Raw genomic sequence first — 264,188 nt, 5'->3', positions numbered from 1 at the left:
ACCATTTAAGGGCAGCCTGCAATGCGTCAACCGATTGCAAGTTCGGATAATCTCGGATCTCGGATAATGTTAGCAGAGTAGCGTACGTCCTCCAGTGAGTCTGCTTCACTGTGCCGCCTTGTGTCTGTATGACTTGCAGCATAAAAAAACCTTGTACATCTCCCGTTGTCTGGCCTCTGCATGACCTTGAGCTGAATCACTCTGTAATAAAGCTTGGCTGCTGTTGCTCTCTCTTGTTCTCGGAGCGCATCCATGCACACAGCACCACACCACCGATTACAGTAACATGACCTCGCATGACCTCACTCCAACTGGCCGCAATGACCGCCCACTCAAGACAGCTCCCCTCCCTTTGGCAGCCCTACTGGTGAAAATGAGGGCCTGAGCAAACACACACGAAACGCACTCAGGGATGTACGGACACAGTGTAGCTAGGTTACACTGAGTACATTAAACAAACACGCCCAACTGCCACTGCTATTCACAAAGTTAAATTGAAATGAACGTATCATGCAGACAAATTACTCCAGGGCCAGTGCTTAAGGCCAGCAATTCTAAATCATTTGACTGCAAATATCAATCAAGGACGCGAGGTGGCTGTTCAATCAAGAGCAGTCTGTGGAGGACCTCACAGGGAGGGATACTATGGTTATGTCCCAGGGCATGAACCTCTGCGTCACGCTTACAAATGCATGTTTGTGACTGAAGTGGCGAAAAGAATGCAGGCAGTGGTTTGATGAGCAGTGGAAGAAAGTCATATGGTCAGAAGAGTCATCTTTCACCCTTTTCTCAACTAGCAGAGGAGTGCATGTGTGGCACACACCAAAAGACGCCTACAGGCCTAAGTGCTTGTTTCCCACAGTGAAGGGTTCTGGCCACAGTGTTATGGTGTGGGTATGGTGTGGGTCTGGTATGGTAAAAGATTTCTGTACTGATGGGAGCGGTCTCTTCCAGGATGACAATGCCTCCATCCACATGACACAAGCGGTCACTGAATGGTTTGATGACCATGAAAACGATGCAAACCATATGCCATGACTGTCTCAGCCCATTTGAACACTTATGGGAGATTCTGGAGAGGTGCCTGAGACAACATTTTCCAGCACTATCAACAAAACACCAAGTGATGGAACTTCTCATGGGAAAATGTTGCATCCGTCCAATAGAGTTCTATACACTTGTAGAATCTACTCCAAAGTGCATTAAAGATGTTCTGGCAGTTTGTGGCAGCCCAATGCCCTATTAAGATACTTTATGTTGGTGTTTCCTTTATTTTGCCAGTTACCTGTAACTCTTTGAGAAATGTCCTGAGTGGCATTTGAGTAAGGCTTTGTATTCAGTGATACTGGGAACACCTCTATAAGCACTGTCAGCCCAGGTTAGGTCTGCCATTTGGTTACTAGTGACTTGTTTTTATCAGTGATATTCTTCACCTTTAAAACCTTTACAATGGCCATGTGTCTGTTTGGAATGACTCAGCTGTGAATAGACCAGGCCTAAAACCAAGAACAAGAGGAAGACCAAGAAATTTTGGTAGTGGCTGACCTGTTTGAGGGGTTCAGGATTCAGTCTCAGCCATTGTGGAACAGATTCATGATAGACCCACCTCCCCAGGTAAGATTCACCCCACTCAATGACTCAATGACATGTCGTGTGATGCATGATCAGGTTGCGTACTCATGTCTTTTACAGAAGCAGTCTATTTCCATGAAGAAATTAAACTATTATGATCAAAGAAGTGTTAGTTTAATAATTACATCTGAGAAATTGTACCTGTGAGAATTTTAATTAACAATGTTAATGTCAATGTTAACAATGTTAATTTAATTAATTAATGTTTTTATGAACAACATTTTCTTTGCCATGCTATACTTCATAATTATCTGTGACACTGTAAAAGGTTTTAATTTTACCCACCCAGAAACATGTCACTGAAGATGGTGCTCCCTCTAGTGGCAACCACTGCAAATCATGGCACATTAACCTGTCTGAGGCAATTGATCTGTTTTTCACCTCTACCACAAGCACACTGATACCATTTTCCCAATTAATAAACATCTTCTGTTAATGTCATTGAAGGTGCTGCTCTTGCCCCCTTGGCAGCAGAAAAGGGTGATTGGATTCAGTGAGACAGAGAAGTGAAACGGTTACCAAAAAAGAATAAAGCCACCCAGGTCGCATTGAGTGCTTCCATAGGTAGTAGTGCTGCTACTTAGGGCAGTACTTGTGATTAGAATAACTTTTTTGCTTCTGTATGTAAAACAGGTAACATTTGAAAAAGTGGGTAACATGCCAAAATGCATCATTGTGATTTAATGCAGCCGCAACCTTAAACTTTTAGAATGCATAACTCGCAATGCGCAACCCCAATAACTCAGTAGCTCTCACACTGAAGACTTAATGTAAGGACAACACTCTATGTTAAGAGATGGACAGGAAGACTGGTTATATGCTTAAAACAAACTTATTTTCTCAGACAACTTCATACACTGCTGCTCATGGGCTATTGAGAAGCTTTCGAGATTGAAAATGAATATCTGTTGCCTTTCTTTGCCAGATTTCTATTGTATGAGGTCTGTACTGGGGTCTGGCTGAGCTCCTGCTTCAGCAGAACCTGCAGCTGAAGCAGATGGTCATGGAGCTAAAGGGCATGGCCAAAGATATTGCAGAAATCTGCTTCGATTATAAGAGGTGGCTAGAGGGGAAGAAGACTAACTGTTCCTTGAAAGAGGAGAATGTTGTTCTGGGGGAAGAGGTGAGCAGAGCCACCCTGTTTTCTCAGAAAACACACGCCCAACTACTGCACATATTGGATTATTAAGGAGAGGGTCAGAGAGATCGAAACTGAGTATTTCCTGCCTTTCTTGGCCAGTTATCCAATTTACGAGATCTGCGCTAGGCTCAGGATCATTTTGTGAAGTACATGATAAAGAAGCTAAAGAGATGGCTAGGAAAATGCAGACATCTGCATAAATTACAAGAGATTACAGAAGCGGCTAACAGCGGCTAACAAAAAACATTAAAGAGGTTGCCTGAGTGTATAGATCTGAAAGCGCGAAAACCCTCCAGTTTGTAATGTGATAAGTAACTGGATGAAAGCAAGCAGGCAACGTCAAAGTGAAAACAAGGCCATGGGAACTTGCTGAATCAAATATAACTGTACAGCAAATATGATTAGTGATGACAATTTCTTCCTTTTTAAGATAACATTTCATTAGTGTTCCTTTTATTGCATACTCAGGAGATGGTGCTCCAAGACTATTTATTCTGTTTCCTCCAGCCCCAATCAGCCATTTTTCAATTAGATATTTTTATTGCAGAGTAATTAATTTAAGTTCCAATTAGCACTGGATCAGATGTATGAATAAAAAGCAGATGGAGTATTTGTAAGGTTAAGGGGAAAATAGCATGAAGAGGGTAAGAAAACAAAATATTTTCGTAATCTAGAGAAAAAGAACAGTGAATTCTCCTCTTCACAAACCTGACATGAATTGTCAGAAAAATGAAAACCCTAAAGATATTTCCAAATATGTATCAGAATTCTGTGGAAAATTATATGGTAGTAACGAATGCTCCAGCAGATGTCTACTTTCTAGCGTCTATCAAAGGCTGTGCAGTGGGTATAAATGATTTTAAAACCATATGTGTGTGACAGACAAATCTCTATCACTGAACTTAAGAGGGGTGTTAGTTCAAACACAAAAGATCAAAAAAGAAAAAAGATCAAAAACAATAAATCACTGGGGAATTATGGCCTTACGACTCAGTAAAGGTTTTCAGGGTGACATGTGTGCCATTTGATGACATATGACAGATGTTTCAGCTGTGAGCAGGGCGATCTGGGATGTTTGAATGAGCTGGAACTTCAACATATACATGTTGCCATTACAGTCTCCTTGGAGACTGTACTCTACTTTTGGCTTTATCAGGCTATCATCACACAGTTTCAGAGTGGCTTTGTAGGTCTGAAGCTCTGCATTGCTGTCCTGTGTGAGTCACGTAAATTCACAGTGTCTTATTACATTTGCAGTTGATCCTGTGTCTAACTGGCATTTCGCTGTGTGTCTGAGGTCATAGCTGACCAGCCCATCAGTATCTAGTGACCATGTTAGGTCAACCATTTGTTTCAGTTATTATGTGATGAGTTCACGTCTGAGGTGTACCACATGACATCCAGTGTTTGGTCAGCTGACTCTAACAAAGTGGTCTCTTTCACCACATGACTTCCAAGCGACCGTATGCAGTGCATTTAGATTTTGCGTGTGAAGAACAGAACAGACTGAGAGGGTCTTTTATGTTTTTGTGTCTGTGCACAGCTCCTGCGTCGCCTGTGTGTGCAGATCGACTTCTTCGATTTCTGTACTCGGAATGCCTTTCACGTCCCGCACAAGTGACTGTCCTTTTGTTCCCCACTGTTTGTTTCTCGAGCTGAATTTGAGCTTGTTCGCTCGACTCATGCATGCTGATACTGTAGTTTTTGCGGGAGTAAAATTCAGCTCTCGCAGCACGCGTGCTCTTGAGCGCACATCCTTACCGCCTGTGACAAAATATTTCCTCTCTTAATGCTCAGAATTCATGCTTGTCCGCTAGTCAACTTATTCAGCATTTCAGCAATGTGCTGCTCGGCCATTTCACATTGACTCTGTTGACATGTACTGAGGATGTATCTCTCATGAATGATGCCTCAAGAGGGCTCAGAAATGTTTCTGTCACGCATCCAGAATCTTTGTCCAATCATTTATGTTCTTCATTGTCATGTGTAAATGCCACTGTAGCTTAGGGCATTCCTTGTCTTTCACAGTTGTGGATTTTTCGAGTCAAGGTAATGGTCTTAGCACTTCCCCACCCCTTCAGATACTCCATTGCATTGTAATATCCCCTAGAGGTATTAAGCAATACTCTGTGTCAAATTTAATGTATTATCACATTACAAAATATGCTTTCATTGTCAAAAACACCAATTTACTCACAAATACAAGCCTGTCATTAAGATGACTGATATCACAATAAAGCCATGTTATGACAGCAAATGTAAGTGTAGCGGAGCTGAAGTAGCTCGTGTGAGTCCTGCGTAAAGCCTTAGGTAGCGGGTAGCAGGTAGCCGAGTGGTTGCAGCGGCTACGTCACTCCCTCTGAGACCTGGTTAAGTAGCGTTGTCGCCGACAGGCTAACGGCAACTTGCCGTACACGTTGCATTATCACTCACGCAGCCCACAGAGATGGCCTTGTACCATGTTTGACTAATAAAAAGTGAATTTGTTATCGTGAGTCTGTGCATCATCACCTTTGTTATGGTCATTGCTAGTATCACTGCTGTCATTTCATGACCCTGAGGTCCATGTGGACACTGAGCTGAAGTTCAGATAAAAAGCAAGCAGAACAAAACAATATGTGCAAATGCACTGGTATTTTCATCACTAACTCAGTGAACTGAGTGGCCTGTTCTTCTTTGCGATGCTGTGCATGCTTGTTCTGTGTTCCAGTCCTGTCTGAGGTTCACTGCACATGTCCTCAGTTGGGAAAATTCATGACAAAAAAGCTGAATCACTCTGTAATTGAACGGACTCAAGTGCAGAACCAGCACTCCCAGCAGCCCCAGTTCTCCAGTGGAATGCCTTTTTCCACCCATAAAAACTGAAATAGCTCCAAGTTTTAATCACTAAAACCTGAAGTTGGCGTTTCGTGTATAACTGTGTCACATAATTTGTTATGCTTGCAGGGATATATATATATACTGTATAGAAATAGACTATATAGACAACACTGTAAAGAAAACAAGAGGCACAGAATATTTCTCACAGAACACATGGACTGCATCTTTTAGCAGGAAAAGAGGAAGGAAAATGAGTCAAACGGCAATTGCCCATAAGAATAGATTCACAATAAGTGGTACTGTAAGTGTCTATAAATAAGCACGCTGTGGTGGTTTCATGACAAAATATAGGAACACTGTCCACTTTCTTAAATACAAATTGCCCTCATCCTTTGTGAAAAGAGGCAACTGTCTGGTAAATGTCATTACAGCCACCTCATCCTTTCTTTTAATTTATTTTCTCCATTATTCTTTCACATTTCCAAGGCTTTACACAAGCTGACAGAGCAATCCTGTGTTTTCAATGTACTGAATATACTGTTTTGAGATTTAAGAGCAAAAGCATATAATGATGTAAAATGTACATGAAATGGCTCCCATACTGACCACAGTTCTAATCACCAGTTCTAAAACACAAAGAGAGACAAACTACTTAAAAACCTTGCACCTGTTTCCCTAAGCAGCATTGTGAAGAATCTAGGGGTGATTATATATGCAGATTTGACTTTTCAGAACCAACTGAAAGTATCTTTAAAAAGAATATTTTTACTGAAGATGCTTATCCAGTATTAGACCATGTTTCTGAGAGGCCAATGCAGAGATCTTAGGTCATACTTTTGTTGCAAGCAGGACAGCAATGCACTACTCTCTGGTCTGCCTAAATAAACCATTGAAAGTCTGCAACTGGTACAGAACCTTTGTCCACTGACTGTTAGTTTTAGAATTTATCTGAAGGTCTCTTATTGGTTTACAAACCACAGAATGATCTCAGATTGTGCCAAGTTAATTTGCTATGCATTCCCCAAGTAAATCTAAAGAGAAGTGGAGGAGATGTGTTCTATTTTTACACCCCTAGACTTGGGAACACCTTCCCCAAACGTATTAGACAGGACTTTTAAGAGCAAATTGAAAACACTTTTTAAGATGACTTTTAGGTTGCATATTCTTACTTTTGTTTTTACATGCTTTTATTATTTTACTTGCTCTTATTACTTGTACTTATACGTCTACATTATTATCTATCTTAATCTTGATCTTATTAATGGTTCATGTTAAAATGATTTGTATCTTGCTTGCATAATATATTTTTTCTACCTTGTTTTAATTCTTTGTTAATCACTTTGGAAATAAATGTTATTATTATTGTCATTGTCATATGCTTGTCATTTTGTTATTATTTTATTTATTTATTTATCTTTAAAACCATCATCATCATCATCATCATTTCTGTGGCAGAGGACATGACACGTTATAAATACATGAAAACCGGTCTTTTGTTCGTTTGTGTTAAAGTGTTTACAAGAGAATAGAGGCCATTGACAGCTCAGATGGATTCCTTAACGTTAAACGGTAGATTTGGACAATTATCGCGGCACTCGACGGTCACATGAGCATAACTGTCTCAAATTTTGGACAGCAGTACATCAATCAGGACAATTACACTTGATTCGATGGCGCTGAAAATTCTCGTGACCAACCCACCAAAGTGTAGGCTAATTGTGCGTGTAGGTTTTCCCTCATACTTTTCTTTTTTAGGATGCATTTTGGATGCATAGAGGTGGGTTTTTGTTAGCTTGGAATGTCCGTCAGCATCGCAAGTAAGTATTATTTTTTCTGCATCGCAAAACAAAAAAAGATAGCATGCTTTTCGTTTGTTTGTGTACATCACCCTTTATCTTCTGATGACTTTCTGACGGTTGTAGCTGTCGTAAAAAGGTGTGTGTTGACTTTGGATTAGAGGAAAGATTTGATTTTAAACGTTACTACATGTTATGACACGTCACAAATTACGACATGTCATGTACTTACTCAGTTTGTCTGTTTAACCATTAGTAATCGTACATGATGTTTAGAACTAAAAAGCGTGAAAACTGATAGTGTACTGTACTGTACTACTGAAAACTGGCATCTTGTTTTTTTTTTTTTTTTGGGGGGGGGGGGGGGGGGGGGGTTGAGAGGTTGACATAGCTACATTACTCAGTAATCATGGACAGATAGCAGAGATGGAACTTAGATAATATGGGTAATACATGTTAGATTTCATTGGTTTAAAATCTGGATGGGTGGGGACCAGTTGTATATTATTGTGGACTTTCCTATAAAAAAAGTCATTGCATTTCCTATTTTGCTTGAAGAGCTTTGTTGAAAGTCAAGTCAAACTGAAGCCCACGGATCTGACTTCTCACAATAAGGTAAATACATTTGTTATTCAACATGAATGTATTAATTTGTCTTGTGTAGTGTTGCATAAAGTTAATCAAACATATCCTTCACTTTTCCAGCAGCCTCCTCCTCTTCTATCATGGCAGACTGGACAGAATGTATGAACTATGGCATCCATATTGCTAAGCAAGCCAGAGAGGTACAAAGTTTATATTGTAATTTATGCCTTATTGTTGAATGAGGTTGCAAATGTTTGCAGGTCCTTGGGGTCTGCATAGAGTAAGCATAGTGTAGCAACAGAGCAGTGCTACATCTGTCTTTTGATGTGAATTCATAAAATTAGAGACTGTGAGCATTCAGTACTGTACTGGTTCTCCAGCACAGCTCTCTGCAAACATGTGTCCCTTGCCTTTTCCAGGTGATCCTTGATGCCTTTAGGATCAAGAAATCAGTGATGCTGAAGAGCTCCCCTGCGGACCTGGTGACAGAGACGGACCAGAGGGTGGAGAGAATGCTCATATCCGCCATCAGGGAGAAGTACCCGCTGCACAAGTACGTCTCCCCGCAATGCCTTTACTTACACAAAGATGCTGATTTTGATTGCGTTAGGTGAATAAGGGTGCGCTAAGCCATGAGATGCTTTGCGTCTGTTCACCCCACTGTCCTCAGGTTCATCGGGGAGGAATCAGTGGCTGCTGGTGAGCCTGTTGTTCTAACGGACAGCCCCACCTGGATTATTGACCCCATCGATGGCACCGCCAACTTTGTGCACAGGTCAGGGCCCCGCTACCCACAGAACTGTCTAAAAATATTTTTTTCGCTGACATTTTTGTTTTTTTAAATGTGTTCTATTCTGTCAACAATTTAAATCTGTAGACTATACACCGTGCTTGGTTCATGAGGGAGAAAAAAAGAAAAAAAAACAGGCAAATAATTTACATATACAGTGTGGGAAAGGAAATTAGTTTGTGTGTACCTTAAATAAGGTGAAGTTATATCAGGCAGTGTCGAACCCTGTCTGCAGCCCGTCAAAGTGAAACTCATCTCTGATTTTCAATGATGATTGAATCTGTTTCCAGGTTCCCCTTTGTGGCTATTTCTATTGCTTTTGCTGTGAATAAGCAGGTAAGGATATGGATATTATTGTTACTTCAGAAAAAGAAATACCATTGAGAGCAAACTGTGAATTCATGATGTTTCTTTCTCTAATTCCAAGACTGAGTTTGGCATCGTCTACAGTTGTGTAGAGGACAAGCTCTATCGTGCTCAGAGAGGGAGGGGGGCTTTCTGTAATGACATACCCCTCTACACCTCTGGCCAGGATGGTAGGTTTGATCCATAAGCTCTTAATGTATCTTGTTTAGAACTCGCCAACCAGTTCAACCAAGTTCAAAAGTTCATATGCCTGTGTCTGGCTCCTGACAGATATCACCAAATCCTTGGTGGTGACGGAGATTGGGGCGGAGCGGGATGAGCTGGCACTGTCCACGATGACGTCCAACATTCTGCGGCTCCTGCAGATCCCCATCCATGGGTGAGGAGATCCCATCCCTAATCAGAGGGGTCCTATAAGTCGAGAAAATGTCACTGTACGATTGCATAGGCAGAGGGCTTACAGTAGGCTGGTGTTCAGTAGAACACCTATACAAGGACTATCACTTAGCTGGTACCTGCAGTGGTTCTATGATAACATAAACCTGAAGGATAGTGTTTGAATGTGCATAATAAGCATTTAAAATTCCTCCTTGGAAGGACCAGTGATTTGGTATCTGCTTGGAATGTTCCAAATAAGGTTGTTACCTTGGGGTGGTTTGTTCAAAAGGTATGCTTTAAAAAATGTTAGTTCCAATTTACAAGGTAAACATGTCACCTGTAAGAGGAAATAAATAAGGACAGTACTAGTTTCCCTTTAGCAATGGTGCTAAATGAGACCTGCTGAGGATTAATCTTCCTCTCACCAAGTGGACAGGAGTGTTAAGCATATGCTGCATGAGAGCAGGGTTGAGTGTTGGGCTGAAACTATGCCTATGGGGCTGGAAAATGGGCCTGTATTCCACAAGAGACACAGTCGGGTTCTTGCACACATCTGTGCTGAGTGGATCTTTGTGTCCCCTCAGAATCCGGGCCGTGGGGACGGCAGCGGTGGACATGTGCCTGGTGGCCACCGCGGGGGCAGACGCCTACTACCACATCGGCATGCACTGCTGGGACATCGCCGCCTCCGCCCTCATTGTGACGGAGGCCGGGGGCGTGGTCATCGACACTGATGGTACGTAAGCATGTGCAGCCCCTTCCCCATGTAACACTCTGTTCACTCTCAGGGCCTCACACCTCCTGCTTGTCATTATTGGTTCCCCTGATAACTTGAGAGTATTAAAATTACAAACTATGTAGCACTATAATTTGAAAGTCAAAGGTCACCCAGGCTTTTTAAATACTTTAAAAGGGTAATAAGCAAACCTGGACTAGCCCGAACAACAGGGTGATTGCTAGATTTAGTCCTGCCCGCTTACATATTTGGATTGCTATTTCTCATTTCTCATTACCTGTGCATCTGCAGGCACTTAGTTTTGGTTAGATTTGGTCACATTTCGGTAGTAGTGGGTTCATGGTGTTTATCGTTACTGCTTGGCATGATATGCAGAGCTTTTTAGCTTTAGATTGGATCCTCTTTCAGGGGGCGAGTTTGACATGATGTCCCGGAGGGTGATTGCCGCCAGCAGCAGCACGGTAGCCCACAGGATCGCTCAAGTGGTCCGAGCCTTTCCCTGCGAGCGTGACGATGGCCGCCCTGCCCACAGTGGTGAGGGTCCGACAGAGCAAAGCAACAAGGAGCGCAACTGGAGCGCCAATGGAGCCCACAATGGCACTGCCAATGGGGATTTGGGCAGTTTTTTTAATTGACACTGGCTTTTTACGTGTGTCTGCAATGAAAATTTTACAGGTGGAATTATTAATGGGTTTAGTGGATTGAATCAGTTTTGGTGCTAAAGTTGTTTTGTTGCTGTTTTCCTTTCTTGATTGCTGACCCCTGTTAAAATCAATAATTCAGTGCATCACAGCCCTTTGGGTAATTTATTTATTCATTCTGGAATGGCTGATTTTCAGCTCGGTTCCAGCTTAGCTTTTTTGATTATTGCACTTGATCAGTTCTGTAAGAATTCAACACAAAAAAATATATTTGACTGTCATCACTCATCCGACTTGGTATGTTATTGCACTAAAACTACCAGCATGCACTGTGACAAAACTTAGGCATCCTGACTGATACACACCCACACACACGTGTGCACACACACACACACACACACACACACACGCACACATGCAGAGAAAGGTAGAGAGGAAGTCACGTAGAGGGAGGAAAAAGTAAGGTACACTTGTAGCCAATGTAACAATTGGTCAAAGGATTATACACTCAAGCATCAAGTACACATGCAAAACTGAGAATGGCATGAATTTGCAACAAAAATTCTGATTATTAGTGGTCACTAGAATATTAAAATTCACTAGCACTAAATTAGAGGGATAGTCTTGTGTGAACAGTAAAGTTTGCTGAATTAAACACTGAACAACCTGAAATATCTTATGTCCTGCTCACAAGGCTTTCGTGGTCATTGTTCGGTATTTTTAATTGCACCAGGAGTTAAATTCAAGTTAAAAAATAAAATCTCTACATGGAAGATAAGGGTTGGTTTTACTTTTTTATGAAAATGGTTGCAAAGAAATAGCCAAACACTGTTTAATGTATTTTGGATATCTTTATTAAATAGTTTCCTCTTTAAACAAACATTTTATGCAAATTACCACAAGAGTGCTGTGTGGAGACAATAAGAAAAGAAAAAGATTGAATGAATGTCAGTTCACACAGTAAATAAATTTAATCAATAAGTCAGTTTAATCATTTATAGTGCAACAATTTAAGACATAAGTTTATTAAATGCAGCTTTCAGGTAAGTGTACATATTTATTGAAGCTGTCCAAGAATTGTCCAAAAAACATAACTTACTTAATTACTAACAGTGGTCACTAATACTGCAGTGGTCCTAAAAGCCAAAACAACTAACAAAGTAGACATACAGTGAAACCGAGGGGTTAAATTGTGTGGGTGTATTACATTGTTCTGTGTTAAGAGGGGTATATTCGGTGGTATATTACACTGCTAAGTGTTGAGAGACGTTCAACAGGTGATATATTACACTGGCCGGTGTTGTTCAACACCAGGCACGCAGCCTCCCAGTCTTTGGTCTCCCTCACTTCCTGTGATGTCAGAGCTCTCGATGTCGCTCACTGCAGAACCAGTTTCGTATCCAGATGCTGCAGCAGATTTCCCAGAGTGCTTTTCAATCAGCCAATCAGAGACCTTGAAACATGTCCGTACAGCATCAATGCTATCATCTTCAGAGCACGCATCCCCACTCACTGGGAAAGGAAACAATGTGTTAGAGATCGATGGCCAATGTGAGTCAGTCTGAATAACATGCTATCACAGGCTATTGCAAACAGATTTAACACATGAGAGTTAACTGCATCTCTGAGTTACACTGGAGAATCTAGAACACTGCCTTTGTGACGGTATCTATATAACAAGCATTTCAGCACAAGCTCTGTTTTATTCGGTTTAACAATGTGACATGCATTTTTTACACAGCAACACAGCATAAATATAAGCATGTAAACGTGCATATATTTACAGCATGTGTTTACATTGAAGGTGCTTAAGTTCAGTTTTCACTGTACAAGTATTTTAAGTGGTTATATTGCAAGGTCAATATTTTAAACATATATACATATATCTTCATCAAAATAGCATTAACTGAACTCACTTGTAGGGGGTAGGTTCCTGCTGTCTTCCTTCTTGGCTGAAGGGATGTTCCTGTTCATCAACGACTTCACAGCACACATCACCTTCTCCATCATCACTGATTCTCTTCTGTTCCATTCCTTTTCAAACACATGCCTCTGTTGCCCAAAGTCGTCTCGTTCTGTCCACTGTGGGCTCTGTGTGCCCCTGTCTGTTTCCTGAGGACAACTCGTTTCTCCCTGTGTAGAGCCAATGGCTCCTTCCAGTCCAGATTCAATGGGAGTTTCTTCATACACTTCAGAGAATGAATCAAACTCACTGACTTGGGCGATGTTCTTGGTAGTAGAGGCCTGCTCCCTCTTCTGAAGGATAATCTCAGTTTCACCTCTGTTCCCTTCCTTTTGGAAAACTTTTCTCTTCTGTAGAGATTTTTTCTCACTGTCTATTATCTTTACAAAATTCCTGTTTATTTTATTCAATAGCTTTTCCTCTCTCCTGATCCATTCGTTCTCAAGAGTATGCATCATTTCTCTCATTTGGACTGGTTTTAGTTCAGGATCCTTTGGTGTGTCTGTGCTGAGATGATCCTCACTGCTATCTGTCTCCATCTCGTCTCTGTGAGTCTCAGCACTCAGGTGAAACACGCTGTTTATTGCCTCCATCTCCTCAATCTTTTCCAGCAGCTCTGTGACTTGCCTGCGATCCTCCATGTCCTCATTGTTGAAAACATGATACCTGTTCTCACATTTTTCTATAACCCACTGAAGGGCCTTCCCCTCACTCTCAATGTGATGCTCGATGCTTGTTCCTCTCAGACATTCTCCCCAGGTGAAGAGCACTATGGTGTGTCTCCAGACTCTCCTACCGAGACGCTTCATGTTGTCTCTAAGTATTATTCTCTCTTCTTCTTTAAACGCTGTGTCTACTCGAATGACCAGAAGGATTGCATGGGGTCCGGGGGGACACACATTTAAGCTGTTTACAATTTCCTGTTTTATCCTGTCTGGTGTAAAGTCTGCTGGAATGAATTTCCACCAGCCTGGTGTGTCGACCACAGTGACCTGCCTCCCAGCTACTTCACCCTGACTTTTCATACACTGCGTAGCACTTCTCCAAACTCGAAACACCTGTCTGCCCAGGATGGTGTTTCCTGAGGAGCTCTTTCCTCCACCCATCCACCCCAGCAGCACAATCCTCAGCTCTGAAAGATGGTCCTTCTTTCCTGTCAAAGGGAAACAACAGTGTTTTTTTTCAGTTTTAGCAGAATGTTAATACAGTAGATACACTTGACATTTCAAAAATGTTCATTTGCTTAACTCAGTTCATAGATTATATCACACCCTTGGTTAAACAGTTAGGTTTTAATCCCCTTACCGCTAAAATTGTGACTATACCATGACCAATAAAATCTTCTCACCCTTTAAAAGATCTCGGAGCTTCTCTCTTTGTTTCTGCACCTTTACATCTCTCTGTGTCACTCGTTCTTCAATCATCTTCCTCTTCTCTTCCAGCTCTTGTAAAACTTTAGTCTCTAAGTGAAATTCCCTGCCACCGTTTCCCACCACCATCTCCTCTATCTTCTCCAACAATTCTGTGACCTGAGTGACATCATCCCTGTTCTTATTACAGAGATCATGATACCTGTTCCCACATTTCTCTTTGACCCATTGGAGAGCCTTCCTTTCAGTCTCACTGTGCTGCTTCATAGGCTTTTCTCCTAAATGGTTCCCACTGATGAAGAGCAGTATAGAGTGTCTCCAGACTCCCTCACCGAGAAGCTGGTGAAGATGTTCCTCCATTGATTTCCTGTGTTTCTCTTCAAATGATGAGTCCGCATTAATGACAATGAGGAAAGCATGGGGTCCAGGGGGACATAGAGACACACTGCTCATAATCTCCTGTTTCAGCAAATCAGCTGAACCCTTAATGGAGAAATGGTCCCACCAGCCTGGTGTGTCGACCACAGTGAACTGCCTGCCAGCTACTTCACCCTGTCTCTTCACACACTGCACAGTTCTTTTTCCAGACTCAAACTCCTCTCTGCCCAGGATGGTGTCTCCCGCCGAACTCTTCCCTGTCCATCTCCCCCCCAGCAGCACAATCCTCAGATCTGAGAGACTTGTCTCCTCTGTCAGAGAGAAAGAAGGTAATTTATTCCTTTCCATAAAGTCACATTTTTACATAGACATTTTTCTGTTTCATGTTACTTGCTAGTGTGCAACAGCTGTAAGCACTTGTTCATTTCCCTCCCTCTCTGCCTACTGTGTTGGCTGAAAGTGAAATTGTGTATGACCATTATCTTTCCGCCTGACCTATCAGGCTGCCATTTTGTGTCACAGGACTAAAGATCTTAGAAATTCCTTTTAATCAGCAAGTGATCTGAATTATATGCTGTAAGCAGTTCCACTTCCTCATTTCACTCCCTTCCGCTGGACACTGTTCACTGGACCTGTCAGGCAGCTATTTTGTGTCTGTAGAATGTACTGGATATTACATTACATTGCATGTATGTAACAGACGCTCTTATCCAGAGTGATTTCCTGCACAGTAGAACATACTGTAAGTGTATCCATTCAAGGTAAATGAGCAACACTGTCAGACCAGGCTAACAACAGTCCCAGACCAGTAAGTGTGAGAATAACACCATTCATGCCCTATCATAAGTTAATTTGTCCAACCTGACTAGGCAATGGAAGCCAAGAACACTACATCAGTCACTAGAACATAAAATCCAAAATACGTCACAATACTACATGTAAAATAAACATCAAATCTTGCATAGACACAGTACCCAAAGACACACAGGACTCAACTAAGAACTAAAGACATATGAAAGATTCCAAATAATGAAAACATGATCTGAAATGTATTTTTGAAAGATTACAGTAGAAATATCGGCACTACCAACGGAGACTGTATAAGAAGGGTTTCTACATAATTCTGCTGAATTTCTAGTTGGATTGCTGCTGATGAGAAAGAAAATAGAGGACAACTCACCACCATGACCAGTTGATCGTCCAGTAGCCATTTCTTCTTTCTCTCCTCTTCCCTCTCTCTCCTTTAATCTCTGTCTCTGTATTCTATCCTCTTTCTTCTTGCTCTTTTTCTCCCCTCTTTAGATGGTGTTTTTTTGTAGCTTTGATTCCTGTTTTAAATCGATGAATGTTAACTAATGCAGCAGAAGAGTTCTTTCATTCAAAGAGTTCATGTCAAGCCTTCAGTTCAATCTGAAACACAAGCTGATAAACGAGCATGCAGGGTGGGTTTGACAACCATTCTGCTATCTTGTTCATGTGACTGTAAGTCAATCATTTTAAGCAGCTATAAATTCACTGCATTGCCTGTCAAGCAAGGAAGGCCTTACCTGTTGGGTAATAAATCATGTACAACGCCACAGTGGAAAATATTGATGTTCATACCTTTACTATTTGAAGTATTGTGGGTTTTCATGGTGACAATCCAGTTTAATATACTTGGTGGTGGTAACCCCATGACTGTATCATAGCTTTGTGGTTAAACGCGTGTAAGGAGAAGGAGGTAGTGGAACTTAGGGAAGTGGGTATTCAGCACAGTGCATGCTGTGTGTTTGTTTGTGCTTAATTTTTGAAACTTTGTAATTTCACATCGTAACTTCATCCTTCTGCTGTGTTTCTGTGTGTGTTACACTTTGATAATTTAACATTGCAAATTTAATCTTCTGCCATGTGTGCCTGCTTGTGCTCAAATTTGCTTTGCAATTTCAACGCTCTGCTGCATGTATATGTATGTGACTTCACATCATCACGAGTTACTGTGGTGAACCAACAGCTTCCATTTATGCTGACTCCTTCGACTGTCAGCAACAAAAATCTGATTATTAGCAGTCAGCAGATCTTTAAAATGTCACTAAAATGGCACAATACTTAAGAGATAGTTTTGTGATAACAGCAAACTTTTCTTAATTATACACTGAGCAACCTGAAATGTGTTATGCCCTGCTAGCAAGGCTTTTGTGGTTATTGTTCTGTGTTCTCAAAACTGTGTATTTATATATTGGCCACACACAGTTTTATATACTTTGGATATATTTATTACTTTTTTCTTTAAAGAAACTTTTTATTTCATTTGATTTCAGCTTGAGAGTCTCAGCAGGGTCATCAACATAAGAGTGGCACAGACTGGAGGTTGGGATTATAACAGGATGCACCATCTCAGTGACGCTGATTTCTCTGACAATGAACATGCTGGTGAAATCAGTGGAGCTACAGTGCAGGGCCCCGTAGTCCAGGACCAGGATTTGCCAGCCGCCATTCTGGGCCTTCATAGACGATCTAACAGAGACCACCAAGTCAGTGCCTGGAGCTAGATGTATCCTGAAGGGGCTGGAGAGGCTGATAGGATGGACCAGAATGACATTCAAGCCTGAGAAATCAAGATCCTTGGTGCTGAAAAAAGGCTGAGTTACGGACAGATTCCGGTTCTCCATCGCAGACCCACCGATCCCAACCATCTCTGAGAAGCCAGTGAAGAGTTTGGGGAAGATTTTCAACAGCAGCCTCAAGGATGCAACATCAGCCAGGAGCACATGCAAGGAGCTGGATGGGTGGCTGAAGGAGGTGGACAAGACAGGCCTCCCAGGAAGATTTAAGGCATGAATCTACTAGCACACGATTTTGCCAAGGATCCTGTGGCCACTGCTCATCTATGAGCTCCCGATCTCCACCATTGCCAACCTAAAGAGGAGGGTCAGCCGCTACCTGAGGAGATGGTTGGGTCTGCCGAGAAGCCTGAGCAGCGTTGTCCTATACGGAAACACCTGCAAACTTAGGCTCCCCCTGAAGTCCATTCAGGAGGAGTTCAAGGTTTTGCACACAAGGGAGGCGCTGCAATACCATGAGTATGTTGACCTGAAGGTCTCTGGTGCAGGGGTAACAGGACTGGCAGGAAGTGGAGAGCAGAGGCCGCAGTGGATGAGGCAGAGTTGCGACTGCTCCATGGACTCCTGGTGGGGGCAGTGGCCAGGGGAAGAGCGGGACTGGGAACTGCCCCAACCCCCTGTTATGACAAAAATCAGGGAAAGGAAAGACGGAAACTTATCCAGGAAGTGAGAGCAGTGGTCAAAGAGGAGAGGTCCAGCAGAGCAGCAGGGATGAGACAGCAATGCACCTGGATGAGATGGGGACAAGTTGTGGAGAGAAAGATCACGTGGTCTGACCTCTGGAGGACTGTACCACACCAGATCAAGTTCCTGGCCCAGGCAGTAATTCCTAGCCCATCTAACCTGCACTGTTGGAGCCTGGTGGATTACCCACAGTGTCCTCTTTGCCTGAGGAAGGGGACCCTTGAGCACATCCTGAGCTGCTGCCCAAAGGCACTGGGTGAAGGAAGGTACCAGTGGCGGCACAACCAGGTGCTCAAGACCATTGCAGAGGCCATCTGCAGTGCCATCACCAGTTGCCAGAGAGAAATCAGCTTCATTAAGGGCAGAGAGAACCCAATAGAAACATCTAAAGCAGCACCAGGGCTCTTCAACACAGCTCAGGACTGGCAGCTGCTGGTGGACTTGGGACGGCAACTCAAGTTCCCGCAGCATGTTGCCAAGACCGCTCTCAGGCCTGACATAGTGCTGGTGTCAGAGGCAACCAAGAACATTGTCATGCTGGAGCTCACTGTGCCTTGGGAGGAGCATATGAATGAGGCCTTTGAGCGGAAAAAGAGAGATACGATGGCCTAGTCAGCGACTGCCACAGACATGGATGGAGGGCAAGGTACTTACCTGTAGAGGTCGGGTGAAGGCATTTTGCAGGGCAATCCCTCTGCAGGGCCTATTCTGCACTTGGGATCACAGGAGAGAAAAAGAGGAGAACCATCAGGAACAGCACGGAGGTTGCAGAGAGAGCCTCGAGGTGGCTGTGGATCAAGAGGGCAGATCGCTGCTAGGGCAGTACCTGAGGTCTGATCAGCCTTAGCTGGGTCGTCTGGGCGAGGGTGTCTGATGATGAAAAGACCCGAAACACCCGATAACCCCTGGTAACATCACTGGTGATCTGTCCTAGCCTAGCATTTCACAATGTTTCACTATAACAAATTATGCAAAATACCACAAGAGTGCTGTGTGGAAACAATAAAAAAAGAAAAAGATAGCATGAATATCAGTAATTACAGTAATAGTAGTAAACACACAGTAAAAAAATGTAATCAATAATCCAGTTTAATCATTTATAATGCAACAATTTAAGACATAAAAGTATTAGACATGGCTTTCAGGTAAGTGCACATTTTCATTGAACCTGCCATATAAAAGTATCCCCAAGCATGGTTGACTTAATTAATCATGTGGTAAGACTGCAGTGAACCTGAAAGCGAAAACAAGAAAGAGGGTAGACATACAGGTAAATCAAGGAGTTAAATTATGTGGGTGTACACACAATGACAAAACTAAGAAATAAAGACACATGAGAAATTCCAAATAGTAAACATATGAAATGATATGTAGTTTTGAAAGATTTGAGGAATGATATCAGCACCAAGAGAGGTCATAGAAAGAAGGGTTTGGATGTAATTCTGCTAAATTTCTATTCGGGTTGCTACTGGTCAGAAAGAAAATAGAGCGCAGCTCACCACCATGATCAGATGACTTTCCTGTTTCCTGTTTTAAATTGATGAATGTTAGCTTATACAGCAAAATAATTTTAGTTCATGAGTTCATGTTCAAAGACCTCCATAAAAGGTAAATCCTGTTTTTTGACACACAAGCTAGCGAGCATGCTAGCATGTGCTGTCTGGTTTGTGTGGGGGTAAGTCAATCATATTAAGCGGCTATCATTACATGGCATTGCCTGTTAAGCAAGAAAGGTCTTACCTGTTGCGTTATGAACTGTATACAGTGCTGCACTGTGAAATATTGCTATTTCCTTTACTATTGGAAGTTTTGTGGTTTTTAATGGTGACAAACGAGCTGAATACACTTCATGCTCGGTATGTAAGTGTATCATATATATGTGGGTCAAAGTCCGTTTTGGGGGGGAGAGGTTAATTGTGGAACTTTAGGGAGTGGCTATCCAGTGCACTGTTTTCTGTGTGTGTGTGCGCTTAACTTTTAAACTTTGTAATTTCAGATTGAAAACTCACACCTCTGTTGTGTGTGTGTGTGTGTGTGGTCAGCTTTTATACCTTGACAATTTCACTTTTCAAACTGACCCTTCTGCTGTGTGTGTGTGCATGTTCTCAGATTTTTACACTGCGTAATTTCACTTTGCAAACTCACCCCTTCGTTGGGTGTGAACATTTGGGCCTTTGCGTCGTCATGAGTTACTGTAGTGAACCACCCACTTCCAGTTACTGTACATGAGAATCTGCTGTGAAGGTCAGCTTCTTACCCGCATGTATGAAGCAGTGCCCCTGGTAGTTGGGGTGACTTACCACTATTTTCATAATACAGTGGCATTTTCTTTTAATGAAAGCAATAATGTCCTGTTTTGTTGCTGTGTTTTTACTTAGTGTAATGAATTGAATGCCTCTGTTGTTGAATCTACATCTTTTTTTGTTTCACTTAGTTGTAGGTGCTTGTGTGCGTATAATAAAGGTTTACTGTAAAGGTATTAAAAACTGTCTTCTTGGGTGTGAATCCCAAGGTGTTGAGGTCAAAGTGATTCATCACAAGCACACTCATCTCATGCACGCACACACACACACACACACACACACACACACACACACACACACACACACACACACACACAGAAAGATAGAGAAGGAGACAAGTAGATGGAGAAAAAAGTAAGGTACGCTTGTAGCTAATGTAATAATTGGTCAGTGGATGATACACTCAAGTATCAAGTATAGACTCAAAACGTGGATTTGCAACAAAAATCTGATTATTATCAGTCACTAGATTATTAAAAGTCACCAGCACAAAATTAGAAATTGTCTTGTGTGAATAGCAAAGTTTGCTGAACCTGAAATATGTTGTGCCCTGGTAACAAGGCTTTTGTGGTTATTCCTTTGTCTTCTCACAACTGTGTATCAATATTTTTAATCCCACACAAGATTATTTTCAAAGGAAATGAATAAAAATAGTGGTTGGTGATCTCGACATGGGACATTTAGGTTAGTTTTACTTTTGGTGAAACTGATTTCTTTTGCAGAGAAATTGTGAAACAAAGCTTTATGTACTTTGGATATTTTTTATTTTTTTCTACAAACATACTTTTTAAGTAAAAAACTTCAAGACTGCTGCATGGAGACAATAAGAAAAGAAGGAAATGAAATGAATAACAGTAATCACGGTAAAAGTAGAAAACATACAGTAAATCAATTTAACCAATGAGTCAGTATAATCACTTCAAAATCAGGTTTATCTTCCTTATGTATTCATAATGCTAATTTGTAAATTATAATTATGTAAGACATAAGATGATCAGACATGGCTTACTTACTTAATAACTAATATGGTAATACTGCAGTGGACCTAAAAGCTAAAACAAGTATGAAGGTAGATGTAGAGTTAAAATGGGCTAAAGGGGTTAAATTGTGTGTGTGTATTACATTGTATTACATTTGTCCACCCAGTGCCAGCCAGAAGCAGATGGGCTCCCCTCTGACCCAGGTTCTGCTCAAGGTTTCTTCCTATTAGTCAGGGAGTTTTTCCTTGCCACTGTCGCCTTTGGCTAGCTCTGAGGAGGTATTAGGCCTGGACTACCAATGTAAAGCTGCTTTGTGACAACTCATGTTGTAAAAAGAGCTATATAAATAAACTGTGTTCTGTGTTAAGAGGGGTATACTTGGTGGTATATTACACTGCTGAGTGTTGAGAGAGGTGTAACAGGTGATATATTACACTGGCCAGTGTTGTTCGACACCAGGCACGCAGCCTCTCAGTCTTTGGTCTCCCTCACTTCCTGTGATGTCAGAGCTCTCGGTGTCACTCACTGCAGAACCAGTTTCATATCCAGATGCTGCAGCAGATTTCCCAGAGTGCTTTTCAATCAGCCAATCCGAGACCTTGAAGCATGTCTGTACAGGATCAATGCTGTCAGCTTCAGAGCACGTATCCCCACTCACTGGGAAAGGAAACAATGTGTTAGAGACCAATGGTCAATGTGAGTCAGTCTGAAGAACATGTTATCACAGGCTCTTACAAACAGGTTTAACAGGTGAGAGTTAAGAACTACATCTCTGAGATACACTGAAGAATCTAGAACACTGCTGTTATGACAGTATCTACACAATATGAGCATATGTTTACAATATGTATTTACATTGTAGTTGTTTCAGTTCAATTTTCACCGTGCAAGTATTTGCTTATATGTTGATTGCCAATATTTTAACAAATATACTTGTATCTTCATCAAAATAACATTAACCAAACACTGTTAGGGGGTTAAACATGCATCTATCATAAAAACAACACAAACTAAATATAAGCAAGTAAATATGAGCATATAGTTACAGTATGTATTTACATTGTAGGTGTTTCTTAAGTTCAGTTTTGACAGTACAAGTATTTAAAGTGCTTATACTTTGAGTGTCAGTATTATAAACATATAAACTTACATCTTCTTAAAAATACCACTACCCAAACTCACTGTTAGGGGGTTGTTTCATGCTGTCCTCCTTCTTGGCTGAGGGGATGCCAGTTTTCATCAGTGACTTCACAGTACATATCACCTTCTGCATCATTACCGATTCTCTTCTGTTCCATTCCTTTTCAAACTCATGTCTCTGTAGCACAAAGTCGTCTCGTTCTGTCCACTGTGGGCTCTGTATGTCACTGTCTGCTTCTTGTAGACCACTCTTTTCTCCCTGTGTAGAACTAACAACTCCTTCCAGGTCAGATTTAGAGGGAGTTTCTTCATCTACTTCAGAGAATGAATCAAACTCACTGACTTGGGCAATGTCCTGGGTAGTAGAGGCCTGCTTCCTCTTCTTATGCATGATCTCAGCCACATCCCCTTCTTTTTCAAACAATTTTCTCTTCTTTCTCTTCTCACTGTCTATTATCCTGTTTATTTTATTGAATAGCTCCTCTTCTCTCCTCATCCATTCTTTCTCAAGAGTATGCATCATTTCTCTCACTCGGACTGGTTTTAGTTCAGGATCCTTTGGTGTGTCTGTGCTGAGATGATCCTCACTGTTATCTGTCTCCATCTCGTCTCTGTGAATCTCAGCACTCAGGTGAAACACGCTGTTTATTGTCTCCATCTCCTCAATCTTTTCCAGCAGCTCTGTGACTTGTGTGCGATCCTCCATGTCCTCATTGTTGAAAACATGATACCTGTTCTCACATTTTTCTATAACCCACTGAAGGTCCTTCCCCTCACTCTCAATGTGATGCTCGATGGTTGTTTCTCTCAGACATTCTCCACAGGTGAAGAGCACTATGGTGTGTCTCCAGACTCTCCCACCGAGACGCTTCATGTTGTCTCGAAGTATTATTCTCTCTTCTTCTTTAAACGACGTGTCTACTGGAATGACCAGAAGGATCGCATGGGGTCCGGGGGGACACACATTTAAGCTGTTTACAATTTCCTGTTTTACCCTGTCTGGTGTAAAGTCCGCTGGAATGAATTTCCACCAGCTTGGTGTGTCGACCACAGTGACCTGCCTGCCAGCTACTTCACCCTGACTCTTCACACACTGCGTAGCACTTCTCCAGTCTCCAAACTCCTGTCTGCCCAGGATGGTGTTTCCTGAGGAGCTCTTTCCTCCAGCCACCCACCCCAGCAGCACAATCCTCAGCTCTGAAAGATGGTCCCTCTTTCCTGTCAAAGGGAATGCAGCTTTTTCAGTTTTAGTAGGAAGTTAATACAGTAGCCACACTTGACAATTCAAAAATATTGAGTTATAGATTATCTGACCCCTGGTTGAGCAGTTGCGTATTCAAATTCAAGCAGCACTCAGAGCTGTGACTACACCATGAAAAGTTGCCTATTGTTTCATAAAAACAATAAAATCGTCTCACCTTTTAAAAGAGCCTGCAGCTTCTCTCTCTGTTTCTGCATCTTTGTTACTCTCTGTGTCACTCGTTCTTCAATCATCTTCCTCCTCTCGTCCAGCTCTTGTAGAACTTTAGTCTCTAAGTGAAATTCACTGCCACCGTTTCCCACCACCATCTCCTCTATCTTCTCCAGCAATTCTGTGACCTGAGTGACGTCATCCTTATTCTTATTACAGAGATCATGATATCTGTTCCCACATTTCTCCATGACCCATTGGAGGGCCTTCCTTTCAGTCTCAGTGTGCTGCTTCATAGGCTTTTCTCCTAAATGGTTCCCACTGGTGAACAGCAGTATAGAGTGTCTCCAGACTCCCTCACTGAGAAGCTGGTGCAGATGTTCCTCCATTGATTTCCTGTGTTTCTCTTCAAATGATGAGTCTGCATTAATGACAATGAGGAAAGCGTGGGGTCCAGGGGGACACAGAGACATACTGCTCATAACCTCCTGTTTCAGCAAATCAGCCGAACCCTTAACTGAGAAATGGTCCCACCAGCCTGGTGTGTCGACGACAGTGACCTGCCTGCCAGCTACCTCACCCTGTCTCTTCACACACTGCACAGTTCTTTTTCCAGACTCAAACTCCTCTCTGCCCAGGATGGTGTCTCCTGCTGAACTCTTCCCTGTCCATCTCCCCCCCAGCAGCACAATCCTCAGATCTGAGAGATGTGTCTCCCCTGTCAGAGAGAAAGGAAGCAATTAATTCCTCTTCATAAATTCACATTCTAACATAGACATTTTTACTACTTGCTGCTATGCATCAGTTCTAAGCTCTTCCACTTCCTCATTTCCCTCCATCTCACTGGACACTGTTTACTGGACCTGTCAGGTGACCATTTTGTGTCTGTAGACAGAAAATAAGAGGAGAACTCACCACCATGACCAATTGATTGTCCTGTTGCCATTTCTCTCTCTTCTTCCCTCTCTTCTTTTCTTCTCTGCCTCTTCAACCACTCTCTCTGTATACTTTCTTCTTTCTCTTTTGCTGTCCTTACCTCTTGCCTTTAAGTGTTGTTCTTTTAGCACTGACTCTTGTATCAGATTATTAAAGGTCAGGTTTTACTGTCTACAGAAAGGATAATTAAAAGTAAAAAGCCTCTCTCTCCCTTTTCTTCCACTCATGGTGGGCTTGCTCACCAGGAGCCCAAATGGATGGCTTTTTGTCATAGAGATCCTCACAGTCTCAGCTGCTCTCCTGCTCTCTGTGGAACTGTGGATCTGAGGGAAAGCAGAGAAATAAGGTACAGAGAGGACAGATGGGACCAGCTGCATTTCTGGCAAACAGATCAGACTCTGCATCTTGTCAGGTGTTCCTCAGAAGCAGGTGTTTCGCATCGAAACATTCTGTCGTACAGAGAAGCTGGACCAACTGCAAAGGGCAATGATTCTCTTCTTCATTATTGAAGATGGTATTGATCTGTACGATGCGTACTATTCTGTAGTAAGGGAAAACCAATGAAACTTGTCCTGTGTCCACAGTCAGGAAATAGGTTGTTTCTCATAGATATGCATGTAGGAATCAGGGTGATAAGGCAGTAACCACCAAGACATTGCAAATGCTCCGAATCTTCCTATTTAAAGAAAAGGTTGGAAGTTAGGATAGAACTAAAACCATAACCTCCAGGTTATCCCAGTCCTAAACCCCTGCTGGATGGGTGGGACTCTAGTAAATCTGCTTGTGAGAGGGAAAATACTGAGAACTGTTTATTTCTGTTTTCCAGTCTAAACTGCCAGAAGAGAGAAACGTAACTCTCCCATGTTAAAGCGTGTGACTCTGCTGCTCTCTCCTGTTTGATTCCAGCCATGCTACCTGAATTTTGCAAAGTGCAGTGCTCACCTTCAGTTAAACGGCATTAGTACCTGTAAATGACATTTACTGAAACTACAGACAGAAGGTTTTTATGTGCTTTAAACATATTTCAGCTTTTCCAGCAACTAGCATTTATGTTTCTATTTCACTGTTTTTTTTCTGTCACTGTTTTCTACGAGCCTCTAATTTTCCATTTTCCCCCAACTGGACTGGGTTTTCTGGCCTTTCAGTTCCCTTTAGAAAATTCTCTCTACCAAAGCTTTGCGACTGTTCACTTATATGCTATAACAAGTTAATTTAGAATGATTTTTGTTACTTTTTACAATATACATTTTGAAAAAAGAGAAGAGTGGAGATGAAGAAAGGGACAGAAAGGTAAACAGATAAAAGCAGGAGAGCAGAGATGTGAGGTAATAAGAGTACTCTAAGACTGTATGACACGGGGTTACAGTGGAGGGGTCATATGCTGCCAGCAGATGGAGACAAAGCCCCAACCTGTTGAGTCCCCTCTATCCTTAGATAACCACACCTGTTGGCAATTAATTAATCAACTTACCTGCAGTCTCTCCCTTAATTACATCTCACCCTTAAAGGACAGCTACACAACACCCCTGCCCTAAGTATCTGTGGGTGAAAGCACTGAAGCAAGTGCAAAATATTGCAATGATTGCAGAACTTGAGTTCTTGGCTTTGTTTAATGACCTAGACAACTGCCAGGTCACTTTCTTTGTCATTGCCTCTGATTCTTGCTTTTGCAAAGTCTTTTTGTTTTTGCAAATGGTTTACCTCATTTGAGTCTAGTGTAGGTGCTGGGGTGACCCCGATCACCCAGCAGTGAAAGGGGCAACAGTCTCCTCTGCACGGATGGTCAGAGCCACAAGTCGAGGCAATGTGACAATGCTACAGTCTGCATTTCATTGCATGCCCTGTGGAAACACTGAAAAATGGAGGCTTATAATATACTGGACAGACTCTACCATGTTGCCCAGTCACTGCATACATTTGACAGCTATGGATTGCAGGCTCCTAGTGTCACTGCATGTCGTTTGTTTAATCGATCTCATTGCTTCGTATGCTGTCGTACTTGACGAACTGCACAGAGAAAATAGCAGGGGATTGTCAAAACAAACAGGAAAATGTTGGTAATATCGGCGGACTTCTACTCTGCCTTTGAAAACAGTTTAGGTAATTTTAAGATACTGTATGGTACTGGTACCAGCCATGGCGTCGTGGAAGTTAGGCTGGCTGACCAGCCAATTTCTATGACACGACTTTACGTGCAGCGACGGTGTATTCTTTCTTTGCAGTGACAGCAAAGTGTGCTCGCTGTACCGAATCTTCACTCACTCACACACACACAAAGGAAGACAAGTAGAGGGAGCGGAAGTAAGGTAAATCTGTAGCAATATAATTGTCACACTCCAAACCCATGGCGTGGATTTGAAACAAAAATCATAATGAGATTTTGTCATATTTTCAGTCATTGCAGAAAGTTACAAATAAAAACGCCCTCAAACGTTGTGGAGAACCTACGCGCTACTTGGTACTGCGCAACAGCTGTGAGCACTTTCACTTTCTCTTTCTTCCCACCCACCCACCTTAGTTTTTTGTAGCTTTGATTCCTGTTTTAAATTGATGAATGTTAACTAATGTGGCAGAAGAGTTCGTAGTCACACACGACCGTAAAAGGTAGAGCCTCAGTTTTCTTTCACATACTAACTAGCATAGTAAGTGGATTTTACAACTATTCTGCTATCTTGTTCATGCGGGTGTAAGTCAATCATTTTAAGCAGCTATAAATACACCGCAGTGCACGTACAGCAAGGAAAGCCTTACCTGCTGCTTTATGAACGATGTTCAGCGCTGCACTGTGAAACATTGATGTTCTTACGTTTACTGTTGAAAGTGGTTTTGTGGTTTTTAAATGGCGCCAGTGGCTGCTGCTGAATATACTTGGTGCCAGCTGCGTAACTGTATCATAGCTGCATGATTCAACGTCTGAATTTGCAAGGGGAAGTAGGTGGTGTTACTTAAGGAAGTGGCTATCCAATGCACTGCACGCTCTATTGTCTGTGTGTGTGTGCTTAACTTTTTAAACTCTAATTTCATATTGTAACCTCACCCCTCTGCTGTTTTTATGTGTGTGCTGAACTTTTATGCTTTGATTATTTCACTTTGCAAACTCATCCTTCTGCTGTGTGTCAGTGTTTGTGCCTTTACAACATCAGTAGTGGGAGAAAAAAGTAATGTACACTTGAAACTAATAATCTGTCACAGGATGAAACGCTCAAGTATCAAGTATACAATCAAAACGCAGGATGGCGTGGATTTTAAACAAAAATGTGATTGTTAGCAGTCACTAGATTATTAAAAGTCAGTAGCACAAAATTAGAGAGATAGTCTTGTGTGAACAGTAAAGTTTGCTGAATTGATGAGCAATGAGCAACCTGATATACATTATGTCCTGCTAGCAAGGCTGTCGTGATAATTGTTGATAATGGGGCAGCAGTGTAGCAAAGTGGGTAAGGAGCAGGACTTGTAACCGAATGGTTGCCCGTTTGACAGGGGCACTGCTGCTGTACTGTTGGGCAAAGTACTTAACCCCCAATTGCCTCAGTAAATATTCAGCTGTATAAATGGATAACATTGTAAAAACCTGATGTAAGTCATTCTGGATAAGAGTGTCTGCTAAATGTCAATAATGAAATGTAATGTTTTTATTAATAAATAAATTAAAATATTAGGTGGTGATTGTGACATTGGAGATACGTGATTTATTCATTTATATATTTTTTGAAACTGATTTCTTTTGCAAAGACATGGCCAAACACTGTTTCATGTACTTTGAATATTTGTATTCTGTTTTTCCTATAAACACACTTGTTAAGAAAAATACTGCAAGACTGCTGTGGCAAGACAACAAGAAAAGGAAAAGGTGAAATATCAGAATATCAGTGATCACAGTGAAAGTAGTAACCGCACAGTAAATGAATTTATAGTCAGTATAATCACTTCAAAAACTGGGAATTTTATCTTCGTAGTGCATACGTAAAACACAAGATTATTAGACATGGTTTTCAGGTAAGTGCACATATTCATAGAACCTGTTAGGGGGTATATTACACTGCTTAGTGTTAAGAGAGTTGTAATAGGTGGTATATTACACTGGCCGGTGTTGTTCTATACCAGCCCTGCAGGCTCCCAGCCTTTGGTCTTCCTCACTTCCTGTGATGTCAGAGCTCTCAGTGTCACTCACTGCAGAACCAGTTTCGTATCCAGATGCTGCAGCAGATTTCCCAGAGTGCTTTTCAATCAGCCAGTCAGAGACCTTGAAACATGTCCGTACAGCATCGATGCTATCATCTTCAGAGCACGTATCCCCACTCACTAGGAAAGGAAACAATGTGTTAGAGATCGATGGTCACAGTGAGCCAGTCTGAAGAACATGCTATCACAGACATGTTCAAACATCTTTACAGGTGAGAATTAAGAGCCACACTTCCGAGATACACTGGAGAAAGTTGTATGCTGCTGTATGACAGTATCTACATAACCAATATTTCAGTGCCATTTCTGTGTTTGATTTAGTTTCGCATTGCTTGTAACACACGCATCACTTATAAGACAACACATTATCACTGAACAAGTATTTAAAATGTTTGCATGTTGAGGGTCAATGTACATACAAACGCATATGCTTATGTCTTCATAAAAATAATATTAACCAAACTCACTCTTAGGGGGTTGTTCCATGCTGTCCGCTTTCCTTGCTGAAGGGATGCCACTCTTCAGCATTGCCGTCATAGTACATATCACCTTCTGCATCATCACTGATTCTCTTCTGTTCCATTCCTTTTCAAACACATGTCTCTGTAGCACAAAGTCTTTTCGTTCTGTCCATTGTGGTCTCTGTGTGTCCTTGTCTGCTTCTTGTGGACCACTCGTCTCTTCCTGTGTAGAAGTAACAACTCCTTCCAGGTCAGATTTAGAGGGAGTTTCTTCATACGCTGCAGAGAATGAATCAAACTCACTGACTTTGGCGATGTTCTGTGTAGTAGAGGCCTGCTCCCTCTTCTGAAGGATAATCTCAGTTTCTCTTCTGTTCTCTTCCTTTTCGAACACTTTTCTCTTTTGTGGAGATTTTTCCTCACTGTCTGGTATCTTTACAAAATTCCTGCTTATTTTATTCAACAGGTGCTCTTCTCTCCTCATCCATTCTTTCTCAAGAGTTTGCATCAGTTGTCTCACTCGGACTGGATTTTGCTCAGAATCCTTTGGTGTTTCTGTGCTGAGATGATCCTCATTTTTATCTGTCTCCATGTCGTCTCTGTGAGTCTCAGCACTGAGGTGTAGCACACTATTTCCTGCCTCCATCTCCTCAATCTTTTTCAGCAGCTCTGTGACCTGTGTGTGATCCTTCATGTCCTCATTGTTGAAAACATGATACCTGTTCTCACATTTTTCTATAACCCACTGAAGGTCCTTCCCCTCACTCTCAATGTGATGTTCGATGGTTGTTTCTCTCAGACATTCTCCCCAGGTGAAGAGCACTATGGTGTGTCTCCAGACTCTCGCACCGAGACGCTCCATGTTGTCTTGAAGTATTATTCTCTCTTCTTCTTTAAACGACGTGTCTACTGGAATGACCAGAAGGATTGCATGGGGTCCAGGGGGACACACAGTCAAGCTGTTTACAATTTCATGTTTTACCCAGACTGGTGTAAACTCTGCTGGAATGAATTTCCACCAGCCTGGTGTGTCGACCACAGTGACCTGCCTCTCAGCTACTTCACCCTGATTCTTCACACACTGCGTAGCACTTCTCCAATCTCCAAACACCTGTCTGCCCAGGATGGTGTTTCCTGAGGAGCTCTTTCCTCCAGCCACCCACCCCAGCAGCACAATCCTCAGCTCTGAAAGATGGCCCCTCTTTTCTGTCAAAGGGAAAGAACACTGCTTTTTCAGTTTTAGATGGAGGTTAATGCAACAGATAGACCTGAGAATTCAAAAACCAACAAGTTCAGTTAATAGATTAACCCACCCCTGGTTGAGCGGTTGAGTATTGACTTTCCAGCACCATAAAAAATTGTGACTACACCATGAAAAGCTGCCTATTGTCTCATTAAAAACAATAAAATCGTCTCACCATTTAAAAGAGCCTGAAGCTTCTCTCTCTCTTTTCGCACCTTTGTTACTCTCTGAGTCACTCGTTCTTCAATCATCTTTCTCTTCTCTTCCAGTTCGTATAGAGCTTTAGTCTCTAAGTGAAATTCACTCCCACCATTTCCCACCACCATCTCCTCTATCTTCTCCAGCAACTCTGTGACCTGAGTGACATCATCCCTGTTCTTATTACAGAGATCATGATATCTGTTCCCACATTTCTCCATGACCCATTGGAGGGCCTTCCTTTCAGTCTCAGTGTGCTGCTTCAGAGGCTTTTCTCCTAAATGGTTCCCACTGGTGAACAGCAGTATAGAGTGTCTCCAGACTCTCTCACTGAGAAGATGGTGAAGATGTTCCTCCATTGACTTCCTGTGTTTCTCTTCAAATGATGAGTCCGCATTAATGACAATGAGGAAAGCATGGGGTCCAGGGGAACACAGAGACACACTGCTCACAATCTCCTGTTTCAGTAAATCAGCCGAACCCTTAACTGAGAAATGGTCCCACCAGCCTGGTGTGTCGACAACAGTGACCTGCCTGCCAGCTACTTCAACCTGTCTCTTCACACACTGCACAGTTCTTTTTCCAGATCCAAACTCCTCTCTGCCCAGGATGGTGTCTCCTGCTGAACTTTTCCCTGTCCATCTTCCCCCCAGCAGCACAATCCTCAGATTTGAGAGACTTGTCTCCCCTGTCAGAGAGAAAGAAGGCAATTTCTTCCTCTCCATAAATTCACATTTTACTATCGACATTTACATCTACATTTCCTTTTACGACTTGATACTGTGCAACAGCTACAAGCACTTCCTCATTTTCCTCCCTCTCTGCATACCTGGTGGCTTAGAGTGAGATAGTGTATGAACAGTATCTTTCCACTTGACTTGTGTGGCAGCCATATTGTGTCTATAGAATGTCTGTAAAATGTCTGTGTGTCTGTAATGACACACAGGACTAAATGAAGAAAGAATACATGAGAAATTCTTTTTAGTCAACCAGTGATCCAAATTATATTTTAGAAAGGTTAGAGAAAAGGATATCAGCACTTCCAATGGAGGTTGTAAATAAACAAATGGTTTATATGTAAATCTGATAAATTCATAGTTTTATTGCTGCTAGCCAGACAACATTTAAGAACTCACCACCATGACCAATTGATTGTCCAGTAGCCATTTCTCTCTCCTCTTTCAGGTCTTCTTTTATCTCTCTTCTTTTATCTTTTCTTCTCTGCCTCTTCAACCACTCTCTGTCTGTATACCTTTTTCTTTCTCTTTGGCTTTTGTCTTTGGGTGGTGTTCTTTCTTCTTTTTTTTAGCTTTGATTCCTGTATGAAATTGTTCAAGATCAGGTTTTACTGTCTAAAGAAAGTATAATTAAAAGTAAAAAGCCCCTCTCTCCCTCTTCTCTCCCCTCATGGTGGGTTTTCTCCAAGAGCTTTTTGTCTCAGAGATTCCCGCAGTCCCATCTACTCTCCTGCTCTTGGTGGAACTTTGAATCTGACAGAGAGCATTGAAATGAGCTCCTTACATACAGAGAAGACAAACTGGACCAGCTGCATTTCTGCCTAACACATCAGACCCTGCATCTTGTCACGTGTTCCTCTGGAACAGGTATCAAAATATTCTTCTGTACAGAGAAGCTGGACCAACTTCATGTTTCTTATTCAGAGTTTAATTGGCTGCAATTCAACAATTTAGAAGAAAACCACAAAAGCAAGGAGTACTTACCAGCAATCTCATCTGAGAACCCAGATCTCTACCACCTATACCCAAGGGTCAAATGCATACTGGGGAAGGACCAGAGGGAATAAAGGTCAATGATGGTCTTCTTCATTATTGAAGATGGCATTGATCTGTACAATGCGTACTATTCTGTAATAAGTAAAAACCAATGAATCGTGTCCTGTGTCCTGTGTCGTGTTTCTGGCCTTTCAGTTCCCTCTAGAAAATTCTCTCTGCCAAAGCTTTGCGACTTTTCACTGATATGCTATAACGAATTAATATGGAATGATTTGTGTGACTTTTTACAATATACATTTTGGAAAAAGAGAAGAGTGGAGATGAAGAAAGGGAGAGAAAGGCAGACAGATTACAGGAGAGCAGAGATGTGAGGTAATAAGAGCACTCAAAGACTGTATGACATGGGGTTACAGTGGAGGGGTCATATGGTACATATGGAGACAAAGCCTCAACCTGCTGAGACCCCTTTACCCTCAGATCACCACACCTGTTGGCAATTAATTAATCAAATTACCTGCAGTGTGTCCATTAATCATGTCTCACCCTTAAAGGACAGCTACATCACACCCTTGCCCTAAGTACCTGTGGGTGAAAGCACTGAAGCAAGGCAACCAGATTTTTTGGCTTTGTCTAATGATGTATTGAACTGCCAGGCCTTTGTCACTGTTTCTGTTTCTTGTTATTGCCAGACCTTATAATGGTTTACCTCACTTGAGTCTACAGCTGGTGGTGTGAACCTGATCACCCAGCAGTGAAAGGGGCAGCAGTGTCCTCTGCAGTGGAGGGTCAGAGCCACATGTCGAGGCAATGTGACGATGCTAGAGTCCACATTTCATTGCACGCCCCGTGGAAACAATGAAAAATGGGGGCTTATAATTTACACTATGTGGACAAAAGTATTTGGCCACACCTGTTTTTCAGGGTTTGGGCTAGGCCCCTCATCTCCAGTGAAGGAAATCTTAATGCTTCAGCATGCCAAGACATTTTTTGCAATGCTATGCTTCCAACTTTGTGGCAAAACAGTTTGGGGAAGGCCCTTTTGTATTCCAACATGACTGTGCCCCAGTGCACAAAGCAAGGACTATAAAGACATGGTTTGATGAGTTCGACTGGTTTGACTGGCCCGCACAGAGCCCTGACCTCCACCCCATCAAGCACCTTTGGGATGAACTGGAATGGAGATTGTGAGCCAGGCCTTCTCGTCCAACATCAGTGCCTGACCTCATAAATACTCTACAGAATGAATGGGCACAAATTCCCACAGAAACACTCCAAAATCTTGTGGAAAGCCTTCCAAGAAGAGTGGAAGCTGTTATAGCTGCAAAAGGGAGACCAACTCCATATTAAGGTATATGTATTTGAATACTATGTCATTACAGTCCTTGTTGGTGTAATGGTCAGGCGTCCGAATACTTTTGTCCATATGGTGTATTTATCACACTTTGCCATGTTCTCCAGTCACTGCATACATTTGACAGCTATGGATTGCAGACTACTAGCAATGTCACACCCGCTCCCAGTCAGCCAGCTTAGCCATGCCCAGTTCAGCCCTGCTCAACCTCACCTGTTCATCAAGTACATCTATGACTCATGATACAATCAGTTCCTGGCTGCTTAAGGACTCAGTTTGTGTTGCCTCATTGTGAGGTATTGTTTGTTATGACTTTACCAGGCCTGCATTTTGCCATTCTGTGTTTTGACTGCCGTTTTTGACCCTTGCCTGTTCTTTGGACCTTGCTCGTGTTTGGATCTGTTTTTGTACTGCTGCTTCTCGTTACTGACCCGATTTCGTCACTGACTCCGCTTTGCCTTTTGTGATTGAAGATTGTTGACCGCTCTTGGATTCCAGTCTGTTTTCATTACAACCAAAAGCTGAGGAGCACCGTGGAAAGTCTCCTGTCCTTCACTCCTTGCATAACTACATATGAAATGTGACACCGGTCCAGCTAGCATAATAATAACAATAATGCTTTTATTATTATTATAGTTATTAAGCACATAATATGTGACACTAATGTGGGATGTACCCCGTTGAAGATTTAAACCACAGACTGCTCCACTAATAGCAAATCTGAGATTGAATTATCTGTCAAGTTCTCTTTTCTGGTTAAAATTGCAAAGCTCCAAGAAGCAGACGATCAAGTCAAATTTTTCTAAGTTGTTCTTTGTTTCTCTTTTCTCTTCTCCATCCATCAGTATATTTAAGGAGGGAAATTAGAGACTGACTCTGCTTTCTTTCCTGCCCACATTTCGTGCCTGTTACTGCGCATGTGTGCTCTCACTACTCAGACTGCCATAGTCGTATGTGGTAGTGCTATTAGTCGCTATTCCTAGCTGGCTATTGAGGTAGATTTCTAGGGCGTTTTTTTGACAGTTTTCCTTCTACCTGGTGTCACTGCATGTCGTTTGTTTAATTGACTTCATTGCTTCGTATGCTGTCGTATTTGAGGAGCTGCAGGAGAAAATAGCAGGCGATTGTCAAAACAAACCGGAAAATGTTGGCAATATCAGCGGGCTTCTACTCTCACTGAAAATAGTGAAGGTAACTTTAAGATACTGGTAATTACATCAGCCACAACATTGATGGACGTTAGGCTGGCTGACCAGCTATTTTCTATGACACAACTTTAGATGCAGCAACGGTGTATTCTTTCTTTGCAGTGACAGCAAAGTGTGCTGTACCTAATCTTCACACACACACACACAGTAAACTGTAATTTCACATCGTAACCTCACCCCTCTGCTGTGTTTATGTGTGTGCTGAACTTTTATACTTTGATAATTTCACTTTGCAAACTCATCCTTCTGCTGTGTGTGTGTGTGTGTGTGTGTGCGTGTCTATGTGTGCATGCGTGCGCGCGCAAAATTTTTTACACTGTAATTTCACTTTGCAAACTCACCCCTCTGCTGGGTGTCAATGTTTGTGCCTTTACAACATCAGTAGTGGGAGAAAAAAGTAATGTACACTTGAAGCTTATGTAATAATCTGTCATAGGATGAAACACTCAAGTATCAAGTAAATGCTCAAAACTCAGGATGGTGTGGATTTTAAACAAAAATCTGATTGTTAGCAGTCACTAGATTATTAAAAGTAAGTAGCACAAAATTAGAGAGATAGTCTTGTGTGAACAGTAAAGTTTGCTGAATTGATGAGCAATGAGCAACCATATACAGTATGTCCTGCTAGCAAGGCTTTCGTGATAATTGTTAATAATTGGGCAGCAGTGTAGCATAGTGGGTAAGGAGCAGGACTTGTAACCGAAAGGTGTTGCCATTTCGATTCCCCCCACAGGGGAACTGCTGCTGTACCCTTGGACAAGGTACTTAATCCACAATTGCCTCAGTAAGTATCCAGCTGTATAAATGAATAACATTGTAAAAGCCTCTAATTGATGTAAGTCATTCTGGATAAGAGTGTCTGCTAAATATCAATAATGAAATGTAATGTTTTTATTAATAAATAAATTAAAATAGTAGGTGGTGATCGTGACATTGGAGATACGTGATTTATTCATTTATGTATTTTTTGAAACTGATTTCTTTTGCAAAGACATGGCCAAACACTTTCATGTACTTTGAATATTTGAATATCAGTGATCACAGTGAAAGTAGTAAATGCACAGTAAACAAATTTAATCAATAAGTTATTGTAATCACTTCAAAAACAGGTCATTTTATCTTCCCAGTGCATTCATAAAACTACAATATAAAACATAACCTTATTAGACATGGCTTTCAGGTAAGTGCACATATTCATTGAACTTCCCGTATAAAAGTATCCAAAACATCATTGACTTAATTAATAACATGGTGATACTGCAGTTGACCTAAAAGCCAAAACAAGTAAGAAGGTAGACATACAGGTAAAGGGAGGGGTTAAACTGTGTGGGTATATTACATTGTTCTGCATTAAAGAAGGGTATGTTAGGGGGTATATTACACTGCTTAGTGTTAAGAGAGTTGTAATAGGTGGTGTATTACACTGGCCGGTGTTGTTCTATACCAGCCCTGCAGGCTCCCAGCCTTTGGTCTTCCTCACTTCCTGTGATGTCAGAGCTCTCGGTGTCGCTCACTGCAGAACCAGTTTCGTATCCAGATGCTGCAGCAGATTTCCCAGAGTGCTTTTCAATCAGCCAGTCAGACACCTTGAAACATGTCCATACAGCATCAATGCTATCATCTTCAGAGCACGCATCCCCACTCACTGGGAAAGGAAACAATGTGTTAGAGATCAATGGTCACAGTGAGTCAGTCTGAAGAACATGCTATCACAGGCTAATACAAACAGCTTTAACGGGTGAGAGTTAATAACTACATCCCTGAGAAGCACTGGAGAATCAGGAACACTGCTGTTATGACAGTATCTACATAACCAACATTTCAGCACCATTTCTGTGTTTGATTCAGTTTCACAATGTTTGTAACACCTGCATATATTATAAAACAACACAGCAGAAATATAAGCGAGCAAATATGAACACGTTTACAGTATGTATTTACATTCTAGGTGTTTCTTATGTTCAGTTTTGACTGCACAAGTATTTAAAGTGATTATATTTTGAGGGTCTGTATACATAATGTCCATCAAAACAACATTAGCCAAACTCACTATCAACCGGTTGTTCCATGCTGTCCTCCTTCTTGGCTGAAGGGATGCCACTCTTCAGCAATGACTTCACAGTGCATATCACCTTATCCACCATCACTGATTCTCTTCTGTTCCATTCCTTTTCAAACACATGTCTCTGTAGCACAAAGTCTCCTTGTTCTGTCCATTGTGGGCTCTGTATGTTCTTGTCTTTTTGCTGTAGACCACTCGTTTGTCCTTTTGTAGAGCCAACAAAATTTTCCAGTTCAGATTCAGTGGGAGTTTCCTCATATGCTTCAGAGAATGAATCAAACTCACTGACTTGAGCAATGTGCCGGGTAGTACAGGTCTGCTTCCTATTCTTATGCTCAATCTCAGTTTCCCCTTCCTTTTGGATCACTTTTGCTTTTTGTAGAGATTGTCTCTCACTGTCTGGTTTTTTTACAAACATCGTATTCATTTTATTCAACAGGTCTTCTTCTCTCCTGATCCATTCTTTATCCAGAGTTTGTGCCAGTTCTCTTACTCTGTCTGGATTTTGCTCAGAATCCTTTGGTGTGTCTGTGCTGAGATGATCCTCACTGTTATCTGTCTCCATCTCGTCTCTGTGAATCTCAGCACTCAGGTGAAACACGCTGTTTACTGTCTCCATCTCCTCAATCTTTTCCAGCAGCTCTGTGACTTGTGTGCGATCCTCCATGTCCTCATTGTTGAAAACATGATACCTGTTCTCACATTTTTCTATAACCCACTGAAGGGCCTTCCCCTCACTCTCAATGTGATGCTCGATGCTTGTTCCTCTCAGACATTCTCCACAAGTGAAGAGCACTATGGTGTGTCTCCAGACTCTCGCACCGAGACGCTTCATGTTGTCTCGAAGTATTATTCTCTCTTCTTCTTTAAATGACGTGTCTACTGGAATGACCAGAAGGATCGCATGGGGTCCAGGAGGACGCGCAGTCAAGCTGTTCACGATTTCCTGTTTTACCCTGTCCGGTGTAAACTCTGCTGGAATGAATTTCCACCAGCTTGGTGTGTCGACCACAGTGACCTGCCTTCCAGCTACTTCACCCTGACTCTTCACACACTGCGTAGTTCTGCTCCAAACTCCAAACACCTGTTTGCCCAAGATGGTGTTTCCTGAGGAGCTCTTTCCTCCAGCCACCCACCCCAGCAGCACAATCCTCAGCTCTGAAAAATGGTCCCTCTTTCCTGTCAAAGGGAAAGAACACTGCTCTTTCAGTTTTAGCAGGATTTTAATACAGTACATAACCTTGACAATTCAAAAATATTCATTTGATTAACTCTGTTACTAGATTATATCCCATCCTTGGTTAAGCACTTAGGTATTAAAATTCCAGCACCACACAGAGTTGTGACTATACCATGAGAAGTTGCCTATTGTTTCATAAAAAACAATAAAATCGTCTCACCTTTTAAAAGATCTCGGAGCTTCTCTCTGTGTTTCTGCACCTTTACATCTCTCTGAATCACTCGTTCTTCAATCATCTTCCTCTTCTCTTCCAGCTCTTGTAGAACTTTAGTCTCTAAGTGAAATTCACTGCCACCGTTTCCCACCACCATCTCCTCTATCTTCTCCAGCAACTCTGTGACCTGAGTGACGTCATCCTTATTCTTATTACGGAGAAAATGATGCCTGTTCCCACATTTCTCTTTGACCCATTGGAGGGCCTTCTTTTCAGTCTCAGTGTGCTTCTTCATAGGCTTTTTTCCTAAATGGTTCCCACTGGTGAACAGTAGTATAGAGTGTCTCCAGACTCTCTCACCAAGGAGCTGATGGAGATGTTCCTCCATTGATCTCCTGTGTTTCTCTTCAAATGATGAATCCACATTAATGACAATGAGGAAAGCATGGGGTCCAGGGGAACACAGAGACACACTGCTCACAATCTCCTGTTTCAGCAAATCAGCCGAACCTTCTATAGGAAGATAGCCCCACCAGCCTGGTGTGTCGACAACAGTGACCTGCCTGCCAGCTACTTCACCCTGTCTCTTCACACACTGCACAGTTCTTTTTCCAGACCCAAACTCCTCTCTGCCCAGGATGGTGTCTCCTGCTGAACTCTTCTCTGTCCATCTCCCTCCCAGCAGCACAATCCTCAGATCTGAGAGATGTGTCTCACCTGTCAGAGAGAAAGAAGGCAATTTATTCCTCTCAATAAAAACAAACTTTCTACTATAGACATTTATGTCTATGTTTCATTTTACAACTTGATACTGTGCAACAACTACAAGCACTTCCTCATTTCCCTCCCTCTCTGCATACCTGGTGGCTTAGAGTGAGATAACGTATGACCATTATCTTTCCACTTGTGTGTGGCGGCCATTTTGTTTCTATAGAATGTCTGTAAAATGTCTGTGTGTCTGTAATGACACACAGGACTAAACAAAGAATTTAACACATGAGAAATTCCATTTACTCAACAAGTGATCCAAATTATATTTTGGAAAGGTTAGAGAAAGGATATCAGCACTGCCAATGGGGGTTGTAAATGAACAAATGGTTTATATGTAATTCTGAAAAAAAAAATTAGTTTTATTGCTGCTGATCAGACAAAAATTCAAGGAGAACTCACCACCATGACCAGTTGATTTTCCAGTAGCCATTTCCGTTCTCCTCTTCCAGCTTTTTTTTTTTATCTTTACTTCTCTGCCTCTTCAACCACTCTGTCTGTGCACCTTTTTCTTTCTCTTTGGATTTTGTCTTTGGGTGGTGTTCTTTTAGCTTTGATTCATGTATGAAAGGTCAGGTTTAATTTAAAGAAAGTATAATTAAAAGTAAAAAGCCCTTCTCTCCCTCTTCTCTCCCCTCATGGTGGGTTTTCTCCAGAAGCTTTTTGTCTCAGAGATTCTCGCAGTCCCATCTGCTCTCCTGCTCTCGGTGGAACTTTGAATCTGAGAGAGGATTGAAATGAGCTCCTTACTTACAGAGAAGACAAACTGGACCAGCTGCATTTCTGCCTAACACATCAGACCCTGCATCTTGTCACGTGTTCTTCTGGAACAGGTATCAAAATATTCTTCTGTACAGAGAGCTGGACCAACTTCATGTTTCTCATTCAGAGTTTAATTGGCTGCAATTCAACAATTTAGAAGAAAACCACAAAAGCAAGGAGTACTTACCAGCAATCTCATCTGAGAACCCAGATCTCTACCACCTATACCCGAGGGTCAAACGCATGCTGGGGATGGACCAGAGGGAATAAAGGTCAATGATGGTCTTCTTCATTATTGAAGATGGTATTGATCTGTACACTGCGCACTATTCTGTAGTAAAGGGAAAACCAATGAATCGTGTCTGTGTCCACAGTCAGGAAATAGGTTGTTTCTCATAGATATACATGTAGGAATCAGGGTGATCAGACAGTAACCACCAAGACATTGCAAATGCTCAGAATCTTCCTATTTAAAGAAAAAGTTGGGAGTTAGGTGAGGACTAGACCATAACCTCCCAGTTAGCCCAGTCCTAAACCCCTGCTAAATGGGTGGGACTCTAGTAAAGCTTCTAGTGAAAGGGAAAGTGCTGAGAACTGTTTATTTCTGTTTTCCAGCCTAAACTGCCAAAAGAGAGAAACCTAACTCTCCCATGTTAAAGCGTGTGACTCTGCTGCTCTCTCCTGTTTGATTCAAGCCATGCTACCTGAATTTTACAAAGTTAAACTTCTCCAGTGCTCACCTTCAGGTAAACAGCATTAGTATCTATAAATGACATTTACTGAAACTAAAGACAGAAGGTTTTTATGTGCTTTAAATATATTTCAGCAATTCCAGTAACTAGCAGTTATGTGTTTCTATTCCACTGTTTTTTTCCTTCACTGTTTTCCACGAGCCTCTAATTTTCCATTTTCCCCCAACTGGACTGAACTTTCTGGCCTTTCAGTTCTCTTGAAAATTCTCTTTACCAAAACTTTGTGACTGTTCATGTATATACTGTAACAAATTAATTTGGATTGATTTATGTTACTTTTACCATATATGTTTTAGAGAAAGAGAAGCGGGGAGAGAGAGAAAGAGATGGAAAGATAGAAAGGTGAGAAGAGAGGAGCAGAGAAGCAAGGTAATAACCATGCTCAAGGAGTGTGTGACATGGGGGTGGGTTACCGTGGAGGGGCCATATGCTGAGTCCCCTCTTCCCTCAGATCACCACACCTGTTCGCAATTAATTAACCAACATACCTGCAGTCTGTCCCTTAATCACATCTCACCCTTAAAGGACAGCTACACAACACCCTTGCCCTAAGTATTAGTGATGGGAATAATGGCTCTTTGAAGGGAGCCGGAGCTTATGGCTCTGTTCCTTTCCCAGGGCCGGCTCATCGTTCTTTTAGGGGGCGGGGTTGACTAGGTTTATCTGCGAAATAATCATATTGTATAATGGTACTCGTATTGCTAGACCTGTCATTGTGTATTTGTGTTTTACAACGTAACCGCCATTAAACAATCAGAAGGCAAATCTCACTGTCTTTCAGTGGGGATTGAACCAGCAACCCTTTACTTACAATTCCTGCTCCATAACCACTGTCCTACACTAACTGAACTTAGAGCACACAGTAAAATTTGGGTGCAATGATGAAATGAATGGCTCTCAAGTACGACTTGGATCCCTTTGTTCATACCAAAGAGTGGTATCTGTGGGTGAAAGCACTGAAGCAAGGGCAAACTAATGCAATGGTTGCAGAACCTGATTTGTGAACGGGGCACTTTCTTTGTCATTGCCTGTGTCTTGTTTTTGCTTAAAATGGTTTACCTTATTTGAGCCTACAGCTGGTGGGGTGACCCAGATCACCCTGCAGTGAAAGGGGCAGCAGTTTCCTCTGCAGCGGAGGGGCAGAGCCACAAGTCGAGGCAATGTGACGACGTTAGAGTCCACATTTTGTTGCATGCCCTGTGGAAACACTGAAAAATGGGGGCTTATAATATACTGGACAGACTTTGCCATGTTGCCCAGTCACTGCATGTATTTGACAACTATGGACTGCAAGCCCCTCAGAAAAGCTAAAGAGCATTGTGGAAAGTCTTGTGTCCTCCACTGCTTGCATTACTACATATGAAATGCCACACTGGTCCAACTAGCGTAATAATAATAACAATAATAATAATAACAACAATAATAATAATAATATCTTTATTATTATAATCATTAAGACACATAATATGGGACCTGTCCTGTGGGAGATTTCAACCGGAGACAGATACATTAATATTAAATTTGTGATTGAACTATCCGCCGGGTTTGCTCTTTTCTGGTTAAAATTACATAAAATTACAAAGTTCGAAGAAGCAATCAAGTCAACTTTTTCCTCTGTTGTAAACCTTCCATCCAGCTTTATAGCTATGGAGGGAAATTACAATTTGACTCTTTGACGCTACCGACACTTGTCACTGAGCGCGTTTTTCTCCTTTGCTTCCTTTTCGGTTCACATTTCGTGCCTGTTACTGCGCATGTGCGCTCTCGCCACTTGGCCTGCCATAGCTGTACCCGGTAGTACTCGCAGTCGCGTCCCTATAGCTTGCTAGAGAGGTGAGTTTCTGGGGCGGTATTTTTGACAGCTTTCCTTCTACTTCGTGCGACGGCATGTCGTTTGTCTAATTGACTTCATTGCTCCGTATGCTGTCGTGGTTGAGGAGCTGCACAGAGAAAATAGCAGGTGATTGCCAAAACAAACCGGAAAGTCTCGATAACACCAGCGGACTTCTACTCTGGCTCTGAAAATAGCTCAGGTGACTTTAAGATACTGTATCATACTTGTACTAGTCACAACGTCGGTGGGCGTTGGGCTGGTTGACTAGTTATCTTTCTGTGATACAATTTTAAATGCAACAACGGTGTATTCTTTCTTTGCATTGACAGATCAATGTGCTCGCTGTACCTAATCCTCATTTTAGTACCTGATCTATGTTAGCTAGCTGTGGTACTGTCATTGTGCAGTCTGTCTGTAGACTCACTAGACAATCTTGCCAAAGTCATTTATTTGCACACAGAAAGTTAGCTAGCTAGTTTGGCTAGAGGCTACACCAACGTACATCTTACTTTTATAAGACTACCGTCATAGCTAGCGGGTCAAGATTGCCTGCACATACTGTAGCTAGCGTAATGGGCAATTAAGACTGGTTTACGGCTAGGTGGCTAGATAACAACACTCCGACCCTCGATTTGATACAGTTGTCACTACCCGTGGCTGATTTGGTAAAACCACTGCATGTAGAGCAGTGTAAAAACAAACTAGGTAAGCTAACGTTGAGTCTTGCAGAATAGTTTCAAGTCCGTCTGAAGATTTATTTGTGTATTCCCACAGAAATTGAATTAGATATTAACATGGCAGCATACATGAGCTATAGCTCATTTGTAAAAATGCATTCAAAATTATGTCAGATGTGTCAGATATGTCAGCTTATGTTTACTTAATGAGAAGATTACGAGAAACATGAGGACAGTGCCATCCCTTTACTGACGCTAATTGAATATTTTACTTATAATAATCAAGCAGTTATGTATACGAATATTGGCAGTTCACTGCAAAACCTGTGGTTGACCTGATAATACTTTTCACTGCTGGTCTGTTCTGTCTGGGTATCCTGTTTCTGATTCTGCTCATTGTAGCCTATGACAAAGCGTTATAGGTAATACCAGTTAAGCATGCAGCCAGATCGTAAATGTGGCATTCAGGCCACCACACTCTGATGCATGAACAGTAAACGATAAACTATTGTGCAGTAACCATGGTAATTACAGGACCATTTGAAAGACTAAAGGAAACATTGAATAGTAGTAATTTTTTTTGTGAGTGGAATAACCTGGGCAAATATTGAGAGGGAGGTGTGTGTATTTTTGCATGTGTATGTATTTGTATTACATGTGAGTCAGTTGGCCTTTTTAATGATGAAAGCACATTTGATGCAGATTTTTCAAAGATATTAAGCAGTGCTGTCAGACCTGACCTATGGTGAGATGCTGGCCTTGTCAGGTAGACAAACCAACAGCAATGGGTCTGCAGTGTGACATGTCAAAATGATAGGCCTGTGTAATAGATAACAGAAGGTTTTGTATGCAGTAATTGCTCATTCCTATTCATTTGGAGGTGGAAATGAATAGTGTGCTTGTTCCGGTGTCAGCCTCTGTAGAGTTCAAACTCTTAATCCTTCATGCTCTCTGGTCGGCTGTTATTTATATTTGACTGACATCTCAAGCTCGTTAAGAGGTCTGTTTTAGTCCTCACTTTAGAAAGTGAGAGCTGTAATTCCTCAGTGAGTTTCACCATTGCAGCGTATGACAGGAACATAGGGGTGAGGGATGGTGCAGCCAGGCAATAACTACCATCAGCGGTACACGGCGTGACGCTGAAGAGCTCTAATGGCCTCTGAATGTAACTAAACCGAGGGGCCTACTAGAGAATGGTGTGGTTTCCTGCAGGTGGGAGGTACTCTAAACCCTACCTTAGAGGTTCATATGCATACTGAAAACCTGTGGCACACTGTCACAAATGAAGCTTTAATGAAGGACACATATTTATAAATGTTTAAGACACTTTTTTTGTTTAAATTTCAGCTAATGGGGTAATGAATAGCATATGCTTAATTGTCTTGGACGTCTCTGTATAAGCTGTGTCTGAAAATCACAGACCCTTGTTATGAAATAATAATAAGAATAAATTGCATTGAGTTGATAATGAAGGTGAGCACTTCTTTAAGAGGGAAGAGAAGGAGATGCATTGACAGTCATAATGATAAACTGACTAACCATGCAAGTATATTGATATTTAGATGATTAGTATAGTTATTTTCAGTGTATTGTTATCAGTAATGGTTATGAATAAGGGAAATTTGATTATATGACATAACATCAGCTTTAGGAAGCCAAATAAAGCTAATGCATTGCTAGTTACAGTTTCTGAAAACCAGTTTCATTTCTGTGCTAGCCAGGTTGTGTCCAGGTGCCCTTGCATTGAGCCAAAATGGCTGACCCGTGGCAGGGGGCGATGGACCATGCTGTAGCAGTGGCCAGGAAGGCAGGGGAGGTGAGTCGAACGACTGTCTTTTTTTTTTTTCTGCTCATTTTGCACAATTAATTAATTAATTAATTTTCTCTGAAGAAGTTGTGTTTACTGGTCTACATTCTAGCCAAGAGCACAGTGCCCTCCACTCCATGTTGGTAATGACATGAGTGTAAGTGATATTGCAGGGCTTTCTTTTTGAGCCCCTAAGTACATTACTCTTGTGATGGTAATACCACTACAGCATTAAAGCTAGCTGCATGAATAAAGTAGTGGTTATTAGAGGTAACATTAGTATAATTGAGTAGGCTTATATCCAGAGCGTACAAAGTGAATTGTACATCATTTAGGCAATAAGTGAGGCTTGATTTCTCATGTCCATTTCCCTGATTTTTTTTCTCGATTTTGCCTTGGCTGCTCAGCTCTCATCCCAGAACGCTGTAGTTTCCACATGTTCTTGTTCCACAAAGGCACTTAACCATCAGACTCAACTAACAGTTGCCTCGACTGAACTAATATAGCTTCCTAGCTCTTGCTAGTTCTGGGAGCGTTAGTGGTTAAAATAGAGCTTGGCAAGCCTCCATAGTGACCTACAAGAACTGAGCAGCCATAGCATTAAAGTTCATCTTTAGGCATTTAATAATCGAGCTGTTTGTGTGCGTTACTGCAGATTATCAGGGACGCCCTGCAGAATGATATGAAGATCATGTGCAAGAGCTCATCGGTTGACCTTGTCACCAAGACTGACCAGCAGGTGGAGCAATTCATTTTCGACTCAGTAAGGGAGAAGTTTCCTACTCACAGGTGAGGCCGGAGATATTTAAACTGGCGGCGAGTTACTGGGCGCACACATTGCATATTTGCTTTGATTGGTGTATGTGTGTCACATGGGAAGTCTAAGTCTAAGCCAATCAGAGAGGGTGCTCAGTGTATCTGATGAGAAAATAGCTTGCATATGGGAGCAGGATGTGACATAGCAGTTAGGGAACCCTACTTGCAACCACAAGGTCACAGGGTCAAGTGCCCCTGTGAGTTACTGCTTCTGTACCCTTGAGCCAAGTACTTATTCTGGGATACTTTGGTAAATGGATATAAAATGGAAAAATGGGTGTAAAGGTCAGTCACATGGAACTAAAAATATGAGCCCGTGTCCACTAAGTGGGTAAATAATGTAACGGGGCATTCCATAGGACTTTTTCACCATAGTTGTTACAGAGCTAACTTCACAGTATCATCGGTGACCTGTTCCTCATTTCAGCTTTATTGGAGAGGAATCGGTAGCTGCTGGACAGCCCTGTACACTGACTGACAACCCAACCTGGATCATCGACCCTGTGGATGGGACTACCAACTTTGTGCACGGGTGCGAGCCCTGCTACCTCTTACTGCTGCTTTGATAATTACAGCACTTGGCTGTATGTGGCTGTGTTTACAGTCAGAAAGTGAAACTAATGGAGTCAAACGGTATATCTTGCTAACAGTCTAATTGCAGCTTGTTAACTGGTGTTGGAAACAATGCAATGCTTACACAAGGAAACAAATAATACACATTTGCTCATGGTGAACAAAGGAAAATGGTAACGTGCTTGATTCTGCTCTGATCAGCTGAATAAAAATCCCCTCAAACACATACTTGTTCAGACAAATTAAGAGTGATAGAGGAATAATACGGGTCTGCCGAGTGCTTAAGCCCACTGAGTCCTCTCTACTGGCCTGCAGATTCCCATTTGTCGCTGTGTCCATTGGCTTCGCTGTCAAGAAGGAGGTGAGAAATTTCAGAGTGTAAACGTGGTGTTGATTCCGATGCAGAGATTTCACAGTGAGATGGAATGACAGCAGGGGGAGGTTTACAGCAGAACCTTTTGCGTGAAGCTCTTTTCATTTCGGGGAAGCGGTAACTGGATTGATCGAGAGCACAGAGTAATAGCTTTCTTTGTAAATCAGCTGGAGTTTGGCGTGGTGTACAGCTCGTTAGAGGACAAAATGTACACGGGCCGAAGAGGCAAGGGGGCCTACTGCAACGGCCTGCCCCTACAGGTGTCAGACCAGACAGGTGAGCGGGCGTCGTGTCAGCTGTCACCAGTCGGTATGCATAATCACAAGTGGTCATGTTTTATTGAGGTACAGTATCTCTGATAACTAATAATAATAGCTGTTCAAGGCAATAATTCTGCCATATGAATATGTACTCATTTTTATGATGGCAAGTCTACACACACTGCTTTTCACATTCTTAACCTGGGCACCATTCAGCTTTGTTGAAAACAGATCTCTAAACTCCATCTAGGGATCATCTCTTTTCATCATTATGGCCATGCATCTGGTAAAGTTATTTACTTTGTTGTAAATCTCTTTATGGTTTAGGTTTTCTGTACCAATGAAATGGTGAGCAGTGGAAAACAAATGGCTTTGATTGGTCTGAGATCAGTCAATCATGTGTCACATGCAGTTAATTGAAGATGCACTTGTCCATCACTATTAGCAGTTGAGGACCAGTCTGGCCATTTAGAGTGAGGCCTGTTAGATGGTGGTTAGTAGTAACCATGCTTAATAACAATGATATGATCCGTCACTGTGTCCCTGTTACAGATATCAGCCAGTGCATCGTTAACAGCGAGATGGGCTCCAACAGAGACCCAGAAGTGGTTGACAGAATCTTCTCTACCATGCGGAAGATCCTGTGCATCCCAGTCCACGGGTGGGTGTGCATTTAAATAGCCTTCCCCTGTTACTGTTGTATTTAACTTTATAATTGTATAGTACTGTGTGCACATAAAATGTAAAATGAATGTGATTAGACTGATTACCTGTCTCTGAAGTTTAAAATTCACAGATGCAGGTTTTGAGCTTTAGTGTGTGCACGCAGGGTGAAATGAGCACGATTTATTACAAACTCAATGACATTTGAAGCCACTTTGAGTCGTCACACTACAGTGCTCCTTTTCATATTAATCGGTATCTGTTCTCCCATTGCCATTGTTTTATAGAGAGGTAATCAGCCGCCTGTTTTACAGAGCAGAGATGCTGGTGTCTGTTTGCACTAAGCAGGTCTGAGCAACAGACCGTGTAGAGCAGGGCGTAATGTCTGATTGTTCATTTTAGGAGGGGGGATGTTTCCCTCTGCCTCCCTCCTACACGCACCTTCCTCTTATATACTTCGCCCTCAGTGGGGTGTCCTCTGAACTTGCGAAACTCATATGCTGAGGTGACAGACTTGGCATCTTGAGCTTACCCCCCACTTCCCTACCTCTCTCTCTCTCAGGCTGAGGGGCGTTGGCACGGCAGCCGTCAACATGGGCCTGGTGGCCTCCGGCGCCGTGGAGGCCTACTTTGAAATCGGGATCCACTGCTGGGACATCGCGGCCGGCGCTGTCATTGTCACCGAGGCGGGGGGCGTCGTCATGGATGTAGACGGTAAGGACGCCATTCCGACCTCGACCGAGCAACAGGGTTGCGTTTATGTGCTGTGAACACCCCGTCAAGATGGGAGTGTTTGGGACTTGGGCACATTTTTCAGCCCTACGACAGGATCTCATTAGTACAAGTGACAATGATGGCAAACAGGCTGTTTTGCATTGTGAAACCAAGCATTTAGACAGGTGTGTCAAAGGTGTTTTCTACCTCTGACTGTTATCAGTGTTATCTGATACTGTTATCAGTACAGTCCTGCTCACAGTGCCGAAACACAATTCATACTTAACATAGCAGTGTTACAAGATGTAGCCTATACTGCCGAAATTCAAAGAAACAAAGTAAAGGAAACAATAAAGATGGCCATAACTACACAATGTACAATGCAGTGGGCATAACCACGTAAACCTTCCCTGAGTTGAATGGCAATCAGAATAGAGGTCTGAGATTGTAGTGATAGCAGTCATAATAACCATGACATTACATTGAATATGACTGTAATGTTGGCAAGGCTGTATTTGGGCAGTGAGTGCTGCTGTGATAATTGATATGAACTGTACTTGTTTTCAGGAGGACCATTTGACTTGATGTCGAGGAGAGTTTTGGCGGCAAACAACAAGACAATCGCAACAAGAATCGTTAAGGAGATAGATGCATTTCCAGCAGAAAGAGATGACGCTCCCAAACAGGAAAAACAATGATTTCTAAATAGAAATATCCTTATCAGGGCATTGTAATATATATACTATATATTTTTTGTCTTAGCATTTATGTACTTGAATAAAAGCCATTGTCAATGTAAACCAATGTAATCAAACATTCACGCACAACTTCCTCCAGTGGTAAAATGCAGCAATGCTAAAGTGAGAAATACCTCACTCTAGCATTATGTAATTTCCTTTAGCTGTTGTTTATAATACAAATGACCCTCCAAATATATACTGTGGCCATCTTTTTGGGTCATGTCACTTTGCCGCAGGAAGCTGTCAGTCTTTCAGATATGTATTTTTTATAAGATTCTGAAGCTGATTTATCTGCAATAAACGTATTAACATAACACATTTCCACAGTGTTGAAACTGAGTCAGAAATGTAAGCTCACATTGGTTTTTCAGTCACCAAAATAAAGTATGACTTTGTTTTGATTCAAGACGTGTATTTTGCTAGCAGACACACTTGTGTAATGTTTTGCTTTTCCATGAGGTTAAATGCTACTTAGTTAATGTGTAGGTTCATTTGATCTGAGTGCAAGAATTGCAGCAAGGAGTTTATAGTGCCTTATGTTGTGACTGGGTAACATGCTGTCTGAAGGTCTGTTTTATTGTGCAGCTGTCACAAATTCAGACAAAGACAAGTGTTTGTTAAAAATATAAATGTATCTTTCTGTCATTAATACAAAGTGCACCTCGAACGTAACAGCATTGGTTATCTAAGTTATTGGTTGCAGTAGACCATCACAGTATTCAACGCACTTGTTTAAAATGCATCTTGTACCATCAGACAGTCCTGCTGGTCAGTGTAGAACAAACTTAGCCCATCCTAATGATGAACTGCATGTGATGTTAATGGAATTGCATTTGCAGCTCATTACATTTGCACATTTCAACGTTTGAATCCTGGGGGATTATTAGCAATTAATATTTATGCAGAAGAAAATGCTACTCTCAGTACATTCTGTAAACATCCCTGCATGTGAATTAATAAGAATTAACGGAAAACATTTTTGTCAAACATTACGTCAAATGTTTTGTCAAACGCACCAAATGGTTACTGTTAGGATTGGGGGTGGACAAGCTGATCTGAGATCTGTTGTACACAGATCTTATTGTTAGGCCCTGACCAAAATACTGAACCAGAGCAGAGTATATACCAAGAATGCTGGAGTTGGGTGACATTGAGTGAGATGAATTTAGCCTTTGATTTCAGAGAAGTGAAGTACTTGTGACAGCATCTTTGATTTGGAACACTGTCTTAATGTTGAAGCTTTCCATAAATCTCCTTCAATTTCCTTCAATCTCAACAGAGGAGTGCTCTCAGCACAACTCATTGGTACTCAGTTGTGGCCTCTTGTGCTGCACAGTCTGTTTAAAGCTCCCTCTCTCAGAATGATCATAAGTAAAAGTAGCAAAAGTTTCACATTTAAGCTCAGAATGACTAATCCCGAGAGCTCTGCATTCTGGGTTTATGTCAATACAGTGCATTCTGTTTAGAAGAATCACATTTGTCCTGTATGATTTGATGCTTATGAGTGGTTGACTCATGAAAAGCAGAGATATTAACGATGGGGTAAAACTGACATTTACCTTCCTTTTAAAGAATCCTATTCTCTTTGCATAGAACTGTCTTGAGCTAGGTTCTTCAAACACATAAAACTTTGAAGCAGTTTTGAACAATCCTTTGTTAACAAACAAGTCCTCTTATTTGAACTGCACCATCTGAACTGCTGGTGCTGCCTGAGCATCCGTAACCAACTAACTTTGATTAAAACCAGTATTTTTGTGTATCCCAAAACAAGGGGATGTGGCACTGTGGTGCTCTGCCTGTTTGCGTTCTTTTTCATGTGACGCCTCCTTAGTTCTTCACAGAGTCATGACTCTACTGGGGCATGGTCTCAGCTGCATTTCATTCATTGGCTTTGAAGATTCAAAATCCTGTGTCTGAAAAACACAGTGTTTTTCATCTGTAGAAAGTTCCTTTCTTATTCCTGCCATTTCAGCTTGCATGCAGGTACTAGCTAACCTGCCCTACTGTTTTACTCAAAATACCTTACATGCTACTGTAGGTGTTTTGGTACTTATACAAGATGATACACTGTAACAACTTTCATTAATTATACACAATTGCGCTCCGCTGGGTACCGTAATGCATGTTGTAAGTCAACCTGACCTGATTCGTATGAGTGGCTTTGCTTATTTCTCAGGAGCTGAGTTTACAAACAGTTTTAGTGTTGGAATGATTGTGGTTGATTCTTATGTCTGCATATCCTATAAGCAGAGAGCACTGTACTTCTGACACCATTTCAGTATTCCTGAACTTAATTCCTGAAGTTTAACTGAACAAAAATCAAGTAATGCATTGAACAGAGAAAATAAATTCCACAATCAGCTCCAATGTTCTGTTGGAACTAACGAGTTTCTGCCATGCGTTGATCCAATTGGACAAAGACCACGGGGAAGTGTGAGAACTCTAGTCCCTTGTGCTGATCGGACGATGTCCCCCGTAAAGGTAACCTGGGAGCAGAGGGCCAGTTTCCCGCCGCTCACAGAGTGGTGGCGTGGTGACGGGGCCAGCTTTGGGGTGGGTGTGGCCGTCTAGGGGTCTCTCCTGGCTTTTAGTCGTTGAGGAGCAGCAGCAGTTGGGAGTCCTGGGGCAGCTCCCGAGCGGGGTTACCCTGTGCTCTGGACCAGGGGATCCCCACGGAAGGGAAAGACGCAGAGGGCGCAATTCCTGTCTTCTCCACCAGGGTGGGCTGTGTCGACAGCCTGATCTGTCTCACAGCCTGTGGGAGAAGAGCAGGAGGAGCAGGAATGGATCCTTGCGTCGACTGAATACATTGACCAGCTAGTGTTGAAAAATTCAACAGGCTGATGAGATTTACCATGCTGAGATAACTGCTAATTCATCCAGCTTCATTGTACCCCGTTTCCCACAGGTGAGCTGGAACCAGGCTGGCTCAGTACAGTTCCTGTGAGGGTGTAACTGGTATGCTGCGCTACAATGTTCCTTCCATAAATTCCTGGTAAAAATGGAAAGTAGGCAGCAAAAAAACTAGAGGTGGACAAGTTCTACGGAGTCAACATTTTTTTAGGAAAACCCCATATTGGACTGCAGACACAGTCCAGGTTGTTGCTCAGACTTGACAGGCGTCAGCATTTCGTCAGTGCCAGGGCTGGCTGACGTTACACACAATCAGATTTTCGGCACTATCTTGCACAAGCCTGGTTCCAGCTCTACGGGATGGTAAATAATGGTGTGGGCCCCCCTCGCTGTAGAATCTGCCGCGGAGCCTTACCTGTCTGAGGCGTTGCAGGCACAGAGCCTCGGGCTCTTGTGGCTGTGACTGTGGGACGGGGATCCTCCATCTCTGCAGCTCTGCCACCATCTCCGCCTTGCTGAACAGCACCACCGGGTCTAGGCGGTTCTGGTTTATAAGCTCCACCAGGCACTCCTTGTAGTGTTGCCTTGAAAAGGGTCCAGAAACATACGGACGCTATGGATATCGTACTTATGTTGCCGGTGATGGCAGTGCATGATGGTCCTTGTAGTGCCTGTAGTGGCAATGCATTATGGCACTTGTAGTTTTGATGGTACTTGCGTGCTGGTAGATTATGTTTGCTGGTACTTACTCGCAGTATCCACTGTACTCTGTGGGAGCTGGTCTACCACAGGGCTCCTCCTTCTGACTGCCCACTTCATGTTGCTCTAACACCCCACATAGACCTGAAATACAGGTAACCATGGGTCCTGGTAACTATCATTAAGTAACTACATGTGTACACAAACACACAGGCTTGTGCGTGCGTGACACACACACACGCACACACACACATAAATATTGTTCTCTTTGGTGGGACGGGAAGTAAAAATACACTTTTCCTTCCACCCACAGTAACAATTCATGGGATCCTGCTGACATCACTGCTGCTTGAAGGCAAAAATATGCACAGCATCAGTTGTTATGCATCACTGTTATATAACGGTTATGTCACCGTTTTGTTTTCGTCTCTGCTGCTGAAAGTGGAAAGCCGTGTTCAAGGCTGACTGCAGGCCTGTGCCCCTGCTGTGCTGTGAATTGCAGGCAGTGCTGAGTCACGGCGGCTGCTCTACCTCTCTCCTCTGTGCCGCCTCTGGCTGTGCCTCTGGGCTGGAGTGTGAAGGAGACTGTGTGGAGCTGGGGAAGAGGCAGAAGAATATCAAAATCATGGGTGGGAAGAAAGGGTTGCCAACGGTTTATATTAACACAAACATGCATGCAGCAAAACAGGCACACAAATGGCAGAGCGTGTACAAACACATGCACACACATACACACACACACACACACACAAACACACACACGTGTGCACACTCTGTAAACGCCACATAGTTAGGCTTGAATCAAACACAAGATCAGTGCAGGTGCGCCCCCAACGGTTACACCTCCCACGAGGAGTTTCTATAGAAAAGGCAGGTGAAAGTGGAAATACAGCATGGCTCTTCATATAGCACAGTGCTTACCCTATCACTGGGAGGGGAGAGCTACACTGCACACCCAAAGCATACCTGGAGCAGCTGCTGCAGTCTGGGTACACTCCAGTCCCTGAGGTGGTACAAACAGTCCCTGGGGTGGTGAGCATGCAGACCCTTCATCCCGCACTCCGCGGAGAAACCGCAGGCCTGTAGCAGGTCACATGATCAGGGATTATCCACTGGTCCAAGGACTGGACCATGAGGGATTATGAGCTGTGTACGGTGAAATGACACTGCTTTGCCTACAGTATCCTTCTCACTTTGAATTCCCCTAGAAAATGTGTATACTTACTTAAAAAGCACAGGCTGGTGAAGAAATGTTACTTACACAATTACACTTTATTTGGTATAGGTAACACATGCTGACACACATACATACACATACATTATATACACACACACACACGTATATACACACAAACATACACACATACACTCATTCAGCATCCAAACAGCCAAGAGTGTGTCACATGGCTTAACTTGGGTGTTGATTCTGTTCTTATAGACCATAACTTGTCTGTGGACTCTTTGTATTTACTTACTGTGACCTGTATGTGGACTGTCTCTTCACTTACAGACAATGATCTATATGTGGACTCTCTATGCAGTGAGGCATTGGCCTATGGCCTATGTGTGCTCTCTCTCTCTCTCTCTGTCTCTCTCTGTCTCTCTCTCTCTCTCAGAACAAGTACTCACAGATCCCATCCGGAAGGGCTTCTTGCAGCCTCCACAGAACTCATACTGACACTGTGTGCACCTGAAGTGCAGACAGCCCCCCTTGGAGAGGTAGAAGCGGAACTTGCACTTTGGACAGTCTGAAAGCACATGATATCAAAATCAGTGGGTCTGAGTGTGTATGTTTGTGTTTGTGTGTGAGTGTGTACATGTGTAAGTGAGTCACGCACTCAATGAGAGAGTGAGTTACTGTGTGGGTGACAGTCAGTCAGTGAGTCAGTAAGTGAGAGTGCATATATAGTCCTATGTATCTTTTTTTCTCCTGAGCAGGCTCTGTACACATGACCTGGTACTCTGGGTCACTAAGTCAAAGAATGAGTGAGAGAGTAAATCAGCAAGTTAGAGTGCGCATGTGAGGCATACCCATCTTATCCCTGCTGAGCAGGCTCTAGGCCGTGCAGCATGGTGCTCTGGGTTAGTGAGTGAGTGATTGAGTACTGTGAGTCAGTGGGTGAGTCAGCAATTGAGTGAATCAGTGAGTTAGTGTGTGCATGTGGCATACCTATCTTATTCCTGCTAAGCAGGTTCTCTAGGCGTGCAGCCTGGTACTCTGGGTTGTTCTGGGCCTGCCACATCCTGAACTTATCACAGGAGATGCCCTCATGCTGGGACAGCCACTGACAGACAGACACGCAGACAAAAACATAACATATAACACAATTCAGGGAGACATTGAAAGTGAATGGAGCACTGTGAAAATGTTTTCATCCCGATGAAAAGTACTTCAGCTACTCTTTCTAATTCCTCATGAGAGCATTTGCAAAGTATAAATATTAATGTCAATGTGAGTGTCTGTTTGCCTATTTGTGAAAATGTGTGAGAGTGCTTCACTTAATTGGGCAGGAATCTATACGTGTGTGTAAGTGAAAAGGATGTGCATGTATATGAGATCATTTGCAGTACCGTAAGAGTATGTGTTTATATGTGTGTGTGTGTGTATGTGCGTGTGTATGTCTGGGTGTGTGTGCGACTGCGAGTGTGTGTGTGTGTGTGTGTGTGTGTGTGTGTGTGTGTGTGTGTGTGTATATGTGTGTGAGAGTATTAGTCACTCACAGGACTCTTGCAGTTAGAGCAGGTGCTTTTTCCACAGGTAGGGCAGTCCATCCTCAGCCTGTCTGCTTCATGGAGGAGGCCAAATGAGCACTGAAAACAGACACACACACGCATACACACGCATGCACGCACGCACGCACGCACACACACACACAAACTCAATATTTCTTTGAAAAAATGAACCCTTCTCTCCATGGCCTTTCCTGCACCAACAGTTGAGGTATGTAGCTGATGAGGTCTGTGTGCTGATCAGAGGTGGGGGGTTTGTCCTTACATGAGCACACCAGCGGAAGTTTGGCATTTCCTGCAGGGCGCGGTCTCTCAGCTTCCTCTGGAAGAGCTCATGAGTCTGAGGGTCCAGGTAGTGCCTGATCTGTCATAGAGAGAGAGAGAAACCAGTGAATGCAAATAGGATGGAGAGAGAAAGTATGAATGAGACAGAGAATAGCAAGAGACAGAGGAAGTGAACGGGAAGAGAGGGGCTAACAAGTCTCTAAAATAAGTCCAGTGATTGCTGTACCACAATACAGCAGTGTGGCATGGTGGTAAGGAGCAGGTCTTGTAACTAAAGGTTGCTGGTTTGATTCCCTGCTGGTGCACTGCTGCTGCACCCTTGGGTAAAGTACTTAACCCACAACTGCCTCAGTAAATACCCAGCTGTATAAATGGATAAAATTTTAATGCTCTGGATAAGAGCATCTGCTAAATGACAATAATGTAATATAGTGTAACACTTTGTGCAGTAGTTGTTCCTGTTATCATGGAGCTCACGTCCCAGTTGAAATACTTCTGAGAGCAGCCCTACATGTGTACATTGTGCTGACCTATTCCTCACAGGATATCTGTGTTGAAAGGGCAGGTGTTGGTGTTGTGTCCGGCTGTGTGACCCCCCCTCACCTGTGTGTCGAGCAGGTTGAAGTAGTCCATGGCCTCCTCCATGCACCCGGGGCGGTGGATGTCCGGCCGGTTGCAGATGGGGCACACCACCCTCGTGATGCTCCTTTCTTTGATGACGGAGGAGAAGTAGGCCTTGAAGCAGCTCTCGCAGAAAGCGCAAGAGCAGTGGGTCATGGTGATGATCTACAGGGGGGGAGGAGCAAGAATGAGGGGGCCCAGAAAAACAAAAGACGGAGATGGCTTTATGTTGTGGTTATGGGTTATGGGCTGAGGGTAAGGTTTGTTTCGAGAGACTTTAATTCCTTTAAAAATTGTTTAGCTGATCGGGCACCGGATTCCCCTAAAGCCACCTCTCTGTGCTTTTGGAAGAAGCACCTGCTTACATATGGAAATTTCCCAAAGCCACATGGAACATTCTGGTGCAAAGCACAGGAAATACAAAATCAGAGGTGTAGCATGGGTTTGTGGGTATGAGACAAGGTGACCGCTGGCCTGGAGATTCCTGTTTAGTGGGGAGCCTGAGCTTAGGCAGGCAAGACAAACTGATATGAACATTCTAAATCCATTTACTCTGATGACCTCTGACCCCTAAACCCCTCTTACCAGCTGATGCACATTAGCTGACCCCTCCCGCTTTCCTCATTACCCTATCGCAGTGACACTACTGCTTTCTGACAGTCTTCTAGTGACTCCCTTCTTGTTTCACCTTGCTGAAGGACACCTGCTCCCGGCAGATGGGGCACTCATGAGAAAGGTATCGCAAGGCGGAGGGGAGGTCCCGGCAGGACTGCACCGCCTCCAGCACCTCCTCCGGGGCAAAGCTCCGCCCCTCCCAGGAGAGAAGGCTCCGGAACATGTCCGCCTTGTCCTGCGGGAAGCCATCTGGAACTGGAACCTGTGGATGTGGACCACGTGGGGAGAGAGCATTTGGTAAAACCTTACTTTAAGCCGTGGGCTACTGCACCTCTTCAAGGGCCACAAAAATTACATCTGTAAGGCTCCCACATGGCCTAGCTCTAGAGACCTCACACAGAATCTCCAGCTGGAGCCTCAAAGATAAACTGTGATAATCAGACGGATCCTTCTGGCAGATTCAAGCATTGGTGAGACCCATGTTAATCTGAAGGGTGTCTGTCCTCAGGAAGGACTCCAGGCACTCACCTGGACCCTCTCAATTCTCTTCACCCTGACTGGGAAGTGCTGCTTATTCACTGTAATAACACGCTCCTCTTGACTGAGGACACGCTTGGCATCTGGCAGAGTGAGGGGGGGGGAGAGAGAGAGAGAGAGAGAGGCAGAGAGAGAGAGAAGGAGGGAGAGAGGGATGGAGAGAGAGAAGGGGAGAGAAAGGGGGCAAGGGACAGAAGGTGAGAGAGAGGGAGAGAGAGGGAAAGGGAAAGAGAAAATGGGAGAGAACAAAATCATTAGTCTCTCACAGGAGGTGGATTACACACCCTACTGTACCCCTTACAAAAATATGTATTCTAAAACTGTAAAACCAGCCTCTACCCTAGGATTAGGCAAATACCCTACCAGGGCCAACAGTAGAAGCTGTGCTTAGAGTGGGTTGCAAGGTTAGCTGTGGTGTCTGAACAAGTAAATTACATTAATTCAAAAAATAATATTTAAAAGCTACGCTAACTAACTAAATTCATCCTGGATAAGGGTATCTGCTAAATATACAATAGTACTACTACTAACAACAATAGTAAAGAGAATAACAATAGATATATATCATTTTACATGTCAGTGGTCCTACATTTGTGGCAGGTGTTGCATAAAATATAAAAATGTTAAGAGTGGCACTGAGTCAATGAGTAAGAGAATAATCACATGCAGAGAAACGTGTCATTAAGTCAGAATTCAGATCAATATCATGCCAAGAGTGGAGGTGAACGTAGATCAAACTCAGTAAGTCACATTAACATTCATTTCAAATTCAGCTTCAGCTCTGTCTCATGAGCATTTCACAGTAATCAGGAGGGCGGTTTAGGACCCAATCTTCCTCATAATTAACGCTTTGAATAGAAAAATCCCCAAATCACACATTCAGTCATACAAGGGACATTTATGACAGTGCAATTTGAATTTGAACGATGTACAGATGTGAAAGGCAGGAAGTTCAGGGAGGAAGACCTTTCACTTGAAGTTGTGAATCCTAATGCTAACATGCATTCCAAGAACTGTGGACAAAAAAGCATTGAACGGAGACAGACAGTTACTGTTTACCCATACTCCTCTGTCTGTCACTTTCAACATGGGACCAGCTAGGAATCAGAATACAAAATGGCCTCTGTTCAACCCAACCGCAATGCGTCTAGTCCTTGTCTTTGAGAAATGGCATTACCTTTTTGCTCCTCACGCAGCAGAAGTTTAACGCTTAAAGTCAAAACAATAACACCTGCTAGTTTGTTACTCAGTGAATCAAGGATAAACCCGCACTGCGGTTAGATCAGGGGCCCTACGGCACAAAGGAGTGTTGTTTTCACCAGACAAAGTTTATGATGTAAATTAAAGGCAGAAATGAGATTCTGTAAAGCAAGAAAAAAGTATGAGTGAGGAGTGGAAAAACAGACTGAGGAAAAGTGAAACGAGGTAATCGTTAATCTCATTATACGTGGGATTTCATTTTTAAGCCTTCCTAAATAATAGAATTGAAAACAATCCCCAAGATGGGTGATGCTGGATTTACCCAGCGTGCACCAGACAGTAGTTCCGCATACTGCGCAGCAGCTTGGACAGCCCTATGCCCAGGTTTAATGCTCACAGTGTGAATTTTCCCAGGGAAATCTGAATTCCTTTAAAGCCCCACCACAGCATTGATCTAGGATTATGTGGATTTCAGGAATCAGACAAGGAGCGATTTAATAATGTCTGCCTTGGGTGCGTCAGAGCTCCACAGACAGTATTAGAACACGCTGAGGGCTGAGCCTGCGATGAGGTTTGAGCTCAGATTCCACACGCGGACTGTCTGCCACAGTGAGGGCCTCTCTCCTACCCTCTGATTGGTCCCATGCTGCGGTACCTTTGGGGTCAAGGAAGGTGACGTGGGCCTGGTCGGGCAGAGCCGCGGGGTACTGCACGTCCAGGACCTCCCCGCCCCCGTTCTGCCGGCGCTGGAAGTAAACGGTGAGTTTGTTCCTCATCCTCGCGGGGGGCAGCCCCGGAGGAAGCCGGTTCACCTCGATCGTCTGGCTGTTGTCCGCCAGGCCCCCCTCGCCAGAGAGAGGCGCCCCTCCCCCCGTACTGTCCCCCATGGGGCTGGGGATACCTTCAAAAGAAGGGGGGGGAAGGGCCGCTGTCACTCTATTCCTCTTCTGATTTCAGTCAGACTTTTAAAAACAAACCACTCACCTAAGGCTGTTTGCAGATCATGCACACATTCAGTGGGCGACTTCATTTTATGTAGTCGCCAGCCCTGGGTCAAGCCTAATTACCAATTTATCAGTCTCCTGATTTATAAAACACGGGTGGGTGCTCCCTCTAGTGGCAGCATTTCGCAACAGCAGCTTTTTGGAATTAAATCGAAAGCTGCTAATGACAAACTCTCACATATCCCACACAAACAACACCCAAAAACCACTAAACGCAATGTGTGAGGTTTTTGCTTTTCATGTTTTATGTTGTATGCTGTGTTATGAGTGAAGATTAAACACCCACCTTTAGCACTGGAGTTGGCAGTGGGTAGCTGGTAAATGTTGACAACCTTATCGAGCTGCAGGCTTTTGAAGAGGTCGTCTATGTCTGCCACATCGGAGGAAGTGGTTGTTGGCGCTGTAGTTAAATAACAATGAGGTCATCAAGAAGCAGTAAGTCAGTCTGAATATGCATACATGAACAGAGACAACTCTAGTGTACACTATGTGTGTGTATATAAACAGTACATTAACAGTACATTAACGTATGTGTATGAACATTCCTAAAAATTCATGACAACCCTTGGGATACTATTCCTTTAATTTTGATGAATACATACATTTTATATACCTAATATTTTCAGCATTAATATGTGTAAGTATATACAACTTTACACTGTAATATTACAAGCTTACATGATCTTATTGTGTTTTGTATAGTATACACAGTGTGTTTCTGGATATTATTAATCAGATCAAAACAGTTGTGTAACACCACTGGCTAGATCCTGTTTTTCCAGAACCTTCTCTCTGTGTAACAGACAGCTGGCAGCGGGCCTCACCAGGACTGCTCTGTGTGAAGGGGTTGGAGGAGGATGGGGTCTGGCTGCTGCTCTCCCCGAAGGTGATCCCCAAATCCAGGAGCTCCTCCGTGTAGGATTTCCTCACCCTGGTTTCGGTAGCTAGGTCCGAGTGAGTTTGCCTGGCGTTGGCAGGCGGGGCTGGAAGGAAGCAGGCATTTCAGAAAATCAAAAGTAAAAGCTCTCCTGCTTGGCTTGCTGGCTTGGCCAATAGCAGTAAAGGGGCGGGTGGGAGTATGTGTGTGGGGGAGGGGCTTGCTGTAATGCAACCCCCCCTGTTTCTCACTCAGTTTCTCAACGTCATGTAATCTGATAAGCACAACAGGTTAAACATCAATGAGTAAAATTCAATGCCTAGATATAACAGGCCCGAAAGAACCGGTTACTCTAAAATTAGAAAAAACTTATATTATAGAAAATGATACTTAAAATAACTCAAAATCAAAAGAGTTTGATTTGTGTTGGCCACATGACTACATATAATTAACATATTCATATTAATAATGCTTTTATACTATTAATAAACATAACACTATGTTATGTTAATGACATATTATAACATGTAATTACTTTGAAATATACAAAGTCCGAGAACATTCATTAAAAAACATTTTAAAATGTAGCAATGACTTCAAATTAAAAATTGGCTAAAAACTGGCTAACCACCAAAAACAGTCAGGGCAAACTGAGCCATGACTGAATTTCAATGAACACTGAGACAAGGAGGCGAAAGAACATTCCATTATTCAAACAGTGCACCTCACAGTGCATTACATCGATCAGTATTCAAATTCTTGTCAATCACAGAAAGGAAAGATCCCAGATTGTATTCTTTCTCATGAACATTCATGAAGGTAAGTCAAAGAGACCCGCATGAACATATAATTCATTCCTACAGCTCATTTACCAGTCCAAAAATTGTGTGACTGCAGATATTAGGACATCCATACAGATCTTTGGGCAAAGAAGTTGGGGCTCTGTTATTCCAATATTGATCTTGGGATCTGAGGAACCATAAAACATCAACCCATATAACCACAATACCATATAACATCAAATTAATTAAAGTGCACACCCCTACCAGGTACTGTATAAACATAAATCGTATTGCCATTTCCAGTCAATAAAAGGGACATAATGTTCCCTCAGAGCAGTGAAGCACTCACTCTTTATGCTGGGTGTTTGTACCGGTAAAACTGGGGATGTTCTGGAACTCAAGGCAGCCATGTGTGGAATAGAGGGACTTCTCGGGTATGGCAGGCTAGAAGGGACAAACAGCACACAGGCTAATTAAAGCCCAGCAGTTCAACAATCTCACATATCAAACACAGGCACATCTGGGATCAGCACGACTGTGAATAATAACCTGTGTGAAAGTTAAGGTTCTCCATTCGCTTAGCAAAAACAACGTTAACCTGAGTCCTCTCTGTGTTTTTGCCGCTTCAGTTTGACACTGTTATGCAGTAGGAAACAGGACACATGGAAGTTTAGTCTGTTTGAAATCACGTAATGTAAAGGATAAAAAGGCAATCTCAGGTATCCAAATCATCTACATCTAGCCAAAGAAATTATGAAACACATCCTCCTTCTCATCTATCAGAAATGGAATTTATCCTTAAGTATCAGCAATGGAATTTTAGAAAGTGTTACTACTTTCACCTCTTGCCCAACATTATCAGTTCAGTATCAGCGGCAAGGACGTAATTTTGCATATGGACGGTAGGGACATGTCCCTACCAATATTTGAGCGAACGCGTTATCTTTGGAGTGAAGTCATATTACATAATTCCAATGTCCCCTCGGTTGTTGTGTCCCTACCAATGTTGAGACAAAACTACGCCCTTGATCAGCAGTGATGAAATTTTGTAACATACAATGAAAAATGTGTGACCGTTACTTAAAATGTGTGAAAAAGAATGGAAAACTTTCACAGATCTTTTATTTTCCCAAGTTAAGATGAAAGGTCTTTGTGGCACGACTGCCTAGCGAGAGACTATTCTGATGCAGCCATCCACACTAATATCCTATTCAGAGGCAGAACCTGAAACCCAGCAGGACAGGAAACAGAGGTTGGTCTGCAAGGCTGACCGCAGCTGTCAGGTAGAGGTTCGCTGTGTGGTGGTACTCAAAAACTTGGTTTTCACACTCACCTGGCATCAGGGAAATACTGTCTGTAGGGGTCAGGAAACCTTGTGGGCATGCGGTTACCTACGGAGAACAGAGCCACACCTGACCACAAGCACTGCTGCACACATATCAAATGACAGGAAGCAAACACAAAAACAGCAATAGTCCAACGCTTGGCGTGCTTGTCAGCCATTTTGGAAAGAACTGAAACGGCTTTTGATTTGATTTCAAATGTAATTCTTTATCTATGAGAATCTGCTTGAAACTCAAGTAGCACACCTTTTAGGATGTTGCAACTGATTGGGTAGTTCTATGTAAATAAAAAATGCTTCAAATCAATCTATTAATTCTGTATCTATGCATTTCTGCCTAGTATTGACTATAAAGAAATAACTACTGGAACATTATGTACCATTTCCTTTGCCCAACCACCTCAACAACTTATTTCTTAGTTCAATTTAACATGTTTTAATAAGATGAACAGTGGCAATGATGTGGAAGCATGGGGTTAGCATTAAGACTGAGTCTGTTATTTGAAACATTGGGAGTGCATATCTGAGGGGTGAATAATTGGCAAACGCACATATGGGTGGCCAATTATCCACCAAGGGTGTGCCCCGCCGATCGAAACATCTGCCGTTTCTGCATGACTAACATATTTGACACTACCCTTCCCTTCTGTTTAAAAAAGAATGAAATGAGGATGGGAAAAATATCTAAATGAGGCAGAAACTGATTCACAGACACTCCTAACGGACAATGTGAAACAATGTTATCTGTGGAAACCGCCATGGCGGTGCTGTGACTGTTTTTGGAAGACCGCTGCCCCCACCTGGTAGGAGGGGGGACTGCGAGTGCTGTGCTGGAGGCGGGGTCTGCACTGTGTGTGGGTGCGTGGCATAGAGGGGCGTTTCCCGCTGGAACGCTGCCCTCATCTCCTCCACAACAATTGCCAGGTTCGACCATCCCTGCAAGTCAAGCCACAGAGGGGAAAAAAAACAAAACAGATATTTCCTCGGTACACAAAACCTGTCATTAGGTCACTGCAAAATATAACTAGTGTGTGTTTTTGGTGGATATTTTTTTGTATAAATTTAAATATATTTTCATGACCATGTGATTTAAGATGACTAGGAAACTGCAGTGTCATGAAATAGTTAGGGATCTAGACTTTTAGCCCACAGGTTTCAGGTCTGAGTCCTAAATGTGACGCTACTATTGAACACTTGAGCATTGTACCTATCCTGGATTGCTTCACTAAATAATATCTCCCTCTATAAATGGAAAATGCTCGGAGGTAAGCAATGCAACCACTCTGGATAACGGGTTCTCCTAATGTAATGAAATGTAATGTAATGCTCCATAGAGCATCCTTGATTAGCCTTAGATTGCTAAACAGTAAGACAGAGAGAAAAAGAGCTCGTCTTGATGTCAAACATTATCTATAAGCCAATTCAGAACCAAATTTAATTTGCATTCAAAATTCATATGAATTGCTTATTGTCTACCGCTGAAGGCAGAAAGCTCTACAAAATGCTATAAAGGAAACAGTTGATGAAAAGCAGTGTATAACCTTTCATGTGCGCATATTCCATTGCAATAAAAAGTGAGAGACATAATGGATGCAAAGATGCTTTTAAATTAAAAGGCACAAAAGCTCAGTAATATATTCAAATGGAGGCAATACAATCAAAAATATCCATCATGAATATGAAGCACTAAACATCAACATTGAACTCAAATAGCATTGCGCAAAAGTGCCTCAAAGCATACTCTTAGATTTTTCTCTTAAGCCTTTTTTCCAGTAATTCCCATTAGTGTCACACGGTTAATTACAGCAGCACTGGCGATGTGCTGAAATGCTTTCACGCTGTAAGACAGCACAGTGTAACGCACAGACCAATGGAGGGAGTGACTCACTTGTTGCCAGTTGCTCAAGCAGTGCAGGATCACATGACCACTGGCATCCACACAGCTGCATTTGGTGTTGATCACCATGGCGACCGAAGGGCGCACAAAGCACTTTGGGGGGCTCTGGGGGTGCGTGTCGTGGAGCCAAATGCACACTGGGATGTTGTATACATTACCTAGGTTCCGGGAAAACGCACACATACAGGTCCATCAGACTGATAAATGCCACGCATGGTACATTACCCAACACAGCACACGCAAACAAGTATAATACCCGGTCAGGATTGCAGATGCAAAATTACATCAGCGCATCACCACGAAACAGAACATCTAATGAAAAGGCCACAGGTTGAAATCTTGGGTGGAGTGCTGCTGTTTTACGCTTGAGCAAAACACTTAACCTGAATTACCTCTGTATAACAGAAGCTATTTAAATACCTTAGATTTAGGCACTTAAGGTACCTGTTAAGGAAATAAGGCAACACTCCGGTTGGTCATTTACCTTCATACAAGACAGGAATAGTGCCACTCAAATTCACCAACTTCTTTTTGTCCCCATTGGTAAAACCTAAAGAGTGAGAGATAAAGAGAAGGGCTATTTGCATTTACCTCAGTTAGCACGTGAATAAAGCCGTTACTTACTGATGCTCTTGATGACAGATACACACACACCTTTCCTTAAGAGCCTGACTGTTAATTTCATATACATAACAAAAAAGTCATAATGTATACTGTAATACTACCATCACTATTGCAACTGACATTATTTCTTGACTGTTTGAAGGGTACTTACAGAGTTTAAGACTAGAAAATCAAATAAATAAATTCATAAATTTAACGTTTTTGAACAGGAAGTAGAATTAAATATTGGAGGATGTGAAAGATGAACCACAGGCATCAAAACCACCACTCTTCACAACGTGGGTGACCTGGATTTTGGACCCCTCTGTGTGAAATGGTAACGCTGACGCTGTGGAAACTACATGTTTCCACAGGCGTGTTCTTGACAAAGCAGAATTCCTTGCAGGAGTACTCACAGTAAAAGTCCACGTAGAGGCGCAGGTCCTTATAGGCTGTCGTCACGCTTCTGACGTCGGTCACTACCTCTGCGGGGTAGCAGTACTTGCACTGCACACGGAGATGAGGACAGCGGCAGTTGTTAAACATATACGGCATTTGTTTATGCTTGCATTCGTCGATATAATCATACTTCATATGCGCACTTAAGGAACTACGGCTGCTACAATGTCGGGTGTGCAAGTCATTTTCAAAGCTTACACAACAGGACAAAACATTAAACACAAAACGTGGCGGACGCCAGATTAATACGCACAGGGTTTGCATATTTTATTTTAAAATATTTTGCATATTTTATTAAAAAAAACGTCTAAGGTTGACGATCATGCATGAGGCCTTCACTGACGTTTGACGTAATGCCACGGCCCTCTTACGTATGACTTCTGCTAACCAGGTAAAGTTAAGGATACTCATGTTTCATAAACAATAAAATATAAGTACAGTAAAATTTCATATAGCATAAATATATAATCATAAACACACAGATTTGCATAGATCATATGTGACAATAGTTATATTGAACTTTAAATATAACTAACCTACTTTAATTAAAAATTAAATGACTGTATTAGAGAGACATTCGTGACTCAGCTACACCAGCCACCGGATGTCTGCGCAGCAAAAAAAACGTGTTTTGCCTGATGATGTATTACTAAAACAGAAAGCTGCGGTTTTCTGGAGAAGTAACCTCCTTCGAAAACTACGATAACTAGGGAGGCAGAATAGTTACTCGACAGGTTATCTGGGGCAAAAGCAAGGTGACGTACGAAGATGCTCAACACTTCGCAAACAAAACAAGCGAAATAGTTTTGTGATGAATCAAAAATGGTTCCAGATGTTCCCGCGTAACTCTTGATGTAGTTACAACCATTCAGCCTATGTCCAAATCACATTACAGATTACTCGCCAGTCAGCGAGCTGTCAAATAAACGGAAGTGATAATCGAGATGTGCTAAATGAACAGCTAATGAGGGCACAGCTATTGACTGAATCAGTGCAGAAACATTTAAAAATGTGTATAGATTGGATATTCTAAACAGCAGGCTAGTATAGTCGGTGAAACGTTAAAGCTTAAACGCTGTTTTATAACGTTATGCGCTTTAAAATGTTTCACAAACGGTAAGCTAGAGCCTGACAGGTCGGCCCCTAGCAAAGTGGTTGAAAATGCTGTTAACTTGCAAACTGATGCGATACTTGTTTAAAGTTCATTTTGCAGCTAGACTATCTGGCTTAGTGCTGGCTGGCAAGTGCTGTCAAACACTAGCTGTCACGGCAATCATACTGCATGCGCAACGTATGTTAACTTTAGCTAACAAGCTAATGTTTATGTTTTCGGGCGTGATCAGAGTTTCGATGGGCGAAGAAACTGGCACCCTTCTCCCAGAGCGCTTGAAAGCCTGCTAGCTAGATAGTGGACTGTCAAATTCGTTGTATACAGAGGTAATTTCTGACAAAGCTACCTAACATTAGATCATTCAAATGATATTGTTTATTTGATTACAGAAGTAATAACGTGTGCCTAGCTAACAAGCAAGCTAGATAGTTTTCCCATTTCCAGTAATGATGCTAGCTAGCCAGTCATTTGACGTTAGCTTGCAGTAGGCTATACTGTAGGCTATATATGTCTTGCTAGCTAGTTAGCTGATCCCTGGCTAATTACCTCGGTCAGTGCTTCATATTCCAGATCAGCATTCACCAGCGACATTCTCTCACCGCTGCAAATCTCGGAGACATCATACGTTATGTGATACGTTATCTAAATAAATATCACATAGCCAGCCAAATAAGTGAATAATCGTACAACTGCAAAAAGATCGAAGGCGTGACGTTCCGCGTTTCGGACTACAAGTTTCTGGGTTGTATACCGGCCATCGCGTCAAGGAAGTACCAAGCTCTCTGAAGAATTATGGGTAGACCATTTCCCCATATTGTGTGTGGCAAATTGGGTAAACAAATAATCAGCGTCTGAGAGGTAAAACCAGGTTGCATTTCTGGGTGTCCATTGATACGAGTCAGGAACATACACACCGCAAAACAGATTATTTTTGATGTTACTTTCTGTGAAAATAAAAATACAAAAATGTATACTGCGGTTGTAATATGTCTTTGTAACACACTTTAATATCAGATAATTTATGATCAAGATCATAAATAAAGGGAGTGTTTCCCAACCCTTGTACTGAGGCACACTATTATTGTGGTATTTGTTTTAGTTGCTTCTAATAAATCTAATAAATCAGATTTGACAGACTTGTTGAATTAATACTGACCTGAGTTTTAAATAACCTTGCTGTTATCTGTATTAAGTCGCTGAAGATGATGCATGAGACGCATTTCCCATATTAAGCCTTTTGTTTATTTTAAAAAGTTTTTTTTTTTCTTGATAAAAATCTAATTTTAAGACAGTCTAAGCAGCCTTCTAAATTAAATGTAATTTGTTGTTCATTCGAGTGTTCTTGGCAGCGGATTTCTTTCACAAAAGAGCTAAAACTACATGCTCGCACTCCAAACCAGGATCGGTATTCAGTTAGAGAATTGTGACTAATTAAGAGGTCCTTGGGACTTGCATCGGAAAGTTAAAACATTATTTAAGCAAAAAAAAAAAAAAAAACATTTGTTATCAAATTGACAATGGCGAACGTTGCAGCTTTAGTAACAGAAGTGAACAGCAGAGTTACTCTTAGAATGCAATTACCCTAAAGCCTGGATGTTCAATAAAAAAACTTTTCCGTGCAAGCTCATTTTACTGCAAGAGAATGCTCTTAGAGGAAGAATGCTGCACAAGGCACCCATAGTTTGTTGGTGTCAATTAATGTTCTGTATTGATGTGTTTCAATTACATTGCCATTACTGATTGAATTAGAAGGTGCTATTGCAGGTGTTGTCTCAGTATAAAGAATGTAAGCAGCCAGATGAAATGTACATTTGGGAACGGTAAGGGGCTACTTTTCCTGAAGCTGTGTGATAAAGCCCACACTGAAATCCCTCGTGTTCTTAGGAGAAACTTTCCTCGCGAAGTGAGCTTTGTGACCTACCAGGTGAACATTTATGTTACCTAACTGACAAGTTCTGGCATGATCACAGCCATGGCACAGTATTCCTCCTGTGTAGACTCACTTGATTGTTTGAAGGATAAAGTTTTACTGGTGAAACTATTGTCTCAATGGCAGCAGAAAATATGACTAAAGGCGCTTGTGGCATTATTTCTGATGTGATTGGTAGAAGACTGTGTGTGAGTAGAGAATGTGTTGGTGTGGATGGTGGGGGAGGGTAGTGTACTTTGTAGGGACTGGGAGTGTGTCACACTATATCAGGAATTGGGATGTACTTGAAGCTGTGGGCCTTGTGACTTAACAAAATGAAAATGAAAATTTGTTAGGAAGCCAGAGAGTAGTTTGGCACACAGCTTTCCAGATATTCAGAGTGCAAACATCAGCAAAAAAAGGAACATCTGCCAAAAAATGAGATCTTTTATTTCAGCAATAATACTTTAAAATTACAGTTCATTAATGTTACCTTTAAAAGCATCTGTTCCTTATGTTGTTCACGGTGCTACGCAATCGCGCTTTATTGAATTAATGCGTGTTTACTGTGTGCAGATGCTTAAGCATGTGGGGAGTTTACCGCAAACACTTTCCTGGACTGAAAAAAGGTAGAAATCCATAAACAGCCAAATGTTTTACAAAATCTATTATCGTTTTCAAGAAAAGAATAAAAGAAAAAAACCCAGGATAAGTATGCCCCTGCCTTTCCACCAAATGTTTCATAGCATAACAGGCCTTTTTCTCACTTGTAATATCTCTGACTTTGGAACAATTGGTGATAAAGTGCAGGCAACAAAGACAGTATGGAAATGAGAGGGCAAAAGTTTATTATCACCAACCTTGGCAGACAATGCTGTTTCTCAGAGGCAAGATAACTGCTAAAGGATATTGTCTGTTGGCCCATTCAAGCTTTACAAGTGAGCCTACCTGATTACAATGGGGGGTTTAGCACAGCTGCCAGGAGGACACAATTGCAGAAAGCTCGCGGGGGATTTTTATGTTTGTGCTGAACATCGAGGGAGATAAACCTCGGTGCGTGACCCCTGTCACCCAGGTCCCGGTTCCATCTTCACCTGCTTCATCGTGTGCCCCCTCCCCCACACCCCACCCCCCCACCCTCCTGCTCCATGGCGTCCAGCTCCTCTCCTCCCACTGTTAGGGGGGGGGTGATGAATCCCCTCCTTAATTTCTCCTGAGTGTCCCATTCATCTCCTCAACTCCGCATGGTGCTCTCTCCATCCCTCATCCGCAGTCCGAGCTGAGCGCCGCCCCTGAGGTCTGGGGGAAGATGGAGGGGCAATTTTCCCTGCTGAAGAAGAGGTCACGTTCTAAATGCGGCAACATTTACGGCTTTGACGTACAGTACGTCTGCCTGTTTTGGTCCAGTTCCCAGCTTGTTGAAGCAGAGGACCATGGATTCTGGGTCGTGCATTTATATTTCTCAGATCCTTGTAAGGGTGAACAAATATGTACGTGATTGAACGAACAAAGAAACATGAAATATGAAAAACACTGACTGAATGGTGGTGAATGTTCAGCAACATAATTTAGGCTGGAGGGCATTGGGAGTAATTTTAAAACTCACAGCTGATTGGCTAATAATCTCTTACTCAACAAATTATACATGAGTAGGGTTCAGATCACTGCAACCCGAGTCCGCTTCCATTTGCACGTTCAGTGTCAGTGTGGACTGCCTGGGAAATAGCAGGCATATGTTATTGCCTTCATTAAAACCAGATCAATTGTCCCCTGGAACAAAGTTTATTTAATGTTCAATATAAAATCCAATACATTACTGCGCCGCACAGTAGATAATTTGTGTTTCCAGGAAGACTGTTGGATATGGCAATATTATACGATTTCTACTCAGCATTTTTGCTGAGCCGCAATCTATCTCATTTTCATTCGTCTTATTATCATTGACATGATCATTTATATTCCCAGTTTCATTATGACTCTACCACCACATTGCATGCCTCTGACTTGATTTTCACAGTCCTCAGTCTGATGCTTATGTAAAAACACATTCTGACCACTAGGGGTCAGTGTTACATTAAACTTGTGTTAGCTGTCTTTGTTAAGTTTAGATTTGTCCCCTGAATAGTCATGGGCAAGACAATGTAAATATGTGTAGGCATATATTATATTTATTACCCATGCGATCAATATTTTAAGATTTCTCCCAGAGTACTTACAGGAGGTATCATATTTTTTTAAGACCAAAAGTTTCAAACAGTGTGAGTGAGTGTGTGTGTGTGTGTGTGTGAGTGTGTGTGTGTGTGTGTGTGTGTGTGTGTGTGTGTGAAATGGAGACAGAGTGTTTGTATGAGAGAAAGTATCTGTGTGTGTTTGTGTATGATACAGTATGTGTGCATGTGTGGTAGAATGTGTGTGTGTGTATGTGTGGGTGTGTGTGTGTGTGAGAGAGAGAGAGTGCGCTGGTGTGCATGTCAGGGAAGGTGCCTTCGACAGAGACAGAAAGGAGACAGAGCGAGTGACTGGAGGTTGGGGTGGTGGTGGCATGGGGGGGGGGGGGGGTGCAGAGAGGGAGAGCAGTGAAACTAATGTTGTTTTCAGACTGTCATAAAAGGCGACTGGGGAGTGGAGTTGGGGGGGGGGGGGGGGTGGAACCACAGCCTGGGAGAGAAGCTTGTTTCTGCTGATGACAATATCTACAGTACCCGCTGAGTGCGATTATGCTGTGAAGGTGACACCAACGACCAGGTAGGGCTGGCAGCAGATCCTGCGCAACTCGTCCCAGGCAGGGACAAAGCCAGTGCTGAGTGTGCTGTAGCTCCTGGAGTATACAGCCAGGAGGCTACAGGTTTGAATCACAGCAGAGGCACCGCTGTTGTACCCCTCGACAAAGGACCTCAAACTGGCATTTTGGTCCTGTGGCGGGAAGATTGATGGCAACTAAACAACAGTGTTTGAAAGAATGTTTTTTAGGGGTACTGTGGAGGTAGACTGGGGTGTGGATGCTTCCGGCAGCCACGTCTATGTGCTAACGCTCCGGCAGACCAAGCTGTGCAGTGGTAAGAACAGGAACGTATGGGCATGTTTGGGTATGTTCGACAGGCAGGAGTTCTGTAGCCAGATCGTGCTGGGCTGAATCCCAGCTTGTAGCTTCAAAGCGCCTGATGGTGCACTTTGATATTTATTCATGACTTCTTGTTCTCGGTTTAGTCACGTATTTTGTAACAAATGTACGCGGCTGGGAGCTCTCCTCTCGCTGGCGCGGTCTGGGAGAAGCACGGAGACCCTGTGAGGGGTGTGCGTGTGTGGGTATGTGTGAGTGTGTGTGTGTGTGTGTGTGGTGGGGGGTGGGGGTTGCCACAGCGCTCTGTCCGGCGGGTCGACCCTCCCCCCGCTCCGGAGTCCGAAGGCCTCGCTGCGCTACTGACCTACTTCCAGACAATGGAGACACACTTCACTGCCTTGCTTTGCACTTGGGAGGAAAACACCCCCCCCCCCCCCCCCTCACACACACACACCACTCCTGCCTCAATAGCCCTGGAGTGGATTTACCCAGCTGCATATTCCCCACACCACAACCCTCCCGTGATGCACATGATTTAGTGCGGTTTGTTTGGCCCGGGCCCGCCCGACGCACAGCTGTACTGTAAGTGGGGCGCCAGGTTTGATCAAATGCCTGTTAGAGGGGGGAAGAAACCAGGATGTCAGGCACAGTGTGGTCCCCTGGAATGCTGTGGAGGGGTAGGGAGTGGGGGGATGATGCCGTCAGGGTGGGGTAGACATGGTTTCTCCACATGAAAGAAGCTGGGTTCATGCTGGGTGGATCAAACCTGATATCAGTGGTTCTGAGGGTTGCAGGTTTCAGGGGCGCCTTTCAATTTAGAATGCGAGTGAGACCCCGTGAGACACACAACTGATCAAAGTATTTACAGTCTGCTGTAGGGTGCGTACCTGACATGCATGTGGCCAAAGGGAGTGTGGATGGGATCCCCCTGTTCGACAGGCTTACGGTCAACCACAAGGGGCAACTGAGAAAAAAAAATTCTGTCCACAATAATATATATTTAAACATACAAACACAGACATGTTCGAGTATATGTTTCACAAGCACACACACAAAAACATTCAAAAAAACATGCTCAATCAAGACATACTACACATGTACATGCTGTAGCACACACACACGCTTGCACATGCGCACAAACATACACTATGTATATGCACACACACACACCCTCTAGATTGTGTTCCACTCCGTCTTGCTGGCTGGGTCCTCGGGGATATTGACCCGATAGCACTGAGTGAAGAGGAGCAGTCACCCGCCCTGATGAAATGCAATAGTGTGAGTGATGTACAGGCATGCCTCATGAGCTGAGCTCAGAGCTATGGAGCTGGAGTTCACCTGGGGACTGCCGGCCACATCCCAGAATGCCCCTGCACTCAGCAGCACAACATTAAGAAAACACACCGCCCAGCCGTCAAAGGGCCAGCGGCCCAGCTGAACCGGGGCAATACAGAGTGAATATCCCACAAAGGTCTTCACAAGGGTCTCAAACTTTGACCGGTCTGCTAATCACTAATGACAGATCGAGCTCAAAGAACAGGTTCAGCTTGGAAATGAACCAAGTGGAACTGGGCACATGCTCACTCTTTACAGGCTTTGCACTTTGACATTGGTGGATGGGTCGATAGCGCAATGTAGGCTCTCGGTACTTTCTGCTCCCAATGGCTGAGCCGCAAAAGTAATCCCGCGCATTATATGGAAAAGATCCTAAAACTGCTCTTGGGTTAGCGATTGGAGGCCAAATATTGCTGACGCACGTTTTAGCATGTGGACACACCCCACAGCCTGCAGATGTTTTTTTTTTTGGGACCTGAAAAAATAAGGGTCAGGGTGAAAGATTAAACAGCAACAGCGTTCCATCCATGTAAAATATCTGTCAGAGGGAAATGGATGCTGCTCTCTTCTCTGCATGCAGATGCAACACAGTGACCCCAGCCACAACAGCGCAAAAGAGAGAGAGACAGAAAGAGAGAGTCACAGAAAGGTCCCAGGCTGCGGGAGAGGTTTTTCCTTTCTCCTCAACCTCTTTATTTCTAGTCTTTCTTGTACACCTGCACGGTTCTTCTAAAGCCGAAAATAAACGTGTTCCTTTTTCGTTTGCTCCTGAAGAGAAATTGCTTTCCATTCGCATTTCGGGGGTCAAGTTCAAGGCGGGAACCGAGATCCTGGCTGAAGGTCAGAGCCTGGCAAGGCACTGCCGAAAAAGCACCAGTTTAACCCCTTTGAGGGCTGCTTGAGACGCGCCGAAAGCGCGGAGGTGCTTTGCTCTTCACAGTCATGAATCGTTCGTGTGTTGTTCAGTGTATATACGAAGACAGACTGTGCGGAAGCCTTCTGGGCTGCCCCTGCCAGTGATGTTACAGAGGGCCCTAATCGATGAGCTGCCTTCCTCTCCAGCTGTAAATGACGTGCTCCATTGTCTCGCCGGCATTTGAGACAGAGCGCACGCGGGGGGTTTGGAGAGATGGAGGGATAGGGGGAAGCGCCGGGCTATCGGATCCGGCTGCGGACAAAAAAGCGCCTGTCAGATCCATTCCGGGTCCTCCAAACCGCGGCCCTTAATTGGCTCTGTCATCTGCTAATGATCACCCCCAGTGAGTGTGCTCGGGGGGAGAGGGGCGGGGGGGGTTTCTCGGATGGGGACGGGGATCCATGATGATTTGGGGACACATTAATGAGAGCTGGGGGGTATCCCTGGCCGCGGCTCTCCTCCATTTTGCAGAGCGAGAGAGAGAAGGCCGGAGAAATCCCCCACCATGATAAGGTGGCCCTCCAGTAACCCTTGGAGACCTCCCTGTCTGTGTTTCCAGGGAGGGAGGGAGGGCTGCTCATTTTAATCTTTCGCTGCTCGGCTTACATTTTCCAAGGTGCCACCCAAGCCCTTTTCATCTTATTTGTTGTTTTTTTTTTCTGGAGTGTCATGACATGATTTACTTCTCCACTCGGAGACCTTTTCCACACTGGCTTGAATATAGATAGATAAAGCTTTGATAAATACATATTTTAGTCCCATCTGTTTGGTGTGGCTGGGCTGCTTTACCAGAGAGACTCCTCTTGCTATGGATGCTGTTTGCGGCGCTGGTCGGGACCTTTCTCTTTCTCACGATTAGGGACATCCTTCTTGTCACCCAGTCCCCAGGGGAGAGGGAAACAAAAAGTGTCCCTGGGAGGATGACAAAGGAAAAGAACTCTCACAAACCTAAAAGATCAGTAAAAACCTGGGCCCTTGTGACATATTACAGCTGCCATTCTGGTAGCCAGTAACCTGGCACTGATGACATAGTACAGATGCATTTCTGACAGTTGGTAACTTGGCCCGGTTGACATACTACACATGCCATTGTGATAGCCAGTAACTTGGCACTGGTTACACATTACACATGCCATGTTGGTCGCTAGTAACTTGGCACTGATGAAATATTACCGATGCCATTCTGATAAGCAATAATGTTTCATGTTGTTTCAGGGCTTGGCACAAACCGCTATATGCCAGATCTGTCAAACCATGCATGTTCTTGCAGTGTCAAAAATGGGTATTTCCTCTTGAGTAGTTTAACATCTCTGTCAATTCTGGGGGATGGGTTTAGACATGACTTTATAAGACATGTAAAAACCGCTCCCTTTCAAAATGTCAGCAGTGACACGCCTTTCTTTCTTCCCAGCCTGTTCCTTCTGTTCGTTGCCGTCCAGAGAGAACCTCTTTTCCATCCATCCTCCTCGTACAGTGAGGGGCGGGGGTGGCGGCGCCGGTTGGTATTGATTTCAAAATCAATTTTAATTAGAAATGATTTACATTCGCAGGCTTGCTTTGCTTACCTGCAAGCTATTCACAAGTTGTCTCCGGTATCCCCAAACTGTTAAAGCAGTCAGAGCATTTAAGATAATGCTATAGAAACATGGTAGACTGCAGTGTGGTGTTGTTATATGGGAACTGGAGTTACAGCCAGTAGGTTTTAAGTTCAAATCCCAGATGGGGAAATGTCCTTAGCTTACTTTCCTTTGATAAGTAAACATGAGTATTAATGGAAATTATGAGAATATACATAACGTTGATTATTACAATTTAGTTAATTGTTGCTGCTTATACTCCAGTGAGACACACAAGCTGCCTATGAAGACTCTCACCACAACAGCATTCCTACGTGATGGGTCTAACAATGGCCAGGATAATCATCTTAACCAGTGGGAAATCTGATCAGCGGACTTCTTCACCAGGTATTTCGAAACAACTTCATAACATCATCTTTACATTACATTATTACAGGCGCAGGACTTAACAGGCGCAAGACTTGCAACCTTGTGGTTACAAGTCCTGTGCCTTACAGCTGACATCATTATGTATCAGATGGGTATGTGCCGTCTGGAGTTGCCGGTTCATTGTCCACCACCAAATTTTTCTCTCATACCACATCCATGCACTTACCAAATGCTCTGTTTGTAAAAAAAAAAAAAATTCCTCTCCTGTCTCGCTCTTCCTGTGTCAGTGGATTGTCCTTAGACCTGCGGCATCTCAAGGTTGGTGCTGACCGTGGTTTCCTCACCTGCTGTTAGAACCCACTAAGACTGAACTCATTTGACAGTGTCCAAGAGCCTGGTAAACACGCAGCTGAAACGTGACTCCATCACTGCTGCCACCTTGTGGCAACAAGAAGACACTGTAGCAGCACTGCACATCAGGTTTGCTGGCAGAACACAGTTTAAAAGATCAACATGAAAGGCACTCAGGAGAGTTAGTCTTATTAAGCAGGGCAGTGAATGCTGAGAGGATCTCACAGAGGGATGAGCTATACTTAAGGATGGAAAGGAGATCTTAAGACTTGTAATGTGGAGTTGATATTCAGACATCAAACTCAGCTCAGACTTGCGGGTTTGGTATTTGCAGGTAAAGCACTTTGCATTCTGATTCATAAGCCTAATTACTCCTCTGTCTATGTAGGATATAACAAAAAACTATATGTTTAATACAATATATGACAAAACCTATTAGCATACTTTACAAAGTACACTTTCAGGTTCATGTATGCAATTGTTTGTACAAAATGATGTTGGATACATACAATGTGTGATTTCTACACAATATATTTATTACAAATATGAAAGTGCAATATTTGACATATTGTGTAATATTTGAGGTATATGTATAATTTGTACCTTAGATGAGGTGTAATATATACAAAAGTATATTTTCAGTATATTTTCTTAATGGCACTGTGATGGAGTGCTGTCACTATGGTTGAATATGCGCTCTGACTACCATACCAACGAGCCAGGCTCTTTGGCGTCGCGGTCAAAGTAGCATGGTGAGTACCCCATAGACCTGGGTTTGAGGCCGGGTGGAGTGACTGCTCTCGCCTTTCACTACAGGCACCTCCTGTTGCATCCATGCTGGTATTCTTCTTGTGGTCTGACGCCATGGCTTGAAGACCCCCACACCTTGATGTGGAGCTGAGCCCCCAAGAAGAGGATCATGGGAGTCAGTGAGTGCCCACTGGGGAAACCCAAAGGTGCGCATGTGCTGCACTGGAAATTGTGGGATCACACCCATGCACCCACGAAAATTGCAAAAATCAAAAACTTGAGGTGCGGCTTCGGGAACCTTAATTCTGGTGACTTAACAGCATCTTTGTAACAGATGGGCGAGGATGAGATCCAGGTAGCCCTTCAATAATTTCAAGAAACATCCTGGACTCCAGCCAACCAGCATGAGGCAATTTCCCTCCATTTTTTCCCTAATCCCCTCTTGGCAGCAACTTGCTTGAATATAATAACCATAGAGAACTAATTTGTGATATATATGTATTTCCTTTGCTTTTGTGTAAGCTCCCTCTTCCTCTCTCTCTCCTTCTCTCTCTCTCTCTCTCTTCTTCGCTTTCAGAGGTCCCTCTCTGTGTATAATCTGCTGAGCTCTTTGTTAATTTAATAAACCTGTCACTCTCTCTCACTCTCTCTCTGCTGACTCAGTGACCCTCCCTCCTGGCCTACTCACCGCTTGTGACCTGTCACTCAGGTAACTCGGCGCTGTGCTGGACTCGTTGTGACTTTGAACCCTCGCCAGCGCAATTCCAGTGAGCCATCTTAACCCAGCAGCCTTCATCCTCCCCGAGAACTCACTCGGCGGGATCGTATGTCTCCGCTCTGGTGTTTTCAGCTGTTTTCACTGCTGCTGGGCGGATGTTTCCAGGTTTGTTAGCAGCTTGAGGGAACCAACACCAATGATTAAAAAAAAGATAAATAAACCATTACTAGATACAAATTCTAGTATAAAGGTAAAAGACAGATGGCTCTAACCATCTGTGGGCTTCCAACCTGTAAAATCATTTAATAAAAATATGTTGACCTTCAGTATGGTTACAACAGAAGTCACTGCAGGAAAATGAATAAAATGAAGAACAATGGTAATGTGTTTGTCTTGTTTGTGGTGGAGGGGGGCCTCTTCTTGCATTTTCACAATGATATATTAGGCAATTAAAGCTGAGAAAAAATTGAATTACTCTGAGAAATATTTTATATGGTGAGGAGCAATGCCTTTTAAAAAAGTTTGGGTTCCGAGCATGGTTGACGACACTGTTTGTAACGAGGGCACTTTCTAACTGCTAATTAGCTGGCCAGCTACAGTGACACTGGCTTGCTAGCACAGTGTGTGTAATTATGTTTAACAGTGAAGGCTAATACAGCTAATCGTAAAGGACGTGTGAGGATATATATTTTTCTTTTCAATTTATGAAACAGTGGCAAAGTGTAGTCATTGTTAAAAACACACACATGGAAATTCAACACATTTGTAATTGCAGCTGGCATTGCATCTAGTTTTAAAGCCTTGTCTGTTATTTTGGATGGTAACAAGCTTTGACTGTTTTATTTGGTGTCTTTTCACAGGCTTCTTCTCATCTCTGATGCCTGACTGTCTCCAAATGTAAGGGGAGGAGTCTAGGTTGCATCATACTGAACACACAGCTTGTAGGAAATCCCACCTGCCCAGGACAATATGATTCTTAAAAGTAGGTGATTTTCAACAGCAGAGTATTTCTTTTTGTTTTATTGAGAAACGCCCATGGCAAAATGATTCAGACATGGAAGAACAATCATTTTAATGCACAGTGATTTATGAAATCTTTTAATACAATTAAAATAGCATGAATTCATATATTTCAAATGGCGCTCTGCAATTTGTTAGTGCTGCACTGTCCAAAGTACCATGACAGCCTCTGCTTTTACTAAATTCCAAAATAACATAATATTGTAATTTCTGAGTGTCTTCGTGATAATTTGCAATGTGTCAATGTGTAGGCTACAGAGGTGATTTTCTGGTTCACATTACTTTTCCATCATTGTTCAAGATGCTTGTGTGGTCTTATAGAATCTTAAACAATGTATACTATGGAATGCACAACTTCCCAGCTGCACTTCTCTGGTAGAAGTCCCATCTCTATCAAAAGACTAAAGAAGGCAGCTTTGTTGATCTGTAGAATGCTTCTTCTTTTTTCTTGCCTACTGGCATCCATGTACTTGACTAAAGACAATAGGCACTTAGCTATACACATCCAGGTACTTATCTTGGCTTTTAACTGACAATACTTAAAGTGCTACGTGCTTCAGTTATTATAGCAAGATGAAGTTTAAATCCCTGTATTCAAAATCCTTAATGGCTTCTTTTTTCTTGAAACTACTGTGCCAATGAACATAACTGGATATCATATTTCATGCGAGTGAGCCCGAATTATTCTTACAAGAGGACTGCTTGATTATTACAAGGGGAGTATTTAAACAGAGCGATTGCAAGAACGATTTTGTCTGAGTGCTTTTGATCAGGGTTGTTGATTCTTATGTCAGGGTTCCTTATATGCAGATTGTGGGGGGGAGGGAAATCACCTCACTTTTTCCATCTTCCAAGACTAAGCCACGCAGTGACAGCTGTCAGCCACCCTTCCAACCCCCCCCCAACCCAGATTGGCTGGCTGTCAACCAATAGTGGTGTTTGTGTGCAACCGAGAGTGCCTGTGCTAACGTCAAACAGAACAGGTTTTGCTAGCAGGCCTCTTGTTCCCTCATATCTGAGTCAAGCAGCTTGGTGACTTCACGTATTTCATATTGTTTCTATAATTGTTATGGTGCCACAAATGAACGAGTGTGATGCATCAGTACAATTGTGGCATTGTTTGGAGACAGCTCTGGTGCTTGATGACTTGAGCGTCTTTTCAATCAAACTGCAACACACTTTGCCCATAACTTTGAAACACAATTTTTGTCAAGTGTGTGTGTGCCTGTGTTGTATCTTGTCCACAGCAATATCATGCCAGTCACAGTTCACTGTCATGGATTTTGCAAAGCATTTATCAGCAAAAAAATAAAAGAAACTAAAATATAATGGTCATTGTTTTATGCACTAACTGCACTGCAGTTCAATTGAGCAAAGTCTTGGAATCATGTTGGGCCTAATAATCCAGTGTGACCACAATTTACTGACTACTGTTTCATCCCTCATCCCATCCTCATCACTCCATCTCTCCTTTGCTCTTTACCATTACAACATGGTGTGGTTCCTTTCAGGAAACACTGTGGCCTGTTGGTAGGGAGCAGGGCTTGTAACCAAAAGATTCAAGTCGGTGTGCCGCTGCTGTTGTACCCTACCACTGTAGCCCAAATTACCTCACAAAAAATCCAGTTGTATAAGTGCATACAGTAACATATAAAACTATAACTTGTGTAAGTGACTCTGGGTATGAGCATCTGCAAAGCAAATGTAGGAAACAATCGTAACTCAGGACAAGATGACCACCGTATGTCCTGTGTACTGATGTGGTTTCCACTGGCTGTACCTCCCCAGCCTCTATATTGCTGAGTTTCAAAGTTTCCAACTGTGAAGAGGCACCCGTTTACAGTTATGCATAAAGTTTTAATGACAAAGAAGAGTGGCACTGTAGACTGCATTTTGGACACACAAAACCACAAAGTAGCATGCAAGTGTCATAATATAGCCCAAAATATGTTGAAAATGCAAAGAGAACATTTATGCTCAGCCCTAATGGGGACAAAGGACATGATTAGAGGCATCTTCATCAGAAAAGCTGAATGAGGTTGATTGTAAATGCATTCACACTTACCTCCTTGAGACAAATACTTCTAAAATGATTCTAAAGTAAGCCAATGAATCAGACAGACAGAGCAAGGGCAGTCCTCTCCATGGACCCCTGAAAAGAAAATCTTCCATTAGGTTTATTCAGTTTTATATAATGGATTATGCTCCCAGGATCACAAATTGTCTGGTAAAGAAAAGACCAGAGTTCTACAAAAACCTGTGCAGGGTAATAGCCTCAGAGGTATGAATACCTTGTTTCAAGGGCTCCCAAGTGGCTCAGTATGTTTGGCACTTGTCTGAACTGCAGGCTGAGCCCTACAGCCCAAGTTCAAAACTGCCCATGTCAATGACTGGTATCCCACAGCAGTGGAGACAAATTAGCTTTCCTCCACCAGGGTCCCTTCATCTTTGGGTCATTGATTTGGTACGTCAAACCAAAAGCATTTTCCCTGTTTTTGTTTCAAAAAAGATTTTTTCTGAGGTATTTCTAATGTAAATTTTCAAGGACACATGCCAAATAATGAACATAACATTCACTAACAATCCACTAATCCTTTTTTTTGCAGAGAAAGGCTTCATTTAAAGAAAGTATTTCACTGTAATTATAAAAAATGGAATGGTGATCATATTTATGAACAGTATCAAGATATATCAATATCAGCAGTCTCGGGTCCCCTGTGATTCCTCAGATGCCTGCACATTGCTCACATGACAACCGTGGAGTAGCTCCTACCCTCCAATGAACATCCACTTTGCCGCGTTGCACTATCAGACTTTTAGTGTGAGCCACCGGATGTGTGCAATTTTATCGGAGGATTGCATTTGCCTCACTTCAGCACTCCTGTATGAGCATAGAGCCTGTCGCAGCCAGACAAGCCTAATGCACAATCGGCCACTCCAAAACGGGGGCTGAATAACAGTGGAAAAGCGTGAAAGAAAAATCTTGTTTTCTGCTAACAAGTGGGTGCATTGTAACGGAAAGACATTCATCCACGGTAATGTTTCTTTCCCCCTGCAAAGTGCAGGCCGGCACAATGCTAGAGTCCTGCGGTCTGAAAATGGAGTTTAAGTGAAACATAAAACCCTGGCTGAAAACAAAGAGAAATCCCCACTCTCTTCAATAATGGATGCTCCTGTTCTGATTTACAGTTCCCTGTGCCCCAGGAATGCTCAATCATGACTTATTCCTCACAAAGAGTCACCCATCAAGGTGCGAGCAGTGGGCTGCGCTTGGCGGCAAGCCACTAAAGGTCAGTCCCTTCTGATTAATTGCACAAGACCTGTTTCATTACTGGGTATTAATTAGTAATAAACACACTCACACACACACACACAAAGTGAGCTAACACGTGCACGCGCACACACCCACCCACACACACACACAGAAACACATGCACACACACATAATTAAGAAACAAGGAGAGGTCTTGGTAATCAACGTACAGAGTGAGGTTTTACGCACACACACACACACACACACACAGGCACATGTACATACACACAAAAACACACAAGCACACACACGTCCATGCACAGGCACATACACACAAACACACGCAAACACACAGACATACACACAAACATAATTAAGAGACAAGCAGAAGTCTTGGTAATAGATGTACAGAATGAGGTTTTACATGCGCGTGCACACACGTGCACGTGCACACACACACACACACACACACACACACACACACACACACACACGCATACATAATAAAGGGACAAGAAAGAGGGTTTCTTTTCCTTAGTGTATTTCATCAACCTTCCCTTTCCTCTTTCTTTTCCGAGACAGAAAAGAGCTATTCTTCCAAGACACAACAAGTCAGCTACAGGGAACAGTCTGCCTTCAGCAACGCTTCTGATCAGAGGGCCGCACAAAAATGCTACAGATGCCTCTTAGATATTCCACAACACTGTGCGCACGATGCCGCGCTGAATAAGAAACAAGAAATGACCCCTCATGGTCATCCCTTCTTGGGGCAGATTTCAAACACGCACTACAAAGGATTATTTTTTGGTAAAATGATTTATGCATGCAGCTGGGGCCTGCATGCGCTTATCTAATTGCAGTTGAAATCCAAACCCTCATTCCAAATTGGTGCTTCATTAAGCAAACTGACTGCTGTTGATTATCTTAAGACCATTATAGCATTTCAAACGGCCAGATTGCATTCTCTGTTTGCAGTATACACATATAAAGCACTTCCTCAGAACAAACAAACAAAAACCAGCAGCAGCTAATAAAACAACTCTTTTACTGTGGCTTCAGGCTTAAAGTTAATTTATGTCAAACATTTTTTTTTGTTTACTATAACCCATTGCAGTCAATTGTATTGTTTTGAAAGAGCAGATGAACTATAATGATCGGCTTTAAGAATAAATGTAGTTGCAGGCAGATGAAACAACATTTTCTCAGGAAAAAAAGCCATTAATTATTTAAAAATCAAACCAAGGAAAACTTTTTGACTGAGCCTGTCAGGTCTGTCCTCTCTACATGGTTGATAGATTATTTTCCAGATGATATCTAGATGTTATTTTCCTATGACTTTAATTCAAATGATTGATACTCTAATTGTTTTTAAGGGGTGATGTGCCTCACTGCGAGAGTGAGTAACTCAGACTGAAAGTACACAGTCCTTGAAGTGCAACGATCAGAACCTGTGCGGTGATTTACACAAATGATCGTGAAGCCGGCGGATTGATGGATTGCCAGGCCATTGCGTCATACCACGCGGTTTATCCGAGTTTCTCAGCACCTACGATTTGACAAACAGAACTTGCTTGCGCGGAGCCAAAATTGCAGGCGGCACAAAAAAAAAAAAAAATGGGCGCGGGAAAATATGCAAAACAGCTCAGTTCGTTTCACTCGTTTTAGTCCTATCAAAGTATCTCGCCCCGTACCTGCTTGACTTCGGGCGCACTGGGTCTGCCTCTTTGCTGAGACTGAGTTAATGAGAACCCCTGTCTCCCTGAGTCTATTGCTCTCTCTCGCGGTAGGCGAGTGGAGTCCGGCCGTATCTCCGGCTTGACACGGCATGCAGAGGCCTGATATGATGAGATATAATTCGCCGGCTGACACAGGTATATCAGAGGAGGGGAGAGGCGCAGAGGGGGTGAAAACAAGAGTGTTATGAATTTCTAATCCCTGATACATAATTCATGCTCATAACCGCCCCGAACACAAAGGGGGGGTGGGGGGGGTGGGCTGGTGAGAGCGCTCACTTCAAAAGCTCTCCTCATATCTTAGTGTGGTTAACCCTCACCTGCTTTGATTTGAGGAAATTCCGAAAGGCATACATTACCATCCGAAAATGCCACGCAGCCAAGCAGGCACAGAACGGCGTTTTCCATGAGCATAAAATTAAAAGGCCCATGTGGCATGATAACTCACACAGAAACCAGCAAGGAGGGACCAATACGTGGGGATTCAATTCAGTTCTTCCTTTTTTTTTTCTCTCTGCCTTGTAAATGGAACTATTTTTATTCTGCTTCACTCCTTGGGTGCTAGTTCATATTTGCAGGGCAGTATACAATAAAGGCCGCCCCCTTATTTACTCCACTGTGGTTTTGAAAAAAAAAAACTTTAAAGGAAAAAAAAACACATTTGCAGCACAGTAGGTGTTCAAACAAGCCATGAAATAGTGCATGCACACAGACAGAAAAGCCCGCTTTGTTGAGGGGAAAACTGGGCCATGCCAGGGAGTGGCAAACAACTGGGCTACGGTATGGGGGCAGAATGACACACCTCACACCTTTACACAAATTACGCAGCAACAAAATCAGAAAAGGGCACCTATGGATGCCCTGTGAGGAAAAAAAAGTACAACCCAGTGTTTGGATGGACATATTATATAAATCAATCCTGTGAGGGCAAATGATTTTGTATGTGTTTTGTATGTCAAACCAAATGCATTTTCCCTTTCAAACCACTTGACGTTTTCAAGATATTTCAAATGAATTTCAAATTTCCAAGGACATGTGCTAAATAACAAACATAACATAAATCAAGACTTCATTTCTTTTTCAGAGAAAAGCTGAAGTTTTAACAAAATAACTTTGATAATATTTATGACCACAATCAAGATTTATCCAAAGTCCAAAGATGAACTGTCTCTTGCAACTAATCCCACTCCGTGAATGTCGGTGGACCACTACAGTTTAACTATACATGTGATGCATGATCAGAAGTACCACAGTGGCATTGAGACTCGTCAGCTGCAAGTCAAAAAAAATCAACAGAGATGTGGAACTCAACAGGTGACTGAGAGCACGACTTTGTGTAAGGCTGTCTGTCTGTGTAATGCTACCGCATAACAAGCAAGTACTAGATAGTCACATTAGTGAAATCTGCATATAAACAACTTCATCATTAAGTGCAATTCAATCAATGCAAATGCAAATACAAAGTTCTTTCCAAATGCATAGAACAGGAAAACAATATTGTTGTATTGTTTTGAGAATGTGCAATGGAGGTATGAAACAAGAGGGTATGCACTGAAAACGGTAGACAGGCACATAACCATGCAGAAGAATGAAGGCAACAACAGTAAAAAAGTTCAAACACCCATTGAATCCAATTCTAATTTGGTTCCACAAGCTTCAATACCTTTAATGCTGAATATTCTCATAACTTCAACTGAATATGACAAATCTTTCTGGAAAGGTGTTACATCACCCGAGTGAGCGGAAGCAAGATTACAAACAACCTAGCAAGTTGCACCTGCGTTACAAGCACGCTGAATCGATGCTGGAAATGCTTGCGGTCTATTTCGGCTTGTATTTATTTTTGCACCTACTGTAGAGTCATTTATTTTTGTTACGGTTCTGTGTTGTATTTTCCAAGGTTGATTATATAGTGTTCCACTGTGGAATATTCAACACAATACTTTTTTTATTCTGCTGTCCCCAGACATGCACTGGGAAGCTAGTGCAATAGAATCCTTTTTCAGCTTTTCCCTGACTGTTTGTGGAGTGGTAAATAATATCCATTCATCAGTACTGTACTGCTGGATGAATAACGGTGGGTATCGAAAAATCTGACAGGTCCCGTACGTGTCTATATACTATAGACCTCCTCTGGGGGACTATGGGGGACAGAGAGCAATAAATCAGTATATTTTACTATCACATTAATTTATTCATGTGTTCAAGCAGTGCAGATGTTACTATGATAATGCTGCGTATGTATCATGTCATCTTGTCTTCTGTAACCATGTGTAACTGTGTTTGGTAGCAGGTCCCACTCCACAACATATTTTAGTCTCAGTGGGGTTTTTCCAATGGTCAAATAAAGTATAAATAAAATAAATGTCTAGCACAACCTAGACAAACTACTCTTTGTACTGTCTACAAGATCATGTTGGATATACCTTATCCCTTGTTTCAATATTCCACGTTAGCAATGTTAACAATGTTAGTCTCTGAGTATAAGGGTGTCTGCTATGCTAATGAATAATTTAGTCCATACAGATGCCTTTTTCTACTATTAGTAGCTAAAAATGTTTTTTTTTTTCATGTATTTCAGCTTGCCTCTTAAAATTCAGCATGCATTCCTCACATTTGTGCTAATGCATGGTGTGTTTTCTAAAGTGCTCCAGTTTTGACTTGATTGAGTGTTCTCCTTTCCCTTGTCAGTACCTCTCTATTGACCCACTCGACAAGTCTTGTGCTTTTTATACACGGGGTTTAATTACCTTTTCCAGCACTTAATACCGCGTGTGCGCATGCTTGGCACAGCTGGACCCTTAACCCTCTCATTAGCAACATCGCAGTCCCGCTCAGCCCCCCACCCACCCCCGGCGGCGGAAACCACCCACCTCTTCAAGCTGCGATGACAGTCGAGCTCAGGAAGTAGACCTGCCACTCACTAAGGCGAAGGTTGGAGGGGCTGGCGGTGGGGGGGGGTTGACTGTACGATACGATCGGTGAAAGTTCCCTCCTTTTCCTATCGATTTTCACGTTTCATCTCAGGTTGTTTGAAAAACAAAGGAGGAAAAAAAAAGACGGACCAAGGAGGGAGATCAATAGCAGCATCTCGCGGGAACGCTTACAAATTGGCTGTGAAAGCTGTCTCGTGTGTTTAGCGCAAGCTGCAAATTTCGGCCTCCCTCCTTCTCAGATCTTGCCCCTTTGATAACGGCAATAAAGACGACTTGATCAAACAAATGGTAAGAAAAGGCTGTGTCATTTTTTCTAAAGTTTTCAAATAACTAAATAACATATTTGATTGAAAAGGTTTTAATATTGTAAATGATGACCTCAGAGTCTCCGATTGGATGCTTCATGACGAGAGTCAAAAAGGCACTTCCGAAATAAAGTTGTTCAGTAAGAGGGCTCTCTGACAATCCCTCACTTCATCTGCCAAAATGCAGCTTGACCGTTTTTCTTGTGTGATCGTAGGTGTATCTTGTGTAGATTAACCTTCCTCTCTCAACTGTTTTAATGCATCTGTCCTACTCCCCAATTCTTGCTGTACATCCTTCAGGTATCTAGTCCATGATGGTGGGGCTGAAGGGGTCAACAACCTCATTTAGATGCCCCGGTAGGATTTCTCCCTCAGTCTCCAAGCCAAAGATATCGCTGTCCACATCCATGCTAAGCTCCATAACTCCTTTAAATCTAATTTTCAGTAATTATATTAAAGGCATTTTACTGTCTGCACTTTATCACAGCATCAACAAATAAAAGGTTTCTAGATACTAAGTAGGTACTATAATTATTCTTAAATGAACATCAAATAGTTTAATTAGGCCTGAGGCAAACCTCCAACCTAACCTCATGTCTTTAAGTCTAACACAACTAATTAACTCTCATGCTCGTCAGAACGAATGAACAAAGCCTTGTTTGTACTCAAATTAAGTTTTGGCCTCAGATCAGATTAGGATCTTATACTTCTGATTACAGTCATGCATAATAGTTACTTAAAATGTATGCTGCTTAATACCTTAAAATGTTCAGTTTCCCTGATGTTTTTCAACTGATGAAGGTCCATAAAAAACATTTAGAAAAGGATTGTAGGTTCATAGAACTGGATGAGCAACATTCAGAACTTCAGTTGAATTGTGTGAGCGAAAGCCCAGCTGTGAACATAATGGCAGTTGTTTGTGAGTGACTCTGCAGAAATGAGAAGATGAAAAAAGAATAAACACTCCGTATGTTATTCCACTGAGTCTTGATTTGTGAAGCTTTGAGCGTCTGAGCTTTGATACCCTTTATTGCTGAGAATGGCTCAGAACAGACAGAGGATTTGTTGCGGGCGGGAAATGGACCTTGCAATGCAAAGATGGCTGAATACTAACTGCACTTCTAAGGCTTTGTCCTTAACTACAAATGAGGAACTGCAGCAAGTGTTTCATTTATTTTTTTATTTATTTGTTTTGTAACTCTTTTTTTGGTCATTTCAGCAAACGCTGAACTCACACTGAACCGAACTTTACTTTGATTAAATTTGTTCTTCAAAGCAAAAGGCACTGCACATTGTGGTTCAATTGAATCTGACTTTACGAGCGTGAAAATACCATCATGGTTACAGGTAACAGCACTTGAAGAAACAAAGAATCTGCACAAAACTTCATGGTTTCTTATTCGCAATTCAGTTTAACAGTCAAATTCCACTCACGTGCAGCATAGTGGAGTTAAAGAACATGGCTTCTGAAATCTGCATTGTACATGCACCCTTTTGTCTGAATTGTTTCACTTCTACCTTTTTTGCAGAGGTTTTTTTAGCCTGTACCACACACATCGGGGCGTGTGCACACAACTTGGCAGCATCCACTCACAAAAAGGACTTCTTTTTCATCACTTTCAAAATGAGTGATGCATAAATATAATTCCCCAGACTTACCTCAAATGGTAGAGAAAAGATCTCGTTATTTCCTCCAATTGCGTATGTAAATACCATAATCGACTTTAAACGATATTGACTCCATTAACAATCTGTATGGCCATCCATTCTTAGGAGGCTGTGCGAATCTTTCTTTTTTATGGATGTGTCAGTGTAATGATCTCTTAATAATCTTGCTTTGTGCGTCACCACAGGGGCAATGGTAGTTATTACCTTAAAAGTGCAGAGAAACATGATGGTTATTGATTACTTTATTTTCCTTGCATTTCATGCGGTGTTATTTTGAACGACTAACTATCTTGAAAATCTGCAATCAGTAAGACGGGTCTTATTTATACTCGCCAGAAATGGAGTTTTTATTCGCTCTCCTGCGTTCGACCAGGTGCTCTGTTTTAATGGTAATATCAGTGGCGATGTCATTTTACATCATTGTAATGGCATGCAAATTGAGAACTGGGCCATCGGCATCTCTGACAGTGAATACCAACACGGTCATAAAATCCTTGTGGTACAGGCTTTGACACATTATTGCATTGCTGTCGCATTAGACTTTTATACATACTTCAGAGACTTTTTGAACAATACACTCTAACATCTTTAGGTTTGTGTTCTTCAGACGAGTTGTCCTCCATTTCTTGCGTGACGTGACATCTTTAAAACATACCTTTCTTCCTTAGATAAAGTACATTAATGATCAATTATGCATGTAAAGACCTCTCTGTTAGCAAACTGTTCTCCCTCTGTGTGTTTTTTTTTTCCTTTTCGCCTCAGAAGATGTTTACAGTTTCGTGGCTAATTGTGCACACGTCTGTGCTAATCTCCTCGGCCGTGGCTGAAGTCTAATAATCCCTGGAAGGCAGCCGGTGAGCCATGTTCAAACGCATCGCTCAGGACCTCCTAATGCACGCTGATGCCTACCTTGACAACATGTCTGCCGGGACCCATTCTTCTTCAGGAGGCGTTTTTAATTCCATTAGGAAACAACGGAAGAGGAGGAAAAAAAATCAATTACCCACAGTCCCACGCAGGGGGGAAGAGAGTTACACGCTGTCAAATGACTCGGAGCGAAATACCCTTTTACAAGCTGCCATTGTATGCTCCTGCGATCTTATTTGCCGGAATGAGACATTAACTCAGGTCAGCGGCTGCAGATGTACTGTGTAACAAAGTGTGAATTGTCTAAGAAGGGGAGCCTCGGAGGATGCACACACAGCCCAGCTGAACAAGTGTCCCTCCCCTCCGCAGCTGTTCCCGGTCCCTGTCAATCACGAGCCTTCTTCCTGTGAGGGATGGTGCCTCCACGGTGCGGTCTGTTCTGTTCAGAGAAGCCGGCACATTTCTGCAGCATGCGTCGTGTTAGGTCTCTGCAGGAGGATGTAGGCCAAAACGGCAAGACGGCGACCTTTACGGGATCATAACCCAAAAGCTATCTGGTTGCGATGCCCTATTACCTAGGCCACCCTGCTGGCCTAAAATCATCAGTTTTGCAGTGGGAGTGTGGCAGTGTGGCGCAAACCAGGCTGCTAACCAGAAGCTTGCCAGTTCAAGCCCTGGTTCACACAATGCTGTTATACCCTTGAGAAAGGTTCTGTCACAGTAGTACTTATAATTCTCCTTGCATAAGGCTCACTGCTAAGCAAATGCATACCATTGCATGTACCTAATCCCCAGAAGCACCCTGCCCTGTGTAAAGAATGGAACCCATGCAGCATGGGTCTGTCGTTAGCTACCTCTTTTGTGAGCCTTATTCATTTCAGAGGCTTCAGTAACACAGTGAAGCTTTGATGTACATGTTGGAGCTATGGATTTCAATGCCTTCAATTTCTCTGTGATCTTCACATCTCTCCTTCATTTCTCTCTGATCTCCACATCTCTGGCAGTCAGAAGGAGATTATATCTCTCTGTTCAAATGGTTAACATAATAAGAACCGGCAGGCACAGCAACCCCTTACCCTCCTGTTGGTATTTGGTGGTCTTCAACAGCAGCTGAGAGGGGCAGAGCTAATGCTGAAGGGGGGGTGGGGGAATGATGAAGCAAGGGGTGGAGAGGGCCACCCCCCCCCCCCCCCTTCCCGTTTGTTTGGAGGTAGTGCCGACAGCAGGGGACCGGGGTTTTGCGACCGGTCGGGCTTCCCGCCTCCTGGAGGAGCTGTGACTAACAGGCAAGATGCCCCAGAGGAAGAAATCATACAGCAGGGGGGGAACAGGAAATGACAGGAAGGAGCCCACCCGTAAATCTTGTGTTTTTTTTATTAATTAACCTCGGAGAGGGAAGGGGATGGGAGAGCACTGGAAGTCATGCATACAGTCCCTGTATCCCATGCCCTGTCTCTGGGTTCAGCTGAACTTGAACTGAGTGGACCCGACCGGACCGTGGATGGTGCCTTGCTCACCAGATGTTGCAGTGATGCAGCGTTAATGTGTACCCATATAATTGGCGAGAGTGGGCCCATGTGGAATTAGCTTGTTTCTGATCTGGAGGAAAGCAGAGAAACAAAGCTTCGCTCCTCTAAGTTAGTCATAAGTAGTTATATTCTGAACATAGTTATTTTAGTGTATGAATATTTATGCCCATATAATTTGCACCTGTGACCACCCATTTGTCAGGCAGTTGATGCATACATTCAAAGGAATGTTTTCATGTTCCCCATGGGTCAGTCCTTGACCCCTCCATTTTGAGAACTAAAGCCGCGGCTGGGTCGGGTGGCTGGGTTAGTCGGGTAAGAAGATTTGACTTTCCTAATCCTGCCTGCTAGCTTGAGCTGCTTAGCTGGTAAGTGGCTGAAGACTCCACTTGGGCCTCCAATCTGCTAGAGGAACAGGCTAGGGAGAGAGATTCGACACACGTTCCCTTCTGGTGCATGCTGTTGTAGACGATGCATTTAATCACAGAGCAAACATCTTGGTTCTCCAGTAAGCTGGTTGCCGACCAATACAGGGACAACATTTGTACTACAGACACCATTTCTCGAGGGATCAGTGCACTGTTTAAAAGACGACAGATACTCATACATATATAGTGTCTTATCAGAAAGGACTGGCAGAGCTGATCATATTGAGATTGACTGTGATTTTACTGTCAAAGTCAAAAGTGTTTCAATCTCAATCAAAATCTCTTTGGAGTGCTGGGCTTGATTTAAGATTGATTATTATTCACTGGCACCATTTTGTAAGGTCTCTATCAAGTGGGTTAGTGATCAGTTGTAACTATGTAATGGATTGGCATTTCAGTGCTAAAAATCTGAGTGCAGTTATTGATTTTGTTAGCCAGAAGGAAATTTCCCCAGAAATGGCCTGGGGTAATTTTTTGTTTGCAAGCCAGCATTGTTTCTGGCAAAAAAAAAAAAAAAAAAAAAAAATACTCAGTATGCCAGAAACCAAAACAAAACCATTTTCCATAAGGAATACACAAGAATAAACCAAACTTTGGAGAAAACCCAGACTTTTTCCCTTTTTTGTTAAGTCTAAAAAACATTTTCTTATTCTCAAATGTTCTCTTGTTCTTGTATTCTCAATAGGTATTGATTGAGTTATTTTTTGAGATGTTACTGATTATCATAAGAATATATTGCAACTCTTGCATATACACCCAGAGTTTACAAAATTACTATCCATGGAGAAGTATGATGCGTTGGCTGACTTCCTGTTTCCTGGCAGCGATATTGATTTCTTGCCTTTTTTCATATCAAGACTGTCAAGTGCATTTTTTTTCATTAATTCAATTCTAAATCCAGACCTAAAAGTGGATAAGTGGTGTTTTAAAAATCTTATAATGGTGTGTCCATGTCATTTTGGGTTTGTTGTTCCAGAGTTTAACATCAGCCACACTAAACTTTAGCTTTACATTTTACCCTCAAGCATGGAAAACATTAATTTTACACAAATCTATTCATATTTAATCTTTTTTTCAAATAAAAGCCACTTTGAACACCTCTCTAAAATGGTCGCAAACCCGCTTCTCACTTCTTGCATTCAATGTGTTCAAATTTTTATATTTGCAACAATTCTAGATTTATCCTAGATTGAACTTGGAACACAACCAAAATACAGCAGTTTTGTGACAAAAAGCCTCTCCCACCTCTTTTATGATCCATTTTGAAGTTTTCCTGCCTGAGTATGTGAAATACAATGTTGAACTGTCAATGAAAGAAACTATATTGTTTCTGTACACTTTACATCAGCTGGAATGTTTTCACTTTAGTACCATGCTCCTTAATGAGGAAATGCACTTGTAGAATGAGATTGTGCTTTTATTTCATTTGCTACTATGATTTCATTTCCACTAAAGTCTAAAACACATGCTGTTGTTCATTCAGGAGCAAAAATCACTTGGCGTATGTACGTTTCACAAACCTGCCAGCTAGAGTTACTAATACAAGCGAGCTGTGGGTGTAGTCTGCAAGCTGAAGAGCACCGTTGCTTATGTTGATGCCAGAAATGGTTTATTTAAAGACAAGACCTGAAGTGTGGTGTTTTCACTAGTAATTTCTGTCATGCTTGATTCTGTGTACACTGAGACTTGTGCACACATGCAGGTACACATTTACACAATGCTTCATTGGTCACCATTAAATACAACTGAAGAAAAGGGTTGAGGAATTTTTACAACAGGACTTAAGAGTTTACAATATTATTTTTTGTGAAGCTGGCTAATCAAGCTAACCTTGCAAGTCTAGGATATCAGGATATTGGGATAGATAGTTTATTAACTATCTGAGAAATATGGCTGACTACATAACATTATTTCTTTGTTTTAGCCATCAGTAGCAAGCTTGCCTGAAATTTGTGTCTAACTAGTTTTAGATACCTCATGTAGCCAGATAATTAGATAATATCACCGGCCAAGGTTATTTTCAGTTCATTTTTAGGATCTGTAACATAAGTTAGCTAGCTAGCAAGCATTTATACTAGGCTAGCTAGCCAGGTAATATTCCCAAATCACACCTTAGTTTGTCCATTTGTGTATGACTCTGCTGTGCAGTACTGATTTTTTACTGCCTAGCACAATTAGCTACCTTGAATGCAAGAAATGACTGCAAAAAAACTGTGATAGTGTTGATTTCATACATGACATACATGACATCAACATGTATATATCAATGTGAGTTAATAAATGTACAAAGGTCACACACATAAAAGACTCAGGCACACTTGTCTCCTACAGAATTGATCTGGATGGATGCCATGCATTCACATTGGCATCACATGCTGCAGCTTCAGCTGCAGGTAAAGCGTTGGACAATGTGCTGTATTGCACCAGCCAGCATTGGCTCTCTCCCATGCTTACCTGGTTTTCCTAATACAAAAAATTTGGAAAGAGACAGAATTGAGAGGTGTGGCTTCACAATGAGGAACTAGCAGAATTACGGTCTCTGTATAGGCCCCATCTTCACTGCCAGCAAAAGCGGACTTCATAATGTGAAACTTAACCACCAATTCCGTTTAATTTAAAATCATGTCATTGCAGTGTGCCACAAAGAAAGATTGTTTATGAATGATTAATAAAATTATATATATCTATTGTATTTATGTGTATATATGAATTGAATAAAATATATAATGTAAAATCCTGCATTAAATTATGCATTAACCTAATACCATGACATGTCAGTGTATTCTGTGCTCTGTAATCTGTGTTCACGGAGGTCAGTTTTGAGATTCTTTTGTTTGCATTTTGTTCACTCATTAAAATGAAAACCCAGGGTCATTTCTGGTCCTTGAAAACGTATTTCAAAGTTCTCCTTCTGTTCATAAATGAGGGCCACAGCACTGAAAGTTTCAGCATTAAGGGAGGTTAAAGGGAAGTTAAGAGATTAACACAAGCCTTCCTCAATGGGTGAAAATAGTAACATCACATTGTGCACAGTGGTACAAATTTCACTACAAAAAAGTCTTTTCTCCATGTGGCTGAATAAATACTACGAAGACAACGTAGACAACATTATGAAAGAATAATAATTGCTTTGATAGCACTGCCCACACATTCTTAAAACATCTAAGTTAATTGGCTATCGCTACAAAAAAAAAAACCCTCAGAGAAAAATGATTTCTCTAAAAGAAAAATCATGATCGCACCCCATCCTTTTCACTCTGCTCAGAAAAAATAACCAGTAAATTAAGTGCAAAGGATTTGTTTAATTGGTGTGAGTCCTAAGGAAAACCTGCACATCGACATTCTTAATGACAACAACAAATCAGTCAGGCTAATGCAGGGGCAGGGGAGAGGAAAGAAGCCCAAGCAGGAAGCGCATCGGCTTTTTCTCTGTGGTGTTGATAGGCTGCTGCTGAATCCATATCGCTATTGAGGCGGACTGCTTCTCAGATAACAGCCTTTTAAAAAGCAGTAGCGCGGCTCTGCTAGCTGACCACTCTGGGATGAGCTAGTGACACTTTAATTACGCTTGTCGAGATGCTTGAGAACCCACTCATTACCTCTCCTGCTCTTGCAGCCGAGAGAAAGATGCTGGAGGAAGAGCGTCAAAGGCCGGGCACTCAGTCTCGGTCAGCCTTGATGGCTTGGGACATTAGTTATTTAGTCGATTATAGTGTACCTCACCCCCAATACTTCCTTTGGGTTTAGGTGAACCCCCCCCCCCCCAAAAAAAAAAAAAAAAATTAAACCGTGTTAGTCCTCCAGCCAGGATGTTTTTACACAAATGTCATTAGTGAATAAAACAGGGAAACAACCACATTGGACCAGGATTAACTGGCTTTGCTTATATGGTCCTAACATTTACCAAGGCTTAAATTTAACATTATCATTTATGAACATTGAGTTATCTGTTCATAGACACTTTACATCTACTGGGGAAAGCCTGATTAACTAAATTACTCAAGAATACGAGTTAAGGATAGGAATTCTTTTGAATTCTTAGGAATGGCTTTAAAACAGACGCTGAAGGAGCTGTTCTAGTGTCTAGATAATTAAAGGTCAGGCTGGCGAAATGTTGGAGTGGTAGTGACTGCAAGCATTGTGATGCAGTCAATGCCTTGAACTGCAAAGATTCCGATATGCCTTTCACATACAGCGCAAACGATGTCTAATCAAGAGCACTGAGATGTCCTGCATGGCGTGTGGCACAGCAACAGCTTAATGCCAGAGAACATAATGGGCACTTGTGGGCCTGTGTTACTTGTGCTCAGCAAGGCTGCAAGCACAAGCATCCACATCAATGATGGCATTACATTTACATTACCATAAACTGGTGCGCGCATTTTCAAAAGAAACCCCTGATCACTTCAGAGCCCCTTTTCAAAGCCTTCAGATGCAAGTGGAGTGCCCGCTCTTCACTGAGATGCATAACACATATTTATTTTATGTTGGGAGGATGGATGAAAAACACTACAGGTGTGCTGTGTGGTGTGTCACTTTGTGTTGCCAGATGATAGGTTTTTAATTTGAAACATGAATCACGCAGGACCTTAATTTAAATTCATGTTTGATACATCATTCGTAGTATTTCATTGCAGGGGGTTTGCTTAGAATAATGGCATTGTGAATCAACTGGTATGTGTTTATTTCTAGGTTTCTCTGATGGTGGCTCAGTTGTTTGGATTTATTGCAGTCGATTGTCATTGGCATACCGGCCGTGTATAAATATAGAGGTCACAGCATCATTTCTTTGCGGGCTTGAATACGGTGTTGGTGTTATGAGTGTATTTTATGTTTTTTTTTTTTTTTTTAATGACCAAGCATTGAAAAAAGCCAACAAAAAAAGAAAGTGATACGGCAGCCATCTGTAAAGGTTCGGATTCTGTTTTTTGCGGAGATGTGAGTGATTCATTATGGAGGAGATCGAGGCTTTGGTAAGGTGTTCATGAGGTGTTCTGGGGGTGTGAAATGAGAGGCGGTGCTCAGGCTGGCGCTTTGTGCTCCGAGAGGGAGGGACTCCACGGGCGGTGCAGAGAAATCACCTCCAGCCCCTGTTAGCGTGTCCTCAGGGGACTCGCCAAGTCACACTCCCACCTGAACACATGTGGACACAAACATGCATGCACACGCACATGTCTGTACGTGCACAAACACACACACATACTCACACGCACGCGCAAGTACGCACACGCACAGGCAGGCACCACAGACATGAACACAGTCATAAAGCACACACACGCATGCTCCATGCACTGGTTCATAAACACTCAAAAACACACAAGTTCATGCACACGCAATTTCACACACACGTGTTTGCATGTGTTCATGCGACACAGCTTGGTGGCTGGGGGCAGGTCCAGAAATAGCTGCGGGAGTTTGCAGGTGTTGCACTGCGCAGGGGGTGCTGCCAACACCCCTGCCCTGATCCTACAGAGTCAGGAGGGGGGTTCACCAAAGCTCTAATCTTGCCGGGGCCCCCCGGTGCCGTTGCCTGGAAACTGAGCAAGCTCGGCTGCTTCTAATTAGCAGTTTGGATGAGTCCTGCATCAGAGGAGGAGAGGAGCACAGTGCCTCAGATCTGCTCTTCCTGTTCCCAACCATCTATAACGAAATACACAAAATGCCTGGCCATGCCTCAACCCTTTTGCAGCATTTTACTTCTCAGGTTGGTCTCTTTCTTTAATTGGGCAGCAGTATGTTGTAGTGGTGAGGAGCACAGCGTGTGTCCTAAAGGTTGCTGGTTTGATTCCAAGGTGAGCCACTGCAGTTGTACCCTTGGGTGAAGTAGTCCAAATTACTTCTATAAACATCACAATATACACTAAATGGCCAAAAGTATGTGGACACCTGACCATCACACCTATATGAGCTTATTGGACATTCCATTCCAAAACCATGGGCATTAATATGGAGTGGTGCCCGCCATTGTAGCTATAACAGCCTCCACTCTTCTGGGAAGGCTTTCCACAAGATCTTGGAGTCTGTCTGTGGAAATGTGTGCCCATTCAACCAAAAGAGCATTTGTGTAGTCAGGCACTGATGTTGGACGAGAAGGCCTGGCTCGCAATCACCATTCTAATTCATCCCAAAGGTGCTCAATGGGGTTGAGGTCAGGGCTCTGTGCAGGCCACTGGAGTTCCTCCACCCCAAATTCGTTAAACCATGTATTTATGGATGTTGCTTTGTGCACAGGGGCATAGTCATGCTGGAACAGGAAAGGGTCTTCCCCAAACTGTTGCCACAAAGTTGGAAACATACAATTGTCTAAAACACTGATTTTCAATCCTGCTCCTGGGGCCCCCCTGCTCTGCACGTTTTCCATCTTTCCCTGCTCTAGCTACCTGAGTGAATACATCAGTGGCACTTTTGATTAGCTGAGCACACCTGATTTAATCACTAATTTCAATCAGGTGTGTTTGGAGCAAGGATAGATAGAAGGTATGCAGGACAGGGGGGCTCCAGGAGTATTATTGAGAAACACTGGTCTAAAATGTCTTTGTATGTTGTGGCATTAATGTTACCTTTAACTGGAACTAAGGGGCCTAGCCCAAACCCTGAACAACAGCCCCAGTACTTTACAGTAGGCATTGTGTATTCTAGTAGATAGCGCTCTCCTGGCATCCGCCAAACCCAGATTTGTCCATCAAACTTCCAGATAGTGAAGTGTGATTCAACTCCAGAGAACATGTTTCCACTGCTCCAAAGTCCAGTGGTGGCGTGCTTTGCACCACTCCAGCCGTCGCTTGGCATTGATGTTGGGCTTGTGTTCAGCTGCTCGGCCATGGAAACCCATTTCATGAAGCTCCTGATGATGTTGCAGCCAGAGACAGTTTGGAAGGCGGTTTTTACATGCTACTCGCTCTGTAAGTTTGCATGGTCTACTGCTTCGTGGCTGACCTGTTGTCACTCCTAGATGCTTCCACTTGACAATAATAGCACTTACAGTTGACCAGGGCAGACCTAGCAGGGAAATGATTTGTGGCAAAGATGGGATCCTATGACAGTACCATGTTTAAAGTCAATGAGCTCTCCAGTATGACCCATTCTACTTCCAAGGTTTGTCTATGGAGATTGTATGGCTTTGTGCTTGATTTTATGCACCTGTTAACAATCGGTGTGGCTGAAGCACCTGAACTCAATAAATAGGAAGGGTGTCCACATGCTTTTGACCATACAGTGTATAATTGTATAATGAAAAACTGGTAAGATACATATGTCACTGGGTCTGCCACACAAATTTAATTTAAATGCTATGCTACTAGAAAGAACAGGAAATTCAGTAAAAGCCCTTCACATGCTTTTATGAGAAAGTAATTTGTGTCAGTATATGCTAGGTTAAATTACAGAATACAACAATTGTTGTAACTTTCATATTAGCAGCTTATAAATGTTTTTATTTTGTACTTATATTTTTGCTGTATGGGCTTTCACAATTTATTTTATGAATTTTGTATATGAATGGGGTTACAGGTGATCTATTTTTGAATATATGCATATGTGTTTAACTGATTATATACCAAAGTGACACAACAAAAAAGCATTCTTATGTTAACTGAATTCTGACAAAAACCTGATAAAATCCACCATACATTCCATTACTTCATAATGCAGACAGGAAAGAAGCCTGTGCATATTCACAATGCATTCGCATTCGCAGTATGGGGGCGGTGGATCCAAGAGGATTCAAATGGGTTATGGGTTCAAATCTCAAACAGAGCCCTTCTGCTGTAGCACTATACTATTCTAATATTATTTAGTACTCCAGCATTAAATTGCATTCAGTTGGCAATCATTTATTAAGACATTTTGGAAATCTACCTGCACAGTGAGAACAGGGGAATGCTTCTTCCCCTTGGATAAAGGAACAGGTGGGCTGAACAGGGAGGCTGATTGGATTCTGGGATAGGCACACCATATTTATGACCGAGCACCTAGAAGAGAATCGAGCTGGTCGAGAGACCGGGGGCTATTTCCTATCCTTCATTATTGCCTTCTTCTGAACACTCAAGACCTAATATTCCCTATCTAGAGATTAAACTTGCCTTTAAAGACACAAAGGGGGAAAATAAGCTCTGTGAAAGATGTTTTTGAATTGCGGGCCAGGGGGAAGTGAGCCGAGACAGTTAGCGATGGCATTTCTTTCAGTTACGAAATGAAGGACAGATGTGGAATTGGGGATATTGAAGTCTGGAAATGCTTCTCTCTCAATGGGAAGGAAACTGTGGGGTGGGGGGGCTCGGGGACTTACACAGCCCTAAATGGGATACGGAACGCCACAAAATTGGATACAGTGTCTGAAATTGGAGGAGAGAGAGAAAAAAATGTGGCGGAAAGAAAAATCCCTTGAAGCCTTACCAAACTAACTTGGTTGAAATGATGTGCCTGGAGGAACTCTCTGCATCCATCTCCAAAAAAGAGCTCCCACTGTAAGTCTGTGGGGTAAATAGTTATCACCAGCAAGGACCACTGCATTTACCAGTATGTGACAAACCCTGGGGTAACTGTGCTGTGTGCAGGCATCAAGGCGATTTTTAAACATTCTGGTACTTGACCCTGTATTAAGTCTGGGGCTGTTTTTTTCCAACACTGAGATAAATCACTGAGGTGGCTTTTTACTCCAAATGAATGAATTCTTCAGGATAACCATGTTATGCATCTTGATCACAGTTCTATAACTTTAAGTAATATCATTTGTTCACTTAGAAGTTGCCCATAGCTGGTGCAGTTTTCCTCTCCATCTACACAACTGGATGTATACTGAAATGGTGTCTTGTTAAGAGTTAAGAGTTTAGTAAGTTGTTTAAGGATACAAAAGCGATCAGGGCCAGCGCTATGGGGGTGCTTAGGGGTGCATTGCACCCCCAGAAGGACCTCAGTACACCCCCAGTTCTCCTTATATCCCGATGTCTACATAGTATTTATTACGTTTTATGCTTTGTGCCCCCTGTGGATTGCAATTGCACCCCTCTGTATTTTCTCCTGGTGCCGGGCCTCTAAGTGGTGTTCCCTCTAGGATTCAAACCTATACTGTTCTGGTTTCTCTGACCAGTACTCTGAAGAGAACCCACATGGTGCATTAGATACCGCTAACCACAGCCCAGCCACAACATCAATAACTGCACAGCCTAGATTAACTATGCACCTCAAGAGGTTTTCAATTATAATGAATGCGACCAGACTATTGACGAACAGATACTTGTGCAGCCCACTGTGTTTGTTTTTCTGTTGCACCTGGCAGCCAAGGATGATCCCTGCCAATTTTAGGGAGATGGTTATTGATCTTGACCGTTAATCTCCACGAGTGTCTAAGGAAGTCCTCATCCGCCAGGGAGGCTATAATGAGAAATCCAGCTATGGTCGGAGCGTGCCTCAGTCAAAACGCACTCGTTTTCATCCAGTGACATGTTGGGTGTGCGTGCGCTAATGAAAGCCGCTGACGAGCACGTCATCCTGACTGGAGTAATAACCTTTTTCATTAATATGGGCAAAACAATTTCAACAGCAGGAGAATGCTGTCGGGGTCTGTTTGAAGGAGCGTTCTCAGTTCTTGTGGTTCATTCAAAGGCGTTTGCCAGGAGAAAAGGGGAGCTTATGGACACCATGCACATCAATCATGTCGCTGATTTTGCTTTGCTAATGTTACAAGCAAAAGATAATGTTACATTATAAGTAGAAGAAAGTTAGTATCTGTTTGTTGTTATTTGGATGAGCTGGGATCAGTGCTCAAGCTAGCTAATGATGGCCTCCAAAGGCCTGGGGATCCATAATACGGGCTGGCCTTTAAACTGTGAGGTAAAGACACGAAGCTGGAAAGGTTTCCAGGGTGTCGGGGACCTCATAAGTCGAGGGCTCAGCTGAATCTGAAGTTCGCTAATGAGGGAGCAGTGGGACACGAGCAGAGAGACACAACCCTGGGCAACCCTGAAGGCCTTCCATCATAACAGCATTTAAAGACCCGGTGAGCGGTCTGAGGGTCGTGAGGCTCGCCTGGTCGAAGGCTCGGGGGGGTAGCTTACATCCGTGGCAGACGACCGTCCTGACAATTAACACCGGCGTCGGAAGGTGAACGGCAGTCACTGGTGAGGATGGGGGACGAGTGACGGCAGGAGCGGGGAGAAGGAGGCCTGACAGGGCCACCGCTCGCTTCAAAGGTACTCCTTGGTGACTGCTCTGACTTCAAAAAAAAAAAAAAGAAAAAAAATCCCTAGGACAACAGGAGGAAAAAAAAAAGTCCGCCAGCTAATGATTATCACAGGTTATTCTTCACGCCACTGGGGTCTGATTATGCGGACGGTAATTAGGACTGCATGCCACTAACGGCCACGAAGCAGCTTGATTGTGCTTAATTAGCTACTGACGGCAATTCAGACTTATTTATATATCTGCCAGCCTCTTTTCTCTCTCTTTCCTCCGCCGCACAGGACCGCAGGTCTTCGTGTGTGTCCCGCAGTTTTAAGAAGCTCTGGCTCATTTTATTTTTTTTCTTCAAAGAGGCTCATGGGAGCTTGTTCTCTCTGCCTACACTGATGGGAGCAGCAGAGGTCTAGTGATCGTCTTCGTGTGTTTGTGAGGGTACTGGAAATGTCACAGACAGAATTAGAAGGAACATTCGGGTGAAATGATCATCAGTGGTGCCAGGAACAAAATATTTGGGGTTGACGCATTGACTGTTAAGAGTGGCTTAGATATTCAGTGTGGTGAGAGTTGCTTCGGTTTTCAAAATTTATTTAATGCATGTAACTGTTCTTTTACCAGGAAAGTCAATTGAGGACCTGAGGTTCTGATTTGCAATGACATCCTGGCCAAGAAGTCATAAAGGCACAGTACAGTCATGCTGAGAATCCACAAAACACTGTGTGTGAAAGAACAGACATTTACAAACGTTCAGATCAAAATCAAAGACCAAAGCACTAACCCATTCACGCTTTACACACAATACTGTGCATTCTAAAGCAGCTCTACAGAAACAGGACTATGTCTGGATGTCATGTCATGATTGCTCACTTAAAAATGGGTACTGAAATAAGAATTTCAAACTGTTTTGTAGTTCAAGTCTCCAGCTCCAGCAAACTAGAAGGACATGTGATTCTGTGTGAATTTCACAAAAGCTGAATGCAAGTGGCTGGTGTAAAGTTGTAATTACTCACATATGTAACAGATTTTAGAGAGTTAGACGTATATTCATATATGGCTTGTACCTTGTCTGACCAACCTTTGAAACCTGGTCATGCGGCACTTCTAATATTGTTGACTCCTTATGGTTTTTTGCTTGTGTTGTACTCTGCCTCACTTGGAAGTCGCTTTGCATAAATGTAAATGTAAATATATAAACAAGGACAAAAGCGACTGTTGTTGCATTTGTAAAGATGGGCAGTGTAATGTGTGTAATGTACTGTGATGACTGTACTAGGGAACACCAGTGACAAATACGATTGCAGAGTGGCTGGTTTTATCCAGCCTCCTGAGAGCCCTTAGAGGTAAATCTTTACATTTCCATAGCCTTGATCAAATAGTCATCTACACTAAGGTGGATTGGGGATACAAGGAAAATGGAGTAAAAGAGAGGCCCTGGTCAGGAACAGAAAGCCAAGCCTATGTCTAATTGTGATTTGAAGGTTGTTATTGTGCACAGAAATTCATAAAGAATTGTTCAGCCAAAAAACTTGAAGGTCCTTGAAAGTTGTGATTTGCTTCAATAAAACCTGGTTAATTCTGTCCCCAAAACTGCAATCAGTGTTTCTATTTTATTAGTAAAGTGTAAACTGTTTGCATGCCGTTAAATGTTTATATGTTAGAGGGTCTTCGATTGTCTCGTCAGAACTGAATTCCATCAATTCCACTCTAAACCAGTTAATTATAATTGTATGCGATAATTGTCTGCCAGGAACAACCATTAATGAGTCTCACCTGTCTAATCATATGAACCATTAAAGACAATAAATAAAAAGGTGTGTGGCTGGAGTGAGGAGGCACTTTTCTGAGCAGCTTGTCTGCTGCGGTTGTGCTTGGAGCAGCTTCCTTTATTTTGTGCGGTACCTTTAAATAAATGATTTATTTTAGTTTTTTTTTTACTACTTCTGTGTGTTTTCTGTGAGGTGCATCGACCAGCATCATTAGAAGTGGGCATCCAGCGTTCTGTTTTGCCATACAGACTCAGTTTATTTTTGCTAGTGTTCAACACAAATTGAAGGTCAGACATGGTCTAACACACATTGAGGAAACTGTAAGTTATCCACTTCTGATATAAGAGAGGGGCCAACTCAGAAGACTGCCTTCAGTATATAGATCGTTAAAGTACATACCTGTGGTGTCACTTTAGTAATACAAATGGAAAAAAGTTTAGGGCCCAATGTGGAACCGTGAGAGGCTCTCTTTGGCAGTGATTGTGTTTTTTTTTTTTTTTAGTTTTTTTGTCTTTAGACATTAAACTGTTATTTGTTAATAGTCGCATTTGACAAGAGCTCCAATGTGTGCAATTATCAACAGTCAAAACTTTTACCCACCATCTGAAGGAGGTTAAGAGAGACTTGAAACGTAAAACTAAACATGTAGAAAAACTGCATTTCTGTTTTGTGTCTTAAACAAAAGCAGATGATATTTTTAGTGAGGGACAACACTTCAAGTGGGATTGAGGGTAAAATGATCTCATTGTCAAACATACCATAGAACAATTGGACCACAGAACTAATCTCTTTTAATGTGCAGTGCTGCTCTGGCCTTCTTCGCTTCCAAATCAAAGATTCCTCAAGTTCACAAACAGCCCGGGGGGACCAAAAGCAAACAACTCCCCCGTACGATTTGCATTTGCTGGGTTAAGTTTATGTAAAAGATATGCACTTGGGCAATTTCAGCCGGGAAACAAACACTTCCTGGTGACAAGGGAGTGACGGGTTTTTAAATGCACTGTGTCATTAACAAACGCCTCCCTCGGCGACACCTGCTTTAATCACCCTGACAAAAGGCGCAGCGAGTGTCCGTGTGCACGCCCGCTCCCTCTGATATTCAAATGATGGGGTGGCGCAACGCGAGGCAACAACAACATCAAAGCCCTGCCGCTCACTGAGAGGGACACCGCTCTCTTATGGGGATCTCAGTTGTCCCTCCCACTTCAAAATAGACGCAGCCTATCACGTGGCAGGGAACGTTTTACCTGGTCGGGAACGGTCCCTTAAGTGCTTAATTAAAAGGGAGCTTCTCCCTCCATTTAAATAAGAATTTATTATAACTTTTTTTTTTGGTGTTGCACACAGCACACAAATTAATCTATGCGTGCCAAACAAACAGGTGTGTGGAGTCTCAAACTGTTTTGCAACAAACTCAAACTGGCTACAAAAGACAGCGTGTTTACAACCCGGGACCTAAAGGGTTAAAATAAAAGTGCTTAAATATTGCATCGCTTTCTCTATTTGCAATTTTGAAACCCATAATGAGTCGGCCTCCGATTCAATTAGCCCTGAAATGATTAAACCGATAAAACTAATCAACGCAACCTTGAGACAAACCGTCGGGTTAGGTGAGCGATTCTGTGCGCGAGGGGAAGGTTTTGATCCTCCCAGGCACAGTGGAGTGGAACGGACAGACCGGGGGGGACGCTCAAGGAGGAACGGGGCTAATCCGGAGAGAGAAAAGAGGGAGGGAGAAGGCGAGAATGGGTGCGAGTAATCAACGGGGGGAGAGGACGTGGGGAAGAAAGAACATTCATGATACGAAGAGCAACTCGGCCAGGAGATGAAGGGACGGTGAACTGCCCATGAGGTGAAGGCAGAGGAGGACAGAGAAGACAGGAAATGAGGGGGGGGGGGGGAGTGAAGGAGAGGAAGAGGAAGCGAGAAGGAAGATGGAGAAAAGAGAGAGGAGGAGATGAGTGAACATCTGAGTGTATCAGGGACAAACGCTGATATGATGTTCCTCTCTGAGGCTCCACTAGCAGTTCGTCACAGTGGGTGGAGCAGATTTGTTCTCAGCCCTCCAGGGCATGTCACTGATGCAAGGTCAGGGACAGCAAGTCTGCAAAGGCCACTGACTCACAGTGGCTGAGATTCCTGTTCCGTCATTCAATTGCACGCTTATGTGAAAAAAGGAGAAAATATAAATCCACAAAGTTAAAGAACATATCTCCATCAAGGCCACAGGTGACATGTATTACCAGTATTTCAGTGATATTGTATTGACAATAAACATTAATATATGCACAAATTGATAGCAAATTGAAAACTGATAACAGCAATATTTACATTCATTAAGGCTATAGGCAGATTCAAGTCAATGCATGGTGTCATCGACTATTTTGGGGCAGTTACAGCACTGAGAGCGAAATTCAAATAGCCAAAGATGTCCACAAAACAACAAACGGGACACTAGAGAAGGCCTGAAGAGATTTCGAGACCAACAATCTCAACCCCTCTGCCTGCATTAGTCACAACATCTTTTCCAGATTTTCGCACCCCCCCCCCCCCCCCCATACCCCCACCTCCAGCATCCCTCTCTCTGGGTGCAGGAGACAGGCCCTAATCGAATCAGAGCTGCTGAGGAAGAAAGATGTGGTCATTGGGGATGAGGCAAACCAGGGAGACGGGGTGCTCCACGGCCGAGGTCTCTTGCCGGTTCGGAAGAAACGCGTGCTGCTTCGCTCCGCATTCGCGTCTGACAGTATGCCAACTCGCTCCTCCCCTCAGCAGCTAGGGCCTCGTGGCAGGAAGGACTGCGCAAATAGGAACGACTGCGCAGCCGTGCGATCCCAATTAGCAAAGAGCCACGCTGTAAGGAGCAGAGAGTTCTCTCACACTCCGTTTACCTCACGTTTTGTTTCACAGGCAATCGTGTGACAATTTGTCTTCCTTTTTTTAACTATTCCCCCACTTCCAAAACTAAATAAATAAATTAATATGGATTTTTACTACCCAAGCTGCAAATGTAACTTGTATTTTTTCCCTTTTCTCACATTCTTGGTTGTGTGACAGGACTGACTCATATGTGACTCATAAAACCTCGTAAACAAATACCGAAGTTGAAACACACCTCTCTTGGAACAGCAATGGTCGTATTTCAAAAGCAGAGGACTGATGAATATGTATAAAACCTAGAGTAATTCACTTTTGCTCACATTTTAATGCTGTATCTTTACTGCCTTTTGTAACATCCATGCTGACTTATTCTTTACTCCATACACCTTTCTATTCAAATATACTGTAAAATATGTTAATGTCAAGTTTGACGAATTGTCCCTCACTGATCCTAAATGCAGTCTACAGGAAATATGGATGTTTGGTGTCCTCTGATGTCTTGGAACAGGAAGCTGAGCTTTTCCAGTGTATTTGTGTATATGTGTGTCTGTCTGTCTGTGTATCTGTATGTGTGTGTGTATGTGTGTGTGTGCAAGGGTCTGCATGTGTCTGTGTGTGTGTGTCTGCGCAAGCGTCTGTATGTGCCTGTGTGTGCATGTGTGTGTGTGCCTGTGTGTGTTTCCATGCTGACTCAAACGGTTTCACAGTGAAGCCAATGAGCCGCTCAGCATGGGCATCTTCATCTCACAGAGCAGTAGAATTTATCTTTTTGATGCTTTTTTTAAATAGAGATGCATAGCAAGAGCTAATAACACATTCACCTCCCGCCTGGGCCATCATGAATACTTTTTCCCTTGGCAGGAAATGGGGGGAGGGGGGGGGGGGGGAGTTAGTAGGGGAGATAGAGGGGAGAGTGGGAGAGAGACTTGAAAGGTGTCTGCTGTCCTTACCATCTGAAAGCTATCTGATAGTCATTGTGACCTGAATCCCAGTATAACTCCAGCCTGAAGCAAGAGAAATACAAGCAAACAGTTTACAACCGCTGTTATGCATACACCTATGAATGTTTCATTACACGTAGACAGTTTATTAATAAAAAATGACATTTATCTTCTTAAACCTGTCATAAAATCACAATGGAATCTATCTGAACTTGCGTTGCTTGTTTCCCATATATTATCTCTTGCCCAGTACCTCCATTATCTCTGTGTGTGATTTGCTTGTAGTTTGCATCAGTGTACAACGTGCTGTGAGTGGTACTGTGGCTGCCAGGATGCATGAACACCTGCTTGCATTCCTATAAAAGGGAAGAAATACATAGGTCAGCCAGGGTGGCCATTATGGTGCTGGCACACCATATCGACTCTTAATGTTCTTATTCTTAATTGTGTTCCTAATTTTACCTATTCATCATAACTTTTGTTAAAGGAAAAAAAAAAAAACGGGATAAATTTATTTTTTAAGAGAAACGTAAAGTAAGCTGCTGGCATAGAGTCCTGGCATTAAAATTGTGCCCATCCATTGTAATAGGGATGGAATTTCACAGAAATTTGGTCTACTGCAAAAAAGAACTTGTGGTCACAGTTTGGTTCACATTCACAGGGTATAACACTAGTATTGTCTTATTCGATGCATTTCCAACAGTGGCTGCAAAAGACAGGCATTGAATTTTCACTTGCTGTATAATGCAAAGCATTTATTTTCCAATACAGTGTGGCGAGGGTGTCAAAGACCACAATTCACTATTTTCAATCAACCGCCCTCTGTTTTGAACAGCACGCGTGTGAAAAGTGGGTCAGTCAGGGTTAGTGCTGTTCATGTGATCGGTGAAATTGCCCTAACCAGCATCACAAATTTCCACCCACCCAACGGTCCTTGTACAGTTTATAATTAAAACTCTCCTGCAAAATCAAGAACTATGTAATCTTACTGCAGACTTAAGTGTATTAATTAATTTCCCAACAGGAGCTTTCTGGAGCCACATGCATATATTAAAGACCTCACCAAGACAAAGAAGCTGCCTGGAAATCAAAATTACCTGATACAAATTTCAAGGGTATTGCACATTTTTTCCCTCTGCTTTCTGATTGCTTTAAACTTTTGAGAAGTTTCCTCATTATTTTGTTGTTTTTTTTTCAGTTCTTATAAAGTACATTTCTCATCTCAGCTACTGAGGGCCTAAAAAGCATTCAATTAACTTTAATTCTCTGAGAACTTGCAGGTACTTACAGGGAATTTATGGTGTTTAAGTACAGAGCACAGTCCTATTGGGAGGCTGAGCTGAAATGTGCATCTCTTACTCACTTGGCGGACTGCCATGGAAGGCACTCCTGGTCTGACCGTGACACAGAGGTGCATTCTAAACAAACTCGGAAACAAACAACACCCGCAGATTAGAAACCATGGCACCATTTGGGAATAAGAGCGCGTGCGATTCCGGACATATGTGTGTGTACAGAGAGACGATAAAAAATGAATGAAGCCTTAAAAGCATTCACGGAGCTAAAAGCTCACGCCGGTGATGGTTTGAACCAAATGACAAAGGTGATTATGAACGCGAAGCTCGAGCCTGTGACCTCGTAAATTGACCAAATTGCATGGACATGAATCGAAGGCTATTTTCACAGAACAGTAAATGAGGCCTTTAGAATTGCTGTAGCGAGAGCTGTTAGCCTCGTCGCTAATCTAATATTAGACACAAGACCACAAAATGCATTTTCACAGGTCTACAGCACCCTTTGACCAAAATGTCACCCTGTGGCATGGAGCGTTCTGACCAGTTAATGGGATTAGGAGTATTTACCGGCCATATTTATTTAATTTGCTGAAGAAGGAATTCATTTGGTGTTTATTATCTACTACTATTTAATCTATTTTTATGGTTGTTGATTCTCACATTGAAAAGTGTGATTTTAATTGAAACACAAATGTAACCTTATTAGAACCATGTAACAGATGTTGTAGTAGCAAGAAGCACGAGGCATTGCAAGGAAAATTATGGACTGTAGTACTAAAAAATACTCTTATACTCTTGTGTGTATACACTGTGTAATACTATGAAGGATTTGTGAAGGACCACTTTTGCATAAAGTGAAAATATGATGACTGTGATGAAAATAGAATTAAGCATTTGGCAACATTTGGAAAACATTATATTCAATCCTCATATGATGGACAGTAAGGTAAGAGTGAAACTCTGAAAACACTCTGCAAGACTCAGAGTTTTAGATTTCAACACATTTGTGGTGTGTTTTTTTTCATTATTTTTGTTTGATAGAACTTTTTCAGTCACCAGGAGGCAAAAGGAGATTGCGCGGAAGTTGGTGCACAGATTTGTGCTCGTTAACCTTCCTGTGGGGACAGGGTCACTATCGATCGTTGGTTTTATATCCTGATGGGCACCTTGCAAGTCCCAGAGTGACCGGCCTCATGCTGCGACTGGGAAACTTCAGCAGAAGGCCTAGCTGAAATCCACTCCTGCCGGGGCACCAATGGGAATGGTTTGCTTTATAATACATTCTGTTGAGAGGGAGTTAGTTCCCTAAATTAGCTCTTCAGTAAGATTCTGAAAATGACACGTTCGATTATCTGAAAGGTTGGGCCCGGCCTGTAGTGTATATCAGATAAATAAGTGGAGAGGCTGTACACCACTGTCTCTGAAAACACGCGGTCCTAATCAAGGATAGAGCCATGTGTCACACACACAAGGACAACATCAACAGCAGATGGAAGTTGTGTCATGGATGACGAGCTGCCGTCCTCTGAGTGATAACACCCACACACACACACACACACACACACACACACACACACACACACACACAATGTTGATGTGGCTCGGCATCGGAGCAGTATTATGCGGCCAAGCAAGTACGAATGCATTTAAGCAGTTGTGGCAGAACGTGGAACTGCCTGACTACCGCCATGGTTTTGCCCTCCACCCCCACCTCACAGTGGCCTGCCACTTCTTGCTTCTCACGCTGAGAATTATTCTATTACTTCCTTGTCTGTGGCCGAGGTAAGGAAGTGTTACCTGTCAGTGTTCCTAAGTAAGGGATAGGGTCTCGGGAGGAATGCAATCAAGCTGTAATTTTGATTGTACCTTGTGTCAAACAGTGATTTCTCACAGTTTTCAGGGGGTAAAGCACACAGCCAGATGCAAATACCACAATTGAAATGAATGTTAATATTAGTCATTTGATAACAGCACGCCGCTGTTGTTCTCCTGCAGGATTCATTCTGAGCTAGTCGTATGTAGAATTCCGAAATTGATTTTCTACAGCACTTTTACCTGCACATAATTACAAATATTTATTCATACCGCCGTCTCCCAAGGAGTAGCTCAAACTTCAGTTCACTCTCAGCTCATTAGCTAGTCCTTTGTATTGTTAGTGTTACTGCATGGCCAGCTGTTTTAATTTGCCCAGGAGTGCACCTCTGTTCCATTGTCTGTCACCGTGTGCCCCCCCATGCGTCTGCATATCCGTGGACAACAATAAACCGGTTAAGTCGAACATCCCATTCACAAGCATGCGGCGATTATTAAGCCGTTAATTGAGTCTGACGGAGATGCGCGGCCATGTTGCACCCGGCTGTTAGTCGGACCGGGGTTCCCTCTTGAGTTTATCTTTTGTCTGCGCTTATGCATAATCATGTTCCAGGGGCGACGGGTGTCTAAGCGGGGCACCGCGGGAGAGTGCGCGCTAATTAAGACATGGGCTGACACAGGTATTGAGACGGCGGCGTGAAGACAGGATATTGTGCGGGACTGCAGAGCTGCCAGTTTCAAGCATGACCGATGAGGGCAACACTGTACAAGCACTTTAAATTAAAAAAAGGAAAGTTCTGAATATTTCTAATAGGGTGAGGGAGATATGCCAGTGTTGTCTCACTATTGCCACTGCTAATTTAACAATACAGCTAATTAATGGCAAAACAAACAAAATAAAGAACCAAAAAGGGCATCTTTTGAAATTTTAAAGGGAGAATTTTTAACTGATTGTATGTCTTTTTCAGGAGGTGTGCATTACACCTCTGTCAGTGAGTTAGACTTGTGTCTGCGTGTGAAATATTTCTGTGTGTTCTCTGTGTTCCTGGTTGTATGTATGTACGCTAATGTACCTGTGTGCAAGGACGTTTGTCAGTGTAACTCTGTGTGTTTATATGTTTTTTGGCAGCCTTATGTGTTTGTCAGTGTCTGTGCATGCGTGTGCCTGTGTATTTGTCAGTTTTCGTTAATTCTAACCTGAGTGTGTATGTGTGTGCATACGGGCATGTGTGCCTTTGTCAGAGTCTGTTTGCTTCTGCAAGCATCTCTGTGTTTGTTTCTGTGGGCGCGTACATGTGCATTTAGGCCCACATGTGCATGTTAGTCCCTATGTCCCTGCATGGCTGTGTGCATTTGGAGTGACTCGTCTCGCCTCGCCTGCGTCCCTCTCGCGGTCCCCCCCCGTGATGGGACAGGCACATCTCGTGAGGAGGCCTCTGTGATTAGCTTAGCCACGACGGCGCCGCGGAAACCAGGTGAGCAGACAGATTCACCGCTGCGCGTACGCCCATGATCCAACCTGATGCGCCGCATCTCAGGGGTTGCTTCACCCCGCCGCATGTCCGGCTGCGCGCTTCACGGGTTTGCAGGCGTCCAGATCACGTCCTGTTTGTAGCTGCAGTCCACAACAATATCATCTGTTTGGCAGCATGTTGACCCATGTATGTCATCCTTTTCCAATGTCCCCTTTGGAGGTGTTCTGGAAAAAACATGGTCATTCACCATAAGCAGTGCTGTGAACTGATTTAGGGTTTAAAGATGGTTCTCTTTGTAGCATAACCACCTCATCATTTCAAAGCGTGAGTGGAATCTGTTGTAGTGGGCTGCTATTGCGTATCTCATATAAACTATGAATTTGTTAGCATGCATTAGTACATTGTAGTTACGGAGTATTGTTGGGCACCATTTAAACCGTTTAATGTAAGGTAATGCTGCTCTTATGACTCATTATATCATTATAAGGATATAGGTGCATGTTAAACATATAACGCATGATAAGTGAACATATCAAATATATTCATATTATTGGGACAGGGTATCATATACCATTAATATTAATGGGGATGCTATGTGAAAATCTACACTCAGACCATATCTGATAATAACTATACCTCATACACAATCATATTAACTCAATAAATAATCAAGAGACTGAAGCACTTGTGAAGCACTTGTGAAACACTACCAAAAAGATTTAGTAACACCAAAGACTTCTGCTGAGGTTTACACACACCCACACACACACACACACACACAGACACTCACAGAACACAGCTAAATACAAATACATGCACACACACACACACACATACACACACACACATGTACGTGGTAACCTCTGATCGTCTCCTTGCTCCATCCTTCTCACTCACACTGTTCCCAGGCCACATAGAAATGAAACTGCATCATTATCCGTCGTTACAGAGACGGCGCTGCACTCACTCCCCTTCTCCCTGGGCCCCTTTAGATATGAATCCCTGCAAGATATAATATCTTGCATCAAAGGCTTTTGTCAGCACTTTCTTCATTTTTTTTTTCTTTATTAAGGTATCTCGCCGTTGTTCGTTGTTTAGAAGGGACAGCTTGGGGGGTGGGAGTGGGTTGGTACTGCGCTGTGCTATTTAAAAAATGCATAATGGAACGAAATGTATAACTTAAGTACCCCGGTTTCATTGCCAGAGTTATTATCATATTCCTTGTTGCCTCAGCCAAAAATCTAGATTAAGCAGAACTCCTCTCCCATCTCGGAAAATTAACTCAACAATTTCAGACCACTCCAATAAGACTCTCTGTCCTTGTTAAGCTCCCCCCGCCACACCCACCACCAAATCAATAATGACTGCTTGCGTACATTTTTTATTGTTCCTTGTGATTGATACTCTTCCAGCGGCCGCAATTAATGGAGGAACGAGGCCGCGGGCCCCCACGTACCCAACACACGCTCTTCAGTCCGCGAGCGTTGCACGCTATGTAGGTCAAGCGCTTTGCACTCAAGGAGCCGGAGAAAACAATCAATTCCTGCACATTAGATTTATTCTGGCCCATTTAGCTCAGGCACGCTCAGGCGATGCCGGGGAAGCGCACGAGCGGAGGGGACCTGGCGCACTTAAACGGCCGGGGCCCGGGCGAAAATGCGGTTTCAGGGGCGAACAAAAGGGTCTCGGTAGAGTGGTAGTACCCACCGGGCTCCAAGCCCTGGGGGGAGCCGACCTGCATAGGAAGCGAGGACCTCCGTTCAGAGGAAGTAGACCGCGTAAAGTGGTGACGCGCCCACGATCCAGTGCGGGGTCTCTGGTGAGCGCTGCGCATTTGCAAGGTCTGCTTTCACGGCGCAGTTTCGCTACCTCCACAATGGGACATACCCCCCTCCCAACCCCACGCACTCCTTAATCTAAGTGATGCACTCGGAGGCCCGTCCTAATTAATGACAGGAAATTACATCAGCGGCACTTGATGGCGTGGCAATCTGATTACACGTGGATACATTTACAGACCGCCGCAATTAAGGGGAGGGGGAGACGAAGCCTCGGCGAGCGACTCTGCCGCGCACGTAACCCCCTTCCGTTTTAATTAAGGGAATGTGTTTCTTACGGCCTCACGGCGTAATAAGTTACACGGGGAAACATGGGAAGGTATGACAGCCTCTCGCCCCGCGGGTGTTTAACACAGATTAATGGGCCTGTGAGCATGGGAATGGCGCGACAAATCAGGTGAATGGAGCCGCGGTTGTAATGAAACACGGACCTGCGGAATAGGGGGCGGCGAAGCAACAGGTGGAGCGGGAATCAATCAGGTCTTACATTATTTCAAGGCGCTGTGAATATCCGCATGATCAAAGTGTGAAGGTTGCATTTGATGTGGTTAACAGGTGTACTTGGCTTGGAGTCAAACAAGGAGAACAAACCTGGTCAAGGTTGTTGACCCCCTGTGTGGACATCATAAACAGGGAAAAATAAGGGTGGGGATGGGTGGAGGAGGTGGACAGGACTGGTTTAACTAGGTTTGGTTAATTGTCTGTAAATTCTCTTCCTGAATCTACATTTGGAACTTCAATTATCTGCTTAGGAGACATCCTGATTCAGGGTAACTCCCGCAGCTGACCCTCTACACAGGCTCCATTTATACATACATACTGCAAACACGTAAACCATTCCTTTTCATGTGTATAGCTGTAGGCTGCAATAGCACTGTCGAATAACCTTTCTTTCTAACAGTTTGCATCCCTGAAAACATGAACATTCTACTATAGTAATAATATTAGCAAAAGACCTTTGGGGATGCAAAGTAAACCGTGAAAATATGATTCCCTCAAATTGCTTTTGCCCGATAGATCATTTTCCATAAATCTTCAAATAACAGCACAAAGGGTCATGCTGTTCTATCTAAGCAATCTTTCTCTCATTTGCCGTGGCACAGGGAGCCGTACACTTGGGACAAATCCTGACTGAATGGACTGTTATTTAGATTGGGGCTTTTGGTCTCCTGCCACCTGAAAGTGGCAGCATTGAGGGTGGCCGCATGGACGGATGGGTTAATGATGTGCCATTACCAGCCATCTCCAATTTGTCACGGCCGTCACTGACGGGGACAAGCATCTCAGGTGTGATTTAGGGTACCCCGCCAAGCAGGTTGAAGTTGTTTGTGAGGCCGACACGCAGTGTTCAAGGTAGAGAAATAAACGGGGGCCATTAGTTTTGGTTCGGCTTCCCTCTCACTCTTCACTCTTTAGTTACTCATCCAGTCACCCATATTCCCTCCCTTTGTGGCTGACCCGACATAGATTTCCTCTAACCTGTAATGTAACGTTTTTTTTCCACTGCTTGAATATTTCATGACTCTTGTACTCACCTTCTGTGAGACGCCCTGTTCTTAAGAGGCCTTGGTTGAGACTGTCTGTGAAACAAATTTGGGTCACACAGTAGGAAAACAAGTCTTCAGTCATGTCTCATTACTTATCTCTTTAATTCCTTAAGAAATAACAAAATGGCTGTTTACCTGGTTATTGGTTGCTCTCACTTGTAAACTTTGGGTTATTGAATGAAACTCTGCATCTCTCCACATTGCGCTACATTGCTTAAAAGAAGCTTTTGCACCTGCTCTTTTTGTTTTGTCTGTGTGGCTGAACATATTGAGAAGCGGAAGACTCGTTCTGTGTCGGAGCTGTGAGAAGTTAACTCTAGAGAATGTGGCGGTTGACAGACTCTGTTACAATTTCTGTACGAGAGCATAAGCCACTATCCACGGGGGGATGGGGGGGGCAGTGAATAACGTGAAGCTGGATCTGGAAAATGAGAAAGGGGAGATTAGGCCTGGGGACACAAATGCAAGCGCAGCCCTAATACACAGGTCAAGGTTATCATCTATGACAGAAAGCCGCACGAGCAGCACAGACTCCTGTCTGCTCAGAGATCACCGGCAGCTGAAATGCCACACGGCAGAGCCGGGAGATTAGGTTGGGTAATTGCGGGACGTGGCGGCCAGGGTGACATTTCTCAAGCCACTCCTCCATCGCTTGGCGGCGACGGCTAATCCAGGCCTGATTTCAATCTTATTGGCGGAACTCTACTGGTGTTTTTCCATTTCTCGGCCGTGATTCCTGGGGTTTCTGCAACAAGCGGCAGTGATCTGATGGCGGTCTGATTCCTGGTTCCCCTCATGTTGGAGTGGGAGTGGAAGGGTGGAAGGGAAGGGGAGGGGGAGGAGGGGGGACGGAGACGGACAGCATGTTTTGTGGGACAGTGGTAGAGCTGCTGGGTTGACCTTTGAGTGACGTCACTTCCCGGACTATAGTGCCAGAGGGTGATTTTACAGCCGGTGGACCCCCCCCTCCCCCATTTGTGTAGCCTGACAGGGTCTTCTGGTGGGCCTCATCAAAGATAAGCACATGTGTCAACTGGAGTCACTGACATTTAGATTATAGGCAGTTTTCCAACCAGACAGAGTGACAGGCTGGGCAGCTACACAACATCAGTCTTAACAAATGAATTAAAATGTTTGGACGGGTAGTGAGTGGAAACACACTCACACACAAACACACACACACACACACACACACACACACACACACACACACACACACACACACACACACACACATACACTCACAGACACACAAAACACAAGCTAACATAATGAACTGGATGAAATGCGCATGCTTGTGTGTGTGCATCCATGTATGTGTGTTTGTACATGCATAACCTCCTGTACAATCACTCTGCCCACCATGACAAAAGAGCTTCCAAAAGGCTTCCAGCATGAGAGGTGTAACAACTTTCACCATCATTTACATGCAAACCGATGGCCAAATGCTAATGAGTCCATTTCCATACATTATTACACAGCAAAATGTTTCATGCCGGTCATTTATTTGGACTGTCTTCTTCTGTTGCTCATAACTTAATGATCTAGTATGATGAGGAGGAAAATAAGACTCCAGTTACATCAAGCAGTCACTTTTTATTTCTTCTGATTTCTCTGTTAGCGTTTTATCTTGAATTTGCTTGGGAGAAGCTCTTATTCTTGGGCACAGTGAGATCTTAAATTTTACATATTTTACATTTATGCAGCTAGACATTTACTGAAACAATCTTAGGCTATGTGGCTTGCCTGAGGATGAAAGCACAATAATAAACACAATATTGTCCTAAGTGATATTTAAAAAACTGAATAATGCAGATGTCTGCTTCTTCCATGTTTAAACACTTACAAATATAACTAAGAGATTAAAGACATAATCTGGCATCTTTTGCACAAGGAACTGGGCGCAGGGTATTAGCCAACTGACCCGTCTTGGCAGTGATCTCTGGGTCCTAATTTGACAGGGACCGTTTATGATGTGACTATTGCAATGGTTCTGCATTCCCATTATGCAACTCTGGCCTGGTTCTCCTGTTATTGTTATTGCCTCTGTGTCTGATTTAGAGAACAATCAACAGGCTTTGCTCTACCCTTGTGCTTCATATTCCACAGACCTTGTGCTCTTTGGTAAGGTCCCTCCATTTGCAATCACACAATAGAAAAAAAAAAATCTTTTTGTGATTTTATTAAGCAGGAAATAGTCTTGCTGAGATTTAGAATGTCTGTTCCAAAAGAGTCGAGGCCAAGGAGAAATAGTAAAACATTTACAATTTACAATGGCACAGGACAATGAACAATAATTAAACAGTAAAAAAAGTATGAAAGTACTGCGTGACTCCCCATGAATCTCCCTGACTCTCTTTCTTTACTGGCTGAATAGCAGTCAATAGATTACGGACAAGAGTTACCCCCAATGGACAAGATATACAGCCTTTGGGGAAAAGCAGGATTGGGTTTTTGTGTGATTCTGGCTTTATCTAAAGGACAGACAGAATTTCAGTCAGCAACCCAACAAACCATGAACATTCCGCTCTTCATTATACAGTGCCCCATTGGCCCAGGCCATTCACACCTTGACAAATTTGTCCCCATCTTTGTGTATCTAACCCTGAAATGTCATGTGCCTGGTGACATTTGACTTATATCAACTTAGCCATGGAGGAAATGGCTGACCATGCATTAGTGATGGATGAATTCTTCCAATTAACCTGACAAATTGCAGTCTTTTGTTTGTGCAAAGGACTCCCCTCTTTCAGGAGATAGCTTCAGGGGTAAACATGGGAGATCTGCAGAAGTTCATGATCTTATTTTCATGTCTGGGATATTAATACATAAATGCATTTTTGTATAATATTGCAGACCTTGGGGAAGGGCACATTTGCTTAGCCTTCTGTGACTTAAGGTTGACCAATGCACTGGACTTATGGTCATCAACAGTACGGTCGTCAATAGATCCAGATATTCAACATTACGCTTAAAATTTTTCACCTGCCATTTTTTAAAACGAGCAAGGCATTCCCAGAGCTCCAACATACCAGTCTCAGTCTGTACTATGATCCAAATGGCATCGCCACAGACAGAATGCTATTGTCCCTGACTTTGCCACTCTGGGAAACAGTATTTGTCAGATGAGTAAATGTGCATTTAAATAAAGATGGTGACCAGGACCCCTCAGTCAAATGAAAAAGAACACATTGAGTGCATTGTCTCAGTTATTAATGGTGACTGCTGGGGCCCCAGTCTTTCTTTTCTCACTCAATCAAAGGACAGAAACAGCTGTAGAGTATCACAGATGTCATAACTGCACGTGTCCACTGACCAGTCCCAGCCCTCCCACAAGCAAAGAGCACTGAACATGCAGTAAATTCATCTGATCTCCCACCAGGATTTCACCCCCTTCCTCTGTCACCGCCATCGACAGCCAAAGCTCTCCCGTCAACGATATTGTAGTCAACGTCTTCCAAGAAGCCACTAGCTCTCTCTACTCAGGCATGTATTATTGTTAGAGATGTCAGTGTGGAGGAGACAGACAAAGATGAGTCATAAATCAAGATGACAGCTGCCAAAAACACCTTAGCTTAGCGCAGAACATTGGAAAAGAGGCTGCGCTGAACCCCTGACAGTTCTCTTTTGTTTGGAACTGAGTGCCACAGAAATGTTCCAGCGTGAGATCCACGCAGTGGTTCGAGGAGGTTCCTTATGTCTCCTTAAAACAGCAGAGCAAAGCCATGAACGCAAGTTTTACACAGTTTTACTCTGTTATGTCATGGTTAGGAGTTACTTTTCTCTTTTTGTATAATTTTGTATCACTGTTTTCAGGAGTTTTGTTTTCACTGTTCATTTTAACCAGATTTTTATGTCAACCCGCCCCATCACCCCACCCCTCGCAGTTGATTTGTATGATATTTTCTAATATAGGGCACAATAAACAAGCAAAAACAAAATAGATTTTTTCAAATCATATTCGTCATGTCTGAAACAAAGGCTTACCTGCATATGACATACTGTGTGAACCATGGGAAGGTGAATGCTGGTGTGTTTGTTCTCATAAAACATGAAATTAAATTAAAAATCCACCAATAAAATCATCAAAAGGAAGTATGCTGCAGCTTGCATTTCTCATTTGACATGTACATGGTCAAAGTTTTTAATTTTATATATGCATCTATGTATAAAATACAAAACTTTCTATATGCACGTGTCAAATGGAAAATGAAATACATATGTATTTCTAAAAATGTGTATTTCCCATCAAAAATAACATACAAAAAATAACAAAAACAATATTCAACACCTTTCCAGAGCTTAGTGTGAGTGAAACTCTTTGCACATCCGGTCCTGGTATTGCAGTTTCTTTGCCCTGGTCAAGCATTAATGTGTGAATCACTCACATACGCTTTGTTGGGACATGCATTTGGTCGGTGTTTTTAGCACACTTCTGCTCAAGTCTCCTCATGCCAAGTTTAATCAACATTTAATTGCATTTTAATGGGGCTATTTAAGTAACATACAAAGTTGTTCAGCCCTTTCCTGTTGTTGCATACCCAAGGTGGCGTGGGGGGGGGGGGGGGGGGGGGGCAGAGGGAAACCAGACGGAACACTTCTAAGAACAATAAAAAAAAAAATCGCATTAATGTTGTTTATCAAGGGTGACGAGGGGTGTGCATAACATCTGTGTTTAGGTAATGAGCCTATTGTAGGGTTCCCACCCTGGTCGAGGAATTAAATCTAGCCATTCAGCACCACGGACAGTTCTCTAAGCATTGCGGGTTGAGTGCTGAGTCAGTTGATGCTCACCTGAACTTCATGGTGGGAGGGGTTTAGAGTGAGCTCTTATTGCCCTGAGGCAGTCTTTGTCATCATTTAGAGAAGAATTATGGGGCTGGAGCCCGGCCTGAGTTTTTGCCTTTTGGTGAAATAATAATTTAAATAAATTAAAAAAAAAACTAATAATAATTGTTCTTTATTGCTGTTGTTCTCAGTTGAAGAGATACCTGGAGGCCCTGCAGGTAGGGATGGATGGTAGGGTCTAATGGAAAGGCATATTATGTGTGCAACTCTTTAATTTGGATTGGTTATTGCATTGGTTTGTACATCTTACCTCACTTTCTTCTTGCAGTGTTTCAGCATTATACTCAGCTGTCAGTCAAATGCAATTTGCCTCATGTTTAAAAGCCTCTGAAGTCCACTGAAACTCAGGTCTTGCCTCGGTGAGCTGTCAAGTAGATGGTGCACTGTGATCTCCGCCAAGGTAGCCTAAAATCTGAACTGGATCCCTGGCCATTTTCTCGCGCGGACTGAAACTGATCCAACATCATCTCGCCTAATTAAGATACAGCTCCTGCACTTTGCACAAACGTCTGCTTTTACACCCCGTTCACGCCCAAGTTGCCTCTCTCTCCCGAGGCTGTGAGGAGAACACATTCTGAAAGAAGACTTCTGAGCTCTCGGACATTTGGTAGTGGATATTGATGGATGCTCATTCTATCCAGTATGCGGCCAAAACCGCATCAGATAATCTCGTCAGTTTCTGCCATGGGCATGGTGGTTGAAAGCAGGGTGGGTGTCCAAGTAATGTTTCTTTTTCTTCCCCAGAGGAGTAGCACTACAAAAGAGACACTTGGCTGCCGTCTACCTCATAAGACGGGGGTGGAAAGCAGACAGCGCATCAACAGGTGGATGAATTAAAAATCGTGCTATCTAACATCATTTCAATGTCAGACAAAGAAGTCAATAAAATGAGATACAGGTGGTGCAATTAGAGGGGTCTCCCTTTGCCAACTATACACAGTGTCTTTATCTGATGGCTTCAGGGACAATGATTAGTGCTAAACTTGATGAGACCACATTCATTTGAATAAGCCAGCAGAGAAGTCGAGCCAACAAGGTCTTCTTAGTATGGATTTAGCATCTGCAGTCTACACTCAGTTTCTGCCAGCATGTATTTTTGTTAATCCAGACATCCCTGAACGGGGACTTCAGTGTGACAAACTTATAAAGGCTGGAATTACACTCAAGGCCTTATCAGCTTGTTGGAGGGAATGCTGAAGAAGCCTTTTTATGATATTCTTGCATCAAAGAGTGATACCGTGAGCAAGATTAGATGATTGGACTGCCTGTGATCTGAGTTTTCATACTAATGTTTGAGTAAATAAAAAGGAAGCTTAATTTAGATGAAAAGATTATGGACAGATATGAGTTTCAGAATACAGGAAATCCTTATTTCCATTTAATAAGAAATTGCTGTATTCATTACTAAAATACTTAAATGATTTGATTTGCTTTAATACATGCAATGTAGTATATAATATATATGTATGTATAGTTGCATAAAATCCATGTATGCACAAAATTTAATAAAGTGAAAATGATTCATATGCATATCTAAAATGTACAGTATATTTTCACATACATGAAACTCTGTTAGATTTTTCATGGCTTACTTTAATAGACTGTGGTGCCGGGAGTGATGGCAGCTGTCAGATGGTCCTGCTGCTACTCCACAGCCTGGGAGATATTCAGCACTCTGGGCAGCAGTGGCGGCCCTGCTGACAGGTGGAGGTCAATGAACCCAGGCGTTGCTGGTCGCCTTCATCGTGTCTGTTATAAAGACGTGGTCTGGAGGAGACACCATACATGGAAAGACCCTGTGAGGTCTGGCTCTCCTCAGCCCTTTAATTAGTTGGCTCACCCTGCTGCTGTTGAAAGTCTTTCTGTGGGTGTATCTTGCCCAGCCGCCACCTATCAGGGTTGCCACCTTCAGTGACAAACAGACGTTCCTTTATAGTAAAGGAAGACTCGACAAGCGCAGCCATGTTTCCTTGCCCTTGTTGTGATGCACAAGGACAGAGGCAACGGTGGCACCTGCTTGCTCCGGCTGACCTCCCAGGCGGACACGGCCCGGAGGAGTGGCGTTCACATTTACGCCACTGACTTCCCCTCTCCTCTCTCTCCCGCTCCGCCTCCCACACCCCCTCTCCCCCACACACACTTCTCCGTCTTCTTTTTTTGGCAGATGCCCCCGAGCCACCTGTCCTTCAAACTTATCAACTCGGAGCACTGCGCGAGCAGCGTAATTAAAAGTCAGCTTCGTATCTCGGGAGAGATACTGCGAGCAACATCTGAAAATTAGGCAGCAGAATAATGAGGGGACGGGGGTGGTGTGTGTGTGTGTGTGTGTGTGTGTGTGTGTGTATTTTTGGGGGGGGGGGGCTGGGGGGGAGGTACGACACGTGGGTTGGTTTTAATCAAGGGACTTTCACAGCTAATTGGAGATGAGCCGAATGGCCAGGCCAGGGGAGTCGCAGAGGCTGGCTGCTCCTCTCCCACCCCCCCGAGGCCCCCCCCCCCATGCTCGCGCCGCCACGGCCGCCTTTTTTTTTTTCTATCTTAATTGCCATATTGAGTTATGTTAATATTTTTTTCCCTCCTTTCTTTTAATGGTTTTGCAGAAGATGATTTGTACGGGCATTGTTCGCGCTCGGCCCGGGAACAACATGAGACTAATTTAGCGGGGTGCCGGTGGCTGACAGAGGGCAGTGCAGAAGCGTGGGGTTAAAGCCGATTAAGCCTAATGAGGCACCAGCGTATGGACAATAAACAAAGCCCCCGAACATAAATAACAAAGTTTTTTGCGGCTAATGAAAGGGAAATGTTTTCTCTTTTTTTCTCTCTCAAGCTTTGCACTCCTCAGACCTTCTGAGTTCCTGCCAAGCGGAGCAGCGGTGCCTAGCTCAGGTAGGCATCTGAGCCACTGCCTGGTCACAGCTGAGAGAGAAAATGAAAAGAAAAATGCTAATAGGAGGAGTGGAGTTAAATAAAACTGTGCTTCAACAGTGCATCACAACTGCACAAAATATAAACAAAAGATATACACAACTGCAAACATTAAACTTTTTTCAGGATCTGAGGGCTGGAATATTTTTGAAAATCACCACATCACCAAATCGTCATGTCATTGAATACAAACAAGCATGGCAATTCTGTTCTGGAGCAATTGCTCTGGCTACAAAAGGAGATAGATCTTGAAAGATATGAAAAAAATGTATCATTTACAGCTAAATACACTCCTAGTAAGAGATACACTCCTAGTAAGAGATACACTCCTAGCCAGAAAACACAGCAGGCTAACTAAGTCAACTGCAGTTTGACTATGCAGTCCTGTAAATTGCTCCCCTGAAATCTTCCATCTCAAAGGTTTCTACTAGCTAGGCAGCTTCAGTAAGGGTTGGTGACACCTAGGGCTGTCACTAACAAGCAGTTTGTGCAAGTTTAACAAACCGTGCATGGCATATATACTAAGAAGCCACATAGCTAAGTTCATGTCTAGCTTAAGGAGAGCAAAGACTATATGAATTGTTATTCAACATGCAAACATACTCTCAAGTAATGCACAACTCATGCACTGAAACTGCCTCAGTTTTTATGAAATGATGATATGACACACTTGCAGTGGCGAGGTCTCAAACTTTGATACCTTCATGGTAGAGTATAGTACTTTTTAGAGTCTATTAATGTATCAGAATTCTTTTCCATTAGCTAAGTGGCCTTCACTAGATATTTTTAAGGGTTATCCTGGGATATACTATATCTCTGTTCTGCTGAATATACCATTTAGCTGAAAATAAAACGAAATGGGGTAATCTCTCAGATTTAGCTAGGATCTCTTGAAAACCACCTGTAGTTTTACAACTGACTTCTAGGAAGCTTTGATTTGTCTAATGCCCTGTCCTTATGGTACCATTATGAAGCACCTAAATCATTGAGCTACAAAAGATCTCATCTGAATTCACTTATGAAGTGGACAGAAATATCACAAGCGGCGGAATGCCTGACCCATTACCACCCCATGATTTAGACAGGGATGGAAAATGGCGTTGAAAAAAGGACTTTTCACAGATTATATGGCATCTTATGGAACATTACCAGGCAGCCTGGCACCACCTGGGCTTGTAAATGGTGAGAGCAGCCTGTGGATCACCTGGCCTCAGGATGACCAAATTAACAGAGTTTATTATTATTATTATTAATAATAATAATTAATATAAAATTAATATATTAATATAATAATTATTATTTCATCCCCATGTTGTTTGACATCTTGTTGACACTGTGTCTGAGGTGAATGGGTGGATTTTTAATACAAATGTCCTAGGCTCTGCATGCCACCGTGAGTTCGTTGGCAGGGCCAGTATGGACTGAGTCACCGGGGGAGAAAACCTGTGGAATTGAAGCTCCAGGAAGCCAGCACACTGGTGAGGCTGACAGCCTGCCCACGTAATTAATGAGATTAGCCCATCCGCAGAGAATGATGGGGGACGCTGACACCAGGGGAGTGTGTGAAGTATGCTGTGCTTACATTGTATACAACGCAGACATTATTTAAAAGTTTACAAATACCCCTATCTGCTGTAGGAAGACATCATCGGTGCGCTTTGGCAATCACTTATTTTACAAATTAGGTGTGGATTAGGTGAAATTAATTTCTCTAGAAATATCCTGGACCAGTGGGTCATGTGGGGAGGTGAATCGAGAAGGGTTATAGGATTACAGGATGCATGGATACGTCTACAGTGCAGTTCACATTTAGTATGGATTAGAATTGGTTTGTACCCTTTTGAGTGGATTCAGCATGCATGAATGGCAAAGGAAAATGTTTGAATGCTTTCATATCCCATTAAACTGAGGGTGTTACCATGAGCACTGTAGTTTTTGGTATGCTATGTACGGCATCGATAACCGAAAGAGAGAAACCAATCTGGTCGCATTAGCGGGGACTCCGTTGGCGGTCGCTCCGGCTTCCTCTGCCTTTTGAGGATTGAGCCGGGGGTGGTGGCACAGTCGGGCGCCTGCCTCGGTGAGCAGGTTTTGATATCGACGGAGTTTAATTTCCCCTCGTTAAGGGCCTTCTTCCTGACTGGGCTGTCGCCGAGATTCCGTCTGACTGGGCGCCTCGGCTGATGGAAAAGTGTCCTGCCAAGGCTGTCATTCATTAGCAAACACGCAATTAGTCCTGACAAGCAAAAAAGAAAAAAAAAAAGAAAAAAGGAGCTTCTTAATGTCGCAGCCACTGGCAAGACTCACATATTCAGACTGGGAGGCGCGTCAAAAAACGGGCCGTAGGAAGCCGGCTGCTCAGAATGAGCGGCGCTTCCATTTATGAACGCAACCAGGCCTTCACACAGCAGATCGCCTGTAATTAAAACAAACAAACTAAAACTCCTCTCTCTGTCTCTCTCTCTCTCTCTCTTTCTTTTCTCTCCCTCTCCCCTTTTCTCCCCCTTCAAATTTATTCTGCCTATCGTGGAATTTATCAAAAGGCCAGGATAATGGATTCCTAGCGTCTTTCCAATTATGTATTTGTTTATGAAAATGGATTTTCGGCACCTTAATTACAAGCAAATGTCATTCTTTTGACACTGATAATTTATGTAAATGTATTTATCCTGTGCAAGTTCATTCCCATGTCTAGTTTTTGAAAACCTTCCTGCAGGCAGCTGCGCGATTGCATGCTGATTTTTAAAAGCCTTGAAGGAGGGGGGGAAAGTCTCAGAAATTTGGATATTCTGCTGCATTCTATAAACTCTATAACAGTCAATCTAGAAGGAAATCTATAAGGGCCCTCTTTTCTTCATTTGCCTGTGAAAGCTTGGCAGTGCTTTTTAGACAGAAAATATTAATACATTCAATGATTTATTCAGCAATCTTTTGACAGTGATACACTTCATTTTGGATGAGCTAAATCAGCTCTGATTTGAAAAATTCATTTTCTTTTAGTTGAAGAGTGAATTTTTCAGGGCACTTTCTATGTATTAACAGCTTGGAAATTGGGAAGGCTTCCTTTCGCCGAGCAGCCATTCATATTTTTTTCACATGCTGGCTTTCATTTCAAACGGGTGGTTGTATGAGAAAATCAACCCCATGGAAAGTGCTTAGTTGGACATTATCAATCAGTCTTTTAAGGGCCATTGATTCCATGTGTACTTGGTGCAGTACATTCAACGAAACACTTTCCCCGAGGTTCATTTCCAAATAGGTATTGACTTTTTTACAACAGTTGGAGGAAGCCACCCTAGAGTGGCGTTCCTTAGTAACTGCCTGACTGACTAACTCAGCCAAAGTAATGGCACTGCCGTGTTTTACCAGTGGATGATGAAAATGGTGGGGTTTCTTTTTCAGGGTCACAGTTCCCTTAATTGAAAAAAAAAATGATCACGAAGAAAATTATACAATATGTTAAATCAAATCTAGAGGCGACTATCATCCATTTTACTTCCTCCCCAGTTAGTTTTATTTTTTTTTCTCGGAGACGCAAAATTATATACTGTAAGAATCCAATCTGCAAAGGAAATCACGACCCCCCCCGCTGCTGATGGCAACTTGACTTGGATTTTTATGGACTTCCTGTGGCACCAGCATGATGCGACAGCAGCTAAATGTGATTACAGAGTGGCTGTGTTTGCAGTCTTATGTCTCCGGTGCAACATCCCATTATTCTGGCCGTAGTAAACAGCATGCGGTTTAGATAAAGAACAGTAACCATGGTAATCGTCCACATTTTCTGGGTGTTCTGTTAATTAATTAAGAACTGGAAATACATTTCAGGGAAATTATATCACAAACAACAGAACAGCGTTTTTGCAGAACATCGTTTGTAACCAATGCAGATGATGGCACATATCACAATAAAAAAAAGCCCAATTTCAAGTGCAAATGTGCATTAATTGCACAATGTCCTTTATCTCAGTAGCATTGGGATAATTTTACTGTTATGATTCAGATTTAATTCCTAAATACTTGATGCACAAGGGGTCTAGACTACACCTAGCAAAGTATTGCGTGATAGAAATAATCTTTCAAGTTGTAAATAGCACACTTATTATAGGTTGCAATATTAGAACTAGATATTTGCTGACTTTTTTATTTACTGGCTTACTCCCATTTCATGCAAGACAGGTAACTTAAGTAATGTAATGAAATTAATGTTGCATATTTTTCTTTCTTTTTCTGTACATTTTGGGTTAAGTGCTAAAAATAATACCTCATCCTGGAGGATTTTTTGTTTGTAGTTAAAATGCAACAGTGACAGTGAAATACTGTCATCCTAAGAAGAAATTTAATTGCAACAATAATTGATCTTTGTCAGGTGACACAGTTTCACCTCAATACAATAACATGAGCAACTCACGTGATATAATTCCAGTCATTAGGTGTAAATTGATCAATGCCAATTAGCTCAAAATTAAAATCTGTAATAACCCACATTACCGTCAGTGAATCAATTAAGAAATGAATGAAATCATCAAGTGACATAGAATACATATATTACCATATAACATTAGATACAAAATATGCAATTAGCCTAGTTTTTCTTCACGTATGTGATGTTGGTAATTTAAGACACCCATTGATAAAACATTAAACACACCAATTCACAGCAACTTGCTTCTCAAAAGCAGAATACAAATGTTTCCATTCCTCTGTGGGCATGTAACCTGTTCATTTCCAAATGATCCTATGGTAATATGATGTGAAGGACCTGAAAAAAATATGCAGCAACATGATAGCTTTAGTTTTTTCCTGTTATTCCTCCAACGGTCATAAATCCTGTGAGACAGATTGATGTCTAACCAACAGAGATCCACATGGACCTCTTATTATTTAGATAACATTAGGTGTGTGTGTGTGTGTGTGATGTTATTTCCATTGATTTTACTCTTGAAGGAGGGTTGTATGTATTACATATAAAGGTAAATGAGTTAATAATATATTTTAATATTTAAAATGTGGATTTTTTATCACATTCATTGGATGTTGATTCTGATTATCACAAATGGCATGTGTCTTTCTTTGCATCCTGCCTTATGTTTTTTTTTTTTCCTCACAGATGTCTTCTCATCTATCAAATTCTTGAATTCTTATGTTTCTTTATATTCTCCTGTCAACTCCAGACTGTCCAATTTCCAGTAATTATTCCAGTGCCTTATTTGAAGTGGCAGCCCTAACCCTGATATGGTGGTGAGTGTTATTCTTCTTAACTAAAGTGGATTCTGGGATTCTTACACAGAGGGGTGTAAACCATGAATGACCCATGAATGGCCCCACAGCAAGACTGCGTCAAAGATCTTACACTCTTCCAAAGATAGGGAGAGCTGAGATACCGCTACCGCTAACATTTATGCCGGTTCAAATGAAACAAAAAGTGTGGTCTACAACAGCACTGTCCGTAAACTCCTGGAATCCTCACAAACCCCCATAACTCACTGACAAGGACATCAAAATGCCAGCCATCACAATTTGTAACCATGAGCATTGATGGACGACGTGCAAGTCCATCTGGAATGAGGGCCTCAGACGCTGTCGCGGTAATGAATCCGACAGATGCTTTGCATATTTGAAATGTTATTAAAACATGGAGACGGCGGGGGAGGCTGCCTCTAACAGCAACAGTGCGATTCTATGCAATAAACAAAGCTAATGAATATGTACAAAAATGCAGGCCTATGGACACGGTTTCAATAGATCACACACTGGAAACGTGCAAGACCATTATAACATTAGAATTTTAAATAACGGTAGAGTGATTTTCATTTTGTTCGTATGTTCAGATGTTGTGAATGCTAAGGGTTAATTAATACAATTAGCATTTCCCCAGTGACCGCTGTCTGCGTTGTTGTTTTGCGTATGAAGGTGGACGCATTTGGGAAAAAAAAAAAAAAAAGTCTTTCCTCATTGAGCAAACTTCCAGGCAGGAAAGTTCAGGGGCCTTTCAGCCACGGGAACATATCTATATTCCTGTGTGCTGCGTTACCTTATTAATTATTCATGACTACATTGTGATTAACATACCTCATCAGGGACCGAGACAGTGGCAGTAGTGTCATTACCTCCATCAGAGAGCTCTACACATGAAATTAGTGGGGTGTTTTTTTGTGTCTAATTAATGACAGTATGAGACTGAGCTAGCCTGTCCGATTATGATAAGGTCACAGGGCCATTAGTAGGAGGAGATGCAGGAAACATGGCCCCGCAACCCACAATAATTATGGAACTGCTTGTAAACCCCCCCGCCCGCCCCCCAACCCTTCCCTCCATAGGCCTCCATAGGAAGAGGTTATGTTATTCCCGTAGGAACCATGGCCATTTTTAATCAGAAAATTAAATAAAGAACGAAAAAGAGCTCATTAGAATTTGCGACTTCAAACACTAACACTGAGCTTTGAAGACTCTGGCTTGTACAGGATCCAAATTAAAGAGGCGCGCGTGCCCCACGTGTGTGCATATGTGTGTGTGCGAGCATGTGTGTATGTCGTTTTTAATTACTCCTGAAATAACTTATTGTACTATTCAGGTGAAGTATGTCTCAGAGAGACTTTACAAGAGAGATAATATCATTCCTCTCTCAGCTCCTCTGACTGCAGGCATCCTCACAGCCCCAACACTGATGTAAAGATCTGAAAACAGCTGTACATAAAACTGGACAAGCACCATGACAAAAATCACTAAACGCAAATTATTATGAAGCAGGTAAGTTAGAAGTTATTTAATGTGTTATTCTCATTTCAATAGGTGTAATTCAGGCCAAGAACTTTGCCAAAGAAAAGAAGAGAAAAAAGACAACAAAATTAAGTCTACTGATCAATAACGTCAACTGCTAATTGACGATAAATAAGATACTGTTGGCAAACAATACAATTTGGATTAATGAACTTTTACCTCTGCACATCAGCTGACTTTTGGTAAGTGTGCTGGTGTTAAATTGCTGCTGTGCACACCCAGCCAACCCCCCCACACCGCACAACCCACCCTCTCCCCCATACCCCAAACCAATCCTTACCGGCAATTGCAAAATACTTTGTGATCTTTAATTGGGGGTGAAAGAGTACGATTCATAGATCCATTCATTCATTATTTTGAACGAGACAGGAAAGCATTAGCCAGAAATATCTTTTCTACATTTAACAAACGCAACTGATGCAATCCGAGCCAAGTCGCTTCCCCAAGCAACTGAGTTCCTCAGAACAAAATGCCGCGGCCCCGATCCGACAACTCCCCCTCCTCCCGCACCCGCCGCCTCTGCTCTTTTTCTCCTCGGGTGTAATCATCAGCTTTGTGTAGCGGGAAGACAGCAGAGTGCTCACCTTGGCCCTGTCCCCCTCACCGTCCCCACCGTCGCCATGCTGCAGGGGCTGGTTCATTAGAATGGTGATTACGGATGAGCCTGTGATACAGCCGAGGCGGCGTAATGAACCCCCCCCCCAGAAGGGGAAGCTGGCCTGGTCCGGGCGACCCTCACCGCCACTCGCCTGCAATGTTAATCAGTGCCAATCACGTTGGTTGCTAATATCCCCACGACCCCTCATTACGCCGTCTTACCGCTGTCATTTACGCATTTCCTCACTCTAACGGCCAGTTGTTCTGCACTGTAAGGGAAGTCTGGCAACCTGAGAAAAAAAAATACTAGGAAAATTCTTATTTTTACCACAGTACTGAAAATTACCTGATAATTATTTTCTCACTCCGGTTTTAAGTCTTTTAATGTTATGTCTGGTGATATTCTAAATGCCATTCTGGTTAAATGTTTCCTTAAAAATAAAATATTCTCTGTCGCATTGAAAAACATAATGAACTGTTTATACTGTAGATGTTCATACTTCACGCCTCGTGGCTGCATAACCAATACCTTCAGGAAAATTTGTGCACTTCATGAATGGTATAATTTTGTACAGCTGTTCTGACAGCTCTCTTTGAATGCAACCAAAATTAAAGTTGGGAAAGCATACTGGAAAAAAATCAGAAACAATTATACACAAATTATTGCAATTTTGTATCATTTATGGCACAGCAGACAATTCATTTGCCAAAACATTTAATCAGTTTAGTCACTTGTTGAATATAGAACCCTATACGAAAATCATATATTAACAATATATATTTGAATTCTTTAAAATAGATTTAAGATAAGTAAATTATTGATATTTTGGTATATTGAAATATATATCTGATTTGCATTAAAATATTTTAATTGTATTTTCAAAATCTTTGGTTGAACATAGAATGGGAGTTACCTATTTTATACCCCAGGTAAGGCCTCCAGATACCTCTCTACAGTTCCAGACTTGCAAACGCTTACTATACATGCTATTATGTACTGGAGAATGGAGCTTTGGGGGTGTTTTCAAAGAGTTTCTATATAGACATACCAAAAACACTAAGTCAATGGCCTTCACTAAACTGATTTATGAATGCTTGGGATGTCCAACCAAACACTTTACCCTGGGTTATTTTCTCATTGGACCACTGTAATTATTTTAGACATCATGGGATTGGTCACTGCTGTTGTGCCCACTGCTGTTTGCTCAAAAATCTGGAACATCTGTATAAATGTATGAATGGATACTAAGTATTTTGAGCTGCGTAAGGACATTTGTTAAACAAATGAATAATTACAATAAAAAAGAAAAAGATATCCAGACTTCTTGTTTATTTATTTCCTGTCACAATTAATATATTCATCTAAACCATTACCAGCCTTCTGCAACAACAGACATTTACTCTAATATTTCACCAACATCATATATGCTGCATTATGCATCACTGAGCTCCTATGAAGCATTTGAGTTTAGGCCCTACAAGGTTTACAGATGGACCCAGTTGCACTGAAATAGCATAGCACTAATCATGGCGCTAGGTTACTGAGAGAGGTCTGACAGAATTTCTATTAGGCTGCGACACTTACATTGTTGATTAATGAAATCCCAATTAAGCAAACCCGATGGGGAGGTCTTCGGTTCACTCATCTACATGCATGTGTGGGGATAAACAGATATGGCCATTTGATCCGTCAAAGAATAAACACGCCATCTTCAGAGAGGCGCTCGCTGCAGTTATGTATCAGCTTGTCAACAGGGTTTAAAGATTTGATGTAAATGCCTAACCAGGATACACCAAACATGTACAGCGTGTACAAGTGTTCTATGAAGCCTTCGCCTTGCCGCTTATCCCCCCCCCCCCCCTCCCCGGCCTTGAATTTCACTGCGAACCCTAATACTGTTGTTTCCCTGACATGAAGTTGCCAGAGCGCAAGGCTCTCAGGCTTGGAGGCCATTAGAGAGGGGGCTCTGTCAGGAGGTGGCTATGGTGCGGAAGATGGGGGCCCCGCGGTTGTTTTTGCGGAGCGCATCTCGGGGGAGGCTGGAGCAGAATGTGAAGGGCATGTGGAGCGGAAGTCTTTTCCTCGTTTGGGGGAGGGGAGTTTAAAGAACACCGGGGGGCGGGTGAGCGCCCCTCTGCAGAGAATATCAGGGCTATCTGCGAAACAAACAGCACCTGCACCTGTATTATTCACAGCGACTGCTTTTATAGGCAGCCAGAGGTCGCTTTACGGATTCAGACAAGTGATGCTTGATCTTAAATCCATTTTTCCTTGACATTTTCAGAGGATAAATGCTGGGTCTACTTCGGACATATAAGTGTACAACTCAAGCTGAGCTGTTCATCGCAAGATCATGTGATTATGGGTGTCCGTTTTCGCAAGTGTTGGTCCCCAGTGATGAGAAGAACGATAGGAGCTGTGTTTGTGTACGGGGCTGCGAGGATGAGAAAAAGCATTAAGTGCGTGTATGCAAACAGTCGCACGACGTTATGGCCAGATTAGTTTGGGCCACATCGGCCTATCAAACGAACACGCTCCCACAAAAAGGTGTTGTTTCTTGCTAACACAGACGTGGATAAAATGGGTCGGGGAATTGAAATCAAAGCGGAGGCCTGCCGCGCTCGCCGGGTGAATGTTCCTCGCTAATTGCTGAAGCTGGTGAGAACCTGTCTCCCGCTGTTTAATTTGCAATAAAAGGCAGGGACTTTGGAGACCACAGGTTTTCTGCATTGGAAAAAATAAAACAGAAATTGGTGATATTTTTACCGTATATCACTTTTTTTTGCAATGTGTTACCATGGAGGAGTAGAGCAGATTTAATTAGTCAGCCCTAGTTGCCATTTCTTGGCAGAGACAGAGAGATCTTCATTACATGGAGCAGCAACAGAGGCACTGTTGCAGACAGTTAGCAAAACTCAGATCGGTTGTTCTATCTTCTCTTGGACCAGCTGTGTGATCAGTTCAGGCAACAGTGTTTGTCCTGTTTAATATCTGGGTAACCTTTTGCTAATTCTGGAGGTCAATATGGAATGGGATGTGTTATATGATGTTATATGTTGATCCGGAACGCAGCTGCCTAATCAAGAATGCAGCGGCATGACTTGTCTACAACCTCCCTAAACGTAGTCAAGTTACTCCCCTCTTCACCTCACTTCACTGGTTCAAGTTCAAACCCTGGGTGCTAACATACAGCCAATTCATACCTACAACTGCTCTTCAAACCCTGTGTTCCTGCAAGATCGCTGCGCTCTGTATCTAGAGGGCAACTGACTGCCCTGACTCGATGGGGTCACTCTTTTCATACACAATCCCTGTCTGTACTGGTCCCTCAGTGGTGGAATGAAGTCCCCACGGAGGTTAGGACAGCAGAATCACTAGCCATCTTCTGAAGACCCACTTCTTCAGACTGCATCTCAGTTTCACCTCAATCCCCACCCCCTAACACCTGCTACCTCTTGTATTTGATGTTTATTTTACGTGTAGCGATGTATGTTGGAGTCTGTGTTTTAGTGACTGATGTAGTGTACTTGGCTTCCGTTGCCAAGTCATGTCGCCCAAGTTAACTTTTGGTTGGTCTTGAAAGGTGTTATGCTCACACTCACTGGTCTGTGAGTGTTGCTAGATTGGTCTGACACTGTTTCTCATTTAAATTGAATGGATACACTTATGTTCTATTGTACTGGAAATCGCTCTGGATAACAGCGTCTGCTAAATGCATGTAATGTAATGTAATGTAACAGATAATTACTGGAATAGCTGTTTACTTCTGGTATTCTTGCATGATGGTAGTTTCTTTTGTCCCCACTCATGGGGACTCAAGGAAGGGGTGTCATGATTCCAGGAACTGTTTGACATCAAAAGCATCTCCTTATGGATTTATAAGGTTTTATTGCTCACCACACACATGCTGGAATCAGAAACACCTGCCCCAAGTAAAACTAGTGTTACATCTATTCAGAAAGTTGAATGGTCTGATTCATGCCAAGTGGTCCTTATTATTGTGGAATTACTGTAAACACACATAATATGTACCACATACTTTGTAATTGCTACATCAAATAAAATTTTGTTGCAATTTTGTCATAATTGATATGTGGGTGGTTGTGTGGAGTAACTGCTACCATTGTTAGGAAAGCATGAGGCTGAGATCACAGGTGGGTTGATGCTTCTCTGCCCCTTTGAGCAAGACACTTCCCCCTGAATCACTTCTATTAATATCCAGCCCCAAACAAATGATCGAACCTCAAAGGTGAGCTCCGCAGTGTGTCCTGAACACGAGTGTCCACCGAGCGAGTAATTAATATTGGTGGTTTGTACCGCGCCAAACAGCCCGACTGATATCTGCACTGCGTGATCCCTGCTGCCGCGCTCGCATTTGCAATTCTGTCCCTCGCTCCGGGGTCTCGCCGGAGAAATCAGGAGAGCCGGACGGTCTTTATCATCGCTGTCGAGCCGTCCTCCGCTTCCCCGCTCCCTCTTGTCGGGTTCAAGTGTCACAGCTTTGTTAAAGGGCATGTCAGGAGCTGGCTCGTGCTCAGCATTTCCTTATAACTGCAGGGAACAAGGGACGACCGCAGGAAGAAAAGGAGAGGGAATTCATTTAGCCAGATTCATTTTCAGCTGCAGAAAATCTGGGAGGATTTTGTGGATAAATCCTGGTTGATCTTTTTTTTCTCTCGCTCTCTCAAGCAATAATCTGATTAAATGGAAGTTAATGTCTTCTCGCTAATTATGATAATTCAAGAAAACCAGTGGCCGTTGAACTCTTTGTCTGAGACACGGATTTTAAAAATCTGTTCACAGCTCTGCTTAGATTATCTTATTGTGATGCTTTCCGAAGGGGTTTCAACAATAACTTTTACTCCTGCATGTTTGAAATGCAGGGTTGGACTACGTAATTAGAACTAACTGGGGACATCTGATCGTCACATAAAAATAAATGAGTCTGAATATGAATGTAGTTGCTAAGAAGCAGGGCTGGGCTCAGTATGGAAACAGAGGCCTCAAAGTTCTCAATGTGCTGAACACAAACAAGCCGGACTGGGAATAGTCCGTCCTAAGACCTAGTTCCATTTTTACTCTTTAGATCACAGTCTACTGGAAATGTTTTCACTTTTTCTGGTTATACTTTAATTGCACATGTAATAAACAGGTTACTACTTTTGAGTATAAGTATACATGGTATATGAGTGACCCCTGACCTTGGAAATACAAGATTTCAGCCTAGGAAAATGTAACAGGCAGGATCAGCTATGAATCCCCATTGTGCTGTGCATCAGTGTACTTCAACCAAATTGACCTGCCACTAAAATCTGTTGCCAAATTTACCACGGTTTGATGAGTATGTGATTTGAAAAGGTCTAACCTACTGCTTTTCGAATGAGCTCAGATTATACTAGAGTGGTTTTCCTAGAGTGACCTGGAAACACAGCATCCAGATGCAAAATCTCTCCATTCAGACCGCTTAGTGAATTAGTCCAATTAGGTTCTGTTAGTGGGGCTTACTGGGCAGGTTGGCTCGTTTGGCCCATATTGCTCTAATTAGCCCAATTACAGCCAATGGGATGCATTTGCAGGTAGGTGGCAAAATCGCTGAAGGATGGGTTTTGCAAAATCCCCCGCAGAAAAGGCAGTGGACACACTGAGAGGCGAAAACTCTGTTAGAGAGAAACATCTCACGGAGGCCGACTTTGCGGGATCCCTGTGTCAGTGAGGCTAGCTTTACCAACACAATGAATATTACATCAGCATTAATACGCTTCTTTTTAGCTCAAGGCCAGACTACCACGCGGTGCTCTCTTCTGAGTTTTTGAGAACTTTGCAAGCATTAATGAATAATTTCGCTCTGAGTGTGATTTTAACGGCATTCTATTAATTATTGCTTAAAGTGTAAGCTGTAAATCTTCCTCTTGGAATCTGATGAGAGAGGCCATTCATGATTTAGGCAGGAGAAATCCCATTACTATGCAGATTATGCCATTCAGTCATTTGTGAAAATATCTCTGTTTAATTACACATTTCACTACAGCAATACAACGTCAACAACAGCCACCATAATAATAATAATAATAATAATAAGAAGAAGAAGAAGAAGAAGAAGAAGAAAGAGAGGCAGAAGAAGAGGAAGTCAATGAATACATAGTTTGTGGTGCTGCAATCATAGTTCTTTCATGCTTCTTTTAAAACTGTGCACCTAACAGTCGATTATCTCGAAACCGCACGGCCAATCCCAGAGCGCATAAAGGAAACGCTTTCAAAAGGGAGCTCTCACTTTGACACCCCTATTCATATGCTCCAATGACCAAAAGTGACTTTGCACAAAGGGGACGCGTGTCTACATGACACGGACTAATTAAATCTTTCTCTCGCAGCCGCTGATGGAGTGCACAGTACATTGATTCCTGCCCACCGCAATTACGCAGGGAGGAAGGGAGCCTGGCAGAGTTTCGTGTGCCGGGCCACCCTGGCGAAGCTCCCCAGCTGCTCCGTCACGCTGAATGAGAAAAAAAAACAGCGATGGAGGAGAGGCATTAACTCCATGGCGAAACTGTGAGTCTGGGCTGCCAAGGACCGATTGCGAAAATAAGGAAGATTTGCGGTCAGAGGGGGATACTGGGAAAAAAAAAATAAACTCCAAGATGCAGTTGAATGGGATTTCTTCTTTTTTTTTTTCTCTGAGGCGAAGGACAATGGGACAGAGAAACTCTGGTGATGTTGCGGGCGTCAGCAAGTGACACGGAACGGGCTGTGAGGAAGGTCTGGATTAGAGGCGGATCACTGCCGGGACGCCTTATCGCCGTGTCACATTCTCCCCGGCGACCTTGGGGACCCGGCGAGGAACGCGATGTCCCCGGCAAAGTTTCAGATTGTCAATTCCTTATTACGAGTCTTGGAGTTCAATTAAATTTCTGATTGGCCTGTGTCTTAAACGGCTCTTGTTTATTGGCCAGAGAGGTGCCACTGGCACAGAGCGCCTCTTGATGCTTTAACACGACTTTGTCTCTGAACACAGGTGGAGGGCGGGAATTTTTGGTAAAGAGTATAATGCAATCTCCATTTTGGAGCAGGAACCTATGACCCTATGCCTATGGAATCCCACACATCTCTTCAGCTGTATGTAAGGGTTGGCATGGACAACAGGCACAGAGGAGAGTCTGAAAAAGCCTTCTGTGGTGGCAGTGGATTTTGGAGCGCATGATTCTAGGGTTCAGGCTAAAATCCTCTGAACCCAGATCAGTCCTTAATCTGCTGGCTCTTGGATTTTGGTCAAAAATGCAGACCTGGATGTCAACTTCAACGTGTCAAGAATGTGGCTCAGAAAAAGACTTTCCTCCAACCATGCATGTGTTTGTCACAAGTCAATCTCCTATAATAGGAAGTGCCTGTGCTACTGGTGACTCCCCCATTACTGTACAGTGTTATTGTGCATTCTTAAGATTACTGTAGTGGATTAACTACACAATGTTTGTTTGGTCTGCCCACAGTGTCCTTCATGTAGACATCCTTCACAATGACATATGTTGATCTGTCAGTCAGTAAAATGTTACAAGTGGTACATAGATGTTACATAAGACTCCAGGACATGCACTTCTTCAAACATTTCAGTTCTAATATCTTCAGGTATAATATTTATTATTCACACTAATTGCCCTCATTCCATTGTATGACGTATCTTCAGAATTAAACACACAGAGGCAAATGAGTTGTGTGGTGCACTAGCATGGGGTCCAGACTCAATATACAGCGTTTCTTTTTTTCTGTGTTATGAACCTAAACGTTATGGCTAAGTTATTGTATTTGTTCGTGTGCAACAACCTCTCCTGAATTCTGGTGACCCCTGAGCTGACCGTCACGTGGGGAATGAAAGAAGCAGTGCTTGCTTAAATTCGTGAGGGCCGAGTTTAGGGTGGGGTGCATGGCGTTCGGATTCTGTCCACGGCCGGAGCTTGCAGCCCGTAGCGCCGCACTGCTGTTACTAATTCAGGTTCTGTAGACTTCTTCAGAGACGGCTGGCATCATCTCGGAAGGGAATCATTGCCTCTTCCTTTCGCAGGACTGATTCTCTCTGTGCCAATGGGGATTATTCAATTATACAAATAGATGTGCGTTAATTGTGTCTAACTGAGATGGCTGCAGGACCCAAACTAATAACACGTCATTACCCATCTCCCTTGCTCTCGCCTTGATTTTAATGATCTCATTAAGATTCCCTTTTTATTCTGCTCTAATCACTCTCTATTATTTATGTATTATTAGCACATTATTTCTTTTGCTAATTCTCAGCTGTGGGTTTCAGATTGCCATAGTGACCACAAATACCTGAAAATATTGCAGGTGCAGTGAGAGGCTAAAGCAGAGGCCAGAAATGCTTAAACCCATACCAAAAATCTTGTCTAGACAACGGCGAGAAAGACAAATGCATTGTTTTTCCTCTGTGTGCACATCAGTTTGCAGTATCAATGCATGTATCAGTCATGTCCATAAAGCTTTGAATGCATGTGACAGTCCAGCAGTCACTGATACTGAAGGTAAGGGTGTGATGAAGGAGATCAGGGTACAGAATCATTGGGTAAAGTACAGGATCTAACTGGGTACAGTATGTACAGGGTAATTTTGTGGGGTACAATACGCACAGTGTAGTCTCTAAGGTATGTACAGTCATGTCTATGTTTCATGAGGGTATGGTACCTAGTCTCTACTCTGTAGTCAGTGAATATTGTGCATTCCCCAGGGCCTCTGCTTTTCTCTCCTGTTTTATTGTGTTGTCAAAAAATGCTGAGCTACAATCTTGGGGGGAATGAAAATGTACTTGGCTCTTCCTATGTTATCTGTTTTACGGAGGAATTCCTAAACAGCTCCTAAGTTAATGAAAAAAAAAAAATACTTACAGAAATTAACGGAAAAAAAAAAGACTCAAGAATTGGCATTCAGTGCTTTGAACAGAAAACACTGAAAAGGCTGTTTTGAGGAATGCTATTTGCTCACCTCACCATTCCTTTTGTGCGGAGGTCTTTTCAATAAAAATCAATGGATTCTGTGTACAAAACTCTGCCTTTCACCAAAAACCGCTTTGGATGGTATTCATGCAATGGACAGACAGGAGAGCGCATCTGTTGAAGTCAAGGATGTCTACATGCATAAGTAACGCCTGTATGTATATTATATCACATTACTGGTATTGGTATTTAACAGCTGCTGTTACGCAGAGAGACTTGCATAGGTTACAATTTTTAGATATTATCCAGTTAAATAGCTGGATATTTACTGAAGCAATTCTGGATTAAGTACCAGGCCCAAGGGTACAGACACAGTGCCCTGGCAAGGAATCGAACCAGGAACCTTTCAGTTTTGAGCCCTACCCCTTACCACTATGCTAAACTGTTGCCCTGGCATCCACTCACCCATCCATCTGTCTATCTTGCTTTTGTAGATTAATGTGTGTGACCACACATCATTGACATAAAATCATCAGCTGTATGAAAAAAATCTGCTATCAGCACATAACAAAATACAGCTGTAGTGGGGTACCCCCAGCCCCAATGTAAGGCCATTATCCCTGATGCATCCGGGGTGTCAGAATTTGAAATTTAAACTCAGCCAGAGCTTCCTGTCACCGTGTTGTGACAGGAAGGGGCTAAATCCCAACCGCAAATGAAAGCTAACTGCGGGTTGGCGTTAGGAGGGAGGAGGGGGTAGGGGAGAGAGACATGCCGTATCGCTTTGTCATTCCCCGGGAGATGTTTGTAGACATCAGCAAAAAAAAAAAAAGACAAACGCCGCGTGGCCAGACCTGTCACATCTCCTCAGTGCCACAGGAAGTGAGCTCGCTCCCACGGGGGACAGCGCATAAACACGGAGATGAGCCGTGGCCTTCCCGGGACGAACCCCGCAGACAGGCGCACGCATGGAATCAAAATATTAGCCTTTCTGCAACTGCCAAGCCCGGCTGCTTGCAGTTTTTTTTTTTCCCAATGGCATTTTGTGCTTGGTTGCGTTCCTTTTTGCACGGCCTCTGTCCTTCGCTAACAGAAAGCAAGCATTGGCTGTTTGTAGTTCAGCCTATCAGTATATGTCCAAATGTTTTGATGCTGACTGAAATGAGCGATGCCAACTGGCTGACTTGGCACAATAGTGTCAGTGGGGTTTTTCCCTTCTCTGTTCCTTCTACCCACGGCATTGTGTTTTTCTTGAGTATTCTAATGCTGATTACCATTCAGTCGGTGGTGGCCATGTTTGTTTGTGTCTAGTGTTTTTGTTGCCCCCCTTGGTAGGAGATTATTGAAAGTGTGCGTGTTTCGAATATGAAAAAGACAGACTTCTTTTATTGTCATTCATATCTAAAATCTGGCAGCCTGACTATAAAACTGTGTCTCTGCACAGAGCAAACAAAAAAAAAAAGCGGCCAAAAACACGGACGTATAATGATGGCTATAAAACATGGAGAAAAGACATTATATTTTCGGGTGGAGCTCTGAGAGAAGCACATTAGTTTAATGTGATAGATTGGGCTTAATTGTCGCCTCAGGCCTGAGTAACTTTCAAGACCGAGGGAGGGGGCGACTTCTGCCGCTTACTGCTCTGCAAGACGTTGACATGAACTCGCTGCATTTCTCCTCCTGCGGCCTCCGTGTTTTCCTCACTGGTTTATCTAGAGCAGCGTTTCTCAAACTGATTCAAATGATCAACTTGTAATGAACTCCTGAAGCTGCTTAATAACAAACTGATCATTTAAATCAGCGGTGTCTGTCAGGGCTCAGGCACGGACTCAGACGCAGACCACGAGTGCTCAGGTTCCAAGGGTTTATTATCAGAATCGCTGGACAGGAACGCAATGGCAGAACAGGGGTCTAAACCAGGCAGGCAGTCCAAAGGCAAAGAAAGATCATAAACAGGAACACGCAGGGTCTAACCGGGAAAGCAGGCGGATCAGGCAATCAGGGCAGAACGGTAGGCAGAGACAAAGTCGAGGAACATGTGAGGCAAAAACCAGAAAATCCAAACAGGAAACACAGGCGGGAACGAGACAGGCAAAAACACTGTAACGAACTGACAACAAGACAGAGACAAGCAGGGTAGATATAGGGCTGGGCTGATGAGGTGATGGGAAGCAGGTGTGCAGGCAGGCAGGTGGAGACGATCAGGTAATCAGGTGGGTGGGGACAGGGCGGAGAGCGGGGCAGGGCTGGAACACAAGGAAAAACAGTAAAGAAAAGCACATGGACCACAATGGCAGATGAGGAGAACACCAAAACAACAGCTAGGGGGCCGGAGCACTGACAGTGTTGGAGCAGAGTGAGATCTAAAACATGCAGGACAAGGGATCCTCCAGGAGAGGTTTGAGAAAAGCTGATCTAAAGGCTCCCTAAATCACCCCTTGCTTTGTGATTCACGGATGCTTCTTTAATTGCTGCAGTAGCCTCTCAAGCTGCGGCTTCGTTTCAAAACAATTGTTTCTCTTTCCCAGAACCTTTGGCTCTCTTCCTGTCTGTGCAACAGCGATGATGCATTTGTGTCCTTGCTCTGTACAGTTCCGGTTGCTCAGCATATGCTTGAATGTGGGGTGACATACAATATTCAGTATGTTGCATCATACGTGTTAATATTGTTCTTAATGCATTTGAACGGTCAATCCTTTAATGGATAGATATACATTTACTGCTCTGCTGTATAGCAAACTGTAGGAGGTGAAAACCCAGACGAGCCAAGCAACTGTAGAGTAGAGATGGAAAGTTATACCGCACTTATTACTCAAACTAAATATTTTCTCTTTTGTTCAAACTTTCAGCACCCTTCTGTGCCTTTAAATTGCCTGGTGCCAGAAAGGTTTCCGAGTGTGCCAGACCTCTTTTCGTGTTATGGTGCACTGTTCAACAGCAGGGGTCCACTTGTGCATTAATACTACACTCTTTGCAGACTGTGGAGAGTTCCTGCTCCTTGTTTCTGCCCACGCTGTGTACTGATGGAGAAAGCAAAAAGAAAAAGAAAAAAAAAAGGTAAAAAAGTTAAAAAAAAAAATACCTGTCCAGTGCACAATTTTTAGCATAATTACATGATAACTGATGTGCAATTACTTTGTGTTTGTGCCTTTTTACAGAGCAATTACTGTGAAATGTGAGCTTGTGGTTGAGGTGATGACACACGTATAACTATAGCCCTGTTCCTAATGCTAATCCTAATTTTGATACTAATCCTTGCATAAAATGTACCCGCAACCCAGAATCCCTTACATTGCCCCCGGACCAACACTAAGATTTAATGTAATGACTGCTTTCTCGTACTTTTTTTTTACTTCTCCTACTAAATACAAGAGAGTATAAAATATACAAACATATCAACAAAAGCATGAACAAAACAGTGCAGTGTGAAACACTGGCGTGAAAAATTGACCGGTCTTCCAAAGGTTCCTGGCCCCTGGCCTCAGAGCCAAAAGACATCAGCTTCATCCAGGAAACGCTGCTAATTTGCGCTGCACAGGGCGATGGATTCCTGCATGCACTTCCTGCCAGCGGATGGCCCATTTCCTCAGCTGGAAATTGTCCAGTAACTTAAAACAGTGACTCAAGGGTAGGTTAATAATTAATACCTTACAATGTTCATTCTCCCGCTGACATATCGATATATTTAAATCTGCTTTACCAATCTTCATCTGCAAAACGAAAGCACAGGAGCCCTGGGAGGAATGTTTTAATTAAAAAAATGCATCGAGATGTTCTAATTAATACAACTGCAGGAATGGAGAAAGTGCTGAATCCAGTCCTATGGACACAAAATATTTATTCATGGCGACATTAAAATTTAATTCCCTTTTTAAGTGGGGACAGAAAAGAAAAAGCTTTGAACATTTGACCCTTTAAGTAAAAAAAAAAAAAAAAAAAGGCATTGTACGGAGTGCTCCAGGGAATTCTCCGGTCATAATAATGGCATTGTGGCACTGAAGGAAAAATCACCTCTATGAATATTTAATACGGCTCTACTCGTGTGCGCTGCTCATTCCGATGGAGGAGACTTATTGTTAACCCAGGGTCATGCACAAACACAATAACAATCATCCCTGTTGTAAAGGAATGAATCTTTGGTAAGGGGAAAAAATCATTCTCGGAAAAATCAGTTTCACTAAAGGAAGGCCCCATTTACCGCAGAGCTCAGCAGATGCACATGTGCGTAAATATATAGATGAATATTTTTTTCATAAGGAAATATATTCAAATAAGTGAAAGAGTCCTCTAAATGATTCTTCTAAAAAATTATTATTAAAAGTTTGTGCTATTTTCATCATGCATTTATTGTCCTAAATTTTCTACCTTTTTATTTTTTTATGTTTTAAAAGGGGAAATCAGGTTGCAACTCTCAAAAGAGTAAATAAAACAGTCTTATATTTTAGGAGCTAGTTTTTCATCCTGATTATACACTTCAACACTTTTATGCTAAAAGAAAATGAAAGTCTAGATTGGGAATTTGTGCTGGCATTCATGTGTAAAAAATTTCCAGCAGAATAATGTAACATAATTGACTGCCCATAACAAATTTTCATCCTTTCTTCTATAAAACATTAATCCTTGACCACAGTGAGGTATTTCAGCTCAACTGGTCTGACAATGTCCTTCATTTTATAGACAGGATAGCGCTATCTCTGCAGTGAAGGTATTTGATAAACCTTCAGCTTTTGACAAAATGGAGTATCCTTAACTCAGGTCTGGCTGTCCACCCTGGCTAAATTGGGGATTTCAGGTGCTCCCCTGAAGCTGATTATACAAATTGGTGGATCTACAAGGTCTGGAGAAGAATTTTTTTTCAATTTCTCAATTCAGACTAGTTCCACAGGTATCATGGGTTTCCACACCTTTGTTTAATCTCTTCATCTCCTATCCTTTTATTTAGCTATGCTTTTGCACATTTTGTATGCTTGTGTTTTGATGTTCCCCTAATGAATGTCAGTGTGCCTCCATGATATATACCCCCCCAGTCACTTGCTGAAAGGGCACTTCACCATCACCACAGAAGCCACCACCCCAACCTTTGCCATGACAGCTTCGAGACTCTCTGCAGCACCTGACAACACTCTCACCACCAACAAGCACAAAGTGTCACCAGACAGCGGTAGTCCTTGTTCTTATTTCCATTCCTAGCTCAGCTCCAGCTGGTCCAAGCCCCCCTCTCTCTCTTTGTCTCTTAAATTACATTCCCTCAGCAGATGCTTTTATACAGACCAACTTAAATAGATTACAAATCATCCGTTTATGCAGCTGGATATTTACTGAGGCAGTTCCAGGTGGCTTGTCTCGAGGGTACAACAACAGTTCCCCCACTGAGAACCAAATCGAACTGGCAACCTTTGGGCTACGAGTCCCGCCCCTCAGTGCTATGCTATAGGCCTCATCTGCAATGTGGCTTCATCCTGTCCTCACCTGAACCTCCCCTACCACACCTCCCTTCATCTCCTGTTTGCTTAAAGACTCCATTCTTCTTTGCTGCCTGCAGTGAGTGCCACTCAAGTCACTTCTGTGTGAGTAGGTTACCCACCGCCACCAATGACAGAGCCAAGGACCTCCTTCCATCACCATCTGAAGACTCACCTCTTCAGGCGTGTAATTAAGCTCTCCAGAAATGAGGATCTGTCCTGAGAAACTGTAGTGGAGTTTCAATTGCTCTGTTTGCTGAATAACATGGTCTTTGAATTTACTTGCATTTTTACTCATACTTCCTCAGGGTGTGTACTAAACATACTACTACTGCTGCTAAATCTGCTAGTACCAGTATTGTCATACCAGCACTACTAATACTAATAATACTCCTAGCTTACCCATGCCCAGCTCTCAGCACATGTATACTCTAGGGCTCAGGTGTAGAGCATGTTTCCCCTGCATTTGACTACAGTGTTCAGTTTTGGGGTGAAGGACATCGTTATCTGCAGTAAGACAGCTGACAGAGGGCATTGCCCAACTCATTCAAGTAATGTCTTCATGATAGCCATGATAGGGGTGTCCTTTGTGTCAATGATTTGGCACAAATTGATTTTATTGCCTGTGTTGATTCACAGTGATTTGCACAAGTTGTGGTTCTGAGTTCTGGTCCCCAAATGTCTCTACCACGGACCACACCAGAAACACCCTGAGAAATGATGTCTCATAAGAAAAGAAGAGTGGAACTAAAATAAATGTCATCCATGTGGGATGATCTGGATATCTGCATCACAAACAAATATGAAACTAAATAAAGCACAGAGTCTTTCAGTAGTCCTCATTATGCCCGCATATAAGTAAGGGCTGGCATTAGAACACCATGTAGTTAATGATCTCATGTATGACTAAGGCTTGGCATTTAGCTATTGGAGTAGGGACAGATATAGCCAAGTGTGGCTGTCCCTGCAGTGAACCTCACTCTTGTGTGGTTCTTGCAAGTAGAACCACACCCGGCCACCACACACACACACACACACATACACGCGTGTTGAGACACGCTTTGAGGTTCAAACAGTTCAAAACGCAACTGAATCTTGAACACTGCAGGGCCGGTTCCCTTTTTAATCAGACCCGTGGCGTGTCACTGTAACTGCAGCTCCAAGCCCTTTGATTGCTGGTGTTCCCTCCAAAGGGGTGCTGCAGGAGCACTCTGCTAGATCAAAGCACCTCCCAGGGAACCGCTGGCTCGGGCACAAACGGCGATAATAGGAGACAGAATGGCAAGGGGAGAGACCAGGGGTTCCCCTCTTTGCTGACATTTAAGGCCGCTTATAAACAGACACATCGGGACCGGTGTGCTGCAACCAACCCTAGTCCCCAGGGGGGCTCATTATCAAATACTTACTGCTGTTGAATCAGCTTCAGCCTCCAGTCTGAACTGTAATTTGTTATAAAACAGCTCAAAGTGCCCTTAAAGGCATGCCAGTGAATGGTAACATATGAAAGCGACTGTGTCGTCTTTTCTTCAATCACTCTTCCTTGCACTTTCTAGGTTTATTTTCACAGCAAGGCAAAATGACGTGCAGCTTCCTGACTGGATCGTCAGCATGGCCTTCTGAGAAGGCTGAGGATGACGCTACCTGCTGTCTGTGGAGAGCTACCACGTCCCTTTGTTCAGGAGTCTTCTTTAACGTATTTAGTGACAGGACACTTGTGTGGCCCCCCTCCTCCAGCGCAAGGGGCTGTGCTAGACTCCCCACAGCTCTTGCCCAGCGTGACTAGCGGCTTAACTGGCAACCAGAGAGAGTAGGAGAAGGAGTGTGTGGGGAGGGTTCATGGCGTTAAAAGCGGCAATTTCTGCATTCAGGAGTCTGACGACAGCTGGGGTCCTTCTGAGAGCAGGGACGAATGGTAACCTTTTCATTGATGGGAAAGAGAGCCAGCAAATGAGCTCCCCCTGTGTTGCCAGAGCCTGGGCTGCCTGACTGCCACCATCAGATGGCGGGTTTGCTCTCCCCGTGATCCCCAGCCCATCAGCCAGCTTCCACAGATCCATGCCTCGCGTCGGGCGCCGATACCCCCAGCAGGCTGAGCGCGCCTCCGAACAGGGAGGATCGATTCAGCCCGGGCGATTCGCTCATCGCCCGTCACGCGTTCCGGCATCTCGTGCTGGGATAATCCCAGAGACGGAGATGGTGTAGCCTCGGGTCTGTTTGGAAAAGAGAATCTGGGAGAAGTTAGTGGCACTGATGAAGCTGGGGATGTTCCCACTCGTTGAATCAGCCCTACACGCCTGTCATGGGTTCAATTTCGAAAGTCAGTTAGAAGCGCTACTACTTTTTACATTCACAATTAATTAATAATTATTTGTTTGTCAGAACTCCCCCCCTACCCGCCGTTTCCATTTTTTAGAAAATAGATTTTTTTGTAGTTGAGTTAATTATTTTAAGAACTTCAGGTCAGTACAAACAACACTCCTTTTGAGTGTAACCCTCTGGGTACAAGAAACATTTCCCTACAGAAGTAAATCTGCAACCTTTTCGAAACACCATTCCCCAACACTGCCACACACATTTTAATACTAAATCTGGATTCAATTAACATTTGTCCTATACCTGACTTGCAGGTAAATGAGTTAAAAGACTTACTTTTCTTTACAAACTCAGTTTGGTGAGTTCAGCAACCATGAAAATTAGTAAAAGAAAATAGTGTTGGAATTGAACATCAGTTACACTTGCATTGAACGGTGAGCCCATGCTAAGGACAAATGTTGAACGAATGCAGTCCAGGATGTTGGAGAAGAGAATGTCTCAGAGTCTGAAAGCCGAGCATGGACAGTTACTCATCCCTATGAGAAGAGCGGGGGAACTATAATTGCACTCATTCTGGGGTGTCCTCTGTGAAAGGGATACGTTTGTCAACAGCTGCCATTTATCAGTGAGTATTTGTCAGAGAAGCAGTGATTTTCCGCGCCGCGACAAGGGATGAGTCCCAGGCAGACAGGCATTTATGAAGCGCAAAAAGATTCTTTTACCAGTGATTTCAGGGAACTGACTCCTGTTCAGTCACAGTGTGTCTTTCAGAGGGAAGCCGGGCCAACTGAAACTGTTGTGTGTTGCAAAAAAAAAAAAAAAGCAGCTCATCCTTTCACTCGTTAAGGCCACATTGGATAATACTGGCAAAGCTCTGGACCACAGCCTTAGGAGATTCTTTAAACTTAATCATTGAATCCAATGTGAGCCAGGGGATTCAGAGTAATTGGAAAGTCTGGGGGTCAAAGGCCATGCCAGAAAAGCATACAACTTGAATTCCATCCTTTTTTATGGCTATTATTGTGTCTTTGTTATTATAGATCTGATTGTGTTCTTATGTCATCCTATTTTATTCTGGTTGTACTTCATGATTTAATCTTTTCTGTAAGGCGCTTTGAATGTAATGTGTGAAACTGCTGTAGAAACAAAACATAAAAAGTGTACAAAAGTTTCTTACCGACTAATTCTTACCAATTGGACGCATAAAAAAATAAGCAACATTTCAACTGAAGGTCTTTTTACTTAATATGCAACCTGAGCTGTGATTGAGTAGCTTTGACACATTTTAATCAAACTCTTTATTGATAATATTTGTGTTCTATGGAAATTTCTGTCCAACCCCCTAATGACGTGATGCAGCAATGCACTCATGATACACTATATGGACAAAAGTATTTGGCCACACCTGTTTTTCAGGGTTTGGGCTAGGCCCCTTATCTCCAGTGAAGGGCAATCTTAATGCTTCAGCATACCAAGACATTTTGGACAATGCTATGCTTCCAACTTTGTGGCAAAACAGTTTGGGGAAGGCCCTTTTCTATTCCAACAGGACTGTGCCCCAGTGCACAAAGCAAGGACTATAAAGACATGGTTTGATGAGTTTGGTGTGGAAGAACTTGACTGGCCTGCACAGAGCCCTGACCTCAACCCCATCGAGCACCTTTGGGATGAACTGGAACGGAGATCTCGAGCCAGGCCTTCTCGCTCAACATCAGTGCCTGACCTCATAAATGCTCTACAGCAGTGTTTCCCAAACCTCTCCTGGAGGACCCCTTGTCCTACATGTTTTAGATTTCTCCCTGCTCCAACACAGCTGATTTAAATGATTAGTTTGTTATTAAGCAGCTTCAGGAGTTCATAACGAGCTGATCATTTGAATCAGCTGTGTTGGGAGGGAGAGATCTAAAACATGCAGGACAAGGGGTCCTCCAGGAGAGGTTTGGGAAACGCTGCTCTACAGAATGAATGGGCAAAAATTCCCACAGAAACACTCCAAAATCTTGTGGAAAGCCTTCCAAGAAGAGTGGAAGCTGTTATAGCTGCAAAAGGGGGACCAACTCCATATTAAAGTATATGTATTTGAATACAATGTCATTGCAATGTAATGGTCAGGCGTCCGATTACTTTTGTCCATATAGTGTATAATGCAGTTCCACTGTGTCTGCCTCCACTGTCAGTACATATCTGATCCTAACCATGCAGGACAGGGGCTTGTGCCTTGAATTCCCTGCACTGTGTCTTGTGTCTGTGGCAGTGCAGCAGGTTGCCTTCTAGTCGTCTTCCTCATGCCCGGGTATGAGATGAACGATCGCTTGCAGGCAGCAGCCCCCCCCCCCAGGCTACGCTCTCTCTCCCGCACCCGCCTCACATCATTGACTTCCTGCCAGTGCATTCTGCTGCCGCGGCAGGACTTGACATTTAATGATCTTCAGACGGAGTGATGTCGCGTTTATCACTCTTCATCAGCTGTGACGGATCCAAATCCCTGCGTGTAAACACGGGCTGGGAAGACACACACATGCACGCACACATGCACCCGCACATATACACACACATACACATACGTGGGCGCACACACACACACCAACACATATATGTGCACGCACACACACACACACACACACACACACACAGTCACTGCTGTAGTATGCAGCATGAATGTATATGAAATACACAAATTACTCCACAGGTAAAGATAGATTCAGATCAATTCAAATGCTGTCCTAATTTTTCTTCAAAATCAAAGTGCTTAAAGGAACATAAAGGAAAATTCTAGTGTTGTTATAAGTTCCAAGTGTTCAGGAATGGTGGGGCACAAACTCTTCTGGAGAAGAGGGTGGCTGTTCTATATTTGTTCCTTTTTCTTTTAGTAGCACATTAGTTTGGTAGTTTTTAACTGACACATTTTAATTGATGTGTCATTGATTTTTTTTTTTTCCAATTAAAGCCTCTCCGCTGCTAGCAAATAAGATTTTACACTCATATGTATTTAGTTATTTATTGTGCAGAAATGAAGGAAAAAAGATAACTGCTCTCAGTCCACATATATTGGGAATTTACATTGAATTAAAAGGTGTAAAGAATATAACAAAGATAATATGCTTCACGCTGTACTGTTCACGGACTGTCATGCAGTTACAATGGGATTGCATGTATTGTTTTTTTCATGGCAGATTTAATTAAAAAATGTGAAAAAACTGTACTCAACAGCACATTAAGGGTACACAGAAAATGAACTGAAACAGGGAAAGGCAGTCCATCTTCAAAATTACTGCAACTTTCCATTGAGAAATGCAATCACATGTTTTGCAATATACGTTGGCTGATCTTGTTTTTGACTTTTCAGGGGTGCATACTGTTCACAGAATTTCTGAAGTCTTTCATGAGACAAAGAAAAACACTCATAAACTCATAAACAATAACAAAAAGAGTTTTTTTAGGAGGTTGTATGTATATATACATACACAGTATACATATAATGTAGACACTACATAGAGGAAATGTTGATCTGCCTAGTAGTCATTTTCTCAAATCAAGAAGAGAGGAAAGAAATCCTACCAACTAGGTTGTTACATTTTTGCAAATTAATTGGTTCCTTCTTATTTTTTCCACTGAAAACACAGGACACAATGGTGGTGACCTCTTCAGAGCAGCCAGGAACCAAAAAAATTACCTGATGGAAAACCAATACAAAAGGAACTGTCGACTGGAGCTTAAACAACCAAGCATGTTCACACTTTAAAGATACTCGTTTTAGAGATGCCTTTCTGTTTGTAGACGCTCTGCTTTGAGAGTGAGCAGAACCTCACACAATAGCCAGAACCTGGCCGTTGCGGCAGGTGGGGTAAAGTGAGAGCGTGGTCCATCAGCCTCCTTTTGTGATCCCAGGGCATGGAACATACAGGAAGCGCAGGAAAGGGGTGCAGTGTTATCATTCCATGTTGCCAGCAGAGGTGAGCTGCCCAGTGAGCGATATTTCTGCTGGGGTGAGATTGCAGCCTCCTGTCTCTCTCCATGAGTGTTTCTTTTGATCAGATGCACCTTGTCAATATTGAATTGTCTTCCCACTTCACTGACACACACACACACACACACACACACACACAAATGCACGCACTCACACATATCCAAGCACACGCACACATGCATTTACGCATGCACACAGACGTGCACACACACGCACTGATAAAAACACAGACATACACACTCACACACATGTGCATGCACAAATGTGTGACAAACATGCACACACACGCCCTCAGAGAGAAAACCATGGGCACACATTCATACAAAAGTACACAAGCACATGCAGATACAAATGCACACAGAAACTCAAAAGATGGAGAGTTCTTGAGGACAGATGAGGTTTACTAAACCCTTAGCAAATGTTAAACATTCACTGTTAATCTGAAGAAAAGTGGGGGATAAAATTCTCTGAATCTGCCTGCACATTTGCCTGTTCAACATTATTTATGAGTTTACTCTTTCTTCTCGTGGACTCTTCATCCTTAAAACACCCACATGGTCAAGTGTCACTGATCGCATTCAGCATCAAAGGCAGCTAAAGGTCCCATTCCACAGATGACACCAAAGGTGACAATAGTAAAATTAACACTGGCTGTTTTACTCAAGAAAAACATTTGCTAAAATGATGTATTAGCAGATTTTTGGTAATTAAGCATGAATAATAATATGCTGTTTGCAGCTCCAAAGAGCAGATGGCAGTATCTCCGCCAACCGTGATCAGCAGAGCAATTTTTACATGATTTATAACGCACTTTCCGCGTTCATCGAACTATGCTATTCCCATGTACAGAAAACGGTCACACAACGACCGTGCTAGCTACCGCTGCTTTATAAAGTGATAGAGTAGCACCTGTTTTTTTTTATTACCTCCTGTAAAATAATAGATGGTTCAGAGCTAATGTCTCCTTTAATCATGCTCGGGTAATATGTCAGATATCATAATGTAATGGTGTAATTCATCTATTGTGAGACACGATTCCCCCTAAGTCGCGCATATTAGCAGTCTGGCCAGGCAGCGCGGAGGAGCGCGTGGCGGAGCGGATTAATTAGCTGGCAGGACACTTTTTTTTGTTCTTTATTGCTTCTCGGAGGGGAGATGATTCGGGATCCCGGTGGCTGGCAGTGCAGATTTATGAAGGGGTTTAGCTGTTCCAACCAGGGCATTATAGCCCTTACATGATATCCTATTAACCCCCTGCGATGTTTGTCAATTTAAGCTCCAGTAGCAGTGATGTAATGCCACTGGGGCGCTGACCTCCCGTTGTGGCCCGCCGAGGGGGAATGTGCAGTGGGGTCACAGCGGGGTCGGAGGCATGCAGAAGGGCCTGGTCCACATCCTGCTCAACCCCGAGCTCTGAATTAGAAATTAGAAAAACCTGCACATTTGGTCAACTTTACTTCTTACGTAGCGTCACGGGCACTTGTAATGGTCCATCTGCTGTAGCCCAAAACAGGCCTTGACTGTTGCTGTTTCTTTTTTTTTTTTTCATTTTCACCTTCCGATGGTTAATCAGAATTTTTTGGGTAAAATATAAATTGAGCAAATATGAGAAACAGCATTGTTGATTACTACTACTGTGTGTCACATGTAGAAGCAACATGTGGAAGGTCTGGTAGTCTCTCCTGTAAATTAAAGGCTCAAAACCATTATGCGCAAAGGCAATATGGATTTATGGTACAACGCAGTAAATAATTCAATCAAAAATAATGTAAGTAGCCACAGTCATGTGCAACCAATGACAGAGGCTCAGACAGAGCAGACCAGGCCATTTGTGATGGCAATTCACTTAGCAGGTTGCCAAGGGGACATGGTCCATGGAATGCTGTCAAACTGGCTATTTCATATCAGCCATGAAATGACACTTTCTTGGAGTCCAAACCCTAAGGCTTGGGTTTTCCAGACCACTCAGTGTAGCTGCCACTTGTTAGTAAGTTAGGAGATTATTCAAATATCTTTTTAAAACATGTAAGAATGAAATCCAGCATTTTTTAACCGAGTGAAAGCATGATATCTGAACAATTTAAAGTCAGCTAAAGATATAAGCTCAATCAAGTAGGTATTATTATTGTTGTATTTATTACCAAGGTTAAACATGGTTTTCTTTCCCTAAGGTAATAATGTAGATACTTTTCTCAGTGAAGTGCTTCAATCAATATCCTTTTTGAACATTTTGTATGATGATATACAAGCAACATTTAAACTCTGACCGTGATGATAACAAGTAGCTGGTTTCATGTTATTACTTTACCTCCTAAACTGTCAAAACAGATGTGACTGGCAACAAATGTGATTTTTGTGGAAACCAACAACCCATTCTAGCATTAACCTAGGGTTGAATACAGCATTATAATTACAGATGGAGAAGAACTGCAGTCCTTGAAAAGAAACCTTTTAGAGAAACCCTGCTCTAAATAATTTCCAGCTAAACTACGGCAGTTGCGCTGTGGTCCCGCTGAAGGCAAAATATCCCGGGAGGAGCAGAAGGGCCGCAGCAGTGAGGTGTCGTCGCGCCTGCGGTTCCACCTGCTCCGTCCCTTCCCTGGTTCGCTCCCATAAATCAATGCTATGCCCCCTGTCCCGAAACGAGACAGCTCAGTCATGTAAGATACACACAGTCACGCTGCGGCACTGGCTCGAGTATCAATTCAGTCTGACAGGAGCCGAGGGCCAGCCTGCGTCCCTCCGCTCTCGGCTGCACCGGAGGACAGAGCAAATAGGAACGGCGCTCCTCCTCATTGGTCACCTTCTGGGCATTGGGTGAGCTCATCTGCATATTTCCCAAGATGCATGTGTGCAGCATTGCTGAAAACAACTTACAGTGAGCGAATCTCTCAATCCATAGAGTTTACGTGTAGTGTCAATCAAAGCTTTATATTTACTACTGTTATTTACAAAGATGTGCACAATGTTTTAGACTTTATCTGGCAGCCTTCAATGTCAGTCAACATGCATAAATGGTAGGAGACCACTGTTCTGGGCCAGAATTGGTTGTTTTGAAATGGTCAGTCCTTGCCATTCTCTGCAGCCAGGGAAAACCAAATGCTTGACCCCAGGTGGACCATGTGTTGTAATTGACACAAAGGTCTGGAGTGGGGCCTTTTTTCCCCTTGTGTGGTCAACCCAACGGTCACCAAAAATCACTTGCCATGTCTTAGCATATACCATGGGGGTTGCCTATTGTGATCACGATCCAGGAGACCTTTGAACACCTAGATCTAAGGTTGCTCTTTTTCCCATTTCAAACTCAGTCTCAATAGTTCAGCTGAGGTAATTATTTTCATTTCACCTGGAATCACCTTTGACTCCATGAGTCCATGTCAGGAGCAGATTGAATGCAGCTCTGAACCTCAAAGAGTGGCAATACCCAGTCCTCATTGTAGACCCTCTCCACATCCTTTCAAATACTTCAATACCTTCCACCTGAGACCTAATAGAAAGTCTGGCCTGGGTCTATCCTTACAATACAGCAGGAGGCATTTCACTAAAAAATGATTGTAAACAAACCACCACGTAATGTAACACCAAGATGTGATTAATAACGTTAATTTCAGCGACATGCTTTTTAAATGGGAGTTTGAAAATGTAAAGTAAATGCTGAAACAGACATCACAACAACAACAGCAAAAATAGATCAGCTGTTTTGTGTGGTTTGTAACATTGTCTAATTATTTTTATCTTCTTTAACAGACATCATTGATCAAACTCTAAGACACTGACAGCCAACCTCAGAGAGAGAGAGAGGGAGAGAGAGAGAGAGAGAGAGAGAGAGAGAGAAACAGATGTAAATATTTTGAAATACAAAACCTGACTGCAACAGACAACCAGATAAAAATTAAGTGTGTGACTTATGAGTTGACACGGTTGATGTTGAACCTATTCCCCATGTTCATATTCCCTACCTGTTGCTGTTAGGGTGGCTGGCCCCTTGTCAGCTGTCAACCCCACCCTCTCTGAGGTCACATCAACCACACTCACATATGTTTACAACTTACAAGTTTACAAGTTACAGATTGTACCTTAACTAACCACAAAGGAAGCACAAAACGATATCATCTCTCAAGGAGAACACTAACTAGATCACTCTACCCCTCCATCCTCACTGCACATTCTACCTGTAACAAACTAGCAGTCTCATCTATGCCTTTTTTGTCTCTGTGCGCATTTTGAATACATATCATTAACTATGTTCGCAGCAACTTATAACTACCCAGAAAACTAATGCTGAAATCAATCTGTAAAAACTCTACTCCCATTTCTACACAGGCTCCAAACAATTCAAGCTATAATAGATATAGCCCTATACATATGTCAATGCGGAGTCATTTCATATGTTTAACAAAGAAAGATGATTCAATTTTTTTCCATGGCATGAGGCAAACGCCCAGGTAAAATTAATGTGGTTAAGTCCTGATTGGGACTGTATGTGGTCACACTTGTAGCCAATTACATACTGATGCCTGTGCTGCCCTGTGCGCCAGACTGCTGTGCCATTAATATACCACATTGCCCCAGACACTGCTCTTTGCACATGTGCCCTGACCACTCTGCAGTGAGCTAGAGGCTTGCAGTTCCGCCATTAAAATCAGGCCTTGCATTTCGCATCTGTTCCGATCTACACCTGCAGGGAACTGTTATCGGCGTGGATAAAAATGACTCCCTGCTCGTTGAAACAGAATGCTGCATGTCAACCGTGAGGGGTTTGTTTTTAGCAACACGTCCCCTCGCACTGACAGAGGGGGGGGAAAGAGTTGCTTCATCCTTTTTTTTGTGTGTGTCTCACAGGCAGTTGCCAAGGCTCTGGACGACAGAGGAGTGCAGAGAGTGACTATTCCTGGCCGTTGATTTTAATTGAAGTGAAAATTGGCCCTGACATGAATCATACCGGGATCTGTCACAGTCCAACGACGATGTCAGCAGACATCATGAGACATTTCTTTTGTTCTCTTCTGTTTTTATAAAGACATTTGGTCTGGCCTCCTTCCTCAGAAAATGCACTTTTTTATTGATGGTTCATGTATTTGGATCAAAATAACCTGCTCATTTCTACAAGACTGTATGTTCAGAACAATTTTCATCAGGCACTGATCACTGATATTGCATCCATACTCTAAAACATAAGGATAAACTTACATGGGTCCCAGGGAAGCATTATTTCATCCCTACTGTATACCTGTATATGGATGGGCTGACAATAAAATCTCTCTTGACTTGAGTGTCTTGACTAAACAAAGAATGTACTAACATTTTTGGGAAGCAAATTCCTTTTCCCCCCGGCTGATATGTGCATGAACACATGATTCATCAACTGTTTTGACTGTCACCTAAAGCTGTTTTCAATCATTTTTGTCCCTTTCAGCTAATAAAACAGATTATAGAAAAAAGATGATATAACATCTATGTAGTAATGACCAGCACAAGAATAACAGCAATAAAACTAAAAGGTTTAGACTGAGTAATCTTTTGTAAGCTTGGTAGCCACTGCTGTTGGTGACCCATTGGTGTGATCCACTTCACAATGAACCAGAATCCACTTTGGTTACCAGCACTTATTAGTGACTTCTATAGAGAAATATAAAATGTTGTGAAATGACTAACAGCACAGGACAAACCAGAAAGGGAACATATCCCCCACGTTAACAAGGTGCTGACCAATGAAATCGAGGAGTTGAATACAAGGAAAAACTGCTTCCTCCAACTGCTGACAACTTATTATTTGAGCAGCGATCGATAAAGAGTAAATCAGAGGACTTTGATTTTATTAAGCCAATGTTTCGACAGAAACACTCAGAAAAGGTTCACGTTCTGCCCGCTGACTTGCAATGCTTTAATCCAGTTGCCCTGGACTGCTTTTGGAGGCTTATTAAGTGTTTGATTGCAAGCTTTGTGGTCAAATCATATTATAACTGCTGGGGGTAGTGGGTTTAACTGATGTGACATAGTGCTAAAGAGAAGAACTCAGACCCCAAAGGGTGCCAGTTCAATTTTTTGATGGGCGACTGCTGTTGGGAAGGTACTTTACCCAGATTCAGCTACACAAATGAATGAAATCTGAAAACTGTACAGGTATATAAGTCATCCTGGATAAGAATATCCAGAGCAACTTAGTGTTTACTAAGTAAATGTAATAGTCTAAGGAATTTTGCAAGAAGCAGTGTACAGGAGTTGTTTGTTTATTTACGACTCAAAGAAATTAAAAATGAAGAAAAAAAATCAGATCAAAGCAACTGAGAGGCAAAAAAAGTCCAGGAAAATTATCCTGTTGTATTGTATTTGCCAAGGCCTTATCCTAATTAGATGGCAAACATGGATTGTCAATCTGGAGATGGCGTATTGTCTGCACTTATCTTCGGAACGCATCGGGACAACCCAATTAAATGATGCACGGAGACAGCTGCAGCTTTAAGTCCTCTTATTCAGTTAATTTATGATTGCCAATTAAAATAAAATACTGCACAAAGTTGTAAAGCTGTCAGGAGTGGCAGGGCAAAATTACCCTTCTCCACTCTGAATGATTAATGCTTTTATTTTTCCCCTTTACCTTATTTATTCTCAAGGCATACAGACAGCAACACCCTGAGTGGTTTAAAGTGCACGTCACCGCTAACGGATGTGCTATATTTGAAAACAGAAGCATCAGGATTGATAATGATTTATTTTTAGTCGATCGCTTTTTACCGCATCTGAAAATCTGACACCTTTAATCTTTTGTTTTGTTTGATTAATTTAAAGAGCGCAGACACGGGCGAGAAAGACTTTTACTCAGCTTCATGCTTTAAATCATGTTGAATTTTGCTTTCCATCTATTCCAATGCAAACCATCAGGTCTCTGATATGAAATTGAACGTTGACAATGTAGAACAGATCCATACCATATTGTGTGCACATGCATGGGTTCTAGGAGAGCTTGAACCCTTGCCCTCTTTGCTGTTGACCTCTGTATTTGTGTCTCTTATAAGTATGCTTTTTTTCATGTATCACACCAAAAGTCGCTCTTGTCGACATTACATTACATTACATTTATTCATTTGGCAGACACTTTTATCCAAAGCGACTTTCAAGTGAGGCAGAGTACAACACAACATGACATGGTTCCTTAGCTGTAATGGCAAGTACAATATTACCAAAGTATGAGGTGCCACCTGCCATTAACTGCTCTGTCTGCTTTTGTGTACCTTCTGCCTTAAGCAAGAGATTTAAGATCAGCGTCCCAAACCCCAATCTCAACCCCATATATCGATAATAAACTTTTGATTCTGATCCAGGATCACTTTTTAAGGGGAAATATTTGGCCAGATCCACAATTCACGTGTAAACAAACAAAAAGCACATATAAATGTAACTTGCTAGAATCCTGTCATCCAAAAATGGGAACAGTTTGCTAGACCCCAAATGAAACATAATAAGGGGAAATAAAATAATAAAATCTTTCTAAAGATTTTTCTAAGTCTAAATTAGCAAACTACTGTGGTTAGGTAGCTCGTGAACTAGGCAGATCATGTTAACGTGGTATTTTGCTTAGCAAATTGTCTGTAGCAATCTAATACTCTACTAACTAGCTAAGTATTATTATAGTTACTGGCTAATATCTGAATGCTCATAGACCTATCAATAAAATTGTGAAATGGATATATATTTTTTACCTTTTTTTTTTACCTACCCACACTCACTCTAGGAGTCACACGTGAAGCTCTGAAGAGCTGTACAGGTCCCTAATAATGAGCAACCCTGCGCTAAGATCAACACATGCACATAATTACAAATGAAAACAGATCTGCACAGTGCCTCTTGACAGCAGAGCATTTTCTCCATTACTGAGCATGGCTTATATTTACTTCAAGTTCTGAGCATCACTACATGGCTAACAACTTGGAACTTTACAGAATTTAATGTGGCGTTCATGTGACAAAGGCTATATTGTGAACGTCCTCACACTGCTGCATGCTTACCATCAGTTGTACAAATCATCTAGTAAGCAAGGGCATCCTTTGGACTTTGGAGGCTGATCTCTGAGCACTGAGAAGCCAAGGCCAACAACTTATAACATTTTATCAGCTTACATTCAAGATTTGCACAGTACCTTTTATTATTTGTAGTTTCACATTTTCCGCCCTTTTCACTCAACATTAGTCTTTGGCAATTATACATTTAAACTAATCACCAATGCAATAATAGCTGCTAGACCTATAGAGAAGTGAGGGGCAAGGCATCAATCCTTTGATACATATGCACACCGTTTTTGACACTACATGTCCCACACTGTTCCAGGAAGCAAATGCCATCGGAGGACAGGCACATCCTGCTGATACTGTCTGAGTGACCTATGAGTGCCCCCACGAGTCCCGGCGTACTGAAAGCAGAATGATAAATCTGTTGGAGGTGGAGCTGAGAAGTCAGGGAACCAGGAAATAAAGAAAGACTTCCAGTTCAGGATCTAAGGGGTGGAAACCTGGCAAAACTGGAAAACTTCTAAAAATCGAGGTGGGGTTAGGCTCAGTTCAGCCATTACTGTATTTGGTTGGATCCACCAAAGAAACCTATCCCCCCATTTAGAATCAAGACACTGCAAAGGCTTCAAAATTCAGAGCCAGAAACAAATTAAAAACTCTGGCTGCTGATCTCCTTAATTCCAGATTGCAAACATGATTGCATTTTATTTATCTTGATCCAAATGCTATTAATGGCAGTAGAAGAAAATTACGCCACACCCAGAGGACAGTAATTGTGTCTTAGTACATGTGATGAATCTAAAAGCTTGTCAAAGAACTATCAAACATAGTTTACTAATTTTAGCTGACCTAGGAAGAGGGACACAATTTAATATGGAATTAGTTAGTGAAAGAATTTGTCTTGTAGGTAACTGGTTATCTTACCATGAAATATAAACAGACCCCCACATAATTAATTTTAAATAATTAAAATTAAATGTTAAAATAATTAATTAAATCTGATATGCACATTAATTTCCCAACCTTTTCAGCAGTGAATAGTAAATAATTATGATACATGCCAAAAAATCCTGATTCTTACTCTGATGAGGTACTTGATGCATACTGTTTCTGAGAGAACATTTTGCTTTATTTCAAAGCAAAGCCAACAAATTATGAATGGAACTGGCATCAACATGCTATAACAACCCAGAGACTTGATAGATAGCAACACTGTGACAATCTCTGTCCGCCAATCAGAGGTGTACATAAAATTTCCAGGGCGGGAGTAAGGGGTAGGCAGCGGGGTTCTGGGGGCCTGTGTACTTCCATCAGTTTGAAAACAAACAGTGAAGGTGTGTTGACATATGCATGTAAGGTGTTGATAAGACTTCACGTACCACATCAGGTGCAGCGGATGATGTGCGCGTCCCTGCGCCTCCTTAGGTGATAAAGCCGTGCAACTCACTGCACGAATCACAGTTCTGGTTTGTGTTCACTGTGTTTTTGCATTGGGGGGGTCAGGGGGTTATGACTTAAATACAGTGATGCTGATGTAGCGTTTGTTTACTTATCTCCCCGCACTCTGTGCTGCGCCCTGTACGGAGTGTAAACAGTTTTAACTGATTTTAGTTATTGTTGTGTTTGCCCTCTATTTGGGGAAGGAGGATTCTGCTTCACACTTACTGCCTCTGCTTCCTTTAATTCCAGATTGTTCTTCCTGGATGAACAGTGAATAGGAGAGGTCCAATTTAAGGGATGTCAATGCAGTGCAGATTCAAACCACTCGCACCATTTATCAAAAGGGCGTGTGTGTTATTTAAACAGTGCAAATGTGCACGGTGCAAAGCACATGTGGCCTGGGATTACCTCTTCAATGATGAGAAGGTGTGAAAGATTAATCTGTGCAACTAGCCTATTAGGATGCCTGCAGTGCTACGTTTAAAGGAACATCTGGTACAGCTCCAGGGCACATAGCTTTGAAGGCACATAACTAAGATTCAGATAAAACCAGTTTATGTGTTTATTTTTTAGGCTTTTCCCCCATTATGCAGCCCTATTATGGAATCACCAATTGGATATGTTATGTTAATCTCATGTCAACAACCACTATACTCATGCAGGGGTGCTGTGGTTTAGCAGATGCAATCTTCCAATACCGTAACACATTAAGTGTGATTCCTTTTCGCAGTGCAAGCAGACCTGCACATTACAGTCTGTTATGCAGCAACTGAAGGGTGGGCGTGGCTTCACTGATGTCATCGGAGTAATCTTCAGGTACCCGATGAGTCATAGGGTGCCTGAGGACAGTGAGACAAGAGACACCTGCCTACACCCCCACCCCTGTCCCCAGCAGAATAAAGCTGCTTGATTCCACTGGTGTGGGCTTCCGGCCATCGTCAACTGATGACGTGGCTGGGACCAAACCCTGGCTGTAAAGCTCAGTGTGTGCTCAAAGCGAGCGCCTTAACCACTGAGCAACTCAGGAGCCCAGATGCACCCTGATTTAAGTTTTATAGGAGGGATCCATGATTTAAATAATTGTAAAATATAAATAAAATACATCAACAAGTCAAAAGTAAAAACTAGTTATAGCTGAAATGCACTCTCCACACAGAGTTGCTCGGAGAAGCTTTCAAAAATAAGCTGTCCATTTCTGCTCAGTAATGCAGAAAAAAATCCCAAAGAATTCTTGCCATGACACAACTGGTTTGAGAGGCAACCGTGAATACAAAGGCACACTGGAGAGCTCCTTAAAAATGGCATGTTCAGGTTACAAACTGTCAAAAAAGAGCTATTCAAAGTTACGCACATAAATGCTGCATTCATGGCTGGGCTGCAAAGAAGCCTCTTTTGAAGGTATAAGACACAAAAAGAGGCTGAATTTGATAAACTATGTATGAGTAACTACTAGAAGCATCTCATGGTCAAATGAAATATAACTTTAGCTTTTTGGGCATGATTATTAGCTTTGTGTTTGGCATAAAAAAGTGAAACTTATGTTGAGAAAGAAATCTGTGCCCTTTGTTTAGTGGTTTTTTGCATTTATGAGTCTTGATGCCCTTGCTCAGGTTTTTCATAATTCATGCATGGAAGACATACAGTATCATATAGGTTGATCAGTAAAGTGTAACAGCCTGGGCAGAGAAAATCATTATCACTTGGAAATATCCATTACAGTTCAAGGGAACCTGTGCAACCCGCGTAAGACTAACATTTCCTATATATGCTGATGCAATAGTGCACAGTCCCATTGGTGTTATAAGGCCTTCCAGCAGAGCCGTGGAGAACGCGCCGGCCATGAGGCACGGCGGATGCCACAGGCAACACTGTAGAGCCGGGACCCATTAACAGAGGAGATCATATCTGGACATGACAGAGAGCGAATGCAGGAACAAGCGCTATCTCCCCGGACAGGTGGTTGCCGGCATTTACTGCATGCTCATGGCAGATCTCCAAAGCCACTCGCCATGTCCCTTTCATTAGCTGTTGCTGTGAGGGTGACAGCTACCCTTTTCTTCTTCGCCATTGGTTTAATCCAGCTCACCTCTGGGGTCACTTACAGCTGCCATCAGGAACGTGTGGCCTGCAGGGCAATTTTTTTTTTTTTTTTTTTTTTAGGAATTAATTAAAAATGACTTATGAGTTCAATCCACAAGCCTCATCCAAGTGCCACCATGTCATATAGAATCATCAATGCCAACTGCATTACATTATTGGCATTTAGCAGACGTTCATTTCCACAGTGACTTACTTAGGTTACAATTGTTTACATGTTACCCATTTATACAACTGGACATTTACTATGGCAATTCTGGCATAAGTACCTTGCCCAAGGGTACAACAGCAGTGGCCCAGCAGGCAACTGAACTGGCAACCTTTTGGTTACAAATCCTGCTCCTTAAAACTATATTACACTGCTGCCCTAAGGAAAGCTCTTCTCACCTTCAGTACGCAGCTGGCCCCTCACCGAGTATGCACATTGGTAGTGCAACGATGATTCATTATTTAGCATGGTGGAAATGTGTATGCTGGCTAATGGACTAATTTGTCCATCCATTCAACTGTTTATTTGTTTTTAATAAGGGGAAATCCTGTTCTTTTTACATTATGTTAATTTTACATGTCATCTTTGTTAACATGTTAATGTCTTCCTTGCTTGCATACATGGCTGAATATGATGATAACACCTTGAGTAAAAGACTAAACGACTCCCCTTGTTTACCTTATTCTTTTATGTTTAAGTATATTTAGGTTCTGTGACACTATGTAGTTTGTACTATGTGGGTAGGCTATAGTTACAGTAAATGAAATGATTGCACAGTCTTTAGCGGGGTGAGATGACGGTCCAGGCTCACTTGCTAGCTCCCTTACAGGCCTTGCTCAATGTCACAGCAGTTCCAAAACAGTGTTCTGATACTCATAACAATTTTTTTTCACTCTGTATAGTTATTCCTACTTACCAATCATACAACATCTGACATTTAGCTAGGTAGAAACCCCAAAGTGCTACATGGTTTCTGATTTAATAGCAGTGCCTTTTGACTTTGCAGAATTCTCCAAAACTTGGAAAACTGGGGAATCATTGAAAGGAGTCCTCTTTGCAAGGGGAGGTGCAGCATTCGGTTCATCACAGCCAGTAGGTGTTCCATGGAATTGTCATAAGAGGGAGGGGTCTGCAAAAAAATGAGTGTGGCCCTCAGTAGGTGTAGAACCATCACAATTAAGGAGTTTAGATTGACCACCCTCACAAAAAGGAGTGAGAGAACCCTATTGACAGGCTCACTAAAAGGCCCATAAACTTTATTCAATTAATGAAACAGATGGATGCTGATGTTTAGAAAGATACAGAGTTCTGTTTATCGGTACAATTAATTAATAAATAAAAAAACACTAAACAGGATGAGAAATGAATCAAGAGAGCAATAATGGCTCTTAGAACTAAGGGTAGAATGTATCAAACTGTGACGCTTGAACCTTGTAGTCCAGGCCTTGGGCCACCTTTACAATTCAAAGTGGGCCAAGGCCTTTCCAACAAGGTTATTCTAATTGCAAAGCATAAATAGACACAGCAATTCATCAACTTTGCCAACACTCAAGGATCACAGCAAACAGATAATACATGAAATAAACACACACACAAACACACACACCAACCAACAACATAGAATATACCATCAATCAGTTCAATACATGTTGCACTGCAAACCATAGGAATGCCACACAACCAAACACAAGTTGCCCAAATATATATTGCACTTTGTCCAAGGGACCAGCGTGCTGCCAGTCACTCCTGCAAAATATACAAACAGGAATGTCTTACACAGTCATAAACAGGAGAACACATAAGCACGCAAGGAATAAGGAAATTAGATGTAATTACCTTGCTTCCCTGGTGCTATGCAAACCCTGACTCAAGCACAAGTTGAATCACAACCCAAAAGCTAAAAGGAAAAGTTTAAAAAAAATATATACATAATGCACTAAGAAGAGAAAAGACACTCATCCCAATGCACAAACAAACCAACCCCACATGGCCAGGTTATGTCCATAAGGAATAAAAATGAAGGTGCAGCTTACCCTACCTAAATCTTCAACCTGACAATCGTCTCTGTTCACATGGAATCACTCTCTAATCCGTCCTGCGCATGAAACGGAGAACAAGGAGGACTACAACTTAAGGAGATCTACAGACAATGCTTTAAAACTGATACGGCATCTACAGCCTGCTTCAACTTATCGATCTGAAACATAAAAAGACCTACTTAAAAAGGTCCAAAGAAAGACTCATTTCCACTGCACACAAAGACAGCAGGGACGGGAGGACCATGCGGTTTTATTTTCGTGCTGCTTGGCTTCCCTTCCGCACAAACGCAAGACTTAACACTTGTAGCAATGTCGTAGGCTTATCACAGGTTAGGTTCAACAAGTTCCTATTGTATAACAATTGCTTAGCAAACTTGCTTTTATACTTACCCCTTAATCAATCACTATGACACATTTCAGTGTTTAAATCTTTAAGCGATGTATTTCATTGAGGATAAAATGATAAACTGAGCGTGGTGTCATAAATTTCTATACTGTGTTTCAGACAGTTTGTATACTACTGTAAACAACTGCATGCCACTAGTGGTGGAAAGCTATTTATAATTAATTAATGGCCATTAAATTAACTGTCACTGGACTCAGTGTTTAGATTACACTGTTGATTTGGTCTTACCTACCCACATATCTATCTGTTTGCCTGGCTACAAGTCCCCCCCCCCAATCTATTTATTTGTCTATTTATTTATTACATACAAAATCCATAGAGTGCTATGGTGTAGTCCGTCCAATTGTTTATGAAAAGATTTCATGGATGATGTATGTAATGTCCAACTGATTAATCACTGCCCTGGATAATTCTGAGTCGACATGACACGTACGTTCAGGAAGCACACGTAAACTCTACAGGCCGCAGAACCGCCCCGAGTGATACATCAGCTTAATAGGGTGCAAACTGCCCTATTTACATTCGCACGGAGCCGGCCTTTAGCACCAAAGTGTAATTAGAGAAATGTCACCAGCCGATTTCCACAAGAATAATTATTTCAAGAGGAAGGTTGAGCTATTTGAACACCGCAAGCCGTCTCTTTCGGTTAGGCAATCTGCCTCGGAATATTTTACTTTATCAGATCCCATGTTCAGCGCGGGTAATATTAATGGCCGTTTGCCTGGAAAAACGAGAGAGGTTTCTCTTTTTTTATGTCTTCAACTACTGCACAAGGTCATTATTGTCAGTCATTAGAGACGCTGAGCTGAGCTGGAACCAGACAAGTTTCTTTTTTTTTTTTGCAGGCTTTGGGAATCTCACGCCGCTTTCACTTCCAAAGCTTTAATGATGGATGGAGATGAAGTTATTAACACACAGGGTTTATTTGGACCTCCTCTTTCCCACATTTCCACTGAGGGGGAGCATGGAATTAAAGGTGAAGGTAGTCAGGGCATGAAGAAAAAAAGGAACTTGTTGGGGAACCAGGCCAAAAAGAGCGTGAAAGCCTGCCAAATAGGTAGAACAGAGGAAGGAACAGATAGAAAATATGGAAGAGCTGTTAGATTGCCTTTTCCAACAGGGCTTTGTGGTTATTGATTTTGATGTGGAGCTGCAACTTGCTATTTGGAAAGTTCCACACCACTTTGCTCTGTCCTCGGTTGCCTCCTCAGATATTGTGGGAGTCGTGCTTCCTGTGTGACACCAAATGCCTCACTCATTTCCCTGAAGGAACAGCTTTACCTATCGCCCTAACACCGTGATGAGTTGTAATTGAACTGGGTAATTGACAGGGTATAATTGAACTTAAGAGACACAGAGATTTCTTCAAGGGGGAAAGTCAAAAGTGTCACACTAAACAAAGAAAAGGATGACACTCACTGCTTAGTTTCTACAAAACAGTCTTTTTAATTAGAAAGCCTGTGTTGGTGTCATAAAATGACATGGACACTTTTTCACATACGCCCTTCTGAGCTTGACACAGGTTCACTTGATTAAAAAATATCCAAATGGCCACTCAAAGGCTTGAGTACTCAATAATTTATTGTGTACTGTCCATCTGTCAGTACAGTATTGTTAGCTATGATGCAATAAGAGGACATATCGATTAATAAGGTTATTCTGAGGTGCTGGGGCTTCCTTAGAATTTTCAGTCTTAAATTAAAAGTTCTTCCTAACATACATTTCACAAGAGATGCTTGCTCACTAATGGGCTATAAATTTGGAACCACTACGGAGTCATTAAAGGGTCACCTTTACTGAATATGGCATTTATGATGCTTGTTTAAGGTGAAATGCAAGAGAATCTTCCAGGGCCACATGAATACCCAAAAATATAAGCCTTTCCAGAGAGGTAGTTAATCACTGCATTTTCAAAGCACAGAATGTGTAGGCTAATGGACCCAACACATATATATCGGTACATATTCTACATATAGGATTTATATTAGGGCTGATGATAAGTGTGTCTTGAACACAATGATGCCCTAGTCATTTTTATACAGAAGACATCACAATGACATTAGCATGACAACATGAGCAGTACACACAAATGTTAGCAGAACATCTAGCTAACTAGAGTCACTGTAAATATTTTTGTAAATATGCATGGGGGTATATCTGTGGGTAGTAGGTGTGAGTATATGTGTGAAATAGGTGTGAGTATATGTGTTGTAATTGGTGAGGCATGTTAGATATGAATATTGACAGTTTCAATGTTTACTACCTATATAGATACATTTTAAGTGAATATAATGCAATATTCTAGATGAAAAATGACAATGGGCTAAACTGATTTTCAGGGTGCAATATGGCAGCATTTACAACACAATGGCCCCGTTTACACTTGGTTTTAAAATGTGTCTTGGGTGATCGGATCACAAGTGGACAGTGCTAAATACAAGCGTAAACGACTACCAAGACACATTGTGATCCGATCGTTCAAACCACTTGCCGAGGTGGTCTGGGACGCATTTGACCACATATATTTTGTAGTGTAAACGCTAATCCGTCCTGATGCGTCCCCGACATAACAGGAAAATACGTCCTCAAAGCAGGACATGGTGGTTGTTTTGGTGACAGCATGCCAATGCTCAAAAAAATGCTTTTCTAACATTCTTCCTTTTTTGCCCTGTCCTGCACTCTTTTGCAAGTTGCATATGATTTTGTCCTGCCAATCTCAACAGCTGGAATAGCCCATACATGTATATTAGTTCTTGAAACATTTTTGTTTTCTTAGCTAGCCCGTGCTAAACAAATCTGGCGCTTGTCTGGTGACAGAGACTGACGTAATAACTGTAGGCAGGGTGGGGTGACGCAGGCAGTAACGAAATCTGAACACAAGTGGTCAGCTGGACGCCTTGGAGACGCATGTTAGACAGAGGTGTAAACGGTGATGTGTCTCGGCTGTCCACTTGTGATCTGATTGCCCAAGACGCATTTTAAAACCAAGTGTAAACAGGGCAAATATGCTTCAAGTATTATCTTTCTACCTCCTCTGAATGCTTTTGTTCGTCTTGGAAGGTTTTTATTCATTATGCAGAAAATTGTTGCAACAGTTCTCTGTTGTTGAAAAACCTTTGCTCACAGTGTGGAATATTACCACGTGACCTGTGTGGGCAGCAGTAAGCCATAGCGGTGAGGAACAGGGATTGTAACCCAAAGGCCAGAGGTTCAAGTGCCTGTTGAGGCTGCTGTTGATGCCTTGAGGAAGATACTTAACCTGAACTGCCTCAGTAAACCTCTCAACAATACACATATATGATTGAACTATGTACTATGTGTATACTACTACTATATATATATACAGAGAGAACACGAGCATGTGAGATTTGTGGGTGCCTGTTGGAAACGAACAGATGCAACAAAAGGCAAATTAGGCTCACTTGCAGCACAAGGCGCGAAGGTGGCTTGTATTGTAACGCCTCTTTAGGAAAAGCTCTTAGAAGAAAGCAAATACATTCACACATTGCATAAAGTAGTTCTCACAAAGCAAGGTTTTTCAGACTGTACAAGCTCCAGGTGCTGCACGCTGAGAAAGGCAAACATAGAACAACATCCATGCTGTTGTGCTAAACCAATGCAAATTATAGTCAAAAAGACAATTCTTCAATTCTAAGCAGTAGGTGATTTGTTCATTTTTAACGGGGGGGGGGGGGGGTGGGGGGGTGGGTGGGGGATGACAGATGCACACACAGCACTCTCTCTACTACTAACTAGGGGGTGGAGAGGGGGGATGGCAGACTCCTTGGGGGAGGGGTTAACAAGGGGGATGCATTTTGGTCATTTTGCTAACAAGGGGGATAGCATCCCCCCTCAAATCGCCTACTGATTGGAGAGTGAGCATTGTCCTTTTTTGTATTCTTATTACAATGTGGCATTGATCTGAGCACAACCAAAACGCTCAAGCCTCTCATTTGCCTTTTTTAAATTTTTTAATTATTTTTTTTCCACACTTCGCTTAGTTGCTTAGTGACAGGAGAAGAATAGATGGGACATGAAACTGGTACAGTCAAGAGGGTATTTTAAGTATGCCCCCTGGAAGTTAAAAAAAAAAATGAAGAAAAGAAAGAAAAGAAAGAAAACATCTTTAACATTTTAATGATCCTCCTTTTCCCTCTCTTGAATACAGAGGTCATAACTTTATATTTAAGTCAGTTATTTAATTGAAGGTTGGAGTCTGAGTTAGTGTTTCAACCTAAGTATGCCTATTAGAGATGTAACTAACAGTTACTGCCTATCAATGTAGACTTTCAAAGTTAAACAACACATAAACATGAAATCCATATGTTGTTGCTGGGGTTACCGTTTGTGGCTGGGGAATGTTACAACAGTATTTTTATCACACAGTTTTCACACAGATGAATTGGCAGTTCATTTGCACAATTAGCAGTTACTTTCAAGTTCGTAGGTCCTGGAATCTGCCAGGACTTTTTTGGTGAACTGCAAAGTAATGTAAATATGGAGCTAATGCTTCAGAGTGTTTATTGTAGGTGAAGCTGTCAGGAAATTGGATGTGTAAGCCCTGGGTGTGATACTGTTGTTATAACCTTGAGCGAAATACCCAGCTTGAGGTGCATCAGGGAGATACGTAGCTGTCTGAATGAATTTGTATAACTTTGTGTAAAAAGTAATAACAATAAGTAAGTTGCCCCTGGATAAGGATTTCTGCACTACTACTACTACTACAAGTAATACTAATACTATTGATACTACTGCTGATAATAATAATAATAATAATAATAATAATAACAATAATAATAATCCGAACACTTTATCATTTTGGATTGTACACATCTGTCCTGCAATTGTACAGTTGTGTTTTGACTCACCTTTGCAGGCATGTGGCATACTGCTGGATCACCGCTGAAATTTGGTCCCATGGTGCCAGCGTTTCCATCTCTCACTGCAACACAGTGCCCACGTGGTCAGACCAGACGCCGGTCGACGTCTGCTGAAGGTCACTCCTCCGACGAAAATGTCAGTCATCTCTCATCAGATGGGCCCAAATGTCGCACCAGGCAACCAGCTGTTAATTAAAGCAGACCAAGCGCTTCTGCCGCAGGGTGATCAGTCATGCGATGACTGCCCTTATCCAGGTCTACATACAGTATTGCGTGTGGCATTAGCGGAGTAAGCCATTGGTAAAGTCAAAGAGTTATCAACATCAATGGCAGTAATAAGTAAAATGCATGGTACACGGATCTGCAGATTTAATGTAAATGAATAACTCGGGCTAAGCACAATAATAGCAGCATTTGCAAAACGGCCACATTCCTCTGCCGTCCAAACAGGGATAAAAATCACAGCCAGATCTCCCGAGTCACATCCAGTCTGGATTCCGTTTAATGACAAGTCTGTGAAAAAGTGCCAGGTTGATCTTTACTTCTGTAATATATTCCTTTAATCATTTCAAGATGACTACATATTAAAGCCCACATAATGAAACGGTAGCATGTTCTGTCATCTCTGCCGCTTTTTAATATGTTGAACACAGGGCTTAATCTCCTCTCTCTGCGCCAAGAGTGTTTCAGGTGAGCCCAATAACAGCCGCTAAATAATGACACATGTTATCACAACTGTTCAGATAAGTACTCACAGAATCCTCCATTGTGGCACACAGAGGACACTCTTTTCCTTTAGTGGTTAGTGCTTTTTTTTAATTAGGATCTTTCATGTAATGACACTGGCAATTATGGATTATTGCATTTACGGACTTCGTTTTGGACTCTGCGGATATGGAGATTAATGTCTCGGAAATGACTGTTCAAGTAACTTGAAGAAATGTATTCTGGTTTAATGTTTTCCATCTGACCACCAATCAGATTGTAGCTTTACAGAAAAAAAAGACAAAATAAATTAATATACGGACGTCAACTTAAAAGACAACTTGTTCCCTGCTATTTGTAATTGTTCCCTGACTTTTTGTGTTTATTTATTTATGTTGTAATACATTAAGCTGTAATAGCTGAAGCCTTGGGGTGTCAAATTTGCTTCATGTATAATAAATCAATTTTCCATTCAATTTTCTAAGGAAAAATTCCTTTCATTGCAAGGATCACACTTTGTTTTGTACATGTTTTTACCTTCTAATCTTTGTTTTGCTGTGCTTTTGGGTATGTACGCACAAAAAATAAGAAAGCTAAGACCATCGGAGTTCAGAGAGAAGTCACATCAATATTCCTGAGGCTGAAAAAGGGAACAACATAAAATTACATCTACAAGCAGGCATCTGAAGTTGTACACATAGTGAGTTGATATTGGAGGTAGAAAGTTCACCTTTACACAGTCAAAAGCATAAAAATGTGTGTGTGTCTAGTTGGTAGGGCATACCAATGGACAACTGGTATATTGGTTGACTGAGAAACCACACACACCAGGTGTTAAAAGGTGGGTTATGAGGAGAGGTGGGAAAAAAGCCGGGTCGGGTGGAAAAGAAAAAAGCTTGGAGTTAGGGTGGGTTTTCTTTTACGCCTTGGTTATTATAGATTGTAGTCCTTGTTTTAACCATTTGACCAGTTTATTTGGCTATCTTACCAGTTTTATTCCGTCTTACATATACACGTTTTTTGTAAATCTCCGTTCCTGTGAATTTTGAATGGAAACCTTTTCAAGGTTTCTGTTGGCTTCTTCAGAACCTGGATCTCACACAGTATGAGTCACCTTCACTGGAACCCTGTTTGAATGTGTTCCATCAGATATGGGTAGTTGGTCAAAGAAAGGTAGAATTACTATCCAACTTATGCCCTCTGTACTTTGCACCCCCAGTTACCTCAACCATTTGGACGTGGAATGCTTTAGAGATCCAAGATAAGTGTGTAGGGATACAGTTTATCTGAACCCCACACTGTCTATGGTACCTGGACAGGTAGCAGAAAGAGTATCCTTTCTGCAGTTGTAGAAGAATTAAACTGCAAATATCTGAGCCAATCATACTGCTCTGCTGTAGAGAGGAAAGTCTTTTCATTGGTGCAGACAAACCAGTGACTGACAGCATCTGGAAGCTCCCTCCATTACGCCAGCCATGAAGCCTCGCTCTCCCATGTGATTCTGATCTGGTTTATATTCATTGCAGATATTATTTTCACTCCGCCCTCTCCCATCTGCTTCCCAAAATGGCCGCCGCAGTGTGTACCTAAGTGTCACTTTGCGGATTGTGAGGTGAGCACGGGGCCGGATGGCGTTCGGTCTGAGTTAGCAGCGTTGTGGTTTCCAGTGTCTGGTGCGGCTGCTATCCAGAGCTCAGGAGAGCTGAATGAGAAAGGAGGCAAGATGCTGCCAGCTGTTCCGAGGCAGCCCTCCGAGGCTGCGGCCGTTTGATCGGACTGTTCAAGCATGCAGTCCGCTTCGCACTCAGGCTGGGGAATCCTCGCCGCAGGGGATTTAACCCTCAGCCTGGCCTGCATAAGCCACACATTTGAGGCTACATCTTTGCGAGGAGAACCATTCTCTAGTACTCTGTACTTTTTCACACTTGGCTGGGTCCATGGGTGGCCATAACCACACACGCACGTATCATGTGGTTTTCTGTGATAGTAGCCAAAATTAGCTTGAGAAGCCCTCGAAATATCAATATATTTTGTGACTCATACCTAACTCAGTAAGAATTTCATGAGAAATACTACTTACAGCATTGTCATCTCATGTTATCTCTCCCTTTGTCTCTTCTTTCTGCAGTGCGCTGTGTCTCTCTCTCCCTGAGGGAACTGATTCTCTAGTGGTCCTCATATGCATCTGTCTGTCTAAGTGTTGATGTTTCCTAAGCTGTGCCTCTGTGCGTGTGTGTGTGTGTCTGTGCACCTGCATGTGAGCCTTTTAAGAGGGCTTTTATGTTTGTGTGACCATGTGTGTAAGCATGCATGTACACGTCTAACAGTGTGCATGTAAGTGTCTTTGTGATTGTGTGTGTGTCTCTGTAAGCGTGCGTGTGTATGTCTGCGGGCGTGCGTGTGTGAGTGTATGCGAGTGTGTGTGTGTGTCCCATCCCGCAGGCTCCACTGTCAGAGTTGGTCAGCGACAGGGAAGAGGGCTGACCCTCATCTGTCGTCCACTCAGGAGCCGTGATCATCACTCGAACCGTCACGGCAACCCGTGACTAAATAAATAAAATAATCATTCCTCATTTTCTGCTCCTGACATGCACCCTGCCAGGATCTCTTACATAACAAAGCATGCTGTGAACCTACCTGCACAGTGCAACCCATAAGGGCTGCAAATTATCCCTGTAAATGTGTTCATACCCTGTATGTGTACCCTTTATAACCAGTCAATAACCAGGCAATGGCTTGCTGCTATTAATGTCATATTTAACACACACAACTGAGGCGCTATTAGTAATCTTCATATACTGTCCTTAATTAAATCTTATGTCACTAGGTGGGGAAATATTAGGTCAAAAAATATGAGCAAGTCATATTTTATGTGGAAATATATGGCATATAAGAAAATATTCTCCATGTCAGTTATTGCCACTTTCACAAATACAGTTATTATGTCATTATGTGCAGCGTTACAGCAGATGCAGAAAATGTGATCCACATCGTCTCCCATTTGTGCTCTTAAAGGAGTTGTGTTGCATTTCACATATCATAAGGGGAATCAAGGGCATGAGTGAACACATTAAAGCGCACACCACATGACTAACATTAAAAGCATACCCTTTACTATTCCCCTGGCTACACCGGAGACTCAATGGAATAAAAATTGCTTTCCCAGCGTTCCCCCTGAAACACCAGCTTGCATCTCACACCATTCATTGTTACTGTTTCTGAGCTGTTTGTTTGCTTACCATTAATGTGCAATAATAGCCAGGGACTCCAGTGCGTTGTATTTATCTTGATGCTCATTATTCACCCTGCATACATTAGGGGTGGCATATTTACATTGCAGCTTGAATACTAATGTAATTTCAGAGCACTGAAGTTAACAGACAAGTTTTTTTTTTTTTCTGGTCTTTGCCTGCAGTGCTAAGAAAATCTCTGCAGAACATGGGATTCTGTGGGACGTGTTGTACTGCTTGTCCTCTTCTACCTCTGGAAGTGTACACAAGGATTCCACCCATTCACAGCTGATACTGACTTGAGAAATGATGTTAACACTGTTGCGGATGAAGAAACGGATAAACCACTTGGGCTCATTCTTGACTATAAACATTTTGTGTTATGGTGAACAGTCTTCTCATAGTTACAAAGGTGTTATAAACTCTTAATGTGTGCTTTATGAAGGATTATTTAAGGGTGAATGCACCATTAATGATTGCCTTGGTTGAAAGGGCTAGAAATTTCTTCCATGTTTGCAGTGCAGACCTTTTCATTACACTGCGTATGGTGTTCTGACAAGGTGACCTCCTTAATTTGCTTTCTGCTCATTTTTTTTGACAGATGTGTGGTATGGTTGTGAGGTGTAGCAGTGACATACACACGTCCTGCAATACCAAGAGTGAAAAAGGTTAAACATTTAGTTCATCTGTTTGCTCATGGCCCAGTGATCACAGATTCTCATCAACCTTTGCTTGGAAGGTTCCCAGCAAATAGGACCAAGGATGGATGGTTTCTCTTGGGCAAGGTCCAGTGTGTCTGCTTGCCCTGGGCCCTCAGTTTGAGAAAGGATTCCTTTCCTGTGTCTGGTGGCCTATGGGGTTGTGGGAGACTAAGAGGCACACTGAAATTGGAACCACCAGTAATTGCAAAATAGAAACTGAAATATTACTTGTGGTTTGAGTTTGTGGTAGAATCTACTAACTTTAAAAATACTGGTCACAGTCATAAAACACCAAGGAAACTCCATGGAACAATGGAAAGTACATCTTAACTAATTCAGGATTTTTTGAAAACGAGTATAGCATGTGTGCTACACCAGTAATACATTTTGTGTTTTGATGTATACACTTCACAGTTTGATACACCATAATCCTCATTTCCCTGGTTGACTCTGTTTCCTCTCAATATGCAAGAAACAACCTGTTTCATAATCCAAGAGGGAAGAGTGCTCCCAGCCCTGAACAATGGAAGTCCTCATACTCATGAACTGTTTCCTGAATACTGAACACTGGTTGTGAGAGGGGAGATTCTTATTTTCAGGAATCAGATACCTGTCACACAGAATTATGCTGTTTGTCCCACCTAGTGCAAAGAATCAAACACCTCAATTTATCGCTATATGTTTCCCTCAGTGAGTTTCATTTCACAAAGATATTGGATTATTTCTTTTAAATCAAGTCAATATTTAATGAGGATTTATGTGTGTCTACAGGATTTCACTGCATGGCTCCCACTAACATGGTGTAAAATGGCACAGTATTTATTGCATTGATATTCATTTTCTTATTATTGCAGGTTGTGTTGCCACAATAGAAGCTTGTATCCTGGATGACCTTGAAAGTCCTTATTTTTCGGGTGCAAGGATGAAGAGCTTCATGAAAATGTGATTCAATTCAAGCTGTTTTTTTGTATCGCATGAGTGTTTTGTTATGCCAATTATATGCGGGAGATGAAAAAGAATTTAAAATGTCATTTGTGTCTGATCTCTTGTTTTCTTTTTTTTAAAAATCAGAAAAAAAGCTATTAAATTTAAAACATTTCCTCATTCTGCTGCACCTTCCTCCTTGGGTTTAAGAAGGTGAAATTTCTTTTTTTGCTGTTCTGAAAAGTTTAAAAAAAAAAAAAGAAAAAGATTAAAGAAACAAAATCCAAAGAAGTGAGGTGTTGTTGAGAGTTTAGGTGACTGGGCTTTAACGGTTCTTACTTGCAGCTCATTTAATCGCGGTTTAATCACCGCTGCCTGTGCAGTGTGGGGCAGATGAAGAGGCACTCAGGTTCAAAAAGACAGCTCCAGAGCTGCTTCAGTATCAGGAGAGGCAAAAGCTGCTTTGTTTTCTTCTCCACATGGCTGTTTGTTGACCTATGACCCCAAGAAATATCAAGTGCACTCCAGTACGTGGGTGGTAATGAGTTGAATCCTAATTCGATTATTAAGAGAATGGAAGCTCGGGGGCTTCCGTTGTTGTCGGGTGAAAGGGATGACGACCTTCTTTGTCTCTGAAGGTGAGCAGATACTCTGTTAAGGCGGTCCAACATTATAATAAGTTACATATTTTCTTAGCCGATGCCCTTCTCCCGAGCAGCTTGTCCGGCTGGTTATTTACTGAAACAATAAAAGCTGGCCATCCAAAGAGATCATCATACATTCAAAGTAGTATATGTGATTTCTCTGTAAGTGAAATATTTTTAAACATTTCGGTGCTAATTGATGATTTATTAATGCCTTGCCCTGTGTTACATTAATTAAAAATTGCATGTGTTTTTTGGATAAACTGATGAATGAGACATTGACATTGACATTGTCATTGAATGTTTCACTCACTCACTCCAACATTCTGTGGAAAGTCCTAAGAAAACGAAAGCTCCTCTAAGATAACATATCAATCTAAGCTGGTTATGATTTGGAAGTGCTGAAATGAAGAGGTAGTTCCAGAGTATTTCGGCTTTTGCTGTGATGCTGTGGCCAGTCATGTAATGTGTCTCTTATACAGAAAATCTTGGGCTTTGGAGCAAACCACGTAGTTACTGCTGTGTATGTAAAGGGACATCAAAAGTTTACCTGCCCCAGGGCCAATGTTGCTCCTTGGCGGCTGAAAGTCTAGATCAGAGCTTCGTTCTGGAAGCCTTGTTAATGCTTTCCTTGCTTTAGAAGACGCATCTACATCTGTTGCTGTGGCTGTGCTATCAGGACCACGAGGCATTAACAGAAGAAATGCAAAGCATGTAAACATAAACAGGCACTAAGGTAGAGCTCCCTGGAGACCGAGCCGAAGTGGAAGGCTATTTCTGGAGCATTATTGGGAAAACATAATTAAGCAGCTGTGAAATGGGCGGCGCGTCCCTCATGCTGATGGCAACCTTTGGCAAACACAGAAAAAAGCCGAGGCGAAGGAACGGGCTTGGAGGAGATTGTTTGCCGGAGATGCTGTGCACACCCAATTAACAAACCCAGACGGGCAAGTTATTTACCCGTCAATCGCATCATTACTACATGTTAATTGAGACTGGAGAGAGACCGTGACGCGTGGTAACTATGCGGCACAGTGCATGCAAGAAAAACCATGAAATTCTGCTGAGAGAGAGAGAGAGAGAGAAACTATGAGTGGGAGTTAAACCTGTTGGGACTGATGCCTACATGCCTCGATCGCATCCCTTTACGAGGAGGGCAGCCAAGCAGACTGAAGTGTGCTGATCACAGCGTTTCGAGTACAAAGACGGGGGGGGGGGGGGGCGGGTCCTCTCCCCTCCATCATGAAAGAGGCGCAGCCGCGGAAAGCGCGCCGTGCTCCGTCAGAGAGGAGAGCGCGCTCGTTAATGAATTTCATGCCTCCCGTTACAAAGCCGCTGGATCACCGAGGGGAATTGCAGCTGTGAGGGAGCCAGCCAGCCAATCAAAGTGAATCAGTACAAATTACCTTTTCCGCGATGAGACGAGTCAATGGGTTGTCGGTTTCAGGGGGAACTCGCTTCTAGGCCCCCAGCAAACGAAACGGGACATTAGCGTACCGTACGGGAAGTAAAGTGAAAATAAATAAATAAGTTAATAAAATAATCATATTAATAACAGCAATAAAGCTCTGTAATGTAATATGCGAGGCATGACGGGCTATTAGATTAGACGCAGTACTGCGCTCATTCAATATCACATATCTGGAGGAAAGTGCGACATTATTGAAAGCATTTTGACTGATAAAATCACTCCCATTTAGAAGCTGTTTTCTCACGCGGGGGCTGGAGCATATTATCTTTTGTGCGTTGCAGTTTGCCGAGAGATGTATTTAAACAAAAACATATGAAAAGGCATAATTCAAGATGACAGCCAAATTGTGCTGGTATTCCCTGCTGGAGTGTAAAGCCCATGTTTTCTGGAGATGAGATACAGCTCTCTTTCTGCAAAAATAATGGCCTTTGAAATATGGTTACTTTGCAAGCACATTTTAATTCTGTCACTGGCCCTTGCGCAGCCCTCTTGCGATGGATGACCCCATTTCCTTTTTATTTAAACAATGCGTAATAACAAGTACCACAGTCGTGACAAAATGCTTCAGTAGATAAATGTTTGCATGAGCAGGCCAACTTTTGTGGGCAGACAGTCAAAGCACGCCACCTTGAAGGTTACAAATGTAACCTCTGCCTTGAAGATAATATATGTAACCTCTGCCTTGAGGGTTATGTACGTAATCTAAGGTACAGATTAGGAACATCGGCTGATCATTGCCCATAATTCTCTCTGGTGTCACAGCTCAAACCTAGCCTCTTGCTCCAGGAGAACCACAAAAGATGTGCTCACAAACACATTTAGTTAAAAATTACAGTGTCCAGTATCTGGACAATTCAGAATTCAAACAATGTCCCACCTGCTACCCATCTCTCAATTACAAACATTGCTGCTAAAAAAAAAATTACTGTCATCGTGAAACTGCTCATTCCCCACCAAAATGACAGACCCAAGCATGGGACTATAATGCTCCTTGTCTTAAGAAATAAAAAAAGATAAAAACAAATATAATGATGACACCCAGGATTACAGTACACAGTCCATGTGATGCAAGGCCCTGCAAAATCGACATTGTCTTTGAAGACTAGTTGCTGCAGTTCACAGGGAGCCTCGCGCGATGAGGGCAGCCAGCAGGAAGGACTAATTTGTATGAAAGTTAAATACGGAGTGCAGCACCAAAGGCAGTGTGGTGTTAAACTCCAGCCTTCATCATTGCTCACACATTTCCTTAGTTTTTTTTTCATATGTTTGAATTTCTCCAGACTTTTCACATGGAACTTGCACACATGGGCACACATGAGAGTGTACACGCGCACACACACACACACTCACACACACACACACGCACACACACACACACACACACACACACACACACACACACCTACACATATACACACACAGAAACGCACACCAATGCACACATAGACAAACACACAGGCTCTTTGTCTCTCTATGGCTCTCTCTGTCCCTCTCTCTCTCGCACACACAATCACGTACTGTATACACACACATACACAGAGTAGCAACACCCTGTACAGTGATGATTCACAACTGTTTCATCACGGTTTTCTTTGTCAGTTGGTACACGTCTCTGTTTGGTGTGAATCAGCCATATGAAAAGAAATGCGCACTCATACCAGCTGTGAAAAGGAATGATAAAAAGCAGCTTTGGCTCCCAATGTACCGACTGATTATAAATTATTCAAAATTCATTTTAATTAGCAACAGTTTCTTCTCTGTTTAAGATTTCCCCGAACAGGCAGTTTCTTACAAGTTACTCATTGAATTTGGAGTGCATTAACATATTTGGAGAGATATTGCTTGACAGTCACAGCAGCAATGTTTAACAGCATGCATCAGGAAGCACAAAGCTCAATTCTGGTACCACAAAACAAAAATTCATCACAGCTTCCCCTCATATTCAGGAAAACAATTAAATTATTTGCGATTTTAATTAATTTGTGGATATTTCACTAAACAATATCTGATCTGTCAGATCATTGGGCTTCCCACAGATCACAGGAAATATACCATGGCAACAGGAAATGACAGATAGGACGTTTGCATTTGCACAAAGCAATGGACTGATGGTTTTGACAAGCATTTAAAGAGTGCGTTTTAATTATTTCCTGATCAAATAATTATTTTTTTTCTCCCTTTAACTGCTGCCATCTTCACTGTTTTCTCTCTTAAGCTGTGAACGTTTCCCGAAAACGCTTCCTTGTGATCGGTGGTGAGAACCGGGCTTGGTTTTTTAGAAGTGATGAAAGATGTAGTTAACGTTTCACTTCCAGCTTTGCTTCCAATCCTGACACCCTGATGCCGCGTGCAGCGTGGGGGGTGATAACAACCTCTGCTCATGCAGATTTGTGTCGACCGGTGCGACATGGCTCCATCCCCCCCACAATCGCGTCGGGGGCCTCTCTTCCTGCAGCGAGGAAGGGAAACCGCCGGGCCTCAGATCCGGAGATGAGATTCGTCGCGACTCACTGGAAGGATTAGACAAGAGCTCATGCGCCTGAATTAAAAATTGATCACAATGGGTGCTTATGGCCTGGCCTCTGTGTTTTTAATGTATGTATGTACTTGTCCCAAAGTGAATGTTTTTTAATGTTTTACTGAGCCTCCTGTCAAAGAAAATATTCTGTTCCTGTGGGATAGACAATAAAGTTTGTTGAATTGAATTGAATTAGAAATCCTGCTGTAAGCAGACAGGAAATAATAATAATAATAATAATAATGATAATAATAATAATAATAATAATAATAATAATGTGTTTTTGAGGTGGCAGAAATAGTAAATACATTTGAAATGGGTTGCACTCCATGAGGGATGAGAGGAAGTAGTATTGCCTTAGATGACAAATCAGCAAGATGTATGCGAGAAGTATTTAAACAAATGAAAAGAGCTCTGTGTCTCTATGTCTTTTTTGGCAATTCTTCCCATCTGTGTGGCTAGTCTTTTTCTTTAGTCATAGAAGCCTAAAGTACCGAAATGTCTGGAGACAGGTTGGTCGACGTGGTTAACGACAGCCATCAAGAAGAGAAGACACAGCAGGCCATAAACAAAACAAGAATTTTACTTCCGAGCCACACTGCTTTTTTATCACTGCACATCACTCAAAAAATCAGGGACAGGAAAGACCAGGTTCAACGGCTCTTATATACGGTAAGCTGGGAGCACGTTTAGACTTATGGAGTCTTCGGGCGACATTATCTGTTCCGTTGGTGGTTTGTGAACACAGAGAGGTATGGAGACTGAGCCCATCAGCAGCACCGTAAATTGCTACAGGTACCGGAAAAACCAACAAATGTCATCAGAAAAATATCAGAACGCCTTAAAAGCTCTGAAAATGTGTGGGCTGCATTGAGGAGGTGGGGGGGTGGGTTAAAAACAAGCTACACAAAGCAGGTTCAACAAGTAATCGGCCTGCGAGGAGTGCACATTTCTGATCTTGTAAAAGCCTTAATGCCCTCTATCCCTGCCTCTGAGTAACGGCTGTGTAGAAGGTTGTTTCCTATGAAATGGAACATGATGACATGATGGGGAGCGGGACAGTCAAGCGCAATTTTGTCAAAGGGAAAATAATTCAAAATGATAAATAACGTGTCTGCTCCCAGGTAACTACCCTTTGGATGAAAAAACAAAAAAAAAAAACAAGACAAAAAGGATAAAAAACACGCCATTAAGATTTTTATTAGTAGTGCTGGTTGGTAATTTTGCTCGTCCAAAACAGTCTCATATTTTTCACATTTGCCTTTGGAAAAAACTTTATCAAATCTCGTTGTGACACTGTATGGTGCCCCAAGAAATCTAATTTTAGATTTCCCCAAAACAAGATGATTGGGAGACTTCAGGAACCGCTCTTTAAACCTTTGAAAATCTCATTTGAACATGATATTGAATGGCATAATATAATTACTCTATCTTGCTAATAATCCAGACAGGAAAATGTGTTAAGAGCTTTAAGTTATCATGACTTAATTATCAAACGCACCCATATAACTACATGGTAAAGATTTCATATGATAATTAATAATTAATGTTAAGTACTTACAATTTCATGAGAACTATAATTTTGAAATCTCTATTAGGCATGTAACTTAGGAGTTCCATGTTAATTGAACAATGTATGACTGTATTAACAGATTATTACCATTTGATGTACAATGTAATTATAAAGGACCTATTCAGTATGTACATGCTAATATCACTGTTACATGTTGCAAGGTTGAAGCATATATTGACTCTCTGTGATGGGATTAAGACCAAGGTTCAGTCTATGTGCTTGCAGTAACCCAGTACAGTCACATTATTGGAATAACACTTAACAATAACACTTAACAATAAGTGTTTATTGATTGTAATCTCACTTTATGTACAGTATTTAGCACAAAATATATTTCCATAAAATAAATGCAGTTTTTGTATAACAAATAAGAATATGAGTTATTGAGTATGAGTAATATGAGTCACTAAAATGTGTATGAGGAAAAAAAAAAGTTTTTTTTAAGATCATATGGACATATAGAAATGACAAAAGTAATAATATTATGATGAACCAATGATCATTATTAAGAGAAGTTCCCCACTCTAGGTGTGTTTTAAGGTACCAAAATCACCATACATATTCTGGTCAGGGGGGAAAAAGGTGCTTTTAGGTGATTCATTTTAAGTGCTAAACCATACACCTCTACATGCCAAGCTTGATCTACATCTGTTTTACCCAGGCAGAGTCCTGGCAGCGTATAACAGGAGGAAGTTACTGACCAGCAGTAGGGCTGTAATAGGAGGTGTTATGACAGAGGGAAGCGAGTCTTATGGCTGAAGTGGGGGCCACTGTGATGGAGAAGCCCTGGGAGCAGATGCTTTGATTAATAAACCATTCGGCATTAGCAAAGCTGGAAGCTTTAAATCCCCTGAAATGTCAAACCAATAAGCGAGATTATACAAAGCCTCATTTACATTAACAGAAATCATTCCGTACTTTCGATCAGGGGGATTACTTAACAATCAAACTGCTCATGAGCGAAAATGACATTGCTGTAAAAAAAAACTTGGAGGAAAATGCGGTGTATTCTTTGTGTAGGGACTGCCTTCAAACCAGAGTGTCTTATAAGGTCAGACCTGATCCTAGTGTCTGGTGTGAATCCAGTTTTTCATACAACACCACCTGGTCTTTACCTCATCCTTTTTCTGAATGTTGACACGAAAGAAAACTGGCATTGGGCTGAATGGCATTTTTAAGGTATGAATAAGTTTAGGCTTAAACCTCAAACCTTCCATCATCCCAAAAGGCACTTTAACCAAAGAACCTGACCTCTGCTTTAAGACACTGATTCAGCTCCATCATGACTCTGGTTTTGCTTACAGTCATTAGCCTTGTGCATTTATTTAGAGTAGACTATGACTAAGTTGCTTAACCACAATTGGGATCAGATCAGGAATCGGTCACATGGTAAAAATCATAAGCAGTGACAATGTGGCTGTTGTGGTCCAACTTCTGAGTGGGAAACTTAGACATTTCCCAGAAGTGCACCTCCATCACTGGAAATTAAACTCACTCTGCTGAGACACCAGTCACCTGCTATTCTGTGCTTGGTTCCCTCTTCATACTGTAAAGGAATATGGATGACTTGGTCCTGTCATCGTCTTGTCATTCTCAGTTTTGTAATTTAATGTCTTGTACTTCATACAAGCGTGCACAGTTCAAACTTCATTCTCACAAAGTGTTTTTTTTTTTGGCTCATGGAAAATAATGTGAATGTCCTGTGAGAGCACAGTGACAGATTCCCGGCATTAATAGCACGTTTAGTGTTATGAGGGTTTCAGGAGGACCACTGTAGATAAGCTCTTTGTTCCATTGCGCACTTGTCACTGATAACTGGCTTAATCAGAGGAATAAAGACCAATCCAATTTTTCCTCACTCCTAACTAATTAATAAATGAGATGGATGGAATGACACAGCGAAGATAAATGCATGTTGAATCATTTGAGGGACTTCAAATTATAATCAGCTGAGAAAGGCAAGATAAAGAAGAAATGAATATAATGTTTGGCCATTTTAGATTCAAGCTCTAGCCTTTTAAGTTCATTGCACTGATCTCTCTGGTGATACATGTGTGACTCCTTGGCTTCCCAGGAATCAACCACATGGTGTGGATTCCCTGATGCCCATTAGAACAATAATAAAAATCAATCGGATATAGCAGAGTTCAAATCTACTGTTGCTAAACAGCTGTCAGAATAAAACCTCTCAATCAGGATGGCTTACCCCTTTCTAGCCTGTGCTGACTGCACACTGTGACACAGCGGAGCCCCTGAGTAGTTCTTCACTCCCGTGGAGCAATTTCTACAAGATCACAATTGCGTGCACACAAAGTTCGGACCCTCTTGCCACTCTCAAGGTCCTTCATAACTTTTGCCTCTGGGATCTAAACTCGCATTGATTCAATTTCCGCACCAAAGTGCTTTATCCACACATTAGGCTTGCGAGGCACAAATCCCTAATACATGCTGAAATTAGCTGAGGTCTTTGCATCCCCGTACACAGTAGGTGACTTTCAAGGTAACACTCCTGTTCTGTAAAAGGAGGGTTTCCACAAATTCTCATGCCATTACACACCAGGCTATTATTATTTATTAGCATAGCAGATGGTCTTAACTAGGCAGCTTACATTGCTTATGATTAAAAATGTTAAGGCATTTCTTAAAGCCATTTACACAGCAGGGCTTATTACTGGAGCAATTTACTCTGCAAAGTCAATTGCTCCAATTCTCATTGCGAGGTATTCTATCCCACTCAAGGGCCCAATGTCAGAGTCCCACCTGGGCATTTAACCTTCTGGTGACCTTTCGGTCCAACGTTCTGTGACACAAATGGTTCACATGTCATTGAAACAGACTGCTTGTGTTAACTCGGTCTGTGCGCACGGCTCTAGACATGTTAATCTAAAAATCAGTAGATTAATGGGCACCTAGAGAAAATGCGTCTTTGAGGGATATTGAATTCATGTTACCTGTAAGAATAAATGATTAGACACTGGACAAAAATGGAGGATATGTCTGCCTCTCAAAGGACCGACCAGAAATAATAGTCCAAATGCCAAGAGTGGATGTTTCTATAGATTACATTGAAAAATGAGTACTTCTGTATTGAGTACTCCTATGTTGTACATCAGCACGTACATCCATGTGGATGAACAACATGTACATATTGGTCACATATGAAAACAAGAAAGAACCAGGTTAAAACAATATCAAGGGTTCAGAATTACAACACTGGTCACTATGCCATTGTACCAGTCCAGAAATTTGAATGAATTCCTTTGTTCCTTTATTCTCTGCAAACCCATTACAAATATTGTTTTTGTGGGAGGGACGGGTCTGTGTGTGAACTGTACAGGGGAATTACTCTGCCATGCTGTGACTCAAGGGACCTCAAAGAGACCAGCTTCTTGTCCTTTCACCTTAATTGATATTGATAGCTGAAGCAACGGGAGTCAAAAGAGCTATGGCTTGAGCTGAGATATGTTTCAAAGACAGAGGGGTCAGTGCATGTGACCCGAGATGGAGGTGAGACCTCAGTCAAGACAATGATAAATAACCATCACACCTGTGACATTGAGCTGAGGGTGAGTAGAAAGGTAGGTGTTGGAGAGAGGGAGGAACAGAATGAGAGAATTGGGTGGGGCGGGGGGGGGGGGGGGGGTCGGGGAGGACGGACACAGGCTAACTGATTAAGCTTTTGGCAAAAGGGAGAGGCAATACATCAGGTGTCCCTGAGCTTGCAACTGTGTTTCTCTGCAATATGTATGCACGTCACTTCCCCCACAGCCACAGGTTCAAGTGCGACATTTGCCGTGTCAGATTTGAACAAGTCTGGAGCGCAGCATGGCCGAGTCTCACCCTCATTGTGAAAACTCCCTTCTTGTGCTCCCAGGTGGCTTCTGAGGAGAAATGAGGCCCAAGGTTAGGGCCTTATCTCCTGAACCCAGAAAATAAAGGGAATGGTAAAATGAGAAGGAGCGTTTTTTTCAGGGGAAGCCTTTGACTAGAGCCGGCCTGTCCCCGCTGGGATTTTGTGAGCAGTGTCGGCTCTGCGCGCGGTCTCGCCTCCCTGGGGAACTGGTCTTGGTGGTGGCGCTCAGGTGTGTCAGGGACCCGCTGACCAGAGTGCATCCTGGAGCTAAACGGTGAATTTATCATGGCCAAAGGACTACAGAACAATACATCACTTTGAGCAGACTCGGTGAAGTAAGGAGTAAGCAACAGTAACCTGTTTAAAAAAAAAAAAAAAAACTCAATGTTCTTAAATTGGATTTCTTAACACTTTAACAACCAAAGCCGTCAATGTAATGGGATTTGCTTTAAAAGTCTAAACTGTACCGTAGCTGTGAAAGAGAGTGCCGGTTTGTGACTCTTCTCAATGTGGGAATTTAACATTGTGAAACCACTTAGAAAAGAAAAGCAGGATCGCAGATAAACATAGCACTGCTCAAACTACCATGCATAGTTTAAATTATGGCTGATGGGCCACATTGAGCCCTATGGTCTGGTTTTGAAAGCAGCTGTGTCATTTTATGACAGTTACTGGGAACAAATTGCCACTGATTTTTATTTTTTATAATTTACTTAATTAAATCATTTTACGCAGCCTTTTCACGTCATTTTGCAGTTTAACATACACGAGTATGCATAAATTCATAATTTTCAATATTTACCTTTTAAAAAATCATGGTAATTAGTCAACAGCCATAATGCATAATGCAAAATTGTTCATTGAACAACCTACATGGTGGTTTAGGTGTTCTGAACTGTGTGCTTTAGAATAAGGCTTGTATTTCACCACATAGATTTTTTTCATGCGTTTAAAGTAAAAAATATCCACTCTTTTCACTCTTCTGTCTGGCAGTTGAATGTATGTATAGAACAATGGCAGGTCTGGTGTAAACATTGGATTGTTCTTATAAAGCTACCCAGGCATTACAATAAATGAGTCCTTTTATTTACTTTGATATGATGTTAAACTGAAAAAAGACATGAGATATAGAAACCGAATGGATTGTGATGATATTAGTGACAATCTGATTGTGCTTTAGTAGTTTTATATTAAATGTGATATATGAAAATTAGGGCACTGAAGACAAGATTAACTTCAAATTCCACAACCCAAAGTCCTTTAAAAAGGTAAAAATGAATATGTATTCACTGATTAAATAACCTACTGATTATTCTTGACGAATATTTCAACAGAAATCATCCTGCTATAGCCTTCCCAATTTTCACAACAATGCCTTGCATAAAAGGACTGGAAAAATAAACTGTGATAGGCTTCAAAGAATATTCATTGCACAAATCACACAGATTGAATTTTGGGAAAATAAGTACAGTTCTTGAAGGTTAACCTTCAAGGCTTGTTGGTTTAACTTTAATTGTTCATTTTTCTACAGAATGCATTCTCTTTCAAAGGAAAGGTCATACATGGGTGTACTCCTAGAGCTTCCATCAATATGTTATTAAATTAAATTAAGAAATTGTCTGTTGCAATGTGCATGTGCACATTGGAAAATTAAAAATGGTTCTGAGATTTATCAATTCCTCTGAGAGTAAAGCCACAAAATAGGAATTTGTTTGGCTCTTTATTACCAGTTTACTATCTGTTTGCTCCTTTTAATCTCACACTTCATATATAGGATCATTAGCATAACAGGTATGTAAAATAAACTGACCAAAACATTTAAAGATTAAGTGACTGCAGTAAATAGTTTTTTTTTTCAGTCATTCGAATCCTCATCCACAATTTAACTAAATCACATAATATCCCATGTTTGAGCATTCCTTACCCACCAAAATCGGGCAGTGGGGAGCTGAGATGGGGTAAAATGTTTCCCCCATTGGCAGACATCACACAGATTCTCGTGTTGACCATCAAATTCATGCTTGGCACAGTTAGTGCTGCTCTAAGCACAGGTCTGCTATTTTAAAAACTACAAAGGAGAAGTACACTTTTATTAAGATGTCTCATGAGTGCAGTTTGAGTGCCAGTCCACTTACCAAATTATTTGGTTTCATGCCTTCCCACTCAATTGTATAAGTGTCATCAGGTAGCTGGAAAAAAAGTGCAAAGCAACTACAACAGTGGAAAACCTTGTCTTTCAACCTGCACCCTTTTACGGCCTGTCCATACCCACAATGCCACACTGCTATCCAACTCTTAATATCTTTATCAGGGATGTGCTCTGTGGTTCCTCTTAATGCCACCTTGTGACTTTAAAGTGTTGAAATATTTATAAACCACTTCCATTTTTAATATGTAGGGTGGATACAGAGGTGAGCAATAATTTCTTATTATGCAAAAGCAATCTGGTAGTAAGTAAGAGCACTCAGGACTGCACTTTCATAAAATACATTTAAGAAGAGGGGAGTCTGACTTCCCTTTTCTAATTAGTAGTTGATAACATCATGTCTTACTTGGGAATTTTCCAACTGTCCAATGTCTTACTGTCAACTGGGAGGGTTTTTTTTTTATAATGTTACATATACCGTGTGTTGAAACAGACAACAACATTCCAATCTGAACCAAAACAAAAACAAAAAAAAAACAAGAAATCTACTTCTAAACATTGACCATTTGCATGTTTACATTAACTTTTTTGATATTACACTGTGCATTGTTGCAAACATGCATATCATAACAATGTACCGTACATACATGACAATGTACCATTGTAGGAAATAATATTTTAGTTTGCATCTTGGACTTTAATAAGCTATGGTATGATCATTGACAGCCTGGATACATTTATTTGCTGATTGTATGCAGTATTCTCATAAAAATCCAGTTTTCTTGTTAGTGTGAAGAACACTTGGATCAGGGTCAGGTCATGGACTATAGCTAGAATGGCTTATATATACAGTCTTTTTTTTACATCCTCCTTCCTTTGAGCATAGCTTAATTATAACAACTGTGATTCACAATGCCAATAAATGCTACATCACTAAAAAGGGATAGAGGATTTCATCAACTTACATGAACTTGATATTCACACCGTCTTTTTTACATAGTAAGAGACAGAGACCTGTTTTCAATACGCATTCATTCTTGCATTGCAATTTTCTGAATCGTGATTGTGAAGGAAAAAAAAAACAATGCTTCTTCTTTAACTGTGAGTGAAAGTTACAGGAAATGTTAATTGAATCTAAGCCAGTGTAAATATTATTGACTGGGCACGTAAGGAGGGAGTTTTTAGCCTAGGATGGGAGACCTGAGATTTGAGGAGAAAACCTACTTTCCCCATTTCCCTCCACTGGTAATGTTGTTTGATAATTTGCTATATGTATTATCCAATGGCATAGACATAGCAACATAGAGGTAGAGACAGAAACAGCATTTACATCCTCAGTTACTGGATTGAGTAAATGACTCAGACACATAAATTTGTTCTGTGTAGGTACGCGTTCTATTGTTCAAGCAAGTGACATTCTCACATGCAGCAAGCCATCTGTATGCCTATGGCCTGGGTCCAGGGAGCTTTGAAATTAGATTGAATTAATCGTTAGATATCCGACTGTTCCAACATTGTCTAGCCAGTAGCCACAGGGTGTGTTTATTTAGCATGTGCTGCGAAACGTAAATATGTTGTAAATTTGATGCTGAGTGAAATAACAGCAGCGTGTTTCAGATTGTCGCGGGGAAGATCCCTTAGTTAAAGCTCTCCACAGGGCATACAAGTGTGGCCATGATTGCATCTGACTACAACACACTTCATTACAAATGGAGTAGCATTAGAGCAGTATTTTAGCAACTTTTGTACATGACATAAGATGGAGGGGTTGGTATTGTGTAGTGTGAAGTGGAGCCTTCACTGATCAACAGAAAAAGCTGCTAACTTTAAAAATATGAATCAGGAACATGATAGCTGTACATTAGACTGTGGTTTATGCTTGTTTAAACTACCTTAATTGAGGATGCACTGTCTTATTTGATTATTTACATATGCCAATAGCAGATCTCATTGTATCAGCTCCATTAAAAAACAAAATAATTTTAATTGTTTGTGTGTTTGTGCCTGGTAGCCAATGATCTGGTAGCCAATTCTTTATTCTGATGGAGTGAAGCATTATGACATGAGAACCCATAGTATATCATGAACATTGGCACAGCCAGAGGGTACTGTCAGCTACTGAGATAAGTGTCCAGGAAGTCCATCTCCGTTTTTGCAACAGAGGGTGCACACATTTTGTTTTGCACAGACAAAATATGTTATTCCATTGTTTTCTCCTCTCAAGCCATAGTTGCCAGTAACTTTGGAGAGAGGTCTACACCTTTTGGCTACTTACTGCCATTATTTTTTGGCTTGTATCATGCTAGCTAGCTATGTAGCTATGAGTATATTGGCACGGTTAGGGTTGTTAGGCACTATGCGAATGATATTTTGTGTAATCAGTAAAACTCATGAAATTCAGTCTCTGAAACTAGCTGTAACTTGCTGAGCTAGTCTACTTGGCTTGCTATTTTATGTAGCTAGCTAAGTAGCTAACCTTACATTCATCCAGCAATGATTCCATTTAATAAAAGTGACTGGCACTCAAACGCAATGTGCAATGTGCAACAATGTTAAAACGATGTATGAATATTGTATTTTCCCTCATGTATCAGGCAATATTGTCATCGCTAGAATGCAAATTTTTGTTTGTTTTGTAGGATTTGTACATTCTTATTCTAAATTTTGCTCTTTCTTCAGTGGTGTTCACGAGCATTGTGTTTATTGTACATAAATCTCCTCAGATGTAAAATCCTTGGCTAAACGGTGGCCATAGTCATGTTTGGTTTAATCCAAAAGAGGTTCCAAATACTTCTGATATAATGTTAAAGAACGCTGTGCTTTAGCCAATCTTAAAGTAACTTCTTAAAAACAGTAACATCCAGATAGACCATAACTGCAGGAGGTTGCCTTCTCCCCCCTTCTCCCCTTCCTGAGCACAATCGGCGTGTGTTTGTATGTGTGTGTGTGTTTCTTGGTGCGTATCTACATGTTCGGATCACTTGTGTGTCACCTTAACATGTGTGACCTTAACATGTGTATTTCTGAATATAGAATACAATTTTATACAAAAATATACAATTTTACCACTTCTTCTAGGCCGACTCTCTCCTCTCCACCCATGCCTATAAATGTTTGTTGTCTTTGCGATGCTCGTAAAGAGCTGAATGTAGAAATGATAATCTCGAAAATATATCTGGTATTTCCAGATGTTGGGATGTGAAACACAAAATTAAGTCCTGAAGAAACTTCCAAGCACTCCCCCGAACATAAAATTAATTATGAGTGGGTCAGGGAGGTGGAGAGAGCGTCTTCTTAAGTCAGGCCTAGAACAGGCCTCGATGCCCAGCCTTGATGCTCAGTCTTACACTCAGTCATTCGGTCCGTGGCTCAGTTTTTGTCTGCACAGCTTGGCTCAGTTTTTTCTTGCGCTCCATCCAATCTGCTCAGTTTCTCCTGCAACTTTTTGGACTTTTCCTTTTGGAGTTTTGCTGCTATTGTGAGTGGTTCCTGTGTTCTTCCTTGGGAGAGGTAAACAATTGGCTTGGGTAAGTTTTTCTTCACGCATTCATTGATCCATTCCGTGATCCATCCATGTTCTTGTTTTGTTAATGTCTGTATGTAATTTAGTGCCTGTTAAGGTAGTGGACCAGGTCTGTAGAGCAGACTCTGAATTTTGTCTTACTGTAACTGCTCAACAAACCTTTTTAATTTATTGTGACTGTTTGTGACTGTATATTTCTGGCAAAGGTTGATCCACCAGACTGCTCATTTCCTATCAATGAATTTGGCGATTTAATTGATAATTAATATCTTAATAATACTTATTAGATTAATTCAATTTTTAAAAAATTATTTAACATGTCGGTTACGTGAGGAGTTTTAGTAATTGGTGTCATTTGTGTTCGGTATTCAGAGTGCCGGACGATAAACAAGGGCATTAATTGCTAAGACTGCTGGGTTCAGACCATTTAATTTTTGTTGAATTCTCACTTCCCGGACATCTGCTTTCAGAATCCTGCCACACCTAGACACCCTCACAGTGTGTCCTGGGGACATAATGCACAATGAGTGTTAAAAGTCAATTCTGTATGGAAACATTTTCATACAGGGGTTACGCGACCCCAAGAAAAAAACACAGGTAATATCTGCATCCCACAACTCCAGGTCTCTATTCAAGATTTTATTAATAAGGTTCCGAAAAATGGTCCCCTGCTCCAAGCATTTGTAACATGTATCGCCTGAATATCGTCAAATCGGTTGTAAAATTATAGGCCAAAACATTAGCACACACTTGTTAAGGGTAACATTAAAACATGACATCCTGAAGTCTATGCATATACACAAAAAAGTTGATGTTTGTTTTAAAATGGCATGTGGAATTTTAGATAGGAAGAATGTTGATAAGACCAAACCAAACAACAACAAAAAACCTGGCCAACATAGAATTTTGACCACACTTTTTAAACATTGATCTCATCCTGTAAAACTGAATGCATTCAAAGTTGCATGTTGCATGCTCTTCCTAACAATGTTGCCTTGAGACAAAGGACAGCTGGAAGTCAGCACATGTCCTTGTCCTTGTCCAAGCCAGCAGCTTCAGTATTTCCAATGACTTTGCTTGGCTCCCTGACTGGGGGTGACATGACTCCATCGACGTTCCTCTCTTTTCCTAAGTGAGGGAGAGAAAAAAAAATCAAAAACCAGAAACCCTCTGGGAAGAGCTGGGAAAGAAGGATTGATGGTTTCCATGCTCCCTGGCACTGTTAATTTAATCCTCGTTCCTTCATAGATCGCTTAATTATTCAGTATCGGAAACCCACTCCTGGATACGCAGATTCCCCGCCTGTGCTGTCTTCTTGAAATCCATTTGCACCCACTGACATCGTTTGTCAGACAATGAGGACAGAGTGCAATGGAGAGCTTTTATAATGTTGCATTTGCCATACTTCAAGTGCCCTGCTGCTTCATGGCTGTTTTACACAGTGTTTTATTCACATTACACTGACATCCTTCAACCACATGGTACATGCTGTTCCAGCAGTCCAGAGTCTCCAAAACATCGATATTTGTTTGAAGATGGGACTGCGCTGCCATTGATTTCACAAAGAGCTTGAGCCATATTGATGGTAAAGGACATTTGGGGAGAGGTCCCGATACAGTGTGTGCAGTGGTTTCTTTCATAACAGCGCGGAAACAAATGCGAAAAGAAACAACAACCGTTATAATCGCCATTACTGCCATGTCGTTTTGAACGGGACTCGCATCGGGCTCTAAATACACAGTTTTTAAATGCCTCCGCTGGTGCCTGTCAGCAGGTGAATTTACGCCGCCACCGAGGATCATCAATTTTAATGGCACTCCTGACCACGCTCGGCTTGCCTCAGATTTTAATAACTGGACTTTCTCTGGGCCACCGAAGACCACCGTTACCTTGCGACGCCCGGTGCCTGCTTAACTTTCTCATTTACAGCCATGACACAGCCAGCCTCGCAGAGAAGCAATAATGTAATAATTTCCTCATCAGAACAAAGGCACTATAGGCTCCACTTCCACCTTTCATTATTATCAACAGCACGAACACCGGGGCTGTCTGGGCGAGCCGCATGGGTTCATTACAGACCATTACCGCATTGTGGGACCTAATTACAGCTTAACTCGCAGAAGATTCCATTCAAGCTATAAAATTAGGTTCACAGGTGCTGCACCCTAAAAACCTCTTGTCATTATTGCCCTCCTCTTCTGTTTCATTGCTTTCTGCTTCTCGTTTTTTGGCACGTTCTGCACTTTTTCTCATGGCTGTGTTCAAGTGCTGGGGTGAGACACTCTGGCAGAAGGAGACACCTGAGCCCACCCTTTAGAAAGTTCAGAGTAGATTGCCCTCTCTCGCCACTCACTGCTATTCACAGGTGAGCTTTTATATGTCCTCTCTTTACCCTTCATCTCCTAATCCTCCAAGGAGGGTGATCACTTATGACCGCTGGACCCTTTGCATGAGTTTAACCCTCCTCCCCTTGGCCATCACCGTCCCTCTTCAAGCAGGCATAGATCCCCACTTGTAGAAAAACGGCATGAAAATCCCCGCCTGATTACACTGGAACCCCACACCCCATGCCCCCCTGTCTGATGCCCCCATTGACACCCCAAAGGAGGCACAAACCCTTTGACAGGATGACATGACTGTGAAAGCCGAATGTGATGTATCGGTATCATTTACCCTCCCTTCCCACCCGTGAGGTCAGTACCATAGGGCTCCCCTTCTGTCATGCATGCAGCCACACTGTGTTTACCAAAGCATAATTAACTCGATTTGTATTTTGACCTCGTTATTTTCAGCCCAGGCAACCTCTCTGACAGTGGAGATGTAAGGCAAGGTCTTTCTCTACATGCTAAAGACGTGATTCAATAGCTGGTCTTGTTTGGCAAGCGCAGACTTGATCAGAATACAAAGGGCGTCATTGCAGGCCGCTTTTGGATGGGGGGGGGGGGGGGGGGGGGTTGATTCCAGTCCTCTGAAGCATAAGTCAAAACTCTACACCACTCTAAGACCAGGGGCCCGTGCACACTTAGAGAAGCATCAATTTGACTGAAAGCGCTGCACAAAGAGACTACAAATAACCCCCTCAAAGATGAGTTTGAATAGATTAATATTTTACAATGGTTCTCTTTCGCTGTTTTTTCCACTGTTTAAACTTTTTTACCCTGTTGTTTTATTTATTAAAGCTAAGTTGCTTATCTCATACTTGTTGCAAGCAGAGAGAAGTGATGAAAAGAGGACATTTGCATTTAGCTTACTGGCTGACATTGCCCTTGTGTCGTCTTTGTCACAGGACTTTCTACACTGGAATATAAATGCTTTCCCGCTGCTGTTTCTCCTTTTTCCGTCACTTAACAGTTCACCACTTACCACTAGAATGTATATTACAAAATATGTTTAATAATAATTCTTTTGTTTTCCTTCAGAAAAATGGCCATGAAACACTGAAACTGCCAATCGTCATGGGAGAATGACCTTAAGAACCCAATTGATAAGTTTCAGCGTTTATATTCTGCTCATTCATTCTGTTGGACGATTGATAGCACAATGTGTTTTATGACTGTGCAGTACCCAAATAGATTAATGCATTTCCAATTAATTATTTATAATGAGTAATTAAATCGCTGTTTGAGTCTTATAGCATTAGCTCTGGGCCACTGTAAAAGTTCCACTTGTGGTCCAAGAGAATGTAGTGGCTTACTTTCAAAGTATGTGGTACATACAAATGAGAAACTGGAATAACTCTCTTGTGTATGTTTTAAAAATGATTAGATGATGCGTTTGCCTCTTGTTTATCCAGTGAGTTCCGTTGTACAAAGTTTTAAACAACAAATGTTTGATAAATAATTTAAAAACAGTTTCTTACATCATGACTTGCTCATCTTGTACATTATTTAATGGTAGTTACAAGCAAATTGAAATAGACAGTACAATAAAAGAGACTGAAAATAGACAGCAATAAATTACAAAATAGAAAATAGAGAAATAGTGATGAATGGTATTACTGCTTCCATCTGTGTATCATACTGTGTCAGAAAGGTGTTCTGTCCTTTGAAGAGATCACTTTTGCCCCAGTCTTTCTCCCTCTAGCTAATGCATATGCAGAGTTCTGGTCTGTCCTTACCTCTTAAGGGTTTTGACACAGGCAAAATAAGCGTGATCAATGTGCAAAAAAAAAAAAAAAAAAAAAAACTCAGTGCCAACTTATGTATATAAGTTAAATTAACCATACTCTTTGTTTCTTCAGAACCTACAGTACCACATTGTAGGTGATTCCTGACCTTGAGCAAATTTGTGCTCCTTCTTGGATTAGGGCTTTATGGCTTCATCTCCTTTCAAATGGCCACCTTGAACACAATGTGACATTCACGTCCTCCTCCAATGTTAGATAGTGCAGTTTGGTTTTACTTTGCTTTGAAAATAGACATAGCGTAAACATTACAATTGCCTGCTAAAGGAAAGGCCCGAAAAGGAGCTGTGAGATTGGGTGGTGTCAGGTAATTTTTGTTTATACAGTGACGTGGATCAGGCACTGGTGTGATGGGCTTTTCTGTGAAGGACATACAGTACAATGAGACGATGAGCATTGTTTCCTAGCATTAGAAATTCAGGAGACTTTGTTCTGCGGCATGTACAAATTAGCTGTCTCTCTGTAGAAGATGAACAGTTTAGTAGACATTCAGATGGTGTTGTCACTTAGCCAAGAGCCAAAGTAACAAGTAACCTTGTTTTCAAGGTCACTTGAAACACTTATTAGTTAGAAGGTTGCACATGTTTTATTATTTACCTTTTTATGTCTTTGGTGAGTTTTTAGTGGCATTTGTATATTTGAATTTCTGAAATCTTAAATATTTTCTGTTGCCAGAGGTTTTAAGAATGACACGATTTGAAAATGATATAGTATATACTTCACATTATAACCATTTTTTGATTCACGCTGAATCATTGATTAATCTTCATTGTTTTGACTCATTGTATTGAGTTTTTGCTTTTTAAATATTCCATTTCTATTCCTGAATTATCATGAATTGGGAGGAGAATTCTTTGCATGGTCTAATTTGGTCAAGGTTGGTCCAAGTTTCTAGATAAAGTAGCAGAATCTTGGGACATGCTAGCTTTCAGTTTGATACTATAAAATAACTACTGTTGTATCTTGTCCTCTTTGAGTAGAAGGTTACAATTTAGAATCTAAAATAACACCATATCGTATAACCGGTACATGATTTGCGTTTGTGGAGACATGAAAAATGACACATGAAAAATGACAACAAAAACTGTAAAGTTTTTTTTGAGACTTTATTAAACTGAGATACAAAGCCTGGCAGTATAAACGACTGTGACAGCCATAAGTAATAATTTGGAAACTCAAATTGATCCTCTACTGATGCGTATCGAGAACCAGCTTTTATTCAGTCAGAGGTGTCAAGACTGACAACGCAATTATTGATTTAATCATTTAGGGAACAAAATTCAACTTCACAGAATAAAAAAATATTAAATCGGAACACCCATTAATTGGATGAATAAAGTGGTTTGAAAAATGATGCTCCATTTTTCTCTTTAGGGAAAGTATTTTACATTACCATGACAATCCATCAATACTTATATCAACAAGCAATAAAATATTCATGAGGCAACAGCTGTCAGGACGAGTGCAGGATTTGAAAATGATCCCAAACAACAACAACCGCAAAAAAAAAAAAAAAAAAGAGGAACGAATCTTCAAAGCCTCCTTCACAGACTCCTTACTGAGTGACAGTGAGATTGTTCCCTTTGCATTGATGTGCTGCAGCTGTGTCAAAATCCCGCTAACATATTAAACATGTCACGAATGTGGCTTTGTTAAAGCATTATCTCGTTTTCCTCAACCTGTCAAATTTGCATTTCAATGGGCGACACTCTTTAATAGAGTTGCACAGGTACACTCTGCTGGAAACAATAACAATTTCCACTCCTCGTAAGCACAGAGAGGTGTTACAGCTCAGAGAGAATGATGAAGGAATTACCACAGTCCAGGAGAGATTACAAAGTCAGATTTCACATCTGATTGGGTTTGCTCTTGAAAGAAATGGATGCGGGCAAATACATGTAAAAACATAACACTTGAAGAACCTGGACAAAAAGAGAAAAACAACATCTTTATAGCCTGAAGAATAGTAAAAAAATATGGCTGTTGAGAAATTTTCTTATAATTATTAGTACCAATGTAAGGAGTATGGTTGATAATTATGAATGCCTTATGTAAGAAGTAGTCTAGTAGCATGGATGCTCACATTAGTCATGATAATTTGCTGTAACCAGTGATCAGAAATGTGATCTATCAATGAATCTAGGGATCTTTTATTTGTTAAGATTTATTTTGAGTATTATTTGAAATGACCTTTTCAGAAGATTCAGACACATATCAGGGTGTGTGCAGTTTCTTCTCATACACAAACACACATTTCACAGTATACGCCTGCCCTGAGAAATCATATACTGTTGGTTTATTGACATCACAGTCTTCACCATACAGTGTGATGGTATTATGCTTGTGGGTACTATTGTGGTACTCATAGGAACTGCTTTCCTTAAATAATTAAGCCTTATGTGCTCTCCCCACTCACCACCATTAGGGCTACCCTCTAGTTGCATGACGAGGGCTGTCAAAGTTTTATTAATATCTCTGCGGTGAGAGTCCTCGCCAATCTGACAGTTGATTCAGATTATTAACCTCGCACTGAAACGGCACTTAATCCATTTAAGGGTTTGTGGAGCGCAGGCCGTGGCGAACCGGCTTTGCCGTGGCCGGGTGAGCCCGTCGCATCCGTACAGCCCGACTTCAATACGGGGAACATTCGAGCTCATTAGTATTCCGAGCGAGGGTGCGGAGGCTTAATTTGTTTCATATGTCATGTCCCCGCAGTCTTGGCGCCACATTAAAACGCCCTCTCGGGGGAGTCCCCAAAACATGCCACAGGACCGTGTCTGTCCCCTGAGAAATGGTGGTGGTGGAGGTAGGGGGGGATTGAGATGTTAAAATGATGCACGACTCTGCAGCTCTCCTCTGAGGTCTCACTGCCTGGCCTTCCCGCCTCTGCCATACTTCTGGAGAGAGACGATTGTCAGGGTTGCCAGATCGTCCGGAAGGCTTCATGCCAAATTTGTCTTAAAAAAGGTCAAATATGGCATTGAAAATGCCACCCCCCCCCCCCCCCCCCCCTCCTGGATAGTGCAGCTGGTGAACCATGTTTCTCATTTCTGGTCTCTGATTGTGCCACTAAATATAGACTACCTTCTTCCTTAGTTGAAAGATCAGTCATGTATTGGTTGCTTTTACTTCACACTGGGATTGTGGAGGAGTGCTTTGCAAAGCACAACAGACACAATCATAAGAAGTCAAACACAGCTGTAATGGTTAGGTATTAACATTGGGGTCCACTGGATCACCGAGTTGCAGGGAAGATGAAGAATCTACAACTTTATTCTTTAAGAAATTGGCCTGGTGACATCTAGAGTCCTTGCCCCATGTCAGACACAAAATGACAACCTGTAAAAGACAAAAGGATTCAATCACCAGCAAGAATTATTTAGTTAATTGCTTTGAACACCCAGCTGACTACAAGGATTGATTTAGTGATGCCCGTCTACATGGAAAACAGTAGACTGGTCCTCCCGAGAAGGTGGCAATGTATTGAAGCTCGAAATGGAACACTTCTGTTGTACCCATGAGCCCTACCTAATTTTAACTGATCTCCAAATCCCGGTATTTGAGTTTCAGCATCTCTAAGCTGAGGGAAGAAGACTGCCTGTAAAATCTGCAAAAAAAGAAGAACAGAAGTTGGAATAATACAGTGAAATTACAATTCTGTGAACATCCTACCTGTTCTCACTGGAGTGTATCACCCCAGGTATAATGCTGGTGAGTCTCTGCTGCTGCTTCTCTGAAGCCTGTTGCCCAGAACAGTGCCCTCAATAGCCCATGTTCTCAGATACAGAAGGCGCTGGTGCTCTGATTAAATTACAGCAGTAACATCAGGAAGAAGGGTGTGTGAGTGATGCCTGTTAATTGAGGTTACACGTCTTGTTAATGTTCATGGGGATAGGAGCCTGAACAACGAACTTTTGCAATTAAACGTTTAACCTTCGTAACTTCACAGCAGGCAACTTTATTGAGCCAAGAAATTTTCTCTGACGGACTAATCAAATTCAAGCAGATTAAGAACCACTGACTGCTTGTCTGAAAAGTGGTTTGGCGAACTGCCAAAGTGTAGTCCACACCTAATGTGTATATGTTGTTAATTTGCATTTACAGAATAACATAATGGCGGAATTTAATTTACTAGTTCATATGTGACTATTAATACGAGAGTCTAATCTCTTGCAGAAAGAATGATAATAAGGACATTAATTACATTTTACATGCACACCTAATGTGTATATGTCATTCATTTGCATTAACAGAATCACACAATTGCAGGATTTATTTTAACAGTTCAAGTGTGACTTTTAATTTGAGAATCTAATTTTTTTGCAGTATCCAACAAAATAATGATAATAAGGATATTAATTACATTTGAAAATAGATAACATGCAATACAAAGCTGTACTTCATGTGACATGATCCTTATTCTGGTCTAATCACAGTGCTGTGATTTGGATTGGTGCCACACTACGTAACATTCCATTACATGTGCAACTACAGCAATATCACATGTAGTAATGACCAATAGTTAAATTAAAGCAATGCCACTCCACTTTTAGGACTCATTTCTGTACTGTGTTTGAAGTGCTAAAAACCAAAAACCATGCACAAACATAGAAATGTGTCCAAAACTATGTAAGGTAATTTAGCCTCATTTTGATGTCAAGAATGTTTTTATGGCAGACCTGTTTTGCAAGTGGTTTTATTGACTAGAGAAAAATTGCTTTGTATGTGTGACTAAACTAAACTTTTTTTTTTTTTGTACAGAGCTGTAAAAGTGACCTCACGGAATGTTCACTAGCTTCAATAATGCTAAGTATTGAATGTTGTTCTTTTCAAGATGCTTGTGGCAACCACTGATTGAAATTCTAATTTCTCACAGCTCTGTGATCCCTCACTAAATACATTTGTCACAGTTGACAGTTGGTGGTTAGTACTGTGGCGATATCCCACAATGAGAAAACAATCACTGGGTCAGGGTAGCAGTGGCATCCAAGAAATAGTGGGATATCTGACACCACCCTTTATGCTCAGTCATTAAATGTTTACAAGTTTCCAAGAATAAAATCCATTTTAACACCACGTCTCTGCCACAGCTTAATGCGGAGTGGGAGAGATTTAACTAGATTCTGAAGAGGCATGGTCACCATTCAGTGGCTTCAAGACTGACCAAGAGTGGTGCCAAATGGCTTCTATATCACAGAGAAAAAGACTACTAGGGCATAGAAGTGTCCAGGGTTCAGGTGTTTATAGACATTAAGTTACGACATCATCGAAAAAGTCTTAAGCTGGTTCTCACTGCCACAAAGCAGCAATCTCAGATTGTTTTCTTTTGCAGGTATTTTACGTTGCTGGAAATAAACACATAGCAGTTAATGTTTTCCTGCTGCTTGCTGATTTTCAATTCGTTTAATTGCTTTTGATGGCAACCGGCACTTGGGAGTCATATAGCGCAGACAAATAGGTGATCCTGTATGTACAACCGCACTCTGTCGGGTGGAATCATCCATTACATTCAGCCCTGTGCAACGTTATTTATTCAGTGCAAGATCATTTCAAATAACGAGCAGGCCGTATTTCAAGTGAGACAGGCATGTAATGGTTTCAAGCATTGTGAAAATGGAGAAGGGTCCAATGAAAAATGAATGACCTATTTTTTTTTTTCCACAAACCTGCAGCAGTGATTTTAGGAGGTAATTCAGAGTGGATTGGAATGTAGGATTGGATTTGTAGAATTTTCTTGTTCTCTGTTTGCAGTGTTAAATTGAAAGTGTATTGACAATACAATCTACAGTATAACAGTGACCTTGCAAGTTATGAAATTTGCAAATATTTCCTTTCAAGGCATCTGCATGCCAAGTCAGCCGTCCCTGCTTAAGTATAATTCTATGTGCAGCTAGAGCAGACCAAATCGAGACTTCCTTCACCTACAGGTTACAACCTTTGGCACTGAGGGTAAGTAAAGGAGCCTCATGCTGATATTCCTTTCACACTCACAAATTGAACATGGAACTGCACGTTAGGAGACAACAGATTGTCAGAGGTGTGAAAGCAAAGGCAAGAACAGCCCAGCAAGAGTCAGATGCTAATTATTTTTGGACTGTTGGAATAGGTCAACTCTTCTGCCTCCTACTGCCCTCTTGAAAGGCTTGAGAACCTCCTTCACTGCGCTTTACTCAGCAGTTTACTTTCTGATTGTGGAGTTGCACTAAAAAATGTCAAGCGTGAAAGTACCAACAGTGCATGCTCTTTTAAAACCCTGACTGAGTTGTCCACAAGTGATACCTTTATCTATCAGTAATATTTATCTTGTTAAAAACCAGTGATGTGAGTTATCTAGCAAGCTAGGTCCCTAGCAACTTGTCAAAGCAGGAGCATATGAACAAATGCAGAAAAAAGAAAGCACATAGTCCTTTATTCAGCTTTCAGCAATCAGTCCTTTTCTCAACTGATTCAATATTTACGTTCCACCCTCCATGCTTCCTAGCACAGTAGGAAGTTATTGGTAGCTAGCTAGTAAGCGCAGTTAATTAGTTACAGGACAAACCATTTGGAAAAGAGGCAAAAAGACTAGGTATAATTACAAAAGAAAAAAGCCCATTTAAATCAATAATAAATCTACTTAGCTTATCTAAAGGTTGTGACTCGTGCATTATATGTAATTCTGCACAGCGCGTGCTATAAACTGATACTAAATTACACTTTATTTATTTGTTTTTCATTGAATTGGAATTTATCATTACCTACCTACTGGATCTTGAAGGGGAGTTTTAATAGAGACTTTTTTAATTGTCTGCTTGTACCTTCCAAAGATCACAGCCAGGGATTAATTCCATCATGTCAGATGAAAACACTGTTGCTTTTCAGGTTGCTGCATTTTTACGCAAATTCATTATCCTCAAGTGCATGAGTGATGACTGATGAGAGAATGGGGTTCATTCCATTGTGTCTTAGAACAATGTGAAATCAGAGCCAGGATGTTGTGTGTGATCTCATAATGGATCAGGTGAGGAAGTGGTTTGAGTGAATGGTGACATATCTGATGTAATAGCTATCATGTCTCAGGAGATATTTCATTGCTGCTCTCTGTGACTGAAATATTGTCAAGTTGTGCAAAAGAAACAAACAAGCCAGCAAAAAATCTTCTGAGACATTGCATGTAACCTTTTCCATTGTTTTTACAGGTGTGTTTTTAACTTTCTGAGTAGGTACTCATCAAAGCTAAATTAAGTATATCCACATGAGTGTTTCCACCAACTACTCTCAGGTTTGGTTCATTCCCATTACCATCAGAGCCTTCCAGGCTATACTAGCTGATCCCTGCTCTCTTAGGCTGGAGAGCTGCTCGATTGACATGATTGACATCCTTTAGTCCACTGATAGTCCACTTCATCAATGGCCAGTCAAAACCAACAGCCTGTCCTGAAATCTCAGCCGTTGATTTGGTTTGGCTCCAGTCATCAAAAATGAGTGAGCAGAGGCTGGGGGTGGTGGGGTGTGTGGAGTGGGTGAAGTGGGTGGGGTGGGTGGGTGCAGAGGTGCTTTTTGGGAGTGATAGAAGAGAGATCCAATGACAGCGCTTTAATGTGAAATGATTCTCTGAGGAACAGGGTGGGGTGGCCCCATCAAACCAAATAATCACAGTTCTCAGTTTAACATGATGGGATCTCCCCTAGAGGATATATGAGTCAGAAGAGCTCAAACTTTATTCCACAGTTCCTTTTTGTTTTTTTTTTTAACCACAACATGTCTTTTGACTATTTTAGAGAAGAGTTGGGGAGATGCCTGACAGGATGGATGACATGCTGTCTGTTTACATACTGTAGGATATACCTGAAGAGAGAGGAGAAATGGGATTTTGAGCATGTACCAATCAGTCCAAGTTCAAGACAGCCTGAGTAAAGTACGGTGGCAAGCAGTCAGTCCTTAAGAAAAAGGGGCAGGTAGGAAGTATCTGGTGAGATGTGAAGGAGGAAGAAAATCTAGTCAGTTTTATTAAGTATGACTCCCTTGACCTTTAAACAAAGACATTTTCCCGACACACGAGATGGCAAATGTCACGATCGCAGATGGTGTGCGCTGTGAGCACAGGATCATTATAGGGGGTCTCCATCCGCTGCTTCTTCAAATCACAGCCTGTTCTGAAAGCAGTGACCCCGGCATCACGCATCCTGCTGCTGTTAGCGCCCAGAGGCTACGTGCCCCCCCCCCCCCCCCCCACTGCCTCACCATTTTGTCTGCCGGACTCCTCTCAAGATCACGGAATGGTGGTGTTCCTTCCAGCGGCATCATGTAACAGCCTGACACGGAAACCATTTGCCCGCGGCAATGGCAGAGTTCTGGCAAGTGTTGGAGTAGGGAGTGGACTTCCAAAAGGTTATCTCACACGGGGAGCCATTCTGGGGTTTAAGATGACAAGAGCTGTTTGGAGGAAGTCTGTGCGGAAAGTTGGGCAGCAGAACAAGTGTAAGAGGGATGTCAGCATGAAGTCTCAGAAAGCTGCAAGTTTCTCCCTCTCTATGACAGTCATGCTCATTCTCATTCGCTGGCATGTGAAGCAACCTCTGATGGAATTGATGGTAAAAAACGACTGTAAAAGTGCTTCTCTGTATTGGGCAGAGACAAATAGGCTAAGGTAGAAATGGATTTCTTTTTGTAAGTTTCCACTGATAGGATAATACAGGGAAGAGTCGAAAGTTCACAGCTAAAATCTTGATCCTGACATTTGTAATTTGTTAATACTAGATTTTTTCCCTCAAAGCTATATGATTGCAGTCTGCAGTCTTACTAATGCAATTACTATTGCAAAAAACTTCTGTCTGTACTTTGTGCACTACTCTGAAATTTTTATTCTTCCAATATATTAGTTTAAACATCTATACACTCTAAATAAACTCGCTTGAAGGTTACAGTCAATTCTGGATGAAATGGACTAATGAAGAGAAGCCGTCATAGGGGGTCAATTCAACAACAGAAGTATTGAGACTAATGAGAAAAAAAATGGTAACCAAAAATAAAACTGTAAACAATTTGAAATCATAAATACAAAAAATGAAGTTCAAAAGTGTTAAACGTATATTTGAAAGCATTTTTTTAATGTTTGCAGTTGCCACATTCCTTTGATAAAATATCTAATTGTCACTCTTGATTTCTTGGGCGGTTTCCTAGGGGTTAAAGCTGCTTTGTGCTCAATTTCAATTCTTCTTCCTCTTCGCTTTCTGGCACTGTTTGGATGTGGAGGCAGGCCAGAGGAGGGAGGCATGTCTGTCGTTCTTACGTTGGCCACTCAGCCTGCGAATGGTGCATCAACACCGGCCCTGGTCAGGTGATGTCTACAGTGTGTTCCGTGCCTGCCCGCTGAAGAAGGTTGGAGATCATAGTAGACCAGCAACCTGTAACTAATGCTAAGCCTCCATAAAGTGAAAATACATGACAGGGTGTGCGTTATTGCAATTATTGGCACAACGGTAATGCAAAGTACAATGTGAAGTAGAGTTTTCTATCTCCTTATTGCCTTATTTTCTTATAATTCTTTCCTTGTGATGTTGATTCTAAAGTGTAGACTTTGGAATGTTCAATTTCTCAGCTGCATCTCTTTGGTTGAGTGTAAGAAGACTATTACAAGACTCAAGAGGGTAGCACAGATAAAAATAACTACGTCCCTAAGAGACCTGCACTGAGTTTTTTCTTCATAAAGATGAGACTAAAAGAGTCATACATTTTGCCATACTGCCTTTATCATTAAAAATTGGTGTTACTCTGTTGGTAACCTTTTCATACCTAACTATAAAACAATAGCACAGGGGTACAGGTTAATTGGAGTGGAACTGCTAATTGTGCCTCTATTATCAGTAAGGCTGTTAACAGCATCCTAGGTTGTGACAGCAAATCCAAAAAAATGTATATTTTTTTAGAAATGGATTTTGTACTTACTTCAGCCTATAACAAAATAATGGAAGTAATAAGGGCATTAACTCATTTAAATGATTCATGTTCTAAATCTAACAACTATTAATGAACATTTTAAAGACATTAATACATTTTATACACTTAAATATATTTCCTACAAACATATTTGCAATATGGAGTAAAAAGATACATGGTGAAACCTCTTGTCTTTTAAATAGAAAAAAAAGGAGCAAAGAAAATCCATATCACACAGGGTAAAAATACTCATATATTTCATAAAGTACACTCTCCTAAGAGCTCTGTTTTCCTTTTGAATAACCACCAAGGGGGTCTGTGTACAGGGCCACAGGAAGGCTATTGCCAATATCATCAGGAGAGGATCATCACACTGAATAAAGGCACTGTATGTCAAAACAAAAAAATACATTTAATATATAAGCAGTTTTGTTCCATTTCTGTGTATTCCTGTAAAAAGCTGGAGAAACATTACTGCTTTTGTATTCTAGATTTACATAAGATACAAATGTTATGTGAGAATTATTAGAAGTAACAATACAAACCCATTTAAGGCAGTTCATTTTTTGACACATATTTCCATTCTCTTACTCTTTTATAATCCAAAACTACCAAGAACTCAGGTAAACAGTGCACCAACATTTTGCAAAGCATTAAAAAATTCTACACAAAGAGAGGGAAAATATGAGCAAAAAATAAGTAATGCATGCTATGAGAACAGTTGGCACTGTCAGTGCAGTTTTTACCATCTTATGGTTTGTCAGTTTCACAATGAAAAGTGAATAGAGAAACAAAGTGGTCTACCTACATGCCCAGAGAGGTAGCGTGGGAAAAAGGATAGAGAGAAAGATGGAGGAAGAGGGAGAGGGAGAGAGAGAGAGCTGTAGCAGTAATTCACAATCAACATTTAAGGGAGTCTCGTAACTTTCAAGTTTTAATCGGCATGCAGCTCCCCAAAAACCCTGTGCAAAAAAATGAGCTGGATGGGATGGAATTTGTCTTGTGTGGTTTTTGTGGGTTGTTGTCTTGCCTTTCGCCTGACTTACTAAACTTATGTAAGGCAGTGCCTGGGAGGAGCATAGATACTGCCTAACCAGCTGGTCCTACCAACTTCCTAATGACATTAGCTTTTTTAATTTAATTAAATTGCATAACTGATTGTCCTGGGTAGCATTTAAATGTTTTTATTTGACCAACCCCTTCGAATTAATAATACCAATAAGAATAATAGATGCAGCAGAGATTTCAGTCACTGTTCATCATAGAACCATCACAGTTCTCACTACTAACTCAGAAGCCTTTGGACAATTTGAATGAAATGATACTTTGATACTCTGTGAACAATCCAAAGGTTCCACATTGCATTTCAGGCAGCCTTTCCCAGGTTAGAGAGGCTGTTTCTCTAAAACAAAATGTGGCCTGAACACAGTGGATATGCATCATTTTCAGTGAGGCCCAATGATGGCTAAGCATGAACGCGATTCCTGACAAGCGCCCTGTCTGGACCGCGGACGTGAGGAGGGAGGTGAACTTTGCGGATGATCGATGAGGGAAAGCTGTGTCTGTCGAGGCAGAGATCGGTGATAACCGTCTTTGAGAGGAGAAGTTCTCCTTCTCAATCTATCACATGGGGGACTCGTTGGATTCGGGTTACTGTTGGTCTTCTATTTTTATCTTTGTTTCACGTCATAAGTGTTACTGGTTGTGTATTGATTGTTTATATGTCACATAATATTTGTTGTGCTTAGCTGGCTTAGCATGAACAGACCGTGTGATCTATTGCCCGCTAACAGGCAAGGTGTGCCTAATCACCATCATCCCTGTCTGAACTGCACTGAACTGAACAGCTTTGTTCAACGCTCCCATGCTTTAAGCAGGGCGTCTGAGCTGTCCTATGAGTGAGTGTAGCCTGCTTGGTTATGTTAAAGAACACCAGGGCCGTGCCTGATTTTAAGTTCCTGACACCGCGAATGTGAGGGAGGATGGGAGAAACAGGTAGGGACCCACCCCTAGTCATCGTTCCTTAGGAAACAACATCACACTTTCCTAGCAGCAGGAGTAAGCTCACACTTTAGTGTTTAATTCGATATGTGACATCTTGCTTTTTGCTTTTTTCATTCTGAAGAGAACCATGTAAGGAAACGTCACAAACATGTTTCCCAAAATCCTTTGAGGTGTCACCTTTCCAAAAATACCTAACCTTGCTTGAATACTGTACAGTTTTGAAGATATTGAAGGAAAATAACGATTTAATGCTATTTTTGGCCAGAGCTTGTTTGAGCAGTATGTACAAAACTTTTGTCTTCTGATACACGTCAGTGTTTTAAACACGCCTTTACAATCAGGACAGCTTCTGAAAAGTAAGAGACAAAGTTTCTAGCATTGGAGTGAGATGAAGTATCTGTCAGTCATAAACATGGCGTCAATGATGTTGTGATATGATGTTATGTGTTAGATTTCATATGGACACAAATATATTCAAAACTGTGAAAAGTCCTTAATTTCGTAGGTAGACAAACACATCAACAATATTTCATCACTTGCTGTTTTGGGCAAATTCCCGTTGCATACACAATATATGTATTCTCCTACAGTACAGAGAGAGAGCATGCCTTTAAGCTACAGCCTGATGAGTCTGAGTTTCAAGTTTGGAGCTCAGTCTGTTAATAGCATTGCCCTCAAAACCGATTCTCACAACTGCAGTTCATTTTCCGAGTCATAATAGCAGAGCGGCGACATGTCATTTTTTTCTTCCAGTTTTGAATGGAGTGAAGCAGCGCTCGTTTATCAATGGGAAGAGAAGATATATATATATATATATACATACACACGAATATATATATCTTCTTTTCCCATTGACACCAGAGCCAAGGAGATGAAAGCATCAAGGAGATATCAATTCAATCTTATCTGCAATAGAGAATTAAATGGTCAGTATTCATGTAAGGCAAAGCGACAATGGTAAGACACCATGCCTTCTTCCTGCCAGAGATTAACTGTCTTGATTAATATACAAATTTATCAGTGTGAAGCTATATATATTTCTTTGAAACAGACTAAAGAGATTATTGACAAAAACTATAGGGAAAAAATCGTCCAGCCCCTAACTATTTTTCCTGCGGTCTTAACGATTTCATTCCCACTCTAAGGGCAAGAGAGTGTTAAATTAAAACACAAATTTCAAGGAAGACACCCGCAGATTCTGAAACAATGGGGTTACAGCAGTTTTGCAGTCATTGGGTGAGCGCTACCGGGATGATTTATGTTACTGGTGAAGGCACCTGTGTTGGTCCACTGGTTTGTATTCTACAACCTCGTAACCTTGCAACACCAAGGAGGCCAGCGTTTTACTCGGGGCAATGGATTTATGCTTTCCACAGTGGTGGTTCATTACTCCCTCATAAACACAGTAGAAACGTGCCTGCAATACTGACGGTACGACCCCCCCCCCACACACACACACACACACACACACACACAGGTGGAACAAAAGGCTCCTCAGCCAAGGTCACCTCCCCTTTTGGTGCGATGTGTAGCCAAACGATACCCCCCAATAGGGGGTCCTTCTTCATCGCGTCCATCAAACCAAAACAATGTGATTTCAAGAGACATATGCTGATTTTATTCATCACGTTATTCATTTTGGACATATCTCTCTGTTTTTTCTTTTTTCTTTTAACTTTGTCTTCCTTGGAGGCATTCCAGGTTTAAATATATCTCCTCTCTCTGGAATATTTTGTTACTTATGCATCGGTGCTTTGATGATTCCGATTTAGATCAGGTAACAAGGGCTCCCACAGTTGATTATTAAGTGGGAATCCAATTCAAACAGAATAGGAATTCAGTGATCTTCTTTTTTTTTGACTCCCTGATGTGCTTCTCCATTTCAAGGATGGGCAGTATATACGTTCAAAAGTGCAGTGACAAGGATTCAAATTTTACATATGCAAGAAAAATGGCAATCACAATAAAACATAGCAGGTTATGTACTTTGGCATCAAAACAGCTACATCTCTGGATGATACAACAATGCATTGCTTTAAGAATCTATAAAGGGTAAACATAGCACTAGATAATGGTCATATATAAAAATATCTAACTGACTTGGTTTTAGACTAGCAGGGGATCTGGAGAGGGAAGACATGTCATTTAATAACTGTCCTACTGTGCTGCGTCTCATTGTTATGGGAACATTACGTGACTTAATAAATGCTCCCAGTGAGGGAAAAGGATTTTTAGTGTCACTGTGTGAGCTGGCAGGCTGTGCAGATTTGAAGAAATCGCGGTTGTGAATGTTGTAAAGGACGTTTGAATGGGTCAGTCTCTTTCTTCTGTTGAAGTTCGGAAATGAAACCCCCTAACACCCCCCCCCACCCCCAAGCCTTTAGTATATGCTTATTATTCCATTACACACATTCAACATTTTTTGCTATTGAAATAGATAATTGTAGCCCTTAGTCTGTATTTTCATTATGACACCCATTACTGTGACCTGCTCAGATGTGGTTTAACATTTACTCTGTGCTGTTGTTCATGTGGCCTTATTAGATTATCACACCTTACAACCTTTTTATACTTATGTACCTTTGCTTTGCAATTCATATTGTGTAACCGCATCCCGTGAATGAATACATTTTAATGCAACAAAATGTAATGTAATATAATACAATGACACATGACTGACTAATATACTCATTCATTATTCTAGATCTGTTTTCTTTCCCCCCTGACTTGTGAATGTCTGAAGTTGACATATTACAACTGTATGAAAGATTTCAGTTGAAGGCATTCCACAGAGATTTTCGTACTATAAACAAGGAAATTGAATCTTGAATCACACCCTTCTTATAAAATTCACAAGTTTTCTATTTGGCAGGCATTAATTTGGTTTCCTCTGGGCATCCTTTGCATTTCCACTAGATTAGTTTTTACCTTTTTAATGTAGAGTTGTATGAAAAAAACAGTCAATGTTTTCAATCAGGGGGTATTTCTGTGCTTTTTTTTTCCAATTTACTCAACTCTTCTGGTAATGGATGTAAAAACCTCAGAGAGAGGGAAGCAAAATACTGTTGACTGTCACTACAAATGCTTGTGGTCCATGTCGGTCATTAAAGTGCTTGCATTTAATATGGGGCTAAAATTGATCCTTGCACACAATACCGAGATATATAGCAAATGAAGCAAGTCCCACTGCAGCCCAGCCTGATTTAAGGCTGGCAAAACCAATATTTTGTGGGTTTCTGCAATGCCATCCATCACTGGCAGTTAAACTGATAAAATTGGAGAGAGAGGTGCTTTCTGGGAGCAGGCACTCCATGGGCCCAGAGAAGGCCGGATCAATGGCCACAGTGGAGACACTGAGGGCACCTTAATGGAGCTTAGGATGTGGGCGAGACCGGGGCTTAGCAAGTGAGCTGTGGTCAAGTATGGAAAATTCACCACACTTAAGTGTTACCTGTTTTTCAAGAATGAAGTACATTTAGAATTCCGTACACAGTGAAGGCCCCATGTCCACTATGTGCATAATGCAGTCAATGCAATCCAACGCATTTTTATTATAAATGCATTAAGTTATACTGTATAATATATAAATCTCCTTATAAATCTCCTGTTTATAAGGTAGACTTAGGCCCATTATTTATGACAACAAAGGATGGTATAGAATCTTCATTTTGTTGCATCTTTTCATTAATTATGCAATTATGTGAATAGGTACATTGAATGATAATATTGAATCTTATTGTTGGGGATTTCGATCAAAGAATTCTTCCTCATAAACCTCCAGAATTACATAGGCCTGCCTAGTTTCTGATTGGCTAGCTGACCCTCGCTGCCGGTTGTATCCCTTCACCTTCAAATGGACACCTCTCGTCATAAGTGAAAAGCAAAATCACAGGCTGCAGTCATCCCCTGGTGGTTTTATGGATAGAGGGAACGAGGTGGTTTCTATTGATCAATGGGAGCACTGCCAGGGATAATGTAACAGACCTCAAAGGCATGGTTATCATCTCCCAGATGCGTCACCTAAAGGAGCTGTATTTATCTTCTGTTTAATCTCATTAATAGTGGTACAGTTTAAAGCATGGCCATATTGTCAGGGTTTGTGTGATGACGCAGCGCAGCTCTGACATCATGCACAGCTTTAAAAATTATTCGAAACAAGTTCAGCATGATACAGGCTACTAGATGGCAAAGGAACCTGTTCAATTATCAGGGTGTTGCTCCCAGTTATTCTCTCTAGGCTTTCAGTTTGTGAAGAGAACTTTGTGAATGTCACAGATTCTGTGTTGTGCGGCATAATAAAATACATGCTGTCATGTGGCAAGCAGCAGTGTGGCGTAATGATAAGTAGCAGGGCTCGTAACCGAAAGGTTGCTGGTTCGATTCCGCTGCTAGGGCACTGCTCTTGTACACCTGGGAAAGCTATTTACCCCACAATTGCCTCATTAAATATCTAGCTGTATAAATGAATAAAACTGTAAGTCACTCTGGATAAGAGCATCTACTAAATGACAGAAATGTAGTGTAAAGTGTTGTCATAACAAGCGTATGGCTTATAGGGCATGTCTCTAACGATGGTCAGTCCTGCCTTCGAAAGCAATGTTCTGGATGTTGATGCAGCTGATTTTTTTTTTTTTTTTTTCCCCGTTTGCACTGCCCTAAATTACACTTGCATGCTGCACTTGGTCATTGTGCAGGATTTTTTTTTTTTTGTCCTTTAAATAATGCCCTGTGTCCCTAAAGAGATTCACATTTGCTTATGCTGTAAAACATTGTTATTGCTGAATGATTTTTGTTAATGGATATATTCACATTTTACAGTTATCATGTAAGTGATGACTTACCTACTTTTTGTGTATAGATTAGAATACCCTGGCTGAGAGGACCTGGGAAGTAGACTGTAGATAAGTCTGTTGTTTTTTTTTTTTAGCCATTTTCTCACTTGATCCGGTATGAGGGACAGATGAATGTACAGCAGTAACTGAGATTCCGTACGGTATCTCTGTTTCACACTGTTCATAAATACAAGGGAATAGCACAAATCTCTCCTCATGCTTAAGAATAATGCGCTTCTGCGGGAAAAAAAAAAAAATTGAAAAATGCTGGCTGCAACTTGTCTGTTGGCCTTTCTGTCATCTACTGCCTCAAGTGGTGAAATGTTATTGTTGCATGTAGTCTGACACAGGCACTACCATTTCAGGGGCTGCTTCTTCCACAGTGGCTGGGTTGTGTGTCTGGTGACAGAAAGCAAATGGGTCATTGGGTTTGGTATACTGCCGTTCAACAGCCTTCACAGTCTTCACCACTGAGCTAAGATCCTATGGGGAAACAGCAATTGTGTTGTTTGCACCTGCCTGCAAATGCCTGATGATAACATAAAAAACAAAGCAGATATTTATAATGAAGCAGCCACGTTCCATCTTTAGATTGAATATGCAAACAGCATCCTGACTCACTGTGCTGTGCGCAAAGTAGCTCTGTGGGAGTAGGTGAGGAACACTTTCTGTGTTAACAGCAGTGAGATCGCGAGCTTCGTTGATCAGCAAAATCATTGTGAAAGTGTCCAGCCTCATTACTTTGTGTTTATTTGTTTCAGAGCATCTTCTGCTGAATTTATTCTGCATGATGGAGACATCAGGGGTCAGATTATTGCGCAAGCAGTGTGCTCATCTTCTCCTTTTTCTTTCCTCTGTAACCACAAGAAGTCCTGAGCAATTTTTTTTTATCTGTAAATAATCATTACAATTTTCTCATCAGTTGCTTACAGAGAGAGTTTTTTTTTCTGTTCTGCATGCTAAAACATGTCATTTAAGGAATCCTATTAGCAGATAATTGGCATTGTCAGCATTACTTTCAGCAGTCATATTAAATGTTAATTCAAAAGCCCTTTCATCACTTCTCCAATTAGCATATTGGTTAAAGGACGCTCGAGTTAGAGATGGCTTCACACTGTTGGGGGGGAGCTGTAGTTTGAGCTGGTGAGTATGATGACTCTGGCAGTGTGAGAGTTTCAGTTTTTTTTTTTTTTTGGAGTTCTTAAAATAAATTTCTTGTAAAATCCTCCTTCCTCATTTTCATGTGTGGTGCAACGGTCAACACTATCACACAAACTTCTGTTATTAAAGATGTAGCATAAAGACGGTCAAAAACCAATATCTGAAGCCTTGGTGAAGCCCTTACTGCATTGTGGTTCTGGCATAGCCACTTGTCTTGTCTAGTGGCAACAGGGTTAAATTGTTCATCAGTGAAAAGTAACAGGTTAAAAACTGTATCCTTTAAAAAAATGAAACATACATCCCAAGAAAGATTGCACAGAAGAAATGGAGCCAACGGGCTTTTGCAATTGCTTGCCATGGCAACAAAGGGAGGTCACAGTGATTATAATCTAACAGAGCATGCTCTTAATAATGGATAATTGAATTGCATGTATGGAAGCAAATTACATGCACTGTAAATGAAAAAAAAAATCATGCCGGAAAGATGTCTCAGGTGTTCACAAAGATTTTATTCACTTTTTTTTAATTTAGCCTCCCTGTGCAAGTCCGCTCAAGTGTGGGAAAAGGGAGGTTGTCTGGAAACTCCAGCCCTTGTCAAAAGTTTTACTTACAGTTTTACAACTTTGACAGCCCGGAGCACCTCATGGTGAGCCTACCTGCTCCATGATTTGGTTCCTAATCCAAACAGATTAAACATCTCTTCCATCAGGAAACACGCCACCACACCACCAAAAACCTCATCTTAAAACCGACATGGCAATGCCTGGTCTCAAACAAGTTTAAGACCTTAACAAAACTTGAACTTCTGCTGTGGTGTTGTGAAGAGTGTTACCTGCTTTATTGCCTTTTCAGCAATGTGCCTTTCATTTACACAGCCATTCCGCTGACACTTGACGCAGCAGAACCAAATCTACTGAGCACTTGCATATAAGCATACATGTTAAAAAACGTATAAATTAACATTAAAATGGTTCCAAACCATGGACAAAGCCAATGACACCGAAAGGACAGGGCAGTGAATGAGTTGACTGGCTAACACTTATCTGTGACATCCACTGCTGTACCTTTTATTCAGTGGAGTCAATAAAAGAAGAGTAAAAGATCCATGAGGGATGGAGGGCCTTGACCCTAGCCTGACCCCAACAGGCCTCCATGTCGCCCGAGTGAAATCAATGACGGCGCTGGCAGGAATGATCCAGCAATGCCCTTGGAGGAAGCAGGCAGCCCACAAGTTACACGGTTTTCACGTGACACATGTCACAGTCTTGGTGTCGCATGGAGGCGAAGCCCTGTGAACGGAATGCGGTTGTTCCAGAAAAGCGACCTGTGAGACAAATCAGGACCTGTGAGACAGTGAGTTTTGACCTGGGTCAAAACTCACTGCCGGTATTGTGAACCGAATGGGTATGTTTGCCTGCATCAGTTGAAGTCATTGTGATAAAGCTGGAAATTATTCTAGATAAGTATTACCCAGGTGTTCATTATAACAATATCACTTAGGTTGTAATTTAGGTTACTTTTTAACAGGCTGACTTTCCTACCAATGAATGAAGATGTTACTCATATTTTCATAGATTAAACTGTATCTCTCATATTATGAATTATGCATTATTACATTACATTATTGGCATTTAGCAGATGCTCTTATCCAGAGTGACTTACATCAGTTATAGTTGTTTTTTTTCTTAGTAATGATACCCATTTATACAGCTGGATATCTACTGAGGCAATTGTGGGTTAGGTACCTTGTCCAAGGGTACAGAGGCAGTGCCCTAGCAGGGAATCAAATGGGCAACCTTTCAGTTACGAGTCCTGCTCCTTGACCACTATGCTACACTGCCCCCCCCCCCCCCCCCCCCCCCCCCCATTATGCTCCGACTAATTTGAGTGTACCCCATGTAGCTGATCATAGGGAAAGGTAAGAGTGTGTACGTGCTTTAGAGGCATCACATCATTTTTTTTTTCTTTGCTTTTTGACCTGACACAATTAGACTACACTCATATACAGTACTGAGATTCATCACTCAACTGTCAATTTGTAAATTTTGGCAGGCCTTTTCCTGAGAGTCAAATTTTTTAGCCTGGCACTCTTTTGACATGATACAGCTGAAAATGTTGTGTCACGTACAAAATGAATTGAGCTCAGTTATGTTACATTAAAGGTCATATTTAATCGAGTCCTATTAATTGAACCACATAAATAATTACTTTAATGAATAAATAAATCCAGTTTCCCTAATATTTCCCTTTTTCCTTATTATCTTGTAGGAGAACATAAATCCTATTTTTCCAAAGATTCCAGGCTTTCTCCATCCTACACTAAAAAAACTGATGACTCCACTGTTAGAAAAAGGCACTGAAGACAAGACGTCTGCAACATTAAACACACACAAAGCAAGAATAATGAGTTCTGTCATTTAGCTACCTCAGTACAATTAAGGTTTGTCACAGCGCAGCCTCTCTCTTTGCGGCTATTCTGACATGAACAGCTCCTCAAGAACACACACAGAATGCACACAAGCTCACGTGTGTCAAATGGTTTTTTGGACTGAGGCCGCAGAAAGACTCAGGCTTTAGGTCAAGAGAAATTCATGTTAAGGTTTAAAAAAATCTGTTTTTTTTTTTTGCGGGTGATTATTTTTGCAGAGGCGAGAAACAGATGTTACTCTGTAAAGCAACAGACAAAATGCAGATTACATCTCTCTCTCACCAAACCCCCCACCCTTCGGGCCCTCTAAAAAGAGGAAGCAATATAAAACAGAGAAGGAAAGAAGAATATCATTTTTTTCAGGTTGGATTTGCCTTCATGAGAATAGACATTACTGAGACACCTGCAATTCACCCTTTGTTTCCCTAGGATCACTGGCAAGAAGGCTTTCATATTTACTTTTGACCCCTAATTCCCAAGTGCATTCATGTTTACTCCATTTTACCTGTCATTCCTCTACAACCAGCAAGGCAGAATTGTGGCATGGTTCAACTGACATTGACACGTCATTAAGAAAAAATACAAGTGAAAACAGCGGCGTTAAACCAAATGAAACGTTCACACAAATTCTTCCTAATGCCATCAGACTCCATGAACGTTTGCGCTCAGGCTTAACATGATTGTGGTTTGTTGTGAGTTTGTTGCAGCTTGGGATGAAGAAATCTGTCCACTTATTGCAGGAAACAGGAAGTGCACAAGAAGCACCTGAATGTGACAGTGCAGAAATGTTTCAGGGCTGTACTGATGCCTTTGAGAGCTCACAGACTGCATTTGAAGGGGCTTCAACTGTAAAGACATTCATTTCTATCCATTATTCATTATAAATGTGGAAAGTAGGGGTGTGCAAAAATATCGTTTTTTCGATAAATCGTTTTTTAAAATTGTCCGATTCGATATCGATCTGTAAAATTTATGCATCTATCTTTTAGGCTAATATGCATTTTTTCCAGTTTTCTAGGTTCATTTCCGAAATGGCTAAACATAGCCAGAGAATTAAATAGACAGGCCCTGACATAGCCTAACTGTCGTATTAAAGGCAATTACTAGTCCCCCCTCATTAGATGTCACTCTCTCGTTTTAAAACTTTTAACGTTTAACGATCTGCGAACGCATAGAGGAAAATCTGTTAGGCTACAATTTTTTAACTGTGATGCGACCTCTCAGTGTTCACCATGGCTAACCCTACAGTCAGACGGATGACACAGGAGAGAGACAAAGCGACTGGCTGCCATTCATTTTCAATGAGAGTTGGTTACAACGACGAGAGACAAGTGGCCATTGGCTTTGCAACTAGGTGGGGCTAAAATAGACTAGACGATGAGCGATGCAACACAGTGAAGGCAGCGTGACACACGTTGCTGAAACAAATGATCCAACATTTCGGTTCCAGTCAAACATGGAGGAGCTTATCGTGGCAGTGTCAGGTTTCCCTATAATCTACAATTTGTCTCTTAATACGTACAGAGATGTAAATAAAAAAAAAAAAAATGGATGCGTGGAGAAGGGTGTCCAAAATCGTGGAGATGCCTGGTATACATACTCATATATATTTGCACTGCAGTCACAGCTTTTTAGCTTCAACTTTAATACAGTGCACATGCCACTACCTAGCTACCTAGCTAGCTAAACTGAACAGCAGCACTTGCTCACGAATGCAATGTAATTTAGCGCAAGTCAAGAGAAACGCAGTTGTTCATGTTCGTTTGCTAGCTAGCCAGTTGTTCATATTAGGCTAGCAAGAAAACATTGTTCACAATTGCAAAGTTGCTACTGCCAGTCAGCTACTCTTTGTCAGTCATCATAGCTACCTTACAAACCAGCTTTCCCTGAGCAAACTAATGCAAACGCATTGCTGCATTGTGTCATTAATATAGGAAATGATACACGTTGGTTTTATTTTTAAGAAACTATACTCATGTGTTCCTCAAATAAAAAGTTTCTGGTATACAGCCATGCGTCGCTTAAGGCTATATCCGAAAGAACGTTAAGCGGCGCATGACTGTACAAGCCTTTGTCCTTTTCTTTAGTGACTTTCACAATTTGTTTCCAGTGACTCTGCATTTGTAAATTTGTGTTCCCTTTAGAGCTTTTAAAACATCTCTCCAAATATGGAAAGCTGCTAAAGTATTTCATATCTCGTTCCTATTGAATCAGAATCTAATTAGATTGAATCGAATCGTTACCTTGTGAATCGGAATCAAATCGGATTGGGGAATCTGTGCCAATACCCAAACCCTACTTATTAGTCTAAAGGTAAATTCAGCACAGTCGATTAACAAGAGTTAATTAAACTCAGCATTCTCTTGAAAGGACAATCACCATGAGCAAAAGATTCATTGCAGCTCTGTTGGCATTTCATCTGCATGATGAAGGCATGAGTGGTTAGTACTTGTGTCAAGTGGTGTCCTCATCTTCACATTAAGCCTTCCTTCATGACCACAGGAATTTTAAAATATTAAAATTTCACTATAGTTCCAGATGTCACACTTGCTTGACACAGTACACAGAAAACTGCCATGAACCCAACATCCAAATCTCAACAGTGAAGGGATTCCTGAAAATATAGGCTCTGGGTTAATAATGTGCAATGTTACGAGACAGCTGTATCCATTCATTACCTTCAAACACAGACAGATGGCATAGATGTATGATATTTTGTCATGTTACACCTTCATATCACATGTTGTCCTCCATTAACATCCAAGAACGCTCAGCCAGGAATGTCAGAGAGATGTTGGTTTGCCTCTCTTTTTTTAATAACCGAGGTCAACAGCTCATCATCAGCACTAAATACACAAGACATTTCAACATTTCTGTCCATTTATGAGAATTGCCAGTGAACACATGCCAAATGAGGGTTTTGTGAATGCCATCAGTCAGTCAATGTGCTTATAACATCTAACACTGTTAGCTGTTTCAGAAAAAAAAGTTATGTCTTGAGCTTTTATGATGGTTTTTGTTAAAGTTATGTTTTCAGTATATAATAAAGTTGTAAATGTAAAATCAATGAAATTTGAACTTATCCTACAACACTGATGAATCATTTGAACAAACAGAACGTGGCTCATTATCTTTCTCTCCAACAGATACAGCTGAGTTTCTTCAATGGGAGCAACAGGAGCACTCTGGTAAATACTGGAGTTAGACCCCTCCGCTTGAAGATTAGCACATTGTGCGAGAGGCTTTTTTTTATGTGAGGTAAGCATTTCCCATTTTGTCCACAGTATTGCATAATTATGGGGGAAATGAGGTCAAACCGATGTCTCTGACAAACAAAATTCTTTAGAAGCCTCTGAGCATTCATTCAATGTCTCTCTTGTCCCTTCGGCCGAGCAGTCGGTGTGATGGTGCGCGTCGGGCTGGATGTGGCTTTGTGGCCGGGCGGGAGGGCAGTTGACGGTTTACTCGCCCCGCTCTCCTGAGTGGCAGGAAGCAGAAGCTTGCACGTAACGCGAGAGAGTGCTCGCTTTGTTTGCGTTTGCATCTCCAGGACGGCAGGGAGTGGGCTGTATTTTAACAACGAATGGCAATAGAATGGGCCCTTTCTCTACTAGTGCGAGTTGTGGAGCAACAGGGGAGATGTTTCTCTTTGCTGGAACATGGACAGGGTTCCCATGGTCCTTAAAAAAATCTTCGAAAATATTTTTGCCCAGAAACATCATGGAATTTGTTTAAACATCCCACTGTCCTTGAAAATTCATGAACTATCAGCCAAAGACCAACTTTCCCGCTAACTCACCAGCTTGATGCCATTTACTATCGACTCCATCAATGTCAATGTGATGTTACAGTATTGATAACAAATTGCCTGGCTTCCAAAAGTCTTGGGTGTCTGGTATTCCGCTGACACAAACTATATTTGTAAAATGTCTGAAAAAGACACTTCTATCTTCAAAGTGACCTGATTTTGTGGAGCTTTGACCACTGTAGATATAAAAATAAAATACTTTAAGTTCTTACATTTATACTTAAAATGACAATATAAAGCTCTTATATTGACAGTTGGCACCCTGATGGGAAACCCTGATCTTGTAAATAACCACACAACTCTATACAGGCTCGAGTTGATCCAGGGCTGTACCTAACAGAAGCAGAGCAATATCAGGGCCATTCCACAGACAGGAGACCAGGCCCTCATAGGGCACATGCAAGCACACAGAATGAGTCAGGAGGAGCCAGGAGTCAGGAGTGATGCTGGAAAAACTCACATGCTCACAGAGAGAATTCAAACCCAGGTCTTTAGCAGCGTGCTATGGGAGTACCACTTCACCACCCAGCCACCCACATAAACATGCGCAGGTTAACTTCACCAACCACATGAACGTCACCACGGAGTCATGCACATGAATAAATGCATATTATGTGTAAACACATTTCTTAAAGACAAACAACTGGTTCTGAGCAAAGCAATTTAAGGGCTGCAATCACCCGGGAACACCTGTGTTAATTTCCCACTTGAAAAACAAATTTTTTTTTTTTTTTAAATAACCAAGGTCAACTACACATCACCAGCACTGAAAACGCAAGACATTTCAACATTTCTGTCCTTGATGGACTGCTGTAGTGTTAACATGGGTATTGTGAATGCCATGAGTTTCAGAAAAAAGTTGTAAATCTTGAGCTTTCATGGTGATGTTGTTCATAATAATGAATAATAATATAATAAAAATAATGTTTTCAGTAATTTTAAACTTGTAAATGTAAAACCAATGAATTGTGAACTTATCCTACAACACTGATGAATGATTTGAACATGGAGAAAAATAAGTCTTATCTTAGCGTCCAACAAATGCAACTGAGTTCAACTGTGTATGTAACCCATGCCTTCGTTCAATGGGCACAACAGGAGTGCTCTGTTAAATACTGGAAGTAGGCCTCACCTTGCACCAAGCTGCCTGGTGTGCTGAGGTCTGTACTTCACCATCCTCTGACATGCAACCCTTACCCTAGGAAAGCAGACCTGACACCGGAGCAGTGTGAGGTGCCAGCCAGCCCCGGCGGGAAGGCGACGCGCTGCAATCAGGCCTTTTAACACGCTATGACAACACTGACACTGGGCATTAGCGTCTAACTAGGGACGGCGCTTGACCTTACAGCTACGCCGAGCCACGCATGGATAAGTGCGATGATGACCATATTTAGTCTCGGATGGATGCGACAGGAAGAGAAGGCTGGGAAGGCTTTCACCTTCCTGTTGCGTGGGGCTTACTTTTATGCCTGAGGCCTTACCACAGATATTCTATGTTATGAATGGATAGATGGATCCCCATTCCATTCAATTTTTTTCCAAGGGGAACACTATTTATGCTAAATTGTTTATCTTTTCATGAGATGCAAATGCTGTACAAGAATTTGTACATTTAAATGTACACAGAAAGTACAGTATAAATAGTCAATATTGTGATGTGCACTGTGGGACATTCCAGAATGATGGGACAAGAAGAACAGAAATAAAATCCTTTGGAGGGGTATGCAGCTACAGGATGATCCAGCAGTGTCCACATTTGGACAAAATAAATAAATATTTTTCAATTCCTCATCATTAAGTCATCAAATGCAAAAAGAAGAATGCAGTTAACTCAACTTTTCAGATCTCTGGTTGGAAAGAAGGAAATAGTTTATTTTCCTTACCTTTACATTCCATTATTGTCATTCGGAGTGGCTTACATATGCTTCATTTTTTTCATGTTATCCATTCACACAGCTGGACATTTACTATAGCAATTGTGGGTTAAGTACCTTAGGCAGGGGTGCGGTAGCAGTGCCCCAGCTGGGATCAAACCAACAACCTTTCAGGTAAGAGCCATGCTCCTTATCACTATTCTTTACTGCTGCCCCTTCATTTTTCTCATGTACCCCAGCCTCTGTCTTATCATACATCTGGATTTTGTGTTCTAAAAGAGTTAATGGTGTCATGCAATGATACAATAAATGTCGCAAACATGATTCTGAAACAAGACCTTCCTGTATTCTAGCTCTAGTGCACACCATATAATTGTGATGAATATGTGCCTATCCTTTACAAATCGTCCTCCTTTAACATGCTGCTCAAATAGTCATGTAAAAATGTAATGGGTTAATTTGATTTATACGAACCCCTATGTAAAGTTTACAAACTTTAAACTGATTCCTATGTAAGTAAGTGGAACACTTACTTTCTTACAGATTTATGAATGAGATTTGCACCATGTTAATGAGATTTGATGACTCTCAAAGAAGTGCCTTTCTCATCTTCTCTTCTTTCTCAAAGAAGAGACTTTCAGTGACTTCATTGACTTCATGTCATCCATTCTTGATCCTTTAAATTTATTAGTACCATTGCGTTGCATACTTTATATTGGTTACAAATATCCTTAAATAAATCTCCATGAAACAAAGTGTCTTTCCTACTTGCTTTGAATATAATCGATGTCCTGACTCAAGTCTCCATTTTCATGAATTACTTACTGTGACAACCTGACAGTAGGAAAAAACCTGATGCAGCCAATGTTGGACTGAACCATCAGATTCTTTATTGGAGGGAGATTGTAGATGAGTCAGATGTCCTGTCATTTGTTAGGGGAGTACCAACAAAGACCAACTGGAGGACAACAGAGGCAACAAACTTTTGACGGACAGTGGAATGCAGCTTCACACTTTCATCACAGTTCCTCAAGGCCTATAGTACTGGACTAGTCCGGCGACATCATATGTTGACCATATGACATTTTCATCAGAGGCTTTAGGCCCAGATTATTGATTTCATTGTAGAATCCTTGAGTGTTTTGCATTAATGCCATTTCAATGTTTTTTTCAATAAGTTCCAGTAATGCTTTTTTGTTAGCATAAGCCACATTTAGTTATCTATGTCGGTTACATCATTGCATGCTAAATGTCTTTCTCTCAAAGAGTTAATATCAGGCTCTGCAGTTAACAGTAAAGTTGATCTTAATTTTACAGCTCAATGCAGTAAAAATGTTAATGTTAATGGTGAAGTGTACAAGGTGGTGCCAAGTAACTTGCTCAAAGGCCTAAGTCTAACTTGCTCAAAGGCCTAAGTCCTCCATGGCTAGGCACACTTATTGGGAAGGGTGACACAGAAGTGCCATTTTATAACCCATCTACACCCAGTGAAGTAGTGACTGCTGGCTGTAGCCAGATGCCAGTCCAGAAATTTCACTTGATCAAAAGTAAAATGTTCATGTGATACTACTGTTGCGAGAGGATGGCCATGTGGTGTGGTGCAGTGGAGGAAGGTGCTGGTCTACAGTACAGGATTGCAGGGTCAGAAGGAACAGCTGTTGCACCTTTAGGACAGTACTGAATCTGAATGAATGAATGAATTAAATGAATGTCAAACAGAAATGAATGGCATCACGTATGTAATTCATTCTGAATAATTGTGCCTGCTATTTAAATAATTTATTGTAAAGTAAATGTAACCGTGTGTGTAAGGAACATAGAGCTGTGGCTTGTAGCTAAAAAGATAAGCTTTCTCCTTATGTGTACCATAAAATATTACCCTTAATTCCAATACCTTTATCCATGTTTTTCACAGACCCTATCGATTAAATCAGGAAAAAAAAAATATAGCAGTTTAATGTTGTTTCAATAACATTTTCAATAACATAATCCTGTTGTACTTCCCATAATACATGAAGATATAGTCCATGAATTTTTAATCACTGATGTCTTCTTAAGTACTCCATGCAAGACTTTATACTGTGTGCATTTGACAGAAACGGTTGCCAAAAAACCTTCAGATGCTGAAGAGCAGTGACTATTGCTGATGCTGGGAACATTGAAAGAGCTAACCAAATACTGGGTAAAAAAGAGAAAAAATAGCAGAAATAAGTTTAGGATTGCAATGAAACTGTCTTTTATAACTGAACTTATCTGTTTTTAACTTCGTACAGTGAACAAATTCAAATGTTTATAGAAAACATAAAAGAAATAAATGTGAATAAAAGTGAACCTGACATGAGGTTGAATGACTGGTGGTAGGTGCAGCACAAGGTGAGGGGAAGAGCCAATGACCCTTATATTTATATAAGGAGTTTACAAATGGGTGAGAAATATAATTTAATGAGGAGAAGTCAAGGGAGGTAAACATCTTTACCTTCTGTCTCCACTGTGCCTGGACTGCTTTCTCTTTATCCTCTGTAAAAGCAACCACGGCAATTATGACAATGATGAAAATGATAGATGGTTTTATTCCCTTTTATCATGTACAGTACACAATATATTTCAATAACAGAGCTACACCTGGGTTTAATGTGCTCCTTGTAAACTATCTGTTGTCCTCGTAAGCAAAGCTCTTTGCCTCTACATTAATGTTCTGAGTTTTTTGTTATTGAATTGACAGGATTCACTTGATTGGTGATTTTAACCTCCATGTAGAAAACATGCACAGTTTCCTGAACAGCAGATTCAAAAGGGAATGGGTTTTATTAACCCTCAGTACTCCTTAGATGTTTTACCAACATGTCACTGGATGAACACCTAGCCTGGGGCACATAACCTGTTCATGTCTTGAGGGTTAAATATTAATGTATGCGCTACCCTAATAATAACTCTGCCAAACCATTCCTGCGTTTTCATTAAGGTGAGATTATCTACAGAAAGGAGTAATGTGGAACATACTTTCAAAAGACATTACTTGGATCCTACAGCAATTGTCACATTTGCAGACCTTGCTAATGCCACTATAATATCACATAACTCCTGCCCTGTGGAGGAGCCAGTGGATAGTTGAAACCACAAATACAAAGTACTACAACTGACATTGACGGTCCAAAAACATTGTCCAACAAAGACAGGGAGAAACAAAAGCATGGATTCACCACTTGGAAAAGGTTAGCAAACTAATTCATAAAATTTATAACGTTTACAATTAAATAATGTACCTGACAAGCCTATTTTGTGACAATTATTTCTAAAAGCAAGAAAAAAAAATTCCTCCACAATAGTTCACTTAGTTAACCCTGCTTTGCCTTATGATGCCTCAACCTAGGCCGCTTTTTTGACAAAGTGACATGTTTGTTCTAAGAAAAGATTACAATGGTCAGAGCTGAAATCGCTGAAATTTTGAGGATGACACTCAGAGTGGACGGTGTGTGACTGTCATGCACTCCTGCTCACAAATTGTATTTAAAATGTTTTTTTTCCTAAATATAATGTTTAAATATAATTTTTAATACAAACAAGAACCACAGATTTTGGAAATATGTGCTACATATGTGTCCAGTAAATTGACTAATTTCAAACAACAGCAGTTAATGTGTGACTGAGTGCATTTGTATGGGTGTCTCTATCTGTGTGCATTACCATTTATCAGTCTACATGTTTGTGTGTGGTGCAACGTGTCCGTGGATATATGTGTGTATGTGTGTCTGTGTGACTGTTTCTCTGTTTGTGCATGTGCCCATTTGTGTATGCTACCATCTGTCTGTGTCTGTGTATTTCTCTCTGGTTGTGTATTTATCCCTTTCTCCCTGTGCTGAACTGTGTGTCTGTATTCCTATCTGCCTTTCTATCTGAATAGGTACAAGCATACACTGTATGTCTGTGATTACAGTGAAACACCAGCTCTAATAGCAGCATATTCTGTAGCATTGTCACTTTCCATCTGTCTCTCTCTGGGTTTTGCTATGTTGCTGTGAACGACAGTTGAATACGTCACTATATTGGAATCCTCGGGCTCCTGTTCTTGCTCTGTGGTCCCCCTCTCTCTCTGTCCACTCTCTGCTGGGGCTCCAGTTTTCTGTCTTCTTCTTCTGCTGTGAAACAGTAGTACCACCACACCTGCTACAAGCACTGCCACCACGGCAACAGCAGCAGCAGCCACATACGAAAGGGCTGCCTTGTTGCCCTGTGTAGAGGTTGTGGGATAATACTTGCTGGTTGTCACGCTGCCAGGGAAAGGCTGCACTGAGGAGTGTTTTGTTGTGACCATCATCACTGTTGTAGGTAGCTTTTTATCTGCAAAACAGACAAATGGGGAAAGATAGAGTTAAATGATGTTTTTCCTTAATGCAACATCTGTCTATCAGAGTTTTAATGTTTCAGCTAAACTCTGGGTTGTTCTAATGCAACAACACCCTTGTTATATAAACTGTGGTCAAATTACCTTTCACAGAGAGTTTGATCTCTTTTTATATTCCGAAGCAAATTGTACAGCTGTATAATCCTGTATCACTCTCAGTGAGATGAGATGTGTTGCAACTTTAAATGTTCAAGTTCCACTTTTCAAAATGATAGATGATGCTGATGATTATTTGTTGTAACAATTACAAATTTGGAACAAAATACAAAATTCTTTTTACAGCATGCAGTCTCCTCATTGTCCTGCTATGACGGAACATACACATTATAAAAGACAATTTATGCTTTATACTGAATTCTGGACCGGTATATGTGTATGCAAACTCATCAACATAAATACCATAATTTTCTGCCAAGGACTGCAATTCCTCATACTCTAGTGCGAAAAATGAACCAAGTGTATTTCTTCATTGCAAGATTCTGTGAAGAGGCTCAGGATTCACTCAATGTCACAAAAACAGTGGTCAAATTACCTTTCATGTACAGTTGGATGTCTTTGTATTTTCGGTCACCTGCTTCACACCTGTATATTCCTTCATCAGACTTAGTGAGATGAGAGAGCAGGAGAGACATGTTTCCAGGAGAGGCAGAGTTCAACACCTGCACTCTGTCTTTGTAGCGGGGGTTCGTATTGGGAGATTTTGGTGGAAATATGACAGCTTGGTCATTATTAAAAAATGTCCATTTGATATTGTCAGGTTTTGCCTGAGTTTCACTGCAGGAGCAGGGCAGGATGACTAAACCTCCAGTGTATCCAGTGACCTCTTCTACGCGTCCAGAGTCAGACAGAGAACAGCCTGAACACAGAGAGAGAGCAGAATGCTGAATGATCTAACATTTGGGCCAAGATCAATCAAAATGTATCGTTTTAATGTGTTTCTGTTCTTGATGGTTTGTGAATACTTGTTTTAATTCCTTGTGTTGCAACTTTAAGTGAAATAGTTCCACTTTTTTAAACGACAGATGATGTTGGTGATGATTATTTGTTTTTAATAACTACAAATTCAGAACTAAATACAATATGCCTCATACAGCATGTGGTCTCCTCATCACTAAGGAAACCTTAATTTTTCCACTCTAAAGAACATACACATTATAAGAGACAATTTATGCTTTCTACTGAAATATGGACTGTTATGTATACCAAATCATCAACATCAACACCGTAATATTCTGCCAAGCATCACAATCCCTCATGCTCTAGTGTGTAAAATGAACCGTGTATTCATTGCAAGATTTTGTGAAGAGGTGCAGGATTTACTAAATGTAGCACCATCATTGTGACACAAACAGTGATAAAATTACCTTTTACGTAGAGTCGGATGTCTTTTGAATTTCCAGAACCAGCGTAACACCTGTATGTTTCTTCATCAGACTCAGTGAGATTGGAGAGCAGGAGCGACATGTTTCCAGGAGAGGCAGAGTTCAACACCCGCACTCTGTCTTTGTAGCGGGGGTCCAGATTGGGAGAATTTGGTGGAAATATGACAGTCTGGTAATTATTAAGAAGTATCCATTTGATACTGTCAGGTGTTGCCTGAGTGTCACTGCAGGAGCAGGGCAGGGTGACTGAGCCTCCAGTGTATCCAGTGACCACTTCTAAGCGTTCAGAGTCAGACAGAGGACAGCCTGAACACAGAGAGAGAGAGAGAGAGAGAGAGAAAGAGAGAGAGAGAGAGAGAGAGAGAGAGAGATAGAGAGAGAGATACTTGTTTTAATTCCTTGTGATACAACTTTAAATGAAATAGTTCCACTTTTTTTAAAAGACAGATGATGTTGATGAAGATTATTTGTTTTTAATACTTACAAATTCAGAACTAAATACAAAATTCCTTATACAGTGAGTGGCTCCTCATCACTAAGGAAACTTTTTCCACTATAAAGAACATACACATTATAAAATACAATTTATACTTTCTACTGAATTCTGAACTTGTATATATGAATGCCAAATGATCAACAGCAACACCCTAATATTCTGCCAACAATCGCAATTCCTCGTACTCTAGTGTGTAAGTAAAATGAACCAAGTGTATTCAGTGCAAGATTTTGTGAAGAGGCTCAAGATTCACTCAATGCCACACCATTCTTGTTATAAACATACAGACAATGGTCAAATTATATTCTGCATAGAGACTTTGCCTGCAAATGAAATACCTGTAGCAGACATTACTGTTTTAAACCCAAATGTACTGTACATCTCAAAGACATTTATCATTGTAGTTAATTTGCTTTCCTGCACTTACTTATTTGATTGGTTATCAGATATGGAGTATGTTTTTATTTAAGATACTAACACGTCTCTCATCCTTTTTAAAATAAATCACAAGAGTTGAGTTGAATGTTTATGTATTACCTAATTTGCTCTACTGTCCATATGAATTGTTTCATAAGCAGACTTAGTTCCTTGTCCGATTAAAAAGACGTTTCTCTAAAACTGTGAGAATCCTAACCAGTCTTTCTCTGTAGAGACATAGATATGCCTTCCAGGGGCAGAGCTGGTGTCTCATTGCAGAGGGGGCAAGGACCTGTAGAGGGCCCTTATACCACCTATTATAGGCTGTATGGAGATGCAAGACAGATCCAAGGGGTAACTTATGGAGACGGAAGGGCGAAATGGAGAGAAATACGGATTACAATTAGGCATGCTCTTTCAGCACACCTCATTGCGTGAGACCATTTTTAAATACTGCGTTGCTTTGGGACTCGAACAGAGGGCGTAATTTTTCGGTTTGTACACTTACACAAGGATACTGGACAGAGAATAACGTTTTCTGTAACTATTGTGTCTCTACTCATTCAAAAGTGCTAAATATCTCGGTGAGAAACTTGACTAGGGGTCGGTCAAAACCATTACGCCTTCAGTCTGACGTTTTATTTTTTTGCCGCAATCAAGACACACAAACAAAATATTCAAAATATTCAGCTGAACAACAAAAATGCAGGCTCAGTCAGGCAGATTAGGCCCAAGGTGGACCGCTTTGAAACTGGAAGAATCGTGGGTCCGGGGCAGCCGCACCCTCTGCCCCCCCCACTCGCTCTACTACAGATGCCTGCCATAGTGTACAAGTGCTACAAGTCTGAATAAAATTCATTTAGAACATCAAGTAAGCAAAGACAGTGATTAACTCACCTGTGATCATATGAAGTAGACTGCTGACCAGCCAGACAGAGACCAACGCTGCCATTATTATTGTTGTTAAGAATCTAAGATTTAGACTGACACTGCCACGAAACTAAGATCTGTTTCCTGCTCTACAGAATGACAATAGCGCAATAAGACATGAGCGACTGAATGATACCGTGAATATAGACACATTCTCATCAGAGAATACACGATCCATATATGTACAATCCACACGTTACTTCACAACCACAAGGCATTATTTTTGTCAGGTGCTGCTGTTTTTTACTATATCTGAGTCACATTCCACCATCTCTTCTGTTTTCATAGTTCTCTCTTTTTTGACTAGCTGTGAAGGGGAACTTGTGAATGAGTAGGAGGCACCTACTACGATATGCATGCAAAACTGAGCCTGGGCACGTCTTGAAACTGAAAGGGTTTCCATTACAAAAAAATTGGTGCTTGAAATTAATGTGCAATGTACAGTCTGTTTAAAAAATCATGATTTAAAATTCATATCGAATTGGTGCTTGAAATGAATGTGTAAATTAAAGCTGAGGAATGCATTCCAGGAAAGTGTTTGCCATATGTACCATACGCACACCAAGGTGGTGGCCTTTTCAATTTGTAAATTCATGCAAATTCATCATCTGTGCACAGGAGCTGGCAAGAGTGTCTTTTAATACAAGAACACAGAGAGAGTGTGTCAACAGCATTCTCACCACAACGAGTTCAGTAGCTGAGCCTTGAGGAAGTTCCACCAGGGTTGTTTCAACAGGCATCAAACCACAGAAGAACAATCTAGGCTCAGTATTTCTCAACCACCTCTGCCTCTTGCGGAAAAAAGGCCTTGTGGTGATGCTGTTTAGTTGGTGGAAAACAACTGCTCACTGGTGTATTTCGAGTGTGAGCTATAGTGACCAGAACTAAACATGTAGAACAGAGGAAGAAGCAGAGTCAGGGTTGAGGTGTGATGGAGGCTGGGCCTGTGGTTTCACTAGGCAACTTCAAACTTCAGAATAACTAACAGTTGAACTTTAAAAGGGAACTGAGGAACTGTTTGGTCAAGGAGTGACAGGGAGAGACGGCAGGAGGGAGCCATCAAGGACGACTGAAACAAAAGCTTACACATGACAAACGGACATGAACGTGCTGATTCACCTGTGGGTGTGCTGGAGTAATTACTTGATTGGTTTAGCAGTTGTTTCAAAATGCAACCAAACCGCACAATTTTTGTGATGTTGTTGCTTTAGGGAGCAGGTGAAAAGGGAACTGGACTTGTTTGATTCACAGCAATGTCGCCCTTCCTATTCAACCTCTGCACTTCTGACTTTCACTACAACTCTGGAGGCTACCACCCACAGAGGTTCTCAGATGACTCAGTAATTTTGGGCTGCATCAGCAGAGGGGAGGAAGCAGAGTACAGGAGTGCAGTGGACCAGAGGTTTTCAACCTTTTTGGGGCTAAGGCACATCAAAGGTCTAACCAGAACGTCAAGGCACACCAGCTTAAAGTTGGTTATCGATTATGAAGAATGTCACACACATAACGCGTTGGGTTCCTCAAAATTCCACGGCACTCTTCACTTTGCCTCACGGCACACCAGTGTGCTGCGGCACACTGGTTGAGAACCACTGCAGTAGACAGCTTTGTTGAAGGGTGTGGGCTGAATCACAAAGAGGTTTGTGGTGGACTTTAGCAGATGCAGATCAGCCCTGAACCTGAACCTTGTCTCTATCCAAGGGGCGAACATCTAGGTTGTGGAGCAGTACAAATACCTCAGTGTGTATCTGGACAATAAGCTGGACTGGTCAAGAAAAATAGAGGCACTGTACAAGAAGGGACAGAGTTGCCTGTATTTCCTCGGACAGCTCCACTCCTTTAATGTCTGCAGGAAAATGATGCAGATTTTCTATCAAGCTGTGGTGGCCAGAGCAATCTTTTATGCTGTGGTGTGCTGGGGCAGCAGTGTGAGGACAGCTGATGTCAACAGGATCAACAAGCTCCTAAGGAGGGCTGGCGCCATCCTGGGAGCAAGGCTGGGTTCTCTAGTGGTGGTCTCGGAGAGGAGGATGCTCCACAAGTTGCTGAGTATTATGGACAATCCAGATCACCCCCTCCATGGCACAATGGCTCTCCAATAGAGCACCCCTAGCAACAGACTCATCCCTGGAGAGTCACAAGCGATGGTTTCTACCAGCAGCAATAAAACTGTTTAACTCCCCCCCCTTCTGTCACGGGGAGATCACCATATGATCCTTCACAGTGCAATAACTTATGTGCATTTACTGTAAATATGAAACCTCTTATGAACAATATATAAGTGCAATACATGCAATAAGCTCATCTATCTAAAGGACTTCAAATAGCAATTTAAAGAAGGAAAAACAAAGTGTAACGTTGTCTCAATAACATCATTTAACAATAACAACATTTCCCATAAAACGTACAGATACATTCCATGTATTTTTCATCACTGATATCTCCATGCAAGACTTTATACTGTGTGCAGTTCACAGAAACGGTTGCCAAAAAACCTGCAGATACCAACGAGCATTGAACATTACTGATGGTGGGGACATTGAAAGAGCTAACCAAATACTGGATTGTATTGTTGATCAGCAGTGAGTTAAAACAAAAAAAACAAAAAAATAGTATAAACAAGTTTATAATTGCAATGCACCGAACTTATCTGTTTATCTTATCTGTCTTAAGTTATAATGAGTTCAAATGTAAAAGTGACCATGGCAATTGTGACAATGATTAAAATGATAAATGGTTTTATTACATTTTATATTATAAGAAATTATGTACAAGCTACACCTGGGTTTATTGCACTCCTTGTAACTATCTGTTGTCCTCTCAAGCAATGATCTTTGTCTCTACATTTATTACTTTTCTGAGTTTTTTTTAATTGATTTTGACAGGATTCACTTGATTGGAGACTTTAACATAGCAGATTCAAAAGGGAATGGATTTTTTTAACCCTGTAGACACACCCTCTGTACTCCTTAGATGTTTTAGCAACATGTCACTGGATGAACACCTAGCCTGGGGCACAGGACCTGTTAATGTCTTGAAGGTTAAATGTCAATGTATCTGCCACCCTAATCATAACTCTGCCAAACCATTCCTGTGTTTTCATTAAGGTGAGATTATCTGCAGAAAGGAGTAATGTGGAACATGCTATCAAAAGACATTACTTGGATCCTACAGCAATTGTCACATTTGCAGACCTTGCTAATATTGCTATAATATCACATAACATCTGCCCTGTGGAGGAGCCAGTGGATAGCTGCAACCACAAATTAAGTATGACAGCTGATATTGTCAGACAAAGAAAAAAATCCTTAAAAACCTGGAGCAATTGACTGGCTAAAAATATGAGGTAAAAATATAAGGTGACATCTTTATTTCAAGAAAAGATTACAATGGTCAGGGCTGTAACAGCTGACATTTTGAGACTGATACTCAGAGTGCACCATTTGTGACTATCAGACACTCCTGCTCACAAACTGTATTTTAAAACATAGGTTTATTTTTTCCATGCTGAGGGAAAGTCACCAATTTGAGACTCGCATATTAAAACATTTAGTGGGGACACTATGAAAAAAATGAATCACAGTTTAGAAAAATGTATACTATGTAATCAGACTATTTCTTCAGTGTAACTGAGTGCATTTGTATGGGTGTCTCTATCTGTGTGCGTTATTTATCAGTCTGCATGTTTGTGTGTGATACAACCTGTCCTTGGATGTGTGTGTGTGTGTGTGTGTATGTGTGTGTGTGTGTGTGTGTGTGTGTGTGTGTGTCTGTATCTGTTTGTGCATGTGCCCATTTGTGTATGCTACCATCTGTCTGCATGTCTGTATTTCTCCCTGTCTGTCTGTGCATTTATCCCTTTCTCCCTGTGCTGAACTGTGTGTCTGTATTCCTGTTTGCCTTTCTGTCTGAACAGGTATGAGCATATGCTGTATGTCTTTGACTACAGTGAAACACCAACTCTAATAGCAGCATATTCTGTAGGATTGTCACTTTCCATCTGTCTCTCTCTGGGTTTTGCTGTGTTGCTGTGAACGACAGTCGAATACGTCACTGTATTGGAATCCTCGGGCTCCTGTTCTTGCTCTGTGGTCCCCCTCTCTCTCTGTCCACTCTCTGCCGGGGCTCCAGTTTTCTGTCTTCTTCTTCTGCTGTGAAACAGTAGTACCACACACACTACGAGTGTTGCCACCACGGCAATAGCAGCAGCAGCCACATACGAAAGGGTTGCCTTGTTGCCCTGTGTAGAGGTTGTGGGATAATACTTGCTGGTTGTCACGCTGCCAGGGAAAGGCTGCAATGAGGAGTGTTTTGTTGTGGTTGTCATCACTTTTTCAGGTAGTTTGTTATCTGCATAATAAAGAGAAATGGAGAAAGACAGATAGAGCTCAATGCTGTTATTCCTTGGTGGAGCAACTGTCTGTCAGATTTTGAATATTTCAAGTAGACTCTGAGTTCATCTGATAAGACATAAGAGACATAAGAGAGCTTTATTGTCATTGTTGCCCCCACCACCGTTATTATATACATACAGGATTTACTGCTATGAAGGACATACATGTCATAAAGTACAAATTATGCTTTCTACTGAAATCTGGACAGGCGTATATGAATGCCAAACCATCAACACCCAAATAGTCTGCCAAGCATTGCAATGCCTCATATGTAAAATGAACGTATAATAAAGTGTATTCATTGCAAGATTCTGTGAAGAGGTGCAGGATTCATTCAATGTAGCACCATTATTGTGATACAAACTGTGATCAAATTACCTTTCACAGAGAGTCGGATGTCAGTGAATTTATGGTCACCAGCTTCACACCTGTATGTTCCTGTATCAGACTCAGTGAGATTGGAGAGCAGGAGAGACATGTTTCCAGGAGAGGCAGAGTTCAACACCTGCACTCTGTCTCTGTAGTGGGGGTTCATATTGGGAGATTTTGGTGGAAATATGGACTTCCAGTCATTATTAAAAACAAACCACTGGATTTTTTGAGGTGCTGCCTGAGTGTCACTGCAGGAGCAGGGCAGGGTGACTGAACCTCCAGTGTATCCAGTGACCTCCATGGGTCCAGAGTTAGACAGAGAACAGCCTGAACAGAGAGAGAGAGAGAGAGAGAAAGAGAGAGAGGGAGAGAGAGAGGGAGAGAGAGAGAGAGAGAGAGAGAGAGAGAGAGAGAGCAAAATACTTAATGATCTAACATTAGGGCAAAGATGATTGCAATGTATTATTTCAATGTTTTTCTTTTCTTGACAGTTTGGAAATGCTTGTTTTAATTCCCTGTGTTACAACTTTAAATGTACACATTCCACTTTTGTAAATGACAGTTGATGCTGATGATGATTTTGTGTTTTAATAATTACAAATTTAGAACTAAATCCAAAATTCCTTTCATAGCACATGGTCTTCTCATCACTAAAGGAATGTTCATATGTCCTGCTATGAAGAACATACATGTCATAAAGTACAAATTATGCCTTTTACTGAAATCTGGACAGGCGTATATGAATGCCAAACCATCAACACCCAAATAGTCTGCCAAGCATTGCAATGCCTCATATGTAAAATGAACGTATAATAAAGTGTATTCATTGCAAGATTCTGTGAAGAGGCGCAGGATTCATTCAATGTAGCACCATTATTGTGATACAAACTGTGATCAAATTACCTTTCACAGAGAGTCGGATGTCTTTATGTTTTTGGTCACCATCTTCACACCTGTATGCTCCTTCATCAGACTTAGTGAGATTAAAGAGCAGTAGAGACATGTTTCCAAGAGAGGCAGAGTTCAACACCTGCACTCTGTCTTTGTAGCGGGGGTCCATATTGGGAGAATTTGGTGGAAATATGACAGTCCAGTCGTTATTAAAAACAAACCATTGGATTTTTTGAGGTGCTGCCTGAGTGTCACTGCAGGAGCAGGGCAGGGTGACTGAGCCTCCAGTGTATCCAGTGACCTCCATGGGTCCAGAGTTAGACAGAGAACAGCCTGAACAGAGAGAGAGAGAGAGACAGAGAGAGAGGGAGAGAGGAGGAAGGGGGGGAGGGAGGGAGGGAGGGAGGGAAGAAAGTAAAAACAGAAAAAAGAAAAGAAAGAAAAAACATTTTTTATGATGAAAAATTTGCAAATGAAACCAGAATTTTCCTGGCAAGAAACCCTTTCTGGTAAATGTGTACTTTACACCATGTATACAATGTAGCTGAATCTTTTACGCCACTTTTCCAATTCAAAGTTTCATGAATATACAAAAATTAAAGACACGTAGCACACACTACCACTTCAAACTCAAATTTACTGTACATCACAAATACTCATAATTGTAATTAATTTTCTCTGCCTGTTCTCTTTTTTATTTGATTGGTTATCTCATATGTATTACTGTACATCTTTTGAGGCACAATTTCAGTTATGGAGAAACTAATCCTCTCAGTACAAGTAGATGATCCTAACACCTCTCTCATCACAGCTTCTTAGGATTTTTTAAAGAAAACACATTAGCAAAATTTGAGCTCTATCAACTGAATAAATATGTATAAATATTTATGTATATATTACCTCATTCCCACTACTTTTCATGAGAATTATTTTGAAAGCAGTCTTAGCTTCTTAACTGAATAAAAAGATGTTTCAGTTAACCTATGAGAATTCTCACCACTCTTTGTAAAGATCTAGATATGTCTGCCATAGTGTACAAGTTTCATGTAAAATTAATCAGGTCAGCAAAAACAGTGATTAACTCACCTTTGATCATATGAAGCAGACTGCAGACCAGCCAGACAGAGACCAACACTGCCATTATTGTTGTTGTTCAGCCTCTTTGAGACAGAGAAACAGAGTCAACCAACAAACTGATACAGACTGACACTGTTGCGAAACTAAGATCTGTTTCCTGCACTGCAAAATGACAACAAAGCAATAAGACATGAGAGACTGTGGTTTATTGTGAATATAGTCATAGCTGAAGGGTGTTAGTCAAGATGCTCCACAAAGAATGCATGGTCCATATATTTACAGCCCACACATTACCTCACAACCACAAGACATTATTTTTGTCAGTTGATGCTGTTTTTTTATCATGTCTGAGTCATCACATTCTGATCATCTCTTCCATTTTCATACTTCTCTCTTTTTTGGTTAACAGTGAGGGGGAACTTGTGATGGTGAAGGAGGTGGCTGCGTTTGGATGTGTCCTGAAACTGAAAAGATTTCCATTACAATTTGATTTAATTGTAATTTAAAATTCATATTGAATTGGTGTCTGAAATTAACACGTAAAGTCTGTCAAAAACTGAACTCCGGAAAAGCGTTTGCTCTATGTACCATACACACACCAAAGTGATGGCCTTAAAAATCCATGCTAATTTAGCATCTGTGCACAGGAACCAGCAGGAGTGTCTTTAAATATAAGAATACAGAAAAAGTGTGTCAACAGCATTCTCTGCAACATGCTGTTTTGACAGCCATCAAACAGAATACCACAGAACAAACTCGTAAAATATCAAATGCACCATCCTTACACAGCCTTGCACAGGGCATTCATGGGAACTTTACATCCTTAGACATAAGAGGAGCTAACATCCTAGCAATTGCTGCAAACATTTTTGTTTTAAATCTTTTCATCTGTTCCATCCGGTCTCAGCATTTCCCAACCATCTCTGCTTTGTTCTTGCATTTCGAGTGTGAGCTATAGCCACCAGAGCTAAACATGTAGCACAGAGGAAGAGGCGGGGTCAGAGCTGAGGTGCGATGCAGGCTGGGCCTGTGGTCTCAATAGAGAACATCAAGGCAACACCAGATTACAATTAATCACAGAGAATAACTAACAGTTAAACCTCATAAAGGGAACTGAGGAACTGTTTGGTCAAGGAGTGACAGGGAGAGACAGCAGGAGGGAGCCATCATGGACAACTGAAACAAAAGCTTACACATGACAAACGGACATGAACGTGTTGATTCACCTGTGGGTGTGTTGGAGTAAGGCTTGATCAGTTCAGCAGTTGTTTCAACACGATTTATGTGATGCTGTTGCATTAGGGAGCAGGTGAAGAGGGAACTAGACTTGATTTGATTCACACTTTTATGAAATTAGCATACAGCGTAATGCTAGGCAGGGTTTGTGTTCAGTCCTCCAATGGAGTAATGCAATGAGCAATGCCATTGATCTCATACTGTTAACAATTGAGGCCTTTGGCAAAGTACTGTATATAACAGCACATCAGGAAATGTCAACATCAGGAGAAACATCAAATGAAATCAATTTGCATCTTGTGAAAAAGTCCTGCATAACAGCATACTTTTGTTATATTGTGCTGGTAGTTGCTATGGATAAGAATGTCTACCAAATGAATGTAATGTAATGTATCGACTGTTCAATATCTTTTTTTTATGTTACATGCATTTTTCTCAATGATTGTTCTTCATACTGTACATTGTTCCTACATTTTCATAAAGATGAACATGACATGTGTACTGATATGCCATCAGAGGTGAAAACAACACCTGAGGGTGTACCAGCACAGATCGATTTTTTCTCAGCCTGTCATTGTAAATTATACCCATCCTGGTTCAGGTCTGGTGCCTGATCGCAGCAGATTTGGAAATCGGCACACAGTATCACTATAGTCTCCTGATTGCTGTGAAATTCAACCTGTTCCTTTCTCCCTTATCTCTCTCTCTCTCTCTCTCTCTCTCCCCTTTGCCTGTGAAACAAACTTTTGCAAATTTGGTCAAGATGTGCCTATGTGTATGTGTAGCACTTTCTGTAAATTGTAGAATGTTGAGGGACTTGATTTGTCCCCATGCAACAACAACCAGATAAACCAAATCAAATTCACACAGACAGGCAGCGTAGCCATCTGTATTGATGAAAAAGTTCAGATATCACCGTAAATGTCAGAACATGATAATGTTCAAAATAGGTGATACGCAAGAAGATCATTAAATCTCTTTGTATAACTTATGCTATATGCAGTTGGCAGAAATGTTTGCCAGAACCACTGCTGATACTAAATACCATGGCCTTACTGACGCCAGACAGATTGGAAGAGTTTTTTGAATGCTGGGTCATTTAGTTCAAAAGCAACAAAAAAGTAAAGAAAAACCAAACAAAGGTCACAAATGCCATCTGTAAGAATAATTTATAAATTGCCTCCATGCTCAAGAACCTTGTATTCTGTTTTAATTTTATTTACTTACTTTCAGACACAATGGGAGTTATTTCCTACATCAAATATCTCAAATCTCTAGAGAAAATACAAAAGAAAATAAGGAAAAAGCATGATATTAATGTGCCTGGCTTGGATTTGAAATTACTTCCAAATAACAAAAAACATGATACGAAAATTAATGACAATGTTTAAGGATGTACAATAAAAGAGACTCTACTCAAAGCCTTTTATATAACCTCCAAGAGATTTTTTTAAAATAAATTAAGAATGTAACCCAGAGAAATGTAATAAAATAAAATAAATTCACTTTCCTCTCCCGTTTCACTGCATTGACATGTTTATCCTTCATATTTGACATAATTTACGTGCCCAAGTAACAGCAGCAACAGTCACCTAAAATCACCTGTTGATTGGTTATCACTAAAACAATATCTGTTATAAAACACAACACACGTTAAGTGACATATGAAACAGCAAACATAACAAACAAGATACTGACATGTTTGATTCACTCATTGTTAAAAATTTATTTATTTTTCATGAATAAGGCCATACAATGGATTTTTTTTTCTCTAAAAACTGAGGTGAGTGGAAAAAAATGTATAAGTAGCAGTTGAGACAGGCAACCATAACCCTGTACTATATCTTATTGTCCTAGGCATGGTGCAAGCTCTGATGTCTATGATGCTAATGTACACTCTGATCCTTGTTCAGTCATTTGTGTCAATGATGTTGTTGTGTCGGACATTTACAACCTCTAAGAGATCAGAGTAATGACCTTGACAGATTGTTTGTTGATATAGTTTAAGTACATACTAATTAGTTTCACAGGATGCAGTCATTTGGTTTTCAGAGGAAAGAGGTTTGACAGTGAAACATTAGCATAACCACACCCAGGTGGATCTTTAAGCCAATCACAGACTCAAAAAAAATGCGTCACATGCTTCAATTCTGGAGCCACCTCTCAGGACGTCCTCAAGAAAAGGAGAGAGTGCTTTATGAGGATATGTCAGAAAACTTGTTTATGTTCCTGTAGTTTCTTTTTTTTTCTCAGAATATTGACATAGGGCATCTGTTATACAATTAATGACATTTGTGTGGTATAAATATACACTGGTATGGAAATATATACAATGGTGTATTCTCATGAAAGGCTTAGAATCATAATAAAAAGTTATTAATATATGTACACCTTTTGCGGAAGGAAGATTAAACTAGCAACCCATCTGTGTTTCATGAAAAATGAAAGCTATGTGTGAATCTGCTCTGTCATCAGCACACTGAAAGACTGATTATTCTCCAAAGAATGATGTAAATGTAAATGTATGTTACTATGCTGCTCTGTATGTGTGTGTGTGTGTGTGTGTGTGTGTGTGTGTGTGTGAGTGTGAGAGAGTGACTCAGAGTGTGCCTGTGAGTGTGGAAGGCTGTCTATCCTGGAATGTAAGTGTAAAGGACTGTGGTATATGTCAATGAATTAATTTTCTCTTGGTCTTTCCTGGTGGACGCAAACTCTTTCTGGTCACTGTCTTTTCGATGACGTTTTCCTCTCCAATAAAGCAGAGCACCCATGTACAGAGGTGCTGTGACTGTGACAATTATAGCAGCAGCCACATACGAAAGGGTGGCCTTGTTGCCATGTGTGGAAATGGTGGAATTATACTTGCTGGTTGTCACGCTGCCAGGGGAAGTCTGCATTGTTGATTGTTTTGTTGTGGCTGTCATCACTGTTTTAGGTATTTTCTTAACTGTAAAATATACAGAGAAATGGAGAAAGACAGATGGAGCTCAATTCTGTTATTGCTTAATGAAGCATCTGTCTGTCATAGTTTGAATACGTCAAAGAGACTCTGGGTTCATTCAATGTCACACCATTCTTGTGATACAAACTGTGGTCAAATTACCTTTCACAGAGAGTCGGATGTCTTTATGTTTTTGGTCACCAGCTTCACACCTGTATATTCCTGTATCAGACTCAGTGAGATTGGAGAGCAGGAGAGACATGTTTCCAGGAGAGGCAGAGTTCAACATCTGCACTCTGTCTCTGTAGCGGGGGTTCATATTGGGAGATTTTGGTGGAAATATGGACTTCCAGTCATTATTAAAAACAAACCACTGGATTTTTTGAGGTGCTGCCTGAGTGTCACTGCAGGAGCAGGGCAGGGTGACTGAACCTCCAGTGTATCCAGTGACCTCCATGGGTCCAGAGTTAGACAGAGAACAGCCTGAACAGAGAGAGAAAGAGCAGAATGCTTAATTATCAAGCATTATGTCCAAGATAATCACAATAAATTGTTTTAATATGTTTCTTTTCTTGATGGTTTGTAAATGCTTGTGTTGTGTTTAGTTCCTTGTGTTACAACTTCAAATGAAATAGTTTCACTTTTTTTTAAAACAACAGATGATGTTGGTGATGATTATTTGTTTTTAATTCAAATTCAGAAGTAAATACAAAATTCTTTTTACAGCATGTGGTCTCCTCATTGCGAAATAAACCTTCATTTCTCCTGTTATGAAGAACTTACACATTATAAAATACAATTTGTGTTTTTTACTTAATTTTGAGCTAGTATGTATGAATGCCAAATCATCAACATCAACATCACACCATAATATTCATCACGATCACTCATACTCTTATACAATTCCTTATACAACATGTGGTCTCCTCATCACTAAAGACCTTTGCTTTTTCTGCTATAAAGAGCATGCACATTCTAAGAGATAATTTACACTTTCTACTGAATTCTGAACTTGTACATATGAATGCCAAATGATCAACAGCAACACCATAATGTTCTGTCAGGCATCGCAGTTCCTCGTACTCTAGTGTGTAAGTAAAATGAACCAAGTGTATTCATTACAAGATTTTGTGAAGAGGCTCAAGATTCACTCAATGCCACACCATTCTTGTTAGGAATATACAAACAATGGTCAAGTTACATTCAGCACAGAGACTATGTGTGCAAATGAAATACATGTAGCAGACATTACCGTTTTAAACTCAAATGTACTGTACATCTCAAAGACATTTATCATTGTAGATAATTTGCTTTCCTGCACTTACTTATTTGGTTATCATATATGTATTTTGTCTTTGGAGGCACAGTTGGAGAGGCAAATCCTCTCAGTATTGTTACATGATATCACAAAAAATTGAGTTGTGTGTATGCATTACCTTCCTCTCTCTAATGTCCATGAGAATGACGTAGACGTGGCTCCTGAATAAAAAGACGTTTCTCTGAAACTGTAAGAATCCTAACCAGTCTTTCTCTATAGAGACATAGATATGCCTGCCATAGTGTACAAGTACTTACAAGAGTAAAATTCATTTAGAACATTAAGTGCGCAAAGACAGTGATTAACTCACCTTTGATCATATGAAGCAGACTGCAGACCAGCCAGACAGAGACCAACACTGCCATTATTGTTGTTGTTCAGCCTCTTTGAGACAGAGAAACAGAGTCAACCAACAAACTGATACAGACTGACACTGTTACGAAACTAAGATCTGTTTTCTGCACTGCAGAATAACTGTTTATTGTGAATATATTCAGAGCTGAAGGGTGTTAGGCAAAACTCTTGGCGGAGAATGCATGGTCCATACATGTACAACCCACACATTACTTCACAACCAGTTCATGCTTTTCTTTTAAATCTGAGCCACATTTCCATCAACTCTACCTTTTCTGAGTTCTTTTAATGTTAACATTAATTATTCAGCTAATTATTTAATGTCTAGCTGTGAAGGGGAACCTACAATTGTGTAGGAAGTAACAGCTACGGTATGCATGCGATGCTGAGCAAACATCTTGGAACTGAAAAAATTTCCATTATAATAATTGGCATTTGGACACTGTCTAATTCTCCTTTCATGAGCTGTTCCTGTAGATATTTACGGAAATGTATGATAGTCAATTTGCACACATGACAACCCAAAGGCCTCCAACGCATCACACAAGACAGGTATGCAAAACTTGGCCAGACACAAACAAGCTGAGGAATACACTTCTTGAAGCCACTCAGTGTTGTTCTCTGGAAATAAATTAGTTTACTTTAAAGTTGTGATTTAAAGTTTATGTCAAATTGGTCCCTTGAAATGAATAATCTTTCATTTAAATTTTGTGAAAACTCTGGGAAAAAAAAGTGTGTGTTCTATCTATGCACACACCAAGTCATTGGCCTTAATACGCTAATTCATTATAAATTATCATTTATGCACAGGACGTAGCAGAGGTGCCTTTTAATACAAGAACACAGAGAAAATGTGGCAACAGCATTCTCAACAAAGCAGGTCCAATAGCTGCCCCTTGAGATAGACTGACCAAGACATTCCCCAAATGAGGAATCATAGATCAGATTTTCACTTACAGCGGGGATACAGTAAATGCTCACATTCACCCAAAACTATACAATAGTTTAGATAAACACGTGTCCCTGTCCCAATGACCAGTGAGCTCATACTCCAATACGGCCCAATCTATGCTGTCCCAAGGTTTCTGATGGGACCAAAAGAAATACTTGATCAGAGGCCAGAGAGAAGAGAGATAAAATATTTTCCTTGCACAAATTGGCCCATGAATTCATGTAAACAAATTTACACCCTTAAGAATAAGAACTGCAATTTCTCTGGAAATTGATGCAAGCATGTTTATTTTAAATATTTTCATCTGTTCCATCCGGTCTTCTCAACCATCTCTGCTTTGGTCTCGCTGAAAAAAGGCCCTTGTGGTGTTGCTGTTAGGTGACAGGAAACAACCGCTCACTGGTTTATTTAGAGTGTGAGCTATAGCCACCACAGCCACACATGTATCACAGGGGAAGAGGCGGAGTCAGAGCTGAGGTCTGATTCAGGCTGGACCTGTGGTTTCACTAGAGAACATCAGCACCACACCAGTTGGCAAACAACTGAGAAACAGTTTGTAAATGTAAATAGTTGTATGACAAGCTGACAAACAATACACAGAACAACTACAGCCAGGGGAACAGAATATGGATTGAGGCTCTCTGTCATACTGCAGCTCAGATGAGGTACATGCTGTCCATGGTTTGACAGCCTTGGTGAGGTACACACTTTCCATGCACCTATAGTTCAATTGAGATACACACTGTCTATGCTGCTGCAGCCCAGATGAGATGTACAGTGTCCAAAGCCCTGCAGCTGAGGTAAGATACACAGTGTCCGTGGCCCTACAGCTGAGGTGAGATACATGCTGTCTGTGGTGTTGCAGTGCTTCTGTTCTGGTCAGACTGGGGGAGGCCAAAGGCTCCACTTTGGCTTCACTCAAAGCACCGCCCTGCACTGTGTCAGAGGGTACAGAACAGAGAGCAAAGTAAACTCTGTTTTCCAGTGAGTCATCTTCTTTTTCTCGCTCCTGCTTTTCCTCTCTAAGATTTTCCTCCTGCTGGAATCTGTGCCGGAGGGCAAAGAAGTAATATTCATGCTTGACACATTCAGATTAGTGCAGCCACTTGTTTATGCCTCCCTGTATTAATTTTTCTATTTTTCACACGCACATACACAATCTGTCGCACCTGAGATTGCCGTCTGGCCCAGATATGCCCCACAGTGTTAACCAGGGAAAGTGGATTTGTCGCTCTTGGAAAGGTCATCTCTTTATGTTCATAAAGAAGGATTTTAGCTGATAACCAATCAGGTCAGACCTTGTAAGAGTGAAATACCAAACTGCTATGCATTCAACCTGATATGAAGAATGTAACTGAACCCCAGCTGTACTTTGTGGAAGGGAGGGTGTGAAATTGTATAGGATTACACCATTTATGCTCCAGAGAGCATAACTGCCGCTGTTCTGGCAGTGAGAACTCTGTTGGATAACAGCAGTGGCTTCAGGCTTTGTTGCAGATTTGAAGTATGAATTCTTCAGCGGTTTGTGGTTGATTCCACCATTAATTTAACAATGCACAAAAAACTGGGCTCCAGGGTTCGTGTGTCACATACATGAACCATACCATCATGGCTGTTGTCCAAAACAAGGCCTTTTCCACCTTGTATCAATATAGTCCAAGACTATGAATGAGATTATACAGTGTAGGTACCTTTGAAGTGGTAAATTGGCAACCATTACCAAACATGTAAGTTTTCGTCAAAAAAAGAAATTCTGTTCTTTTTTCTTCTCTTTGAATTATTAACACACAGTCCATAAAGCGAAGATCTGTAATACCCATCATCAAAGCTGACCTGATGAAGGATAACAAGTACGCAATCGTCCAGAAGTCAAGAAGCATTTAACGTCTCTCTTCGCTAGTACTCCTATCACTCTCTGATCATCGCTCCTTGTAATGCGACTGTCTTCCTCCATCCCCTTCCTTCGCCCTCTCCCTCACTCGACCCTACCCTGGTGCATGCACCCTTCCTCTGTCGCTACTGAGAAGGAGAGGCTGAATTGCCCTCGTTAACATGGCAGCCGGAGAAATGCGCTGCAGGCGTATTGTGGGTGAGCTTGTGGTCGTGGCTCTGTGAGTGTGGCAGTCTAGCTGTTCTCTCTACAGAGCGTCTGTGTGAGGGGTGATATGCTGTCCACTGGGTGGGGCAAAAGTGTAGAGCAGAATTTAGGCTAATGCGGCTGTGCTCCTCCATGTTTCAGTTTTCAAATTCAGTTACGTGGGAGAGGCGTGGGCAGAGCTGTGATGCATTATGGCCTCCTTAGCACAGCATAAGGACGCTTCAAACGGTTTATGAAATCCCCATGCTGTTCCTAAAAAGGCAATAGATATTTGGTATAATGAAGATAGCCTCCAAGAATAAAAAGAACTTAACCTTGCTCTTTCAATGTCACGCCGCAATCTTTTAGGTCTGAATGTGTCTCTTCCAATGAAACATCCAAATTATGAATCATTTCCTGCAGTATAATCGTAGCATTCTGCTTTAACCACGGCTCCTGCTAGGCATGACACCTGTTGAAGATTGTTTAAAGCATGGGGGAATGTTCCTGAATTTAATTCACTTCAATTAGTCGAACAGTCTTATTAAAGATGCTCACAAAGCATTCACTTAATGTTTCCCATCATGCATCGGTGCACCTGTGAGCTGCAGCATTTCACTCCTCATTGACTTTTCTCATGCAATTTCAAATTCAAATGAAGTTACCATGTCGTTAATTCACTTTCGACACATACTATGGGACTGCTATAAATTGCAGAAGCGTTTCCTTTGGAATATTTTGCTCACCCAATTTTATTCAACATTTTGATGCATTCCAGGTTTACTTGTATTCGCCAGCAATCAACGTCGGCAACGTTTTTGTCTTTCCTCCATTGGTGCAATGAAAAAACTACAAACTGGGAAATACAAGCTGCACTCCCCACACCCCAAGAAAAGTGATCCTATCCGTGACAGGTGAGGTGAAGATTTCCAGGTTGTAAAAATAATTGAAGCATTGAGGGCAGTGATACTCAAAGCTAGGAAAAAGAGATGAAGAATGACTGCTGAATGACACGGCCACCAGAGACAAGGACTCTGTATTCTCCTCATTCCACCGGGTTACACCTTTAATTTAAACCACAAAACCCTCTGTGACTGAACAAAGTCACGTACAGAGAAGGCACTGGATCAGTTTGAATATATTTCACTAGCATGCAATAGTTTTTGATCACAATATGCACAAAAATCAAGGCAACATTTCTCTCTGTCTATCCCTGACACTTGGTTTCATTTAGTGAGTATATGGGGAATTGAGTGGCATATTTGTGAGGTGTCTGAGGATGAGGTATTGTAGAATTTTAGGTCTTCTTGGAGGTCTCTGGTTCTGTGGCTTTTTTGTTCATTTTGTTTTGGTGTAATGTGTTGTTTCTTAAGGTTTTTCTTTTTTAAGATTTATGCTTTAGGTTTATGTTTTATTTTCTTAAGCTTTGTCTCCTTTTTAAAGTGATGAATGGAAATGTCTGTCTGTTGACCTCCTTTGTTTTATAGCCTGAACAGCGGAGGCCTACCAGTCAAAGTCTATCTCTCTGCTGATTGTGGCCATATTGAACATCAATCAAGCCTAATGTGTTTGATAAATGGCCCTCAGGACCATTCTCTTGAAGATAATCAGTATATTTACAGGACCTTTCAATTATCATTTCACATCTATATCTAATTGGACCTTGAAAGTAATCTGTTGAAAGGATGAACTCTGGCTTAGGGAGAGTATATATTTTACGCATCAAGTACTTGATGCTGTATGTCGCAATGCTGCCCCACCTGTTGTTACTTCCCCACTTACTGCTGTGATGTTCCTGCAAGGAAGCGGGAGGTTCCTCAGGCGCACAGAGTTAGCGGTATCAGGGCGCCCCCCCCCCTCACGTTAGCTAGCCATGTTTGTTTGGGTTCACGCTAATCTCTCCTGCCGCCTCTTTATCCTGGCCCTTTATTACCTTCCCTTGTTAAAGAGGCTTTCTTCATGCTCTAATTGGGTGCATCACCGTAATCTCTGTACCTCTCTTCACACCACTTTTCCGCTCGTTTAAGGAACCGGTCACCTCATTGTGTGCCGGCCTCCGCCCCCCCCTCAGATGGGGGTAAGGGGCATGTTTCAATATTGACTGTATCAAATCCGATCCCATGGTGGTTTGTTGGGCCAGCCCAGCCCGGTTGTTTGCCCAAGTTCTAAAGGCCTATTTTCCCCTCCCACTCGAAAGGGCTAGGCCTCGTTTTGTCTCACCCCAGCTGGTGGCCTGAATCGCCTCGATTCGTTCCGGCAATCCGGGCACAGCTGTCACGGGGGGGGTGGTCGGAGGGTGGCCGAGGGGTAAGAGGGTGGAATGGAGGGGGTGGGTTTTTTGCCACCCAGGCAAAGGGGAGGACTCCGTGGCCCCTGTGAAGGAGCTCGACAGGACTCTCTCCTTTGGCCCCAGCTCTGAGGCAAGTGCTCATACATCCGCAACATGGGCTGGAGCCACAGTGATTTAAAACAACCCCCTCCAAACACCCTCCCCCTTCCTTTCTCAGCGGGAGATAAAGCCTCACAGGGTCGCCGCACAGATCCGACCTCGCCGCCACAATGTTGGCGACATCTGTTACCTTTCAGCCGAGCTCTGATTGAAGACGCGGCCTCTCGCTTGAGAGGAGAGAGAGAATACCGGGGGTAGAGGCGCTTGGAGAACTGAGAGGAACAACAGAGGCGCCCCTCTATATTTCTCACCCTCAAACAGAGTCTGTGTTCCTCACCCAGCTCCTCAAAGACAGTCGGGCCTGTTGTATTGCCGCTGTCATTCCAAGCGGGCTCTCAAAAAAGGAGACAAGAAGAATACGAAAAAAAAAGCCTCCTCCCCCAAAGCTTAAGGAAATGGAGGAGAAACAAATCCTCATCTAATTATGAAGCTTAATAAACTCAGTCCGAGGGGAATACTGCTTTTCCGTTCCTCTGGGCAGATATTCTTTCCACATGACAGGCGCGGTGGCACGAATAAACAAATCTTTTAAATATTTTCACACTCATTACTCTGCAGCACCTTGGGTGTTCGGGGCGTTCCGTCTCCCAGTAATCACTGACAGCGCTTTTTTCGCTCGATTCGCGGGAAAGAGTCCTCTATCTCTCCAAACTCCTCAAATTAATTGTCTCCCCTACATTTTTGGGCGCTTTTGGAAATGTTGATATTTCCTTTGGCCTACCTCTTTTCTTCTTCTTCTTCTTTTTTTTTTTTACAGGGGTCTTTCACTGCGATTAATTAAAGGCATTAGTCTGTGTCACAGTCTTTGTTGTTGTTTTTCTTTTTTCTTCTTTTTTTTTTTTTTGAACTGCATCGCTCCTACAGAGGCTGCAAGGCTGAATAGCTGACCAGGAGTGCCTCACGGCCAACACTCCTTAGAGAAAAGCTACAAAAGGGGACCAAACAAAAGCACCCCCCCCCCCCCCCAACCCCCCAACCCAGTGGCATTATGGCACAGCAGTTTCTCCTTCTCTGCCTGTGAAGCTCTCTTACACACAGGCACTATATGAACCGTATTTATAGGATGCTACGATCTCACCAACCTTAAGTGCTCTGAAGAGATCACAGCACTACAAGGTGCATTATGTGCAGAGTGCTAAGCTTCAATTTCGTGGTGCTTGAGAGATTTCTTTATTCTGCCCAATAATAGGACACGTATGAGCATGTGTCTGTGTCTTGGTGCTTGCGTCTACCGTACAAAGGACGGCATGTCCACAAAATAAAGCTCTCATGAAAAAGGAAACCATGTTCAAATATGCCTCATATATCATAAAATCTTAAAGAATACATCAAAATATGTTGTATTTTAAGCCACATGTCAGTTATGACCACATTGCTATTTAGGTATTCATTTGATTTCATATCTATAACTGTATGACCATATTGCAGAATACATTGAAATATGGTATGTTTTGGGAAATACTACATATGTAGCATACAATTGAATATGAAAGCTGCTATATGTACTGTTTTTTTTTGACAAACGTTAAAACGCTTCCCTTAAATATTACCATAAATACGCATATATGGACATATCTCATCATAGGCCATGACATATTTTTTTCGTTCTCATAAGTGACTGCTCTGATGTCTCAATCTTGTTATTGAGCCAGACAGAGCTAAAAAGACAAACAACTTCATAGACTCTCAGATGGAAACAAATACACTTACTTTAAACACATTTAGAAATAAAATCAATTAACTGAAACCTGCTGTCATCCATCACTGTATGACAAATGTTGGCCTTTGCTCATATTAAAAACCACTTTAGGGGTAATGCAAAGCATTCTGTTTCACCGCATCAGTGGCTGTCTCCCCTATCATCTTAACTAACTGCAGTTTTATTAGAAACATCGATTAATTCATCCCACACTTCATAAGTGTTTCATTTTACCCTAGGCTTGTTATACATGAATTATACTTTGTATTTATGAACAGCTGTTATTGATTTTGAAAAGCTTGACTATTGAGCAGTAATGCTATATGGTTCATATTAATAATACACTATTTAGCTCAAGCCAGTTTTAAAGCAATTTTTCTGTAAACCTATGTGTAAATAAGTGTATGGTTTCCTCACAGAGTAATACAGACTGTACAATTATTAGACATAAAGCCAATCCTGTTTCAATTAATGTACCAAACATCACAGTAAGCTACCTCTGTTCAGTCAGAGATGCAGCTAATGTGGCGTATATGGACTGAGAACTATGGGTAGATAAAGTTCCTTTCATATCAAATGGGTGGCTCTTTCACTCTGAGTTGGAAGTCGATTTGAAGAATTCTTCAGGAAAATGTGAAGGACCCCATGCCTGAGGTGAAATGTATGCACAGTTATTGTGAATGTACTCACCGAAATGCACTTGATTTGTCTGGAAATTGTTTCCACTGAAAGTGTTTTTTTTTTTTTTTTTTAGCAGGGAGGAACTGGGGTAGGTGGTGAGGACTGTCTGCCCATGGAGACCTCTGAGTTTTGAAGTCAGCTTGAAAATTGCATCAGGTTAGTCCAGACATAGAGCCCTCAGAGGCACCTTGTTGCTTCAAAAAATGAAACACAGATATGCATTTTCAAATTTCAATTAGCCTGCATAGTTCCCTTCTATTGTTTTGCAATTTTGACACCCAACGATATTCACAGTGAGGGATTGTGCGAGCAGCTGTTGAAAATTAATTCCCAGGGAAAGTGTTCAATTCGAAATCTGGACCCTGTAACAAGCACAAAAGTAAGCAGCCTTTGCAAGGCTGAGCTCAGCATGTCCAACAATACGCTATCCCTGAGTTTTGTGCTGTCACAGAACCACCTCAGGTGCCCTTTTAAATAAACTCCACTGGGGTTGACTTACTGTCAGGATTTCTTATATCCCATTAAGTTGGAGCTTAAGGCACTACAACAAAGGTTAGTTTGTAACGTCAACGGGAAGGAACTTTTCAGACAAACCCTTACACTATTGCTTCAATTGGATAAACCATTTCTTTTTCTACAGGTGTAACAATGACACATGCCTTCATCCTTTTATGTCAGCTGTACCATACAGACCATTGAGTTTTTTACCAACAGTTCTGGCAATCTAACCTAGCATTACTGTATCCAGACCATCTGAGCCAAATATGCCAGTTGATATACGACATATATGACAATGAAAATTTGACAGTGTTCTAATAATAAAGTGGTAATTCAGCTGCGTTGCAACACAGAAGGACTGGTACTACACATCCCTATCTATGGGCTGCAGACCTTTGAATCTGCCTACCGGGTTTCTTTGTGCAATCTCACGATTCTTTTACTGAGAGACCCAAAGCCCCGAACTAAGTCTAATCATTGTTGCATTCATACTGACAGAACATCTCCATTCTAAGTGGAGGGGTCGAGCCACTAGCATTGAGTTCACCAATCACAGCTAGATAAGGCTGGGGGGGGGGGGGGGGGGATTGTAACATGCCGTCATACTGCAATAGGAATTTTGCTTTCTGTCCGCTTGCATGGTGTTCCTAATGGTGATGGCATTTAGGAAAGGACAGGGCACCTTACACAAAATGCCTTGTCATGCATTGTCCTTACGGCATGCAAAAGAGATGACACGACTTGCATTAATGGATTTTCTTTCTTTCAGGTGTGTGCCAAGTGGACAAGGTGACTGTGCCCCATTGATTCTGAACGGTGAAAGGACGCCTAATGGTAATCTTCATCTTCTGCCAGGTTCAATGGCGAGCACCAGAGTGTGTTAATTAGACTGAAACCACAGATTTTTTTTTTCTGCCAATCGTTGCAAGTGTTATTGTGTTGAATGGCCCTGGATCCTTTTTTTAAGGTTACACTACAATTGTGTTCACTGACTGTTTCACTCATATATTATAACCTATGCTAAGAGTGCTGGGCATGTTTTGCTGTGAAATCCACCTCTAAAATTACATACAGTGTATGGGCAACTGTTAAAGAAATGTTTACAGTTATGAGTGTGGGGTATTGGGCTTTTGAATTTTGATTCCTCAGGGGCATGGCTCTTTCACTCCTGAGAGAGGTACTTGACTCATATTGCATTAGTAACTATTCCAAGCTGTAAGCTTTAAATGGATAATATGTAAATATGTAAGCTGTTTCATATCACCTTGGATAAGGTCACCTGCCAAGCAAATGAATAATGTAACATGTGAAAGCAGTGAATACTGCACATATTGTAATCCCTGTAGATTTACACGTATATTACTGCACATATTCCCTCTACTTCTTTTCACAAATATTTTAACGTGCACTTGTTACTTTTTAAATAATGGATTCAGAGAGTTCTAGGTCGTCATCATTTTCCCTGCTCCCCTTCCCATAATGCTGAGCTGCGATTGCAGTTCATCTGCAGTGTATTAAAACTTCGTCTGTGCGGCCACACATGCTGTCCCGGTTCACCCTCCCTGGCACAACGGAGACTAAAGGAACCTTTGACGGGGGTCTCATTAGGATTCTGCCCACGAGCAGCTGACACAAACACCCAGCGTTTAACATTCCTGTTACTGGGTCGCGTCTAAAAAGCAACTCAGACAGAAAACAGATTGACCGGCCCCTCGTCACATGACCCATGGTGGGCTGCATCACCATTGGCACGCCATGCTTTTTTTTTTTTTTTACTTTAAAAAATGCACAATGGCTTGGTTTAATTTTAGTTGGATTTGCATGGAAAGTGCTTTACTGAAACGGCACGAGGCTGGCGGGTGCACCGACAGCTGACTTTACTCGGAGCCACTGCGAATATCCCGTGAGGTTTTCGGTGATAATGCCTGTCTCATTCGGAGGAAGGAGCAGGGTCACATTCCTCAGCCAAATATATGGAGCTCGCCCCCATGCTGGGTACGAGGCCGAGCAACAGCGGCTCATTAATTAGGCACAAAATTAGGCTTGCGACATCTGTCTTTCTGTTAGCAATTAGGATTATCCCCAAAGCATTTCACCAAATTTGTTGCCCCTAATTTTACATACACTTTAGTTCACCTACAGTCATTCAGTATGAATCAGTGAAAAACTATGGACACAGACAAAGTGGTCCACCACATAATTCTTGGAATCTGATGCACTCGCTCACCTTGGCAACCCACCAATAAACCCACAGCGGAATGATGGGGAGAAAAAACCCAAGCCAAAACAAACGTACGAAAGGTAACAAATATGCCATTATGGAGATATGCTTGACATTGACTTGCAGGTCTGTTTTTTTAAAAGAATACAAAAATCTGAAAATGGTAAATGATTTGGTTCAGAAATAGAAATACCTCAGAAATACCTGCACTCACACAGGAGTGCTAGAGCATGAGCGCAATCCTCCGACACACTTTCACGCAGCCAATGGACATTTACCGAACTGCAAGTTTCACGGTGCATTAGGAAGTAGATGTCAAAAGGAGTACAGGCGCACCTCCCTGACGTCACCACCGGACATGGGAGATGAGCAGGTCCCGCTGATGCACCCACTCCTACCCTAAGAGAATGGGACAGGAATGACGTCTGCTTAGTTCCACCACTGTGAGCTTCAGGTCACCATCTGCGGGAAAGACTGGGATCAAATCCAGGCCACTGGCCTCAGTCTACACCCTGAACAAATGCCTGTTGGGAGCCCCCAGTGTTTAATTTAAAGTTTAGTTCCTATTAAGGAAACAATGCATATACCATATCAAAATCATATAATATATCATTCTCTTTTTTCATGTCTTCCTTGTATGTTTCAGTGTAAGGGATATTCCCATTCGACTAAACTCAAGAAAACAGACAGACAAACAGCCCTCATGGTTGTGCTGAATTTTGACGCAACAAACAAGGTGATTCTGCGAACGACTCCTGGTAAGTCAAGCAAGCAAAGTGCTACGTTTTAAGCTTCAGCTATTCACAGCTTAAGGTAACTAACATCAGCATCTCTTCAGTGGAGATGGAATGGCGTTTCCACCCTCATCTGCCCCCAATGGAAGTCCATCCAGATTTGCACCTGTTTATGTGATGTCTTCTTATGTTAAGCTTTAATTCCTCGTGTGATGTGCACATATGGAGCAGATAACGTATATAAACTAAGAACAGAGTGAATGAAACTGTTCTTCACTCCACCGTGTGTGGAAAAAATATTGATAATTGATGATAGATAATCGATCGTTTCCTGTTTGGGATGCTTGTACTGCTCAGATATCAATCAAAGGGCTTCCATTATGTTTTTGACTTGATTAAATTCTGTTTCCCACAAATATACATATGGCTGCATTGCCTTACTATATGTGATTAATTAGATTTTGATTGATAAGTTTTTCTTTTTACATCATGACCTACCTCATCTCCCCGATCCACACTTTGGCAGATGCTGCTCTAGATCATATTCCAATCCACAGTTTGGAGACCACTGTTCATGAGGGTATCCCAACCCACAGTTTGAGGGCCACAGTTCTAAAGGATATCCCAACCCACAGTTTTGGAGCCAGTGTTGTAGGGGATGATGTTGCCATTGACTGTGGACTCACATTCTTTCCCGCACTTCACTACACATAGCAATAGAAGAGCTTGTGCCACAACCACAGTCAGTGTAATAACTGGAGGGTTGGGGGGGGAAGGAGAGGGCTCGATGGAGTGGTGGGGAAGGGGGGTGGGGGTGCAGTCTAGACTCTGCGGCAGGTTTCTGAGCGAGAGGAAGCCGCGGTACAAAACGCCCCCGGCACTTTATGACTACGGTGTGACCGATAGGATAGATCAGACCGGCAGAAATCCAATGTCAATTTCCGAAGAAATGAGAGTCCGCACACCAAACCGCGCTCTCTTATGCAGCTCCAGGTCTGAAGGACACATACAGAGCTGCAAGCGGAACAGCAGGCAGCTAAGTTGAAAAAAATAAATAAATAAAGAGAGGTGATGTGGCTGGGTGAAACCAGGAATGCTTATAGATTAAATGATTTAAATGATTACCAGGAGGCACACATACGTGCTCTGTGATGAAATATACCTGACCCTAAAATGTTCCGCACCCAGCTGTTTATACTCCCACTGAGCAACAGAGCTCTCAGAGCCCATTCTAATATGTACAGCCTAAGGAGCTCCACACATGTCGCTGGCTACATTTCTGCCAAGCAAATAACTGCCTTCAAAGCAACATTCTGAAGAGCTGTGCCAGGGATCAGGCTGGTACACCTGGTTGGCACAGTTGCAACATCAATGTAGTTACTGCATGTCTCAATAGAGATGACATGCCATCACCCATCAATGGTAAAGTACAAAGATACTTTGTGTTGTACTCTGCCTCACTTGTAAGTTGATTTGGATAAAAGAGTCTGCCAAATCAATCAAAATAAATGTAAATGTACCTATATGTGCATATACGAATACATACACAAACATACAGAGACACACACACCTGATGTCATGCTTGGGTGCTGTTCACTGATACAAAAGCTTCTCTTCCACTGCTGTAGTAACTGCAAGGGCCTGAGGCTGGAACTGAACCTTCGCCCTTGCAACTCCAACACTATGAGCTCCATATAAGCACCAGAGCAAGCAGGGCTAAAAGGCAAATCACCTGGATCAAGGAACCAATCATTCTCTTGCACTAACTCTGGGTTGGTGATGTCACCTTCCATAGGAGACTCACTTGAGCTGTTACGTAATTAAATTATGAAGAATTGACATGGATGTGAAAGATGCCCACCAAATGTATTTATACCACTGATTAGAACAATAGGAACAATAATCATAATATAAGTAAAAATGGACATAATTTGATACTTATCTTGCTTAAAAATATGTAAAGGTGTTGCACTTCATACTTAGAGCAAGAATTCCAGTCCAGAGAACATGACGGCATCATTTATTTACACTTTACGGTAATCTATAAACCTGCTGCAGCTACTTTTGTGCTACCTGTGTGCTTGTAGTGTAAAAGAAGTAGCATAAGGAAAATATTTGTCAGTAGCATGCCTTGTCTTGGTTAAGGTCAAAAAGCTCTCTGAAGACTTCATGTGCAAATCCACTGATCTCCACAAGTTGGAGAAGGCTGTAAAGGAATTCACAAAAAGCTGAATCCACCACTTCACACTGTAGTGTCTATTATTAAGAAATCTACAGCTTAAAATGGCTACCTTGCCTACCTTGCCACTGCAGACTGTGAGGTAAGTGGTCTGGGAGGCAACCTTAAATCCAAAGACAACAGTTTCAGATCTTCTAAATAAACTGGCATCTTCAGGGTATAGAGTGTCGAAATATTTACAAAATTGAATGCATGACTGTTGCATTCCAAGCCAGTCTGGAAGGAAGAAGCTTTCTTTTTGACATTTAAATGACAATTGGAAAGTTGTCTCATGGTCTGATGAAATGGAAATTGAGCTTTCTGGACACTCTCGTCAGCTCTATGTTTCGCAAAAATGTGAAGCCAAGCCTCTATGGGTGGGTCTTGGAGCACTTGATTGAGGGAACTATGAACTCCAACACATCCTCTGCCAGGAAGCTCAAACTTGGCTAAAAAGGGTCATTCCAAACTCATCCAAATCTACAAAGAAATGGTTAACCGTGCACAAAATAGATGTTCCTAACCAACAACCTCCACATCTAAATTCAATTATCTGAGGCTTGAAACTTAAGAAATCAGTTGATAAAAGGAAACTAAAAAATTTGAAGGACTTGAAGCAATTCTGCCAGGGGGAATAGTTAAAAAAAAAATCCTACTCAGAAGGGCCAGCACCTCACAAAACTCCACTGGAAGCATATTGTCAATTAAATCCATGCCAGAAAAGGATGTGCTAAATATTACTAATAGAGATGTGACAAAATATGACTACTGTATTTACTGGAATAAAATCCATTATTTGTGAACTGAATTAGCTCTATGCAACACTTTTAAGACTGAATTTTTTTTTTTTTTTTGTAATTAAACAGAAATAAATATCCAATGTTTCCATATTTATCTTTTGTAGCATTTTGTTCCTATTTAGTCAGAGGTGTGAATAAGTATGGAAGGTACTGTATGTGTTCCTGCAATTGATGAAGCAGCATGGATTTGTCTAATTGATTAATGGGTTACATGCGCTCTTCCTCTTCTTTAATCTCTCCGCTGCTTAAGTAGCTGAGTTGATAGACCAATTAAATAGCGCCGTTTTCTTTTTTTTTGTTGGGAAGTTGGTCATTGAACCAAAGATGAAGCGACAAATGTCTGAATCTTTTAGGCTAGCCTGTGGCGTTAGATAATTTGATTTTATTAAAAAAAAAAAGTTTCAGTGGAAAACGCATGTATTCACTTCGTGTTTTAGCATTTTACCTTGTTGGGTAGTTACTTCAAATGCCAAATCAATAAAGGAAGGAATTTCGTTTAACATTGAACGAAACCAGAATTCGCACAGGCGGTCTTGGGCAGACTTGGCTGTGTTAATCAAATTGAGTTCCAGGAGGATTATTGCGATTCGTGAAAGATTGCCCGCATCTCATTGTTAGTGGGACGCCAGACAGAGCACGTCGAAAGCACGCAGCGCTAGAGCTTCGTTAGCTATCACAGAACAGAGGAATATTGTGAAGTACAATAAAGGTATTCTGTGCCTCTCCTCGGTGCAATGCGCAAAGACAGGGGCGCCGGATATCTCATGCCCAATTTGTATCAATGCCTTATGTTTGCCGTGATTTAATTACTTTCAGCCTACTCTTTTCGTCATTGAAAACAGTGACAGAAGGACACAGAAACAAGTCGTGGCGATAAAAAAGAGAGGGATACACTTTTAATTTTCTCCTGGAGCTTTGAGCATTCAAATGGTAATACCACTCCGTAGCGCAAGTAGATTGGCTTCGGCCCCACCCCCTTTTCAAGTCCCTAACTGTTTTGGTTATTCGTAGGATCCCGTCTTTAGATACTGTTAAGTGGGAACACTCTGCTGGGTCACTTTAGAATTGCTGGCTCGAACTCATCCATAGTGCGACAAAAAGTGAAAGGGTATCCTTGCGTTCCAGCTTTTTCTTTTCATTCCTTTCCCTTTTTTTTACTGTAGGCGTCCAAGTTCAGGTGGCATTAGGGCGGCAGAGCATGTTTCGCTCGCAGCAGTGGCGAGCTCCACAGACCTTCGCTTCACCGTGCTCTGCCTCTCTCGCTGCGTCTCGCTGCAGCTGCGACTTCTCAATGGAGCTAACAGCAGCAACATAACGCACTTCATGCTAAAGAGGAGCAGTGCGCTGTCTGTGGCGACATCGGAGAGTGAAGGGGTGGAAATCAGCGAACGCGGAGGTAAGGACAGCTTTTTAAAATCTTCCACGGTTTTATCAATGGTCCTTACATTAACATGTCCGTCGCTGTATGCTGAATTTTGTGCAGCCGGGTGGCTTAACTATGCAAGCAAATCTGTATGCATGCAGAGAGGAATTCGTACAAAAAAGGACTCTGTATCCATGTATGAAGTGTTCTGGATGAGTGTATAGTCTTGATGATAAACCACAAGTTTATCGTCGCCGGATCGTTATCTAAACATGACATTCTTGACATTTTCTTGGAAGTGAACCTATTGATTTTAATAATTCCCCAGACGCGATCATACCAGGGATAAGCGCAGAAAGGGAATCTAAGCAAGTTTCGTAAATTCAATCCGCAGTTGAAGTGCATTACTTGTAGTTTCTGGGAAGGAGTTTGGGCTCGTGCTAATGCTTACTACCTGAGGTTATATAAGCTCAACATAATATGTAATGGTTTTTTTTTTTTTTTAACTACTGCGACGCTAATTATTCAATTAGTATTCAGCGGATACGTATTTCTCTGCGGCGTCTTCGGTGAGATATTGACTCGTTCATTTTTGTTAGCATTTGTATAACTGCTCAAAATGTATTTTGAATTTACTTCCCAGGAAAATCATTATAGGTTTTTATAAATTGTTTTTGCTCGGTCCATTTTTGTTTTGCTTCTCTTATTTTCTCTTACTTTCATCTGTTAACTTGCTTTTCATTCATTCCTGAAGGTATGTTTGTCTTGCAGGTCACAGCGACACATGCCGATAGCTATTAATCAATAAACTACAACATTATGTTGTCAACTATATGTGGAGGGTAAAAGTATAACTTGGATCGATAAAGAATGGGAGGATTTGAAGATATTCACACTGTCTTACTGATTGTTTCTTTAGTCTGATGTCTATTTTGAGGAGTGCGACAGAGAATATGGTTTCATGCTCTCAACTGAAAGAAACACCAGGTGACAGTCGTCCGGTACATGGCACCCTTAATCTGTAAACACGTACCGCTTTATGCGTTTGAAAAGTTACCGCAAGCGTCTCTATCAGCAGTAAAACCGAGGAGCATTGCCTTTGAAACATGTAGGCTTGTTAGGTTATTTTCCTGACACTGAGGCAGTCGAAACCCTACAAAGTTCATTGAAAATAAACGTATATGAATTGTTCTTCTGCGGTATTATAAGAATAAGTGATCTTATAGTGGGGAAAAAATGATTTCTTAAGATGTATTTTAGTGGGCTGAAGTCCAAACATTAAATAAAATGCTGAGAAGTATGATCGTGCACTTCGTGCAATTAAACACAGATTGTTTACACGAAATAAAACCTAATTCGCACACAACAAGTATACATTGGAGAAACCCTTGACACAGACCTGGAGCAAAGACAACAGCGTGATTGATGTCTGCACTGCATTTGTCTCCCATAATGACACCGGTACATGCGTCTCACCTTCATCTCAAATCAGAGAGCGGTCCACAACCTGAACAACCTATCCAAGCGTCGTGCCCTCTGTCTCCACTAGGTGGCGTGGATGGTCGGCGGGAAAGTAAGGTGTACAATCCTTGCTTTATCCCCCGGCAGCACACGTCGAAGAACAGTTGGTTCAAACACAGTGATGACAGCATTGCAACAAGACATGAGTTCACTGCATTTAATTTGTATTCTATTCCATGTCTGTTGTAAATTTTTGTTTTTTACACAGCAGACAGTAATCCCCGGTATTCTTGGGGAAGGTGGATTCTTTCGTTTGTTGTCTTAAATACGATGCATCCCTTTTAAGTCGAACAATTTAAATACAATGGATGCATAGTTAAGATCTGATCTGACCTCAGACGTGTACTTGTTTGTAATGCTGTTCTGAGAAACTGCGCAACGCAAAATGTTTTCTGGCGTATGTATTCCTCTCATATTTTAATTTCTCTCATTACACATTACAAAGTAAATCTATAAAGAATGCGTTTTCATTATTTGATAGACACTGATTGCTCAGCTGTATGTAGTAAAGCTACTCTGCGACATTAATTGATGTGCATGTTATTTTTGTGATAATTACTCATTCTGCAACAGTAATGTGGAAACGCGCTTATTTACAGCTAAACATGGGCCACATTAGCTTTAGATGTCACATGCAGCAAAAGTTAACATTTACGTGGTTGTAAGGCTGGCTATGAGGAGAGCGTTTCGTAGCAGTGATGTGCTGCCGTACAGAAAGCCAGCAGTGCTGCCGGTGATGGATATCGCTCCAGCTCCCGTGCAGAATTAACGAGCGCCAGCAAGCGCTCCGGCAGTGGAGCGCACTGGCGACCTCAAGGCAAGCTGTACATCAGAAAGTGGTGGGGGCATTGATTCACTTAACGGTCACGACGTTTTAATATTTGTGATTTACAATCTGTTTAAATAGTGTGTTTTCCCTCTCTGTTCTTCTTCCTCTTCTTCTTTTTTTTATTATCAGAAAAGCTTCTCGAGCAGTAAGGCTTTATGCCATTTGACAAAATGCCCTTTAGGTAAGCCAGTATGCGTCACAATAATAACAATTATAACTCGGCTATATGGCTTGCTGGTAACTTTAATTATCCTGAACCATGCCCGACTGGTAGGTCTTGTGAAACAGTTGTTTTAAGAGTGTATAATATTTTGAAGCTTCAATGCTTGACAGTTGTATTAAACTCTAAGAAATAAGAAATTAATATCTAGTTACTGACAAATTGGTAGGCCTATGTAGTTTGGAGAGACAGTGGAATCTCCCGATAGTTTGATTTTGTAGAACAAAATGAGTGAAATCCTAAATTACGACCAATGCAATGTAAATTGTCCCCATGGCGTTATAGCGTCGAAGAACACATTTTCCTGTTGCTGAAATATGTAAGACAACGGCTTTCACGGTCAGAGATGATGCTGAAATGCTCTTGTGCGGAGTTTAACGTGACAGTGATGTCTTTTCGCCGTTCCGTCCCCGTCGTTAGCTTCGAGCAAGCCTATTCTGAGGGTCTTGCTCGAAGCCTCTCTCATATTAGCGCTGTACACTGTGCGTCTGGTTCCACGAAAAGCTTATGGCGTTCTTTGACATTGGCCATCTTGAAGTGCCATACAATTAAAAGTATACCAGTGTCCCTAATGCGCGTGTCTGGGCGTTTACGTGTTCATGCATGCGAGCAAGGACGCGATAATAACGGGGGCCATATGTTCCCAGTCCTCCACGCACCGTGTTTGATATCCAGATGCCAGGAGCAGCGTGCTCCCCCGGTCTGAGCGCCTCTCCCCTGGCGGACGCCGCAGCCGCTGTCACAGAGGGGGGTCGCGCTGGCGCCCGCGCGTTCCTTGTCAGATGGCACTGGAGGCTAATGAGACTTCATCATCCTGTCCCGGGCCATTTGGTCGAGCCTCGCGGAACAGAGAGTCCGGGTTCCCGGCCAAGATAGACACAGAGCAGATTCAGAGCGAAACGAGGGGGAGGGAGAAAGGGCGAGCGGAAAAACTAGCGATGGTAGCAACTTTTTGATGTCTTTCTGAACGATCTTAATTAACTTTGAATATTTACCTCTGACAATATCGATATTATGTTAAAATATATTTGATCATTGCTATTCTTCATGTTGCTACTATGTAAAAGTGCGGCAATGTTACTATATCATTAGGCTACTACTGTAATACTATAACTACACATGAATTACTGCAACTGGAACTACAACCACAGCCATCAGCAACACTGTTGATACAATATCACTACTCCAGCAACAAGCAACAGCAGCAGCACCATCACAGCTACTACTACTACTGATTTGCATCATTTAACAGTTTTCCAAACCTCTCATGGGTAAAATGCAAGATTCATTTGTAGATCCATACTTACTGTCACTAAATAATGACAGATGCACCAGTGCCTTCTGTTATGTGACTGAGATTAGGGACATTAGGTGCCATCTTTCCTGCTGTTAGTCTCTGTGGCTGCTCCCCCCAGTCAGCCCGTAGTAAAGCGAGAGTATGCATCACTGTGGATGCCCTCCATTGCAGAGTTTCTCTTGGGACTTCACCGAGATGTCACCCTTGCCGTCTGTGCAGTGACTCAGTTGCTTTCACACGTCGCTGTCACTGGGGAAGACAAAAACCTGCCCGCCTGGCTCCCGGGGCTGCACCCCTGAATGTACGTGCCCCGGCCACTGCTTATTACACCTGCAGCCCACCCCAGGCTGCTGAAGGCCATCCGTCCAAGCACCTGAGTTTATCCAGTGAACCGATGGAGGTGTTAACCAGTTAACCAGCCGCCATTCATTTCTATTCCAGGGAGTTTCCCTCAACCACCTTCTCCTTTGGTCATAATTGTTTTGACTTTTTTTTTTCTTATGGCAGAGGTAGCTCTTTGTTAGAAAACTGTGATGTTTGGTGGAAATGGAGCAAGAGCACTTCAAATGAGATGTGTACACTGCTGGCGTAGGGCTGGGTTTTATGTCAAGCACAGGCTAAGTATGAGGGAAGGTGGACCATTGTTTCAGCAAACAGGATGATGGGGGCCGGGCAAACAAGACAGTGAGAAGCAGGCTATACAACAAAAGGAAGCATGTAGTATGTCTTAGACTCTGTGTTCCTGATTCATGTTCTACATTCTCATTCCTGCACCAGGCAGAGCCATACATGTGGGGCTTAACCTGAATTTAAGTGTGCCTCATTTGATAGGTAATTGTCATGACTCCTGAATCAGTGGGGGGGTAATGCTATCCAATTCAGGCATTTAAACCCGTTGAGTGTATGGACTGATGTCAGTGTATAATGGATGCTTTGGATATGGATGCCCTATTTTGATACGCAGGGCAATGTCTGAGTGGCAATCACTCTGAAATCAGTGCCACGAGCAGTGGAAGTGCTTGATGAAAAGCTTGTGTCCTCTCCTTTGCTGTGGTGTCTGCTGCTCTTCAGGGCTGAAGTCTCTGAGCTGTAAGCACAGGGCAATTCCATAAGGTGACATTATCTAGTAGGGCTACATGTGGATTGTATGATGTTCCTTAACCAACACAGGGACACACATATCATAAAAGAAGCACCTTGCATTATGTAAGCACAGTGACTAAAGTTAGTAAAGTAATTTAATAAAATAATTCTCACAGAGGTTAACATTTGAAAAGCTTCAATCCTAAACTCAACATAGTTTTGTTGAGCAACTCTGAACATTTTTATGCTTTCAATTTTATGGCGCTCTAACTACAGTAGGGAATGTTTCTGGAGGGAAACTGAGGCCTGTGTGCTTCACCCACTGGAGACAGAAAACTGGATCATTAATTCTGCCCAACGTGATGTATATATTCAGAAGCAAGATGTTTAAAAAAGTGTATTTCGAGAGTTTGTCAATGGCAATGGAGCAGTGTGCAAGCAGTTCTCAAAACTGTAAAGTGTCCCCCACAGTTCTGGTAAACACTATATGGATATGGAGGTGCATGTAATCTAGCGGAGTGCCATGCTCATACATGCGGTAGTTCTTGAAAATGTGGTTCAGAATTCTAAACCCGTAAATCCTGGAAGCATTCTGCTAATCACACTTCCCAAGCCTTTAATTACCTAATTGAATGAATTAGTTGTTTGATTTGGCTAGACTGAAACATTTGCCAGAGCTCTCTAAAAAAACCTGCAGATTCGCAGAGATCGGCGAAACCTGCTGGACCCCAGCTGCTCTGGAGCTGAGGATTTTAATGGAATGGAGATAAAGCTGGTGATAACGGCAGCAGGCCCTTCCTTAGCAGTGTCTGTGAGGTAGCGGGTGGCGGTGTGGTCAGAAGGGGGAGGTGCAGGAAGGGATGGACTGATCTCCGTGTCAGTGGATTGGAACCTTGGGAGATGGAGGAGTGGGAGGCAGATGGCCCATTGAGACAGCGGGAGAGATGAGTCCGCGCCTCCTTTGGACGCCTCTCCATGGAGCCTGGCCAGACACTTACAAGTCATAAAACTCGAGGAAGCAGCGTGTCACAGGGTATTAGACAGCCGGGAGGGCGCAGGGGGTGCAGGGGGGGGACGTGGGGGGGAAGTTGTAGGAAAATGATCAAAATCCTGAAAAATATCAACCACCCCCGTCCTCCCCTCTGTGATTGCAGACACTTCTTTGGCCTGGAAAAGAGAGAGAGAGAGAGAGAAAAAATGGCGTTTTAAGTTGGTCCACTCCAATGAAGCAGAGAGGCTCGATGTCTTCTGTCAGGGTTGAGTAAAGCAGAGGGGAAGTGGATGGGGGGGTGGGGGCGGTGGGTTTGTGATGAAGGGGGGGGGGTGGGTGCTGCCGTTTTGGGATTTAGGCAAGGCAGATCTATGCAAATCTCTTTCGGGTTCGCTCTCACTTCTTTTTTTTTTCCCTTTTTGTCACGACTGTGAAAATTCACTGACCGAGCTGAGGAGAGATAAAGGGGGAGGAAAGAAATGATCAGTTACTAAGTACTTGTAATCCTGTTGTAAAGTGAGGCTTGTAAATGAGATTAGAGGGTTTAGATAAGACATTTCCCCAGCGCCAGCCTCACCCGGGCGCGCTGTTGTCTCTGGCAGGGGAACTGGAAAGCCGATCCCCCTCAGACAGCGGCGGAATCTCTTCTCATGAAGGCGCTGATTGAAAAGGAAGTTTGAGGGGGGTCCCTGAGCGGATAGCCCAGTGACCACAGACTCATTCTGTCCTTTTCTCTCCTCACAGTCACCGCGGCTCAGTATCACCGGGTATCTGCCAACAATAGGAAAAAAGACAAAAACCCACCAATTTTTTTGTCCACTTGTTTTGTAATTTTTTTTCCTTTGGCTTCATCTAACATGCATACAATAAAT

At 41.9% G+C, this 264,188-nt stretch overlaps 6 protein-coding genes across 9 annotated transcripts; 2 read left to right on the top strand and 4 right to left on the bottom strand.

The window, feature by feature from the left end:
- The first annotated feature begins 8,111 nt into the window (after positions 1-8,111).
- Positions 8,112-10,879, top strand: LOC118771575 (inositol monophosphatase 1-like). Its single transcript, XM_036519582.1, has 8 exons — positions 8,112-8,174; positions 8,394-8,527; positions 8,645-8,749; positions 9,055-9,100; positions 9,192-9,300; positions 9,401-9,509; positions 10,093-10,244; positions 10,653-10,879. Exons 1-8 carry the CDS (start codon positions 8,115-8,117, stop codon positions 10,877-10,879), a joined length of 942 nt encoding a protein of 313 aa, XP_036375475.1. The 5' UTR covers positions 8,112-8,114.
- Positions 10,880-12,797: 1,918 nt separating this feature from the next.
- Positions 12,798-14,944, bottom strand: LOC118771574 (GTPase IMAP family member 8-like). The gene is made up of 3 exons (XM_036519581.1): positions 14,197-14,944; positions 13,322-13,980; positions 12,798-12,851 (listed from the first exon to the last, which is right to left on the bottom strand). Exons 1-3 carry the CDS (start codon positions 14,942-14,944, stop codon positions 12,798-12,800), a joined length of 1,461 nt encoding a protein of 486 aa, XP_036375474.1.
- Positions 14,945-22,331: 7,387 nt separating this feature from the next.
- LOC118771573 lies at positions 22,332-39,972 on the bottom strand. Its single transcript, XM_036519580.1, has 6 exons — positions 39,653-39,972; positions 38,489-39,199; positions 37,077-38,267; positions 23,722-24,432; positions 22,643-23,521; positions 22,332-22,381 (listed from the first exon to the last, which is right to left on the bottom strand). The coding sequence occupies exons 1-6, from the start codon at positions 39,681-39,683 to the stop codon at positions 22,332-22,334; spliced, it is 3,573 nt and encodes a 1,190-aa protein (XP_036375473.1). The 5' UTR covers positions 39,684-39,972.
- A 2,600-nt stretch (positions 39,973-42,572) lies between these two features.
- On the top strand, positions 42,573-49,574 carry LOC118771145 (inositol monophosphatase 1-like). 3 transcript variants are annotated; one of them, XM_036519037.1, is made up of 9 exons: positions 42,573-42,597; positions 44,993-45,091; positions 45,738-45,871; positions 46,326-46,430; positions 46,787-46,832; positions 47,012-47,120; positions 47,657-47,765; positions 48,330-48,481; positions 49,049-49,574. In XM_036519037.1, the coding sequence occupies exons 2-9, from the start codon at positions 45,029-45,031 to the stop codon at positions 49,177-49,179; spliced, it is 849 nt and encodes a 282-aa protein (XP_036374930.1). In that variant the 5' UTR covers positions 42,573-42,597; positions 44,993-45,028; the 3' UTR covers positions 49,180-49,574. The 3 variants fall into 3 exon arrangements, with proteins under 3 accessions (XP_036374930.1, XP_036374931.1, XP_036374929.1); XM_036519038.1 differs by having other exon boundaries at positions 42,579-42,724; positions 44,997-45,091; XM_036519036.1 differs by having other exon boundaries at positions 42,579-42,724.
- Positions 49,575-49,814: 240 nt separating this feature from the next.
- On the bottom strand, positions 49,815-67,585 carry si:dkey-181m9.8 (E3 ubiquitin-protein ligase lubel). 2 transcript variants are annotated; one of them, XM_036518569.1, is made up of 22 exons: positions 67,383-67,585; positions 65,683-65,773; positions 65,148-65,213; positions 64,655-64,821; positions 63,567-63,702; positions 62,758-62,815; positions 61,774-61,868; positions 60,590-60,748; positions 60,052-60,165; positions 59,390-59,662; positions 57,553-57,644; positions 57,098-57,286; positions 56,392-56,574; positions 55,769-55,867; positions 55,495-55,584; positions 54,944-55,058; positions 54,403-54,521; positions 53,740-53,853; positions 53,305-53,368; positions 52,824-52,917; positions 52,490-52,658; positions 49,815-51,976 (listed from the first exon to the last, which is right to left on the bottom strand). In XM_036518569.1, the coding sequence occupies exons 1-22, from the start codon at positions 67,425-67,427 to the stop codon at positions 51,809-51,811; spliced, it is 2,700 nt and encodes an 899-aa protein (XP_036374462.1). In that variant the 5' UTR covers positions 67,428-67,585; the 3' UTR covers positions 49,815-51,808. The 2 variants fall into 2 exon arrangements, with proteins under 2 accessions (XP_036374462.1, XP_036374463.1); XM_036518570.1 differs by having other exon boundaries at positions 59,417-59,662.
- Positions 67,586-113,491: 45,906 nt separating this feature from the next.
- Positions 113,492-234,926, bottom strand: LOC118771572 (cell surface A33 antigen-like). Its single transcript, XM_036519578.1, has 5 exons — positions 234,770-234,926; positions 233,873-234,193; positions 226,408-226,731; positions 225,627-225,811; positions 113,492-113,641 (listed from the first exon to the last, which is right to left on the bottom strand). The coding sequence occupies exons 1-5, from the start codon at positions 234,924-234,926 to the stop codon at positions 113,492-113,494; spliced, it is 1,137 nt and encodes a 378-aa protein (XP_036375471.1).
- Positions 234,927-264,188: the final 29,262 nt, after the last annotated feature.

Source organism: Megalops cyprinoides, chromosome 24 (assembly GCF_013368585.1).
Source record: "Megalops cyprinoides isolate fMegCyp1 chromosome 24, fMegCyp1.pri, whole genome shotgun sequence".
Lineage (NCBI taxonomy): Eukaryota > Metazoa > Chordata > Actinopteri > Elopiformes > Megalopidae > Megalops > Megalops cyprinoides.
Note: the sequence above shows the minus strand (reverse complement) of the source record. Positions and strands in the feature narration are given on the sequence as shown.

Excerpts from the sequence above, each read along its gene's own strand:
- LOC118771575 (XM_036519582.1), top strand. The coding sequence starts at position 8,115 with ATGGCAGACTGGACAGAATGTATGAACTATGGCATCCATATTGCTAAG. Across the intron at positions 9,301-9,400 it reads CTACACCTCTGGCCAGGATG|ATATCACCAAATCCTTGGTG; the intron begins GTAGGTTTGATC and ends GGCTCCTGACAG. Across the intron at positions 9,510-10,092 it reads CTGCAGATCCCCATCCATGG|AATCCGGGCCGTGGGGACGG; the intron begins GTGAGGAGATCC and ends GTGTCCCCTCAG.
- LOC118771574 (XM_036519581.1), bottom strand. The coding sequence starts at position 14,944 with ATGGAAAGGAATAAATTACCTTCTTTCTCTCTGACAGAGGAGACAAGT. Across the intron at positions 13,981-14,196 it reads GCTCCGAGATCTTTTAAAGG|AGCTGAGGATTGTGCTGCTG; the intron begins GTGAGAAGATTT and ends ACCATCTTTCAG. Across the intron at positions 12,852-13,321 it reads AGGATCCTGAACTAAAACCA|GAACATCCCTTCAGCCAAGA; the intron begins GTCCAAATGAGA and ends GTTGATGAACAG.
- LOC118771573 (XM_036519580.1), bottom strand. The coding sequence starts at position 39,683 with ATGGCTACTGGAAAATCAACTGGTCATGGTG. Across the intron at positions 39,200-39,652 it reads AAAATCAACTGGTCATGGTG|GTGAGACACATCTCTCAGAT; the intron begins GTGAGTTCTCCT and ends TCTCTCTGACAG. Across the intron at positions 22,382-22,642 it reads CCAGGACATTGCCCAAGTCA|CCAAGAAGGAGGACAGCATG; the intron begins GTGAGTTTGATT and ends GCATCCCCTCAG.
- LOC118771145 (XM_036519037.1), top strand. The coding sequence starts at position 45,029 with ATGGCTGACCCGTGGCAGGGGGCGATGGACCATGCTGTAGCAGTGGCC. Across the intron at positions 47,121-47,656 it reads ACAGGTGTCAGACCAGACAG|ATATCAGCCAGTGCATCGTT; the intron begins GTGAGCGGGCGT and ends TCCCTGTTACAG. Across the intron at positions 47,766-48,329 it reads CTGTGCATCCCAGTCCACGG|GCTGAGGGGCGTTGGCACGG; the intron begins GTGGGTGTGCAT and ends TCTCTCTCTCAG.
- si:dkey-181m9.8 (XM_036518569.1), bottom strand. The coding sequence starts at position 67,427 with ATGTCGCTGGTGAATGCTGATCTGGAATATGAAGCACTGACCGAG. Across the intron at positions 65,774-67,382 it reads AATATGAAGCACTGACCGAG|TGCAAGTACTGCTACCCCGC; the intron begins GTAATTAGCCAG and ends CTCCGTGTGCAG. Across the intron at positions 53,854-54,402 it reads AGCCCTTCCGGATGGGATCT|GCCTGCGGTTTCTCCGCGGA; the intron begins GTGAGTACTTGT and ends GACCTGCTACAG.
- LOC118771572 (XM_036519578.1), bottom strand. The coding sequence starts at position 234,926 with ATGGACCCCCGCTACAAAGACAGAGTGCAGGTGTTGAACTCTGCCTCT. Across the intron at positions 226,732-233,872 it reads CATCCGACTCTCTGTGAAAG|GCTGTTCTCTGTCTGACTCT; the intron begins GTAATTTGATCA and ends CTCTGTGTTCAG. Across the intron at positions 225,812-226,407 it reads CATCCAACTGTACATGAAAG|ATAAAAAGCTACCTACAACA; the intron begins GTAATTTGACCA and ends TCTGTTTTGCAG.